This window comes from Molothrus aeneus, chromosome 5 (assembly GCF_037042795.1).
Source record: "Molothrus aeneus isolate 106 chromosome 5, BPBGC_Maene_1.0, whole genome shotgun sequence".
Classification (NCBI taxonomy): domain Eukaryota; kingdom Metazoa; phylum Chordata; class Aves; order Passeriformes; family Icteridae; genus Molothrus; species Molothrus aeneus.
In genome coordinates this window covers 29,736,716-30,025,073 of record NC_089650.1, presented here as the reverse complement: position 1 = coordinate 30,025,073, position 288,358 = coordinate 29,736,716, and the positions used below count along the sequence as shown (strand labels likewise).

The window sequence follows — 288,358 nt, the reverse complement described above, 5'->3', positions numbered from 1 at the left end:
AACCATTCCTGTGACAAATCCAGTGTCTGAGCATGCTGTTTTGTATTTATTTGGCATGGGTGAGTCTTTTTGCATTGTTCTCCTGCACCAACAGTGTGAAATACTTAAGGAGTAGCAGTTTCTGCTCAGATCTGAACAAAGACAGCTTTATGATATCCTATCAGGCATTTGGAAGCCAGTATTTATTAGTGGTGAGAGCAAAAAGTGTTATTTGTTTAATGCATTTCCTGCTTTCTTAACTGCATGGTTCACCTCCAACACTTCCCACTGTTTGAGTGGGATAGTACTTGTTAAATTGAAGAGATCCTTTGTAGCCACTTGACTCCAAGCATTTCAACGAAAGCTGCCAAATGTGATTTCTTAGGGCTGTACCTTAATGCAAAAAACACTGGCAGGAGGAAGGAAGGGTTGGAGTTCACAAGCTTCCATGTACCAGGAAAGTTAGCTTTACCTTCTGAAGATTACAGATGAAGTGTTGCATATTAGCAAGTTGTGGAGAAAGACATCTGTGGCAATATTTTATAACTACTTTTACCAAGGATGCATAAGGATACAAGATTTGACCAGTTGCAAAGATTTCTATTATTTTTTTTGGGAAACAGAGATAAGTGGTTCAGTTCCCCAGATCATAGCCTTCCTCCAGTTATGTGGTTACTGAAAGGAGATTTTTTTGAACCTTATGAAAGAGATTCATTATATGTAGTTCTTTGATATTGGCAGTAGTTCTGTGCATGCTCTTCTTCAAGAATTTATTCATTTTCTTGAAATGTTTTTAGGTTTTCCTTTATTAGTATGACAGATAATCACCAGCCAAATAATCAGCATTCCTACCTGTATTCCTACCAGTCCAGGATATCTTGTATAGCCTAAGAAAAAGTGAATTGATGGTGACAGTTCTCTGTGTCACCTGTATAATCATAACTTTTTCTACTCAGTGAAAAATATAAGGAATTTTCATGATCTCTGTACCATCTTTATGGCATGTAGCAAGGACATCAATACATGTTCTCTTACAAAACAAGTATCAACAATCTAGACTAGTCCTCATACACTTTTCCCCAGGAAGTTAAATTAGGGAAGTTTTTTTTATTAATAAAATGTTCTTTTTATTGTAGCATGAGAAAAAAAAAAAAAAGGAGGAAAATCAACCAATTTTCACAATGTATTTTTTACTGTATAAACCAAATTTTGAATGTCAGTATCAAGCCTTCAAGGCATGAACTCTTAAAGCCACCACCCCACATTAACTGAGGAACGTTATAGTTATCTTAAAAGTAAAATGCCTACATTTGCCAAGAAAATAAGCTTAAGTTTTGTCTGCTAGGTTTCCCTTCTTTCAGATTTCACTCTTGGGTCTATGTAGACATAAACATGTGTCATATGCTTCTGTATTTTTAAAGTCCTACCTGGACTTTAAAAGTCTTACTGGAAAAGAAAACTGAATTCCAAGTGTTGAACTATAGGTTACTTTTGGTTGACTGGAATTGGTTCATGTACGGTTTTGGGTTCCATAAGCCCCTCTGTTAACCTTTGATTTACTCCAGTTCAAAGCGTTGTCCACACTGTAGATTCCTGAAAATGGAAGTGCTTGACAGAGGCTTATTGTACAAACTCAGTATGGATTGTTTTCTCCTCAAGAAAACTCAGGTTATGTTGTACCGCAGTAATTGCAGAAGGATGACAATGTCACCTTGCCAGGCTTCTGGTAATTTTTCAGTCTTCTAAGCTTGCAGACCTCAGAAATCATTTACCCCAGAATATAAATTTTAGTATTTGCATGTGGATTTAGCTCACAACTGAATGTTTCCTGTTCAAAATTCTTTTTCCTCCAAACACAGGCAGAATACCTGTGAAGGTTCAGAGAAAGTCTTCAGATTTCTCTTCTGAGAATAAGGAAAAGAGATGCTACAGGGCCATGTAACAAGGGATGGAAAAAAACGATTTTTATACTGATGTGTGCTGTAAATCACTGACTGTCACAGATAATCAGTTTTTCTCTGCTACCACCCCAGGCCTTCAGTGTCTCTATAGGCACAGGGTTCCACATCTCCCATCCCATCTTTTGTAAGGTTATCTTCCAGCCCTGTTCACTGTAACTCACAGCCTTTCAATGCACACAGTGATAAGCACAAAGCTGGCAGGAAGATGAGCATTAATATGGGATGAATGCTCACTTCAGTCTTTCCAGTTCAGCATTGTGTCTGTATCCTGCTTGCCACTTCACATTCACTCATCTGCATCCTCCCTGATCTCTCACTGAGTCCATTGCTTATGCATCCAAGGGCACTCAGGCTTCACTGCATTAGGATGTTTTTATGTAAAAATGATGACATGGAAGATGTTCTGTTGGCACAGAGCCAGCTCAGCTCTGGCAAAGCTTGATATCCAGTCTAATTGATAGGTGACCTCCACTCACTAGAATTAAAAGAGCTACATGATCCCTAGTGACCCCTTCCAGAGCCATGTCTTTACATCTTTATCCCAGTGTATCATCTTCCACATGTTTTACTTTCCTTATCAAAGATAGAAATAGCAATTTACACAATGTCAGGTTTCAAATCTTCCCAGTCCTCCAGTCAACCACTGAAGCCTTTTGTGAATTATGAAATAAGGTTAGTACTGGCATTGACAGCAGCATAAAGAATATGTTCATAGGTGCTTCTTCCTAGATTTAATCCTAAGAATATTGAAATCCTTTTCCATGCCTATTTTGCAAATAAGAATGAAGACTAATATAATAAACTGTGTTCTGCAGAACAAAGTAGAAATAGATGCGCTCTTTCTACATGTCAGCTTGCTCACTTTTAGGACAATTACATTCACCTTTTCACAACTGGGCTTCTGATGTAAAGTTGGTTAACCTGCAGCATTCTCCCTGTCTACTTTAGAAACTTCATAGAATAAAACTACAATATAAGTTACAGGCATATCTTACAGGAATAAAAAAAAAATCAGTAGTATTTAAAGAGCACTTTAATACTTGAGTTTTAAAATCAATTTAAATATATACTGACATCCATGAAATGTATATTTAAATTTGCATTCATACCCAAAGCTATTGTGATGACGTGATTCTGGACTCTGAAATATGTAGGCAGGGGAAAAAAATTACAGATTAATGGCAAACTTATAAACTTTATTTTTTTTTTCATTTTTTAATATTAGATATCAAGGATATTTGATTGTGTATACACCTATATCATTGTGTAGCAAGAAAAATACACTGCTACGCATCTTCAGCTTTGACTGAGGCTCCTTTTTGTGAGTTGCTAAACTAGCAGGGAAGTTACAGATTTCACAAACCCTTCAAAAGCTGCAGGGAATGTATTGTGCTCTGCCGGGGCTCACTTTCTCTGTGTGCTGCCAGCTTACAACTCGGGCACTGAGGTCATGCTCTGACTGCACACTGGAGTCAGGTTTAGAGTCTACAGTGCAAGATCAAAAACCACACAGTGTAAAGGCTGCATTAACACCCTGTTGAGTGCTCTTAGTTTTACAGAGCAGTATTTGTATGACTACACCTGATCTCCATCAATATATTACTAGTGATCTGGAAATGCATCAATCCAGTGTTAATGACTGGGAGATTACAACCCAAAGCAGGCATTTGTCAAGCACTTTGATACTTGCGCTTCCTAATGGATGCAGGATGCCAGAAAGGAAACTAAAAAACACAAACACCAGGATAGACAGAAAAGGCACACTCTGAAACTCACAGAAGTGGAGGAATGCTCTGCTTCATGTTACATGAAATGGTAGAGAGGTGTTCTTAATCACAGAATGAAAAGAGAAAATACAAGACTTTCGGACTTACAGAGGGTTGAAACACCTCAAATTATGGAGGCTAAGTTTCTGTATAGCAAATCACATTGGAAATCTGAAACAGAAGATACTAATTAATAGGGGATCCAGCTTCAAATCTTTAAAAATTTATTTGGATTTTTACCTTGGAGAAGTGAAGGCAATTTTGACCTAGAAGATGCAAAAGAAGATTAACTGCTGCAATAAGGAAGAAATAAAGTGTGTGGAGATGAAAATCAGCATACATGGAACAGTTCCGTGCATTGCAATAAACAACACAATTCCTGGCCTTCAGAAGAGAATGCAGACACTGTAAGTAATTACACCACATTGTAACAGTTTACTGGTGCCAGGAGAGAATGAAGAAACAGGAATTTTTAGACGTCATTGCATCAGAAGATGAATTAACCGCCAGTCCAAAACAAATGAAGCATTTATCTGTTTTAAGTTGGACATAGGTGCACGAGCCTGTGCAGCAAGAAACCACAATATTATCACTGAAAAAAAGGCCAGAGTTAGTAGAAGGTAACAGTTGGAGTCAGGGTTAAATAGGTGTGATCTTTCACCTATTAAGAAAGGAAAAAAGTATGTGGGTAAAAATTATTTGGAAGCTTCACAATTTCTGAACCCCCCAAAAAAGTATTCATTTTTTAAAATTATCTTCTTGAGAAGAATCATTGTTGAAAGAAACAAAATACTGAGGAAGAGTTTAAGGATGCTTTCCAGTAGATAACATATTTCTCAAAGGAGTACCTGGCAGAACTGGCAGTTCCCACTTCCCGCAAAGTTCTGCTTACTGTTAGGGATCCACACAGGATCTCTTAGCTGGCAGAAATAAGCCTGTGAGCAAGACCAGAAGCTTTGTGTGGTGCCAGACATTACCAAAGATTTAGATCTAAAACTTCACAGTTTAATTTGAGCATAAGGAACAGAAGCAAGGGATGAACATGCTTAAGCACATGGGCAGCCAGCCCCTTGCAAGGGAATGTCAGTCTCCTGTAATTCCCAGAAGCATCTGTAGACCAGAGGAGAAGCCTATGCCCACTCAGCCACAGCTAGAGGGTGCCCTTTTGCCCCACCACCCAAGAGCCTGAGCTTAAAAACGGGGTGTTTGAGGCAGCTCTGCAAGACGCGCATCTGAGAATTGAGTTAGAAATACATAAAGACCCAGGCCTAAGGTGTCAGGACCCTGAGAGCAGAACCTTCTGGATTGCCATGGATACTGAAGAGAAGATGATTTATATGTATGAGAGCAGAAACTTACAACAGCTGTTGTCACAGGACATTACCAGGATATCTCAAACTACGTCCATTTATTGGCCATTCCAGTGAAAAGGGAGAGCTCAGGCCTGGGGAGAAGAAGATCTGCAGAGCTTGTAGCTGTATGTCTACTTACAGTTCTTAAAAAAAGATGGTCTCATCCCTCCTTTCCTATTTGGAACAGGAACATTTGGAATGTTCCATGGCACCACGGTCCTCAGGATCCTGGTCCCCTTCCCAGCGCTGCCCCACCCTGCCCATGGCCTGTGACACCATGTGAGCCCCCGAGCCCCCATCGTGTGCCCCAGCAGCATCACTGCCCAGCTGCTCACACACTCCTGCCAGCAGCCCATGGCTCAGCCCAGCCCCATCCCCAGGGAGGGCCCAGAGCCCTGGGACAGGCTGTCCTTGGCTGGGACAGTGGGATGGGTCTGGTGCCCTGCTGCACCCAGGCGCCTGCCCCCACTGCACCCCAGCACACCAAACAGCATCCAAAACCAGGATAAATGACACAGCCCAGCACCTCTCCAGGGCTGCTTAGCAGGAGTTTATCTTGTACCTGTGTTCCTCTAATTTCTGCCTATGAATAGAGACATGATCCCTAGTCTACTTGTGCTCTGCTGGCATCTCGCAGATAGGTGGGACAATATTTTGAAATTTTTTCTGCATTAACGTGATTTTCAGTTTATTTTCAACTGGGTAAAAATAGTGGTAAGGAATTAAAACTTCAAGAAGCACTTTTATAACCAGAGCCATAATCTGTAGGCATTGGTTCATGGCTTGCTGCTCAGCTCAAAATGGTGCAGGAGTGAAAAGAGCTCTCTGCCAGGCTTCTTTAGTGCAAAACCAGAAAAGGAGTTGCTGAATAAAGGATCTCACTGAGAAACTGAAATGCATTTTAGCTGGTATCTGAGTGGCTGGAGTTGAAGTTCCTTTTCCCCAGAGGCAATCCTGTTGGTATCACATCTGAATTTTAGGGACTGAAATTTTAGGCACCCAGGAGATCTGGGTACTACTAATTAGTACCATTAAGGGATGGCAGAATCATGCATCTATATGCATAGTAAACCATCTGCATCTCACCAGTGTGAAAAACTCCACAGACAGGATTTACTTTCCTTAGTCTTTCTTCTTATTTATACCTACTCCCTTATTCATTGTAGAATTCCCAAAAAAAAAGGTCTACAGTTTTTCTTGCAGAAAATTAGCAAGGACTACTGCTGGCTTTTAAAATATGAGTAGCAGGTGTTATTGTGTTATAATCACATAATAACTTAGGCTGGAAGGGACCTCTGAGGGTCAGCCCCAAAGCAGGGCTAACTCCAAAGCCAGCCAAAAGCTAAGATGAAGAAGATGTAGCAGTCTCCGTTTGTCATGAGAGTGGCCAGAACACAGCAGGTGGTGGGGATGCGGTCTAGCCTTCCTCACATCCCTTGGGCTGCTGAGATCACAACTGCAGCAAAAAGAGAAGGAAAAAGGGAGACAATTAAACACCTGTTTCTCCTGGCCATGTTCTGGAGGGATTTCTTGCTTCACCTGCGTGTTATGTGGACAGCAGGAATTTCAGATGTGCTCTGAGAACATCTCCCAGACCTGTGCAACAGCCTTGGGCAGGGGCTCCCAATTCCATCCCTCCAGTCCTAAATTAGATGGAGCACCAGGTGCAGACAGCATGGCTTAGCCCTGCCAACAAGAAATACGTGTGCACATGCCAAGAATAGGAGCTACAGATATCAATGTAAAGTCTGTGATGAAAACAAGAGTGCCTACAGAGTTTAAGCAAATCCAAGCTCTGTTAGCAGCTGCGCAGAGATTCACAGGATTATATTTTTGTACATTGGCACTTACGCGTGACTTAAATTTCACCTGGAACCGTGTCCTTTTCTGGTGTCTGCATGCCCCATTATTTCTGGTTGTAAGAGAACAGCCCTGTGTTTATGCAGGTTTGTCTCTGCAGGTCATTAGTAACACTTGATCATTGCACTTTCCCTTCCAAATTCTATTTTCAAATTATAATTTACAGAATAAGTTCCTGACCTAATATATGTGGAATCACTTTTGTGAATGATGACAAAAAAAGACTGCTTTTTCTTATAAGTGTTAAATTGCTTGAAATTATGTTCTTCGTTTCTCTTAATTATTTTATCATTGAAAAAAAAAGACAGTTTTTATTGGAAAACCACTAGTTAAAGTCTTTCTGCAAAGGAATTGTGCACTGCTTTCTATACCTCTAGCACCTGATTTGTGTGCCCAGAGCACATGCTTCATTAGCCCCTTTCACAAGCTAAGCATCTGAAGCTCCAAATGTAATGCAAATCACTTTTTAATGGTCACATTGACTAGATAGGAAATGCTTTTGTTGAAGCTATGACTTGTAGTTAATTAAGTCAATTAGCATGTGATATAAGCACTTCTGAGAAGACAAAGCTCAAAAATAGCTCTCAAAAAAAGGTGGAAGACTTTCATGCAGATAGAAAGGCTACAGAAGAGAAAGGGAATGAAGCAAGAGGAAGCTTAAAAATAAATTCTTAATGTATTCACTACTTTATCTAGTTTACAGCAGTCTCAGCTGATCTTCTATGAGAAACATATTTGTGGGGCTGAGAATCTACTTACTATGTCCGTGTAAGGATATAAAAACAGACTTTTTACTCAGCAGAGATGATGGGCAATAACATTTCTGCTGAGATCTTGCTTATATCATGAAATTATCTGATTTACCAACTGCACTTTTGACTGCCTTCTAAAATAAGACTTTTCTGCTTAACACCAGAAGAGAGTCTCAGAGTCTGGCAGTGAGGGTAAGGACTGTCCTTTCTTCAGAGTAACAACGAAGAAGTCTCCTGAGCCTTTAAACTGGAAATGTATCCCATTCCTTCTAGCACTGTTTCTCAAAGAAATGGGTAACAGTGAGATATTTTATAATTTACCCACCCTAGAAATATGCAGTCTATATATGAAGACTTAGGAATAAGTTGCATTGGTCTCTCAGATAGTCTGCTAAATTGGGTCCATAAATGATCTGAAACATGCAATGACCAAGAGGTGTAAGTTATGATACATTCTTTTCAGTGTGCATGATACCTGGCTTTCATTTGCTGGGAATTTTCAATGCTTTTGAGAAACCTGCTTTTGCTCAGTGTAAAATAACAAATCTTTTGCAGTCTTTCCTAAAACAGTTTCAACCTTGTTATTGTTTTGCCAGTTGCTTCTTCTTTTATATCCTGGAATGAAACATGATTCTCAAAGAAAAATCTGATTCTGTCAGATAAAGTAGAAGTTCATTAGGATGCTAAACTACTTAATTGCTATCAGTAGTTAATTTTTATGCCCTTCTAACTATATTAATAAGAGAAAAAGTGTCAAATCAGTTGGCAGGATTTTGAACAAAGGAAATGAGCTTTTATGCCTACATTGCATTCTTATGCTTACATTGAAAATTTGCTAACTTCTGTTGCAAAATTTCAAACTACAAAATTGATGGCTATCCAGTGTTCCCTCCACCATGTAATTTTGTTGCATCCTTCCTCTTTTTTTCCCCTCTTTTTCTTCTTTCCACCCTGAATACTGTTTATCTTAATTAATTATAAGCTTGTAATTGGCTTTACGAGACTGGACCTGACAGTCTCCAACTGATGTAGAATTTCATACAAATACAAATGATTAATTGTATGAGAGATATCTTTTGCAAGAGGGAAGCTTGGACAATTCTAGTTGTTCAGTCTTCATCTAAAATTGAAATAGACTCTGCTCTAGTTCTGTCATATATATAAAGGTGCCTTGCAAAGGCACTCCCTTATCAACTATGTTCCATAGTTGCTCCACAGCTTCCTTTCTGTTTTTTCTTATGAAGATGTTAGAATGGCCATCATCATTTGATCCATAATTTGATAGTGCTCAGTAGCAATGGCTAAAAGAGTTTCTGTTCCTCACCCTTTGGGTTTAGGAATGGGGTATTTTGGTTTCTCTAAAAGTAAATAAAAAGGGTGGTTTTGTAGGAACATGTCCTAACCAAAGAGTTATAGTGAAGATGCAAGTCCTCTTGAAAACTCCTACACAGAGTTAATTTTCTTTCTTTTTTCTCTTGAAAACTCCTACAGAGTTAATTTTCTTTCCTCACAGAATTATCCTTGATCCTATCATTCAGTTCTGCAAAAGAGCAAAATACTTCTGACTTACATTGACTTGAATAAAATGGAGGAGACTCAGTGCACTACAGAATTGTGACCATTATTTGGTAAATCACTGTTGGTCTCTCAAATCTTGCCTATAGACACAGTTAAATTGTATTTAAATGTGTTAAACTCAGTAGCTGACAAGATTCTGTTCATCAGTGTAATTTATTGACATTCTAAGGTATTTTCTATTACCACGCCATCTACTAGATAAAATCTTTTCATTTTTAGAAAGTCTACAAAATACTGAACTGAATCTCTGTTCTTCACTGAAGGATCACACAGAGCAAATTAGTTTGGATATTTTACTCATGGTGCAATACTGCTTGCAAATCAGGATGCTCAAAAATACTGTACTTGTAGTTGTTACGTTACCTTTTGACAACACTACAGTACAATAAAAGATGTTTGAGCATTCTAATGCACTACAGGAAATGACATTAGGAAAAATAATTACTTAATTTTAATATCAGTTTCAATTAGAAACAGACTTATACAATTAAGGAGAAAGACGGTCTGGAAGAAAATATTTCAACCTGCTGAGTAGGAAATTAAAATCAGCACAATGTAAAAATCACCAGCAAAATAGTTCATCATATTCAAAGCTAGTAACTTTTTGTAACACTCTTGCACATCCACACTTGAATTTTTGTGCCAGCTGTTCTCATAGTGCTGCAGCTGCACATCCAGCTGAGACGTGCCCTAGGATTTGTGTTGGGCAGCAGTAGGGAGTAGATGTGGACCATCTCTATGAAGTCACTGCTGCTGGTTTTCTCCCTGCACCTCTGCAAGAGGCTGAGCAAGAAGGGGCTCATGGAGGTGACAAAGGTCATCAGCCAGCCAGAAGGGGTTCAGAAATTACGTGAGTCATGACATGTATTTACTCTTGGAACTGGGTGCTCTGACAGTTCAGCACACCCAGCACCTGCTGGTTTTGCAAAAATTGGATGACTCTTTTGCACAGCAGACCTTACGTAAACAACTGTGTGCTGTTAAATGTTGTTGGCTCCCCTTCCATATTGACTGGCTTTAGAGACTAAAGGTTGAATTAAACAAATGTTTTATTCCACTGTGGCTTACACCACTATGATATCTTTACTTCCAGATGTCCGTGTTTTCTAAAGCTTCCTATTTGACGTTAATCTTTCTCTTACATGCTTTCCAGAAGAGAAGGTTTGAGTCAATCTGAAATGCGGACATTATAGGATAACTGAATCCATTTGACTGTTCATACCATGTAGTTTTAGCAAAGAATCTGTATTTTGTATGTAGCAACACTTAAGGACTGGGAAAGGATATATAATATTCCACTCAAGCCTACCTATCTTCTCTATACAGTGGCTGAGATGGACTGTTTTCATGCTGATTGAGAAGTCTGAATGTGACAATTACTCAGATTAAGATTTAGGAATATGACAGAGGAAATTTTTAATGGCATTTTTCAGCACACTGGCAACAGCGCTCATCCCAGAAGATAAATGCTTCAGATCCAATTAAAGATTAGTGCTTAATAAAGAATTCTCTTTCCAAAGGAACGGGATAGACTATTAGATGTGCTGACTGCAGAATCACAGAGTGGACCACAATAACACAAAGCAGTTTGGTGTAAAAAAATCAAACAAAACAATCACAGGAAGACTGCTTTTCATTTGGACATGTATTTGCAGTTAAAGTTAAAAGTCCCTCATAGAAGCCTTTTGGTGTATCACAGACTATATTTCATTTTAAACTGTCAAGTGATAAAAATGGCATCACTATTCTGCAATCCTGTGCCTTCTGTCAAAAGTATTTTATAACTTTGCTCATTTCGGTTTCCATGAATCCTGAATTTGTGAGTCCTCTCTCACTTATGAGTCAGGAAGGATTGCCAGCTGTGACTGACATGTCATGACAACTACCAACTCCACATTAGTGATTGAACTGCTAAAAGTCAATAGACAAATTAGAGCTTCTTTCTAAGTGCACAATGACCTACATGTAAAGAATTCTGTACAGGGTAGGAACCTGAGACTCAGGAAGAGAAAAATTTGGAAGTGGTAAATTGGAGGAAAATAATTATCAAAATCGTTTATGCTCTTACATGCAAACAGTACAGAGAAACAAAGTGACCAGCAGGTAAGAAATTGTGTTGAAGCCACTGACCAAGATGCTGTTCTGCTGTTCAAGAATGGTAGCTAATTCATCAGCAGATGAGATGTTCAGATATGTACATGCACACCCAAGTTTGGTAATGATATTATCTAGCTAATAAATCTTTGTAAGAGGTTTAGCTGTGACTAGAAAGATAGAGTGATCAGGTCACAGATGGTTGTTTTCTTAGTCTTTATTAGTGTTCATCACTGAGCACACCTCACACCAGGAAGTGTGATATCACCCTTCCTAGCTATTGGTTTAGATTAGTTAACAATAATTTAAGGTTTCTACCTTGAGGAACTTTCCACTTAGGTAAATTCTTAATTTAACTGAAAATGCACATTAAAACCTGTGGGACCTGGCCCAAAATGGTAGACATTAATTTTAAATAGTCATTTAAGTTCACGATTTTGAGTTAATTTAAAAAGAACAAAAACAAAGCATGGGAATCTGAAATAACAGTCTTCACATGGTTGCAAGTGATTATTAAAGGTTGAGTAAATTAGTGTGAATTTCTCATGTGCTAAGCTGTGTTGCCTCATCTAACTTAAGTGGGACAGTAAATAAAAGCTATGGAGTAGGGGAATTTTAACTCAGAAGATGGAATTTTTATGTACTGACAAACCCAGATGCAGTCTACTTGTGTTTTGGTTTTTTTTCCAAAGATAGGCTGTAAAATGGTTTCACAAATTAAACTTATTTTTGTTTTCTGGGAAGGTAGAAAGGTTTGGCTGTGGGCTGAGAAACTCTCTGCTTCCATTTCTGCTCCGGCAGAGTCATATGATAGACATTAGAATATTTTGAAGGCCAGACTTTGGAGTGTGAAATCATCTCTGGAGAAGATCACAAGGCAAAGTTTCTCTTTTTGTATAAATATATATATCCCAAACAAAGGAGTGTAAATGCCTGCTAACATTCTATCGCTGGTATACAGATGTTACAAATCATGTTTATATTCATGACTATTCATTGCCTAAACAGTAGCAGGCATGAGAAAGTGTGAATGGGAAGCTTAATAGGAACAGTGTTGCTTATTATTATTATTATTATTTATTATTTTTAAAGTGATTTAATTTTAAAAGTGACTTAAAATTCTCTTTAAAAAAATCTTTGATAACTATGAACACTTGTATTATGGGGTACTTTATTATTGAATATTACTGGGATTTTTTCCTGATCTAAGTGCAGACTATCAAACTGAAGCAACTGCATTGTCGTAGAGCAGTGTTTTTGCACTAACTTCTACAATGTTTCATGGAAAGTCCTGAAGGATCTTGACTTATATCCTGAAAGAAAGAGGCAATAACAATCTGTCTTGGTTTAAGAGATTTAAAGAGGTGGACACTCTGAAACGAGTTTCCTCCCCTTAGTTCCAACCAATCCTCTCCCACCAATAAGGAACAGATACCAGCAGATAAAAGTGAAAAAAAAAAAAAAACACAACAAAACAGTTGACTAAGAAGCAAAACTGAAAATGACAGTAAATAATATCTAGATACAAAATTGCTAAACCTCAGGAACTCCCTGAGAACAAAGTGACACCCACATTGTTGGGGTACTGCCCCCTCCTGAGATAGCGGCTCCCTCTGCTGGCGGCACGCAGGGAGACAAAGGGAAAATGGCGGCTGGCCTACACAAAAAATGGCGGCTGGCCTACACACAAAATGGCAGCTGGCCTACACACAAAATGGCGGCTGGCCTACACACAAAATGGCGGCCCCCACGGACGCCTGCATGGCTTGAAAGGCAGAGGGAAAATGGCGCCAGCTCTCTACCCCAGGATGGCGGCTGTCACAAGCAATTACCTCCTTTCCCCATGTGTGCCCAGCCTGTGGGCAGAAAAGTGTGCAGCAGAAATGCTCCTTTTTCCACTGAAGCCTCATTACAGGTTCTTTAAAGGAAATGTTCCTGAACTCTTCCCTGCTGCGATCATTTTCTTTTTTCAGAAAACAAAACCAAGCCAAACAAACTCAGAGATCCATAAGCATACTTTGTGTGCAGCATGGAATAATCTTGGGGATGCAGTTGTGTCCTAGCTCTTTAGAGGTGTTCCATATTTGAAATCTCATTTGGCATCCTACAATAATCTTCAAGTGGCCTTGTTGTAATCTTTGAGGATTATTTTATACTGGATGAAACAGGGTGGAGTTAATGCACAGATGAAGGACTAACCTGCAATTAAGCTGTGGAATCACTCATGAACCTTGATCTCTTAGCCATGTGAGAGTTTCAAGATTTAGAAACAAACTTGGTTTTTCTCTCTTCTTTCCTGTCCCATGATTTTTGTTTTTATCACTTAAAAAGGGAATAGGAACATGTAGAAGAATAAAGCTGCAAAATGGGAATGTAAAGGCGACATCAATTCTTTAAAATATTTTGTCCTGAACAGAATGTTATTAAATTATTTTTATTTTGTGGGGCTCTAGTAATGCCAAATGACTTTGTTCAGGCCTTGCATGACATAAAATGTGCCTGGAAGAGATGCAGCATGTCAGATGTTTTAATCTTGAATCTGTTGAGGTATCCTATGCAAATATCACAGTCCCAGCTACTGACTCTCACTAAGCAATGGGTGCTGTCATACCTTCTGGAAAAGGATATAAATAACGTTATTAACTGGACAAGGAAAAAGAAAGGTAGCCTGGAAAAGTCTTCTGTTCCAGAAAGAGAGTGAAATGGTAGCACTGTTTATATTCACTAAGTTATTCCCATCTTCTAAATCATCTGTCATTTCAGATTTTGAAAAGAGTCTGAAAGTTGCAACAAAATATATCTGAGTGCAAGTCATGGATCTTGTCCTTGGTGTCATAATTTTGTACTGATACAATTTTCTTTCTGCAATAATATTGGGAAGTGAGAGTTGTATGGAGAATCTATGGGTTGCTGATAAGCTGTTGATAGCATTTTGCACAGAGAAAATACTTTGTAGCATGCTTCTATAGTTTATTGCATGCTAAATCTTGGAATTTATAATTTAGAAATTAATAAGGAAGGGTTTTTTTGTTTTTTTTTTTCACAAAATCAATTACAAAAAGTATATTTTATTCAATATGCACAATTTTCATCTGGGTAAACAACAGATGTGGCCAAACACCTGGAGTTACACTGGACAGCATTTCAGCTGAAATGTTCCAACATTATTATAAATCTGTGAAAGAGGCACACCCTCTTTGATAGACACTGTTTTTTCTAGACTCAAGTGGTTTATTGTGCAGCTGGTCATCTGAAACCTTCCCAAAGTAGTCCAAGCTAACATTGCAGAAAAAGTATTCTATGTTTTCTCCATGAAATACTTACATTTGTGGCAGTGCTGTGCTTTTGTTAAACCTTGTATGACTATAGCAGTGCACAGGAAGCAGCGGTCACCACACATCAAGCTCCACCTGCCTCCAAACTTCAGCTGGGAAGTGGGCTGGGCACCAATTCACATAACATTGGCTTGAATTGATCTGAAACTCTGAAGGAGTGCTAGTCAGCAAATGGCCCCATATGGTGGGAGGAATGCTGTAAATGCTGCAGGAATAATTGACTTCTGGGAAAAGAATACAAACATTAAAGTGTTTGTAATTAATAACCATTTCAAGATGCTTGCCATGAATTGGAAACCTTTTTGCAAACTATCCTGCTTAACTAATCATCCTATACTAGTCTCTGTAATTTGTCCAGTGCCTCTGAGAGAAATTGCAAAACGTCTGATCTGTGCCCTTTAAAAGACATTAATAATAAAGTGAAATCCAAATGTGTTCATTTTAGCTCTGAAGTAAAGCTCAAGCTCCATGCTGAGCACAATTACAAATAATGTATGAACTACCATGATGCTAACTACAGATGTCCAGCTGGTGAAAAAGAGGGTAAGCTATGTTTGCGAGCACATATGCTTACAAAGTTTAAAAAGTATGACTTACCTTAATGTATTTTACCTTCCCAACAGTGTACAGCTTTTTGCTGATACCACAGTGTACTCAGCTGCAATTGGGTATTTTTATGGATAGTCTGTAGAAGGAATGTTCTCAGACTAACGACCCCAATATCCATAGGACTTTAATATATCTTCAAAACATAGGGTAAACTGATTTTGTTTAAAAGGGGGAACTCAATAGTTTAAATGCAATAGCCATGAAAATGTTGCTAACCCAAAGTTGTCCAAGTAAATGTTAAGTTTTCTGAAAATATTGGAGTGAAGCATTTTGTATGTAGTCTCTTATAATTCTTTGATTGAAGAGGCTCCTCCATTTGTTTTTTAAATTAGCATAAGATGAAAGAAGAATGAGTTTTAAGCCAAAGTCAAGGTGTTGCTTCATCTCATAAAGATGACAAAATTGCAAATGCAGCTGAAATTTTATCCATAGGTTACGTTGTGTTCTGAGACTGGTGCAGAAGCACAGCAGTCAGGCTGAAGAAGAGGGAGAGACCAAGCATATGTCAATGAGGAGTCTTGAGGGAGCAGTTGCAGAGACACAGATTAAATTTGAGATGTGAAGCCACAGCTAATTAACGAAAGCTATTTTAAAAATGGTTTGTGAGAGAAGTGTTTTATCAAAGACAGTGGCTGTTTTGTATCTATTTTATGTCTGAGAACAGAGGAGTGCAAACCTTAAATAAGACTGATAACAGTTTTGTTCCACTTTCTCTGAACGTCTGTTTTCAGTGGTCTTTTTTTGGCCATTTCAGTAACCCCAAATTGTACCTCACTGGAACATTCCTTTAAATGAAGGTAAAGCTTTAAATGAAGGATTAGCACAGTCTGTTAACCATCAGTTTAGACTTGTAGAAATAGCTGGTGGTATGTCTCCTAAAATAAGAAGAAGGGGGACATGTGTGTCTGTTTTTCCACTGAAATACCCTGACTGGATACCCACTTTATGCACATGGCATCTCCACTCAGTGTTCTTTAGGTGGTTGGTTGTACTACACACTCATTTGTGTAGTACATCCTACACAGGATAGACAGGAGGAGACATAATTCCTAGATGGGAATTAAAGAAAGACTGGACTGGTTAAAGAAGAAGTGAATGGGATGGGGCTTAGGGATGTGGCAAACATCCATTCTAGCCACAAGTGCTTTAGGGTCCTGGTATTATTATTTCTTCTCTGCCTCTTTGGGGTTTTATTAGGGTCAGGTGGAGCCAGAGGAAACCCCATACAGCGCAGGTACAATACAGCAACTTTGCCAATAAGCCAGAAGTCTTGCCTGAGGCCAAAGCAAGCAGGAATAGACATAGACATCTGCTTAAAAATTTGAAAAAATTAATAGTTCAGTGTCTTTTCTGACTGAAAAAAACTGGGGCTCTTTTTTGACTGAAGAAAACTGGAGCCTGCATCTCTCTCCAAATAAGTCCTCACCAAGCTGTCTTCTAAAACTCTTTCGAGGATTGTAGCACTGAAGGGGATGATGTGGTCCAGCTGTTGTAAAAAATAATTAAAAAACATAATGATAATCAATCCAATGGGGTAAATGCAGTAGAATGCCACAGAAATTAAATTACTCAATTAGTAAATTAGTATTGTAAAATTAGTATTGTAAAATTAGTATTGTAAAATATTATAGAATTTCCAAAGGTATCTAAATTCAGTCTAAATAACGTAATGGAGAAATATGTCCATTCTGTTAAAGGTGTATACTAGTTCTACGCTGACTGTAGCAAGATTTCTCTGTAAAGACAGAAAAAGATTAATTCCCATTTAAAATGATCTTTCATCCTTATGACAGTTCTTGTAACTGCTTAAAGTTTCCTGTAGTTTCACCCTTTCTCCCCAAACTAGACACTATTAATGCATTTTGCATTCATTTACTATACATTCCCTCTGGTCCATATATACATTATAATATTTGCAGGCAGAACATTCTATTTAACTAGTAATCTAAAGTCTCACAGCTCGCCAAGAAAACTAAAGGGGTCTGAGTGGTGGAGATTAAAATGAAGAACAAATTCCAGCACTGTAAATTGTAAAACTTTACACCTTACAGCTGCCAGCTGTAATCCACAAGGAGACACTGTTCTTAAGCTCCCAGGAACTTAGACTGGGCCATTTTTTAGCAAATACTTTTGTTGTTCCTTCAGAAAGGGAAGAAAAGGGAAGACAGAAGTCCCAAACCCCAGAAGAGCCCTTACATGCAGAGTACATAGCATTCATGAGGAGCTATTTTGTCCTTGAGTGTGGAAGGATTGTGGTTACTTGATAAGATCTGTTAAGATTACACTTTTCTTGTTGTTGCAGTTGAAATATAACAGCTGAAATGTTACACAGGCTAAGTCATACTAAGCCTGAGAGGATTTTCACAATGTAACATTTACATAAGATAAGGACATGGTGGTTTCTAGTTCTTTTTAACTGAAATACCTTCATCTTACTATTACCACATGATTTCTATCTTAAACCAGCTTTTACCATAAGATTAAACGTATTTTTTTTAAATCTATAACAAGGCTTATTTTAATAATCCATTTTCTTAATAACTTTAATAAATTAGCGCCAGACAAAATTCATGATGCAGTAAAGATTCCTGAAGTTACAGCTAACTTGCAGAAGTAAAGCAATACATTCAGCACTGAGGGGTGCTGGGCAGCACATTGCTGTTCTGAGACCTTCAAAAAGGAAAACCACATCTTATTCTGAGTAAATGAGAGGCCTAACAATTGCCTTTTTTTTTCCTCTAACAAAAGAAGGAGCAATGGAAAACTATTTTGGGCAGGTCCAGGGAAGCCTGAATTGAAGAAGTGTGGCAAGGGAAGGGAAAGAAGGGGAAGACACAGGACAACTCTATGTATCTGTTTATCATGTTTTATCTGCCTGTGTCTTTGTGATGAGAGAGAGAAAAAGGGAAGAAAGAGGCATAAGAAATACCAAAGAATCAGTCAAAGGCCAGATCTCAAGATGAAATATTCACAAATGCAGAGCTCAGAGGGAATACTGGAAGACAAGAGAGAAAAACATCTTCTGAGCAAAACTGAGTGATAGTGTGTTCCTTGCTAGTGGCTATGGCTTATAAAGAAATCTCTGGATCCAGAATGAATTTTTTTTCCTGGTACAAATATCCTAGAGAAGTCTCTATCAGATCTAGATACCCAAGGCAAGCAAAATAACCTAGAGCAAACAAAATAACACAGTTCATTAGTTATTGGGGAAAAAATGTAATCTTGACAACAGTAAAGTGCATTAGACAAGAAAGGGGCTTAGTAATCTCTGGGTTCATTAGTTTTAAATAGTGGTTAATTTTTCAAGTACTTCTTCATTGTACCTTTACATTGCACATTTCTTGTCAACTGATCTTGATTTTGTCTGAGGTTTCTTCCATGTCCATTTCTATGGAACATACTTTTTGATTAGTACCATAAAATGAAATAGAAAACAAATACCTTGTGTTATGGAGGAGCTCCATGAAGTCCCTGGACTTAGTTTGCTTTAATTCAGATTCACGTAGGTAGCTTTAGTGCTAGTCAAGTCTGTGAGCAGAATTAGAGATACTTCCTTAAACCATGCTTGAAAGATTATCATCTCTTCCTCTGTCATTTTCAGCACAGCTGTCTCTTTATCACTTTTCTTCCAGCTAGAAAAGGGAGGCAAGATTCATAGGGAAATCTGCTGCTATTCTGTGGTTCTTTTGGTCTGAAGTAAGCCACAGGAAAATGGAAGTAGTAAACACAAGAGAAAATGGAGTCCTATGCTGTTGTTAAGCTGCATTTACTTGGTTTGACCCAGGAATAAGCACATGAAATCTAAGATCCAAAGGAAACTTGTCTATATAATTCTCAAGTTTTCTTTTTGGTCCTGAAATCCTATGAATCTAAGTCCCTTCATGGCACTTTGGAGACAGGTTATAAAAACGAAAAACCCTTTTCACTGGGCATGGAAGGAGCCTTTTCCCTCTTAGCAGTCCATATGGTGTGCCTATAAAAAAGGTGACTCCACCACCAGGAAGCCTGACTGTCCAAAGAGCCAGCATTTAGTAAAAACATTTTCCTTGTAGGCAGTGGATGAACCTGCAAAAAATGTTCTAATGCTGGAATACAATCCTTTCCAGAAGTCAGATTTTTACACAAATTTCCCATCAGTATCACTCTAAGAGAAGGCACACTGCATTTAGTGTGAGCCCTAAAAAGCATGAACCAAAGTGTCATTTGAATCTCATGTCAAAACCAGCTACTCAGTGAGGAATTATCTCCTGGCAGTAGTAAAGAGAAATGTAAGAGAGACACAGATTTCAAAAGACTTCAGGATAGTTATGCTTTTCACATTTTAATCTTTTCTGACACAACAGAGCTACCTTCCCTGCCATCACTTTTCATCATTGAGTTTCTGTGGCAGGAAAACTGCATACAGAAGAGCTCTTATTCTCTAGCGGAAATCATAGATAGAGGGGCTTAAGTTGGAATATCTTAGACTATGAGTATTTTTCTACTTAAATATTGAGAAAAGCTTCAGAGAATGCATCACTTTGAAATAATTTTGATAAGGAACTATATATGTTTTGTAGAAAGCACTTTTAACATTTTTGACAAATTTCTGAGGGTTTGGGAAAACATGCTATTTCTTCAAGTTTGCCAGGCTTACTAGTTAAGCAAGACCTGTTGAAAGTATTACTTTAATAAATGATCACTTCTACTCAGCTCAGTAAAGTCATTATTTCTCCATTTATCTTTTCTCTGACAAATGCAAAATCCTATCCAAGTTTAAAAGGTTTATTTATTTATAATTATTATTAATATTACTCTTGCTTGTTTTGACTATTATTTACAGTGGCTACATAGAGAACTTTTACACTATTAAGATTTATAGTGTGCAAAACTTATGTCAGTTGAGATACCTACAGTACTTTGAGTGATGAAGAGCTAGAAGAGGTGTGGTCAAGGAAAAGAGACTTATACACTGCTTTATTCACCCAAAACAATTTAAGGGATAATTTGCTCATGTAACAGGTTCTGTATATTTTTCAAATACATCCTTATTCAAAATATTTTCAATTTGTCAGTAACTATGCTTCTGTCTCCTTTGTTTGATCCCCACAAATTGATGTTATATAGCTGCATTTCAGAAATGACCCTGTTAATAATTTTTCATCTTTTCATAGAAGGATGTAAAAATTGCTATAAAAACATTCTGAAGAAGTTCAGAGTGACATGCTGAAAAGCCAGGTGACTGGAAAGAATAGTTTCACAGTTGGCCCACTTTTATTATCTTTTCCAGTATCTGAATATCTCTTATTTTATTCAAATTAAGCATGTTGTCATGATTGCTAATTGCTTTTAATTTTCCTTGCTAATGTTTAATTCTCACTGTTAATGTTTCCTCAATAGGTTTTCCAGGGTCAAGCATTTTCTATTTTTCTACAGCTTGTGTCAGTCACCAGATAAACTTGCAGGTTACCACAATATCCTGGACATGAAAATAGCCTTAGTGTATTACTTTTTTCCACTGCTGCTAACCTGGCATGGGTAGTTTAAGAGAGTATATCTTTGAAAAAAAAAGTTCTTTCTTTGACTTCTTTTCCTTTTCTCAACACCACAGTGATCTGTCAGGTTTATAACTGTACTGTGCATGGATACCTCTCCCTACTTGCTGTTTCATCATGTATCATTTCCAAATGCTCTGGAAGTGATCAGTAAAGCTGAACAATATCCCTTTTTTGAAGACTTATTGCATGTGAGTTCTAAAGCTGCATGTATTTTTTATGGATGCTTGAGTGCTTTATCATGCCTCCTTCTCTTTTTCCTCTTTCAGTTCACCTGTGGCCCAAGATATCTTATTCAATACATTTTTGTTGGGGCTCATTACACTGACATTGGTATTTTTATGGAAGTTTTCCTTTGATGTTGACTGTGAGATGAGTAGATTTCCTAAGGAAATGTACATCAAAGAATTTGTTCACTCTTTCATGGATGTTCTTTGGAGAGAAATGAGGGAGAGACATCTTGAAAATTAAGTTTAAATTACTCCTGAAAATGCATAAGCTGCAAACTGCTCATCTCGGTAAAAGTTCTAGCCAATGGAAAAGGCCAGCTGGGAGAGAAAGCCAGGTTCAGCCCATGTCAGTGGGAAGATGGAAGGGGTTAGTCAGGCCCTTCCAGAGCCAAGAGCTTTAAGAGATTTTCGCACCCACTGTCATCACTCTTCCCTCTCCCCACTCCCTCCAGCTATCCTTCAGCTTGTTTTTCTTGAGCTCTTTTCAACCACTGGCACTTTTTTTTTCTGGAGCAGCAGGAGCCAGCAAGCCTTAGCTGCATTTGCCCCTTCTGGCCATGCTTGCTCTGCCTTGGCCCACCATCATGCACCATCACCTCCCTGGAGCACTGACCCCTCCACTGCTCTCCTGTGCTCCCAGCTGCCTTTCTTCAGCCTCCCCTTCCTCCCATTCTGTTTGCCCTGCGCTGCATTTTCACCCAGCATTGTATTCTCATTGACACAAACTCTTCATTACATTTCCCCTGGCAAAATAAAGGACTCACTGAGCGAATAAAAATTATACCTGAATGCATGTCCATGAGCGACAGTGAGAGGATAAAAAGTAAAGAACAAGGAAAGCTACAACAAGGCCTGAGAGAAACAGTGGTACCCACTAAATCCTTTTCAGACTTCACTAAGCTATTGTGCAAGGGAAAAGGAGACACAAAAATAATTCAAAGTGGGAAACAATAGGAGAAGAACCTTAATATGAGAGGAAAAATTCAGCATTTCATTGTCACAGACGGGGTTATAATACTACATGGAGGACTGAATCAGGAATTTACGTTGAAGGAACATAAATTTAAAGGAGTATTATTAAGGGCCTATGAATATGGGAAAAGGGAACAGGATAAGGTCATTATTCACCTGGAAGAATAATGTCTTTAATATTTTGCTATTAGGCTCTGACCTAATATGTAGCACATTACAGAAAAAATTTATTCATCTTATAATAATTCTAGATAAAGAAATTCAATAGTATTTTTTGCAGGGATTGTAAATATTATAGGTGAAATATAACTTTAAAGGGAATGTAAAGAAATGATTTAGATCCAGTTTTTGCTTTATAGATAATTGTATTGATTACTCAATTGCAAGTGACATGCCTGATTATTTTGTTACATTAAACAGTAAGTGCTTCATAAATCTAGGGAGTGAATCATGGTAATGACACACTTCCAAAATCATAGACTGGGAGACGTGCTAAATACTTTTAAAAGTTGCTTTTTTGTGTATCTGCATTGAGTACTAAAAAACGGTTGTATCACACCTTGCAGCAAATAACTTCAGTGAGGAACTAGAAATACCTTTCTAGTAGGAACCAGAAATACCTTTCTAGTATACCTTTCACACATGGAAAGTAAAGCTCTTCCATTTTGAATCTGCTTAAATTAAAGTGGGGAGTTCCATATAAAAAGTTGGACAGTCTAACTGTTTGTGGAGAACATCTGTAATAGAGAGGTCCAAATCTTGTGCCATGTTGATAATTGTGTTCAGTTTGATTTGCAGAAAGTTGCCCTGGTAGTGGTAACTGCTCATCTTGGTTAAGTTATGCAACTGCTCCAGGCTGTTCAGCTCTCTTTTGGATCATACCTGAGTGGAGGCACTTAATCAGTCTCCTGACTTCCATGTGGACCTGGAGAGCCATTAGGAGATAAAGCTTTTGCTGAGGAAGGGCACCAAGCTGACACAGGCTGAGCTGTGGTTTTAAAACAAAGAGATTTTGTTGCTTCGGGGTACTGACATATGATAAAAGCACTATTTGTAGTGACAGTAGCATCAGAACAAAGAAAGAAATAATGGAAACCTCAGGTCATATGCTCATCTATCCTAACATCTGTAAAGGAATAACCTTCTCTGAAATCCAGGTGGTCCACAAAGACAGGCACATAAAATGCCTAAATCAAAATACAAGCTTCAGATAATGGCTGAAATAGGTCCCTAGAGGATCTCCCTTCCTCAAACCAACTCTGTACATGACAGCCTGTAAAAGGGAGGAAAGAAACACAGATAATTTTATAATACCAGTTGTGAGAGGTGAGCATCGCCAGTGGATGAGACTGCTTCAGACCTACTGTTGTTTTAGGAGAATCCAACAATAAATGATGTTAGCAATGGCACAGATGAATCTTATAAAACACATTTAACTATTAAAGGTCTTGACACAAAGGTGAAGTAATTCCAGCTGTCCTGCTGGACCACATAAAAGTGATATATGATGTCTAACTAAGATGTGCAAGTGACAGATGCAACCAGCATGATGGCAGATCAAGAATTCTTGTAAATCTCATCAGGAGAGGCCATTTATTAAGGGCTTCAGCATCTCCAGCTCTTTCACGTCAGCAGATCTGACTGAATTTCTCTGTTAATAGACCTTACAAAGTTTCTGTGATTATCTTAGTCCTTTTTCTAAATTTTTGGTTGTGGATGATGAGCTACAGGAATGATAGTTGAAATGTTCCTTGATACACAGACCTTATTTCCACCCCCATTTTGGTTTCTAAGTGGCTGTATTCAGACATTTCCTGAGGCAAGCCTTTTCCAGCTGAGGAGCATAGATATTTTGAACAACAACACAGCACAGATATTTTGAGCAACAGCAGGAAAGTATATGTGGAACTGCTTTTTATGTCACTTTTCACATGCAGTAGTGATCCTGAGAGCAAGAAGCTGAATTTAAATAAACTGCATGAATCGTCCTTTTCTGAACATGTGGAGAGTAGACTGAGGCATTAATTCACATCTTCTCCAGTGAAGTTATAGTATATATATATACAATCTGTGAAAGCTATGGGCTGCATTAGTTGCCCTGTGTGACTCTGCAGTGATTTTCTCATAGTCCCTAGAGAATGAGTTCCCTCTGAACTGGGTCTGACCTAGATATCCACTCCAGTGTCATTGCAGACATCTTAAGACATTACAAATTAATTATAATCCTGGCCAAATTAAGTAAAGCAACTGAGCTAGTATAAATTGCGCAGCTGGGGTGAAAAATTAGTTTCTCAAATGATATTCATGTTATTGTTATACCCATTATCTGATTATTACAGATGACACTATTTATATATAATGAAACAAATGTGCTTTTTCTCAGTGTTCATGCTTGTTCTGTGTTTTCAATTAAAATGCTTAGTTTTGGGAGTGATGAGGGCAGACCTGGGGTCAGCACAGGCTGGGGGATGAGCAGATAGAGAACAGCCCTGCCCAGAAGGACTTGGGAGTGCTGGTGGATGAGAGGTTGGACATGACCCAGCAGTGTGCACTGGCAACGCAGGAATCAAACATATCCCGGGTTGCATCCAAAATGGTGTGGGCAGCAGGGCCAGGGAGAGGATTCTGCCCCTCTTCTCTGCTCTGCTCTGCTCTGGTGAGATCCCACCTGCAGGGCTGCATCCAGCTTGGGGGTCCCAGCACAGGAGGGACATGGAGCTGTTGGAGTGGATCCAGAGGAGTCTACCAAGATGGTTAGAGGGATGCAGCACCTCACCTACGAGAGAAGGCTCACATAACTGGGATTGTTCAGGCTGGAGAAGAGAAGGCTTTGGGATAGCCTAATTGCAGCCTCCTAGTACCAGAAGGGAGCCTACAGGAAATATAGAGAGAGAATTTTTACATGAGCCTGTAGTGACAGGACAAGGGGAAATGGCTTCAAACTGAAAGACAGTAGCTTTAGATTAGATGTTAGGAAAAAATTCTTGAATGTGAGGGTGATGAGCCACTGGAACTTGTTGCCCAGAGAAGCTGTGGATATCCCATCCCTGGCAGTGCTCAAAGCCATGTGGAATGGAGCCCATGGTAGAAGGATTGGAATGAGATGATCTTTAAGATCGCTTCCAACCTGAGCTGTTCTATGATTCTACGATTCTGTGAGTGTGTGATTCTATGACTCTACCCTGAACAGTGCAGACTGTCTGATGTGAGTGGCACAACTTGATACTGCAGTGATTCTGGCATGCCAGCACCAGCCATGGCTGGATTATGCCAGCTGCAGACCACAAGATTTCACGAGGCACAGGCCTGACATAGTGACTCTATAAGACTGCAGAAAACAATTTCAAGAGTCCAGTGAAAATGACACAGCAAAGAATCAAAAAATGGGGCTTTGGAGGCAGAAAGGATAGACTCATTGGACTGCCTGAAAATCAGTTCTTTAGCTACACTGAAGTAGCTCCACTGACCACTGAAAAATAAAGGTTGTAAAACTAAGTCGCATCTCAAAGGAATACAAATTGGTATTCTTATTTATTTGGAGTTTTTGAAAAAGAGTGAGCATGCTTTTTTTATATATGTAAGGCCGTAACATGAAAAAAAAATAAAATCAACGGAGGTGCAAAACTGATCCACTACCTAGTTAGTGTTATTCTAACCTCCTCTAAGATTTGTGGGTCCTGACTAAGGACTTGTTTATAAGCTGGTGATACTTTGCTCTCATGCTACTTCAGTATCTATTGATCTATTTAAATTAAAGTTACCTTGCCTATCTCAACATTGTATTGCAGTCTCAACATGATGCCAGTGTAGATGTATACACCTCAGATCTCCAACATTCAGGTCAGTAATGGTTTGTCAAGAAATTGTTAGGAGAGAATTCACAGGGAAAGAACTGTCTTAAAAATTTCTTCTTTCATTTCTGTTTTTTCTTGCACAAAGGGCAGTCTTGCATTTTCAGTCTGCATAGCCTCAGGCAATTCACACAGTACAGAATAATACTATTCTATTGAGAAATGAATTACAATGAGAGGTATTGGAGAGCTCTGTAACCTCAGAGAACACCAGAAAGTCAGTGTTTCACAGAGGTGTTGCAAAACTCCCCTTCAGCCAGGTATTACAAAGTCACCGTAATACCTCTGTGAGGAAACCTACCAATTACTCACTGAATACCTATCCAGGATGTTCAGGAAGGACACAGACTCAGAATTATATCTACTGAAACCTTGAGAATGGATTAAAGCATGTCAAGATCCATTTCCTGCATGTTTTCTAGCCATATTAGTAGCTGTCCTGCTTATGCACTAGCTTAAAGTCTCTTTGCTCTTGGGACACTTTGCCCACCTTCCTTTTTCAGTGACTTTAACATCTTTAGCTAGGGCAAAGGAGAGGATAGGTGTCTCGCTGCACTGCTGTTAAGCAGTGGTTTCGTGAATCTACTGACTTGGCCCAATTAGGAACAGGATCATCAGGAAACCAAATGTGTGCCGAAAGCCTAACAAGAATTTGTAGACCTGTTAAGGAAACTACCCGGTCTGAGCATTCACAAGACTCTCTGGCAGTCTGGAACCAAAGCCCTCCACAGTTCCATTGAGCCCACAGGTGTCCCACACACCCCACTCACGGTCAGACCAGGTCTCCTGAGCAGTTTAACCCCAGGTTTTCCATAGCAAAGTCTGAGATGTATCATTCCATAAAGCAGTAACACAAAAACAGCCTGGGCTGGTGCCTCCAAGAAGAAACTCCCAGCAAAGGAACCCCTGGGCTTTTATACCTTCACAGTCTACCCAGGCAAAAGTCTTGCTCTTTTCCCTGAGTTCTCAGCTCCTGCTGTGTCTCCCAGTGTCCATCTACCTGGCTGGCACCACCTTCTTTGTGCCATTTGGTAACCAAAGGGCTGGCCTCTGGTCTTGGGCTTCCTCCCAGAGCTCAGCCTGCATGTTAATCTGCAGCTTGCAAATAGAGCTGCCTGCACCAGATGTGTTCCTCAAAAGACCATGCCTTCAGGTTGACAACTAAGGTGCTGCCACCAAAATTAGCTCAAAATCAGCTACGGCAAAATATCATTATGTGATCATCTGTGACTGCTGCAGACCCCGCGCAGCTTAGCGGGGAGCAGTTTCAGGCAGTTTCATTCTAGGAAGGTAGATAACTTTGTGTAGCTCTCTTCTAGATAACTTGTAGCATTTCACTGTTTCTGTACGGTGAAACAGTGCCAGTACATCTTACCCTTGATAGATCTCTCTTGGATGCTTTTTAATTTCTTATAACTAGTCTCTAGGGCACACCATAAATTTGCAGAGAATTATTCAATCTCTTTTTCATTTGTCTTTTCTTCTTTGTCCCTGCCTCCTAAAGCCCTATGATTAGAATTTTGAATGCACTCTTCATACACCTTAGTTTGCACATTACTGACTTTAGCTTGCATTTCTTACTTGCAACCTTCTGAAGTCACACCAATGACAACCAATTAATTATATAACGAAATATAATAAAATAATAACATTTTTGTTTAATTGACAGTTGTTTTGGTTAGCATCATATAAAGGCTTAATCTGGAGATAAACTATTCTGATTAATTCATTGTCCCTACCCCTGATCCCCACCTTTAGTTTTAGAGGGACTTCTACTGTAGAGTCTTCATGGAGAACTTGTTTGGACAAGTGTACAAATGGAGGTGTCTTGCAGTGATGAGGCCTTATTCTCATTTTTGCTCAGTCATATACTTTCCTCCCCTCTCTCTGTGGGCACCTGAGGTGGATTTATGTTCTAAACAATTATTTTTATGTATTGGATGAAAAATATCTACTTAGTAATCACCTGCAGATGAAACTGGAAAGTCCCTGTCCCCTTAGATTATTGTCTGTCATCACCTACAGCCATTCCCTCTGTCAGAACTGCTAGATTCATTCCCTTTCCCAGTTCTCTGAGAATGCCACTAGTAGAACCAGTGACACTCTTCTCTCAATAGTCAAATTTGTCAGTATAGGAATACTTGGTAAAGTTTTTGTTTTATTGTAATTTTTTAAAGTATATTTTTAGAACTATGATCAAATCACCATAGTGCTCCTTGTCTTCAAAGCTCATGTTTGTCTCTCACTGTCTATGTTAGTGCCAAGTCAGAGTGCCTGCAGTGGATAACAGAAAGGATGTGTTGAAGCAGCAGCTCACAAGCTTTTCTTGGTCCATAATGCAGCCCTTAGCAGTCCTGTGCTCTGTCCTCAACTCTAACACTACTTGGGCCTCCAGGTGTCCATCCTCAAGCCCCAGAACAGACACTCATACCCGACTGCCTGCTTATTTCCTTCACAGACTTATCCTAACTGGCATCTTCTGTGTCTCTTAGTGCACAGGAAGGTTGCTCACATGGGAGAATGGTGCACAGACTCTAGCACCTCCTGTGAGAAGCTTGAAGCCCAGCTGAGGACAAAGTCCTGACAAGGGGCTCTCTGAAACAGACATGGAGAGCCCTTATAGAATGTACAAATACCCTGAAATGTCAGTTCACATGGCTGCTCCATGCCAAAGACAGAAGGATCTTTTTTCTCCACCCTCTGTTACAGGGCCCAGAAGCCAAATACCCTCGCTGAACAGACTGTCTCTCACTCTCCAGATGTTCGCCCACTCCTGGGCAGTGACATAGGAAAATGTGTCATGTAGCAGGAAGTTTAGCACTTCCTGCACATTCCTGAAAGCTTTTAATGAGGTTGAGGCTCATTAAGACACACCCAGCTCTCACACCATGGGAGCTGAAGTAAGGGCATAAAACACCAGATTACTGTTAGAGCAAGTGAGAGGATACACCAAGCCTAGTCTGGAAAACTGGGAAAATCATTCTGGCGCTACAACATTTAAGAAGTCTTCTGAAGCCCTGCTTGGCTGGGCAATCTGAAGAGAGAGAAGTGTGATGGAGGCCATAAGTAGGCAGCAATATGTCAATGAGACAGCCTGGCTGCCTGTCTCCTTCTTAAGCACAAAGCCTGATATTTCTTTATTCTCTCTCTTCCATCAAACTACTGCCACCACCTTCAGCAGGTAACCAATAAAGTCTGAAAATCATTCACTGAGATCTGAGTCCATGCCCCTTCTTATCTGAACTGATCACTCTCCTTTTGTTGTTTAGTCAACATGTGCAGAGAGCAGCATGGAAATCAAAGGGTTCTTTCAGGTGCTGCTTCCTGGATGAAAATGTTCAGAATAGGGAAATCAGTTCACAGATCTTTTCCAGAGGATGGACTTCAAGTGAAGTGGTTAAGCAGACTAAATTCTATATTGACTAGGAGGTTCAAAGAGTCTACAAATGTAGATTTGTGTTGTTTATGATCTGTTCCACATGGGATTGCCTCTTAGGCCTGCCTTGGACCTATCTCCATGACTCAGACAGAGGACCATGAATAAGGACAGAAAATACTGAGTTCTGCAATAAGGGAGAGATCTGAGAACTTTCACAGTGGCACATGATCTCTCTTTGTGATGAAAGGGCCAGGTTGATGTACAGTACATTTCACTGAGAATGAACAGGTGTTCCCAGCACAAGACGTTAATGTTCAACTAAAACGGAAAATATTTGTACTTTACAACCACCTTTTTCTGTCCTTCCTACAGTGCCTGCAACACCTCCTCCATGTGCTGATGGAGTGAGTACACCTTAGCTGTCTGCTTGTCTCCCTAGATTGTTACCATCCTGCAGCTGAATATAGCACATTGCTGCAAGCCTGTCCAAACTGGGGGGGCCACACCACATTGATGGGGTGTGAAAGCCATTGCTTGAAAATCTCAAGCTGAAGCCCTAGATTTTATTAGGATTTAAAAGTTAAATTTTAGAGGGTGTGCATCCTTCATTCCTAAATTTTTCTTCCTGCTCTGAAGCAGGACGAAAAGCCACTTACTAAGTCTTGTTTTCTTTCCAAACAAATCCTAGAGCTTTAAGCACACTTTTTATTTGTCATATTACTTTAAATAGTAAGATGAAAGGGGCTGTCTTTATGTTCCCTGTATATCTTTCTGCAATTTGCCTAGCCCAAGCAGGAGTGCTAGTGTTTATATCCTCTATATTTCACATAGTACTCCCTCTGTGGCCAGAGGGTCTATGTATTATTGTTATTTTTGGTTCAGCTTTCAGGACTTGCATATTGCAAACAGCGCCTTTTTTTTTGTAAGGAGACAGTAAAAAACTTTGCATTTGTCAATGTCTGTGTCTATCAACTCAGTGCACTTTTGGAAAGCCATCTCCTCTGGTATTCACACTGTATCATCCTCCACCACAAGACAATTTAAAATAAGATATTCCCAGTCCTGCCAGCTTTCTCTAAACAAAGCCTGTGAATTTGAGAATGAGCTCAGTATATGCATAACATGTATTGGCATGGACACACCAATGGGAGGGGAGCAGTTAGGGTAATTTGGAATATCCTAGGATACTTTGGAGAGAACTGTGGACCTCTCACTGGTATTCCTTCAGGGACCTTCATTTTCATTCATTTCAATAATGCACTTTCACCCTCAGACCATCAGCCTTCACAGACCCCAAACAAAGCACTGAAACAGAATGCCTGGGCAGCAGGGTTTCCTATTTCTGCAGCTGCCACAGAGAAATGGGATGAGAAGGCAAGAGCAAAGGTTTATTCTCCATGAGGTGGTGGTTTGAGATGCATCTTCCTCTGGAACAGACAATGCATGTCCTCTAGCAAAGGTACAGTAGGGGTTCTGATGAAGGAGAGAGCTACTGTAGTTTTTATACACAAAGCTGGCCCTGAACCTGATAAGGAGAAATGTGGTATTCTTATATCTTTAGCATGGCTAAAATCTCTATTTATTGTTGATATGAGTCAGTAAATGTACTGAAATGTACATCAGAATACACACCTTGGAAAAAATGACTAATCAGACATAGTTTTAAAAAGTGCCTGAATGAATAACAGAGTAACATGAAATTCTTATTTGGAAGTGTCCATATAATTTAAATGCCATGTAAATATCAGTAATGGTTTGAATCTTGTACAATGTTTCAGAAACATTCACCTGCCTAATTCTCTTTAACATCAGAACCTATAAGACATACAAATATATTTGCAATAGTTTTCAAAGGTCTCAAATGCATATTAGCACTGAAAACTGGTTTGTGGTTTTGTTGTTGTGAACTTTTATTTACAGGCTGCTTGTCTTCACCAAAAGTTTGTCCACTGGTTGCTGGCTTTTTTTTTTTAAATGTTCAAGCACTTTGAATAGTTTTGTTTGTCCTCAGTGTAACTAATCTCACAAATGGATTATTAGGCTTGTAGAATTTGTTTACATTTATGAATATTTTCCCTCATGGCTGAAACAGTTGGAGAGAGAAGTTTCTACTGAAACGCTCCCTTTCTTTATAGAAAATGTACTTGTGTTTTGTTTGAAGGAGGCCATGTGCCCTGGCTAGGCTGCCATGAACTGGTGTATGGCTGCACATACAGTACACAGTGTACTTTTTTTGGTAATTTTCTTCATCTCTCCCAGTCTCTGCTTCTTTTAATCCCACAAATTTTAATAAACTGAAAGAGAAATCCTATGAAGGTTGGAGCTTTCAAACCGAAAATGCAGCACTTGAAAGGAAATAGTATGATCTCATCCATCCCTAATTTTTAGTGCCTTTTCTATGCCCAGTAGACAACTTTACTTTTATAAAACTTGACTCCTTGTCAGCCTTGAAAATACTATTTATTGACTTTGTCACTTCTATTTACTACAAGCTATTGCCTCTTGTATATGGCCATGCACAATGAGTTTCCAAACAAAATATGAAGTATTTTTTATGTTGATCAGGAGATCTAATTCCAAAGTCAAACTATTCTCCAACTGTGCATAAGTGAAGAAAAAGTTCTTCAATGTACTATGGTACAGTTTTGTACTCCTGTACATCTGACATAAAAATAATGTGCACTGGGCTTGATCCAACTGAGAGTGGCTTTGTGTTGATCCTGGACATTTCCAGAGCCCCCCAGGATCTCTAGTCAAAAAGTCTATTTTTGATTCTAATGGGAGAAAAGTGCTTCCTTCTATGGCTGCAGACTGCCAAATTATGCATCCCATGCTGGCTTTTCCTGACTGGCACTGCAATAATAGCTGCAGTAAAGATTTTCGTCTTTACCTCTAAAGCCAGTTTGGCATGAAAGATTGATAAGCTGATGACTCAAAACTAAATGTAGTATTTCATAAGAGAACATAGGCAGAAAGAGCTGCTGATTGTTTCCCCCTTTTGCACAGTAAATGAACTAACTAGCCAAATCCATTGTTAGGTATCTGTTAAAGGGCTTTTGTTTTCCCATAAATAACCCCTGCATGTTTTGAAAATGAAATCAGCCATCACAAGCAGGCTTTTGAGCATGCCATCAAGGCTGTATGCAGTCAGAAATGCTCAAGAAATCATTTGTCATGATTCAATCAATGGGCCAGAGCAAAAATCTAAAGAAAGGCTCAAGTAGAATAAATCAGCATCAGGTTCCATGCATACAGTCACTTCAGAGGATGATTAATCCAGCAACAATTACATACTTATAGTATCCTGCATATTAAAGAAAAAAATACTGAAATGGGAAGAGTATTTTATTTATCAAAATAAGATGATAATAATATCATAGCTGCAGCCAGAGATGTAGGTAATAACAGGAAATTGCTGGACTGCCTCTGTTGACACCTTCCAGTACTGTAGATCCAAAGCTGGAATAGATTGAAGTACTTAAGCATGTGTTTCATTCCCAGTGAGTTCAAAGAGACTTAATCTTGTCCTTAAAGTAAGCATCTGCTTAAATATTTAAACTGAATGAGGACCTTTTTATTGGAAACATCCACTGACTTCCATAACTGCAGAATTAGACTCCTAAATAGGACTTGCAGAACTGTGGAGATGGGCTTTAGTCATTCACCTATTTTGCTCTAGGCATGTGTCCTGTGTAGAGGCTACATGGTCCCTCAGGGGTATGTATTTATCCAGTCTTGGGACACCTAATGGATCTCTTCTCCGCAGTGATCATTGGCAGCCTGAAGTTGTGCTGGGGGGCTTTAGGTTGGATGTTAGAAAAATGTTCTTCATTTGTTGGGCACTGGAACAGGCTTTCCAGGGCAGTTGCCTCAGCACCAAGCCTGACAGAATTCAAAAACTGTTTGGACAATACTCTCAGGGACATGGTGTGACTTTTAGGGATGTCCTATGCAGGGCCAGGAGTTGGACTCGATGATCCTTGTGGGTGCCTTCCAAGTCAGCTTCTTTTGTGAATATCCTTACTAGAAATCTCAGCTGATTAGGATGGTAGAGCCTGACTCAGCAAAACACTTGAACATGACTGCACAAACTGGATAATAAGATGACATTGGTTGGTGTTGGTCTAGGAATGCTCAGAATAAATACCACAGTTCCACTTGCTCCCAGTCCATTTTCCCAGAGGCCAGATACAGCTGTGAGGACACAGTTGTTGGAACAGGGCCATAAGGCTCATGGGGTTGCAGAGCAAAGGGGGCTCTGGCGTTCTGCAAAGGTTCAGAGCAGAGGCCCTGCTGCAGGGGCAGGCAAGGTGGAAGCAATGGTGAAAGTGTCACGCTCAGCACACAAGGTTTGATGGGCCTTCATGTAAGCCCATTAAAGTCAATGAGAACGAAACACACACTGCTCTGCAGAGATGGGATTACTCATGCACCTAAAATTAAACATGTGGTTAAGTGCTCTGCTGAACCAGGGCCAGAGAGATGGAAAATGAGCACTGCCAGTACTGATTCTCCCCCATCGTCTTTTCCACACAGCTGCCTCCTGACGCCTGCTGACTCTTTGGTAAATATGGACTGTAGCTGTAGTACTGTATTAATTACTAAAAGAAACTGGGCCATATCCAAAGCCCTGGCCTTGCTGAGGTCTTGGACAAAACTTTCATTAACACCAAGTTAAGATCATAAAGATGGGATTCTGTAGCATAAGAACGGAGTTGTTCCTAACACAGTGGATAGAGATGAGATTTCCTATCACAGAACCAAATTAGTGGGAAAGTGCAACTACCAGATAAGTCTAGAGGAAAGGTAAATTTTCTGTTGGGAAATGTACATTAGAGAGCTTCTTCTGCAGTTTTCTTTTGTGTGAACTTAATCAGTTGTGTGAACTTAATCTTTTAGCATAAATAACTCTTACAGTACCAGAGAAAATTACATATGTCTGTGTACAGCAGATTTATTATTGAGACATTTGCTTATTTAGCAGGTGCATTAATTTGATCCAACATACAAAAGAATTGTGGTTGCATCAAATTGTTTCTTTAGTTTTAAAACAAAAAATGCAAGCTAGAATGGAATCGCTCTTTGAATCAGGGAAAATGTCATATGTGTGTGTTTGACATAAATGATTATTCATTTGACAAGCATCTGGAATTTATGTTACATAAATTTGGTAAGTCACCATATTCTTACATTTCCTCACCACTTTCTGAATGACATTCCAAGAGTTACATTCAATCTTCTTTTAGAATAGGCTATACTTCCTCTATCCATGTATGCATCCCATGAGAAAACATATCATATTGATATATCAAATTATCTCAATATCAAAATTGAGGCAGAACATATCATACAAGAATATAAGTGATGCTACAGATATCTACTACCTTAATAAACTATAATTTATTTTTGTATAAATTAGAAAGCTGTGGGTTTTTTTATAAACATTGTGATAAAGATTTGATGTACATTTTATTATCTTTGGAAATGTGGACATTTATGATTGAAAAAAGCACTGAAAAGTAGACAGGATGCAGAATTTTAGAAAATTTTTTCATCCCCTCTCACAGTGCAAAAAACTTAAAAATACTTTTAAAACTGCTTACCATGTGGTTTGTTCTGTTAAATTAAATCAATATCAGAGTAAAGACCGAGGAATTCCAAGAATTTTTGCACAGGTCATTTAACTTATCTGCTCCCCTGCTTGTTACTGTATTATCAGTGTTTTACTGATAACTGCCTTTGAACCAATAAAGTAAAATAGAATTGGAATTGTAAAAAGCTTTATGATATTAGATAAAAACTGATAAGTAAGAATAAATTATTATGTCAAATATGTACTAAATATAACATGTAGTAGACACTACATCATAGTTAATAATAACCAATAATAATAATGCAATGCACAACAATCCTTTAAAAACCTGGTGTCTTTCATTACTGCCAGTAGATCTGGGTGTACAAGAGAAGATACTCCAGCTACTTGCTTTTTAATGGAAAAAGTGTGTTGCCAGGCTGGACACTTCTCAGTAAGGTTTTGTTAGATACAGACTAACTCCAGGAAATGTAGAACTGGGCACCTACTTCTGCTATGCTCCAGAAGACCATAAAGCATCTACAACTGTGCTTCAATATTTAACTACTTCTTTCTTGGTTTTTGCCTTGATAATCATCTTGGAAAACGCAAGCCAAGACAGTTGGTCTGTGTTGCTTTTTGTCAATCCTTAAATATTAAATGCATAGATGTTAGGACTGTGGTGTTTTAGGTGTAAGGGGGCAAATACAAATGCCATATAAACAAAAAAAAAATTAATGTCCTTTCCCAAAATGAAAAGAACTCAGCCTCCACAATGTCGTATCTTGCAAGAGCCACTTTTCTTTAGTCATTGTTCCATATTTACACTTATCCAGTTGAAATCTGAAGGCTGAGAGAAGCAGATCCATGTTAAACTTCTTGCCTGTAGCAGGCAGCTGAAGAACACAGTAGCTAAAACTCAAAAAGGCTGCTGTCTGTCTGACTTTCCTGTTGAAGAGTAGACCTGGGAGCTTGTATTTGCTTTTTTTTGGCTGTTAAAAAAAATCACCTTAAGCTGAGCTCAAGTAAAATGCCTTTTTAAAAAAAACACGTTTTTTTCCCCCCAGCATTACTGCTTATAAGGGAATGAGAGTGTTTAGGGAATGCAATCCAAGAAAGATGGCAGAGGACTTTTTGTGGCTGTGGCTACATTACTATTAGAGTGGCTATAACTCTGACATGACCAGCTTGCTTTGAGACAGTGATATTTGGATGAATAAGCTAAAAGGCCTGGAAAGAGATAAAAGCGAACAATGCTGCACTGTGGTGAGCAGAAACAGATGCCCAGGCATATCCTGGGGGAAGTACTAACCTGTGACTGTTTAGTCCTGGCACTGGGGTATGTCAGTTTTCTCTGCTTTCATCACAGTCATCTTCTTCCCCACTTCCCCTAACCATTTTACCAGGTATATTTTTATCATTTTTCCATATATTTTTAATATGTGTATTTTTGATGACATTCTGAGTGTTGCAGAAAAATCTACTGTACAGGACCCAGGATTAAGAAGCCTGCATGATTTACCCATCCCACAAGCAAAGACTACAAGCTGGAATACCTCAGTCTATCAGTTTTTAGAGTGGCTTCAAGAAGATAAGGACCCTCTGTATAATACAGCTGAAGAAGCCAATTAGCCTGCAAGGCAGACAGGACATGTCAATTAAGAATGACCTACTTTCACTGGGCTGGTGGAGATTATGGGTATTTTCTGAACTGTGCTGGAGAGCAACCACAAATCACATGGCTCTGCTTGGGAAAAGTACCCATGAGAAGTGGGAATAATTTTGGCCTGAAAAATGAAGTTTTGTCAGTTTGGACAGCTATCTCACAGAGACAGGCTGTGCCTGTGGTACCCTCAGCTTACCAAGCAGGTGCTGAGCTGAGGGGTCACAAAGCTAGATTCAAGTAATAGAATTAAAGAGTGGCAGGTCATTTTATCTTCCTGGTAGATGGAGAGCAATACAAGAGCAGGATGTATGAGGTAAGAACCACAAACAAAGCCTGGAGGGATGATTTGTTATGGTTTAGGATCATATGAGAAGTCTTGAAAGAGTGTCAACAAAACCTGGGTGTGGTACAAGTGTGTCCTAGCAGAAGGTCTTAAAGCAGGCAACAAAACAATAGCAGGAGTTCATGTGGTCTAGACCAATGGCCAAATACAGGAAACCACAAAGTGTGCTTGCTGGCAGAGAGGAAGAAGTGCCTGAGAGCGGAAAATCACTGTTACAGCCAAGCAATATCCAGGAGGGACCCAGACACTTCCTCACAGAGCACCAGGAATTATGTGGGCGACCCTGGCTCCGTGTTCTCAAGGATGGATCAGGACAGATGCCAGCAGTGAAAGCAGCATCCCTGTGGGAGTGTATACGAGGGGGGAAAAGCAGAGCAGCAGGGGGCATAGTTGAAGCTAGACAGAAATACCCATTCCACAGATACCCATCACACAAAGTGGTCTGTAAGATCAATTGGGGTCTGAAAGCAGTTTGTCCTGCAAATGACCTTATGAAGGAGAGAGCAGCTGGCTAAGGGCCCTCTGTCAGTTAAGGAAAACAGAAATCTTTGGGATTATGTCAGAAAGTGATTGGTGTCTGTAGATGCTCACCCCTGGATCACCGTCACTCAGAAGAAAATCGAAGGGTCACACTGGCTGTGAGCTGCAGTGGTCCAGCTGCACAAGAGTGCAGGTGAGCCTGATGACCCAGCATCTGGGGAAAAAGTAACACTGAGGTGTCAACAGGACTGAACAAAAAGAATCACTAGGTGGACTAGCACAAGATAAACTTGCAGCACGTGTGAGTGTTGCATGCTTTTTTGGTAAAAACTAACATACTGCAAAAATAGAGTAAAATAACCTTGATTTACAAGACTTTGGTAACTGTGCTGTTCTCAGTACATGCAGTTAACCTAATGGTGTAACTTCTAGTTAACTTCTCTGATAGGACTGAGTGGCCAGAAAGCTACAGCGTGGGATCTGCCAGAACATCCCTACAGAAAAGCACTGCTTTTTTTGATTGCTGCTAGCAATTTAGTGTTGTCTGAAGCCATGCACAGCAGAAGCATTTGGTATTTTGCCAAAGCAAAAAGGAACGGGTGTTTTACCCAAACTGCTTGAAGGATTCAACTCCCTTTGTGTTTCATGCATACCTCTACAGTGTACCCCGAGCACCATGGAGGCAAAGCAAAGTCTGTGTGTGAGTCAGAAAGGAGACTGACACCAAGAAGTGATGGAAGCTGGCTGGAGTTGCCTGAAAAAACAGGGTGGAAGCAGGGACTAGTATCCAGTCCTTTGCCAGTCTGTCATCCAGCAGTGATAAGGAAGGAGTGACCACCAAGAGGCAGCATTTTCTTAATAGTTTTTCTAAGCTTTTCTGGCCTACTATCCCTATGATACCATTCAGATATCTGAAATAAATAAATAAATAAATAAATGGTTGTGAAAATGGTCTTGAGAGCCTGTAAATGACAGTCAACAGGAGAGTGCCTTTCTGGAGAAGATTTGTAAAATGCCCTGACTTATGTGGAAGGTACCATTGATCGATATTTTACACTTTAATGTCACGCAGTGCAAAAGTGTGATTAATGGAACAATTAAATTCCCTTGCTTCCAGCAGAGACCTGAACCTTCATTTTGGTGGGTTTTTTTTTTCAGTACCATAATGTTTAGCTAGTTTAAAGGTGTTCTTTAATTTCTTTTTGAGCTCCTATCCAAATTTTAAAGAGATACAGTGAAAAACTATGTCACATTGTCAGCAAAAACAATTAGATTATGATCCTTTAATCACTCATATTGAGCATGAAGTCCCTGATTCAGCAATGCATTTAAGTGTGCTTTGAATTTTAATTAGGTGTGACGATCATTGTTATTCAGAAAGGTGTTTAGGCGTATGCTTGTATGTTTTGCTGAACTGAAGCTTGAGAGCAATGAGAAGGCATCTGGCACTTACCTAAGAGCAATCCAGGGTGAGTCATAGTAGTGAAACTGAAGCTGTGGCCACAGAGAGTTACTGCATAAGGCAGTCTCCTAACCCTGTACTATAATAATCAAGAAAGAAAAAGATCTGCTTGTCTCAGTCTTCAGATTCCTGACGTGTCTTTTTTCTGGTTGAAACTGCATCATTTTACCAGGGTGCCTTCATTTCTTGTCAATCAAGGACGATGCATACGGGAATGTTTGTTTTTTTCATCACACTTTCCACTGGACAAATAATTCCCAGCACACAGGGGTGGCTGTTGAACAAACTCCTGCTGTAAAACCAGTTGAAAGGCTCCCATTGAGTCTGAGGAAAGGGGCTTCAGGCCCTGGGTGAGTCACTGCATGGGCAGCACTTCTTGTGTTGTCTCTGTAATACAGCAGCAGATCAAGGTCTCTCAGCCAGTGACTAACAAATGCTGAGATTGGAGAATCACTTCCCAATCCTGAAGTCTTCTGACAGCAGGCTGCTGCCTCTTTCTAGCTGCTTCTTTCTTTCTAGCTGGCTCAGCCATCAGTGAGATCAAGTCCTACCTTAGGACAGCAGACTGTCTCTAACAGCACCTGGCAGGGCTCTGGCAAGCACTGTACTTGAATGCAAGGCACCACTGCTCCACTTGCCTCATCATGATACTAAGGGGAGAATTCAACCCCCCTGTCAACTCAGAGTAATAAATGAGAGAACTCCCCCGCTGATTATCAGCTCTTTTACCTGCAATGTCCTGGACCATTTAAATCTTACTATGACTGATTAAAAAACATAATGGAAAATTGATTTTTTTCTGTGTTATAGGGGGGAAAATCAATGCAGATTAAGAACAAGAGAAACAGAGAAAGGGAAGAAATACAACTGCAAATTCCACTGGACTCAAACCCAAAACCAAGGGTATATATTCTAAACTGCAGGAACACACACTTTCTAAAGCCTCCTAAGTCTCTGCACTGGTAAAATAATCTCAAACAAACTTGAAAGCAGATTGAAAATAGATGGGGTGTCTCTAAGTGAAAAGAGACAGTTATCCTCTCCACCTGCTAACAAACACAGTTCTTTTTTTGTTATGAAATGTCTCTAACTTAAAATACTGCCTGAAAGTAAACTCCTTCATCAATTCATGATGAATTCTTCAAAGGCATTTTGGAAGACACTCTAAACCACTGGCTTTATTATAGCTTTATTTAGGATTTGAGGAGAGAGAATACTGCAATCAGAAAGGAAGAAAGACAGACAGAGGAAATGATTACCTTTCAACCCCTGTGATTTAGAAAGAATAACATGCTTCTTTCTTGATCTGTTATATTATATACTTACAGAGTAAAATTTGACAATGTGGCATTGAACTGTAACTGCCTGCTGAAGTGATATCATCCTCTAATGTATACCAGGAACTTCTGGACCTGGAAATTCTGTGCCCTTTCTAGAATGTATCCTCCCACTGCTTTTGGATTAATCACTGTATGCTCCCCTCTGTACTTTCCAGCAGAAGTGATTAATGGAAAGGGTGGGTAGCCATGCCCTCACTGCTGTGTAATCACTTCTCTTCATTTAGAATAAAGGTCAATTTTGACAGCAAAACTATTTTTTTAATTATTGTTTTCCTAAGTTCCTCAAACTCTTTTGGCAAACCTAGGTAAGTTTTCCTCCTTTCTGAAGTTGTGCAGCCACACATATTTATTCCTCATGTAAAGGAGAAAAAAGTTTTTGCTGCAGTGCTCTGGGCATTTAAGACCTGCTAAAAGTACAGCCCCAAATAGATACTTTTAACCCTGGTGGTGATGAGTGCATATCTGTCAGAGGATGTAGAGCTGAGCTTGCTGTTCAGTTTTGGAGGCCTTCCCAAACATTTCACCATTCCACCTGATAAGGAAAATAGGCTGGGAAAAATGCTACACATTAATTGTGGCAAAGATTGTCCTGTCTCCATTTTGACAACGGGATTAAGAAAACATGATTTCTAATGGCTACACTGAGAATTAGGGATGTTTGACATCTGTTTCTGTAATTCTGTTCTCCCTAAGTTCTCTAAAAAGCATCCAAAGGCACCAGATTCTGTGATAGGAACACCAGAAGAAATACCTTGAGGAATACAACTGGGAAAATGGGCACTGCATATAAGTACTGGCCTCCAGAATTGCCTGCAGCAGGACCCTGAGCTCAGCATTGCAACCCTGTTCTCTCTTTTTTCCATCACGTCCTCTGCTATGTGAGTGTTTTTGTCTATCCACTGCCAAACTTTAAACATCAGAAAACTTTTAAACTCAAACTAAACCATTTGGCTTAAAAAGCTGCAATAAAAGTGAACATTGGAGAATATGAATCAGATAAATGTGTCCCTGTGACAAGAGTTTGTTTTCTCTACTGAAAAATAATTTGTTATTCCATATGTTTTGCCACTGAAGGTTTGCTTTTAGAAATCATGTTATAGAGACTATCAGAAATTTTCTCTGAAGCTGAGTTCAAATATGTGCAAAAAGTGGATGTTTCTCTCTTTTGGTGTGTGTATAAATAACATTATAGCACTCTCCCCATAGACTGTATGGAAAAGATAGAAATACATTTACAGATAACCTATGTAAGCCACACCAGCTTTGGTGTCTTTGTACCAAAGCAATGATGATGTAAGTTAGCTAAGGATTTGCTCCTCCTTCACAAAATTGGCTCATGTCTCAGTTCCTTCTTGCTGGTAAAGCTCTTGGCTTACCAGCAGCAGTTTGGAGTCGTGTTTGGTACCAGCACCAGCCTTTTGCCTGGCTGGTGCTGCTTGGTCGCCCTGGGGCAACGCTTATCTGGCAGTATTCACCACTAACCTGTCAGAACCCTTTCAAGGTTGAATTCTTATTGAAGGAGGGTAGGAATTGCAAATAAAGAACATTTTTTCTTATTTGATTTCAGCCAGGACCAGGGGAAAAAAGTACTTTGTGAGTTGTTTGTGGGTTATTTGTACACACAGAGGATTGTGTCACAGGATACTTTCAGCCAAGTACCATCTGCTGCTGCTAATGGAAACTGTCTAAACCGGCCCAAATTAGGCAAGTCTCTGAGATCAAACTATAAGAAGAATGAAGAATTTGCAGTCAGTTTAATTTTCAAAATGGCATTCTAAAATGTGTGGGTTTCTTCCAAGTCCCTTGCTAAAATGTACAACAATGCTGCAATGTACAACAGTGCAGTGCTGAGGGTGAGTCCAGGGAAAGAGGGGTAACTCTGAGGTAATGGAAAAGACAGTTTCTTCAAAACAGTTGGAACATGCCCAGTGATTTGGATGGGTCTATACGTAGTGGGTGCTGGGAATAGTCTGGAGAGGCAGGAATCACCCGGGAAAATGTATTTCAGCAATGGACTTTAATAGCAACAAGACGACTGAGCAGACCTACCTTGCATGTTTGTGTGATTAATAGCTGTGGTGAAGGGTTAGTGAGTAACAGCCTGATGCCAAATGGATATCAATGGGATCAAACCATGCATTTGGCAGATATAGGAAGGAGCATTCATTGTTGTGCACAGAATAAAGGAGAGTGAGGCAGCAGCTCCCCGAACCCCCGGCAGAGCTCTGGCATATGAACAAGAATCCGGCTGTAACCCTGCACAATAAGGACCACGCATGTACACATGTGCACGCAATTACATGGCATGAATGTAACAAGAGAAAATTGAATATAAAATATCACAGAAAGCCAATAATTCTGGTTTATATCCTTCTTTCTCCTTGATGCATAAGAGAACCTGGTTATTTTTAAATCTGGGTTCTATTTACATAGCCAAATTTAATGCTCTTTCTTGTGCAAAATATGGTAGGAAGGAATTTAAAATGTCAACATTCTCTAGACCTGTTTATCTCTTTCCATGCCACACTGTATTAAGGAATAGACACTAGATGATTGAAACTGCAACAGTTCTGTTGAAGATGTGACAAGTTATACCAGCTGCAAACATGATCCAAAATCCCTGGCAATGTACCTGCCCTACAAAATAAGGATTTAATCACATGGTAGCCAGCATACGGGAAAATCCTTTTATTGATCATGGAGGCTGCATCTCTTACTCATTAGCAGATTGAGGAAATTAAATTAAAGATTTGACATAGGAAGTCATGAGATGTATTCAGCAGGACATTGTTGTTTTCCAAAAATTCTTAATGGAATTAGAAAGGAATAACATTCTTTTTACCAACTTTATCTAAAAATTATAACACAAACAATCTGATGGTAAATTTTCCTCAAGGTCGCTAGAGATTGATCAAAGTCCAAGTTTGCTATTACCAGTGTGGAAACACCATGGTATAGACAGGCCAGTTTGGTGATAGTAAATTTCATGGGAGATAGCACTAGGTACATTTTCCAAGATGTACTTTCCCAAGCAAACAAAGTAAGCCAACATTACTAGAATAAAAAAATAAGAAGATATCAAATAAATTAGAAAGCGGCTACTTTGCAAAAGACAGGGAGTTCTCTCATCTCTGCCAATGTACATGGGAGGGAAAAGTACTGGAATAGAGTCTCCAAAGAATTTTATTTCTGGTGTGCACCCTGGAGATTATAACCTTCATTTCATTGCATCCTATGGCACACATCATTGTAACTGGAACCCAGCATGTATATGCAATAGCCAGTAGTCAAGCCATCAACCCATTGTTCACAGAAAGTGTACAATTCTGTATTTATCTGTTTGAGTGACACAGCAGGGGAGAAATCTGGGTCACCTGCATTTCCTGAGTCACTGGATCACTTAAAAGCTGAAAATGCTCTGCAGGATTGATTAAACTTCTGCTACAAATCTTGTGTATAAAAAACCCTCACATGTTTCATATTTTGCATTTTACCATATTTGAAAATAAAAGAAGAAATTGCCTTATCTCCAAATTAACATAGAAATGTCCTTAAACCACTAAAAATGCAGTGTGTTTATTTCATTAAAAATTAAATTTAATGTCACTTTATTGCTAGCATGTGCTAATTATATTTTGAAGTATGGAGACAGAGGCCACCCGAGATTTCAATTCAGGATTTCATGTATACAGAGAAGCTTTCCTCAAATTGAGCAAGCAGATGAGAAGAAACATTAATTCCTGCTAATTTAGTTGCTGTTTCTGCTATATTGTTAATTAAGAACCTAGAACTACTTGAATTATCCTCTCTGGGCTTGTCTACATTGCAGTAAAAAATGTCATTTAGTTCCAATATTATTATGAAAAATCAAACTGACTCTGTTTAGAGGGGTTCAAAGGTTTACTCCCTATAATAATTTCCCCTTGTTTATTTAACTCTTGAGAGTTGTGCTTGTGCCGGTGTTAGATATGTTTTGGTAATGTTGACATATTCCCTCTGAAATAAGAGTAATCATGGTTTTCCTGGCTTTACTTCATGCTTATACAGCAGGAAGCCAGGATTGTACCGAGGTAAAGAAGTAAATTAGGTTATTCCATAGAAAATCTGAAGGGATTGAGGTGGAAATTACACTTGCATCTTTGGCTGCTTTTGCTCTGCTGTGGGATGAAGATCTGATCTTCCTGCCATAGAGATGTATCATTTTTTGTCCAATTTTCACAGCCAATATCCCAGGTTGTACATTTGAAGGACAAATAAAGTAGAAGCAGACAGATCTAGAGTAAAAACTGTCTTTCAACATCTGCATCACAAGGGAAGTGTCAATAGCCTGAAAAGTAGAGGACTTACAGACAGCACAATGATTTGCTTCTTTCTATGGGAAGGAAGATGACAAGGAACAGATTTTCAGCTGCTGATGAAACTTTTCCATCTACCGAGCAATACAGCTGCCAAGAAATTATGAGAGGCAGGATATGATACACAACTCATATTCCCTATCCTCCACCTGCACAAAATCTAGGCTGCACACCACAGACCTCTTGGTTATGTTGCAAGCATCCATCTGTCAAGTAGAACTTTTCTCAGAATTAGTGTCCTAGGCCAAATTAATCCCTGAGATAATTCCATTGTGTTTTGTCTAAGGAAATATCAATTACTGTGAATGGAAGGATGATCTCATGATGAAAGCAAATAAATGACTTGGAATCATGGCTGGGACCTTGGATAGATTCCTCTTCTGCTAAAGGGTTCTCATATGATTTGGATAAACTGACGCAAATGCCAGTTGCCTTGATTTCCACCTGTATAAAATGAGACTAATTCTAATTTACTTCCAGAGCCATCTTTTAAGAATCTGTATTTCTTTGAGCTGTTTTGATAAGAAGAACTACAGAAAAGCCCAACCTAAAAAAAACAAACGAAACCAAACCAAATCAAACCAAACCAAACAAATTCCAAACCCCAAAACTGGCATATTGCTATTTTTATAAAGCATGAGAAAAACAGTAAGAGCATCATGTTCTGGGAGATGACAAATAGACATAGCTGCATTTAGTAAGTTTATACTGTCACTTACTTTGAACAAGAAGGATTAAAACCTCTTTTTGATCTCTCTCTGAGCTATCTCAAAGGACATGGGAGATAAATATGCAAAGCAGATTAGGATTAGTCTAGAATGGAGTAATATTAAGAAAATAATCCTTGAAAATTCAAAAAAGACTAAAAAATTACCTTTTTCTCTGCCACTGTGATATGCTTACCTATGAGTCATACAAATGCTCCTGCATGTTTTGTGCATAGAAGAAACTTCCTGTGAAGTGCCTTTTTTTCTCTGTAGAGAGAGTCTGCATAATTAGATTAGGTCAAGTTAAAAATGCATTGCTTTTCTCTCTCCCTTTCTCTCCCTCTCTCTCTCTCCAGCTCTGCAGCAATACTCTAGCTCCACTGACTGATCTAAAGTAGGAACTGGTGCCTCCCAGAAATGTACATCCTTAAGAAATGTGTTCAGTTAAAATCTCTTCCAAGTACTGATGAAAGTCCTGTGTGTGCTTGTTTTTCCTGCATCTATTTAACTTTTACTGTCATATCTACAATATTTCATACAGATTTCCATGAAATTTTACAGTTTTGGAGTTGCAACTTATTTTTACTTTGGCTGTCATTGCTGATATTATTATTATTATTATCATAACACTAGGAAAAAAAACAAAAAAAAGCCCAAAACAAACAAACAACCAAAAAAAAAAAAACCAACTAAAAAGCAATTTCTTAGAGAAAGCAGAAATACTGGTGTCTTTGAAGATTAACATGATCTTGTTAGCATGAAAGGAAAACAACAGCTTGGATTCCTAGTCCACAGAATCCAACAACATTACCTCTATGGATTCGTGACTAATTGTGAAAGCAGCACTTGGCTAAAGCATTCTCCTCTACTCCTTTTTCTGCATTTTTGATCAAATAAAATATTTTTTTCCTTCCTTAGATAACACTAGTTTATTCTTGACTGCATGGGTGTTTCAAAATGGACCAAAGTTTACATTTCTGAGGTTCATGAAGCTACATCTTTGGGTGTCATTTGGATTGTTCAAGATTTGGCACAGTATGTTATGACATTTCTTTGATGGTATCTGAGCGTAAGAACTGGCAAAAAAAAATCCACTTATTATCCAATTATTCCTATAGTAACATTTAATATCCAGTTACCTCATTCTAATCAAAAACCCCAGCAGCTTTCAAGCCTTTTTCTTCTCAGATGCTTTAAGGAAGTTGGCACAAATATTTTTTACAAGCTCCAGCAAATGAACCCAGTGTATAGAAATTGAAGTGTCTAATCTAATCTGTTGAGGGATCTGTACCACATGCATTACCCTGACATTTAAGGTCTCAGCCTCAGTGGCCGGTTAACCAAATCTGTCACTGTGACAGACATGTATTTCTACATGCTGTGCCACAACTTAATCTTTCAGGCACCGTTTAGGTGAAATATCTTGTAGCATGGTGACTCAGAGTCCATAATGTCTTTAATGAAGAAATTTCCCAACTGGTATTAGAACAGATAACTTTGATTGTCATATTTGCAATAAAGCAAAACAAAGTGAATTTGCCTACTAGGGTCTACACAGTAGATCAGCTGTTAGACCAAGTAACTCTAGTTATCTTTACAATTACTGTTGTTATTATTATGTGTTATTACAACCCTACACCTCTTCCCTCTTCCCTGGCACCACAGCCTGTGACTTGCTGGATGTGAAGACTGTTTTCAAAATATTTGCTTAGTGACAGATCTGAACTTCTAAATTAGCTTTTCTGACACCTTGTGGTTCGTGTACATCACATTGTAAATCTGCTATGAGTCAGAATGTTGTCCGATATCTCTCAATGATAAATTAAAATATCATGTTGTTTATAACTACATGCATTTAATACTTTTAACTAACTCTAAGAAGGGAAGGAATTCTTTTATCATTATTTGATTTCTACTCTCTTGTTTTCTTTTGTGGCGTTGTTTAACAGCATCAATAATTTTTATGCTCAATTTGTCTCCAGGTTTCTGCGCTGGCTCTTTCCGGCTGTTGCCCCTGGTGTGGCCTGGCTTGTGGAGTCCCAGAGCTGACAAGAGGGGTGCTGCATGCACATTTTGCCATCTGTATCTTTCTACAAAGCAGGTTATCTCCACTGGAGACAGCTCTTGCCATTGGGAGGAAGCCTGCCCTTTCTTTCTGCAAGAAACAAGAAATGTGTCTGCAAGATACAGACTTTGTGGATTCTTGTAGTGTAGATAAATCTACTTGGACAGGCTGGTTCCAGCCACCCTGGAACACTTGGGCTGTCCTGGGGAACAAGCACTCTACATGGTTACACATTTCATCCCACCCTTTCTTGACACTTGCTTTTATTAGACAGTGCCTGCCTTTGTTAAACTTTTTTCCCTGGAGGATCTATTTTGTTTCTAAAGCTTTTCTGCCAGACCCCATCTACTCCAGTCTGTAGTCCTACCTCTTTGAAGAAAAAATACATATGCTTTTGATGGATAACAAGAGGCCTCTGCCATTATGACTCAGCAGCAATTATACTGCTTTTTATGCAGAATTTATTAGGATGTTCTACAGAAGGAGCTGTACAAACCAAGTGTATGAATTCAGCAATTCCACTGCAGCAAGGAGGACTAAGTTGTGATCACTGGGCTCTTGGCAGTAGGTCCAGAAGCATATTGAGAATTGGTGTCTGAAAGGAAGGATCACAGGTCTTCTGACAAAGAGTACCAACTCTTTAAAATCTAGGTTACTATATTCAGTGCTTCAGGCTGAAAAGTTTAATGCCAGATCAATGTGATCTGCTAATGGGTTCAATAAGGCCCCTCAAAGCTTTAATGTTCTGAAAAAAATGCACCCTCCCCCCATGTCTGCAATTACTGCCACTGATGGTGATAACACACTCCCTGAATCTAAGTAGAAGCAGCTGAGATGTTTGTGACACTTGGGGCAGACTTCCCAGGAGCACTTTGAGCATTGCTTGAAAAGAGGTCTTAATGCATTTCGTATATTTCGAGGTTGCAAAGAACAGCATTAAATAATCACATAGGGGAGAAGGAAAACTTGTTAAAAGTTCCCCAATTTATTAGACACAGCTTGATGAACAGACTCCCATTCTTCTGGGACAGCATGATGTGCCACTTGATGGAAATCATGAGGAAACAGTTACATAAAAGGGCTGGCTAGCAGCGAAAGGAGGCAATGTTTTAAAAACTTTCTATAAAAAAGAAATAATCAGCTTGATGGACCCAAATCCTTTCCATAACTTCATGCCTCTATATCCCATGAATTCTGGAAGATGGTTTCAGTGGATTATTTTCTATAGCTGGCTTACCTTTCCAGTCCATTTATGTGTTCTACTCAAAGTGTGCATCTCTGGCTATACCCACCCCTCCTCTCACGGGCTGCAGTTGTGGGGATGTCCTGAGGGAGCACAAGCTTGCAGCACTCCCTGCCTTGGGGTGTGTTTGTTTCCGACCCTCTCTGCCAAGTTTCAGTGATTTTGCTTAACTGTAAGCAAAATCCCCAATATAGGTAGAGCCCTTCTCTTTGCTACTACTCTGACCTATTCAGCACGGCTGAGTAAAAAGAAAAAAAGGGGGGGAAAGGGAATCTCAAGGAAAATAAAGACGGGAAAAGGAAGAAGAGAAAAGGGGAACAGAGAAAAAGGGAAAAGGGAAAAAAGTCAAAGAGAAAAGAGAATGGAGCAGGAAAATGGAACAAGGAGCATAGGGGAAGGGAAATAAGCCCAGGTTGTGCCCAGCTGGCACCGGGACACGGCCCGGCCCAGGGCCCAGCCCGAGCCCCGGGGCCGGAACGGGAACGGGCCCGGCTCCGCCGCCGCCGCCGCGCGGGGCGGGGCGGGGCGGTGCGCGGGGCGGGCGCGCGGGGCGGGCCCGCACGCAGGCGCGGTGGGAGCCCGGGGCGCCCCACGCGGGCGCTCCCAGAGCCTCGGCGGCGGTGGCCGGCTCGGCAGCGAGGGGGGCGCGGGCGGAGAACGGAGCTGCGGCAGCGCCGGGGCGCCGCGGGAGGAAGGCGGGAGCCGGAGCCGCGCCCCGCTCCGCTCAGTCCCGTTCCGCTCAGCCCACTGCGCTGTCGCCGCCGATCGCCCCGCTGCCATGGGGTAGGGGCGGCGGAGCGGGGGACGCCGTCAGGCTGTGGCCGCCGGCGGAGCGCGGAGCGGCGCCCCGCGGTGCCGGGGGGCGCGAGGGGCAGGCGCGGCGGGGCTGGAGCGGGAGGCCGGGCAGGGCAGGAGGCTGCCCCGGTGCGAGAGGCGGCGGCGGCGGCGGAGGCAGGCGGAGAGATGATCGCGGAGTTGTTGAGCAGTGCCCTGGGGCTCGCCCTATACTTAAACACCTTGAGCGCCGACTTCTGCTACGATGACAGGTAGGGCGGGAAGCGGCGGGGCTGGGCGGGCGGGGGTTCCTCACCTGTCGGGAGCAGAGCTTCGGCCGCCCCGCTCCTGGTGCCCGGGGCGGCGCCGGAGGGTCCCGGAGCTTTGACGGCTCGGACTCAGTCCTCTCCGGCCCCATGCAGCGGGCGGGGACCCGCCGATCCAAGTTGGCATGTCCTGGGCTGGTCCCTCATGCGCGGTGTCAGCGGGGTGCTCGGCTGCCTCCCGTCCCGTTCCCCCGCTCCGCCGGCACCGAGCGCCCGCGGGAAGTTGCCGTGCGCTGCCGGGCTGCGCTGGGCGGCCGCGGGGAGCGGAGCCCCGCCGGCCCGGAGCGCCGCTGGGCTGGCTCGGGCTGCCCACCTGCTCCTCTCCTGGCCGTACCTGCCCGCCGGAGCTGCGGAAAGGCGCTGTTCTTAGTCGGGGGAAATTTCGATTTGTGCCTTTTCCGGTGACTTAATCTGATCGCATTTAAAACAGATGCATAATTATAATGTATTGTTAGGGAGAACAGCACGCCTGGCTAAACTTATTAACCGTCCTGGGGTGATTCATGCTCCATTGGAATTAAACCATCCAAAAAGTGAGCCGAGATTGACTTTGACAGCGTTTCATCAGCCTCTCCCCTCTGAGGCCGGAGACCGTCTGCCCCGGGGCCGGGTGGGTGGGGGGCTCGGCCCGGCCCGGCCCGGCCCGGGGCGGCTCTCCCGGCCTCGTCCCATCCCGGCGGCGCGGCTGGAATCCCGCGGGAGCCGGCGGCTGGCCACGCGTGCGGGGCTGCCCGTGCGGGAGCGAGCGAGGAGTGCCCTGGGTGGCTGTGAGAGCGGAGGGTCTTACGGCATGGCTCAGGTTCACGGTGCCAGCGAACTCCCTGAGCAGCTGTCAGGCAGGGTTGGTGCCTTGGAGCCTTTGGTGTGAGAGGAGTAAACGGGAGGAAGCACGGCGAGGTGGGACGAGGGATGTGCCTGATCAGGATGATGAGTTGAACTTCCCGGTTCGCTGATGGGATGCGAAAGGGTCAGATGCGTCTTTGATTAGGTATTTGCCTTGGAAAATAACCTGCCTGTCCTGCAGTAATTAGTTACTAAACTTGGAATTTTCCTCCCTTAAGCGGTATTACAGTGCACCTGCCGCGTTTAAGATCTGTCACCGCTTCCAGAATACTCCCCCCTGTTTTCATGGCTTGCTACTATTAAACCTATTATACTGGAAGCAAATGCCAAGTGTTAGTCCTGGTATAGGTCTCTGGCTGGGAACAGAGTTGGCTGCAGAATGTGGCAATTCAGGCTTCAGCCCTCCAGGTCATTTACATGTACTTGAAGCCCTGTGAGCAATTAAGTGGTTTAGGTTTCTGTGAGTCTTCCAATTTTCTAAGTGATTTTTCTTAAACCTATTTGAAAGTTTTGACGCTTCATTCAAAAACAATAAAAGAGAAAAGTCTACCGTTTCCCTGAAATGTGAGGTCTGAGTTGGATCAATAGGAAGTAGTGAATATTTTGATACAGTGATGCTATTTTAAATCTCCTTGTTATAGTTAAGAACTGCAGGAGTTGTGGAATATTTACATAACCCTACATAGCATGTATTGCAATGTTTGGGCAAAACCTGGGTTGTTCAAGCACAAGCCTAAAAGCCTGTCCTGCTGGCCAGTTCAAATGGACTAGGCATGGAAAGCAGTATGAAGTACTTTCTGGTGCTGTTGATGTGGAGGTCAAGGTTACTCTTGATCTTGCCTGAGTGTTTTTTTTTAATACAGTTAGAAAAAAATTGTTGAGTGTCATCTCTGAAAGCGTGGAAAAGATAATCATACACAGATTTTGCTAGTACTAATCTCACATTGTTTAAAAGGTATTCTAAAAGATTGCTGTGTTAATGTGTTTACCTCCTAACTAAATAAAGTACTTCTCATCATTGTAGCTAAGATTTAGGCATTGAATAGAGTGCTGTAAAAGCCAGTTAATGGCATATCTGTATGTGGGGTCATCTAATTAGGATGTTTTTCAATTGCAGCACAGGAAGGGACAAGGCAGAAAGGGCTGTTTCGTGCTAGTAATTGTTGAACTAGAAAGGGTTATCTATTCAAAGAGGCAGGCTCAGACTCAGAGTATTCTTTTAAGTGTAATCACAGAATCTTGCTGCCCCGCAGGAGCTGGCTTGAAATGTAACAGTAGAAAAGGAGGTCGATGCTGGAGCTGCAGGACACATGCAGGAGATGGATCATGCTACTAACTTGAACTGAACCAAGATTGTGCATTTGAGCTAGGAACCAGCAATGTCTTGTTTCAGGAGGGCAGCATATTGCCATGGTTTTTATTCTACTTCCTTTGCTATTATATTGAAATTACATCAACTGTTCTCTTTTTAATATAGTGATCAAACTTACTACATAAAGGGTGTCTGTAATTGCTTTCTGTATTTTTTTATGTAGGTTGGGCAAGATTAAGTGGCATCATAAAACTTCTTATAGCAAAATCAATTTTCCAGTGGTAAGATGTAATATTTTAGCAGCAGCATGGCACCAAACTAAGGACTCTATGGACAGTGATATAACAAACTTGCTTGTAGTCTGGGCTTTGACTTTATACATGTTCTTACTTTTTGTCATTAATCTGCTTAACTCGTTTCTTTTGGGCTAAGCAGATATGTTGCATGTAGTCAGTGCAATCCCAATATTTTTGAGCAGTTGACTTATTGCTTACCTTGAATGAAAGTGTCACTTGTCAGTTTCTAGTCAGTTTCTAAACACAAACACCAGTGTTGTTGGATGTTTTTGGTTTTTTTTTTTTTGTTCTATAGATGTAGACCTAGAAAACATAAGCTTTTGCCACCCTTATCCCTGCCACCGTAATTCTTACAGACAGCTGTGATAATTTCTAGTTACGTGTGTGGATTATTACTTGGAGTTTCACCTCCCCAGCTCAAAACCTACTTGTTCAGCTAGAGCTAGAAGCAAATAGATATATTTCCCCCCTCTTTTTACTTATTTATTTTAAGCTGAATGTGGTATGCAGTAACCCAAAACAAGAGATGAATGAAGAAGGGGGGGGAATACTTAATGCTACTGTAGCTCACATTGTTTGTAAATAAAGGTTTATTTATTGTTAAGCAAAATCATCTTGAAACTGGTAACAGGGTAGAGAGGAATGAAATTTCCATTCCTGCAGATGTATTGAAGATATTGCTTCTTGCACCGTGTTAAATCCAGTTTCTTGCCAGATTAAAGGCTGGGGGGGGGGGCTAATCTCTGCACACACAGTTTGTGTTTCATGCCAGTGTCTACCAGTTTTACAGGAGGGAGACCCATTGCTGCAATTAGGCTTGCACATAGGCATGACCATTTTTGCCTGCCATTTAAGCCCCACCAGCCCACCTGGCAATTTGACCTGCGAGTGCCTTACATGGAAGCTGTCATCCTTCATGTGGCCTGTGCTGACTAAGACAGGTCACTGTCAGTGCATGGCTGGGGAGGGGAAGATTTAGTGCTCTGTGTATCCGAGGTCATGCATTGTTACAGTAAACATGGCAGAAGCAGCTCATCTGTTGAGGTGGTCCTTTCTTCTAAATCTCAGAAGAAAGGCATATTTTAGGGGGAGTATGGTAGGAAGCTTTAACCTTGAGTGATGTATTGTCTCAGTGACACATTGTCAAAATCAGTGTTCTGGAAAATGAGTACAGATTTGTCTCTGTCTGTGTAGGGCTCTTCCATGAAATTTGGTAGCACAGACCAACTTTCTCTAGCTTACACTGCATTTTATTTAGCAGGCCTGAATGGGGCAGCCTTGCTGATGGTAGAAAATATCCATCAGTCCTGTTGCAAAGTCGCTGGGCTATATTCCAGACTGTGTTGCAAAAATCCTGTTAAATGTTTTCACCCTGAAGTGTCAGACTTGCATCATTTTAAAACAGGCTGAGCCCATACACATTTGACAGTACCTCTGTTGGGTCTGCCACATGAGATTTAATCTAGCAAGTGACCCAAATACGTGCACTAGAAGAACAAGTGTAAGTTCACTGGGGAAAATTACTTGCCATCTGTCTCCTTGTTGTGTGTGTATATTTGATTATTAATTTACATTTGTGATTTTTATGGCCCTTTTTTGTCGTCTTCTCAATTTTTCAGCTCTGAGTGCGCCCCTCCAGTAGCTTTTAGTAGCTCTAGTTTACAGGTACCTGCAATCTTCTGAATTCCAGGAGGTGGATGATGGGGATACAGGGGCCTGTGTGCTTTCTCTGTAGTGTTTTCCCTTTGTCCCCTCTGTTCCATCTTCTGCTTGCTAATTTCAAACCACCATAAAGATAATTTTTATATGAAACAGGAGTTTTAACATATTCATAGAGGAGTAAAGATAACTTAGAGAAGATGCTTGAGTAACTTAGGCTGTGTAGTAAAGGTTTGTAGTTGAGTTTGTGTTGTAGCTGAGTATTAAGCAAGTGAACTGGCAACTGATTGTATAATGGGATGAACCCGACACAATAATATTGTATTAATACCAGTTCTTTTTTAAATGTTGAGCATAACCTAAATATGTATTTGGCTTTTGATTTAAAAAAGGTTTCTGCATGAAAAATTATGTTGAATGAAACACTTTGATCCAAATGTGCAATCTTAATTTCATCCAAAATATCAGTGGGTGGTTTGTTTTGGTTTTTGTTTTTTTTCCATTTAAGTTACTGTAGTATAGAGATGACAGAAAGCAAAAAAGAAATTATGTCCCCACTGGCTTTATTTTAAGATTCTTGTTGCATATGTAACACTAACATAAAGCATGTCACTTCTGGTAGCTGGTTCAGAGGATAAATTCATGCCTGTTAGCAGACGGAGAGTCTCCCTGAGTCGCTGACGGGATGCGCCTCATCTGCAGGAAGTTCTTCCAGCACACAATGGAGTTACAAATTCAAGTGTTCAACTTTCTCCAACATCTCCCATATGTATTCCAGCTGCACTTCTGAATCCTTTAAGTTTGCCAGAGCGAAAGTCGCTGAAAGGCTCAGAAGTATCTCATCTCAATTTGTTAACCATCTGATAGCTGCAAGAGTGATGAATTAGAGCTCCTTTGCTTCCCTCATCTGGAAGCATGCCCTTCCCTTGTTGTTTGCTGCTAGGTTCGTTTCTTTCTTTTATTCTTTTTTTTCTGTGAAGCTGACTGAATCAGACTTTGCTGTTTGTTTGTTTATGTAGTTTCTTTCTTCAGCTGAAATATTTGATGCTGAAACTGATGCAAGACTGCTGGCAACCTGTGGTGAGAGTTGCTCCAAAAAAAAAAGCTGGAGAAAGAGACTAAATCTGAAGGCAGAGATGCTTAGTGTTATTGTTACTTATGTAGAAGTCAATCTGTTCTTTGGGCCAGTGTTTTATGTTCGATTAAAAAAAAAAAAAAGATTTCTGTATATTTTATCGTTTCTACTCAGATTTTGGGATAACTGTCTGCTTTTTGGAAAAGAAACCTTTTAAAAGTGCCCATTTCCTTATCTGTTCTTTTAACCCTAATTTTTGTCTGAAATGATTGTTTGAAAGGTGGAAGCATTTTATTTGGAGACCTGAACCTTATGCTAAAAGTTTTAAAATAAATTTTGAAATTTCTCTTGATTGTGGAAGCCTATTGTTTGCCTTAGGCTTTGGCAACCTTTGACTCCTTCTGCTTTTCTCCTTGGGGTGACTGACGATATAAACTCTCCTTATGATCCTTTTGAGTGGGAGCTTGTTCTGTGGGCAGGTTGTTTAAGTCAGGATGGCAGTCGGATTTCATTTCACATCTGCTAGATCAGGTGCTTATCCTGTCTCGGGATGGTCATCCAGAGTTAAGATCTGTTATTTTTTGTACAGGCAGTCCCTCCCTAGTAAGAAGGTGTCAATTTTGCAATTTCTTTCCCAGTTTCACCCTCTGCAGAGCTCCGTACTAAACCATTTTTCCCCAAAGGCTAGCCTGTTGGTGAATGAAACTTGAAGAGTCAGAGGAAAGTGTTTCTTTGGACTGGCATCCTAATTATTACTTAGCGTGTCAACACTGCTGCTCCGTTTGTTACTTCAGGACAATTGCAATATTTTGTGAACCTGTGAATGGCTTATGACAGACATCTCCAAAGGCAGCGACATGACATCTCCAAAGGCAGCGACATGCACTTGGCTCTGTCTTCAGAGGATGCTTCAGGCTAGCACAGGGTTGCTGCTGTTTGTGTATGACAGCTGATTGTGAAACAAAGAAACAAGCTGGATCACTGGGGCAGCAGCCAAGGATCAAGTAATCTCTCAATCTCTGTTTTACTTCAAGGAAAAAGAAAATTGGTAAATCAAACTGTTTGAAGCCAATAAAATTTTGTGACCCAGCCTCTGTAACTCGGGAACGTTCCTCATGATGCTTCACTGACCATTCCTGGCCTCGTTAAGCTTCGAGAGGGAGAAAAAGTAAAAGTGGCTTCCTTGAATACTAATCCTTGTATTTCCTAGGACACTGTGAATTACTCTGTTAGCCTTCATTGTCCTAGTTGCTGAGGAAATTTTTCAAGAATAGTGGCAGGTTTCAGTTGGAGGTAAATAGTAGTCGTTTATTGTCTTCATGTCCCTTATTTCCTTTACCTCTTCATCTTTTAAATTGCTTTTTGTTTTAATGGAAATATTGTGCTTTCAGCATAAGATTTTTTGTCTATCTTATTCTGATTTTTTTTTGTCCAGTAGTTTATTCAATTGGCCCATATCAATGCTTAAAAAAACTGTTAAGAATCGATGTAATCTGTAAAAACACTTTGGGTATATATACTATCATTATATTAAATAGCAGAATTCTGTTGTATGCTAAAATTTGAGACCCTGTCTTTTATGGCATCTTTCTTCCAACAGACAGGTTTGCTATTAGTCTGCCACAAAGGCTCCTTAATATATTCACAGGGGTCACTGTTGACTGCCTCAGATCATTTCCTTCTGTCCAGGATTTAAGCACATTGGCCTCAGCAGCACTCCCAGTCCCAGCTGGCCCAGCAAGCCAGAGACTGACAGATGACTGAATGGGGATTTTCTATATGATTGTACAAACCATTGCTTCTAGATGACTGGACTGATCTGTGGAATCTTTTATTATTCACCAACTTCTCAGTAGACCCCAGAAGCCCTGCCCTGACCTCTGACCTGGGTTTCAAGGGAGGACACGTTTTTCTGAATTTAGCATCCTGTGTCCAGGATGGGTGTTTCTGAATTTAGTGTTACCCTAGGCTATTTTGCTAATGAGAGGATTGTATGATTTTTAGCTCCTACATGCTTCAGTTGGCTAGGCCAATTCTCATTCAGGGGAACAGCGCAGTAATTGGTAGCAGAACTATTGCTGTGAAGTCCCTGCCAGTGCCTGTATGCTATTTTCATGCAGCTTGGTAATTTGCATACTTAAATCCTAAAAAAGACTTGAACTCTTGAAACAGGGTCACTATTCAATGACCAAAATTGTCATGGAAACAAACCCACTCAACAGGAGCCAATGCCCTTCCTAGATTTCTGTGCAGTCTTCTCACCTCTATGGCTTTTTACATATAGCAGTTAATATTGGAAGCTGGGCCCAGGAGCCAGACTCCAGTGTGCCACTTCCACATCATTGCTGTAGAATCACCTGCACTCAGTGCTTAAGTGGGAAACCAGTCTCTGAACACTCTCAAATACCTAACTAAAAGATATACCACAAGTGTTTATCTGCAGCCTCAACTTAGAGATAGCATTTAATTTCTGTACATAGTGTTTCCAATTGCCTGGCTGCCTGCTCTAAGTGTAACTTGAGTTAACTGCTTGTCCAAGATTTTTCTCTCCCTCTGATACAAGGGAATGTATCTCAAAGTGGTATGGCTCTCTGTGAATCAGGTATTTTTATTTAGGAGGTGGTGCTTGGCTAAGTGTGTGGGCTTCCAGTGTCATGATGGATCAGGAGTGCCTTTGCAGCATCCAGCCTCCAATTTCTATGCAGGAATATTTCTCAGTTGATGCTTTTTAAAATAGCTTTTATGTTTTCTCAGCCACTTTTGAAGTTGGTGATGGCTATTTACTTTGATACTAAAAAAGCCAGCATGGAGTTCCAGTGTATGAGTAAAGTACTTAAAAATACTCTTCCACTGAAAATAGTTTCCTAAATTTGATGTTTGAAGCAGTTTTAAGGTGACATAAATACTTAGTGGGGGAAGAGGAAAAACCTCTGAGTCACTGGATGTTGTCCATTATAAAGATCTTTAAGAATTAAGGAAAATAAAAACCTGTCTGTAGATAAGGGTCAGCCAAGCCCTTTATTGTGGAATATCACAGTTAAAACCAAGCCCTGAAATCCAGGCATTTATTATGCTCAAAGAGCCCCTTGATATGTCTTCATCCAGATTCCAACAGGAGATGAAAGACTTCAGGAAGAAACCAGCTTGTGTGTAGAAAAGATTGCTGTGTGCTGAAGTTACCTCTAGAAGGCAGGCAGAGGAGGTCTGTCCCATTGTCATTTCAATCGTAAATATTCAGTGTGTGACTGGTTTTGGAGCCATGTATGTTGTAATTCCTGTGCCTGCATTTTACCCCAGGATGTTTCCCAGAGGTGTTTTGTAGCATGCTTAAGGTTCAACCTGCTCTAAGTGAGGTTGTGAGTGGTCGAGTTGGAGTTCTATACTATATTAATACCTATACATGTGACAGGGTTTTAGTAGACGCTTTGCATTGAAACATGCTATTAATTAAATAATAACCAACATCTTGGAGGCAAACTGGGAAGAACTGGCATTCTTAATCTGGGATCCAGGATAATTTGATTTTTTTAAATTTTTTTTTGTAAATGATTTATTTGTTTCAGTCTCTCACATGAAATCTTGAAGTGGGAATTTCAAAAGTCTGCCACTTCTGTTTCTCCAAGTCTTTTGTGTGAGTATATAGTTTGATACTGTTTTCAGAGTGAGTTTTCAGTGGTGGGCCTTTGAAAATACATGGGAGGTTCTTGCTGCCCAATTTGCAAAGGAGCACATTAAATAATACACTTAAAAGTCTTCCTTTTGGTTTAGTAGTTTCTCCTCTGCAGACTGATCCTGTTGGTATTTTTAGTCTTTGTGATATTGCAGCACTTTGGAAACATTGGAATCTTCTTGGTTTCATTTCACAGCCTGTCAACTTTCCTGGGTCAGAATCAGTTATGCTTGGCTGGCTCCTTTGTTTGAGGGGACTTGTACTGGGCTACTTTGAGAAGAGGATTAGATCCAGTTGGAAATTCAGATGAGATGCCTGCAGTCAATTCTGGCCATTAGAGTAACTTTCCTAAGTTTCCTGTTTCCAAATATCACTGTGGATTTCTCTTACTGAAGTAGGAGCCCATATTGTGTCGGGTGTGACTCTGTGGGTGGAACTTGCAGCTGTTGTTCTGTAGGTTATGAACCTTCTGTGCTATACTCATTTTTTCATGCTTCATATACTTTTTAAAAATAGATCTTTTTCTTTTCAAATAAAGAAAAATTGAAGGAACACTGTGACTTATTTTATCCTTTCATTTCCAATAGTAATGGGACACTGAAGGTGCTGTCATACCTTCTCTTGTATATGATAGTGTATTTATTTGATATTGCCTCTTAGTAGTAGCAACAATGTTGATAGTTTTAATATTTTAATAAGAAGATGAAGAAATTAGACTCACATATGAGGCAGGATCTTAACAAACCTTCTTTTGTGTGTTTTACATCAGCACTCTAGGTATCACTAAAATGATAAGAATATTTATATCCTGGATTAAGCCTCTCTGTATTGGCCCATCTGACCTTTTTGGTGCCAGTATTTAGTTGGTGAATCATCCTGGGCAACGCTCTGAAATAATTTCTGGTTTGGAAGTTGGGTTTGTGAGTCTCTAGCAAGGTTGCTCCCATTCTGCTATCCTTTCTTTGGCTTTCCAGGCCTCCTTCCAGCTCTCATGCCAAAAAGAAGCACGGTACACCTCCTGGGAAGATACTTCTCGGTATGGTATGCTTATATCTATGTATTTCCTAAGTGCAAAATCTTGAATTATAACAAGAATTTCTTTGTAATAAATTCCATGAATTTTCAGTGTATGTGTTTCATTTTCTTCAGACAGTTTCAATTGTACTTGAGGAAACTTTTAAAGGTCATTTTGTCTGTGGGGGTTGTTTTGTTTTGGTTTTTTTTTTTTTTTTAAAGTAAGAAAAGAGTGTTGCTCTGGCAAAATTAGCATTAGTCACAGAAGAAAGGTTTCCTTTTTTTAACCAATTATTTAGAATTAAACTTCTGATGTCTTACATTTTTACAATTAAAGGAGAAGAAAACTTAGGCTTTTAAAATCACTTTGATCTGAATTAAGGTTCCAGTGCCAAAAAAATAATTTAAATGCTGCATGGCTGTATAAATAAAGCCTGCTGAAAGAAAATGTACTAAGCATAATGAAAAAATTTAATCAAATGGCATTTTTGTGTCTAGCAGCTCTTATTTTTTAGCACAGTTCTTTGTAGCTTCTTTGTAACACCAGTGTACTTGAATAAATTTTCTATTTTTGTGAAAAGAGTAGTTATATGTTCTATTCCATTTCACAGTACATTACTCATCTCTTGCATGTAAATCACTTGGCTTCTTAAAAATGTTAGTATTTCTCTTTAATAAACATCACGCTTCTGGAGAGTTCTCAAAATATACTTTTATCCAGAAGATGAAGGACTTAACAATGGGGAAAGGCCACAAAGAAAATGGTTCCTCACATTGTTGCACTCATGGTAAAAAAGACAAAGCCAAGCTGGATCTCCTGGAGTTCTGTCTGTGCTTCTGTTTGCTGCCAGGCACATTCCTGCTCTGCCTGGCTGTTGAAAGCAGCTCCTGCTATGGAGATGGTTGTGGTGATGTGGCTTATGGAGTATGGCTGGCAGGTGAAGCCTTAGAGGAGTGCCTGCTGCACCCAAATGAGCCTGGGGCTGTGTGTCAGGATGGGCCCTGAGTGATGCTGCAAGTCACTAATCTGTCACTGCTTGGCTCCTTCCCTCCCCGTTCCTGCTCATTATCATGGCAAACCTGTGGCAGCTGAAGCCACATCTTTGACCGTCTGTTGTGCTGGATGGTTCAAGCTTTCATAAGGGGTCTGGCTATTTTGAAATGATGGCTTAGGCTTTAAGAAAAGAACTTGTTTTATATGATTTCCCTTTCACCAAGAACTATGAGGTGTCTAGATGCTGCTTAGCCAGAGCAGTTTTGGTTTCTCTGGAGTGTGCTTTGCTGTAGCACTGTACTTGCTTTGATTAAAAGACAAGAGAAGTTGTGGAGACTCTCCTCCTCCTCCAGGGGTAATTAAAACCCACCTGGACACAATCCTGTGCAACCTGCTCCAGGTGAACCTGCTTTATTTGAATGGAGTGTGGTGCGTCTTGGACTAGATGACCTCCAGAGATCCTTCCTAAAAGTTGCAATTCTGTGAAAGTCTCACTAAATCAGTTTTGTTTAATGTTGAATGGGTAGGTTTGTATGTGTTCTGAGTGGAACCTGGGATTACCCTGATGGAGTTGAGTAACTGGAGTTAATGATGAAAATACAAACTGTATCGGAATACTTCTTTTGTGTTTTGTCCATATATCGCTAAGATAAGTGTTAACCCTATTGTAATTCTGAGCTGTTGGCTTGATATGTACAGAAATAAACTAGTTTTGCAGGAAAAAAGGTTTGCTCATCTTTGCAGCTTTGGATCTTGGTGCTGCTTGACAACAGTGTTAGAGAAGAAGGCTTCTTAAAGCAGGAAATTTGGATAGTACAGATCTGCAGGTACCATGGTGATAAGTACCACACGTGTCTTGAAAGGCTTGGATGCAGTAGCTTGGAGCAAGGTACCACTCTGTTAGGCACAGTTGGTGGTATTTCAGTTTATCAGTTTGGTTCTGTGCTTGGCTTGTTCTGAACATCTTGCAGACTGAAATTTGTAGATTTTGTTGTTCTCCGTGTTGTAGCTTACTATAGGCAGGGGGTTTCAGTTTGTGTTGACGCTATGCTCTCTAATTGTTAATGATGTGAAAAAGCACAGGAGTTTATTTTACAGCAAAATGATTTAAACTTCAGTTTCTTACTACTGAATCCTAATGTTAGGGTACTCTTTTCTGAATAAGTAAAATGACTCTAAAGCATAAAAATAAAGAACTAAGACACAGGTAAATGTAAGTATGGGGAAGATTACAAGATTCCAGAATAAAGAGTTATTTTATTAATGCCTGTGCCTCAGGCTATCTGTAAGTATTTCTGTAAGGAAAAAGTCCAAGTGATGCAGGTGAGAATTTTCAGTGATGAGGGTGATTAAAATAATTTATCAAATTTTTTTCCTGCTTGTTTAGTGGAACTGAAACAATTCTGCTTCAAAATACAGATTGCACTGGATCTTGGTGTGGTCAAGGATTTAAGGACAGCTGTTCTTTGTGTGGCACAGTAGGAGTGATGGCTGAAGGTTTTTGCTTGAACAGGGGCACTGAGAGCACTTTATTTTGCATACTTCTTTCAAGATAAGAAATCATGAGGAAACATCTGCATGTAGAGTATGGAAATGTACAGTGTTGTGCTTTATATACTCTTGTATGCTGTATTAGTGGAGAGTGTTTGTTTTCCCTCCGTGTTTTTCTTGGACTGAAATCCTATATAAAGTCTGTGCAGTAGCAGAGACTGATCCTGTTAAGAAAGAGCAGATACTGTGATAATTCTAAGAATGAATCCGAAGTTGTACCAGGTAGTGCTTTGCCAAGACTAAGTGAGCACACTTGTAGAATAAGTGCTCAAGGAGGACTACTTGTTGTGGTGTATTTTGTGTTGTAAGATGCAAAAGAACCCTTTTCATAACAGGATGGTTGCATTTAATATGCATACTTAATTGTACATCTAGCTATATATATATATATATATATATATATACACACAAAAAAAAAAAAGACATAATTTTTCATCCCATCTGTACTGGCATGCTATCTTACATCAGCACCAGAAGCACAGGTCATGGATAAAGTAAAGGGATGGGCCCTGCAATCAGTGACTTTTCCAACAGAGTGATTAAATTATTATCCAGTTATGCCCTTGGGGGTTTCTGAGCTTAAAAATATAGTAAGTAGTATGAAAAAGCTTTTTCTGATTACTTACCATACTTCTAAGTATAGTAAGTAATCAGAAAAAGCAATATGTTTGTTTTATGTTTAAAGAGTTCTATTTCTTTAGTCATTGTTCTGAATTGCATCAGGAACTGCTAAATTTTTACTTTCTGTAGCGAAGGATCTCTTCTGACTTTGCAATATTTGGGTTTCCTTTTTTTCTGTTCAGAAAAAGAAAAAAGCTTGGGTCAGCTAACACTATGCATGTTTTAAAATAAAACTAGATGAGGAAGCAAATGCAGAGATTGTAGTTCAGGTGTTGCTTCAGAAACTTAATAAACTTTGATGTAATTGAATTCAATTTAGATTGGTTGAATATTTCTGCTGTTCTAATTAAAGAAAGAAGACTACACCTTATTAGCTGTTATTCATGTAGCTGCCAAAATTTATTCTTTTTTGAGGTACAAATGAACAACTGAACTCTTCTGCTAAGCAGAGTCAGTGTTTGTGCATAGAAACATTGTGCATTGGAAATTAATTATTTAATTTAAAGAAGTTAATTATGCTTTTCTGCAGGAAATAGTTAATTATGCATTATCTATTTCCTGCGGATTGGAGATGATAACTTGCTTAGTAATAGTCAAAAAGAAGGATAAATATAACTTAATAATCTGCTTTAGTGAAGATTTTGTCCTTAGTTAAAATCAAAAATAAAGCATATAATTCTGTAGGTAAGATATGCTAGTAAGAGATAAAATGGCAGAGCGTGCCTTGTCTTTGCTGTTGGGACTTCAGTTTTACAAACACTTGGACATGTGTTCAGCTTTTCAGATGTAAATAGTCCCATTAGATGAAATCTGGGTCTAAATGGAATCAATGGTAAAACCTGTGGCAATTTAAATAAGGCTAGAATTTCATGAATGAGTTCAGTGAGACTACTTGCATACATAAAGTTAAACACATGGCTGAGTGTTTGCAGGATAGAGGGCCTGCAAGGATATGAGAATAAGACCCTTGCGACACAGTTTGAAGTCTGACCTGTCTTGCTGCTGAACGATGAAGAGCCACAGTGAGGAAGTAGGGAACCATTTTGTGCATAAACAAATGCAGTATATAAAACATCATAAATAACTACATTTCATAAAATGCTTGGTTGGTCCTAAATAATGAAGCAGTGAAAATGTTTATGGGATGTGCTTGTAATATGTTTTTATTTTATATTTTTTGGCACAAATACATATAAGTATCATTATTATGCTTCATTATTCAGAAAAACTTAGTGACAGGAGACTTTTCTTTTGGAGTAAGGAAGGTAAAATAGAAATTACCCCCCCACCTTGTCCTTTCAGTGGTAGGAGTCATGCAGCATTTGATAATTGTGTCAACTGTTTTAATCATCATGTATATTAACTACTTAATTTTACATCACACTTGGTAAAGAAACGCTGTGGGTATTACCATAATTGTGATCGTTCTCACCATCTGAGGCTCTCCCCTCCAGATGTTTCACCAGTTTGCAAATGTGATTTGGAGCTGCATGTGCATCAAAACAACTGATCTGATACACTACCAGATCTGTCTCTTTGTGCAGAACATCTTTGCAGAGCCTAATTTTACATTTCTTGGTGAGAAATATTATTGAATGACTGCCCTCCTATTATCCTGTGAGATTTAGGTATGTGAAATTTTCCAGGTTTTTGAGGGAGTTCTAATTTACATTTCATAACACTCACAAAGCAATTAGCATGAAGTCTTATGGCAGCTTGACAGTCCTTTGTGCCTATGGAAACGGTTACACAATAGTGCACGTGTGGATAATATTATCAGGTCCCCTTTGTGCATGCTCACTTGTTTTACCTGGGGCACACTAAAAAGCTGCAGCCTAATTCTCACTTAAGCTCAACCTGCTCCCTTGTACAATGGACTTGCATAAAGAGAGAAATGTTGAGGTCTTAAGAAAATAATAGTTACCATTCATTGTTGTGAGTGACCTCATTTTGGCATGCTCAGGCTGTTTTTCTCTATGTGCATGGATTGAACGCAGTGATGGGAGGAACATGACCTTCTAGGTGAGGTCAGACCCAGGCTGCAAAATTTCCTTCTGTCTTTGCTCTCTCTTTCCTCACAGCTAGGTGTAGAACTGGAGATTAATAGTGTCCCTGTGTTTGGAGAATGGAGAAGGACTATCCCAGCTGCATTGCCCTGTGGATTGCACAATCCAGCTGTTGTTGGGGAATAGAGAGGAGAGACTTGGTGTAGCGGGCAAGAAGGCAAAGAAGTAAAGCAGCAAGGCAACAGAACGTATGGCACTGGTACCAAATTCTTTGGCTGTTGTGTGCACAGAAGATGACTGGGGCAAATGCTTCTGTACTTCTTACTCAGTCTTTGTTTTTTGCCTTTTTTTTTTTTAAGGTTTAAAGCATTTCTGTTTCAGTCTGATAAAATACTGATGCAATTTCATTCACTTCAGTTGCTTTATCCAACTGTGTAGGGAGCAATACCTTAGGGTGCTTTCAGAAGCTCTTGAGAAGAGATTTTCTGCCCCAAGGAGTTTTGGACTGAAAAGTATGAGAAGAGTAATGCATGGAAAAGGGCAGTGGTCCTGTGTCTTAGACACCAAGTAGTGTGCAAGAGTCATCTAAACATTATGGTGTCAAATAGGGCAGGTCTGGCAAAAGGAAAAGGTAAGACAGAAGACAAGAGAAAAGGTAAAACGAGATACAGACCTTGTTGGCTCTTAGGTGTGTGAGATGCAAAAGATCCAAGCCCAGCAGACAAGCTGTGAGAAGAATTGCTCTCAGAGTATGAGTGCTGCTGTCTTTGCTGAGAGACATTATCCCTAGGCTTTGGCAATCTCAGCTGTTCCTGTTGTCGGAAGCCAGGCTGGGTCAAACTGCTTAAACCTGTTTGCTTGATGGAAACAAGCTAAGATCGATCATGCCATCAGCATGGTCAGCAGGTCTGAAGGGATGACTGTTAGTAGGGTAAGTGAGGGTAAGCAATCAGTGCTGATAATCTGGTCAGAGGGTACCAGGGAAGCCAGAGAGGTCTCTGGGGATTCACTCCTGCCTTTCATGTGTTTTCATCTTGCTCTTCAAACCTGTTCTCTCTGTCTCTCTGGGTGGTTTTCTCCTCTCGTTTCCTACAGTAGAAAGTTATTAAGACATATACAGAAAACAGATGCTGGAACCAAAGTAGGAGAAATGAGCAATGACTTGCTTGATAGATTTAGGCCCATTCAAGAAGAAAGACACAATATGGCCTAAAAAAGGGATAAATTGTTTGGGAAAGGAAAATGGATAAAACAATGTGACTGAAGACAGAGACTTAGCTGATGCTGTGGAAAAGCTTGATTGCTAGAGAAGCTACACTTTTGTGACTGCCTTTTTTGGCTATTCCTCACACTAATTCCTAGTTTGGGACAGACGGTGATGATGCAGAGCACTGCTGCTTTGAGCTGGCCCTTGCCAAGGCTGCTGTATGGCTAATGAAGCGTGAGGCTTTAACCTCGTCTTGGCAATAGTGGTTTGGATGGAAGTCCAAGCTGAGCTATCATCAGAGACAAGGCTATTTTTAGGGCTATGTTTATGAAGAAATAGTTGATATAAAGCTGTGGAAAACTCTCGAAAAGTGGCCCTGTGCCTTGTGCTTTGTATACTTCATACTGAAGAAGTTTTCAAATCCCTCTCAACATGAGAACTGACTGTGAGTGTCAAATGTGGCACTGCACAGCATATGGCATTCATTTATTACCCTGTTATAAGATTAAATTGTATGAATTAAACAAGTTTTCCCTGTTTGCTTAGGTTATTGTTATAGTAGACACACATTTTTAATTCCAGGTAGATAGGCTTTTGTCTCTCTTTTTGGACTTGCTCTTCTTTCTTAGCATGTCTTAGCTTCAAGGACAAAAGAAAACTTAATTTTTACGTTAAAGAAGAAATTATTTGTAAAGACACATTGTACTCCCACGCTTCCAAGACTTGTGGTCTGAAACTTTAAATGTAGCCGCAACTAATGTATTCAGAGACCAGCTCAGTGTGGAGTTTTACTGAAATGTTTGGTGAATGGTCTCAAGAGCAATAAGTGAAGCTTTATGAGTTTTCTTGTAGTTCCCTGTATACTGCCTGATGTTTAATGTTGGCATGATTTTGCTAGAAATGCATTGCATAATTAGACCTATCAATTTACCATGAAAAATAGAACGGCGATAGTATTCCCCATCCCCATTAGCTTGTTTGTATATCTCCCTCTCTCATCTTAAACCAGGAAGAAAATACTGAGATTTTTGTGTTGTTGCCATATTTTTTTTTGATATGCCATTTTCTTAGGTAAGAGGAATGCTTTAGAAGTGTTAATGGCTATGGCCTGTGTTCACCTTTAGCTGATAACAGCATTTCTTCTAATGCATCTGTGCTCTGTGCATGGTGAGATTGGCCTTGTACTTAGTGGCAGAACTGGTCTGCATGTGAAATGGGACACAGGTGAGCCAGTAGCAATTGCAGAGAAGGTTTTCTTGTACCTTGGAAGTGCTGCTCTCACCAAAGCTCAAGGTAATGCTGTGAAAACAATTCAAGTGGTAGGTAGATAATGGCAAAATTCAGAAGGCAATAACAAGACCTATTATATGTAAAAGTAAAAAAAAAAAATATACTGAGCATTCAGGAATGCTAGTTCATTTTATAATGGTTTTATCACTTGTTATGGTTAACTGTCTTACATTCATGTAGCAATAATGTTCTATTTTAAAGGTGATTAAGTTGGAGTTTTGGAGACTCTATAAATATGAGGAACAACTGCAATCTCTGTCCAACCTAAGAAAGGAGGGAAAGCAGGAAATCATCCAGGGTGACATATGGACAGTGCGTACTCTTGAATTCCTCCAAGATCTAAATATACTCAGAGTCTGAGCTAAAAGAGCATTGTTTTTGTGCTTCCATGTTAATCTGAGCTATATTTCTGGCATGTGCTAGAGTTTTTGTTCTATCTTCAGGGCAGATGTAGCCAGAAAACTGAGAGAGAGACCAGCACCAGACTTAGTCCAAAAATGGCTTATCTGCAGTATGGGTGGTTCAAAAGCATAAACTCTATAATTTCTAATTTATTATCATAACATGATTTCTGAAGCAGTCTAATCCTTCTAGAGTTGCATCCTTGAGAGACTATAGAAATTAGAAATTTATAGACTAAATTTAGAATATAGAGTATAGAAATTGAGAGACTATAGAAACAATAGCTGAAGCTATCCCAGCCCTAAAACCTTGTTGTTCAGGCCCCTATTCTGGAACAAAAGCCCCCACCCAAAACCAACATACTTCATATCTACCCCTACCCATTTTTTATTTTACTTAGTAGGATTGCTTGTATAAGCCTAAACATTGTTGACTGTCCTATTTTTTCAAGGACATAAAAAAATCTCAGAGATTTTGCTCATGATTTATTTCTGATTACTTCATGCTATGGGTATTGATGAGATAATGAAAATCTGTATCTGGAGCATTGTTGTGAGGAAGGCAAATTGTGTGCAATGTTTCTCATCAACCATCATTAAAGGATTGACTATTACAATTAAAATTAATTGTGCTTAATAAAAGATTGCTGTACTTTTTTTTTTCTTTTGGTAATGTTTTTATATCACATGCTCATAACTTTCCCTTCATGTTTCAGAAAGCTTTTGGAAAATTCAGTTTTCCTCTTTCAGGGAGAAAAGGGATTCGGTATTTCTTGAAGGTAGTTATATTTCTTAAATCACTGAATCAAAATGCAGTGGTTCATGTTAATAAATATTTACTTTGGTTTTAAGCTTGGAATCTTTAGTAGTGCCACCAGCTAATCTGTGAATTAGCCTGAGGTGGTGATGTGAGCCTTCAGAGTGTTATATTTGAAGTTGCACTCATGCGTTGATTAACTGAATAAAATTTGCATCTTTAACAAAGACTAGCCTATAGCTTTCTCTAGGTAAATAATTCTGTGCATACTTTTCAGTAGTAGTTTGCAAATTTTTTCTGTTTTAATTTTTTTAACATTATTTTCTTCTTGTGTTGGTTTTTTGGGTTTTTTTTTCCATTTTTATCTGTAGGGATAGCTTGTTTTCAATATCAAACAAAACCCAAACACTATCAGAAAAAAAATTTTGGGAATAAAAGCAATTTCTTATCATCATAGACCACGAACTGTGAAAGTGATACAAGCTCAACTAATCTTCTACAAGTCAATATTAATTTTCTTCTGTCTCCTGGTTTTTGTGATGTTGTGTTTGTTTTTTAATATATCTTTTTTAAAGAGATATTAAAATCTTATGACAAACTCTTTGTTGTCATTTGCTTTGTCTGTGTTCACTTATTCTCTCCTACCTCACTCTTACATCATACCTTCTATGGGCCAAGGACAAACCTGCTTGGAGCTTGTACTTGTCTTGTCTTGCAGGAAAGCTTCTTCAGTGATGGGTTGGATTCTTTAAATGTCATTGCTCTCATCTCGAAACCTGATGCTTTTATTGATTCTTATAATTTGTGAAATCTGCTGCCCTCACTTTTGTAAGTATTTGGTCAGAATGAGTGTCAGGGTTGGTGTTGGTGAATACAGGTAATGATGTCCCTTCTATATTACATGAAATTACTGAGCACTATGAGATGATAAAATAGAAAAATAGTAGGAAACCAGTGTGTTTATGTAAAATGTGTTCTACTCATCAGTTTTGCTCATGAGCTGCAGTACACTCTCTAGGACACCTGTGCCAGCCAGGGAGATCTATGAGAGTCTTCCCATTGTTGAGGTCAGGAGCCCTTTTAGATCTGGAGCATCTGCAGTCCTGAGGATGTGCTGCTTTCCAAGGGTGTTTGCTGCAGAACTGGTGTGTTGGCCTTGCTGAAAGCCTTCAGCTTGTCCTGCTTTGCTGGGATAATCCTGCAGCAGCTGTCAGAGTTCCCCTTTGATTCCTCTGGCTTCAGCAAAGCTGCAGGGACACTGGAAACCTGGCCCTGACCCCGGCTGATCTGGTGGAGATGAGCAACATCATCCTCATTGAACCTGTGTACCATTGCCCTATTTCAGCTAAGGGAGGGGTCAAAATCAAATCCCAGATTTGATTTCCAAGGATGAGTGGCAGGCAGTCCTCCCCCCATCACCAGTCCCCCAGGGATGCCAGCTGCATGTGCCCTGTCCCCAGTACCCCTGTGGGTGGGGTGTGGAGCAGTGATGTGGTGTCAGCAGTTCCCTGTGATGGCATCCCTGCTTGGGACAGCTAGAGGGAAAAAGTGGGTGTTTGTAGATGAGGTTGTACTCAAATTTGATTGAGACCTGCTGTCTGTTGTGATCCAATGCAGAAAGTGTTCTCAGTGGATATCTGGTGAGGAGCTGGGTGCTAGGCAGCAAGAGATCAAAAGTGCAGAGCTGCTGAGTTGGTCCTGTTGTATTTGGTATTGTTTGTGAGGCTCAGTGGAATGCACATCCCTTATTTTAGATGATTCCTAACTGTCCCTGGAAACATGTCTCTTAAAAGTTTTGCTCCTATTATTTTCAGCTTTAGCATGCATTTGTGAACTAACTGTACTCAGGAAGGGTGCTCTGCCGTGGATTCAGTTCTTGTCCTACAAAGCATCCCCACTGAAATGTTTTGGAAATGGTTTAGGGTATAATCTGCAATGTGAGGAGGCTGGCAGTGAGAAGGGTCGGTGATTAAATCATTCCATAAATACTGAATAGACAGCTTGAAAACATACTGCTTGGATTAACTGCCTCCACTTTGTGTACATAATTTTCTGTTAAATAATTTGTTTTCCTACAGGTAAAAAGTTAATCTTCTAATTTTAAATTAATCTAGGTTTAACTTCTATTAGTGCAATCTACTTTCTCTTTTCATTTTGACATAATGTTTCACTCTGCTAGGCAAATTCAATAGTTTTGTTGGAACCTGGTACATGGACCTTTTCAAGTGTTGTAGGTATTGCAGACTGCCTTTTCTGCAGTTTCCATGTCACTTTGTTTAATAGCAACTTTTTCAATATCTAGAAATAATACAGGGGTGATACAAAGATTATGCCTTATTATTTCAACCTACAAACACTCTTCTTTGAGGAACTGGGATTAATAACCTTTGTACCTTTAGCCTCTCTGTGCAGTATAAATCCCTGTGTAACTGTTGAATGTTACATGTACAAGATTGAAATGTATTTTTGCAAAGTCTTGTGATGTCATGAGATTAAACATGTGTCTTCCTCCCTTTAGTTTTTTTTTCTAGGTTGTGGCTTTGATATTAGGTGGCCGGTGTCGGCTTTGCTTTGACCCTTCAGTGAGGTATCAGAAATTCCTGTCTGAAGATGTTTTCAGCTCCAAAGTCAGCTAGTCTTGAAGCATTTCTCTTTGTCCTGCTGCTGGCAGTATTGATCTGAAAAGCTGCGGGTAGAAGCACCAGCCTGAGGTACCCACTCACAGTGTGTCTGGGGACCTCAGGAGCCACACTTGCTTCTGGCTGCCCAGAGCTAAAACCCAGGCATGAGCATAGGAACCTGCTTAGCAGTGCCTGAACTGCTGGTGCATCTTGGAAAAATTAGTACCTGAGTGCTTTTTGCACAAAGTGTTATGAATACCATCCTGTCACCATTAAAAAACCCAGAGTGAAACAGAGCCCTTTGTGATTGATTGTTCCTGTGTGTGCCTCATGGCTTTCTAATTAAAAAAAAAAAACAACAAAAAACCTAATGTGTCTGTTCTGTTTTTTCTTTCAAAGCAAGAAATAAGCATTTATGTAGTGGAAAGGGGAGACTGTCTTTTATCCCTTTCCTTTTTCATCTGAAACAAGTGGCAGGAAAGAAAGGAATACAAATGCAATGTTTGAATTAATTTTACCCTGATTTTGAAGAGGGCTTTTCTCCCATATTGACTGTAGTTTGTGCTTTGAAAAGTGATGTTTTAACTCCTAGTGTGCCACACAGTCCTTCTGTGAATGCTGAGAGGGGTCTTAAATCAAATCCTCCTTTAGCCATTCTTTACTGAGTCTAGTGCAGCTTTACTTTGCTGTCCAGTGGATATCTCTGGGTCTTGCAGATTTACAATCTCTTTTCCAGGGCAATTTTCAGGAATTCCAGTTTGTGGCATTCTTGCTACCAGAAGAATTGCCCAAATATTGAAACTTCTGAATTCACATCTGTTCCTCCTATTTGAGGAGAAAATGTACAAGGGGGGAGAGTATTTTTAGCCTCTGTAAAGTGCAGTTTCTCGACAGCTTTACTTTGTGGTTCCAGTCTATTTCATAGATTTTGAGGGTTCTTTGTTTTTGTTTGTTTTGTTTGGGTCTTTTTTAGTTTTTTGGATTTGTTTTGTATTTTTGCTCTGATGTGTGTATTGAATTTGTCTAGGTTTTTCAATTGTGCTGCATTTCAACCTTCCTCGGATTTTTCTTCTTTACTGTGGAAGAACTAGCTGTTAATTCCCTGTGTTTTGATGACAGTTTTGAAAATGAACCTGGGAAAAATGATACAAAAGTGCTTTTGGTGAGGCAGCTTTACCTGTGTCTTTGCATTGACATAGCTGGACACTGCTGGCTGTAATGCAGGCAGACCTATTAGCAGGTGCTTTAAGGCAAATGTTTTTTTTTTTTTTTTCCTCTTTTACAGGTATTTTATTGTTTTGGTATTTACTCAGTTTTTCTTTGTACTGGTTTGAATTTTGGATTGCTGAGCAGTATTGCTGACAGTGCAAGGCCAGTACTGCTTAGTTATTGCAGTACTTCTGTTAATAGTTGATGATATATTTGCAAGAGCAGCCTTTTGCAGAACACTTCCATTTATTTATTTATTGAAGACAACAGGCTGAGCACACTGTCAGCTTTAAACCAGCATCAGTCCAATGCACAGATGGAGAACACCAATTTTTGTGCCTGTGCTTCAGGGTAGGATTTTCCCCAGCACAGATGTGTGTAAGCAGAAGTCATAGATACATTTGCTTAGTTTTTGCTTAGAATTTGATTGCATCAAATTCTGCTTCTGTTTAAGGACTTTTTCTTGACCTCTTTGGAGTTTCTTTCCTGAACATGTATGAAGAAGAACCGAGGAGGTTAACTCCTGTTTTCAGAGTAATGTACTTTTAATTGAGTGGCGTTGTAAGCTTTTAAATTGTGTATGACCTGTTTGGCCTTACAAATCCCTTCTAGAAGAGATAGTCAGCAGATGTATTGTAACTACAGTCTGTTGGAAAAGTTTGCAGTCTGGAGAGGAATGTGCACACTGTACTTTAAATCTCTTTCCATTAAAAGTTTCTTTTGTTGCCAAGGAAGTAAAGCAATGATCATGTTATGGGGCTGACAGTTTTGCTAATGTTTCATATTTTCAGAACAAGGCTGTTCAGTTCTTCAGGATGATGTAAAATTCAAGGACTCTTAGTAATCTTTTTGATGGGACTAAAATATATTTTGACACCTCCTCCCTCCCTAAAAAAAACCCTCCAAAACTCTTTTCTCAAGGTGACAGAAGAATGGACTCCCTTTTTAATGAATTTTGGTAATTATAGCAAGTAATTAGGTGCTCTCTGCCCCTCTGGTGGTGTAAAAAGCTCCACAGACTCTCTAAGCTGGGCTCCCTTTACCAAGGATTAAGTGTGTTGGAGTTCTCCCTGCTGTGTTTCCTGCTGCTGCTTTTTACAGCTCCTTTGGTGTTGTAAGTCATTGCTGGGGAAGAGCTGTTACCCATGTCCCATTCATAATTGCCTTGTTCCTACTTCATCTCTTCAAAGTGAGGTGTTATTTTCATCCCTTTCTTTTTTCCTTTGGTCCACGCACTTAGGAAATAAGATCCAGAGACTGTGGTTGCTCTCTCTGTTGCTGTTACCTTTGTGTGTTTAAGGGCATTGGACTTAAAAGTTTTACTACATGCACTGGGGATCTGTACTCATGGTAAAGTGATGTTAACTCAGGTACTGATGACTTTTCCTTCCTCTTCAAATTCAGGATGTCAGTGAAAGACTCAGGAGTGACAAATCTGCACTTGAGGCCATGATGCTGCATCCTCATCCTCTTCCCTTAGCTGTTTCTGAGAAAGAGACAGGAAGTGATATTCTTCCTTACCTTTGATGTTGGCAAACATGGTGATGCCTTTTTTATTGAATAAAGAGGAAACATAACTGGAAGTAATTTGAATTCTACTTTTTCCTGCTATGCATGTTCTTGTGTGTGTGGGGGTAAGTGGTTTGCAGTGCTGATACTGATAGGATAGCTCTTGCTGTGTAACCCTGAATTTCTGATTTGAAAACTTGAGCCTGATGTCATAGTAGCAGTATAAGCAAGATTTATTTTGCCTAAATTCATCTTTTTAAGATATTTAGGTCTATTTTAAAGTTGTTATGGGAGTAAGAATATTGTTTAGAGGGAACAAAAGTGTGCAGCTTGTGCAGGCTCAATGATTTTCATTACCAGAGAGACTTCTTCCCTGTCTCCATTCATAATGGTTTAGTATTTCAGTCAAATGTTTTCGAACATTTACTTCTCCTACATGCATGAGAGGATTCTCTCCTTTGAGTATGGTTGTTTACTACTAAACTTTAGAAATAATCATCTTGGTTAATAAGGAGTGGATACTGGTTTCTTGCTTTAGAGGACAAAGATATTAGAGATGACCAAATAGTGTTGCTAAAATATGCGGAATATATCACATTAACCTTTGTTTTAAAAATCTTTATTTGCCAGTAATACTGGATGAGAACACTATCACATAAAAAGAGGATAAGGTAGAGTGAGACTAGCATTATTGTTGATCTACTGTGCAAACAAATATCAGTCTTTTTTAAGCAGGATTACTAGAAAAATATCATCACAAAATCAGTGGCATAATCTTTTATTCTTGTTTCCTTCCCCTGTTCTTTATGTCTAAAAAAAATCTAAAAATCCAAGAAAATACTCTGCTATTATATCTGAGCTGCTGTAAGTTAATACATAGATAGTAAACAGAATTAGGCCGATACACAACAAAAAAGATATTCCTTATTTCAGCTTTCTGATGCAAGAAGAAGGCAGACTGATTTTTAAAAACAGCTACAATTACAACAAAGGAAAGAAATCAAAATACTCTGGAGAAACAAGGAGAGTTCACAGAGTTGTCTTTTCCTAGGCTTGCAGGAAGACAGAGACATGATGCAAGTGAAGTAGTTAAATTAGGTCGTGGCACAAGCTTTAGTTGGGATTGCTAGGAAATAATTTGCTGAGTGGAGGAGAGCTTCCTTCCTTAATTGTTTCCACCTGGTAGCAGGCTATTGTCAGACTAGGGACCTCTCTGCCCCTTGGAGCAGCACTCGGAATGAGAAGTACACTGTGCTCTGCGAGTAAGTAGTGTTTGGATAATAGCTAATTCTGCCTGGCTTCGTTTTACAAAGCTGTTTGGAAATGTGATAGAACAGCATTCTCCTTCAGGGATACATGCTTTCCCACTGTGTTCTCACTTGGGAGACTGTTTTTCTGTGGTTTTATTTTTGTGTTGGTGCTACTGTAAGCACCATGGTATGTGTTCAAAGTGCCGTATAAAAATGTGAAGTGTTACATTACCTGTTAAAGCACTGTGATTTCTTTGTTCTGAAAAAAATGTACCCAGAAGTTGTGTAGGAATGCAGTGCCTTACTAGAAGAAAAATTAAATAGAGAGTCCTTTATTATGCTCTAGATTTAGCTACTAGGAAGGAGAAAAAGCCTTGCCTAACACTAAAAAAAGTAGAAGGAGCAGGCATGCATGTGAAGTGATATCACCACCGATCTTGAAAAAAATCATAATTACTTCTAATGCAAGCCCTCACTCTATGGAAGTCAACTTAGCACATCTAATGCAGCTCAGAAATTCAGTCCAGTTTTAGTAGCTGAAGGCTAGAATGGGAAAGTCCCTCCTTTTGTAATCTATACCTCTTTAAAAGTGTGCTTGATTTCTGCCTTGAAAGTCTGGGATGTTAAAAGTGAAATGGAATAAGCTTTCATCAGAAATCAACTGAAATGTGGATTCCCAAGGTAAGTGTGTAGGATTTACTGCAGCCTGCCTGTGTACACCTGTTGTAATTTTAGTCTTATTTAATTATTCTCAAACGATGGTACTGTATCCTAATTAATAGTTTGCTATGTTTGTTGATGGACTTGGGAATCAAAAATTCAAAATGAAATTGCAGCCATTAAAAACATCTCAGCAATGAGACTCAGGACTCTCTGGATCCATTAGGAAGGGCAGTCCCATTGGCTGCTGCCAGCCCACTGCTGGTGTTGCACAGGTGGCTTTGCTGCGATGGAACACGCGCATTCCGCACGCGCCTGGCATCCCTGGCATGGAGCGGGAGGCAGGCGAACGCCTACGGACTGCTGGGGATGCTTCATCTGCCAGAGCTACCCTGGATTCCAGAAGCTGCTTGGTACTAGCTGTGGAATATTAAGCAGGGTTGAATCTGCCTCAGTATGATGGAATGAGATTGCATATTTCATTAAAGCCTAATTTGTTTTTCATGGGGAAGTACCAGAGGCTTCAGCAATTATCATACTTCTAAGATTGGGAGAAAGATGCTTGGATGAAATTTAGCAAACAAGGCTGTCAGTGCTCATTTAGTAACTCCTTTGTGAATCATTTTGAACCGAATTTGCATGATTGTAGCAGACCCAGAAAACCTTTTGCTGCAATTATTCAGTGATACCACTATATAATCAGCTGGAGGTATTGGGTGTTCTTCTTACAAAACTTTTTTCACCATTTCTGGCCTTTTCAGTCCCTTTCTCAGCCTTCCTGGGGGCATTCTGAGACGACCTGGCACTGACCCAGAGAAGGTACATACATCAAGGGTTGGATGGAGGAGGGATGTTGGCCTTTTGCCAGAAGGATAAGATTCTGGTTTTTCAGATTTGACCCTGCATTTCTTGAAATTTGCAAGGTTTAGGGACAAAAACCTTGTGAGTTGCTCACACCCCTCATACTGGAGCTTGAAAGTTGTTTATATATCTAGGGTTAACAGTCTAATCTAGGAATTGAATTGAACCCATGTAACTTGCATGCTAAATTTTGAAATGCTTGCCAGATGAGAAAAAAAAGAGGGGTAGGGAAATTAGAGAGTAAGAAGTGCCAAATAAGCTTTAAAGTTGTCTTGCTTTGCTCTTTATTTCAAGTAGTGGAGTAGGAAGCTGAGTCTTGAGTTACAATGAAAAAAGAGTTTGTGCCTCACAGTATCTTTTTGAAAGTCAAGTATTTGTAAATGAGTTCAAGACTGACAGGAAAAAAAATAATTAAATCTGAAACAGCAGCACAGATATTTTTGAAGGTGATGGGGTAGGGTGGAAAGTGCGTGTGGAGCTCTGTGAGACAATGTAATTTTTGTTCCCAGCCTATGGAAGTGCTTAGCAGCTGCTTATTGCCTGTAACAGTTTGTTCTTAATTGACAAGATTCCCATCTTGAGAGTTTTCAGTTGTATTCTTATATGTCCTCTGTCTTGGTGTTCTTTAAACAGTTTAATAAGCCTGGCATATCTCTTCCACCACAGCGGCAGCAATCGAATTGCATTAGAACAATCAGACATTGTGAAGTGAGTTGTTAGGAAGTCTCTTTGCCTGAGATACAGCTGTTTCTTGAGCATATGTTATCACAAGAGCTACAAGTCTCAGTAATGCTGCATGGGAAAGAAAGAAAGAATTGTCACTGAATTACTATTCAAAAGAGAAATAAAATCCAAGTTAACACCCATCTGAAATGCAGCATGGCTTGCACTTACTGCCTTTTGGGTGTGCTTTTTAAAAATTTATCCTGCAGCATAGATAGATGGCCTGAGGAAAAAACAATTAAAAAGGCACAGACCATTTTGAAGGATGATGTTACTGACCTGGCTGGTCTGTTCTGTGCAGATGCAGTTCCAGTATGCTGTTGCACATGTTTTCGTGCATATAGGAAACTGACTTCAGAAATTTAATGCTATTCTTAGTCTGCAGTTGCTTTTGTAATCACTTGGTTTGATGCTTGGTATCAAAGCTGGGATTAACTTTGTCGGTACCTGTAGTGTTAACTAACACTCTCCTAGTGGCAATTTTTTAACAATTCAGAGATAATTTAATAATTTTTAAAGATATCATCATTGCTATATAAAGTATGTGTTGGCTAAGCTAAAAAAAAGAGAATATAAATGCTTCGAATACATACATCTGAGCACTGTTTCATTTTATGCTGTCATAAAATATTGGTTTCCTGAATTTCAATAGCCTGGTCTGATCCCTCCATGAACTGAATCCTGCTGGTAGCACAGGGATCTTCTCAAGTGTTGCCATGCCATGTGCATGCATTTCTGCATTGTGATACTGTTGCTTCCACTAGCGTTTTTAAAACCATGCCTCCATGTCTAATATCATTGGTTAGTAATTTAACCAATCTCCTATATAAATGTGATCTTTTTGTTTTCACTTCATTTCTGTGCAATTGCATGGCCTACTTAATTTTATGGTTAATGGACAATCTCTCTTCAAAGGATTTGGGAATCCTTCTACCAGTTAGATATCATCTGTTTCGCCATTGTGCTTATATAATGGTGTATGATAATGTAAAACTGAGGCTCCTAAAGCAATTTGATTATTTGTTCAGATAAAAAGTCTTACCATAAGTCATTGTTGACAGTGAAATGGAAACAGGCTGGTTTTAGTGGCTAAGGTGAATGTACAATTACTCCAGCATTCTCTGAGTGTGCTATGAAATGGTTCCCTGTAAGAGAATTCTTACAGGGTACCCTATGGCCATATGTTCTTTGTGTTTTTTGGTTTTTTTTATGAAAACAGTTTCTTGGGAAGACAGTGGCCTTGTATCTCTTACTAGGCAAAAGCATAATTCTCTCCTGCAGAGCAAAGATATAATGAGGGAATGGGTTTTGTGGTGGGGCCTCTGCTTTTCCTCTGTGAAAAGACAGTGTGAGGATATACAGTGCAGAAGAACTGGAGATGGGCAAAACCACTTAAGTGCTCGTATTCTGTAGTGAAGGAAGCATATAGCATGAAGAGTGCACTTGAGCTTAATGGTGCTCATGTTGTTGCAGAATAAGACAAAAAATGACCTTTTTAGCCTTGTAAGCATCTTGCTCTTGAACCTTTAAATTTCACAGTTGGTGGGAAGGAAAGAAAGCTGCATGTGGCTGCTTCATTACATAGCAGAGAATGTAATTATGACTTGTATTCTTGATTTATTGTTGAGCACTGATAATGAGTGACAGCATGAAGAATGCTCTTAGAAATACAGTCTGTCTCAAACTTTGTGGCAGGGCTTCAGCTTGTCTTTAGCATCTGTGTTACGTGTGTTGGGTGGATGCCCAGGTTGTCAGAAATGTTGGTGACTGCTCTCTGCATCTTCATCAGAGCATCAGGAATCTGAACAAGTGATTAGGAGGCCAGCCTGGCTTTCTGGCTTCTCCTCCTGCCTTGCCTTTTTTTTTTTTAATTTTTGTTTGGTTTTTTCTTAATTTTTTTTTGTTGGGTTTTTTTTGTCTGACTGATGGCATCCTTAATTACAGCTGCATTCTGCTGTCAGAAGTGAGCTTGGCTAGCAGGGAAGCTATCAGCCCAATTCCTACTTGCTACCTCTTGGAGGTGAGGCGGGACAGAAGAAAATCAATTAAGAGATGAAGAAGCACATTTTTTAAAATAAGCTGGTTTGATGAAACTCCCAAAAGGATGATACTATTTGCAGGACATGATGAAGGTTTTGACATTTGCATAATCACATTAACATTTGTAAATCAAATGTATTTCTTGGGTCACAGTGAGAGAGGCTGGTTTTAAATATTCTATGAAATTTTGTTTAATATTTGATAGTGAAAGAATTTTTTTAGAGCGTGTAATTGAGTTGGATTCATGGATAAACAAGTTAAAAGTGATTTCCATCTGTGTTTCTTGTCTTTCTACATAAATCCCCAATTTTCTATGCTCTCTTGGGTACTCTTAGCACTTTAGCAGTAAAACCTTTATTTTACCTGACATTAGAACCTATTTCTCAGTGAAAGCAATTTCTACTATTAAAGCATCATTCCTTTGTCAGTAAGAATATTCCTTAGTTGAATATCCTGTCTTTAAATACTAATTTGTGCTTCCAGGTCACCTCTAGGTATGCTTTTAATCTTGTCAGTTTAGAAGAGTGCTTAAAAGGCCAAACACAGAGGGAACATTTTTGGAGGGACTATGTTCCCAGCTTAGTTACCCTGAAGATAATTTCTTCTGTATCACTTAGGACTTGGTGTCCTTCATACATGATGGCAGCATTTTCTTCCAGTTTTGTTTTGCAAGATTGTTAAATGATGTATTCATGATTTGTGAAATAGGCATATATCTGTTGCATATTATGTTTTTATAGAGTTCTGTTATTTTGACAGTGTTGTCACCACCAGTAATGTAAGATTGATTTGAAATTTAATCTCTACTATGCCAGTGAGTAGTGCATCCAATTTACACATGAACTAATCCGTTTGTGTTCTGAACTCAGGGAAAATACAACCTTTTCTAAAAGAAGGCCTGATATCCTAAAATGTTGATTATCTTTAAAATTTCTTTCAGAGTTGTATGAACACCACTTAATAATTACGAGATTTATTTAGAAACAAATGTGTTAACCTCCTTGATACTGGAAGCCTTGCATAGTTCTTGAGCAGAGATTTATATCACAGTCTTCATCAAGCTAGGCTTCCGTGGATTGTTCTGAGCTGCAAGCACAAGAATCAGCTCTGTAAATGGACAGTTTCACATTTGCTTCAAAGGTAGCTTGTGAATGTAATGGTAAGTTTTAGTTAAGGAAGGTACATCAAAGATTTATGTGTTTAATCGTGACATTGCTGAATTCTGATGTTTTGGGGATAAGTCCTTGCAGCATTTTGCTTTGATAGCCGAGTCAAATCCTTGGCGGTGTATCACATTGCCATTGTTCAGTGTGGAAGGACTGGAAACTGCTTTGCTAGGAATTGTTTGGTATGGTATTAGTGTCTCTGCCCTCCGCTGGACATTATGCTTACTAAGTACTATAATGTTCTTGGTAAGGAGAAATAACATGCTATCAGGAAATAACTAAAGAAAACTGTATAGCATACCATACACTAATTGTAGGGGGAAGCAAATTCTTGGCAAGAAATTTAGGAATGTTTCCATTTAAGACTGTAAAGGTCCAAATATTTATTTTTCTTTTCTTCCAAGAAGGAAGAGAAACACTGGCTTTTCAAAAATTGTTAAATGTTTTGTCCCATTTTGTAAAGTAATGATGTTGCTGTTGACTCTCAACTGGTGAATGTAAGCTCTCACCTCTCATGGATATGGTACTTAAGATACTGTGTACTCTACATGTTAGTCATAGTTAGAAGTTCCTATCAAGGAAGCCAGCAAATGAGGAGATAAGGCTGTATTTAAAATGTACAAAAACGATTGTAGACTCATTTATCTGACTGCTCTGGTACGCACTACATTAAAGTACATAATGAATAACTACATCATGGTTCATGTAGGGTTTAACATTCTTAGGTTAGGCTTTTATCAGAGGCATTAAAAGAATGAATAGCTATCGTATGTATAAATCATATGGATAAGCAGAATGTAAAGCTGAAGTGAAGTATGCTGCACTCCTTGGTGGCTAATCTGCAAAGGATAACAGCATCCTTTCCCTGTGTGGTTATATAGCTGCCCCTTTGGTTTGCATAGGTCCCATCATGAATCTTCAAACTTCAAATCATATTGGTTTATTTATAACATTTTATTTTTTGTCTGAATTTGAAGTTATTATATGAGAATAATGTAAAGTTTTCTCTGTTAATGATGAATGCATATGAGTAGTTAGGAAGAATGTAGTACAGTACTGTGTCTTTTGTTTTCTGTTCTCTGCTCTCTGCCCTTTTAAATTTTTTTTTTTTTTTTGCCTTCTGATTTTGTACTGGATAAGAAAGGATCTTACCAACTTGTTTGGTGTATACTTGGAACAAAGGAAACTTCTCTGGTAGAGTTTGGGAATAAAAGAAAGCACATTATCAGTATTGATGGATGGTTAACTGGTTTTCCACAACACATTGAGAACAGTGAAGTAGCTATGTTGTTATGTATTTTCATCTCCTTTGCTTTGCACTAGGGAAGTACCACCTTTAGTTTTGACTCGTGGCCTTTCACCTGCACATAACGTTTTGGTCATGAAGTTTAATCGAGATCTAGATCTTGGTCTTGATTTCTGTGTTATTGTACTGCTGTTCTAAATCACTCCTAAAATTTATTGAAAGAATGAAGTTGCTGCAAGAAGAGAGTATGCTATTTGTTAATGGTATTCCTCACCATTGCTAGGTGGCCTCTACCACTGTGTGTGAGTGCAAAAATATAGCTTGTACTTGTCTGCACAGTCTGCAAGAGATTCTCCAAATAGGCTCTCAGAAGCAGGTGTCTTCTGTTGCCTGTTACATTGAATGTAACAGGCAGCAGTCTTCAGGAGAGGCACCAAAACCTCAGGCTGCTTGGGAGGGGACTGGGCTGTTTGGTTCTGAGGTTTTCTTCACTTTGGAATTTACTTAGTTTCTTTTTACCTCTGACTGGTGTGAAAAAGTCCAAGCTAGGATTAGCTCTAAAGTGGGCTGTGAAGTCATTCTGTTTTTCCAGACTTTAGGAAGAGAAGGTTATGTTGACTTTACTCTCCTTAAACTCTGTTCTCATCCATAGTCAGTGTATTCTTTGGGTTTCTGGCAAGGAGCACACCTTATGGAAGAGAGTTTATTTAGCTGGTAACCTTTTTCAGGAAACCCTGAAAAAGAGAGCTTTTGGCTATGTATAAATATATATCCCTGTACATTGTGCTACCTGGGGTAATGTCTGAAAATTACTAGGGGGGCAAAATTTTTCTAGTCATTGAATCTGGTTTTGATGATAATAAAAGGAGAATTAAATTGAAGCAGAAAGAATGTAGACCTTTAAACCTTCACTTGATATTAAAAATTAATCAAAAGGAGTGGTATTCTTCCTCTGCTTTCCTTATGCCTCAGATGTTAAGATCTAAGCATTAGAGGCTGTGGGTTGTATAAAGACACAACTGTTGGCTTCATTTGATTCTGTTTCAGTGAAACAAACAAAATGAGAACTGATCAAGTGTAATATTCCCTCTGAACTATTGCAAACTTAGTTAAGAGACATCTCTGACTGTGCTGATATTTTGATAATATGGAGGTGCTTACAAGCTGATTAGCATTTGCTGCATTTTTCTTCTCTCCTACTGGGAATAAAAGTCTGGGGCTAATAAAATGTTTTCTGACCTGGAATAGGAGAGTATAATATTTTATTTCTGGATAAACATATAACTATGAGTGCTGACATTTGCTGATTTTGTTTGAGAAGTATAGTAAACAACACAACTTGTGAGAAAATATGCGTAGTAAATTTTACTCATCTCCTCTCTTTTTTTTTTTTTATGAGAATGTCTTACTCCATGAAGGAGTAAATGAAAACTAGCTATGTATGTAGCTACCATGTAGCTAATAAAATAAAATGCTTGGTTTGGTTTAAAGAGCTTTCTGTTCAAAATTTCTACTTAAAACATTGAATTAAAAATAGCATAATTGTTATTGTATTTGTCTATACATCTGGGAATTCTGCTTTGCATCTTCTTAGCACAGTAAATAAAGAAGGAACTAGAACATACCTGACTAAAAGTTTGCTAAAAATGTGTCTAAAAAATTTATAAAGACTTTATCTTTTCCCCCCTTTATGATTTCCCAAATACTTTTTAATTCAGTGGTGCTTTCAGTTTTTTTTTGGGCTGAGTTAAGTGATTTCCTTTAAAGCTAGCAATGATAAAGGTCTGCCTACAACCATGGTTGAATTAGGAAGTGCTGAGAGTCAGGAGACTAGAGAGGAGAAATGCACAGCTGAAAGCATTTGAATTAGTAGATTTTTAGCTTTGCATAATTATGAAACAGAAAAAAAGTCATGACGTGCTTCCCTCCTGGTTATGCAGCTCAGATTCCTTAACAACAAAGGTTATCCTAGTGTAGACAAGGTCTGCTCCTAAAGAAGCAGCTTTCTCAGCTGCAGGTGGGGATGGATGGATCAACAGACAGATGGAGATGCAGATGCAACTCAAGCTAGGAAGATGTTTGCCAGTCACTCTGTTTTCCCTCCCCTCCCTGGTATCTGTCTCTTTGAAGTGCTGGCTCCCGATTTTGTCCAGAGTCCCATTTGGCTTCCATTCAAATCTGATCAAAAAAAGATGAGGGAGACATTTCCATTTTTGCTATACCAGACATTCTCTTATATGGGTATTTGTTTTTGGTGGCTGGCACACCCTATTTGTCAGGAAACTGTCTTTGAAATGCTATTTGCACTCAGCACTTGACATCTTTAGTGCAGTATAACCTGAGACTTCTGTAGCAGCCCTCAAACTTCTTCAGGGAAGGTGGGAGCAAATTCCATGTCTTGAGAACCAAGAGGTCCTTCCCAGTCCTAAAGAAGGAATTAGTGTCATAGTCACTGTTTAAAACCAACACAATGAATAGCTAGCACAGCCTTATGACAGTCCTAGAAGAAGGAGGTTGGTGATCACTGAAAGGTGAGTCTGGTTTTGTTCTGATATGTAAGAGATGGCAGCTTGTGGCCAGCTCTGGTGATGTTGACTTTCTGCGGGTTAAGGAAAGCAGAATGAGAAGAGCTCTGGAAGAGGAGCCCTTTATTCCCAGAGTTGTCTGGCATTTAAGGTTATGGAGAGCACATCTACACCGGAGATGACAGCTGAGCAGGAACTGTGACATTTTTGTTGTTATATTGTTTTTATAGCTGGAGGAGGAAGAGAGGAGGGATGCTTGTAAAAGGTGCTTTCCTCCTAGGGAGGATGTTTTTCCTGTTTGAACCTGTGACTACAGCAGGAAGGAAATAGAGGCCATAGAAGAGGAGACTTGTTTCCCCAGTAGAAATTGCTAATATGCAACTATCAGCTGGGCAATCTCCTAAAATGCTGTGCTTCCACCCTAATGGCTCCTTGTTCCCAGTGATCAGTAGTTGGGCTGTCAGCTTCTGTTTTAAATCATTGTAACTAGCTCTGTTCCTCCTTCTGGGGTCGGTGCAAGATGCAGCCGTGGCAGTGTCCTGTGGTATTTATTTGAACAGTTGGGTTTTTGACAAGGGAAGGCAAGGTTTACTGAGAAGTTCAGAGGGATTATGTGAAATGTCATCTGCAGCCTGTGCCTGGAAGGTGGAGGGAGGGATTATAGAATTTGCTGTGGGTGATGTGAACCTGCACATCTGCCTGGTTTTGCTATGGTGAAGATCAAAGGCTATTTCTGTATACATTTTGGGGGCTTTGAAGTGGTGGCCTTGCTTGAGTAAGTAAGCATTGCCCATGTAAAGGTTATGAAGGTAATTCATGTGACACAGGACTACATAAATGAAATACACATTTTTTTCTATGGTCACATTGTGGCTGGTCTACTGGTGCTCTACTCATCTAGAAGCCTTTAGTATTGGCCTGGCAGCCTATTCAGCTAAAAACCAACCTTTCCCTCCTTTTTCATGTTCTCACACAGTTCACCACTTTCAGCTTGCTATTGTAACAACAACAACAACAACAAAAAGGTTAATTCATGTACTTAATAATGTGTCTTTGAAAACAAGTTTCTAAGCATTTTTTTGGTCAACATTTATGGCTCTGAACTTCTAATGTGATGTTTATTAGAAAATATTTTAATAGCCTTCCAGTTGTTCATTACAGACATGTTTGGTTTGTCCTTTTTGAGGGCAGCTTTTAGCAGATGAGTGTTTTTTGAAAATCATCCCCCTATTTTGTGACTGAAATTACTTATGTCCATCTTTCAGCTATGTGTGAAATCAATGGCATTGAGGTCGAAGTCACTCTCTGGAAATGTAGTATTTCTTGTAAAGTCCTCTGAAGTGATAAAGTGGTCTAAAACATTTTGTTGGGGATTGTTTTCCTCATCAGTACAGAAAGTAGAAGCAGCATTCTTATTCTTTTTTTTTTTCAGCGTTCACAGTAGAGTATCAAAGAATTTGATGTGTGCTTAAAAGCAAACATGCAGAAGAACAAAAAATATGAAACAAGGCTTTGATGTTTTTCTTTTTCCCCTGGACTCTAACAGGCAGAAATAGGGCTCTGAGCATTATCTTGGAGGGCTTTACACCTGATAGGAAACCAGAGTGCATTTTGGAGGACAGAATTACTTTGTTGTCTTTGGAATGGTTACTAAGCCGGGTAACAGCATGACTGTTTACAGGGAATAATGCCTCCAGGCTTTAGGCAAAGGAGTGTGAAGGATGTGAGAATAACTGGCCCTGGGAGACACCAGAGAAAGCCGGAGCCTGTCGGATAGGCTTCAGCATCCCCAGGCATCTGATCCACTGTGAAATTGAGCAAAAATAATGGTACTTTGTAACTCAGGTAGCAAGAATTTAGGATCCAGTGCTGCTGCTTATTTCTTTCCTGAAGTGGACTGTTGACATTTATGTCGTTTCCTTTGTGTGCAGATGTGACTCTCTGGGTCTGTGGGGAAGTCTGGTACTAAGATATGTATGTATGCTGTTCATTGTGTCTTTGGCTCTGACATCTTGCATGTTTCTTATTTAACCCTTCAAACTTTTGAAATGGATTTTTTTTACTGTGAATCATTTTCAGAAGTTGAGCTATATGATTGCATTAGCCTTATTAATGTTTGTTGTAATGTGCCATGATTTTAGTAATGGGATTTGCAGCTCTGGAAAGATTTTAGTCCTGCAGTACTACTTGGAAATAAAAGTGCCGAAAATGGTTAGCAAAAGTATTTATATGCTCAGTAAGCATCAGGCTGGAGTCAAGATTGCTATTCTTTAGTGAGCATCCTGCTTCTCCCAGTCTGCCCTTCCAGCTCTCTTCCCGCCTTTTTTATCTCTCCTCTGACTGCATGTTTAGTATGTTTGGACAATAGGTCCAAAAGGAAAGAGTCTGTTCCCTGCTGACCCCTGGAAAGCCTTCGAAGCTGGAAGTTACAATATTTTGCTGAAAAGTAAGAGATCATATTTGAGGTTAAAAGAAAAAAAAGGGAGGCGGCTGAGTTTGAGTCTGGCTAGGATCTGGGAAGAGAGTGCTGGTAGCTGTGCAGTGCAGTGTCCTTCCTCATGTTTCTCAGCATCCTTATGCCCCTCATCTCTCTAGTCTGTTAAAATCACTTATGCTAGGCAGCCACTGGAAGGATGCTGACTCTCTGAAGGGAGTACTTCTTGCATAAACCAAAGGAGTGAAACACAGTATTTTATTTAGCCCCCAATTAACATTTTTTAAAAGTGAAGGAGGAATAGTTTATACTGACCTAGGGGAAATAACCTATTCTTAATTTTCAGTATGGCTCTGTGGTTGAAGTTGATATATGATAGGGCCTCTGTCCCATCCTTTTGAAGTCCCTTGCACAGAATGAAAAGAGGAAAGAGCTTAGGTAAATATTTTATAATGAAATTACCAACAAAGACCTCTTACTGAGAAAACGTTTCTCTCTGTTTACGGGTGTGCCTGAGGTGATTACCACCCTGTTTTTAATATAATCTTGTGTGTTTGCATGTGTGGGGTCTCCTGTTTCTTCTGTGCTAGATCTCAATAAGACATGTCTCATTGATTTATGTATGCAGGGAATCCTGCACAGGTAACACAATAGCTCCAGTAGGCCTGACACTTAAAATACATTGTTACAGACAGGTGACACTTATATGAGAATTATGTTAATAATTAAAGTCTTTCTTGAAACACTGATTTGAAATTGGTTTGAACCCACACTCAATTAAGTCAACTATGCTGAGAAACAATGTTTAGTTACATGACTTTGAAGTAGCAGCTCTACACACACTCTACAAAAATATCTATGCTATTATTTCCTTAGAAGTAAACCAAAAATCTCCTCCTAACCTACATAGAGAGTAAGAGGCAGATGCTTCTGTAGCAGAGCAAGTCAAATAAAGGAGAGTATAAGGCTGGTTAGGCTTTCACCATGCTGTTAGTTCAGAGCCACATGAAAATGGGAGTGTGGGAGTGGCTGCAAATTTGTATTTTTGAGATGGATGAAGTCACCTTTCTGCATTTGAGTGTGTAGGGATGCTGAGTACATTTAAACAATGGGTTGCTAGTTAGTTGGTGATGGAGGGTCTGATTGTGACCTTGAGCTCTACTTGTGTGTTTTGAGGTGTGGCAGGGTTGAATTAGCACTTTTGTTAGTGAGGGAAACTTCTGGCTCAGTATTTGCTTTTTAATGCCAAAATCTAACCCACGGGGGAAAAAACTTCTGTTCTCTAAATCGCCAGATGCTATTTTCTGGAAGAAGGTAATATACAGATGAAAGACAGTTGTTCTTGGAGTATCTGCTGCAAAAGGTTGTATGTCAGAAAAATGTTATGTATACCTAGTGTAAAGAAAAAAAGAGGAGGCAAGTGTGCTGTTACCTGCATGCTCTGCTAGAAAATATCAAACTGAAGCACTGTCAAAGCCCAAAAGGACTTTGAGTAAAATCATTAAAAAAATATATTTTCACATAAATTCACAATGTAAGGCACAAAAGAAATGTTACGACATCCTTTGATCTCAATTATACTAGATTCTTTTATCTTTCAATCATTTATTCCTTTTGTAAAAGTGTTGAATTACTGGACAAAACTGTAGTCTAGGGCTATACAACAATTCTGCTTAAGTGCTTTGCTATTTTTTCAGTATTTGTTTTTAATGAAGACTTGCAGTCTGTGCATCTGTGGCTCCTAGACAGCTGAAGACAGATATATTTGCTTCTGTGCCTAATGCATAATTTCTGCAGTTGTGATCATTTCCATTCACTTCACTTTTTGTCTTTGTATAGTGTGAAAAAGAGGTGAGTTGGTTTCTTGAACATTTGTCTGTTAAAATCTATAGTCTCTGGGTTTTGGACAAGTTCTGCATCTTCACTAAAGAACATTGGAGTTTGGAGGAGGTGTCTTAAAAGAGCTTGAAGTGAGTCTAAGAGGTGGGTTGTGCTTATAAGAGCTCTTCCTGCCATTCTCTCATCCAGAGGTAGGTGAAATTTTGGTCTAGAGAAAAGGACCATCTTGTGCCATCAGAAAAGTTGAAAAGACAAATTGTCTTTCCTCCACTTCTCTTGAAGTGCTCCTCAGTGTTCACTTCATCAGCTTTCTGAGGGGAAAGGGAGCAGGAGAGTCAGACTGCCTTACAAGTACAGCAAGTTTATATTTAGTTGACATTTGAGTTGCTGCATCTGTAGCACAAGTAAATAAATAACAATAATAAATGAAGCCAAACAATGCAATTAGAGGGCAAAATTTTACAATCTGACTCTCTACAGGAGAATTAGTACATCAGATATCAAACCAGTCACACACATCATCAGGTTATTAAAAAGCCTGAAATTTGTGGTTTGTTTATGGCCAAAACATAAATCCATAAAATCTGTTTTCCATAGAAAAGTGTAAGGCTGTAAAAGCAACCCTTCTACGTAATGTGTGTAGTGTTGTTGCTTCTGCATATTTTGATTTTTTAAATTTATTTTTAGTTCAAACCGTTTCTAGATTTCTGTGATGATGCACAATGCAATAATCCTGTTGAATCCCAAAAAGGAAAAATGTAGTATTTTATTCACTTACTACTTTTTTTTTTTCCTGTTAATGTACAGCAGCAGAGTGGGAAGCTTAGTGGCCAACATCAGTAGCTTAGTGGCCAATATCAGTGCTCCTCTGAGGGTTGCTTCCAGGTGGGCTCCATCAAGTCATTTACATGATTGTCCTGCATGGGCCCTTGTTAGCTTTTGCTGCTGGAGGCAGAGCAGTGCCTGTGTGATGGGGGCATCCTCTCCCACCCTGGAGACTCTGGGAAGCTTCAGGATGTGCCCTGGCTAGGGCAGGGCATGTGGGTGAGGCTGGTCAGGAGACCTCTGGTCAGCATCCTCACTGGGGTGATTCTTGGGAGTAAGAGGGGACTTTGAAGATCTGGGAAAGTGGATGTATATTGAACTACACCAACTATTGGAGCAAATCAAAGCCTTGTGTTATCAGTTGAACCATTTGCTATCTTATTTTATTTTTCTTTTTTTTTTTAACTGTTTTTTAAGATCAGTATGCCTTTCTTTAAAAAATAAAGAGAATCTCTTAGTGATGAGATCCAGCATTGCTGCATAAGTGGGCACTGCAGCACCCTCACTGCACTGAGGGGCTTTTTGCTTGTTTTTTTGAGCAAACTACATTTCTCTGGTTGCTGACTAGCTTTCACTTTTAATTGTACATGAATAAAAGCTAAAGAACTACTCTTGAAAACATATGTATGAAATAGTGAGCCTCCTATAATGTTTTACAGTATAATAAACTGTGTAAATGTTTTTATTACAATGTATGTTTTTAGTTCTTTACAATGCAGGTTGTCAAAGATGCTCAGCTGATATTGCCTCTCATCTTTCTAGTCTGAAACAAGTCTGTTAAAATCACTTACAATATTAGGTGAGAATCAGAATATCTGTTTTAGCAGGGCTTTCAGCCAGAAGCAGCCTCTGAGCAGAATCAGTGCTTGATACTTCATGTTTCATGAAAAAAATGTTGAATGAGAGAATACAGATCTTTCAAAATGTGGAAATAGCATTTATGACTGTCATGTAGTCCAACATCTTATCCTCCCAAATGTCCAAAATCATTTACATCTAAGGGATACAAATATTGTTTTTGTACAGTGAACAGAACCAAAAAATGGCTAGAAACATTTGTTTCAGAAAGACATGGTAAATCCTTTTTGTCTGATTTACTGAATAGATTTTGCTGCAGCAGAACACTTCAATATTGCAAAGCTAATATTCTAAGCATTATGAGCAAAATCTAACTTCTAGTGTGAATAATCATGTTTGTTGTGATGTGTTGAGATTCCAGAAAATCCCTGATGCAGTGCACGGTCTCTATGAAATCCCAAGTTAGTCCACTGGTACGTACACATGTGATTTCCACATAAGTAAACTGACTGCTTTATTATCTTGCCAGATTGTTGTGTTCTGTAAAGCTGGCAGAATTGCTATCTGACACCTGCTAAAAAGCATTTTTAAAGGATTTTTCCACTTCTCCTTTTTATCTTATTTTTTCCTGGGCTGGTACCATAAATGATAATTTTAGGTCCTTGTTGATGGTGATAAATTTGTAATTTTCATACTGAATCCCATCATCCTGAGCTCAACTGTTTGCAAAACGCTGCTCTGCAACACCTAAGTACTAGTCTTGTGATCTCATGCAATACTATCCTGTTTCATTTAATTTCATCAGGATTGATTTTTGAGTAAGCAGATGGCTTAGTCTTCTCTAAGAGTCTATAAGAAAATGCCTTGCCATAAATACTTTGTGTTTCATGATTCTTAAGTTAGCTGTGATTTAAGAGTTTGTAAGAGCGTATTCAGCTTTTTTTTTGTGCAGTTCATCAGTAGGGTTTCATTGCTGATCTTCAGGCTCATAAATGGAGACCACAATTCTGTTGCCAGATGCCTTTCAGAGCAAAGCCTGTTTGGCCGACAGGACGCTGGTTCCGTGCGTGCCGTTGCTTAGGCTGCTCAGGCAGGCTCTTCAAAAGGTTAATCCTCTGTCTGTTTGGAGGATCTGCATGTATCTAGTGCAGCTAATAGGAACTGAAGAAACATAGCACAAAAAAGACATTTTCTTTTGTTTTTCCTACACAATAGATAAATCCAAATAGAATTATTCTAACATGCTATTTTAATTGTCCAAATAATTATTTTTTTAAAAATCAAGAAATATTAAGTTTAAAGGCTATTTAATTCTTTTTGACCTCTAACTATCATGACATATTAGATAGTTATGTATATAATTATTTAGTATGAAAATTAGCTTTTTATTACTTATTTTTTCCCCAGTGTACATGTTCAGTGTTAATTTTTCTTTTGTTATAAAACAGTGAATGACACTTTGAATTACATTTTTTTCCTAGGGTATTTTTTTAGCTTTTATCAGGCTACTTTAAATTAAATATTGTTGCAGTATTTTGGATATTATTGTTTTGCTTTCTTGAGACAGTTAAGGCCAACCAGGTAGTGTTCCATATGAGGAAAAGTGCAGCCAGAAGGTAAAGGTAAGCAGTGGCTCCCCTTTAGCCAATGCCTGGGAGCTTGCACCTAGGGAATTGCATCCAGTATGGGCCTTCCCAGTGCAAGAGAAAAGTTTATGAAGAAGAGCAAGTCCAACAGAGGAATGTTGAGGTGGTTTGGGGGTCAAGGTGTAAGTGTAGGAGGGGAGGCTGAGGAAATTGGATTGGTTCAAGTTGGAGATGAGAGGACTAAGGGGGATCTGACTGCTGACTTCAGCTCTCTAAAGGAGAGCATTTAGAGGAGATAAATATAGGACTCATTTAATGGAAATGGCAGACAGCAGTCACATGTTGTTGAAGGAAAACTGATTAGTTAAAAGGCAAATAAGTGTCCACAGTGTATGTAGCTAAGCACTGGAAGAGGTGTCTCAGGTTTCTTTGCTCTTGGAGCCCTTAAGCAGTGAAGACTGATCAAGGTAATGGCAAACTGATCAAACTGATCTTTGCAAACTAAGCAAACTGATCTTTCTCCAAATTAGCCCTGTCTGGTGTAACAGCTTTGACAAGATGGCCTCCAAAGGTCTCTCCCAACCTAGAGTATATGCTGATTCAGTGAATATTCCTGTGAATGGTGGATTCTTTTTAAGTTCTTGTTGCCTTATATACACTGAATAACTAAGAGAAATTATAGCAGCCCTCCCTTTAATGTCTACTTACCAAGGGAGGTATTTGTCTTTAAGGGACTAGACCTAATTAATTTTGCTTACCATTGTCGCTCCAGATTTGTTTGTGGAACTAAGAGAGATCACACTTTCATTTTACTGATGGATTGGAAAATAAGCTTTCCTGTTTTTGCAACTCCCTGGAGGTTAATCAGTTTTGAATAAACTGGTAACTGAATGGAGCTATTTGTATGAGCCAAGATAAAAAGAAAAAATGTAGAGCCTTGCTGTATTCATAAAACATGCTATAGCTGTCAAAGCTGGTTTCTCTCTTTAAGGAACTACACGTGCTTAGACAAACATGTTATGTGGGGTTTTTTAATAGAAGCTCACTGTAAAGTTTTCACTCTTGTGTTGTCATGCAGTCAGATTGTTCTTGAAAGTCTTAGTACATTTTTGCATACATAAAAATTCATCTGTTTTGGTCATCTCTCTTTGCCAAGCAGACCAGGTGCATTATGTATGTGCAATAGAAGTGTAAAGAATATGTGTAGGAAAAGGACCTTTTAGGGGAAAGGGTTCTTAAAAAGACAGGAATTTTGTTTTGAGAACTTCTAGCAGCTAGTATAGTGTAGCCTTTAAACTTGGGCTGTTTGACTGGATTTCATTGTTACATTTTCCCTCTGTGCTGCTCGTTGCTTTTGAATTGACTATTTGCTGAGACAGGGGAAAAGTTTTAAATTGGTGCTATGAGCAAACTCGCCTGAGCAAAGTTGTGCCTCAGCAACACAGTAATTTTGTTTTTCAGTTGACTCTGAACTAAATGTAGGGAAAGAAACTTCATTGGACAGCACTGTTCATCAGTACATTCCCGTCAAAAGGGCTCAAATTAACTGTCTGTGATTTGGATTGTTTTAATGTGTCCCAGATCTTACCTTTTCAAAGCAACTATCTGGCTGGACTGTAGAATGTTAAGGACTTTCTTGAGTCTATGTGGAGTAGAGCAAGGGATAGGATTGGGGGAAAAATGCTCATGAATTATTATAGTATCTTTTCCATTCCCCATTTTTTTTCTATTTTGTGTCTTAGCTGGCAATCCTGTTGGTCTCTCTGACTGACCTAAACCAGAGGTTATGTTCTTTTAACCTAAACCAGGGGTTGTGTTCCTTCATTTCCATCTTACAAGTTCTTCCTCCTTCTCCTGGGCCTCAATCACTGTCATTGTGTGACTATATGTGTAGTTTAAACTATACATTATAGCTCAAATATCCTTTCCCCATTACAAGCAGTTTCTGTGGGTGGTTAAATTAGGAGATTGTGTGGTGGAGAAATAGTTCCATAGAAATGAGTATTCCTTGGTTTCTGTTTCTTCCTTATTCAGTTTGCACAATGGTGTGTTTCAGGGATAGACACCTCCAGGGGGTGTGGAGGTGCTGGTGAAAACAGCACTGCTTCTGCTGCTCATGGACTATGAGATGTCTTTAAAAGCACTGGTGTGTACCTAGAAATGTAATAATGATAGAATCCCGCTTTCTGTCTTAACATGGGCTGAGAATACTGGGAAATTAATCTAATTTTTTTATAGTCAGGCTATTGCCATATATACACTCTTCAGCTACCCTGCTTGATTCAGAGAGAAAAAAGCCCAAACAAAACCTCAAGCAAACAAACGAAGCAACCCCACCAAACCCTCTAGAAACTGCAGACAGAAAGCCTGACACCAAACTTCTTCGTAATGGCATTGTGAGTGTCCTGAGGGCTCAGTCTGGGGAGGAGAGTGTATAGCAAGAGGGGTTTGGCTATATATTGGTGTGAGGTCACACCTGCCAGCCATGCATGTCTGTTTCTGCAGCACATTTTGCCCTCTGGTCATGTTCAATGATTTGTTCAATGCTCTTGGTGGTAGATGCTCTTTACTATTAAAAGGTAAAGCTTAACTGGGGATGAAACATGTTAAGGGGAAAACAGACCAGTGATCTCACCCAGCATTGCTTTAGCAAAATGGTACACAGTGTTCTTTTGTCTCAGACAAACTGTCCTTTCCATTTCCTCTTAATGTAATTAGGAATGGAGTTCTGTTCTATCTGCTTCTGAAATATATTCATGGTATCATTTTTTTTTTTCTTGTGCAGAAAAATAAAACTGAAATAAAACTGCATTTCCAGGGCCAGAGCAGACCACAAACTTAGAAACAATGCAGTTGGGTTATAAAGAATATAACTGATATAGTGTGTTACAAATAGTATTGTTCTATCTGATAGCTTCATGGCAAAATAGGAATCATCACAGCCACAATTACATATTTCAGATGCTCCAATTTGTTTTTTGCAAGTGAAACCAAGCAGATGCTATCCTGTAGCAAAAAAGGCATTAGACTGAAACAGGGTGTGTATTATTGTCCTTTGCAGGTGTCTCTAGGTTGTGAATAATGTTAGATTCATTGGTCTTCCTTCTGGCTTTAGGGCTCAGCAGTGGTGGCAGGCACAGCTTTGGTGCTGTGAGATTTGTCTCTAGCTCTGCTGTAAACTTCCTGCAGTGGTGAGGGGGGTGGGGATGATGTAGCTGAAGGTCAACTGAGAAAGATGCAATCTACTGGAATTGTTAGCTTATTTGAAAAGCATTTTTATCCCATAATGACTAAAATGATGGCACCAGATGCAGAGTAGTGGTTTTGAGATGATTTGTATTGATCATCTTTGCTGGTGTCCTATTTTCCTACCTAATAAGTACTGCTGAGCTTTTTTGTCCTAAGCTGATGATAAGATAGAAGGATTGTCAATACCTTTCATTATCATTATTTTGAATTTGCATATTAACACACACATCATAATTATGCTGTTCTTTATGACTGTACAAGGGGAGAGGAAATTAAAAAAAAAATCTTCATTTTTCATTTTGGTGTTTAAGTCTGGACAATAGGATGGATGCAGTAACATATAATCACTAGGAAGGGCTATAGATAGCAGTCTTAGAAACTTAGCATTTTCTTCCTTTGTTTTAACATGTGACCTTTTCATCTCTTTGATCCCTTAAGCTGCGTGTACTGCGTAACCTTGGATTAGTAGAAACAAGATATGCTGTGCATCATCTAATGACATATTTCTTCTGGCTACATCAAAAGAAGGTTACATAATATCTGTTGTAGAAAATCTGCATCGTCTACAAGAGTGAAGGTTTGTAGCCAAGGATATTGTGACTTCCTTTTGCAAAGAAGGATGAAACTGAAACAGCCTGCCATGCTGGTTTATCTTAAAATGCTTAGGGAAGCCTTGAACATACGTGAAATCATGTTAATTGTGTAAGAGTAGAGCTCATGTGTTCTCCTTTCCTACATGCTGATACTGGAAATACTGTTAGAAGTTACTGAGGATTGGTACAACTTGTATCCCATTCTACATTTTTGAGAAGCTGCTTTTAATTCACTTGCTTTTGATGGAGTGGTGTTCAAAATTCTTCTTGGGTGAAGGTGGTGAAGTATTTTTTCTTCCATCTGAAACTGAAATGGTGGTAATATATTACTTTTCAATATGTGCTGCTGTTTTGTAGCCCTGAAGGTAAGTAGATTTCGTTGTATCTTGTAACAGAAATGGATGGCAAATCTGGCTTTGTTCCAGCACCATCTGTAAAATGGGAGTAATGTTTTTGTGGTTTGGAGATGGTGCAAAACTGGCAAAAAAGTTAAAAGATGACATTAATTTTTAACGATGCATAGTGCTTCTCTCCTCCTTGTTAATAAAATTGATATTCATTTCTATCAGGAAGAAGAATAAACAGCGTGAGAAGGAATCTTTAAATAAAAGTACTTCTCTCTTGAAAGGTTAAAAACAATGCTGTAGTCTTGCAGAACAGAAACATGTAGGCATTGTGCAGAAACATTTGAGATGCAATTAATTATTTTAAATACTATGTACAGGGGGAGACAAGCCAGTCTCATTTTATGTAGAAGTTCCAAGGTGCTTCAGGTTGGAGTTGTTTGAAGTACTGTGTATAGAAATAGTAAAGGTAGAGGCTGGCTTTGATACCAGGCTGCATCTTCTGTCCTCTATTTGCAGCTCTTTCCTCCTACTCCTGGCACAGTGAGAAGTGACACCTGCATTGAATGATAGCCCAAGAATTGGTGCAGTGTGCTGAAGTGCCCTGCAGTGAAATGCTTCTTCTTTTGACAGTTTGCATCCGTCACACGTTGGCCAATATTATTGAGTGCAACAAATCTATGGTGATCTTCACATTTAATTGATGGCTTTTAAGAAATCTGTGCAAAAGCATGTATTTCAGCTATACCATGTTGTGAGTGATACTTACAGAGCTGCTCAGTTGTCTCATTCACAGGGTGGGCTTGATGAACTACAGAGGAAATACCAACGTAATAAAGTACTTACTATCGACCAACAGAATTAAGGATTTGTATTTCCCTTTATTATAACTGAAAGCAACAGCTACATTCTTTTTCATATAAGAGAATGTGTAATGATTATAGTGAGATGATGTTACGAATGTTAAACTTCTGTGCACAAAGTTATTTGACAGCTCATCTGGTCTGAATCAGCATTTTCTTTCCTTAAATCTCAGAGTGTGCCAAAGGGATTCTGCTCCCCTCTGCCTACCTACCATTACTAAATCTCTTATCAGAGTCTTTGCATCTATTTGGAAGAAAAATAGTGTGAGAAGGAATTTTCCTATAGGTGGACCCTTAGACTAGAAAGAGACGAGAATAGCTTTTATATGAAAGAAGTATCCTTCAGGATATAGAGGAGGGGAAAACTGACACAGGGAAATTCCATTGTTCAACCTAGAATTTTTGTAACTAATGTTTTCAGAGGTACACAGGATAACAGTTCAGGAATCCAGTTTGAAAGTGCTTTTGCAAAGCACTTCTCGTGGGAGAAGTGAGGATGGACTTCTATTTTTGTTCTGGCATTTTAGCAAGTACAAATCTTTAGCTTTGGCATTTCTTATCTTGAAAATCTATTCTTAGTTTAAACCCAAATAGCAAAACTCACATACATGCACTGAAGTATTGGCTGTATTTGACACTGAATGAAAGCACCTACAGTAACAATGGATTTTAAATAAATAAAATATTTAGGATTTTTTTTTTACTTGGCATCAGAGCTCCAGTTACCTCAGAGCAATACCTTTTCATCACTATTCATTGTGGAGGAAAATGCTTCTGATTCATTGCTGAAGTGGAAGCTCTCAGTAGCCAAATGCAATCCAGATATCTAGAGTGTGAGATCAGAATTTTTAATGAATTTTTTTGTTTACTTCAGGCAACTGAACTGTAAAGATGTGAGAATTGTTTAAAATTTATCCTTTCATAGAACTAATCTCAAACCGTGTTATGAAGTTCCTTTCCAGGGAGTCCAGTGTACTCATTTGAAGTAGAAGCTAATCACATTGCTTGCAAATATAAATGATGTTCTTGATCTCCAAGCTAGATCACTGGGAAGAAGTCATGAAAATACAGTTAAGACTGTCTACATTTAAAGCATGTTTCCACTGGTACTAATTGAAATGGTGCAAATGATTGAAGTGGTTAGTTGCTAGTTGTTTAGAGCCAGTTCTTCATCTCTTTTGGCCAATCAAGGAGCCTACAGCTGCTCAATGTGTCTAAGTTTAGTACAGAATGGAACGAAAATTATTCCATTAAAATGCATGTAGCAAGAAAGGAATTCAAGACAGCTAATAGTAATCAATCTCTAAAAAAATTTCTGTAAACAGAAAAGAAAAAGCACACACTTAAAAATTGGTTTCTTGTGAGGAATGGGATTTGTGAGACCATCCAATCTCATGAAAAATGTCTTTGGTGTCTCCTAGTTCATCAGCTTTATACCTCTGCAGCATTTCACATGATACAAACAGAACAAAACTTTTGGTATGCAGTCATTTTACAGAAAAAATAGAGTGAATAAGCTTTTTAATGTACTCCTTTTTTCAGTTCATTTTCTAGCACTGAAAGCCTTTCCTCTTTCAAATGAGCATGGAATCACAATTTGATCATATCCTTTCCAAGATTCTACTGTTTAAACAGATGGGGAAAAAAAAGAAACAGCAAATACAGCTCATTGCAGCAGATGACTCCAGCCGGTGTGTTTAGAGGAAGTTTAGCTGCCAGAGAGCTTTTCTGTTCCTTAGTGATTCATTTTAGAGCAACCCTGCCTGAAGCACTCATGGTGCTTGCTGGGTTTCCTTCCTGGGACTTAGTGGTTTCAAGTTTCTTTTCTGTGTACCCTTATAACCCTGACATAGATTCTGTGACTGCAGGGACCATAAAAGATTGGTATTGTGCTGCTGCTCTGGAGGGCATGGAGATGTTTGATGTGGATGAGACTGAATCAATCAAGCAGTTTTAGAGAGTGGTCAGAATATTACAAATATCTACTTTCATAAAACTGAAGAAGTGGGATGTAAGCTGTAGATATTTGTAGTATTCAGAGATTATATTTAAGTATGTGGTCACTTCAAGGCTAGGCAGAAATTCCTGGTTACCTTCATGTGTGATCTTTTTATCTTACTAGAGCTGACCCTTCACTGATCTTCACCTGGTGTGGTTGATGTTTGTCATTGTGGAGAAGGCCTGCTCAGAGCTAGCTTAGGAGCTTTGCTTTAAAGTGTGATGTAGATGTTTTTGCCTTTGGAGCTGTGGCCCTCTGGAGGGTAGCCCTTAAAGAATGACAGTGTAAAGCCTGGGGGTCATGATTCTTTGCTTTTAAACACAATACTATTATCAGTGTACAGAAATGTTCTGTAATGACTGAAATGAAAACAAGCATAGGGAACATTTCATGCTCCTAACAAACTGCATCTTAGGAAAACTCTTAATTCTCTGTAATTTACTTTATTTGGGAGATGTTCAAAGTAATACAAATACAATCAAAAGACTGTTCTAAAGTCATAGTGATGGAATAGGTTAACGCTTACTGTGTGTTTTGCTGACAGCTGGGTAAGATGTTGTTCAAATGTCAAGCACAATTTTCAATATCAGCAGTGTTACTGAAGGCTTTTTGAGAATTTTGCTGTCCTAAAAAGTCTAGCGCATAATTTCTCAGTCTTTGGACACCAGGAACACTGGAAGACTATAATGAAAATAGTGTGAGATTTCTAAGTTGCACTCTAATAAATGAAGTGCTAAAATAACTTCTTGTTTTAATTTGATAATTAAGAAAATGTGCTCAAATTCATCCTATGATTTAGTTTTTCCGCCTCCATGACATTAAGTAAATAGCTGCTGTCAGATTTTCTTTTTGCCGTATAACTTGGTTAGATGGATCAATGTGCATCTTCTGGCTACAGCAACTTCCACACTTAAGTTAAGGATTTTTTGGTTTTGACAGTGACTTTTGGCCCAAAGCTGGTTCATGCTGTGAGGGTCTAATGTGGCATGAATATGATTCAATACAAACTGGACAATGAGTTCTCCAAAAGATGAAAAAGCAGAGCTGAGTAAAACCTAGAGAGTCCAGAGTCAGCTGAGTCTTAAAAGCTGAGCTGTTCACTTAGCAGTTGAACTGAAATGACCTCCACAATTTGTGGCTGGGTTTTTTGTTGGAAAAATTTGGCTAGAATCATGTCTGCTACGTACCAGCGTGTGGTACATGGCTGGTCTGGAGGGATTCATCTGCCTCGTATGCCAGTATGTAACCACAAACCATATGTTCTTAGCTATTGAGTACATCTCTTATGTCTTTTAGGAGTTGGGAAGGAGCCATTAGCCTCAAAAAATTGAGTCTGAGGTGGGGGAAATATCTCTGCAATGGTCTGTTTCATCAGAGGCTTTTGCTTAGTAAGCATATATACCATGTTAAATAAGGATGTGGAGAAATATGTACCTATAAATCTCAGTGGCACTCTGCCAATCTGACTTGAGGAAGAGTTTTATCATGACTCAGCTATGGAGATTTGATAAGATATTAAGAACTGGAGCAGAGAACGTCAGTTTAATGTAACTAGAAACAATAAAACATCCTCTCTATAGCTGTGATAGATTGCTCATGCTTTGGAAGAAGGTGAAACCACCCCCCTCCTCATTAGTCTAAATTAATTAATCTTCCTGGCTTGTTAATAAGAGGAATAGTGAAACATTGAATGTTGTCACCTCCCTTTAATGTCTTGGGTAAAAATTCTGGTTTGTCCCTCATATTGCAGTGCATACCTGAAAATCCTCCTCTGTTCCCATTACTAAACCCACTAATAAGTTCAGGACAGATAAGTTGAACCTTTCTTTCCTGTATGACTTAGGAGAAGCATGAAGGGCTCTGTATAGAAGAGATGCCTTTTAGAGGAAATGCTCTGAATTTCTTCTACTATGTTCCATAGTCTTCATGGTGATCAGTGGAGAAGCTTGGCCTGCATAGAAGAAGTAAAAATAATTGTGACTATGCCCATTTAAATATTTTTGAATGTGATATCTAGCTCAGAGGTAATGTTTGGATATACAATATTGTTCTGTTCTTAAATTGGTACCAATTTCTTTATTATGGTAATTTACGTCTGTACATGGTACGTGCTGCATTGTGCACAAGAATCTGAAAAAAGGTGCTTGGATAACTGCTAGAGTATCTACATATTTTGAGATTTAAAAAAAGAATTTGCAGACAGAATTGTACCTCAAGGTCAGCTGTCAGACAGAGAAAATGGTGAAATTGAAGCATTGACAGGTGACAAGGGAAGTGAAAAGTTTGTCTTCATAGCACCATAGTCTGCCTTGTAGTAGATGAAATAGCTGTTCCTGAATTATATGAGTGTTGCACCCTATTATTCCTAGCCCAGACTTTTCCGGGCATATTATAATTTTGCAGATCTCAGCATGGACAGAACGAAGAGTTATTAGAGGCCTTTTTTTGTTGTTTTTTAACATTAGAGTGGAGAGGCTTACTGGCATACGTAATTTGATAAAATGAAATGGACAAAACCAGTTGGAATAGTTAGAATTCTTGTAGACCATCAGGCTTTTCCTGTTACTGTATAAACCCAGAATATTTATCTTCTTTCTCTTTTTTTTTTTTCTCTTTATTAAATACTCACAGTATACACTATTAGTTATCCAGATCCAAGGCTGAATAATCTTTATGTTTGTGTGGGAATACCTATTCCTGCTTTCTACTTCCAGCTTCTGTGTGAAATGTAATGCCATTGTGATTATCAGGCTGTGTCAGTATGGTCAAGGTCTTGTTACATCAAGGTTTGTAAATGACTCTGAGTGGAATGGCTGCAGAAGGCAAATATTAGAGGTATTTATTGCTGCCATCCAATATTTGAAGCAAGCCAACACTACTGGTTCATGATATTCTGTAGATGAGCAATAAAATAAGCATTTGACCAAAAGCTGACAGTGGAAAGCAGTAGCCTGTGAGAATGCTAGTCAGTGGGCTGGAAGTTTTAAAAACAAACTAATGTGGAAAGAGTTCTTAAAAGTAAAAGGAAAGGTTGAGACAGTAACTTGAAACATTTTATTATTAAAACAATAAAATACTTGGACTCCCCAAATTTCATTTAATGGATGCTTAATTTAAACATTTCAAGAACTAAAATCACATGTGAGACTATTGTAGCTAGTATGTGTAACCAGGTACCCATAGCTGTTGTCTCACAAGCACTAAATTTGTAGCTCGTCTGGAAGCAGTCACTGTTTTTAAATTTGATTTCTAGCATTTGGGAGGCAATGAATGCAGCTTTACTAATCAGCTGCACTTGTTGGTAAAATATCATTTGCTGTTTAGTTAGATAAGAGGTGTATTTTATTTAGACATTTTGCAGTTAAAAATATCTAAATAAAATTCTTATAAGAGGATAAATATGGAAAACATCAGTCTGTCAAAGCAGCAAGGCTGTCATTGCTACCTTGCCAATCTGTTCCTCTTTTACAGATGCTGCCCTCTATTTGGCTTTGTTTTCTGAAATTTGGGAATATACCTCTTTTTATTTATCTCAGAACACTAAAGGATATTGTTATAAAGTATTTAAAAGAATTGCCATTCTCATTCCCATTAAATGTCAGTTATGTTTTTCAGCAAGATGATGGTGATTTGGTTACATATTGAGGTAATTTAGTACCCGAATAACTAACTTATGTAGTAAAAACTGCACAAGAATTGCTTCCTAGTTCAGTTTGACTTTTCATTTTTATATACTCAAGTAAGCAGATTAACAGTTAATCTTAAAGTTTAAAAAATGAAATGCTTGATCTCTGGTTTATAGAGGCCACAGAATTTGTTTAATCATCTTCTAAAATGTAGGTAAACGTGATGTGTCTCCTGATGGACTGAAAACTACTTTTCTTCCAGATGAAGCTAGTAGGCTTTGCTGTGACATTTTAAAGCAACTTCTTGCAGTGATATAGGTGCACTAATTTTGGTTTTTTAATGCAGAAAATAGAAGCAAATAATTTATTATTACAGTATTTAACGTCTTAGAAATTTCTGGTTTGCTATCATGCAGTATATTCTAATGTTTACAAGTAAGCAGAGGTTTGAGCTTGCTACAGTTCCTCTCCATTTTGCATGATTTGCACAAACATCTTTGTTAAGTAATTACTTGAAAATTTTGTGTGTAGTAATTCTTCCTGAAAATATTGGATGGAGTATTGGATTGATTCACTTTGACACAAGAGTTGAATTAAATGTGTTGAGGTTTTTTAAGTATAAGCAAGTTTTTTGACTACAACATCTTACTAACAGTTTGTATGATTTGATGTAGCTTTTGGAGACTGCAAGAGCATTTGCCTGTAGGGTTTCAAATGAAATGAGCTTTCTACAGCTGTTGGCTTCCAAATGCCAAGAGTACACAAATTAAACTGTTCCTTGTTGTTTTAAAGAAAGATCTTAAAGCATGCTTGTAACCCTCTACAAAACCCCTTTCCCATGATATTAGCCATATCTGAGAATAAAAGCAAGATATGTCAAATGAAAAACAAGAAAATATGATCTTCTGTATATATTTCAATATATATTTAAGCTTGAAAATCGATGTTGAATGTACAAGTCTTGTTCCCATCAGTTGTCTGCATTAAATCATGTAGCAGCTTTAGCTTTATATTTAGGATGTGGAAAAAATAGTTCTGTCAAAACAATATGAACATTTATTATGCAAATAGCCAAGATGCATGTTTTGAACTTTTGAGTCTTAAACTTGTCAGCTTCTGGTGTGCATTGTGTGAACAGGCTCTCCAAGAGGATGTTAGGATCCTGGAGTAAGAGGCTAGGAAATAATTCATTCTTCCTGTAGACTCCACTGGAGCAGGCATTCTCTGAGTTCTTACACGTGTGGTTCAAGTACAATCTTTCCAAACCTTAAAAAGCTTTTATTCTCTTTTTTTCCCCCTCCAAACTGTGTGTGTGCAAATTAGGACAGAATCATTAAAATGCGTGGGCACATGCATGAGTGCCGATGCATTCACTGTTCCCTTGTGTGCTTTTGAGAAAAGCTATTGACAATTAAAACCGATGGTGTATTTGGACCAATTTTAACTTTATTGCTATGTCCAGATATACGTCTGCCTTACCTCCTCACTTATTAATGCTAAATATATGTATTCAGAAGGAGACTTAAGCTGTCTAATTTCCAATTCCTGCTTCTTTCTCTCTCCGTGGATTATTTCAATGCTCTTCATTTAGCAAATGAGGAAAACAGCATTATTTAATGCAGCTCACCCACATTAATGAAGTTGGCAACTAAAGAATTTACATGTTATAATGATGTGCTTGTGTACAGCAGATTTTAAAAGAATACATATGAACATAATAGAAAAAAGGTATGATGGGGACAGATAATATTTGTAGTGAGTGTGCAGTCTGTTAAGACTGTGGAAGGTTTTCCCTCTGAGAATGGTACAGTTTCTTCAAGTATTTTAACTTTTCTGTTTAGTAATCTCAGAGAAGAAAGTTTTCATTTCTTTGTTGTTTGTTTTTTCTGAAATACTAACCAATTTTGTACTTTATTTCAACAGAAAGTCTCATGTAAGTCCAAAACACAGGTTAAATGCCTATTTACTTAATGAGTAAGATTAAATATCAGACAAAATGGCTTAAACTTAAACTTGCTTCAGGGAAAACAGTCTTGCTGGGTTCAGAGCTGATGTTCAAGTATTGTAAACAGTGGGAGCAAGTGAATTCCAGGGAAAGATTGTACCAGTGGAGGTCACTTACTCCAGGTTTAGGCTTGTTGCAGTAATGACCTGGAATGCTTCTCAGCTGCTATTGGTTTTAAATCTGAACAATTATGTCAGTACAATAGGATGCAATGAAGAGCAGTATCATATTGTTTTGGAGGATCTCATCAGATCTTGGGCTCAAGCCCCAAAGATTTAAGTCATTATGTGCAGTTTGCAGGGAGCACTGAACAGACTTTGTGAGAGGTGGGTGTTGCCAATCTGAGCCTTGCTGCCTGAAAGACTCTCATATACTCACATTGTTACCTCCTCATGGCTTAAACAAAGCAGAGAGAGGGAGTTTCAGTGTCCTGTCAGTATTTCTAGACTGAGAGGTATCCTTTTTTCTTTGTTTTGTTGGTTAAAAAAGGAAAACAGAAAGGTGCCATTAGGAATTGTGACCTGGATGTATTCACCAGGTTACTTCACTGATCTGTGAATTCCTCAGATCAACCTTGTTAGAGATCACAAGGTTAAAAGAAATGTCAGAATTTGAAAAGGAGATAAGGGTAAGAGTTATGGCAATGATTCTGATGGTAGAGGAAATCAAAGTTTTGAAGCCTTATGTTGATGATGTAGAATTCACTGCAAGTTGTCACAGCTTCTCTCATTTAGAGAAATAAATCCAATTTATGCTGATATTTAAATTTCAAAGCATATTGCATGTTACAGTGATGTCTTTTGATCTATATACAGAGTATCTGAGAGTTTGAATGCAAGTGACACTCCTTGCTATAAGTAAATTAATAAGGAGGAATCAACATAAAAGTAATTAGCATCTTCATGTCCTCAGTCTAAATTCAGAGGAACTGGCTTGCAGAAACAATAAGAATCAAAACTTCTTCTTGTGTGCCAAAGAGCTGCAAATCAAAAGATATAATGCAGAACATACTGTTATAAATAGGTTTTTTTCCTCTTTGAGGATCATGTAATTAAATACAAGCAGCTGCAAATACATTAATGTTGTTAGGGAAATAGAAAAAAATTTTTACCTGCCTACTTGCAAAAAAGTGAAAAAAAATCCTTACCCCTTCTCCCCCTGCAAAAATACCCCAAAAAGACCTAAACCTCATTTTATCTTACCTTACCTTACCTTACCTTACCTTACCTTCATGCAATCTGTTTTTCATGATGTCTTGGGAATCCTGGATATAATCTGTAGTCCAGCCATACAAACATTTCTCATCTCACAGCTTTATTATAGACCTAGTCTGCTTGCATGCATAAGAAACTTGCCAATTAATTTTTCTTCTTAGGGTTGCAGTCTTTCTTTCAGACTTCCTTTCAGATCACCGTAGGTGATCACATTCACCTAGTCTGAATTGAATTTAGGACAAAAAATTGGAACTATTTACTTCCTCCCTAGAGACCTCTCATTCAGTGAGGTTGATTTTGCTTAATCAAAATCAGGCCTTATGAATTTAAGGAAGTGCTGTGATTTCAAAACTGGATTCTTTGTTGGCCAGAAGAAAAATATGAATGAAACACTGGACTCTATTCCGTCTGTCTCTTGGCAAAATCCAAGTTCAGTGAAAGGGGGGCAGGGTTTGAGCAGTCACAAGGTCAAATTTGTTAAATAAATTTATTAAATTCTATTTATGGACGTTCTTTTTTAAACCACTTCAAGAAAGGAATGTGTTGAGAAAGCTGTACTAACCACAAGCAAAATCACTTGTCAATTAAAGAAGTTGAGGGTAGGATTTGCTTGCAGGTAAGGTGGAGGTAGAGCAGAGTTGTGTTGTCTCTGAGGGAAATCCCTCACCATTCAATGAGTTGTCCATCACAACTCAGTCCTGGACTCTGGAAAAACAAATTGTATATCTTCTCCTCTTACGTAGCACAGTGGAACTAATATGGTAATTGTACTGTGGAAAGGAAAGACATTACTGAACCTCTGGAAATACCTCCTGCAGTATGATGATCTGAGATCCCAGGCAGTAATCTTGTCAGATTGGCATGAATGTATAATCATGCCTAATGAAGGGCAATTTAGGGCTGAGATAGACATTGCATTGCCTAATAGTTGCTTTCTGTAGTTATCAGTATATAAATTATTTTGTTAATATATACAAAATAATTCAAACATAGAAAACAACTTTACAATATCATGTTAATTGAACAGTTAATAAAATTACCCTCTAAAAGTCTAGCTGTAGCTTGAGTTCTAGGAAGCAGTGAAATGTTTAAACATCTCAAACCATGTAAAATTGTATTTCTGGTAAAATATGCAAAAATCCTTTTTTCCTTTGAAGTGAGTTTGCTGGTTCTTTTCCCCGTGTGCGATGGATCTGATGTGTATATTTATTGTACTGATATCTATAGAAACAAATAGTAAATTCAGGAATGCCTTGTTCCCTTTAGCTGTGAAGGAACTGTGTAATATTTAAGAAACTATTGGAGGGACTTCAGTGTGTTGCAAGATGTGTTTATGTGTTTGCAGTGTGTTGTGCTCTGGAATCTTGTGTGTAAGGTTTGTGTGCATGTACCAGCAGCAGAGCTGTCTGATTTACTAGGGGTACTAGAAGAGTAAGGATAATTCATAATACAAACTAGAAAACATTCAGGGTAATGTTATGATCATCATGATCATCCATGTCTCACATTTCTTGCATCATTGATACAGTTTTTCTGTACCTTCTCTTTCCAAAATAGCAGATAACCTTGATGTCCAACAGACTGCCAGTGGCTTAACATTTGTTGTCCATGTGATCTGAACTGGTAGGTCTGTTATGCTGCTGGCTTTTGCAGAAATGTTCGGTGCTTTTGTGGTGTGAAACGTGTTGTTTTATAGTCTGAGCAGTCGTCAGCAGATTCACTTCAACTTTAACCAGAGCCTGATTCCAACCAATAACCCCAGAGGATGAGTCCTGGCACCTTTGTGCCAGTGCTGTTACTGTGATAGACATCAAGAACAGATCCAGGCAGCTCTGCAGCTTCAAAGTTAATAGTGTTGCTTTCTTGTTCAGCACTGCTGTTGCTGTAGACACATTCTTGTTCTTTGTGCTTGCTGAACAGAAGAAAGGTGAGAACTAACTACTTAGTTAAAATTAGAGGAAACATTTTCAAGAAAAGCACTCAAAATGTGATTCACTTCCAGCTTGTTTGCCTCTCATAAGTTAGAGTGCTCTTCATTGACTGAATGTTGTGTGATATTTTTCCTGTGTAAACCTCTAGGGAAAATTTAAGTTAACTAAGAGAAAAATGTTAATACAAATTAAATACTTTTCTTTCTTACCTTGGTTGACATGCCATCTTACTATCCCCCAGTTGCAGATAACAATAGAGAGGTATTGTTTCCAAAGTCTAATTGTTATTTTCTTTAGCATAGGAGTGCTTTTCAAGCTGTTCTCAAGAGCCGAGCCTTTGTGTTTGCTCCAGAGTAGCTTATATAGCGATGACTTTAACTTTTAATCAAATGATAGCTTGTTCTTGCTTTTTCTTCCAGCACTGGCACTTCAGCACTTGCAGTTTTGACTGTGTTTTGGCTGGACTTCACATGCATATTAGTTCTGTGTGGTCAATAGTCTCTTAGCTGTGTTAAGTTACCTACCATATTACCAGCTTTCACAGTATCACAGGACATGTTCCTTGCTGTCTTTTGCCTGCTTGCTTACTTTCCCTAGCTCAGGTGATAAACAATGTAATAATTTGCTTGGAAAATATGATCCAAACTCCAGAGTTTATCAAGAAATCCATATTCCAGGAATAAAGCAGACACTTATTACGTGTCTGTCCTGTGACGGACAGACAAACTCCTGAAGACGTTTATCATTCTGTTTTGATAGTTACCACATCATAGTTGTTTGGTGATGTCGTGAGCAACCAATGTTCTGGTATTTTTTTCTGTCATAAAGGTATTTTGGAGAGTGTGAGCTAAGGATCATTGATGCTAGCATGCTACAAAACTGTGTAGGGACTATTTTAATGTTGGAATGCTTTCTGCTTTTTCTACCTCATTGGATCCATAGAAATGGTGGTTCTAAGCATAAAAGCAGCATATAGCTACATTTTGCATTGCCATTGGTATTGTGTGCCTTGCTTATGAGAACAAGGAGAAGAACAATATTTACTTAAGTTTACTGAAGCTATACCGTCATGCAGAGAAGGAAAAAAGTTGGAAATGACCAGTTCTGTCTGTGCAGTAAGATAGAGTTTGAGTGAAATAGGAGAGTGTTCTTCCTAGCACTACCCACATAATGGTTGTGCGTGTGAGCCTACTAAGAGAGGCTGGGAAGGAAAGAGCTTGTCAGGAGTAGAAGAGCCTATTGGAATGTCCCTGTAGTTTTGAGTATTACAGCTCTGGATCACTGTTTCCAATTTTGAGGCATGGATCTCCATGAAAGCTAAAAATCTCACTTCTCCTTGTAATATACTCACTAAAATGTCCCCTGCTAGTGTCAACATTTTCCACTGATCTGCCATTGCAATAGCCAGCACCAACCCTGTTCTACTTGTTTAAGGAAATGCTGGAGTTTGAGCATGGATGAGTGTCATTCACCGTGTCTTTTACTTTTGGAAGCTGTTGTTAATCAGGCCAGAGCAGATGGCATTAGGATAACAACCTGGAAGAATCATGATGGTGAAGATTGTTTCTGTTTATTTTGTTAAACTAAGAGCCCAAACTGACACACCTGGAGAGACACAAGAAGTAGAGCAGGAAGGAAAGGAAATCTTTTATCTGGTCATGAGGATGATGAGCATCAGTCTCCCTGGTATACCATGGCATCTGAGATTTAAAGTCAAATTCTTGTTTTTTTGATGATTCCTCCTCAAAACAAAACAAAATTTCTTATTCTCTAGAGTCTAAACAAGAGTTTTACCTTATGTATTTATTTTCTCTTTAAAACCAACTGATGTTGTTGAGCAATTGAAGTGCTTAAAGACAGTATTTATGTTGGAACTGCTCAGTAGCTTAAAGTAGAAAGCCTTGTGGGATCAGGAATGAAAAGGAAGGGAATAATGTGTATCTCCCCCAGCTTTCAGTCAAAATGGTGAGATGCAGAATTTTCTGTCAAATGCCAATCTCTTTTTAGGGGAATAAATATGAAATGCTGACATGTGATGGAGTGCCTGCTTGTTCCCCTAATGATACTCTGAGAAACAGTTTTTTAATATCCGTAATCATATGTGACTCTAATCTTGTCTCTGAAGTACAGGGGCTTTATTATTATTGTTTTATAATAATAGCTTGTCTTCTCTTTGAAATGTAAATCAATTTTTTTTTTTACTTTTGGTTATGTGTGGTTTAGGTTCTTGTAGGTTTGCCAGCTAGAGCTGTTTGTGTAGTTTAAAAAGTGTGAGAAAAGGGAAGTCCTTTCTGCTCTCTCCAGTTGGACTTCTCTGTGGTTCCTGGAGTGGTGCAGAAGAGAAAGGAAAGAAAAATTCTTGTTATTGTAGTTTTTAACATTGAACAGCTGCTCTTTAAATTATTATTATTTATTTATTCTTACATGTATACTCTGGCATCACTCACAAGTGAGGTAGAGTTTATGGGATTAATCCTTTTTGCTCTGGGGACGTTTGTCTGCATCAGAGAAATAGCACACACTGTTAGAGCATTGGCAACCTGTCTTCTGCAGAGACTTGGGGCTGGAACCGATGGGTAGTTGTAGATAGGGACTGAGCCATACTGGCAAAGCTTTCTCATGCTTGCACAGCACCTGCACACCTTTACTGTGTCTTGATGTGTCCCAGGCCCTTAGTCATAACAACAGTATAGGAACCAAATTAACAGTCTGCTTCACATGAGGGAGGAAAGAATCGGGTCATTCTTTCAGGGTGCTGCAAAACTCCACTAGTGGCTTCCAGAGTTAAATTTCTAAGCAGCCAACGTGCAATTTGAGTGCCCTAATGAAGACACTGTAAGGAGAATTAAAAAGCACAGTCCAATGAATATTCTCACTAAGTTTATGAATGGCATCCATTTCCCCCTTACCTTAATAAGCGAACATGCTAATAAAATGGTTTTGTAGAGGACAGAAGAGATTCTTATTACAGTATGTGGTGGCCTCTCTGAAAGACAGAATACCCTTGAAGTCTTTTGAATGGTATTTTGCAAGCAGAGCTATGTTTCAGAAGAAATTACACTGATAGTCAGCAAACTGGCAGATGAGGAGTGAAGTAGTGCTACAATCAGTATTCTGGTATTCAGCCTGCTTGTGCAAAGCAGGCTTCTGTCCAGATTCGTGAAGACTTTTGGAAGAAAAGTCTCAAGCTTGTGGAGGGTTTTTTATGTCATTGCAAAATACTAAGCCTGTTTTTCCTTTTTAGAGAATCTTGCTAAAGGCTGTCTTCACTCTGGTTTGCAGCTTCATTCATTCCCATTCTGTTTTTGCTCTTTTAAAGGTTTGGTTTCGCTGCAGTATAACTTTCAGCATCTGTAAGGATTCTCTATGGATTGGTGAACAATAGGGGGGAAGTGAAACCTTTGCCAGCACCATATGAGCTGAAGCCTACACTTTAAAATGTCCTGGGCCTCAATGCATCCAACTAATGTCAAGGTCCTGATTGATCAGTGCTGGGAATAGCATCAAATTCCAGCTAGTTGTGATGTGCCAGGTAATATTGAACTGTCTCTTTTGGAAAGGGGGAAGAAAAAGGAGATGAATAAATACATATTCTGCAATTCCTTAAGTCAGGATTCCTGTAGCTCTACAGGTGTGGAATAATTTTGTCCTCTTATTCCTTAGTACTCAGAGCTTTTCTGTACTGAAGTCAGTGAGGAATGGCCTTATGGGATCAAGCTGTTGTTAGAGAAGTTGGGGTATGTTGCTACCTGTGATTTTTCTGTATGAAACCCAAAATATTCAATTCTGGATTAGCAAAATTCTGAACTCTTGTCCAAGCTGTGCTTTTGCCAGCTGTAGAATAATATTGCAAATAAGATTTTGTACGTGACTTAAAAAGCAGAAAGATTGCATTTTGTTTTGTGTGATTAGATGAGGAATTCTTTAGTTAAAGGCCTGTCCTAAATGAATCCCTCTCAACTAATTGAATTACATTAAGGGTTTGAGCATGTTGTTTCAAAAGTTTTTCTTCAATAAATGCTTTTTAAGGAAAAGAATATTGAATTTTGGGGTTATTACATACGTTAAATGGGAGTCCTGTATAGTAAAAACTTCAGCTCAGCACAAAATAATCCATTTGCTTTAATTCCTCCAAAAGCATAAAACTAATATGTCTGGAGCTGCAGATCAGAATGTGAATGTAGTGTAATGTTTTTTAGTTGAAGTGTGAGTGAATTCACCAGCAAAATTAGAGCAAGTTTTTAGATTTCCTAATTACACTTAACAATATATGATCACTTCTTGCGTCAAGTAGTAGAAAATAGGAAAAGCAATTATAAAGAAAATGAAGAAAATTTGTTTTCCTTTTTGTTGATAGGCCTATTTCACAGAATCACAGAATAGGTAGGGTTGGAAGGGACCTCTGGAGATCATTTAGTTTAACCCCCCTGCCAAGGCAGGGTCACCTTGAGCAGGTTAAACAGGAACTCATCCAGGTGGGTTGATTTGTATCCAGAGAGGGAGACTCCACAACCTGCCTGGGCAGTCTGTTCAGTGCTCTGCCACCCTCAGGGTAAAGAAGGTCTTCCTCAGTTTGAGATGAGACTTCCTATGTTTTAGTTAATAGCCATTGCTCCTTGTCCTGTTGCTGCACACCACTGGAAAGAGCCCATCACCTCCTTCTTGGCAGCTGCCTTTGAAATAATTAAATGCACTGATGAGATCCTGTCTCAGTGTTCTCCAGGCTATACACACCCAGCTCCCTCAGTATCTCCTGACAGGAGAGATGCTACAGACCCCTCATCATCTTTGTGGCCTCTGCTGGACCCTTTCTAGCAGCTCCTTGAACTGCTAGAGACCAGAATTTTGGAGACCAGAATTATTGATCACAATTTTCCAGATATTCCAATATTCCAGATTAGGGCTGAGCAGAGGGGGAAGATCACTTCCCTTGACCTGCTGGCCACACTCTTCTGATGCACCCCAGGGTACCAGGGGCTTCCAGGACAGGTACCAAGATAGGTACCATGGTACCAGGACAGGTAACAAGGGCACTGTGGGCTCATGGTCAGCTTGTCATCCACCAGGACTCCCAGGTCCTTTTCTACAGAGCTGTTCTCTAGTAGGTCAGCCCCAACCTCCAATTCCTTCAATTTAAAGCCCCTCTCCCCACTGTCCTTTCTAGGCAGGTGGATCCCATCCCTCCTTACTGGGCTACAATCATTAAAGTACAATTTCTGAAGTTAATTTTAAAATCTGTGGTCTTCCTTTTCACCCATAATCCAAACTGCTGTTTTTAAAGGTGCTGATGAATTGCTTAAACCAGAGAGGGTATTCTGCTGTTACAACATTTGTTCTTTAACTTCCTTGATTGAAATATTTAACACAACTTGCTACTTGCTTATCTTAGATAATGCTATGGTTAATTACCACCTCCATTCTCTGTCTTTTCTTCCACCTCAACTTTGCTTAACTCGTTGGTTTAAAGATTCATGAAAATAAGTCTTCTGAAGCTTCAAAATAATTAGTCTTTTCACTTTAATAATAGTCCTTGAAAAGGGAGGTTAGATGGGCTTTCCCTGAGGTTTAAATTCTCCTCTATTTAAAGCAGCATAGTGTGACACTGCACATAAGCAAGGAAAAAAATTTTTTTTTGCCCCATTACATTCAAAACTGCTCTTTAAGGAAAAGCTATTAAAAACGATTTGCATTAAAAAAAATAACTTTGTTTTTCAAGACAAAAAGGTACTCCAAAATCTGAACTGTTAGTGACTTTTTAAAAAATTCCTATCTATGACTGAAATGAGAACTGAATGCATGTTTATCACGTTATACATATGGCATGTATTAGCCATATCTAGTACTACAAACGTAATTTGGGTTTTTTTTCTCCATGGAAGAAAATTTCCTGAAAGTCAGGCACCATGTTAGTTATCACTCTTAAGACTTAGCAGGAGGTGTTTCTTAAATGCGCAGCTTGAACCAATAGGAATATAGATCTGCATTTAAATGTTACCGCTTCTAGAGCATTCACTGTAGTGAAAATGTGTAATGTAGAAAATATGCCAGGTAGTAAACAGTTAATAGACAGGTGTTATTTTAGAAGTGGTCCCATTGCATTGTTCTATTTAGGAAGGTTATTCCCTTTCCAATTCATCTATCTGTAAACAACACTCAAATGTGAAAGCAGTGATTTATTTTAACATGCTGAGCTGCTGTTCCTGACCTATATTATTCTGGAACATCTGTTGCCCTAAATTTTTAGGTTTTGAAGTAGTCTGAGGCCTGCAATATTTAGTCAGGTCATGTATTGACTTTCTCTGAATTATGTCTTCAATGTTAATTTTATTTGAGTGATGATGTCAGATTTGACTCTTAAAAACAAGCCTTTCTTTCATCTTCCCAAGGCCTCATTTCCCACCTCCCTCTGTGAATTTTGAGTTTTAGAACGATCTTAGTGTTTTGGTCAATTCCTCTTGGTTGTTGAGCTCTGGCTCCATTCATGTATGTCCTTCTACTGTCTTTGGAACAGTGACCACCTGTTCACTCTAACTCTCATTATATTTTTAGTGATCTCCTCATTTAGTCGCTTAATTATTTTTAAAAACATAGTGATAATTACTGAAGTGTCCTAAATGTGGAAGTATTTTTAAAAACACATTCGTTTATTTCCTTTCAACCTAAAATAATGTTTTCCTATTTGTTTATAGATACATGGCTTACAGGATTGTATACCTTCTTAAATAAAAGAATTTCATGATGTCTTGCTATTTATTCATTACATTTCATCAGAGTTCCTTAACTGATTAGGAGAAGACTGGACTCCTTGGTGGAAGTGCTTTGCTGGTTTTTTTTTGATTTTGGGTTTTTTTTACCCCCTCCAGTTAACACATGGATGATAATTTTTATTCTACACTTTATAATAATCACTACAAAACCAAATACAACAGGATTTATAACATCTTTGGTATGTAATTTCATTTCCCATTCAGGGCTTTTTTGATGCCCTGCATTCCTGAGCCTTTCACTGCTCTTGCTCTCCTACTGCCTTAGCTCCCTTCTCCTTGCCTGTGTGTAAACCTGGTTTTTGCCCTCCACATCTCCCCAGCATACACTCATTTCCCATTGCCATTTCCTGCCTTTGCTGTGCTTTATATTGAGGTTGGGCCCTTTGGGCTTAGAGAAATTTGACTTGATGCCAGGGAAGCAATGAGAAGTGATGGTCTTGCTGGCTGATGACAGCTTGTTCCTGAGCAAAGCAGCTGCAGGTAAATTTAGTTCTCTGATGAGAGCAACACTTTTTTCCTCTCCCCTTTTAAATTTTTTTTCCACAGGAAATTTTGAAAAAGGACAAGCATTTAATCAAAGTTTAAGGAAGATGTGATGTTTATGAAATGTCCTAATTGTGACAGTTTAGCAAAACCAGACAATGGTGTGTTTACCTCAGTTTTCCAGGAAATTTGAAAAGGAAAAAGAAGTCCACTAGCAATAGAGCTTCAGTGTATATGTTATCATCTTAGCTAGGATTCCGGACTCCCTTCAAAGACATCAGAAAAAATAGGTAATCTGGGCATGACTTGTTTAAAGCTGTTGTTCAAAATAGTTGGGTGAGTGCTAATTTCTCTGAGGTAGACATCTAAAGTTTGAAGTATGTTATCACACTGGAGAATCTCTTCAGGGATGAGGAGTGTTTACTTAGGAGCAACAATCAGCAGTAATTTTGCTTTTGAGAAACAACCTTCTGAACTTAAATTGCTACCTTTAAAAAATTCATTAAAGCATGAGTCCCTCTAATTAAATAAACCAGTGTTGTTGTATAGGTATGATTGATTCCTTACAGAAATGTTTCTTTGTGTTTTCTATCCTCTGTATGATGGGAAGTGTGAAATTTTTTAGGGAATACTTTCTTAATGATCAGCTAATTGGGCCCTTAAATATAACATAAACATTTTTGGCTGGAAGTGATACGGACTTGTCCTCTATTTATATTTTTTTCAGGAAATTGTAACTGCGAATTAGTGATCAGGTCACACTAACAACAGAGCCATTTAATTTTGTTTTCCTCTTTAGGAAGGGTAAGGCAGTGAGAGGGAGGACGAGACTTTAGAGGTTTCAGCATAGCTTATTGTCTACACAGACGAGAAGCTTTGCTGCCCTGTAGCTTCTGTATTGTCCTGTAGAGTTTTGGTGGCTTGACCTGCTCTTCAGTCTGTTTGACCCTTGTCTTTCTGCTCAAGCTTGTGCCTGTCTGATGCTAATTAGAGAGCTGTTTTCAGCTGTGTTCTCCTGAAAGCAGGATGTTGTCTAAAGACCACATTGGTGGTCCCAAACAGAGTGATGCAATGCATTTTCCCAGTTGCCCTCCCTGCCTGCACTGTGAGCAGTTACCATAGGAGGTGCATTATGTAGTTATTAAGAAATGAGGTTAAGTATCAAGTGCTCAAACACTGTAGCATTGGCTTGCTCTCTGACTAGCTGGGTAACACATTGGGCAAGGGGCATGCTGGTGTCCTGCCTGTCTGGGCTCACATTCTGGTTTAATTTTTTTAAATGTAGCTGTTGATTCAGAACACAGAGAGTGCCATATAAAAGACTATTATGTTGAAGATTCAAATAGTGCAAGATGTTTTGTGTGCTGGGCTGCCTTTGCATTCCTTGTAAAAGTAGCACAGAGGAACTAATAGGCATTTGGTGTCAGGGCTTCAGAAAATAACTTGACTGTTGTGAAGCAGCTGCCTGAATAAAACCAAAAACAATGTATAAATTACCCTTGAATGATCTGTTTGTATTATTCCTTTATTGTGCAGGACTTGGTTAAAACTATGAATCTTGCCTATAGAATTTTTGGTTTTTTGAATAATTAGTATAATGGTGTTATATTGTACCAATCAACTCGAATATCCTGTAAATATATCATAAAATATTTTGATAGAATACAGAGTTGCCTAAGTCCATTTCAGTAAGGATAGTATCAGCTTCACAGGTATATCCTTGGATAGCTAGGATGGCTTGGAAAGCATATAAACAAAAATTTCTCTTTATAATTTTCTGTCTTTTTCTTTGCATCATGATTTCACATTTTGAGAAAAGTTGATGATGGTGTTCAGAAACTGCTGATGCTTTGGACTTTTTTCTCTTTTGAGTAGTGTTATGTATGATATGATAAGTTTGCTTATGCGTCCATTATAAATTGAGAACCATTTTTAAAATCCAAGATATTTTGAATTAACAAAGGCACAAAAATTAATTTCTGTTTGATTTCTTTATGTGTTTATCAAATTATATAATATTTTGAGTATATAATATCCATACTCAAAACAAGCTGAAACAGTTTCATATGCATATTTACAGGTGGATAAAGCTTGCTTAGTCAAGGAAATAGTCAGTCTGCAAAGACTTGAAAAATGTGACAAGTTTTGGTTTCAGAAATTTTGTTAGCGAGACCTAATTGCTTTCTTGAGTGAAGTTTGTGAGCAAAAAAGACTGTGCAGAGTCCCTTTTTAATTGGAAGCTGTGGGCCTTATTAGTTAGAAGTGATTAGATAATGCTAAAAGACTCAGTCAACTAAGATGGAAGACTTATTTTCCTGCTGACTATTTTTAAAAATTGCAAATACAAACATAGAGTGCAGTATGCTAAGGGTGATGATTATTCATAGTGTTGTAGAATAACTGGAGTTGGAAGAGACCCACAAGGATCATTGAAGTCAAACTTGTGGCCCTACAGGAGAATCTCAAGAATCAGACTGTGTGCCCAACAACATTGTTCACACACTTGAAATCTGTCAGGCTTGGTTCTGGGCCACTTCCCTGGGCAGCCTGTTCCAGTGCATGACTACATTCTAGGTGAACAACCTTTTCCTAATATGCAACCTCAGCATCTTCTGACACAGCTTCAGGCCATTCCCTTGGGTCCTGTCACTGGTCACCAGTGAGAAGAGATCAGTGTCTGCCCCTGTGCTTCCCCTTTTGAGGAATCTGTAGACCATGATGAGTCTTTCCCCAGTTTCCTCTTCTTCAGGCTGAGCAGACCAAGTGAACTCAGCTGCTCCTCATCAGGCTTCCTCTCCAGACCCAGGCCCATCCCTATCTTGATAGCCCTTCTCTGGCTGCTAATAGCTTTGTATCTTTTGTTTGTTGTGACACCCAAAACTGGCCCAGCACTCAAGGTGAGGCTGCCCCAGCGCAGAGCAGAGTGGGACCCACTCCCTTGCCCAGCTGGTGAAGCTGTCCCTGATATCCCCCAGGGCAGGGTTGGCCCTTCTGGCTGTCAGGGCACTGCTGACTCGTGTTCAACTTGCTATCAACTGTAAACCCCAGGTCCCTTTCCACAGCTCTTCTTTGCAGCACCTCATTCTCCAGTCTGTCCATACATCCAGGGTTGCACCATCTCAGGTGCAGAATCCTGCACTTGCCCTTGTTGAACTCCATATGGTTGGTCATTAACCATTATAATTTGTCATGGTCTTTTCTGCAGGGCCTCTCTGTCTTCGTGGGAATCAACAGCTCTTCCCAATTTAGTGTCTTCTGCAAACCTGGTATCCCTTCCAGTCCTGTGTCCAAGTCCTTTAAGAAAATGTTGAAGAGCACAGGGCCAAGGATGGAGCCCTGTGGAGCCCCACTAGTGACAGGACACCACTTTGATGTCACCCCATTCACTGTAACCCCTTGTGCCTGACCCATGAGCCAGTGGCTCACTCATCATATGATGTGTTTATCCAGCTGTGGGCTGGACGTTTTGTTCAGCAGGATCCTAATAGGGGCGGTATCAAAAGCTTTACTGAAATCTAAAGAGATTCCATTGACTTGCTTTCCTCCTGCAACTGAATAAGTCACCTTGTTGTACAAGGATGTAATTTTGACAAGTAGGACTTGGCCCTCATGAAACTGTGCTGGCTGTGACAGATGACTGTGTTGTCCTTCAGGTTTTTTTTCGATACCTTCCGGGACAATCTTCTCCATAATTTTACCTGAACTATTACTCTGTTTTGTGTGTGAACACCGTTATTGTGTTCAATGTTTGTTGGTGTGCTTGAATATTTAGAGAAGTTCTATAATAGTGGATGGCTATGAGTCATCTTGGTTGTTCATCAGACTAAAAAATTACTCCACAGGAGAAAATTTACAGGAGTAAAAGCTTCTTGACACAAGTATCTGTGGCTTGTAATGTAGGAATGCAGATTTCATGTATGTGCGTTTTATTTCTTGTATCTTTGCTGCGAGTGATTACTGCTGAACTTTCTGTGATTCTATCATAGCCCTAAATTGCTCTTTAACAGGAAACCCTGTCCAGTCATTTTTAAAAAAGAGTGCTTTGGCTGATGTATTTGGCATGCACCTTGTCTATTACTCTAGTTATAAGATACTTTATTAAGTGAACAAGAGGAAGAATTGTAATAAAGAAAAATGTCATGACACTTAAGACCTCTTCAGGTGTTATTAATCACAGGGCTGCTTTTCTCTTACTAAAGCAGCATCAAGATCATCACTCTCTGGATTGCAGATGCCTTCCTGAGTGTTACTTCGCTTCCAAACAGCTTCATTTTTATTTTATTAAAGAAAAAAGCGTTTACAGTCTTCTCTGCTTAGAATCTGTGACTCTTTGAAATATTGCCTGAACATTTTGATAAAACATAAGATACTTTTTAATGTTGATTTCAAAACTGGTATGCTGACACCATTTGATGTAAGGGCTACTTTAAAAGATTGCTTAAAACTTATGTGGGAAATGTACTGGAATATTTCTCCTCTAAAAGTGAGTAAAGTTATATAAAGACTAGTGTAAAAATCTATTTTTATAGCTAAATATAGACTGCCTAGAGGTTGTTTAAAAAAATCCTGGAACTTGAGTATTGATACCCTTGGTAATTCTACTTTATTTTGCTACAGTTATGGACGTTGTTCTTATTTATCTCTGTTGCTACTTGTACCAAACTGTTGGAGTCAATATCTTCAAAGAGTTAATTCCACCTACTTCACTTTCTTGCTTCTGCAGTGAAATCTGTTCTTTTTAATTTTCATCTAAATTAGAGAGCTTTCTTCCCCCACTAGTTTTGTGTAAGAGCATTGTTTCATTATTCCTGTTGCATCCTGAATGTTTTATTTATTTATATATTTTTCCAGTGGAGTGGAGTTAAAAAAGGTCAGTAAATAATTGGGCATTTTCTAGCCCCTTTTTCTCACAGTAAATCAGGTCTTAATGCTCAATTACTCTGCAGCTATTCAGACTATTACAGAGTAGGTATAAGTCACTATGCTCTAATTTGGCAGCATTTTAGACTTTGTCTGTTGGCTTTTCTACCAACACTACTGCTATTGGTAAACATGACTGTATGATGCAAGGCAAAGAAGAGTGAAATTTGAGGTGTAACAGAACCTTTCTTTAATACCAAATTTCTAAATCTGAATCTTTTGCTGAAGTGCAGGTGCCTTCAAGTTGTCAGTTGTGATGCCTTCTGTATGACTATGTTTAAAATTATTAGTAAACCTTTTAAGTTAAGGAGAGTAAGTTCTATAATGCTAATTAGCAGCAGCATTTGACTTTTACATTATAGGACTTAAAACACAGAAAGGCTATTGTATGAGGCACATTATTGTTTTTTAGTGCTATCTCGTACAAATTTTAGCCTCCAAGTTGTCATTTCTTTAATAATTTTCCCAGCATTCTTCGATCATAAGCTTTTTTCTCCCTAATAAGAATGTATGAGTGGTCATACTGGATCAAATTGCTTATCCATCTTGTTATTATGCTCGCAGGAGTGAACAGCAGGTGAGTAAAGATGTGAATGAGAGCAGAGGGAAACACAGTGATACTTGCTTGGAACCTTAATACCAAGAATCTGCATTTTGGATCTGCACTGAATACCTATATTATTAGTGAGTGCTAGAAAGAATAAAGCAAAAACCTCTCTTTGTAGTTCACTTCCTGCATACCACCAAATGTTTACATGTAGCTGTTCCATTACATTTTTGTGGTATTTTTTTCCAATTTGAAAGTTCTCAGTCTTTTGAGCTGCTCCTTATATGAGATACGTTTATCATTTTTTCTATCTGTAAGATTTCTTGATTCCTTTCTAAGAGAAAAAACAAAGAGAGAATGGGCACTCAAAATAAATAAATATTTTGGTGCATGCACAAGTATATAGCATGACATTTTATTTTTTTTAAATATCCCTATATTCTACTTGAAGTTTGTAATTACTCAGCATTTAAACTCAAACTTATGAATATCTAATTACTCCTGAGATTATTTTTTATTTTTTCATGGGCAATAGCTAGCTCCAAGTCCATTACTTTCTAAATAGGTATACTCCAGATATGTTCTGCTTGACTAAATGTACATCTATAGAATATGCTAGGATTTACTAATTTAATAATTTTCATGTAATGAATTGCCTACAAAATATTGTGAGGGCTTTCTGCAATGCTTCAGAGCTGGCAATAATCCTTACTATTGGATTTAACCCAGGAAACTTTTTTATTTTTGCTGTTTCTTCTTTTTGCTTCTATACCTGTTTTTCAATAATTTAATAAAATGAGAACAGCAGAGGTGCTTTTTGGATCTTTCTAAAGACATTCCAAACAGTGGTAAAAATATTTTGACCTTGTCATAAAGTTTATGTCTTTTTTTTCTAGCTGTCTTGTTTTAAAAGCATTTGCTTTTAATTACATCCTTACATGTCAGCGTTTTGCTCATGAAATTTTTTATCAAAAGCGGTGTGTGGTTCTGGAAATTCCCTGACTTTGGAAGAAATCACCAAAATTGAATTTGTTAGGATGATATCAAACCTTTAGTTTACTTATTAGTATTATAATACATACATTTTTAATTTTAATCCTTCTTCTATTGCATTTAGGTATATTTGAGAGTATTATATCTGGTTCTCCTGTTGTTGAAGTTTATCAGAATTTTAATCAACATAAATGGTTACTACCACTTTATGCAAATTAAAATAAGACTCACAATTGTACTTGCACTAGCCATGGTAGTGAACAGATTTTTGAGACATAAACTGTAAACCTAGAAGTGTATATGTAGCTTGTCTTTCATGAAGGTACACAGGCTTTATTTAAATATGTAGGAAGATTTACCTCCAGCTTGGTTTTGCTAGGCTGCTTTGGAACTTTGTGCAGTGCTGTTTCATCTTGACTAACCTACATAATTTCCTGCCATCAGCATTTTTTCCGTCTCCTCTAGGTCGTTAATAAATACATGGAACAGTGTAAGTCTCAGTACAGCTCCCCAGGGCACACTGCTGTTAACTTCTTTCTGTGCTGAGAGTCTGCCATTTATTAATTCTCCTTTGCTTCCTACCTGTTGGCTGGCTTTCAGGCTATGACAGGACTTTACTACTCACTCTGCGGTTACCAAGGTTGTGTTTTATTTTGTTTGTTTTTTAAACAGCCTCTGATGTAGGACATGTAACCTACATTCAGGGCTGCTTCCTTGCCCACTGTTTTCTTAACTCTACTTAAGAGTTCTAACTGTGGAGGGAGGCCATATTTCATTTATAAGGGCTGTACTTCTTTTCATCCCTGTAATGCTCATCAAAATGCTTTATCTCTCCACGTAGATTCAACCTCACAGTCCTCAATATCCAGATATTTTTCACTTTTAAGTGTGCTACAGTTTACCCTTCAATGAAAGAGGGTTTTAGCAGAAAACCATAGTTCAGGTGTGTGGTAATGAATGATGCAGCTAGGTATTTTCCAGTGAAATTGTAGTACTGATGTCCTCTTATTCTGATGCCTACTAGCAAAGAAAGTGAAATTACATCTACATAATTCAGGCCTTTTTTCAGTTATCTTATTTTGTAAAGCATATACATTTTGTTATTGAAAATTGCACCCTGAAAGTAACTTACAGGATTTTAAACTTCCTGAATAAAGAAGCCTCCTTCTTCCTATACACCATATTTAATCTAGCACATTGGAAACTGTAAAATAGTTTATTTTATTAATTTGATGTTATGGTGGTGTTCCTTTCATGTAGTATTTCTCTTCTATGATATCATCCATTTGGCTTTGAATTTATTGTCTGAGTTTTTCACTCCTTTCAACTGTTAACATAGTTGCTATTTTTTATTTTGGGTTCATTGCCCCATTTCTCACTTTCTCCTGGTTCTCTCAAATGTGAGAGCTAAGTAAGCTGTTTGCTTGTTTAAGCTGAGTTGCAGTTTATGGAAAAAAAAACTTTTCTGTTTAGCAGCAAGGATAGACCTAGTAAGTTTTATAGATGGTGTGTGGGAAAGCAAAGCTGGATTTATCATTCTCTAAAACATTTTAAGGCAGAACCATGGTTTTTCAGAACCATCAAAATTCTATCTTCGGTCTCTTCTAATGTGATGTAAACTTCCACATCGGTGGTTCATGAACAAGAGCTTTGCTATCACAGGATTTGTGTGCATGGGTGGACTAAAAGTTGCCATATGCAAACCCCTTACTAGTTTAGTATTTAGAGATTTTGATTATTTTGGGGTAGACCATTGGTATTTTAAAACATGGTGGATGTGTTGCATACTTGAATTTCTCATCTGATGTTACTGAGATGATAAAATTTTCGACTTAAGAGAAAACATCATGTGGATGAATGGAAGATGGTAACAAGATCAGGTGCTGCTGTACTTCATTGTGTCCTTGTGTTTCATTATTTAAATACATTGTGGCACTAATTACATGTGTATATGTGGGGAGATGAAGGTGGGGATCAATTAAAGCTTGGGTGTTTTTTTTTTTCTTGGAAAATACTTTAAAAGTGGAAGAATAATGATTTTATACTAAATGTTATGATAGATTCCTCCCTGAAGAGTATGGGGAAAAATAGTTTTGAGGGGTGGAGGGGGATTAGTTCTATTTATAACCTGGTAATAAATTTTAATGTCAGAAGGCTGCTGGGAAGACTTTGTCCTTTAGCTTTGTTTGCTTCATTCTTTGTAGAGTCTGTTCCTTTGGGAAATACTTAGGTAATACCATTTATTTAGAGTGTTTGAGGTAACAAAGTAATTCATAGCAGATTGTTTTGATTGATAATGTGTGCTGCTGCTTTTTGTCTTGATATGCTGTTTGCAGTGAGATGGTCAGAGATACATAGCTGTTCTTTTACATGGGAATTAATGTCTTAAATATGTTAAAGCTTGAAGTTGTTCCTTGTCACCCTCCTTTGCCTCCTCCCAGCTGAGGTACCACAATCCAGCTGAAAGCACCCAGCCTTCTCAATAACTGTGAGCAAAATAAAGAGGTCAGTTGTCACTTGTACTTGCTCTGGAGCTGTGAGGGGTTCCAGTTAAGAACAGACTTTGTGGTGTAGCATCTAATGTGATCACACCCAAAGAAAGACCTTGTGTTGAAGAGATTCATTCAAATAGAGATAGATTAGTGCAAACCAAATGCCTTACTTTTTTCTGGAATGTAATGCTCTTCAGCACTCAGAGGTGACAGACTGCCGTCTTCATCCTGTGAGAGCAGTCAAGAATGGGGGTCGCCTCGGGGGCGAGCTGATGCTTGAGGGGTGGTTGTTCAGGTAGCTAGTGTGCATGGAAGATGAAGATGTTAAGTGTTGATGCTTTCAAATGCTCCTTCAGAAGACCCAAGGTGTAAAGCAAGAGAGGGGTTGTGCAAGTTGTTTCTTCCCCATTGTGGTTGGAGCCCAGAAGCAGAGTTGAGAAACTGTGTAGGCATGCAGACGCTGAGCATGAGAATGATCAGTCTGGGCTGCCAGGTTATTCCTGGATATGCACATCCTCACGGCTTGAGATGTGGAAGTGATTTTAATTCTTGGTTTTTTGTCAGCAGAATTACAAACAAACCAGCTTCTCTCACCTTCTTCCTTTATTTAAGGCTTGATTGATGGTTGCTGGTTTTTTTTCCCCCCTCACCTTTTATAGTTTGGTGGTAGCAGGGAAAGGTGGGCATGCAGGTCTTTGTGATTGTCTGGACAGTCCTTGTTGAAGGAAGATAATTAGGTGTATGTGGCTCCAAGAAAATGGTGACATATGTGAATTGGAGAGGTGTGTGCTGGGGGTGGCACAGTGCTTCTTTCATTTGTTCAGCTGTTAAAAGCTTCCAGGATGGGCATATTTTCTGTATAGTGCTTGTTTGCTGTTCACTTGCTGTTGCTGTAAAATTTGCTTCTTTTTGTTTCTGCTGAAAGTTCTCAAATACTATATGCTCATTCACACCTAAATCATCCTGTCTTTCTGGCCAAAAAGTAATTCTGTATTTTCATAATAAAAAAAAAAAGCATAACAGTCATCTGGGTCATTTGTTAGAGGATGACATCTTAGAGGTCAGGGCGGGCAAAGAGCTGGCTGCTATATTGATTTGGAATGCCACAGAGTATTTCTTGAAGGCTGGAAGTCATTACTTTTGCAGACCTGTTATGTCTTATGTGCTCAGCATAAGCTTACTCTTTTGGCCCTTACTGCATGCTCTCCTGCTGTGGTCCAAGTGTTTCAGACCCTGGCTGCACAGCCTTGCTTCTGCCCCATATCACACATAGCTGATTCACAGATCTGTGACCTTTCACTCATCTGCTGGTGTATAGTCCAGAAATGTGGGAGGGACAGAGGGGTTCTGTTACGCTTTGGAAAATGTGCTAAAAGAAATAGACTTTCAGTACCAGCTTCATCAAGTAGGCATTCCCTTTCAAAGGGTCTAATTTGCCTTTGGCACAACAGCCTCACAACTCTGCATGGGCTGTGTTGGGAGCCCATGCAGAAGTGTGTGTTTTTTGTGTGAATAGATGCCTTTATCCCTGGATGCTGCTTCCATGGAATGATGTTAGAGTTTTACATGAGACTTCTAAGAACTGGGGACATTTGCTTTTGTGTAAAGTCATTTGGGTAAAAGTCCTTTTGAGCTAATCGGGAAGACATTGAACAAAGATGTCTTTGCTGCTTGTTCAGAAATTACTGAGCTGCCACTTCTTCCATGGTCTGAATAGAGAGGTAGGGAATAAACTTCATAGAAAGTTTAAGAAAACAAAGCAGGAATTTTCAGGAGTGTAACAGGCATAGTTCAAGCTGATTATTCCAAAAGATTATGTGAAATTAAGGGTGCTAGTACTGATAGCTTTTGCTTACAATTGTAGATTGTTAAGTTATGCTGTTATCTGTGTAAGCAGAGAGCAATACTCTGTATTGCTTTCTATACTTTTAATTTTGTTAACTGGATAGCCTTTGCCTTCTCTCACCTGCTGCTTTTTCCAGACAGTCTTTGAACGTCATGAGAAATGCATGCCTCTTGTTTTTGTGCTTGAAAAGATTTTCATGTGCCATCTCACTTGGGATGCCATAAAACTGCTACTGGTTTGGTAATGGAGACTTCAAGTTATTTCATGTGCATGGTGAAACATGAACAATTCACATAGTAGTTAGGGAAAGGATCAAATAAGATTTTTTGTCCTAAAAACAAAAGTCATGTTTTGGTATTATAAGTAATGTACAATCCATTATTTACAAATAAAGTGTGACTCTATGAAATATATGTGAATAAAGAACTCTGTACATACAGGACAGACCCTGGGTATATATGCTCAGTAGCAACCACTTCCAAACTTCTATCAAGTGTACCAGATTTTAAAGAAATTCATGGCTAACATGACTGATATTTTGTTATTGTATTGGTCATAGTCATAAGCACAGAGCAGCAACTCTTGCACTATATATAGTATTTTTAAAGCCTATACATTTCTTTATTTGCTACTAGAACACAAGAAGTCTTTGAAAGGAGTATTTGATATGAAACGTGATTGTTTACAAATCCAGCTGATTTATTCATGCTGAACTTCCATTTTTCGTAATGTTAGGCTATTCAGAGAAATCCAGATCTTTCTGAAACTAATTCATTGACAAAATCCCACTGTCATCAGTGAAGTAAGATCCAGATATGCACTTCCATGTAATCTTAAGTCTTTTACGTGTCTTTTCAATTTGTCTGCCCTGAAATGTTCAGCAGAAGTATTAGTGCTTGATATTTTTCTTCCAGGGCTATTATGTTTGCTTACACAATCATTTTATTCCTCTTCATCCACAACAGAATAAAGAAAATTCCCAAATGGAATCCTCTACAGGGATGAGTACCTTCAGTGCAGAGTTTGAGTGGAAGCCCAAACACTGAGAAGCTATTTTTCTTTTCAGCAGGAGAAAAACGTGTAGTGTCTTAGCAGTATTACTTGTACTCTTCCTGTTATTGATGTAATCCCTCTGCATTCCATCAAACTAATGTCTTCCAACAAAAATTCATGAAGGAAAAAGGAAGGACTATTTGTAATTTGTCAAGCAAGTTAGTGCTTGTTCTGTCTTCACTCAGTGGATTTGAAACTGAGTTCTCCATCCTGCATCATTGTAGCATTTGAGCTCCTCCACAGTCTTTTTAGCGCTCTTCATTGGAGCACAGTAAATATATTTTAAATTGCTCTTCTAGAGAGAAGTGATTATGGGTCAAGAAGTTTTTTAAAGTTACATCTTAAAGAATTTCTCTGTGTATTTCAATGACTTCATTGGGCATTAAAATTCTGGCAATACGAGTTATGTTCACTACCAAGCCTAGAACTGCATCCCCTTTGCTTGATGTGAGTGTGGCAAATGGTAATGATGGGTACCTGGCCTATAAGGAGTGTTTCATTAGACCACAGATGTAATATGTTTGTCAAAGTCAGCTACAAAAGCTCCTCCGGGCTGGGAGGTTTATGTTAGTCTTTGGGACATGGAGACATAATTTCCTCCTCTTCTAGATGGCTCACTGTGACCTGAACTGCAGCAATCAGCTAATGTTAAGGGACAACATTATTACCCATCTCCCTAACAAAATGTGCAGCACATATCATTTAAGGAGTGAACTGGCAACAAACTAAATAGTTTTACTGTTCGTGACAGAATCTTAATTAATGGAATCTGACTCCAAGTGAGCAATTCTGCCCCTAGGCAGAATCCTAATTAGATGTTTAAAGAATCATAGTTTTTTTTTTCCCCGTATGTTGTTATTGTAATTATTATATTTTTGGACTTAGGTTTTCATTCTTTCATTCGAGAATCCTGAAGATCTGAAAACTTAGAGAAAGGAAGCATTACTATACTGTTGTGGGATTAAGTGTTGCTTACATTTTTTTCTGTTTGTAACTCAGGGGTTTTATTTATCCCCTGTGGTTACTTGCTGGTTTATTCTAGGCCTGTTGTTGATATTTTTAAAAGGAAGCTGAGAGTGAAGTAAAAATTGAATGAGGGATAGATAAACTGCTTCAATAAATGTGTCTGAAGATTTTTGACTTGGCTCTTTGGGGCAGGTCTTGCAAAAAGCCTGGGACAAGTGCACTATACCATTGCTACTATCAGGATAGTAGCATTATTCAATCAACTTCAATTTAAAAAAAAAGTGCATGAAAAGGCAGGGACTCCATAGAGATTTTAAAATACATTTTTATTTTAAAGTCAACATTGTGATGTGAATTTATTTTTTGCATAGTAACAGAAAAAGTCTATGAGAGAACAACTAGCTTTTGGGGTTTTTATATATTCAGTTTTTCAAATATTTTATTTTCATGTGGAATGACAGTGAAAAGTAGTGTAATGTAGTATTGGGGAGATATTTTAGCTATAGTATTCCAGGAGTGGTCTAATTGCCATTAGACTATGATAATCACACTTTGTTCTTCAGTTGCTTAGATTAGCAATCTATTAAACTTTTTCTAAAGGGAAATCTTACTCTGAAAATGCAACAGGTTGTGCTCAGTGCTGATATTTGCCATTTTTGGCCCTGTATTCTGGCTTTAGTTAATAGTGTTCTTTCTGACAGACTATGATTTGTACATAAATGTGAGAAGACCCTGGAGACTCAGAGGTGCCAATAAAATGGGTGCTGTCAGACGTGGTGGACAAATTTAGGCTGTAGAAATCAGGTGCGTAAATAGCACGGCGGTAGTAGGAAGTGGTGTGTGTGGCTTGTCTGAGTGGTGATGGCAGGAGCCAGCATGTGTTTAGATGTCTTTTCAGGTATGGGCCCCTAAACAAATGTCTAACTGACTACTATTGCCTTCTATGAATATAAAACTCGCTGGTGATGAAAGTTGCTACTAAAGTCTTAAGAACAGAAGTGATGTTCTGAAATGAAGTCATGACTCTTTAATGTTAGTGTTGAAGCCAAGCGTCTGGAACTACAGATTTAAGTGAAATGTGAATGCCAGGAACCCATTTCTTGTTCATGTTCATCAAACTTTGGCACTGCTGTAGAAGTACCAGACATTTGAACTCTGAAATGTATTTATTCTGCAGAATATAGAAGGCCCTATTTGTATTATCTGGAAGCAAAGAGAATTGAGTTGAATTCCTACTGATTTTGTGCGTGCATATTCAAAGTATGATATTTTTATTTTTGATGTGGATTTGAAAATGTGAATTCTTTAGTGTAGCTTCAGATCAGCTTGTTAAATGAAGCTCTTTATTATACAGCTATGAAAAGTTTAAATTTAGGTATGTTTCTGCACAGACTTCCAGTACATTTACTGATCTCTTTGCTGGAGACATGATGGAAAAGATCAGTAATACCTCTATATGCCTATGGAGAACAATATTAATGTTTTCAGTCCTTTTTGTTTCCACAAGTATTAATAGAAATCTTTCATTTCTTGTTTCAGTTGCAGGTGCTCACCTCGGGTTCTGTGTGCAGTTTTGGGCACCACAGTATAAGAAGGAAATAAAGTTAGTAGAGGGCATGATGATAAATCTGTTGATGTAATTGGGGAAAATGAGAGGGTGTGTATTCACAACAACTCACAGTCAGATGTAAATGTTTTCTGACCTGCTTTTAGGAGCAAGATTTTGAGAATTTGCTATGAAGACATTTTTAGCCAGACTATTAAGAAGTGGCATAATCCAAAAAGGCAGATTGTTTGAAATTTTGATCACTTGCTTAATAGAGTGTTTAAGTTCGTAAGACTGATCGCTACATTTTAAATTAACACTTGGTCAGAGAGGGAAGAACTTCTAGCACTCAGTCCAACTATCAACAAAGAAAAAAAAATTCCTGTAAATTGATTAATTTTAATATTGTGGCATTTAAAAGGAAGTGATTTAGGGGAAAAAAAAAGTCCCAAACATTTATTGGATGGAGTTTTTGTTTCTGATAAGGACCATCATATATTTGGACAATTTAATGACTTGGTATTGAAATTTCATTTCCTTAGCATGGGGGAGTAATTGTATTATTTATTGTGTTACATTTTTTCCCCCCCATGTGGTTTAGTCATCCTACATTCTTAAATGGAAATGGGAGAATATAGATGACAAGGGGGAAAAAAATAGCTGGAGGGGAGGGAAATGTCTTCTAATCTTATGTACAACTGAAGAAATGTTAAAAGATTTGGCTAGAGCAGAGTAAGTCAGAAGTCTTACAGCAAAAAAATACTTGATGCTCAGAAACCACAGTTCTTGAAATTATAGTGTGTAAAGCCAGTTTGCTATTATAGTATTGAATGTTTTTGTGCATGAGGGCACAAATACTTACACACAATACTTACAAGAAGAAAATTTACTGATTGTTTGATTCCTGCTGCTGCTGTAATTTTCTTCCTTTAGATTATCTTTGTTTGGCTAGATGAGTCTTACAAAAGGAAAATTAGTCAATAATGCATCAGTCATGTAGAAATAATTCTTTATAGGAATATTTGCCTTGGAACACCTGAGTTTTATTTATACTAACTGCTTTACCCCAGGAGCTAAAGAGCTTATAGATACCTAATAATTTGGACTTGTCTCCTGAACACTATTTTCTAGTGGCTGTTAAGTTATTGTGCCTTTTCCTAGAAGTCATGAAATTACAGAATCCTTTAGGTTGATGAAGATCTCTGACATAATGGAGTCCAAGACCACCACTAAATCATATCCCATGCCACTATATGGCACTATCCCTAAGTGCTATCTGCATGGAAATTTGATCTAGAAAACTGGTGAATATTTTAGTTGTTTGGATTAAAAAAGAAATAATCCCCAGCAAGTTACTTTTCTGTAAAACAAGATCAGATTTACTCTTAGAAAGAAGTTGGAAGCTTAGGCAGTGTTAATGGCAAAACAAGGAGATGTAATTTTGCATCATAATGTCCCTTTGGCAGTGAATTTTGAAGTTCAAAAAGTGGTTTCTGTCATCTGACTATAACCACACTTTCAAAAGGGCCAAGTGGCTGCTAAAAAATAAACCACATCAGCTTTATTGAGGGTGTTGAAAACTGGTGCTCTCTGTCTTTATGATTCTACCTATTATGTCATTTTTACTACTACTGGTCCTTCAGAACAGGTACTGCCATGAGAGGCTGAGCTGGTTCATACATCACCTAGAGAATTGCTAATGAAGTTTCACCTGCCAAATTCTGCCTGCAAATTAGAAGCATAGAACAGTTCCACCTTGTTTATGTGGCTATTTAATATTCTGCTTTGCCTTCAAATTTCTAATGAATCTGTTTGTTCCTCCAAAGTTTTACTCTTGTTTTTATGTTCAACTCGTACTGATTGTCCTGTACATTAATTTTCAGTGTTACTGTTTTGAGCACTGTAGATGTACTTCTATGCATGTCTTGATGTGGTCTGTGGTGTTTAACACTGCATTATATAAATGTCACTGCAATTGTAATTAGTCCACCAAACTTTGAGTCCTAGATCAAAGGCCATATAGGCTTCAAAGGGGATCAGTTTGATTTGCTGGTTGATTTTGTAGAGCTAACAGCAGGCGATAAGTAACTTTTTTTTGTGAGCACATTGATCTGGATTGGAAGGCTATAAACGTAGAACCAGTCAGTCATTTTCACAGTGGCTTTTTCAAGAGCAAGTACTCTTTCATTTCTGATTAAATGACATAGAATTAAAGAATTGTGACAGATGAGGGAATGTGTCTATGTGCAGTTCTTCTGTTTTATGAATGGGAGCTATGATTGCAGCCATCAGTGTGGATTAGAACTTCCATTTTGTAGCAGAAAACATGCCATGCCTGAAGACTTGAAAAAGGGGCATGAAGGGAATTGTCATCGATGAGTAGCTGTGAGTTTGTAGGACGTGGATTGCTTAAGGCAGTCATTTGGGTTTTGCCTAATTTCTGTCCCTACTGTTCTCCAGCATGGGAAAACCTGAAGAATGAAAAGAACAGAGAGCAGAGTTAGACTGCTTTTAACACTGGTGTGTTAGGACTGAAAGCCAGTGACTTCAAGAGAGAAATAGGAGCAGACAGAACCTAGCTTCTCTGAAATCTAGTTCTAGCTGAAAGCCTTGCAGTTGCTTCCCATATTGTCTTTCCTCCTCTCAGATTAATCATGAGTTTGATAAAGAGAGTGGGTGAGGTTTGAGTGATTATTTCTGTTGTCAGGGATGCTATTTCACTGCTCAAGAAAGAGGGTAGAATGAAGCAGTGGCAAGATTTTGCCCTACCCCAGCCTCATGAGAACACTCTCAAGACTCATTGCATGTGTGCTGTTCTCTAAAAATAAGATGCTCCACTGGAAAGATTGTAACACAAATCTTCTCCCACTTTCCCTCCCTTTCCTGAGCTGATTAAATGAGAAATAAAGTGGTGCTCGTTGGCTCTCCATTCAGAAGACCTACAAGCACCTGGGTTTAGGAAATCAGTTGCAGTGCAATAAGGATTTCACTTTTTTATGAGGAGCTTCTTCATTAATCATAATAAACTCTACAGTTTTGCAATATGAAGGTTTGCATCTGCCTCACTGGAAATCTGTATCTGTAAAAAAGGTTCAAATGTTATTGCTGGTTAGTGTGTTGTTTCTGAGTTGTTGCACCTTCTCTACTGGAGTATTTCTGGCAGCATTCAAAAAACAGTTATCCACTTAAGCAAGGTTTTTTTTTTTATATTAGTGCTAAGATAGTGAAATGGCCTTGAAATATATACCCAAAAATACTTTTATAATATTATATTTAGAGAGAGATCTTTGTGTATTTGTAAGGGTTTCAGAAGTGATGAGGAGACATGACAATATTTGAATACTTTATTTATTTGAATAATTTTATTTATTTTTCTTATAAAATCACTCTACTGAAGCCAAGGAGTAATTTGCGTATATCAACACCACAGACAAATTTGCTTTGTCTTCTTTCCAGTCACAGATACTTGAGGGTATATATTTAGACATTGACCTGAATGGCAGAGATGAAAAGGGCTCTGCACTTACAAGTTGATTTGTATAGGAGTTTTTACATCACAACAATGAAGTTTTATTTCCTAGAATTGAAAAAGCCTCCAACAATCCATGCTGATAATTTTCTAGTAGCAAAAACCCCAGAAACCTACAACTAAAAAGCCTAATTATAATTAATTGAAAAGGTTTTCTGTAAAAGCTAGTGGCAGTGATTTGCATAAATTCTTATTAAGGTGAATAATATATTTTCTTCAAGATCCGTTAAACAAGTTTAATCAGTTGAGCTTGAAAAACATCACCATGAAACTTCCGTTTAAAAGCAATTACACAGCATCTATTTAAGTTCTGAAAAATTACAAAAACATATCTAAGAGAGATCAGCATCCTTCACAGAGTAAGAGGCCATGTAATAAATGCTGAGAGGAAAGGTGGATTGTTGTTCCTGGCTTTAAATTAATTCCACAAAGGCAAAACATACCTGGTGGGAAGGAAGCCCAGTGGGGTGTCATATCAGAGTGAGGTATCTGCAAACTACTTTTTGTGCTATTTTGATGAAGAGAACATAATGCACTGCAGGTGTGCTACAAGAATCAGTACTTCACAACTCTGAAGACCCTACTGCAGGTTTGGATTTTTTTTCTTCCCTTTTGAACAGTTAAGCTGAGCTGGCTTTTAAAACATTTAGTTATCTATTCAACCTAAATGTTTATGTATATTTCTGTCCTGTTTTTGTTTTCAGCATTAAGTCAGATGCAGTCTTTCAGATCAAAAATGCTAACTGGTTAGGTGCATTGTCTTTAGCTTGTGTTTAATTAACAACTTTCTTTTCTGAGTTAATCCATTTGATGTTAGAACTGTGTGGAATTCAGTTTGGAACAACCATTATCTTTTTGTTGGAGTCTTTTGGATGCCAGGAAAGGTGGAGTTTCAGGAACTCAGAGTGTCTGCTGTTCTTGGCAATACTTCCCTCTCTTTATTTAAGGCCATAAAGAAAGGAGCACTTCAAAAAAGTTGCTCTAATAATTGTAGTAATAATAATAATTTGGTTTTATTAATTTATATTTATTATTACTGAAAGTTGCACTGAATCCCTTCCTTGCATTTAGTGAGAAATCGTGCAGAAGTCAAATTGAAACTTCAGATGCAGGCACTGAACTATCTGACACTGTAATTGAGGAACTGCTGTTTATGTCACACTTGTATAATTTATTGCACACTGTTCAAAGTAGTAGTTGAGCTGGCTGGAACTGATACTGCTGAAATTGGTACCTGCCAACCTTTATTATGGTGCCTGTTCAAAGAAAAACATCCTCACAATTTTGTCCTATTTTAGTACATTTTTTGTGCTGCTTTCTTTTGTTAGATGACTTTTCTTTACAGTCTGAAATATAGACATGGGGCATGTATTTTAGAATGGATAAGGATGACTGCTGTTAGGAAGTACTAAAAACTTCATTCTCTTTATTTGGGTCAATGTGACACTTGTTGTCTTTGAGAGGTACTTTTTATGGTAGACAGCGGTATCACCATCAAGAAAACAGAGCAGTAAGTATAGCTTTTGTTATGTGTATAGATAACAAGTGTGAGGCATCTTTCTTCCTGCTCATCATTTGACGTAGCTTTTTTTCCTTGTGAGTTTCTCTTATTTGAGAGACCTCAGCTGTAAAGGGTTAAATAAGAAATTCTGATATTGTCTTGTACTATGAGAACTCCCTTAATTAAAAATTGCCAAAATGTTTGAACGAAAAAGTAATTTATGATTGCCTTGGGGGCTCTGGAGCCCAGAATGAGAAAATGATTGCATGTTTCTTCAGTTAGCAGGGTGCCCCTAAGACTACTGTTATTTGTGAATCTTCAAATATTAATTTGTTTTTGATTTTCCCACATCATTGTGGGGTCCTGATAATATGAGTTAGCTCTTGCAGCTTCTTTTCGTGACTCAGGAGAAGAAAGGGAAAAAAAGAGTTTATTTTATTTATTAAAATACCCCAAAACCCAAACAACAAAAAAACAAACCCAAAAGACCCTAAAAAAACCCAGTATGGTGACCTGAATTACTTCCTTTTTTTGTGATAATTATCACCATTATTTCTTGTTTTATTGTATTTGTGTATTTCTTTTGGCTGTGTAAGGGCATTTAGGTTCTTTATTCTACTATTGTAATTAAACCATTCCCAAAACGTTGCCTGACTAATCTGTAGAGGAATATACACATTAAAATATCTCCAGATAAACTCTGTTTTGATGTTTCTCCCTGTTGCATCAATTTTCAATTATTTTGCATCATGTTAAAAGAGCTAGTGTCCCAGGGATAACTGGTATATGCTAAGATCCAGTTGATTCAGCTCCTTTAAATGTTATGGGAGGTCTATAAGTGATGGGTGGCCCAAAACCCAAAGTCACCATTCTATTCAAATAAACATACAAAGAAAGTTATGTGCAAGACCTTTAACTCTTACAGGAGCTTGGCTTTGTGCCATGCTTCTGACTTAATGGAATGACTGATTTCAGGGTTGCCTGGGGCCATAACCACAAATAAGCATATGTATCTCTGAGGTCATTGAAACCAATTTTATTATTTTCAGACTTACTCGAAATAAGTCACCTGGCTTGATTTATACATAAAATTGCAGAATATCAGCCTACAGAAGGGCTGTTTAATTAAAAACTTTCACCTGTTTTGTTGGCCTGTAATATTAAATTAACAGCTGCTTGTGTCTCTAGAAAGACTGTTTTATCTTTCTTAGAAGTTGATGTTAAGCATTCACTGTAAGGTTGGGATTTAAGTTGAATGTCTTAATTGAAATAAGGCTCATATTCAGCACTGCTGCAGTTCCCAGTTAGATTGCTGCAAGGGTGGGACTTGCATCTTCCAGTGAGTTTGAAAACATGATGGTGAGCTTTTGGGTTTCCTATGGACTCCCAGTGCCTCTTATAAGCCAGAAGCTACCTCTGTTCCACAAGAATTTCTACATGCTTTTCTCCTAAAAGACTAAGATGAAGAAGGAACTATAAGGGGCAATGAAGTTGATTTGAATAAGGTGTTTATGGCTGATTATGTTCATCATCCAGGTAATTTTTTCTAAAATAGTTGGATAGCAATATCTTACTGTCTCAGTATTTCTTCAGATTTCCTTAAAAGAACATGGCAGCCTACACGGAAACCTTCCTAGACCTTTGCTGCCACTTTGTCTTAGTGGATGGTACAAATGGGTTGCATAGCTGTAATTATTTATTGGCTATGTCATAATTAATTTCTCAGTTTCTTTCTGTGTACCACAGCATGTGAGGAACTTGGGAAATTTATGATGCATACACAGCACTGTATTATTCCAAACAACTAATTTTCTGTGGTAAGAAATAAATCATGAAATCATTCCTGATTATTTTGCAGCAGATCAATGCAGAGGCCCAGAAAGAGAAGCATGTCTGGTAGAGCAGAAACTGCTTATTCCTTATACTATTCTAGGTTGATTTTATTATACAGAAATACTACATCCTGGTGTTTTATATGGCCTAGCAAACTATAATTTTCTTCATTAAACTTTCAGTGACTTACAGTGCTAGGGAAGAGAGTATATACGGCTCCTGAACTCTGAAGAGGTAATCTTCCCCTAGCTTTGTAGGAAATAGTATTTGCTTAGTTTATGTAAAGATTCAAATGGACCATTGCTCTTTCTAAAATGGTACATAAAGCATGTGTTTCATATATCATATAATACCATACAGCATTATATATCATATCTTATGTCTTCATGCCCTAGCAGAAAAGAATCTCACTTCAAGCTCAGACATGTGAATTTGAAGCTACTTCTCTCCAAGGTGAAATTCTGCATTTCTTGTCTTCTCACATATGGATAGAAGATACTTGAAGAGAATATTTGTTGAATACATGTTGTTATATTTGTTGCCTTGTCAACAAATGCAAGACGTTTTAGGTTTTTTTTCTTTTTGAAATCTGAAAGTGCCTACTGACCTTTCCAAGGCAGCCTGTTCTTTGATTCATTTGGGTCAGCTTCATTGCACTGAGTTGCATGTTTTTCTCTTAATCTACCTGTGGTTTCCCCCCCATGTTTGGAATTTCTTTTTATTGTAATCTCAAGCACTCTTCCTGCTTTGGCAAGAGGAGCAAAATTATTACTGTTCTTTGGCAGTGCTGGGAGTTTGAAAGATAACGTACAATTTCTCTTTGATAAAATGCTGCATGAATTTTAGTCTCATGGACCATTTTTTTTAAAATGAAGATTACTGAAAGAAACAAACCACTTTTTTTAAAGCTTTCATAAACCTTTGTGTGTGATCAGCTTTCCTCTGTGGGTCTCTCTAGGCAGAACTTAGAGCTGTCATTGTCTACAGGCCAGTGTTATGAAAAACCATAATGTTTTGTGGCACTTGGGTTTCTCTCATCTGCCAGGAAAAAATGCAGTCCTCTGTTGTGCTGCTGTCAGGGGTGGTTGTACTTTAATGTTAGAGTGGGCAGTTAAGCCTAGCAGTTAAATATTGTTTTGATCTTCCAGAAGATCTTCAGACTTTCATTTATAGATTGGCTGGTGACATAAAGCTGCTTGGAGGGAAAAAAAAAACCCTAAAGCACAGAAAACACTAGTGGAAAGGAGTGCAAGTGCTTGGCTAGCATAGAAATAGAGAGACTTGAAAATCTGGGATGTTTCAGTTAAAAGCTTCCTGCTTTTGTAGTTCAGCTTGACTTAGCTCTAGTTTTATTGTCAAGGAAGGTTGATCAGTTTTGTGATTCAGGTAATGGCTTCAGTTTACCTGAACTGCTGTCTGAGATCCTTCTTGCTAACTGCCTGCCTCCTGATTGCTGTTCTAAAACATAGAAATAATGGAGTTTGGTTGTTTTGTTTTTTGTGCTTGTAAGTTTAAAAAGTGTAGAGAAAGGCTATAAAAGCTTATGCCAATTGCAATTGATTGTAAAACCTACTGGTTTCAGTGACATAAAGTGCAGGTTATTCCAATACCAATATGAACTAATATAGTAGAAATCCTGTGTGTTCTGATAACATATTTCAATTCATTTGTCATTTTCTGCTTTTTTACCTCAGTCTTTGACTGCATCCAGTAAAATCCTTGAGAGTATGCTTGATACAAACTTGCATATAATGGTAACTGTAAAGCACATTTTTATTTCAAAATAACTGTGATTAGTTATCTTGATGTCACTCCCAAACTGTTGCTTGCTATCTGGGTGCTCTAACCAAGCAATTCAGAGAAAATATAATTGATTTTAAACATTGCTATGATTTCAATTTCTAGTGTTTCACAGTTGCTATGGCATGCCACAAAACTTGTTTTACTGTTGTGAATCCCTGCATCTCTATAAACTATTGAGGCACAAAGGTGAAACAAATCAGTAAAAGTAATTTCAGCCTTTTTCAGTAGGATTCACGCTTTCCAAATGAGTGGGTGCCATCTGCTCTGTTAAAGTACATTTTTGAAGGGCATCCCACAGTGCCCTCTGTAAAGATGCTGAAGAGTAGAAAAAATGTAGTTCATTCATAGAATCATTAAGGTTTAAAAAGATCTCCAAGATCATCAAGTTCAACCTTTGGTGAAATATCACCATGCCTACTAAACCTTTCCACAGAGTGCCACCACGTCTACTTATTTATTTAGTACTTCCAAGGATGGTGACTTCAACACTTTCCTGGGGAGCCTGTTTCAGGACTATGCTGAACAGTCTCTCTATTCACTAGAAGTCATTACACATCTTCCCATGAACAAATATTGGTTTTAATTATCTGGGTTGTTTTACTTTTTTGTGGGAATTTGGTTTTCATAGAAATTGGTTTCGAATAAGTCTCTAGCAAGTTCCTTTTTTCCCTGCTAAAAATATAAAATTATAAAAATGCTTACAGGAATTTGTCTTATGTGTCTGTGGCAAAGGCTGAAGGTAAAGTCTGACTCCATCACAAATGCTTTCTTAGCCAGATTTTAGGCCCTCTATATATTATGTAGGAATTTTGATTAATAGGCATCTGGGAAGGAAAGGTACTGCATTTTTTTTTAAAATTTGGAATCCTCTAAGAAGGTACTTGAAATATTTTGGTTGATTCACTGGTGAGTAAACTATCATCACAGAGAAATGTAAGCCTCAGCTATATGTTAACATTTCTTGCTGCTTTTTCCATCAAGTTAAACTTGCTTTGCTTTTTGTGTTTCCTCAAGACTATTTCACTGAAATGGCAGTACATCTCATGGTTCATGATAGTGTAGCTAGGCTTTGTAGCTGACACAGAATAAATTTTGGTAATCCTCAGGGAGGATTCCCTGGCCCTCATTATTATTTTATATCTGCCTTGGAAATGGCACTATGACTACAATCATTATTACTTGCATATCAGGCAAGTTGATAAACTAGACTAGGAAGATAGTAGTGACTTGAAAGACAAGTGGTGTCTGGTTTCTTAGATCAGACTGATTTCAGGAAAAAAAGATTCTAAGCAGAGGTTGCTGTCTAAAAATGGTACCTTTTATAGTGTGCTAATATATTTGTGGGCAATATTTTATGTACATAATTGGGTAGCTTGTGAGGGCTGTTATACTAAAAATGGACAATACTGCAAGAAAAAATATGCAAGAGTTCTAGTTTCTTGCTGTACAAAATAGCCTTTTAAAGCTTCAGCATCAATATTTGCAAGATACCAAAACAGAATAACCTAAATGGAAAATGCTTATTCTGTACAGTATTATTAAAATAAACCCCAAACCCAAACAACCCACCCCACAAATTTGCTAACATGATACCCTTTGGGTAGGAAAGGTGATACAGGGTGTACAATTGATGTATGTCAGAACTTTAGTTTGATGCATTTATGTATCCTATAGTGGGGCTGGAGGGAGGGAAGAGGAGACTTCTTGGTGATGTGATCATTTTGAACCAGCACGTGTCTGATAGTTTTCATGTGGCACAGTCCAGACTTGCAATTCTATGGATAATTTAAGTCAAGGTGGCTCTGACTGTTCTCTGAATCACTTGGTTCTTACAGTGAATAACATGAACATGGTAAGGGATAGCTGGGTTTTTTTGTGATTGGGTTTTTTCCCCCTCTCCACCAATATGGATATTTCTTCAATATGAGTTCTAAAGACAGCGTGAAGGTTAAATTGACCTCTGTGGATATGCATGCACCAAATTGTTTTCACTGATCAGATTTTGAATAATATTTTTCAGTTAAACCAGTAAAACTAAGTTTAGATCAGGCCTTGTTAATGAAGGGTTGTTTTACTGCTAAAATAAAAGACTTGAAGAAGGAAACTTACGCACCAAAACCCTGTTGCATTTCTTTATCCTTCATCCCCTTCAAAAAATAAGAAAAGGAGAGTGTCTCTGTGTTGTCTTGTGGTTCAGTGGTTTTTCCTCAACTTATTATTTCTTTATTTGTATGGCAACGTGTTCCTGGTTATTCTCTTCAATGCTTACCTAAAAATAAAAGTCAAAATTAGAACCTAAAAATTTTTTCAGGCTTTAAATTTAGAGTGCATAAGAGTCATGGGCTTAGGCACAATTCTGTACAATCTCCTCAAACTTCCTGAAAATGCACTAACAAAAATAGATTAAATGTGGAAAAAAATAGTTTTTCTGAAGTTAAATTGCTTAACTTAATTTTCTCCACAGTGTGCCTCATACTGAAAAAAAAACAGAAAAGTGAATAGTCATTGGACTGTTCTATGACTGATAAACTCTTTTTTATACTGCTACAGTATGTGTGTCTCTATTTTCAGATAATGGCATAAATTTGTGTGTGTCTTGGAAGGGCTATACGTATATTCAGAAGGTGACCTGTCAAAAAAGTACTTTGATATCCATACTCTTAATTTGGATAGGAAAATCAACATTTTTACTCTAATTGCTAAAATCTCAAGCCTTTGAATATCTATCCTTTTACTGTCATGAGTGGCAAAAATTATTTATGTTTAATTTTTTCAGTGGGAAGTGGGGAAGAGAAATAATGTGGTGCCATATTGTACTGCAGAACAGTAAATCCAATAAGGCCTGCTGGGCCCACTTTTATAATCTAAAATAGATTTGAAAAGGCAGTAGGGGTTCCAGCTATGAATTCTAACCATGCTTCAGAAGCTGACATTACATACATATATAAAATAAATAAATTGTGAATTATTGCCAGGCAGTTGTTTGGCACAGAAGAATGTTTTAAAGAACAACTTCAGATGTATATTTGAAAGAATATTTATGAGGTAAAAGCAAAGTGTCTTGAAGTTTCAGAAGAACACAATTAGAAATTTTGTGTTGCAGGGTGTAGTTGGGAGTGAAGCTAGCTTACAAAATAGCTGTGAGAATAGCAGGAAGCATTTCCAATGTAGGAATGAAAGTATCTTTTCCCAGACCTATGGTACATGCTGTGGTGAAGAAACTCAGGGAGCAGAGGCAAAGACAGGAGCTGTTCTTCTCCTTATGTTTTTATCAGCTTCCTCTGAAGAGGACACTGATGGTGTCCAATTGTTCAGCATATGAAGGTATTAATTACTTCTTTCATTTTCCTCCATTGTGTTTTTTTTTTTAATCTGTGCATGAATAATCAAATAATACAATACCAGGCAGTTGGAATTAATTAGAGTTTCAAATTTCACATAGTCCATCTTTTAGTTTTTGTTATGTCAGGCTAAATCTTAAACTGAGGGGAGTGAGGTGCATTTAGGATTAATATTAAGGCCATATTCTTTCCCCATGGGAGGATATACATAGAAATGGAAAGTCTTATACAATGGAGAAGAGATCAAAACCTTTACAGTTAGCTTTTAAAATATTTATAGGCCAAAAATTTTAAGGCCATCTCGACCTTCTTGTAACCAAAATGTTTTGAACTTCTAGTTACATAAAGATTTCAAAGCCCTCTTAGTCAATGAGAGAATCAATAGATGCAGCATGCTTCAGTGTAGTTAAAGCAATTCCTAATAGCATTCAGTATTATATGTAAACATTGCCACCACTTCCTACTTTTGAATAAGATCCTACATCTTTAGTTGCAAAATTATGAATTCTCAAAATTCAGAAGTGTTCAGCTGATGGACTGCTGGATCATAGCCAGTCACTGGCAGACAAAGTCAAACCACAGCAGATAAAGTCATTGGTGGAAATAAACAAGGGACAAGTTATCGCTTATTTTAAAAGATCAATTTCTTTAAAAGACATAGTGCAGTACAGAAAAATCTTTAAAAGTTTGTGTGTCTTTATACTGTAGTATAAGACTATAACCTTTGTGTTCTTACTGGTTTTCCTTGTGATTTTACCTTTTTGTTTTCTTTAGTATTTTTGTGTCTTTGTTTTTGGCAGTGATTGCAATCATCTAAGGGTATAGTTACAGTTGTCTCACTCATCCATCTTTCACTCTGTTTATATCTAATAAAGGAAAGTCTCATCCAATAAAGTTTTACAAGTAAAACAGTATTTACAGACCTGTTACTTGTAGCTCCTGTTTGTTCTGGTACTAAACTGAAGTTGGCTGTAGAATTACTTTCACAGTCCAAAATACAGAATTAATGTAATTATATGTTAACATATTTTCCAGGGATCCTGTACTAACTCTGTATAGAGTTAATAGCTTTCACTAGTAATTACATAAGATGGGAAAATTATTTTAAAACTATATGTTGTCTTCAGTGTTTGAACTCTGAGTTGAGCTCTTTCTATACAATTAGAAAATTATTATTGGCAGAAATAAACTAGATACAAAGTTCTAGTAGGCTAATTTCCCTTTTATGATGTTATGTTTTCCTTTAATTCCTTGACCCTAGGTGTTTCCATCAATCTGTATGTACAGACCCATTCTCCAAGCCAGCTAGCACCTCAGGATCCTATATGTCACTTAGCTAGTTGCCAAGTATTTCCTTTCTGAAAACACCTGAATTATTAGATTTTCCTTACAGATTCACCTAAGAACAATTTTTCTTAAGACAAACCAAAAGCTGCAACTCAGAGGATGCACAGGTTTTGGTCTCCTGCAGGTGTTCCTAGGTGATATACACTATAGAGGTTTGTGGTTTGGGCTTTTATTTTTGGGTGTTCTTTATTTAGTGGGTAGGGTTCTTTTGTTGTCATTTGTGGTGGGCCTTTTTTTTTTTTTTGGTGAGGTGGCATGGGTAAAACTTTCCTACCTGCTGGATTTGAAGGTAAATTCCACTTTAACAACTGAGAAAGATGAACTTTAATATACAACATGTCAGACATAATTGTCACCAGAATTCTACCAGAATGGCAAATAGTTCCCTAGAGGCTATAATTAAACATTTAGATGAATGTGTTTTCATGTACTAAAGGTTATTACTTTCTTAAGACATCTCTGCATATTAAGTAGTATTTTCTGACTTTAACTTTATCCTGTCAATACAGACAATGCATATGTGTGTGTATATATATATATATATATATATATATATATATATATATATATATATATATATATATATAATAGTTTGCAGGCAAGTATGACAAGCTCTACTTCCCTGCTTTTGGACCACCTGCCTAACAACCTGTAAGCAGTCTGCAGGATGTACTTGGCTGCTGTATGTTTTGGGGTTGTGAAGCTGTTTGTACTCAAGCAAGTAGGCTCTTAGCTATGTTTTCAATCTTGTTGTCTATATAAGTAACATATAGTCTTGAAAGTATCCTCAGGGTGTTTCATTAATATCCACTGTAAAAATACCCTAGGGTATTTTCCCATTGCTATTCAAGAAAAAAACACTAAATTAATACTGTTTAAAAATGACTGAGGAAAAACAATGATGAACCTCCATGTTCAGTGTTGCCAGTCCATCACTGACTATCTATTTTATGTGAGAGATGTCTGGTCAATGGCTTCCTGCATGCACAGTTGGGAATTTTCGTTTTCCTTTAAAATATGTTGTCTACTTCAAATGCTGATGGTAATTTTCAGCATATGGGGACCATTAGCAATATTGAAGCTGAATATAAGGCTTAACTCGTTAAATCACTTTAGAATGTCACATCTGTTTTTTTACCCTAGTGTTAACACCTGGATCAGTTTAACACCAGCACAGAAGTTTAGGACATATATAATTTTGAAAACATCTGGAACTTTTTTGTGTGCGTATGCATGTATATGTGCACATGTGAATGTATCTCTGGCATTTTTAGGTTTGATGAATAAAAGCTCAGTGAGTCGTGCTCAAGGTGTGTACTGACCTGTGGCAATTATGTGATTTATGGCAGGAGGCAGAAGCATTATTTCAAGGATTAGAAATGATGATTTTGTCTTTACAATTTTTTTCTTCAGCTTTCTGTTTCTGAAGAACTGATAACTGAATCTAATTCTTACCTTCCCCCTGCCCCCAGCATGTCCATTTGTTGTATACTGAATAAGATAGCCCATTCTCCAGGGATGTGTGAAATGGGCAGGCATTTCAAATTGAAGAAAGCAAGTTCCCTGCCTGAGTGTGCAGCCGTGTTCAGAGGCTACTTGGAAGTAAAATGTCACTTGTGTTGGAATTTTGAGAAAAGACTTTCTCAGGTGACCTGCTGCCTTTTAGTGAGAGCAGAGTTTGCAGCTCTGGCAAAGAATGATGAGTTGCTTCTCTTATGCCCATTAGCGAAATTGGACTAATTTGTGGGACATAACCTCAAGGTAAACTGTAAGTGAAGCTGGAAGCAAGGCTAATACAGCGTTTTGTAATTTCCTTTATCCCAGAGTCTCTTCCAGAGCCAGCAATTAATTTAATTTTCTATCTGCAGAGAGTGAGGGTGGCTGCTAGCGCAGGAGGCTTTACTGGAGACAAGCTGGCACTGCTACCAGAGTGTGAGGAGGTGTTGGTTTCAGAATTTCTGCTGGAACTGGAGACTAAACAGGGTAAATGGCTTGGTGATTCAGTAACTAGAGAAAAAACAGAGCCTTGCCACAGCTAGGAGCCAGGGCAGCCCAAGCCCTGGGCATTGGGCACTTCCTTAGGGACAAGGACAGGCTGGGATACAGGTTCAGCTCAGCAAGACCCAAGTCAGGGCCTGGGGAGCTGAAGACTGGCCCTGCTGAGGTGTCCCTGGGGCAGGGGCTGATGGCCTTGGGAGACTCACATGGGGTCCTGGGCAGTATCAGGGAAAGCTTTGGAGACCTGACATGAGGTCCTGGGAATGTGGGCAGGGTGTGGGAACCTCGGGAAGGGGATCAGGCTGTCAAGGCTCATTACCGCCCTTGGAACCATATGGAAATCATACAGAAACAAATTCTAACTTTATTTAAAATTTTGATCAATAGAAAATACAGAATTTGATGTGACTAAACACTGAGTAAGGTGGAACTGTCAGCTTCTGCATTCTTCATGCAGATGGGCAGGTAAAGGAATCTGTAGCATTTACATGTGCAAGAAACTAGGAGTATTCTAGAACTGCATGCTGAAATCTGTACCCAAATACAGTTTGATCAATACTGTATCTTCAGGGCTTCCTTTTGATTTTTTTTGTTGTGTGCAGGACTTTTTTCGTTGTATATTTCTTTGTTTTAATTTTTAATATGGACAGGTCTAAATGGCAAAGGATCAAGGATGCATGAAATTTGTTGCTAAAGCTGTGAATAAGATTTGACTGAATTAATGCCTTTGGAATGTACACTAGGTTTCTTTATGATACAAACAGTTTACTTTTGGTGGGGATGAGTTTGATATGAGTGTCTGCTGCATGAAAACTATCACCTTAGAGAAAAGGCAAAATAAATACTAAAAGCTACCATTTCCTGGGAACAACCTGGGAACTGTCTGGGCTCTTTGTAGAAGAATGCTTTGCCTCGGGGGAGGGTGGTTGTGCTGGCAATGTTGTTGCCACTTACTTTTTTATTGTTTCCTCAAGAAAAAATACTTTTGCAGTTCAGGGTTTCAACTCTAAATCCTGACATCTGATAGCCATTCTTAGCCTTTGGGAGCCTGTCATCTAATATATTTTTCTCAAGGAAAGGACTCTGTCTTGCCTGACACCTGCTTTATTTTTCCCAAATTCCTAGGTTTCTGATAGTGGTTCTGAGAGTTATACTACAAATGGAAATCACAAACAGAGGAATTAGGTTTCAAGAAAGGACAACACAGAAGGACAAGATAAATAATGTGGAAACAACAATCTTGTTTTCCTCCAGTGTTCTTTTGTGACTCGCCTAAAATGAGAAAAATGTGTGTGGGGTTGGGAAAACAAATACAGGCAACCCGATACACTGCATAAGCAGAATTCAAAATGAAAATTTTAAAATATTCTAAAAAGCATCATCATATCTTTAAAGGATTTAAGCTGACCTCTCTATGACCTCTATGGGCTCAGAGATAAAAGGACATGCTGAGAGGAAGCATGTCTGAAAGCACTGCAGCAGGATGCTCTGGACAATGGAAATGCTGAGCTGTGTGGTATTTGGAGTATTTGCATGGAGGTTCTGTGGTGCAGGATATCAATTTTGAGCATTTTTCATCCCAGAACAAGACAACATTCCTGAAATGAATACCACAAAAAAAAAGGGGGGGGGGGAATTTGCTCACAGGTTCTAAGGAAATGGAGAATGTGACGGGAGTATTGGAATATGAATTAGTCATGCATTTTAAATGTGGGCTTGAGTTTCACACTTTTTTTCCCTTCCTCGTCTGAATTGAAAAATTATTAACTATATGAGGGTATTTATTGGTAAGGCAGATAGGGATTTTGAAGAGAGAATGAGATAAAAATCATCTCTCTTGTTTGGTTTTTTGAATAGGAGAGTCTTGAGTTGGCTGGATTCTTAATTACCCTAATAAAATAAATGTTAAATGAGTTAAGCTCTGTAGTAACAACAATGCATCTTTAAATAATTGCTTAAATATAAGTAACTAATTAAATTCTAGTCATCTCTTTGCACTAAGCAGGTCTCACACCTTCTCCCACTGCATAAATTTAAATGCAAATCTTTGGATTTGTACGAACACTATGGGAGACAGATTTTTACAGTAACGAATTAGACTTGGAGACTGCTAATGGCTGGCATGAGTTCTTGCCAGTGTGGTTGTAAGCATAGATGCTGAAAGCTGCAGCATTTTTTTTTTAAATCAAGCTGACAGACTTGAGTTCATAAGCTAATACAATATAAAAATGTTTTTTTCCATCAATAGTAAATACAAGAAATTTGAAAAGTGTATTTTCATATGTGAAATATTCTGCTGTCTGTCTTCAGCAGGGTGTTGCAGAAAATGTTGTAAGTCAAAATATGCACAAAACAATTATACAAGGCCCTGTCCAGAAGCAGAAAATTGCTCACTCCTAACAACTTCTATGTTTATTGTTTACCTATGTTAGCAAAATCCATTCCAAAATCTAAATTAAAATTTTGGTATAAAAGGACAGTTGGGGTTTTATTTCTGATATACTGGAAGATCCATTGTTTCAACAATAACGTTTACAAGATTTTCATATTTATTTTACATTTTAATTATAACTCATCAAATCTTAACTGATTACTCCTGGGTTAGACTCAGAAGAATGTCACTGAAGGGTGTTTTAATTTAACAGGAAGAGTGTAATGTCTGTTTCTAATGTTTTAAAAGCTGATTTATATGGAAATTTTGCTCTTGAAGGAAGTCAATAGATATGTAATTTTTAACACCTCCTGTTAAAATTCAAAACTTGAATTGAAGCAGCACCAAGCAATGTCATTTTTTTCATGTAGCAGTGTGATTGCATTTTCACAGCCTTTTCATTTGTAGCCATTTTCTGGTGTTAAAATGAAGTTTTTATTTGTCTTTTGTAGTCGAGCTATCAAGACAAACCAGGACCTTTTACCCGAGACGCCGTGGATCCATATCTTCTACAATGACTTTTGGGGGACACTGCTTACTCACAGTGGGAGCCACAAGTCCTACAGACCTCTCTGCACACTTTCCTTCCGCATTAACCATGCTGTTGGGGGAATGGACCCATGGGGCTACCACCTTGTAAATGTCCTCTTACATGCTGCAGTCACTGGCCTTTTCACAAACTTCTCCAGGATTCTCTTTGGCGATGGATACTGGACCTTGATAGCGGGCCTGCTGTTTGCATCTCATCCCATCCACACGGAAGCCGTAGCAGGGATTGTAGGGAGGGCAGATATTGGAGCCTGCCTCTTCTTTCTGCTTTCCCTCATGTGTTACGTGAAGCACTGCTCTACCAGAGGCTCCTCACCAAGTACTTGGGGCTGGATCGTGGGAGCAGGGCTGTGTGCAGGATGCAGCATGCTGTGGAAGGAGCAAGGAGTGACTGTTCTGGCCATTTCAGCCGTGTACGATATCTTTGTGTTTCATCGACTGAAAATGCATCAGATCATTTCTGCTTTATACAAGGTGAGTCTCCTTTGCAGTAAGCTATTTGTGAGGCACCATTCACCGCTTAACAGGTGCTAAATGTCCTTTTGAGTACACAGTAATTCTTAGTAGTTTAGTTGACTCCCAGAAATAAGCTCAGATGTTTAATGCTGAAAGAACATTTCAAGAGCTTTAGTGTGGTCTTTTTGCATTTTGTTTAAACAATGTGTTATTAGCCATTGCTATTACTCGATGCTGGGGATGGGTTTTTTCAATTACTTTCCTTACTTTCAATTACTTTCCTTACAGCTCCCTCATTCTGTTTGCTGTCAAGCACTGGATATCTGAGTCAAGCACTGGGTATCTGACTGCCTTTTGCAAAGAATTCATTCATGCTCTTATCCTCTTGTATCTTGCAAACTCAGCTTAGTTTGGTCAGGCGTGCAAGCTCGGCAGCTGATATCATCAGCTTTGCTCCCTGAGGCAAAGATAAAACTCTTATTGTTCTAGTTTAACAGAGATGCATAGGACTTGGTGCATGCCTTTGACACATATTTTTTTCTTCACCTAGTATTATTGCCTTAATAAAATAAGTATTTCCAATTTTTTAACTTCTTCCCCAGAACAAACAAGTAAAATAAGCAAACAAAAAAAGTCGCCAAATCCCCTAGCTTCCCACTCAAAAAACTGTGTATTTTAGTGGTACCCAGAAACCCCAGTTAAAATCAAGAGTCCTTTACAGCATTTGCTGTGCAAATGAGTAAGCTGAGTATACATAATTTTCTTTTCAGTGAAATTACTGTCTTTCAGAAAAATACTATCTTGACAAAAGGACAACAGCGTTTCATTTGGACATGTGTTGTCAAATTTTTCAGTGAGATGTAGATTACAAAAATGTATTTTGTTTCATTGCTTTGCTTATCTCAAACACCTTGATTTGAAAATTTTGTTTTCTTTTCCAGATAAATTGAAAAAAAATTGTAGTTTTTGATAAAGCAGTGATAATTTCTGTTGGTACAGACTACATAGCTGTAATATAAAAGGAAAGTAGTTAAAACACCTGGTCACTTGTAGTTTCCTTTTAAACTGCTCTAAGGTATTAGCTTAGTTATTATGCTATTTTCTGAAAAAATGGAAAAGAATAATTTTGTATATATACACACACAAATTTGGGATTTTTTACTCATGTATAATGACATATGTAAGACCTCTGAATGTCATTAGCCAAATACTGTATGGTACATTGTGCATCTAACACTGAGCAGAAACCAAGAGGAAACTGATTAAGTTGTTCCATTTATTTTTTCCTTAATGTACATCTGCAGCAGCAGGCTTTATACTGAAAAGCACAAAGATGAGACTTTTTCAAGTGCTTCAAGGAGTTTAGTTCATAACTGAAGTGTTACTCTGTCCTATGGAATTAAATAGTCATAAAAACATTCATATGACAGAAAATTCTGAACATCTATAAAGTTTTTCTTGTTAAACACTCATTGCTCACATCCAAAATCTTTGCAGATGTTTCTGATGGACTTTTAATTGAGAAAAGCTTGTTCTCACCTTTTTCCTCCTTTTCCACGCCAAGGCCAGAGAGTAAAATTGGTCCAGAAGAGACCAGAATGATGCAGGTGAAGCTTCCACATCCTAACTCTGAATGATGAAGGTGAAATCCAAGCTTCCACATTCTAACTTTTTGAACACAAGGTCTCTCTTCCTAGGTGTGGAACCCTAAATTTGGATGCCTGGCTTGTGGGTTTTTTTTGCACCCAGTATCAGAGTTGCCTTGGACAGAAAGCTGTTGTCTTTAAGAATTTATTTTGTCATCTATAATGCTAGAAATAGTAATTCTGAATTTTGTAGATTATAGACCTTTGTGTAGATTTGATTTTTGCTGGAGACAGTTTTATGGGGAGAGACTACATTGAATGAAAATATGAATATTCAGTTATTACTAGGCTGCATGTTTCTTGCACACATGATCAGGCTGTATGCTGCTCAGCCTGAAAAAATTAGAAAGAATTGTGTCCATGTGCCTGTTCTTGAATTTGTTCTTCATGTTTCCCTAGTGTAATATTGGGAGAGGGCAACTTCAGGAGAAAGGGAAAAAAAAAAGACATCAAAAAAGTCATTCAAGGAAAAAGTTGTAGTCTTTTGCAGTGTGATGGAGGGCAAAAGTGTAGAATGGAGCCAAGGAAGAAAAAATTTAAAAGTTGGTTAGCTCAAGCCTGTACAACCTAAGTAAGCAGTAACTGAATGCTTTGTAATGGAACAGTAGAAAGGTTCCTATCCATTTCAGTCTGCCTAACCTTTAGCTCAGCCCTGTCCAGCTGAGCTGATATGGCTGTTTCCTAGGCCGTGCTGCAAACTGAACTAAGAGGAAATGCAGGAATGCAGGTAAAAAAAAATAACCTTTAAGCACCACACCCCTCACCCCAAATATCCCAGATACTTCTTTTAGGAGTTACTTTAAAGCTGGATCAGTTCAGTTATATTCAGTCCTTGTCATTGCCCTACAAATAGCTGTACTGACTAGCAGTGAGAGGAAAGATGCAGCATGGGCACAGAAACAAGGGATGGAGAGAGACAGATTTGGAGGAGTGGCTAGTTAAGGACCTGGGATTGTGTGATGCCAGACTATGGCTTTCAACTTTGAAAATTATGACATTTTCTAGAATATACCACTGGGGAAACTGAGACACAATTATTTATGTTTAAGGAATAGTGAAACTACTGACCATCTTCACAATGCTCAGTAAAGTATGAACTGGTACAAGCAACTTGAAGAATGCTCCAGCAGATGGTAGGATATGGTGTATTGTGTGACCAGCCTATTTTTTTTCATTGTGTTCTTATCTTTGGGCCAAATATCCTATGGTAAAAAATGATGGCTACTACACAAGTCACTTATCATGTGCATCCTGATTTATCACATTGAGAACATGAAAACATCCCAGTGTAATTTGAGTAGACTGGCAGGGCTTCTAAACAAGGTAGCTGCAAAGCTGGACCAGCTGAGCAGATTAATGCTAACCCTTAATTAGAAGCTATTCTTGAGGCATCTTAAAAATTTATATTGTAGACACTTACTAAACGATCCAACTCTTTTCTCTGTCATCTGTGTATTGGTTATTTCAGTAGAACTTGGCTGCTGATTTTTTTCTGCTGCCAGGTCCTGTATTCCTGTCTGCCTGTGATGCTCTCACTCTGGCTGGAAAAGTTGTCAGTCTGGACTCCATTTCATTTGGTTAGCTCTGTTTTATTCTGATTGACTGACAAGAAGGTATTCACTGTCTTTGAGTCAGAAGATTTTGATGGAATTGTATTTATTGCAATCATAAATGAGTTGTCTGAAATGAGAGTAATTGAGAGTTGTTCTACTGGGGTGAAGCATTCATTGTGGAAGTAAGTTAAATTTTGTTTCATTTTTCAGGATTCTAGACCTTGAGTAATTTCCAGTGTAAGTTGCACAGCAGGTATGCAGATTGATTGAGTTGTCAGGTGTGATAGGTATCAGAGATTGTACCTGTCAGCAGCTGGAGTTGTGCAAGTTAAACCACAGGACTGGGAGGGGGAGCTTAAATATGGGAGAGAACTGTGATCAAGTTTGTTACTACAGAAAATGTGCAAACACAGAGGCTTAATTGTTTTGTACTTATAATATTCAGCTTGAGTGCAGAAGCATTAATCAACAGTCTTCTGTCCAATTAATAGTACAAAGCTAATACAAACCCTGTTGTGCTGTTCTTTTTTCGTCTTGTGGGTTTTTTAGATTTTCTTTTGTTTGCTTGGTTGTTTTGTTGGCTTTTTTAAAGCATGAGTGGATCCAAATAACATCAGCAGTTAAAAAGATAGGCAAATGCATTAAAAGCTCATTTTTAATATAATGGTAATGATAAAGTATTTATTGCTCTGTGGCTGATGTATACAAACTGCAGTACAGAAATAACTAAACCAGATGTAACTTCTACTAATGTTGCACTGCTAAAATACAGTAACATTTTACCAGATCAACATATTGTTAGTACAGGGAGTTTGTTATACCAAAATAAGGAAATGTATCTTTTCCCATCACATATTTGATTAAAATCTCCCTCCAGGAGGTCTGTCTCACATGTGGAATTAGTTATTGTTGTCTATAGCTTAACATGAACCACAAATTGGATTGAAGGATGCATTATCTAGCCTCCTGTGCTATTATAACAGTATTGGTTTTGTAAAAGGCAATTTTATTGGAGGCCTATATTTTATTTAAGGTAATGATGTAAACCTGGGGCCTCCATGGATGACGTGGTCAACCACCAAACCATGTTTTATAAAACTCTGCTTTTTTTTATGGCCTTGGAATGGTCTTAGTTGTGGATGATATGCTGCTGGGCATTAGATAAAGCTACTGATTTTTGAGAGCACTCTAAACTTCAAGTAGGCCACTTTCTGCATTCTTTAGTCTTTGAAGTTGCTACTTTTAGAACTATTGTGCTTTGAAAAGCAATGTCAAAACAAAATACTGCTCTTGATTTGAATTTGCAGTTTTATTCTTCTCTTCTGAGGAGCTCTGAAGCCTTTGTAATGTAGTAGTCAGTGTTGCTTATTGCTCATCTCTTCTCCATTTGCAAGTTATGCTGTTTTGCAGTAATGTTTCATTGTTATTTAAAATCCGACTCAATGGTTTATTTTCTGCTCATTTTCCACCATCTAAGGAATTTATTATGCTGAACTTACCCAGAGGTCTTGATATTTTGGCACAAGTGATTGGAAACCTATTATTTTGTAAGTTATTTCTCTTTTGGGTGAGCATGGTCCAGTCTTGTCTCCATGTCTTTGAAGTATAGTATTTACAGTTTTTAGACTGTTAGGGCAGTAGCTACTCCCTTGCAGGACAGACTTCATCCTTGGACTCAGATATAGTAAATATGCTTTTCATAGAGACTGCTTTTATTCCAGTTAAAAATAATAAATAACTTACAGCTTCAAAACATGTCTTGACCTTTCACAGGGTTCATTTTGCCTAACAAGAGTCACATATTCAAGTGCACTGAGCTGTTACAGATTGCATTTGTGGGCTGGGTAACCCTTAGCATTTCAAGAACTCTGGAAGAGATTGGGGGCTCCATTGCCAGCTGGGGCCCTGTTTATCCCTAGCATCTCTCATTCTGCAGTAGTCAGCTGGGGGTTAATTTTCCTGTCAGCTTTAGGGCTGTACAAAATGCTGAAAACAGTGAGACGAATGTGCCTGTGCATACATTGCTCATATTTGGGGATGAGCCAGCCTGATGCTTTTCTCTTCCCTCTGCTGGATGGCAACAGCATGAGGCCTGTGTGGTCTTGAACATCACTCCCCCCACCAGATATTTCCTAGAAAAAATAAGCTTTTTCCAGTTTACTTCTCCCTTGATAATTTCAAGTAGCTAATACTGCTGTTTCCTGTAGTTCCCACAGCTCCTTGCTGCTTTTCTATTTGATCCTGAAATAAGAAAAGCAAGATTGGCCTCCACTATCTTCTCAGAGATATTGATCTCCTGCAGATCCCTGTGATGTCAGTGGAGTGGTACTGAATTGGACATCAATATGTATAAATAGCTGTTGTTTCCTGAAAATATTTTCATGGGGTGATTTAAACCACTGAAACAGATCACATATGACAGAAATACAGCATCTTAAGGCAAATTTATCAGAGTTGTATCTTGTGAAAAATGAAAAATCACAAGATGTCTTGCTGAAGTCGCTGACACTGGCATAATACAGATTATATTTTAATATTAAAATATAATTCACTGGAATCCCCATTACTTTTATCTATCCACCTGAAGTCTACAGTTATAGTTAGGAGCCTCTATTTGAGAATGCCTCTCTAGAAGCATGAAAAAGGCAAAGTCTTCTTTAATAAATAAGTAAATAAAAAAAGAGAGATGGCTTTTCATATTTACAGGAACTGTGGAGAACCTTCAATTTACCAGAGAGGTTAGTTTGTCAGAGAAAGTTTGTTACTATCTTCAGTCCTGCATGAGATTATACTGCATGGTAGCATACAAAGTATGCTGTGGTGCTCCATTCTTCCCTGTTGTGGTTTAACCTCAGCCCCACACAGCCGCTTGCTCACTCCCTCCCCTTAGGCTGAGGAAAGGGAAAACTCAGAGATTGAGATAAGGGTAGTTTGACAGGTAAAGCCAAAGCTGTGTGTGCAAACAAAGCAAGGAATTCATTGACTGGTTCCCATGGACAGGAAGGTGGTCAGCCACATCCAGGAGGGCAGGGCTCTATCATGCACTGCCCTTGGGAAGACAGACACCATCACTCTGAATATCTGCCCCTTCCTGCTTCTTCCCATAGCTTTAAATGTTGAGCATGATGCCTTATGTCTGAAACATCCCAGTGATCAGCTGTCCTGGCTATGCCCCCTCACAGCTCCTCGCTGGTGGGGCAGTGTGAGGGGTAGAAAGAGGCTTGATGCTGTGTGAGCACTGCTCAGCAATAGCTAAAACATCCCTGTGACATCAACACTGTTTCCAGCACAAATCCAAAATAAGCCCCATTCTAACTACTATGAAGAAAATTAACTCTATCCCAGACAAAACCAGCACATTCTCCCTGGCTTAAAAGGGATCTCATTTAGAGGGACAAGGTAAGAAGGTTTCCACAGGCTTTGCAAAGTTTTTGTTAGCACTTATTTTTCATTCTGAGGTTACATGCCAATTACTGACATCAACAGCATGACTTTTTCATGGTGGTTTTTGATTACAGGGTATTGAGGGGCTCACTGCTTTCGACTCTACAAAAGCTTTGCAAATAATACAAATCAGAAAATGTTACTCTTCTAACTTTTAATGTTTTCATGATATTTAAGGAATCAATTGAAAGCACCAAGCTTATCATATTGTCTAACAACTGAGTTTCAGAATATTAGGCATTATTATAGATGTAGGTTTTTCTTCATCTTAGTGACTAGTTAGCTCCTTAATTAAAGAAACTCAGTAAAGCTGTTTTCCCAGAAGCTGGAAACATTCCTGTTTAAGACAGCAGTATTAAAGAACAGTTAAATTTCATGCTTTTTGGTATGGTTAGTCAGTGCTTAATACTGAAATGTATATTATGCTGTGATAAGGGGACTTGGGTTTCTGCAAACTTTGGGGGATAAAAAATATATGTAGCTTTGGCCAGTCTTCAGTTTTCCATTTGTTCACTAGCTAGAAAGCTGTGTTCCTTTCCCCTCTGGCTCTGCTTCTCCCATGGGTCAGTTGACCAGGTACTGGCCACAGAATGGGAAAAACACCTTCCAGTGCTAAAGCTCAGTGGTGTTTTAATGAGTTAAACATTTCCTGGTGTAATTCCTTTTGTGCAGATTTGCCTCAGGAATTCTGCCTTTCTGCTTAAACCTGGTTTAGTGCCATGGTTAAAACACTCATGGTTGTGTTCCTCAGGTATGGACCGTGTTTGTTAAATGCTGCACAGAAAGTTTATACCTGTGCCTGTGTGTTCAATCATAAGTACTGTAGATTGGCCTCTTAATGTCATGTTTAGACACCTAAGTGTCCTGGTTTGATGAAGTGTGGAATGCTTGTAGCTCCTGGCAAGCTTTACCTAATGAACCCATTGCACTTGGCCAATCACAGGTAAATAGCAAGCTAAACCTCTTACTCCCAGAAGTCAGGGCATACAGTCATAGTGTCAAAAGAGGAAAAACCTGGAAGTATATCCTCAATCAGAATCAGATAGATTAGGGAGTACGTGCAGCTTCTGGATGCTCTGAGTTCTGACTTCCAGTTTGTTACAGCACCCTGGGGAAGGTTAAGGCTGCTGAGTGTGTGAAGGTCAGGCTTCTGACTCTTTGAGCATCTTAACTGTGGTCATCTAAGTTTCAGCACTGTAGTCCTCTGACAGCATTGCCCAACTTTATTCTATAGAGCTGCATTTTTAGTTATGTTCCTAGAGTCCTGCCCAAGAGAAAGCCATTCCTGGTACATCAACACGAGCTCTGCTTCCGAACCTGAGAGAACTTCTTTTGAAGGGACAGAACCATACACAAAACCTGAGTCACAAGGGAGAATTTTTCTGATGTTAGGTTTAATTTTGAACTTTCTGGCTTATGCTCAGTTTTATTTAAATTGTAATGATTTAATGATTACCTACATGCTTTTTCTTAGTGAGTGGCTCTAAACATTAACTTATGTAGACAGTTACAATATTAAAAAGGGGGGAAGTACAAGTGTATGAGATTTACAGTGGAAGCAGCCAGTGATAGAAGATAGCAAACACTTTTTGGCATATTTACGGGAGGAACTAAACAATATTTTGTACCTCTTGCATGTATTTTTTTTCCACCTGCAGTATAGATTAAGTGTGGGGAGGGAAGGAACCCATGCTTGCAATTTTTGTAGCTGTCTTTATGGGTCAGTTACTGCAAGGTAAATTTCCAGCCTCACTAACCTTGAATGTCACTTACAAAAGGGAAGAATCTCTTGATACTATGTGTAGTCCTCATTGGGAGAAAGGGAAAACAAAATATGTTTTATTCTTGAGTTTCTAGGAAACTAATTGCAAATGTGCATGTGGAAATTATGTTAAAAATTATCCAGAAGGTTTTGGGTGAAGGGAGAGAGAATTTTTGTACTTGGCATTTAAATGCCAGGTAGAACATATGTACCTTTTTATGATCAGAACTGTAAGACTTTCAAACACATACACAGATTTTTTTTAAGGCTGTAGATTTGATTAGGTTGTACAAAAGTCAGAGCTTCTGTGACATTTAATCACCAAAATCTTGTTTTTCTCATTGACAATAAAATATGGAAATAAATTCCCATAGCAACAAAGTCTTTAAAGTGAGTGTAGTGACATACTGAATTAATAAAGGCAATGAGGAAGCAAGGGAAAAGAGCGGGTAGAATTGTACTGAGTCTCTAAATTCTTCCTCTCCCAGAAAACTGGACTTTGGGGTTTATGGATAAATTTTTTTGCATATTTTAGTCTGCATGTTTTAAAAGTATCCTGGGCAGCTTGTATTGCTGTGGAGTACAATGGAGATTGCAGCAATAGCAATGTTCATTTAGTAGGGATTTTGGGATTATGCTTTATTCCTAAAATATATGTTTATTATATGTCTATCTCTATACTTGGAAACTGTTATCTTTAAAACGTTATTAAAAGTAGCAAAACATCACCACAAAATAGCTCTCACAAGTTTTAAAGCAGAAGAAATGCCTATTTTATAACTTTAATTCTTGTTTCTTTGGACTATTTAATGTATAGCATTTTTGGCTGTTTGTAATTTGAAATCTGTGGAAAGTCAGCATAAGCGATCTTGTGGAGTGATTTTTTTCTTTGTTTAAGCAACTACATTTTTACCTCTTCTGATCTGAGCTGTTAGCCAAGAACATGACAGTTCATGGGTAATTCTGGTTGAGAATATGGATTGAAAGATACCAGGTTCCATGAATATGCAATCCTGTTCAGTTTTAAAGAAAATCCTAAGGATGATTTCTTCCAGAACAAAAATTACCCAACTATGTATCTTTCTTCCAGTTCAAAACACCTTTCAGCTAGAAGGTACCTGCATAATATGTGTTTTTACCTTGCTTTCTTTGCATGTCCTCTGATCTCTTACTGATTCACACACATACAATACCATACCAAACCAACCATCCCCACTAAGCTAGAAAAGAAAAAAAATCTCCCCAAACAACAAAATTTAAAAATTCCCTCAAAACAAACAAAAAACCCCCAACCACACCCCCTCCATATATCTTTGTTCTGGTAGTGACATTTTTGCTTGGAAGAGTACAATTAATTTTTTTAGTCAGCTTCTGTAAAAGCTTGCTAACTTTAGGGACCTTGGTACAGACTGCAAAAATGGATTTAAAGGCAAGGTTAGTGAGTAGGGCCCTTGGCTGCATCATACTAGACTGATACTAGTGCACAAAATTTGAGGCTGGCCAGATGGTACATATCTGCTAGTTTTAGAATTTGACTTAAGTTTTTATGAACCCTCTCTTTGTCAGGACACCTTGTAGTCAAAATAAGTTAGCACTATTGTCATCTCAGGCCTTTCAAAATAAGAAGTGTTAATAATCTAGAGGTAAACTTTGGAAAGTTTTAATTTGCTTTGTGTTTTGCAAATATGTAGAATAAATCTTATCAGGAGTTCATCTCTAATAATGAAGTTTGAAAAAAGGAAAGAAAAATTCCTTACTTGCTCAAAACTGTGCTTCTTACTCGATGTTAGGATACTTTCAGATAAAACTATGTCCTGGCTGCAGTTGTGGCAGATTACTTGATATCTATAATTCCTACTTCTTACTTGAAGTTACACTTTAGGTACTATATGTAACCCAAATTTTTTTGGAAAAGCAAAACAAAACAAGAAAAGAAGACCAAGCACAATTAATATCTATTTCTATTTTAATTATTGGTTTGATAGGTCTGTGTTGATGTATTTTGAAGATGTGGTTTCTCAATACAACTTGGATGGATTTAAAAAAGGTGGGCTTTTTTAAATTTTCAGACCAGAAAATTGTTTGCACTCCAGCATAGACCACAATACATCTGGTACTATCTTAGCTGTAGATCCTATTAAATAACCATTTCTGCCTTGGCACTGCCCTGCTCATGGTATGGCACGTTGTCAGCAGTCTGTGGTCACACTGAAATGAAAAGGGTTGATGTGTCTTTGTGCTCTCAGGTTGGTCTCCAAGGCTCTGAAATACCCAGATGGCTCCTCTGTGCTCTGATAATTGCCCCTGGCATCATTAGGTGAAATTCTGAAGATACGGGTGTCATTGTAGCTTCTGCACTGTTAATCTGCCTGACTCGTATTTGTGACTGCAGATCTGCATCCGGTAAGGAGGTGGTATGTCTGTGTAGGAGCTACCTGGCATAGATACCTCCTTCAGTTATAGCCTGGTTTTCTAATGGAAATGAATTCAGTCTGAGATTAAAACATTACTCTGAAGCAGCAGAGATTTATTAGTAGATTTATTAATAAAGACAGTGCTCTTTGACTTAGTCCTTATTGCTCAGTGTTTTTAGCTTCAGGTCTATACCAATCTTAATTAAAATGTTTGGTTTTCTCTCTGTGATATTTAGAATGAAAGAATTAAGTCCAAGTCTTTGGACTGTTTGCTGAAGTTATAAGGAAAAAAGGGAGAAAGTAAAGGTGGAAAAAAAGTGCATTGATTGGGAAGTTGAGTGTATGAAAATTTGGGAACCTGTACAGGTCAAATATCTGTATTAATCAGCAGAATTGCTCTTATCAACCAGATGATATAGCTCCTTTCCTTTGTCCTTATTGTATGCAGTGTTTTGGGATTATGCTTTATTCCTAAAATATATGTTTATTATACATCTATCTCTATACTTGGAGATGGTATTTTTCTTGTAAATTTTGGCAGAGTAATGAAAAGTGAAATTTTAGAAAATCTTTTTTGATATGTGATCTTCCATTCCATGGCATTGGTGGTTAGCAACCAACGTACTGCCTCCATGGGGTAATAAATTCATGTTTTAATACAGTTACGTGTTTTGCTTGTAGTGCAGCAGACAGCTTCAAACCCTCAGTGAGAGCTTTATAAGTCCGTCTGTCAGGTGCACTCCTTTGCTGTTTCATCCTCTGGGCATGATTACAGTATTTTGATTAAATGTTATATTACTGCAATACACAAATTATTTAAAATGCTAGTATTTTTTCTAGAAAAAAAGTATATAAAAGAACCCGAAATGTACGTGTCTGAAAATGCAGGCTTAACCTTTTTGTGAGTCCCAAAGCCATACTGCTTCACATCAACAGACATCTTCCAAGCCTGTCAACAACATGAAGAGATACAGCAAAATGGCTCCAAAATTTTCTGACTAGAAATACTTGAAGTCTTTTTTAAGGAAGCTAATTTTTCAGTGCATTAAAGGAAATAAGTAATTTTTTCCTCATTTTCCCCCCCTGTTGATACTGTCAGTAGTTGTGAAAATTTAAGTCTGTCATGTTTTCTATATGTAGTTTTTTGGTAAGCTGATATATTCTGCCAGTAGCTGGCTGCTACAGCCAATTGTTAATTCCAGAAAGGCAAACTCCTTGTGAAAGCCTCCTTAGGTGTAAGAGCCCTGACAGCCAGGAGGGCCAACCCTGTCCTGGGGGCATCAGGCACAGCATCACAGCTGGGCAAGGGAGGGGATTGTCCCACTCTGCTCTGCACTGGGGCAGCCTCACCTCGAGTGCTGGGGACAGTTTTGGATGCCATGGTATAAGAAAGATTTTTAACTCTTAGAGAGCATCCAAAGGATGGCAACAGAGATCATGAAGAGCCTTGAGTGAAGCCATATGAGGAGCAGCAGAGGTCACTTAGTCTGCTCAGCCTGGAGGAGACTGAGGAGAGACCTCACTGCAGTCTTGAACTTCCTCATGAGAGGAAGAGGAGGGCCAGCCACTGATCTCATCTCTGTGGTGCCCAGTGACAGGACCTGAGGGAATGGCCTGATGTCAGGGGTGGTTTAGGTTGGATATCAGGAGAAGGTTCTTCAGCCAGAGGGTGGTTGGGCACTGGAGCAGGCTCCCTGGGGAAGTGGTGACAGCACCAAGCCTGACAGAGTTTAGGAAGCATTTGGACAACAGGCACACAGTGTGACTCTTGAGGATGTTTCTGTGCCGGGCTAAGAGGTGATATTGATGCTTGTGGGTCCCTTCCCATGTGTGGGTCCCCGCAGCATATTCTGTGGTTCTGTATGTTGTCCTTTTACTAGTACAGAGGATCTGAGAAGGGTAGGGGTTTTTTTGCTTTTGACATACTATATTCAACCCCTGTGCCTCCTTGTGCCTTGCCCATCTGCTGCAATTTTTATGATGCCAAATGTTTCTTTAACAGGTGCTCTGTTGAGCTCAAATACACATTTGGAACTGGAAGGGGGACCTAAGTTTAATGATGTGCAATTTCAAAGTGGCTTTAAGAAATCAGAGTAATTTGCTTCTGAGAAATTGCAATCTAAAACTAATGATCACAGATGTTCACTCAGGTATAAGAAATAATTACCATACCTAAAGTCAGGATACAGCTTTGCCATTCCTATCTTCCACTTAATGCTTCAAAGTATTGCTAACTTATGCTATTAGCTGTTACTTCAGAAGGCTGCCCTTGGGATTGCATTAAAGAGGGTTTATAGTCCTGTGTTTTATGAGGATATATGCAACCATTTAGGAACTACTAGCAAAAATTGATTAGAAATATGGATATGAAAAATTGTTTGAAGAAAGTGCTAGTTAATGCAGGGGATTTCTTTGAAAAAAGGACAACTGTGTAAAGAAGGTTTGGGTGGTGGTGTTCAAAAATAAAAGCCAGGTGTTAGAAGAGGAATGATTTGAAGATGCTGGTTGTAAAAGCGTGTCCTGCCATATCTTCCTGAAGATAAGGGTCAGTGAATTCAACCTGAATATATATCTGTTTGCTGTGGTAGGAGAGAAACTGTCATTGAAATAGATTTGTGGACTGTGTCATTCTGCCATAATGCAAGAGTGAAGTTATTTTTGGTATATAACATTTTAATATTTAAAAGCCAAACCTTTTTTCAAAATTTTCTCCACATGAGATAATTATGGGTAAAAAAGGTTAGAAACCAGACAAAACCAGCATAAAATTGTGGGCTAGATTTTTTTTTTTTTTAATAAGAGAAATCAGAAAAAAAAATTCAGTTTTAGCATAATGATGACAGTTCACCGTTAATTTATAAAGAATTGAATAACATAAACATAATTCTTGAAGGGACTTTCTTTCATGTTCTCTAGCAAGGAATGAACCTCTTACACCAGGTTGTCAGAATGTTCCTTCAAATTAAGATGGAAGCCTTTTATAAGGTGTGAACAGAGCCCGATCGGAAAGGTTCATTACCAGGAGGGAAAAAAATAGATAAATAGTGGAAGTGGAATGTGTTCCTAATTCATAGTCTGATATCTTAAGGTCTTGTCTTAACCTTAATGCTTCGTTAGAAGAAACATGTCCTGTGAAAATGTAAATCTTAAGGAAAGAGAAGTGTAAATACACATTATCTGTAGAAGCTTATTAGAAGAAATGTCAGTTCAGAGTCTGTCATAAACACACAACAGATCAGGCCAAGATGTGATCAAGACTTTTATTTAACTAGTTTCTGCAAAACAGCCCTTTGCTTTAGAAGAACAATGCAGGCCAAACCTAAACATTATTAAATTATATGTTCCAAGACTGTAAATTTCCCATAGAAGGCTTTATTTTAGGAAAGATAAAACACAATTGCTCTCATGTTAGCTCTGTACTGTCCCAAGGACCCAACTCTTTATTCATTAGAGTGGTCAATAATAACCTAAAGCAAAAAAGTTCAAAGTCTTATCTAAATATATCATCTTTAAAATTCCAGCAAGGAAATTTTTTTTTCCAAGTAGGAAAAAAAGCCCTGAACCTGAAAGACCTGCTAATGGCCCACATATCTCTCAACTATGTGAAGAGTTTCTTTGTCAGTAAGACTGAACAGTGGGTATGTTGCTCTCTAGGTCTAGTGGAGTGTCTTATTAGAAAGAAGAGTTTAAAAGTATGTATTTGACCAATCTTTATACTGTGAACTATTATTTAGAGAAATGTTAGCAACTCATTAGAATGCTTAGACAATTGAATGACAGCAGATTTTTTTGAGTTCAGGGGATAAGCTGAAGAACTTAAAATGTATTTTAATATTTTATTGTTTATCTCTGGATATAACAAACTTCTCAGAAAGTTGTGCTGTCTTGTACTACTGTCAAGTAAATTATCATAAAAACATGTGTGAAGCACCAGGAGATTCTCACTTCCTCCACCTGTCAATCCTAAAAGGGAAAATATCGTCCCTCAAAATTAGTAAATGTTATGATATATTTTTACAGAAAGCTGAAGTCCCCTGCCTTCTGTTTTATGAACTACATTTTGTATGATACCACTTCAAAACCAAACTTGTCAGTCTGAAGGTAACATCATTAATGAAAGTCGTTCAGTCACTATATTTGTAATGCAGTCTTGAGACCCCAGGGCACTTCTCAAATAGCAAGCAAGAATAAAGCTTGTTGAGATCTACATCACTGAGATAGTTTAAGAAAAACTCAGTGGGAAAAGATAAGCTGACAGTTCTAGTGTCTAATCTGTAAGTGCACACATGACTGCTGGTAGCACATTTCAGGCATGAACCAGGAAAGTACCATCCTGTCAGCCCAGCACTGTAAGGGGTACCAGGATGTCTGTCACGGTCATTGGGGGCTCCAGGAATCAAGGGAATGGACTGGTTCAGCAGCAGAACTCCTTGTGTGAAGGGGCCAGGGGACAACACATTTAGGAGCTTTCTTCTAACACATTTAGGATGTCAAGTACTGGAAGCAGGTAATTTGCTGTGAGTCAGAGAAACAGAAATATATTAAACCCCATGTCTGGTAATTACAGTTGATTAGCATAATTGTGTTTCCTTCTGAGTATCTTCCATTTTTAATTCTTCTAGTTTGTATGTAGAAGGAATTTCAAAACTCTTCCTGATGAAACTTTGAACTTGGAAGTTTTAGACATCTCAGTGTTAACTTCTCCCTACCTATTAACAAAATAATATTTTTAATATTTTCTTCCCAGTGTCCTCCTAAAGTGGCCTCGACAAATGGATGTTAGCTCCAAACTTACTTCTAGAATTTATAGCCTAGCTATAAATGTTGTTTAGGCCAAAATTTTATCACAGATCATAAAGTGACAGAAAATAGGTTTGAAATTCCTGAACTATAAATAAAATTTGCGAATTTTCTATCTCACAGAAGATCTTCAGCAAGTTAACAATCTCTGGATGATGTTGTCTCAGAAACTAGTTTTAGTGTAAACTTATTTTAAAAGTCATAAAGATTGCATTAATATGCTTGGAATTTCTGTCCATTTCTACTTACTTACTTAAGTGTCCATCAGTCAAGGAGAAGCCAATTTGACAGGGGAACAATGTTCTCAAAGGTGAAGCACTTAAAAGCTTCATTAAAATTGTAATAGGAATAGAGAAGAGACAAGCTACCCTGAGAGAAAAATAATTCAGGAGCACCTATTTAGATACTAGAAATCCAAGTAGCAGCAACACATTCTGAGTTCTGTATCAGGCAGAAAGCCTCTTGCCGTGGTATGTGCATTCAGGGCAAAGCAGGCTTCATTAATGCTAATGTTTGCAAACTAATTGTGTGTAGGTGGCTTACAAGTTTGTTTGTTCTGCACTCCTCCTGAAATACCTAAGCTTTATGCAGATACATAGTCCTACTCCCCAAGGGCAGAAGTAGAGAGGTATTCTGTTGAAACATCTAAGTTGAGAACAAATTTTTCTTTCAGTCCTCATCACTGATAATCAAAGCCTTCCTCATTCAAAATATTCAGAAACAAAGAACTGAATAGGATTTGTCAGAAGGTATGTTTTCAGTCTGTTTTTTGTTGCTGGTTTTTTTTTTTTTTAAGGCAATGCTCAAAACTGACTAGTCCTCTCTATATGGACCTGTACTCACTATGACCCAAGTCACATTATATTCTCTTATAATTTTCCTTTCTCTTGCTTTTGCATGGGAATTCCAAACCAGTAGTCAGTGTACAGTTTTGGGGAAAGTTTGAATCCTATGCGTGTATATGAAAGTCCATTTTATACATTACAAAGAGATACACTTATCAGTTAGCTGAAAGATTCTCCAGTTTGTGACCAAAGTTTTAAATACTTACAGGAGCAATTAAAAATGTTCTTTAGGTTTTCTAGTATTTATGAATCACTATATAAAGGAATGATACTTAATCTTTAGTTTGACACAGAGTCACTTAATCTTTCGGTTTTGCCAATTTGCTTAAAAATGTTAGCAAGATGAGAATTAACAATTCTTTTTCCCCCTCTTTTTTCCTTTCTTTGTAATGTTTAAGACAGAATATTCTCTGTGTCTACTTGATCAAAGTTCTCAATCCTTTATAGGTTTTCTAAAGCTACTTCAGAGCTTTCAAATAAAATGTGTTTCTTCTTGCTTTGAAAATAAAATAATTGGCAGTAGTTGTAGGAAATACTTCTTGAAAATGGCTAGCAGGTTTTTAAATGCTTTATTATTTTAGAATAATGTATTTCATTTTGCTTTGTTTTCTTAATAGTTACAGAAGCTTTTGTCAAATCTAAAAATGTGATGAGGAAAGGGCAAAATAGTGTGACTACTGTTCTTGTAGCTGGTTATAACAGAAATTTACCAGAAAAATGAATGTTTCTCTCACAGGGTAGAGCTGCAGATTTTCCCCTGAGGAATCTGACAATATTTGCCTTTCCCCCCTCTCTGCTGTAGTATCTCTGTTAAAAGACTTCCCATGTGCCAACATGCATTAAACTGCTTTGGCAACATGAGAATTTTTAAGACAGTCAGGTTCTGTCAACTTCTACCATTGACCCATTATTACCCTGGACAAGTTCATTATTCTTTGTAGATTCTTTTTCTGCTGAACAGGAATGATAATAGTAGACTGTTTCCATGAGTTCCACAAGTAGCTATCCTCTATAAAAGCTTAATTTCTATAGGCTGGTTTGCTATAAGTTTATTTATATGTTTTTGGAAGTAAATGGCATTAATGGTCTAGATTCCTTTTTCTTGAAGGATGTACTCTATTGGGTTTTAGGTTTCAACTTTTGTAAAGTTTATAAGAGACCAGCAATTTTAGAAGTCATCTCTTTTGTCTATGAGATTTCTTTACTGAGAAATTTTCCAAATAGGACTTAATCAGAAAAAAAGATATATGGAATATTCAGTCTTAAAATTTTGAAGATTAATTTGTGTCAAGAAAAGGCCTGGTACTGGAAGAATTTCAGAATGTGATAATTTTGTCTAGTAGTAAAATTGAAACTTTTCAATTTGTAATTTTACACCCTAAATTAAACTCCATTATAAGAGTTGTTTAGTAATTTTTTCTCATCTGCCTCTCTTTCAGATTGTCAGATTGCATTAAGCCTTCATTCCTTCAAGGGGAATGCCAGTTAAAGTGGTAGCTCTTCCCCTTCTTTTATGTAGGTTAACTGTATCAGACTCAGTTTTGTCAAACTGTATAATTTACAATAACCATGAAGAAAGTAGTGTAAAAACTGGAAATACATTAGTCTTTAGAGAAATGTGATTTGCATATATATATATATATATATATATATAAAATATTTTTGGAGGAAATATCTGTGCTATTCAGTGGTAAGTTTCTTCATTCATGTTTTATCTGCTGCACTGGCCACTGTAGCATTACGAGAACCTGTTCTATCTCCATACTTCTGTCAACAGGTCTTGCAGTTACTCATCAACAGTTCACTCTTTGCTGGAGCTGTGTTAGCTGGGCACAGTGGAGGTTTTCTCTTGAAGTGGTGGTTGTTTCCCACCTGCACATGTCCTTGCTGCTCTGCAGACCTGGGGCCTCAGTTGGCCATGTTTGCCTGTTATGCCAGATGTGCAATCCATTAAGAATTTGCACTGCCTCATTTCACACATACTTAACAAACAAAAGATTTCTGTGAAATAGCATGGCTGTTGGCCACCTGGGACAAGGCAAAAATCCAAAGAGGTGCCCAAAGCAAAAGGTCAGATTCCACAAATTTGCCCTGTGCCTCCCCTGCTGCTTCCCTCCTTCTGCTCTCTGTATGAGTGTTGCACCTGATAAAGCACCACCCAACATTTCCCAGCAGGGTCATGAATCCTGAAAGCCTATCAGGAAATGATTGACAACTTGATGGAAGTGCCTCGGCTCAACCACGATGGCCAAACCAGGCAGAATTCCCATTAGACATATTTATCTAGGAATTAGTATAATTACTTTAATCTGCTGGACAAGTTGTCTAATCTCATAGGTCAACAGAGAAGAAGGTGTCTTTAAGAATGTCAGTGTTGGCAATGGAACTAACACATACTCACGGTTTTCAGGCATTGTGGTAAAATTGTGTGGGGTCAGACAATAACTTTCTAAATAATTTCTGAAATTTGTTAATCTTCTTTAGGTTTTTATGCAAGACTGTGTTTAATGTGCACAAAGTGCTTTTTATATGATGTAGAAAAAAACATGTCTACCTTTGCTTTAAGTTGTTCATGAAAGTATTTCTTTGATAGTAGGGTCTTATAATAAAATTTTGGAAGATAGCAATATTTTGTACAACCTCTTTCTAGTTGTCCCATGGCTGTACAAAGCAGGATCCAAAGTGGACGAGGTAAAAAGAACTAAGCTAATTCCTAAAAAAAGCTATACATTCCCAGGTATATATGTTACATTTTCCAGGCTCACATTCCTATTTTAGCTTTGTTTCCAGGGTAAAGTATTGTATGAATTGTCTATCATAGTATCTATGAATAGTGCTCTGCGGCCAAGTACCATCTGCACAACTCCCTCTAGGTAAAAAGGTGGGCTCAGCACTGTCCCAGATGGCTTGGCTTGTGAGATCAACTGGCTGGTCAGTCTCTCAGCAGAGAGATGCTGCTTTGCAAAGTACAACTCTTGTGGACATTCAGTAACTTTCAGTGTTTTCATATCAAGCATAGGTTAACTGTACGGAATGTTCTCACCTCATGTTCTTCACCATGTGTTTTTATTTTCTAGATGCAGTGGAGGATGTGAGTTAACTTTGAGATCAGTTATGCTGGGTGAATGATTGGGACTACATATCCAATAATACTTTTTTTTCAGTCTCTTTACAATTCAGATGTACAGACCAGTGAAGGCTTAGGGGAAACTTTTTACTTCGGATAACACAAAGACGATTAGTCAACCAGAAATATCTCCAAGTAGCTTCCTTCATTCTTCATTTGTTTATCCACCCCAAAAGCTAAGCTTGGATTTCTCAAAGCTGTTTTAACCCTCTTCAGACCCTGCTGGAAACTTTCAGGCTTATCCCTAAGCAGGTAATGTTAATGAAACAATGAAGGTTGTTAATTCACAAAAGGAGATCTGTTTGTGTAAGCTGATGGTTTTTTCAGTTGGAAATTATCATGGTCAGCTAAAGAACAGTTGCTTTATTCAACCAGATAAATTTACAATTGCAATAGTAAAAAAACCAAACAAAACCACCAAAAACCCCCAAATCAATGAAAAAAAATGTAGTCTGTTTAGGTGTTGGTGAGATTGTATGCCTAGCAGAATGGGAGAGCTCATAAGTAGTTATTCTAGTAGCTTATCCAGCCAAATTCCTGCCAATTCACTGTATCTGTGCTCTCTCTGCCTTCAGTATCGAAATTGTTCTTCAGTCTAAAGCAGTATGGTCTACCAAAAATGTCACTGTGCTGAACACCTCATCTTTAGTCCACTTACCAGCCCATTTTTTTCAGGGGGAGTTGTTTCACTATCACACACATGCATTGCAAAGCTCCTTCTGCCTTGTCATGCTTACTGCTGCCCTGTCTTGCTCTTCCCGTACTTCTTACCAATCTTCAGAGAGAAGAGCTGTCCCAGCTGGGTGCTAAAGAAGGAGTTTGAGTTGGGACAGCTGGTGGGAAGGGTGAGGAGAGAAAGAGGGGTCTGAATTGCACTGACTATCAAGGTATTGAGCGGCATGAGCGGAAGAGCTGGTTCTGTCGTGGGAGGGTGAGGAGGGAAAGAGCAGTTTGCTGGAGCAAGCTTTTAGATCCCGCTTTGCTCAGCTGAAGGAAACACAACAGGTCCCAGGAGCAAGTTCCTGTACTTCATCCTAATCCCACCCATCTTTGGTTCAGTGACATTTCTTATTTTTCCTGAACATTATCCTTTCTGAAAGGTTTTGCAATGCCCTTTGAGAAACTCGTTAAACTACTGGTAAAAAGATTTACTAGGTATGTGAAGAGAAATTAATTAAATATTATCAAAAAAAGAACATAGGATTAAAAGAGTTACTTTATTGCAGAATTATCCAGTACATGCATTTAATCTTGGTAGGATGATCCCTAACCATGTACTTGATGCTTTTGCAACTTTGCAACTTCTTGGTGGGTTTTTTGTTTGTTTTTCACTTCACTTCACTAACAGAGTTTTGGAACTGCTGATGGTTTTTTTTCTGAGCTTATTCATTTTGTGTGCTCTCACAGTCTGCAATCCAAAATGCAGTTACTGTGCAGAGGAAAACAAGCATATTTTGGTTATAGATTTATTATTTTCTGAGATTTTCAGTGTTTTAACAGATAACTTAGCAGATATATCCTGGCTAGTCTGGTAGTTCTAAAGACATTTGAAAAATACACCTACAAGCCAGAAGGATTTTAAACCGGGTCTTTATGATTTAACTATGATTTTTAGAGTATACAAAATCACATTGCTGAGTCAAAGGAAACAATTTTTCCTCCCAACTGTTTTGGGATGGAAGGAGAATTGTCAGCCTGTCAAATTACTTTAATCTGAGCAATTTTGATTAAAATTTGGAAAGAGCTTGAGCAATTTTAGTTGGTGTAAACACAGCCACAATGACATGTTCAGGACTGCAAATGTCTTTTCTTATGTGGAAACCTTTACTATGGCAGAGGCAAAATGAATTTTCAGAGGATTTAAAGCATACCATTCTTCAAAATACATTCCTCACTTGGTTTTAAGAATATCTTTTCTCCAGAAATCAATACTCTATGCATTTATTAAAACAAACTGAAATAGTCTTCCTTTTTTTTTCTTTTTTTTTTTTTTCCTCAACTCTTCCATTAATGTCTGGCATAAAACAGTTGAACAGAGGGGTTGCATAGTGACACCTAATATGTTTATACTTGAAAGAGCAGTATTTAAAGTACTCAGTCATGTGGATCTGTCCAGATCAAGAACTCAGTCACAGCATAAAGGGTTTTAGGGGTTACATTTTTAACATTCCTCACATAAATACATCAAAGCTCAAGTATTTCAAAAACAACCCAAATTCTTTATGCTTCAACACACTGATGGATCTGAAGAAAAACCAATATGCCAGTTCTCAATTTTTTTTCTTTTTTTGACTGAAGAATGGATATTTGTAGGAAAACAAAGAACTTGCACCACTGCACAAGGATAACGTAAGCATTAGCTAGATGGCACTGAAACATGCTTGGGCAGAGGTGTCAAACTGGCTTGTCTGGAACACAGTCTTTGTTAAATGAAATTTCAAGAATAAAGTGTCTCTTAGCTGCTGATTTTCCTTTTCTAACCATACTTATATATCAATAAGTCTTCATCTGAATGTGTTTTTCATTAAAGCATGCTCTCAATTTCACAAGCCTTTTCTTATTCACTATGTATGTTGTCACAGAAAGACAACATAACATAAACAATGCTGAAATTTTTGCTAGCCATATTGCATTTTTTGTTTTTTTTTAATTTCTTTTCACAATTTGGAAGGCTGTATTTTAACATACAAAGGAAAACCTTTTCTGTATCACTTTTCTAGGCTATAGCCGTGGGAGGGACAGCATGCTTAGCATTAATAACATTTTAAAATATAAATTCTACATGAATTGCAATTGTAGGATAAAAGAAAATTTATCTTCCAAGAAGTTAGCAACTGTTCTAGCAATAGTAGCTGCATCATCAGAAAAGGTTAGATACTACCCTTCTGTGAATCCATTGCTCTCTGGCTTTGTAAGTAATTGGGAAATATTCAAGAGACAGACTGGCCTAAAATGCAGCTTTCAGGTAGCTTCGGGGTAAAAATGAACAAATTAGGGCATTCAAAAAACAAAGCTCAAGCACTTTCTACTCTTCTGTGCTCCTTTCTAGTAAAGAACTTTATTCCTGCAAAATCTTTAGACATCCTACATTATTCTGTACACATTCACAGTGACTTAAAGAAATCTTAATGCACATTTCTGCTGTCTCACCACCCTCCCCCTCATAAAGCTGTCCCTGTTGTCACTCTTGTGTTTGTAGAACTAATCTGCTGATGTCCTGAACCACTTGTAAACAAACAGACATTTGATTGAAGATTTTTATGGTTACATTTCTTTCAGGTTTTTTTTGGGGTTTTTTTTGGTTGTTTTTTGGTTGTTTGTTTGTTTGGGTTTTTGTTTGTTTGGTTGGTTTTTTTGTAAAGTTGGACTCTTAAATAGTCAAAGTTGGTTATTGAGTTCTTGTCCTTTAAGAAACTGATTAAAAAGCAATAATTGAATCTGGTGGGGAAGTGGCAGGTCATGAACAAGCATACTCAGCATCTGCACACTGACACTGCTGTCCTGGGCTGGTGGAAACCCTTCCAGGGCTGTATCCTAGCTTAGATCCCAGGCACTGCAGTCCAGCTTTCTGGACATGTTTTTAATCTCTGCTCTCTGTGGAGCTCAATTTCCTCCTACGTTGATTTTGTTTGTGACCTTAGAGAAATTGAAGGGTTTTGCTGTTAGCTTCAAAATGCTGTATGCTGGTTGATCTTTTGTATTTGAAAAATCAAATCTCTCATAAAGACAAGTTGGCCTTTTATTTAATAAGGTTTCTTTCTGTCAGGGTCAGTGTCATTTTTAGAACAAAGGGGAACCTCCCTGTAGAAAGAATAGTTTATTGACAGTACAAAAGAAAGCACCTCTTTGCATCTTGAGAAAGAACTGCATGCAGTTCCAAATTGTGTGTCAGTTTTCTTAGCATTTTCTGTTTTAGATCTTAGGCCAGTAATGCCATCTCAGAGCTCTGAGCAATGTCCTGTCTGGATATTTCCATTAAAGAGAATGCACCAAGAATCTTTAAAACTTTTTTAGTGTTTGTATTTTTTTTAATATAAATATTAAAATAAAGTAGAAACTCATGAAAGATACAGCAGATTTGCTGGGTGGTGTAGATTCAAATAATTGTCTTTGAAAGCAGGTTTAATCCTTGTCTACTGTCATCCTTGAAAGGGAAAAGCCTCTTATTTTTCCCTTGTTGGATTTTTGTGGTCTCCTGTAGGTCTCTAGAAAAGTCTTCAGTTGTCTCTGAGTTGTGGTTCCTTCTTTTCTCAAGCCTTGTATTTCCATCCTTGTGGCTCATTGCTTCCCCCAGCTTTCCCTGTTGAGCCCTGCACTGCAGCAGCATTTCCCAGTTTGGTGCTCTCTGAGAGCAAGCTCCCTCTTCCTTCCCAACATCCTGTTGAACCAGTGCATAATTGCCTGGTGAGACAAGCAGCCAGTAAGACAAGGAGCCCAGAGCTCTTTTGACAAGCCACAGCCCTTTAACAAAACATACATGTACGATAGACTGTGAGTGGTGAGCTACGCACTCGTAACATCTGTCCCAGTGAGAATCTCAGCTTTCACAGGAAAAACCCCAAACCAAACTGATATATGTAGTCATCATGGTTTTGGCCAGTGCTTAAGAATGTAAACCTCTTTAATCTGGGATTTCAGAAAGCAAGTAACAAAAATTAAAATGAAGTGGGTTTTCTAGCCTTCCACTTATTTCTGTGATAAGATTCAAAGTCTGACTGTGGGTTTGACTGGAGTGAGGTCAGGCCCAGCTGTTCATGCTCTAGTCCAAGGGAGGCCTGTTGCAGGCAGTAGGAGGTGTTCTTCATAATTTAACTCTTGATTTAAACTCCTCGTTGTTTATACTTATAGTATGTGGAAAGTATGTAAACCTTGGCCAGGATGCAAAGGAGGAAGTAGGGACACAGTTGATTCTATACTATCGCATTACCCAAGTCGAAAAATTGTGTCTTAAGGTCTTGTTCATCTGTTGCTTGCAGCTAAACTGGATCCCTGAGTACCATCCTTACCTCCTTTTAGGTATACAATAACCAGTTTATGAGCAGAGTGTTTGTAAAGCCTGTCCAACCATGCATCTTTCCTTCTTTGTCGTCAGGATGTTTTATTTTTCTTGTGCTCTAGCACACCAGGGCTGCTGTACTGCATGGTGAGCTCTGAGCGATGAGAATATGCTTAAATAGATACTGAAATACTTATTCAGTGAGATGGCATAGCTCAGGTCTCCTCCAAAACAAAGGACTCAAATCATGTGCACTTGTGGCAGTCTTTGGAAGAGAATGTCTGTATAGTCTGGAATCTGTCACAGATAATGCATAGAGACTGAAACGTGGATATTCTGGTTTTCTTCTTAAAAAGGAGGGTTTTCCATAATTCTGAAAAATTACTGAGCAAAAGGAAGGAAAACACATTGTCTTCTTACTTCTTCTGTTGGTGAAATTAAGACAAGTAAGGTTTCTGAGGAACTTGGAGACTAGCCTTGACAAAGTGGTGGTTTCTGTGGAGCCTCTTTACTTTAGAGGCATTTCACTTTCAAATGTTTGAAATGTTGATACTTTTAAGCTGGTAGGTGATTAAAAATGAATTTTCATCATTGTGATATTTATATATTTTTCATAGTTTTCATCATTTTAGTATTAAAACCATTAATCTCAGAAATCACCTCATACAAACAACCCAACAATACATAGTTTGTTTCAAAGAACTACAGATTCTGCTACAAGGTTATCTTTAGAGTTTAGTTTCTCTTTAGATGTATGAATTGTGGAAGATGTAGTTTTTAATAACTGGAAAAACTTCAAGGTCCCTTCATAGAGACTCCTGAAAAAATTAGCAATTGTCATTTCTGTCCTGGAATGTATTTTGGCTAATGATTTTTATGTACTCTTGTAGGCAAGAAGGAATTTTAATGAAAATTGTAGGTAAAAATTTAAAATATTAGTCTTTTCAGTCAGATTTTTCATCACGAAAATGAATATTGCTAGCCAGGTAAATCCATAATGTGTGATTATCCCTAGTCTTTTAAGGTTATTCTCATTTTTTTTTCTCTAAGCAATGTTAAGAAATGGATTTTGTTCATTGATTGGCAAAGTTGGCAAAGGTTCCTTCCAACCCAAACTATTCTGTGAGTTTGTGAATATTTACGTGCACTTCCTAGGATGCCGTGTTCAATCCTGTTAGATTTTACAGCACACTGAGTATAAAATGGTGGGCAGCACCATTCTGAAAAGCATTGTTGCATTTCAGGGTAATGTTTGGCAGAAGCAGACAGAGAAAGGAGTGAGGAGCAAAGAAAGATGAAAATAAAGTCATTGGCAGCTGCTATATAGGCTGGATAAATATTCAACAGAAGCATGCTGGATGACAATTTCCAGATCACACAGTAAAAGAGTTCACTGCTGTCTGTAGTGCTTAATTATTTGTATGATAGATACTTATTTAGGGGCAGAACCTTCTTAAATTCCATAGAAAGCATAATTACAAATTCCTATTACTGTTAGGAATACAGTATCTGAATTTAGAGGCAGTATGGGAGTATCAGAGCAAAAGGAGACAGAAGGTGGTTAAGCAATCTGCTTAGTATCAGTCAGCATATCTGTGTCAGAGCTGGCGACAGAAGCGTCATCTTGATCTGTTTTCAGGTGCATTTTGTCATGGTACTTTCAGCAAAACTTTGAAGAATTTTCACTTTCTGGAGTGATTTGAGTGTCGCTACCATCTATGAGGTAGAGATGAAGAAGGTTTCATAGGAAGACTTAAGGTGCTTTTGACAGGAGAATGATGAGCTGACGAAGGATCTGTGGGTTGGGCGGATGAAGTGCCGACAAACACAGCAGTGAAGTTCATCCTGCTGTCTGAGGATTATCATGAAGCTGAAGATGTGCATACTTCCAAGGGACAAGGACATATGTCACAGCTTTCTGAAAGATTCAGAAATTTGGACCTTTAATGTCATGACATCTAGGTAACCTGTGTAGTGACCCTGAAAACAAGCTGCTGGTGTAGAATGAATATTTAAGACTGTCAGGTGGGAGGGAATTTTGTGGCCATGTAATCCTTCTTTGCACATGATAGCTCAAGGACTTTTTGTTTTAACATGGACTGTGTATCTTCTGTTCAGTGGGACTTGTCTATTTTTCAAGACTTAGAAAAATGAAGTATTACTTTTTAAGGTGTAACAGTTATAACCGTTCTCAAATATTTCTGTTATAAGTCTCAGTTTGCTGAAGAAGCAGGGATGGGTGTGGTTTTTTTTACCATGCATGGAAGATTGCAGTTGTCCTAGTGATATTCTTGGAAGTCACATTTTGATAGGCAGCCTCTTTGGTAGCAGTCATGGATTAACAAAGTTAAACACTTTCTTCAGCTTCCCTCTTTTATATGCTGCTCCCTCCACTGGGCTGACACAATGTCACTCGCACAAGGAGCAGGTCACTCTGGAAACTAGGAAAAAAGAAACAAGAAAGTTCCCAAGGCATAATTACTGTTTAAATTCTTCAATTGTCAAGAAGCCACAATCTAAATTTACTCATTAGAAAAATGCAGCCTGAGTCAGTTATGCCTACATTTTGATCTTAAGAATTCTGGCATACTGTACTCCACTGTCTTCTTCCCACCGTCTTGCTGGCATCCTTCCTTAGCAAACTCAATAGTTTAATCTGAAAGCCAAGGTGGATGTTTTCTAGCATGCAAAGCTGTTATGTCCCCATCACATGCATAAAAGTTATGGCATATAGTTTACTGAAAATGTATTTATTTTTAAGTCATTATTAGAGGGTGGATGTAGCTTTGATCTGGAGGTGGATTAAGGGGAGGCTTCAGGTTTGTGTGTAACTGAATTTGAGTCATCAGCACCCTTAGTGCTCTCCTGCAGGGGAGAGTGCTGCACAGAGCAGGGAACTGCGGGTAACTCAGGCCTCTCCTGAGCTTGCTGAGGTAGGGTACCTCTCTGGTCTTTCATTGTGTCTTTGCCAAACAATGTCTTGCTTCAGGCCGCAATTTTTTCTTGTTTGCTCTGTGGAGTGGCTGACCTTAGGCAACTTGGCTTAGTTAATTAAATTTTACTAAATCTTTTTATAATGAATTGTGTCTGTCTGCTAATCCCTACAGATCCATGTTTTACATTTGAAAGAACTTATTAAAAAATGAGCCAAAAACTCAAAATAGGAACAACTTTGAGGATTTTTCTTTTGGTGGTTTTACTGTAGCAGCAATGTTCAGTGATGTGAGTGTCTGCATAATGTAACACATCCTATTCCAAATCTTGCCTTTTTTGAATTCTTGAAGAAACCCACACTCATTAAATAGCTTTCTGTTATGATAACTTGCAGAGAGGACTGCTGTACTTGAGCCTTCCTACTGAGTGACTTCTCATTATAAATCATCTCTTTATGGCTCAAAAATACTGCACTTCCAAACTCCACTCATTAGTGAGAATGGAATGAATTTAAGAATAGCTGGCTTTTTGCACCAGAGCCATGCTAAGGAAAGACTGCTGCATTTATGTCCTTGATGCTCAAAACATGTTTGTAATGCACTGGACCTGAACAAACCAGGAATTACCAAGGCTAGCTCTGTGTGTTGTTTGTGTGTGTAAATGTGGATGAGTACATGCAGGCAACGTGATTTCTGTTTGCACTTCTTTCTCTTCTTCTATTTTGTCTATAAAAAATGAGAAATATGTTTAAAACAAAAAATGAGAAATATGTTTAAAACAAATAATTATTTTTTCTTAAATACATTCAGTACCATTCTCAAAATGGTACTGAATGTATTTAAGAAAAAATAATTTTCTTCCTTTCTTCTGAAAGAGTATGTAAGTTTTCATTTCCTTCAGAGAAGCTGGATTGTTTTACAGGTAGACTTATTTGATCACAGATCATTACCTCACAGGAATTATTAAAGATCTTTTTTTTTTTAAGCTAAACAAGATAACTGTGCAGGCTTTCAAGTAAGTTTAGTGTAATTGGTTAAGGGTTTCAGCACACCTCTTACAGTACCAGTAAGTGACCTATTTTTAGTACTTCACCCCCTAACAGTTGAGAAGTATCTTTGTATTGGTTCACAGGAGGTTTCTACTAACTGCCTCATTTCTTCACATTAGCTTAATGGAGAGTAATGACATTCCACATCATGAAGTAAGTTTTGTCATCCATATTCTGCTTCAGCATCTTTAATCTCTCTTTATCTGAATTATTGAAGATTTGGTTTTGTAATATGGAGGTCAGTAAATGCTTTACCTTTTACTCTGTCTCTGATTCAGGCTCTAGTAATGCACTTTGTATTTTTAAAAGGCTATGCTTAAATATCCTTTTAAATACACCATAAAAGGATCCCTAGAATAAGGGGAGAAAGAAATTAACACCAATGTTTTTTATATTGTTTTCTTCATATTTCATGTATAGGGAACCAAAGTAGAGGGCATCCTATTCAAGGTGTTCTGGTGCTTTTATCAAAAATACTTTTGAGAAAATTTTCCATTGAAGTGTTTGTAGTATTAATTATTGCCTAAATGTTATATTTGAGCATTTTTACTCCTGTGATATCTTTGCAACACTCTTCGCTATCATTGAGCAGTAATTACTTATGTAGTTAGCCAAGACTGTTTGCTGCAAAAAGTTTAATTTGTTTTCTCTATTCATTTTCATATAGGTTTTCATTGCCATTTCTGTTTAGTGTGTTCCATAGGGAATGAATACAAAAAGCTTCCCCAGTAATTAACATAGAAAACAGGAATCTCTCTCTTCTTTAAATTAGTCTTTGATCATAACCAATTCTATTAAAAAGCTTGCAATCTAATGAAAAAGGCGAACAAATTAAGTTCTTATTAAAATGGTAGTTTTCTCCATCTTGCTCCTCAAGATTGCAGTACTTACTGGTCAGGTCTTACAAAGGTTGTTCATTGAAGTTCTTTTTTGAGGTGCTGTTTTTTTGCTTCTTTGGTTTTGGGTTTTTTTGGTGGTTGGGGTTGTTTTTTTGTTTTTTTATTCCAGTGTATTACTCTTCAAACTTTCAAGCACATATATCCAGAATTTAACTGCTAGTGCTTCAAAACTACTTGGTTAGCTACATGGGAGGCAAGAGTAGGTTAGGTGAGAAAGGAGGCATGTAGGTGTGCTTCAGACCTCTTGTTTTGACTAGGAGCTTGGGAGAAGTTGTTACCAGTACACCTGGGAACAAAGCTTTTCATCAATGGTGGTGTCCTACTATTTGTCACCATTCTTTGTGAATTACCTTTCATGTGCTGTTGGTGGTACTTTGAATCTCGAAGGTGTGTCGTTCTCACTTTTGTTAAGGCTTTCCAAGACTGTTAGTCATTGCTGTGTTGCCTTTAGCTTCTCCAGTTCTTCGTGCTACCCAGTTTTTAAACTGTGATCCTAGCAGAGCATAGAAAAATGAGTAGTTAAACAGATTGCATCCAGACTGCAGGAGATGTCCTTCAGGCTGCTAATTATAATAAGCACTGCATCTGAAATAAATGTCCAGTAAGTGGCTGATACTGTGAAGTTTATTCCTATTCCTAAAGGGTACTGTGTTCCAACATAATATTTAACTACTTTGGAGTGTCTTTTGGCCATCCTATGGTGCCTTTTCATAAATAAATGTATTTTGTGATTGTAGAAGGAAGGTGAGTTTTTTTAAAACAACATTTTATTTACAACCTAACCTCAGTTTGTCCCACAGATAGGTTCTGAGTCACTTAACAATCTTTTCCTTATCTTGTTAAACTGCTAGATCTGAAAATAAAATAACTGCACAACAATCAACTTGAAATATTTTTTAAGGAAATAAGAGTCTACTTGATCTTAAATGAATCTTCCTTAATAGTTTGCCTTCTGAGGTAATAAGCAGGCTCTGTGTTTTGCATGGAACTTTCAATACTACTTGTGTTTCTCTTTGAAATGTTGTAGGTTTTAAAGCTTTACTAGAAGAATTACAATTAAATGTTAAAAAATTGAAAAGTTTTTCTTTATTAGGAGTATAGTTTCAAGACTACATTGCTGCTGGCTCTTTTGACATATTTTAAAAGTACAAGTAAAACAAAACACCTTGATTTTTTTTTCAGTAGGCAAACAGAAAAATGGAAAAACCCGCACATAAGATGCTGGTTGTTATCCATGATCCGCTCTAAAATCCTTTTATCCACTGTAGCAACTGACTGCTGTAAACTTGATGGGCTTCCAGCTGATAGCTGCTACACCTAGAGAGGTTGTTCCGTCAAACCTAAACTTGTTATTTATCCCATGTGCAGAAGTTGGTTATTGATGACGTTCTTCTAGTTGGTGGTAAAGTTGCTTAGTCGTTGCTAGAGGCTTAATCTGGAATTTAATGACATTTTGGTCATAAAATCCATTGGTCACTATTTGTCTATTTACATTCTAACAGTGTGTGTTTTCCTCTCACTGCAAATTAAACCACTTCATAGGCTTTAATTTTCCTTTATTGCCCTCTTATTAATTTAGAAAACATGAAATTACAATTTTTTGTGTTAGGTTGGTAGGATTGCAGTCTGTGCTCTTTGGAGCCAGCCAGCTCTTTGTTTCTTTTTCCATAAGCAGGGCAGAACATGGTATAGAAAAGGAGAAGAAACAGTTAAGAAGAAAAACTGCATATCTATCTATTCCAAAAGCAGAGCTTTAGTAAATTGTATTGTCAGGTCAGATTTACTTAATGTGACAAAGGAGATATAAATTATATCATGAGCCTTAGCTGTTGCTACTCATTTTCATGTGTATTTGTTACTCAAGAGGATGGGCCAGCTTTGTTTTCCCAGGTACAGCTTTTGTTTGTGTTCCCTGTGAGACTGGGGCAAGGCTTCCTTTCTCCGTGGGGCTCTGCAGGTCTCTTGATCCATTTGCTCAGGTGTAGAGCTGAACTGTGCCCCCCACCTCAGCTGTTCCACTCATCTATAAGACTGACCTGCTTCCTTGTAGTCTGTGTGGCAGTGGCAGAAGGAAACTGATTCCATTTTACACAGCTGGAATCTTCCTTTGGTTCCCTTTGAACTTAAACAAATTACTTTATTAGTAATTTATTAGTATTGAGAAGAGTGGACGGATTACTTCACATATCTTGGAGGACGTGCTTTCATTTGTAGCCTCAGTACAAGTACAGTGTTTACCTTTCTAGCAGTGGTTTAATAGAGTTGTTTGTGATCTGTGATGATCTCTTATGCTTCTCTGAAGATGAGCCAATTACTTGCTCCACTTCTCTTACTTGTGTACCTTTAAGCAAACAGTGTTGCCCCTGCCGTTTATACAAGTTTTTTTTTTTAACATTTCTCTGTTATTTCAAAATAATTTTGAACGTACTTGTGTGTTCAGTGAGCACTCAGTGTTTTGTCTAGTCTGGAAAGTGCAGCACTCTTCCCTCGCTGTAAAACCTCTGAGTGAGACAGTACTTGTTAGAAGAAATGCAGGTATGATGACCAGCTGCCTACCTGTGCAGTGGTAACAGTGATGCTGGACAGCTCAGGCGTCCCTGAGCAATCTGGCAGTCCAGGAATGTCTTTTGGTCCCAATGTCTTTCTAATCTCCTGTGTAAAGTTCTTGCTGCTGCAGATAGATGGAATAACTCTGGGTAGATATCCATAGCATCACCATTTTTACACAGCATTTAGTTAGGTGGACTTACAGGAAGCCTTTCCTCGCACTGATCATGAAAACAGATTTATCAAACTGCTGTATATTCATACTGTAATTGGCCAAATATAAACTTTCTAACAAGGGTTTGAATATTACAAAGTAGGCATTCTTTATTGCAGTGCTGGGAATTTGGAGGATCCTTCCACTAATCAACATTTCCTGATAGCTGGGTAAACAGAATTCTTATCATACACACTAATCATTAGCTATCCCCACTTACTTGATATATATGTAGTACATTATTTATGTAGTCACAGCCCTTATCAGAAGTCCTTTTATGGTTCTTTGGGGTCTTCTTTAGTGGTCTTCAGTGCCCGGTGTCCTATTCAGGTGGCTTTTCCTTGAGCCCCACTTTTAAGTGTGATATCATTGTTTTGCTTTGTCAGCTTTGCAGAGCTGAGCTGGTGTCCTGCTTAGGTTTTGCATGACTTCTGTTGGCCTAAGTTATCTTTTATCTGCTTCTCTAAGGCTTTGTTGTTATGTTCTCCTGTCTGTGTCAAGTCCTTCTGCTCTTGTACTATCTCCAGTCATTCCTGAAGATTCTGATCTTAATGCAGTCTATCTTTTCCCCTGTAGTCCTTATAGCTATTTTTCAATGGAGAGGTTAGAGTCTTTGTGAGTTTGGATTTTTTATTTTATTTTTGTTTTGGTACTTCAAAATCCATATTAAAGAATGAAGGATTTTAGAGTGAGACTTTGGCAATTTTAAATGCTAGTATTTATAACTCTAATTAATGTAAGGCAAGTCAGTAGCAATAATGACTGTTTAACTTGTGCTAGAGGCTAATTACAATAAAACTATGTACAGATAATCTTTAGCTGTTTTGTGAATGCACTTCCTTGTTGGAGAAAAATTGTGTGGGGTCTTAACACTAGAATTAAATGTCATTAAATATGCACAGTTGATCCCAATATTGTAAAAGCTGTTGACAGAGTTCCAACTCTGAGGTAAAACATACCTTCAGGTCAGTTGTTGCATCACCACTGAATATGAGTAAACCTCATTTAGTGGGTCATGCAAGCAGGAATTAACAGGGCAGGTGGTCAGGCAGCGTTAAAGGCCACTTCCATCTCAGTACTGCGGCCCAGCAGGAGTTGTAGCAAATAGCTTCATTCCTGGTGGCGAGATGTTTTTGAATTGTAGTTTGGCTCCAACTTGGCAGATCTGTTATCCAGGAACCTCTACCCAGGGTGGGAAGAAGATGCTGTAAGTCTAGTGATCTGGCAGCATTTTAGTACTTTTGGAAGTCCCAGTTTTCAAGCCAACATATATTTAAGGAACTCTAATTTGGAAAAGAAACTCCTGTGAGTAATCCCTGATGACAAATCTTCTTTCATCACTGTATCTCCTGAGTTCTAAGAATAACATTTTCTGTGTGATGATTCTGATTTCTGGACTGTCTCAATCATGTGCCATATTTAATGCTGTTTGTGAAATGGACAATGTGAGGTTAAAAGAACAGTGTCTTTTGAAAATGCTTTGGATACCACTTAGGTGATGACTGAGTTTTGGCAGTGGCTGCCCAATTAAGAAATCTGCTGCAGTGCCTTATTTAAGGGCAATATAATGAAGTGAGGAATGAGGATTTAATGCAAGGGAAATGTGCAATGTGGGTGGGTCATGCAGATGGATTTTGGTAGGGGGATGAAAAAGGTTTCTACAGTCAGAAAGACTAAAATTGCAGTGGTGATACTTGCCTGTTAGCAGGCAGGAGATATGTTAAATCTGATCTAAATCAGTGCTCTTTTTTTTCTCAGATGAAAATGGCTACTTATGAAAGGTTAGAGGATTTATGGGGGTGTCAAAACGTATGGCAGATGGGCTGGATTAGGACTCATGAGTATAGTAATCCAAATCCTTTCTGCCAAGCATTACAGAGGATCTCTTCAGCTCCTGGACTGCACTGAATGTACACAATCAGATCAGAGTAGCACAGGCTGTCAGGAGGCTCAGAAGAGTTACTAGTGAAAGTGCTTGTCTGAGCAGAGTTCATTTTGAAAGCACTTCCTTTGCAGGCAAAAGTCTACTGGGGTATTATTTAATTTTAATAAATTGCTGGAATGATTTTCTTCCAAAGCCTTAAAGAAAGTAAAGCAAAAATATGTGCTAAACCTTTATCTTTGACTATATTAGCGCTGAGGGATAAAAGCTATGCAAAAATCATGAATGTTGAGAGAGGAAAAAAGGAGAATGAATTTGTCTTTCCCTTCTGGCCAGTGCTGTCTGTGAGATTGGAAAACTGAAAACTAAAAAAAAAAAACAGAGAAAGGAAAAAGGCATCATACTTTTAATTGTTGTGACAGATGTTTAAGTGTTAGGGACAGATTTTTCTTGCCTCTAGACTAAGCCTCCTCTGAAATCTGAAAATTCACAATGGTGTGTAGTGTTATACAGGTTATTGCTAACTGTCCTTAACTTGTAGGTAATTTTAAATGGTTGTAAAGCTACTGACTATTGAAAAGATCCATGTGTGAAATCTGGGGAAGAATGCAAACCATTTTTGTCTGAGGCAGCAACAGGAAATTTGCACTTCACTCCTGATGTCAGTTAACTGAGTTTAAGAATCTACCAGAGCTCAGTCTCCACTTGACTAGTGGCTTACAGCATGATGAATAATGATGATTATGTTGGGGTGCTAAACCTACTCAGATATCTCTGAGCTCAATGAGTGAGTGCTTAGACATTTCATTTGAAAATCATGTAAAATGAGTAAAAAATAGTAAAAAAAAGTTTTGTTACAGCATGACACACAATCCTGTATGTGGATAATCTGTGTTCTTTGTAAAACCTACAAGTGTGAGGATTCAGATATTACAGGCCTTAAATGTAAAGCTTAAAAGAGAGGCTGCAAATAGTTACTCCAGCGGTGAAGATTGATTAGCTCTAAGCTACAGATTGTTAACAATTTTTGGGTTAGAAGCAAGAGACAAATTTCTAGTTGTTAGTATTTGGTTAACATATGAGAAAGACCTGAAAATTTTTAGTAGGTTTCACTATTATCCATGAGGAATAGCATATTTGCACTCACGTGGTTTTGTCAGAAAACTTTGTAAGGTGAACTTTCTTGGCATTTAATTGAAAAGTTCAATGGTTAGGACTTCAGAAAAGTGAGATTTCCTTCCAGTTGTTAAGTAAGTATTAACAAAATAACAAAGCAGCCTAATCAGTCTATGGAAGCTCACTTTTCATCTGTTAATCAAGTTTCACTTCCTTAATATTTGGGATATCTTAATCTTTCAAGTGGTACATAGCCTTCCAGAATAGACTATTTCTAACTCAAAGAAACAAAAAATACTATCTTTTACTTTCCAGCTTCTTTCTGTTTTAGCAGCCTCTCCATAAGAGATTCATAAGAAGGATGTATGAGAGAGCAAATAAGTCATGCTTATTATTTGAGAGTTGTTTTATGTGTATGTTTGAAGGAAATGAGCTTGAAAATTATTGAGCCAGAAGGGTAGACAGAAAAAATGTCATGTAGAAAACTATGATGAGAATGAAAGGACAAGTTAAACCTGGGACATGAGATTTTACTGTGAGGACATACATGCAAATCCATGAAATCTGAATAATCTTTTTATTCCAAATGTAAACTTAGTTGGGAGTTTCAGTGATAACAGTGATAACAGCTTTATATTACACCGTTTTATAACATTATAAGCATTTAAATAGTTTTGGCAGGCATGGATGAAACCGTATGTGAAGTGAGTTGTAAGGTATTACCCAGCTTACAAATAAAAGTAAGTTGTTCTAATAGGTTTTCCAGGGAAAGTAGTTATCATGATGTGTAGATCAGGATTTTGGCTGATATATTACCAAAACATTGTGGATTGTCCAGAATGTAAAAAAGCTAGTAAATCAAACTGGTATTAATATGGCAAATTAAATCTGGACCCAGGCTTTACTTTGTGTATAAAAAGTGCCAGCATTTTTTACATGTTCACAATCCAAGTGCATGAATGTTCCCATTATAAATTTGTTAGTTCCCTACTAATGCCTCCATTAAATTCCATAATGTAGCATAACTAAATTAATGAATCTAACTGATGTTTAATGTTTTAAAGTTCACAAGGAGGAACTCTGTAGAAACGCGAAAATGTATAAATTTCTTCCTGATACATTAAAGATAAACTATAAATTATCATTAATAGAATGTGTCTTCTTAGGAAAATAACAGTAAACTGTAGAAAACTTAGTAATTGACCTAAAATGGAGCAACGCAATCATCTGTAATTTATGTTATCAAGGGTTGATCCCACCCACAAAGAAGAAAAATTAATTGTTTTGTAGAAATAAGATAAAGCATTCTACTGTTAGGTTCTGCTTCTGAATAACTAAGTAAACATTGAATAATCATCCCACAAATGTGTAGTGTGAGATGGAAAAAACAAACCTAATTAAATGAAAAATTATTGACAAATAATTCTTTGTAATAATGGGGAAAAGATAATCAAAGCACTTAATCTGTATCTGTAACTATTTGGCAAATAGTTTTTTTTTTTCTTTCCTTACAAAAGGCATCTGAGAAATTGAAATATAAGAACCCCATATATTTTAGCTTTTACATAGAGAGAGAGTAATGTAAACCAGCTTTCATTTAGGGTGCCCATGTAATCGAGAGCAGAGCTTACCCAAGAAGCAGCTTCTGCTGGAAAATGTTCTGCTACTCCATAAATAAGTGCAGATCCTTCAAGTTGCTAGCATGATGACATTGGTAGGTGGAGTGAGCTATGTGCTTCCATAATTTTACTTAGAGACATATAAAGATGTGAAAATTTTTGGACTGTTTATTATGGTGTGCTTGAGGAAAAAACCCCGATGTGTTGTTTGGCTCTGAGATCACAGAATTGTTAGGGTTGGAAAGGACCTCTGGAGACTGTCCAGTTCAAATCCCCCTGCCAAGGCAGGGTCACCTAGAGCAGGCTGTCCAGGAACAAATCCAGGTGGGTTTTGAATGTCTCCAGAGAACAAGAATCTACAACATCCCTGGGCAGCCTGTTCCGGTGCTCTGCTACTCTCCATGTAAAGAAGCCCTTCCTCATATGGAGGTGAAACTTTTTGTGTTTTATAGAAAATGAAGTGAGACTTTGGAGTAGGTAGAGCTGAAAGCTCCAAGTTAATAGGTAGGAGCTAGCAGACCTAAATATGGAATCTGTGTCTGTTTTTGTCTCTTGCTTTCTTGGAAATTTTAATTGGTTTTCTAGTGAAATGCCTCAAGGAGAGACTTCGATTGAAGAAAATGGATCTGGAACATCCTTCAGACTTTAAATCTAGCTAAGGCAAACTTGTGTTTCGGTCACAGCCAGAAGATTATATAGGATCTAATGTAAGATTCCATAAACTCCCCTAAAATAAGAGTTTCAAAAGCATTATACAACTAAATCTTAAGCAAGGACTGACAGCCCTAAAATATCTGAAGGCTTGACTGTGATGCATTCTTGATAGAGCTTAAATGAAAGAGTAATTTCCTTTAGTCTGTAGGTCAACAGTGTACCCTAACATGGCACGATCCAAATGTCAGACATGGAGATCTATTGTGTTTGTTTCCATTACTGAAAAAGAGTTCTATCAGATATTTTCTTGATTCTTTGTTGTGTATAATTTACACAAATAAACACCTAGTGTTGATTTATGCTTTTTCTTTTTCTTTCAGAGAAAAAATTTGACCCTGTTCTTCAGCATTGGCTTATTGACCTCCTGGGGAACTGCACTGCTGGGTGTTCGCTTGTACTGGATGGGCAACAGGCCCCCAAGTTTTTCTAATTCTGACAATCCAGCAGCTGACTCGGACAGTTTTCTCACACGTACCCTGACCTTCTTTTACTTGCCAACCAAGAACCTCTGGCTGTTGCTGTGCCCAGATACCCTCAGCTTTGACTGGTCTATGGATGCTGTGCCTCTTCTAAAAGCAGTCAGCGACTGGAGGAATCTACACACTGTGGCCTTCTATGCAGGACTCCTCCTCCTTGCCTACTTTAGCTTGAAGGGCTCCAGCAATGAGAGAGAATTCAATGGGAAAACTGTAATGAATGGCAAGCAAAATGCTAATGGGCATAGCTGTCACCCAGAGATGGAGTACAAGACACTGGAGGTGAAGTCAAGCTTTGCATCAAAAGAAGAGAATGGCCTAAAAAAGCATGAAATTCAGAAACTGCAGCTTCCTTCAACCGAGAACATTGTCATTCTGTCTCTCTCTTTGTTAATAGTGCCCTTCGTTCCTGCCACAAACCTGTTTTTCTATGTTGGCTTTGTAATAGCAGAGCGTGTGCTGTATGTTCCTAGTATGGGCTTCTGCCTGCTGGTTACAGTAGGTGTCAGGGCCCTTTATGTCAAAGCCCAAAAGCGCTTTCTGAAGAACTTGGTTTTTTGTTCCACTGCTGCATTAATTGTTTTCTATGGACTCAAGACTGTTGTCAGGAATGGGGACTGGCAGAATGAGGAGATGCTGTATAGGTCAGGGATAAAAGTAAACCCTGCTAAAGGTAATTTTTGCTCTTTATGGTGAATGTTTTACTTATTCCTGTCTATCTTTGCCTTTGAATTGTCTGATTTTACTAGCAACATCTAAAGAGAATACTTTAAGAAATGTAATTTCGAGTTGCAGTGGTATGTCCATCAGTAAAAAATGGGGAAAAGCAGGAATGTGTTTTGATTAGATGTTACAGGTTTGGCATTGACATGGAGAAAAGGAGATCTTAAGGTAAGGGGATACTTTCTTTTTCAGTAGTATTAGTTCTGTGTTTTGAAATTAAAGATGCATTATTAGTATTATAAAGCCCACCCTGGTGTTTTTCCATTTGGAATCTGGTATATAGCACGCTAATGAACATTTTTTGTGAGTTAACCAAATGTTCTGTTTTCTCTGATTAGAAAATATAAGAAGTAGTAAAGGACAGCATCAGGGAAGTGCTGTTCCTTTATTTCATCTGATGCAAATAATGTCAATACTACATAATAAAAATGAGGAAATGAGGTCAGGTATAATTCAGCCTAGGAAATTACTGTAGTTCCCCTTGCCTACGAGTACTGTAAAGAGTTATTGTCAAATACTTATGCCTTCCTGCTCATGTGTAAATATCAGCTATTTGTAACATTGCCCATCCACGTCTCAAAGGTTATATCAATGCTGTGATGAGATGTGACTACAGCTAGTGTAAACATATCCAAACAGGCAGTAAACCCGCCAGTTTAGGTATCAGTAACAATGTTTAGCTGTAGCTGTGTGGTTTCAAGCATGTATGGCAGATCCAGCTTGGATCCTGAACTCCATGCTGCCTGGCTGTACTACTCCTGGCACAAATGCAAGTTTTTATGAGTGGCCAAAATATCACCTGTGAGTGCAATGTAGACATTGACTAAGCCTTCCTTATTCACAGTTCATCAGAAGTGAGAAGGGATTAGTTGATTGCTTTGCCTGTCTGTGAAAGAAAAATTTGACAGCGCTTGAGTACTTGAGTTTTTTCAGTGCTCTGCTCAGAAACTCCTTATGTAGTGTGAAGTCATCTGCTGATAGAGTTGTGCATTTTGATTAGACAGCTGTATCATGCCATTGTCTAAAAGCTGTGATAGTAAGAGGCAAATGCAGGTGGTTACTGTGAGCTCATAGAGAGTGAAAAAGTAGATTTGGCAGATAAAATATGCAGCAAAGCAGCATTTTAGTAGTTTGTCAGTCTGATTTTGTAACTCTTCTTCATATACTTTCTCACCCTAGGAAAATTACTGAACTTGTTGCTGCAGTAAGTGAGTTTTTTAAATTGTGAACAAGCACATCCCATTTGTTTTACTTTTTTTCAAAACTAGCACAGGAGAGCAGGAAATGAAGTAACTGAACAGCGAGCCAGCACACCAGAGTGACTATATGAAGCTCTGAGAGGTACAAGTTTAGCGACAGTATAAAACTCATATTAAAACACAGGAATTCCTTGGAAAGAAAAGTGTGTATGCACTTGGTTAGTTAATGCATGTTCAATTTTTGTCCTTGGTGGAGATGCCCAGACATTATTAGTTGTCTGCTTGCAATGAGGCAGATTTTGTGATCAAAAAAAACCAAACAACATGCTTCTTTTTGCCCAATAGTAGGGTTGGCTGCAGCATTGTCTGGAAATTTGACTACTGGGTATTATGCTCCCAGGAGACAAGATGAGCTGTTTTCATCTACACATCTCAGTATGCACAGACTCGTGTGTACATGATCGTCTGGTTTCTTGCCATATAAGCTGACATTAAGTGTCTTGTAAGATGTGTAAAAGCAAAGACAGTATGTCAAGCAGTGATATAGACATGACTGAGCTGACTTAAATAAATCTGCTCAAAATATCCTGTTAAACTTCTGCTGAATATTTACTAGCCCACATACATTGCAACAAGGCTGGGTATACGACACCCCTAGCTAATGTGACCTGTCACCCAACTCTATTCATTATTGTAAATATTTCTAAAATTATCCTTGGCTTTGACTATGCTAATTTTATTTTCTATTTCTCATATAGTCAGGCAAGCATGACTGGACTAGACTGGCTGCCAATCCTGCCAAAGCATTAGGAGATCAACAATTCAAACTACTCTTCAGTAATTAAATGAGGTTGACATAGGAAAAACAATTTATTTTTGTTTGCCTCTTTTTTCTAGTTTTATGAATTCTAGTGATAAATAGGCTATTCAGAGAGTGGGACAATGGGCTGCTCAGTCAAACAGTAGAGTGGAGAAGTGTTTTCCTTATTTTTAGGCTACTAAGAAGCTGTCACTCCTCATTTCTCTGCTTTCCTCAGCTTGTAGAAAGTTTCTCCTCAACAGTATTTTCTTACTTCTGAAAATTGTGGAGTAGCAGGATAATTTTCCCTGATAGTTCTGCTTTTTCTCTCATCTCCTGCAAAGAGCTTCTTCTGAACAAGAGCTGCTTCTGTCGTAATCTAAAAAGCAATGAGGCATCCCTCAAAAAACTCACGGTGTGGAAACTGATAAAGAAATAGGAATCTGTGAAGACCAGCTTTACTAAAGAAAAAGATGAGTGTTTTGTTCCAGATCCATCTGTATTCTGGTCTAGCAGGCTAAATGGCACTGATGGCTGACTGCTGTGCAACACTGAGCTGATGTGCTGTAGTCATAAGGGCATTTGTTGAGGCAGGCTTTTAGCATGGGTGCATTTGTGTACTAATGTGGCTGAACTGCTTTGGAAATGGAGTTGTCTCATGTGGTGGTGGTTTATTACCGGGTTCTCTGTGTTGTGATATGTGTAAGATTATAATCTTATCTGCTACTGTGGGACTTTGAGGCAAACATATTCAGCAGCTTCTCCATCTTCAATCCTCAGGGAAGAAATGGGTGATAATCACCTCACTGGTACTTTCTTCTGGTCCCTTCAGGGGTACCTTGCAGGCAGTGCAGGCAGAGTCGTGTTCTGCTGCAGGTGAGAAAGCCTCTACTCCTGCAGGCAGCCACAGCCTTTCTGCAGTTTACATTTCTCCAGGCTGTTTTTGTCAATCACTGACAATGTGGGAAAAATACTCAAAAGCATGAGCATGGATTATCTCTTAAAAAAACCTGAAAATGCACCGTGGGAGAGTTAAGTGAGAAGAAGATGGTGAAGCTGCCTTCAAATTACCCTGTGTGTGCCAGCTTTCCTGGCTGCTTCACTGTGTGGCAGGCAGCTGCCATCCCTTGGCTGAAGGAGTCCTTGTGAGGACTTGGGATGCCTTAGCTGCATCTTTACTGGTCTTATTCTGCTGTTCTGGTTACGACTAGTATTTCAAATAACTTTAAAGTGATCCAAGAAGTACCTTGTTACAGTTTGTCAGCACTTGAGGGAGAAATATGCAAGACTGACTAATTTAGTTTATGGATTCTGAAGTGGGTGTATGCATGTTTTGACCGTAGGGAGGGAAAGACACAAGTGTTTCTATGTTCTGCCTTCAACTTAATGAGCAGCCCAAGTGATATAAAGCAATTCTCATTATCTGAATGTTCTTTTTTAGCAAAGGAAGCCTCCCAAAGTGTAAAAACAAACAAAAAAGTTAAAAGTGGGTGGTATCTGTCATGTCTTTTTCAGTTAGACTGAGGGTCATTCTGTGGTGATGATTACCTTGTGTTTCATATAAAATTGTAATGACACACAAAATAATTGTGCTTATTATGCCTCATTAACTCTAGTTTTCCCTGTACCAAAAATAGGCTTCAAAAAGCATAATCTTCCTCTGGGCCTTGCAGCCCACATCTGAACATGGAAGATCATTATATATTTCTATACCTGGGACAGACATTGATTAAAGAAGTGGAAAATAGAGAGGCTTAAACTGCTAGACTGCCACAGAGGTATTAGTTGCTTAGTCATATTTACTGATGAAATTTTAATCACCTGGTGCCATTACATTTGCAAGTAGGCTTTGAGGATCCTTCCAGGAAGTAGTTGACCTGCTATACAGAGCAGATGCCTAACTAAAAATTCACCTCAGTTCAGTGAGGAAAAACAGTTACTATATTTTGTACTAAGCTAGGTAGAGAAACTGTTATTTCCCACAAACAAAAAAGATGCAATAAAACATTATTTTCCATTATTATTATTATTATTTTTGAATCACTACTGGTGACTGGAAACCAAAGGAATTGAAATATTTTAAGATACAGCATTCTTCAGATATGCTTATTATTAAGAGCTTACGTTATGCGGACAGTATCTCCTCTAATACCTTTAGAGCTTCAATAGCTATTGCTGTGACACACAGCTTGTTGTTCACTACACATTTTTGTACTTCCTAAGTATGGCAGTGTGTGTCCTAATAAATATCACATTAGGCATTTAAAAATAGTTTGAACATTTGGAATTTGCCTTTCAGTGTTTTGGTGTGTATATTCAAATTTTTTATATGTAGCTTGTCAGTAAAACTACAACCAGTTTTTAGCCCAACAGCCCAAAATATTGCTCTGTACAGTAGTTATTTCTTTTTCCTTAGGCTCATTTAATGTCAATAATAAAATACAGTGTGATTAATATAACATTGCACTGAATAGAAAATGTGGGTTTGGGGGAAAACAGCTTGAGAGAGAAAGTAATTTCAGTGCACAGATTGTCATATAAAACATCAGACTTTAAACATATAAAACCTGCTGATACGTACACTTAAAAGTTTTGTGTATTATCATTGTTAGGAAATACCAGTGATATGAGCATACCATCTGGAGTTAGGTATTCATGAATTAGTTTTAGTTTTGCTAATTAAATCTTCTTTAGTCTTTGAAAAAACCACTTTAATCTCAATTTTTCTCTCTGGAATGGAGCTCATATTACCTATTACCATAAGACTAGAATTTTTTTTTTCATGGTTCATGGTTGTTTTAAAACTTCTCTGTATTTATGGCAGTATAATATCCATCCTAAGCCAATATATATCAGAATATATAGTCATTATGGTGATTCTTGATATTCTTTTTAGTTAATGTTTTTAGAAATTGTCAGAGAAACATAGTAACAAGTAATCATCCATTTTCCCAATATCTTTGCCAGAACTTTCTGATACTTAAGTCTTTTTAGACTAAATGTTGCATGAATATTCTCCTTTACTTCTATAATAATTTTCAGCTTTAGCTACTTTTTAAAGAAGAAATTACTTTAAGGTATATCATCTTTCAATGGTGTAAAATGTTTCCAGCCACCAGTAAGAACCTTTGTAACAGCTACTGTATGGCAGATACAATGATTTTATTTAGGTAACAAAATCATAGGTTAGAATTGCACATTAAAAGTATCATTTATGATATATAAAGTTATATGGCTATATAAGTCTGCTATACAGGAATTATGCAGGATATACCATGATAAATCGGGGTCTCTGTTCATAACAAAAGCATCAGAATTTGAAGGATAAATGTCCTACGGGATTTTTCAAAGTTCTTAAAATAAAATGGATTACATTTTTATCTGCAACTCTTAAAAGCTTGTTTTGGTTTAGGAATACTACTCCCCAAATCAGTGTCCCCACCCATGGTCTCCCAAATTCTTTCTCTATCTTGCAGGTGATGGGAGGATAACTTTAGGGTCTGGCTATGCCTGCCAGGGTAGCTGGGACTACAGGCACCACCTTTCCTGGCTCCTGTAAAAAAAATTAACTCTGTTCTGGTTGGAACTAGGACACAGCTTTAAATGAATTAGCTCAAATGAACTACATAGAATTGTTTGAAAGTTAAATAAAAAGCCTACTCCCTGGAAACAGTTTGGGGCTCTCTAAATGGATGGTAGTGCTGCTCTGGATGATTAAATAGTGTAGAAGGAATGGGCATTTGTAAGTTGTTTGGGAAACAGCCATAGTTATTTAGGGCATTTGAGCATGCCACAGGCAGCCCTCCCTCAGCAAAACAGTCTGGTTATGCCAAATATGGTGGAGAGCTGAAGGAAAGTGGTTTATAGTTCAATTCAAACTCTGAATTTACTTTACAGTGACAGTGTTCTCTCTTCCAGTTCTTTCGAAGTGCTGTAATTTCCTCTGAAACCCAAGTCAGTGTGGGATGCGCTTCTTCTTCAGCAGGATACGAGAAAGCCTGATATTCTTCCTTTATATTTGTGTAGAGGTCTGGAAACAAGGATTTATTGTTTTCCACTTGGAGCGTAGTGCAACAGTGTCTCTAATCTGTGAATCTTAAAGTGCAGGGGGATAGGAAAGAAACTATTATTAACTAATAGCTAGGCTTTTTTAAAGAAACAAACATGAGACATTGAGCCATGGGCCAATCAAATTTTTACTTCTTCCCCTGTCTTCCCCGAGATGCTCTGCAAAATCATTCAACAAGCTCATCTGGGCTAAAAACTACAGTGTAGGGGGAAAAAAACCAAACAGGCCCAGTCAAGGAGGAATCAGCTTTGGCAAGATGAATTTCTGTAGCATATCAAGCAAAATGGCATAAGTTTTTGTTTGTTTTGTTTTGTTTTGTTTTTGCCAGAAAACGATAGATTTTATTTTCCAGTTTGATTAAAAGAGAGAGCTTTGGTCCATATTTGTGTGTTCTGCAGAATTAGCCTGAGGTTTTTTCAGAGAAAGAGCTACTTCTAATTAGAGGAAAATGAGATTATCTGGATTGGTTCTCAAGCAGAGCATGTTTATTTAAGTGCATTAGATAATAATCCAATTTTTTTATTATTTTATCTTCTTTTCAAAATTTGACAACTTGGAAAAAATCCTCCCTATTTAAAATTTTTGCATTGAGTTACATGTCATCATTTTCCTACCTGTCATGGACTTAATATCAGTACATATTCAGGTCCACTTACATTAATTTACTATGGACAGTACAGCAGTCTACATATATGCCTTTCTATACCACTTGTGGTAGGGTAAAGTCCTAGTGTAGATAGATAAATACAATTATTTTAAGATTTCAAATACCTCTCCTTTGGGTAACGGGAGGTTTTATTACTTAAGCCTGAACTATCATCATTGCCAATCCTCATGCATCCAAAAAGTAAATGATGGCTGATGCCATTACAATGTGCACAAGAGGCTTGCATATAGTTTTGTTTTAAATTGCAGAGCAGATCATGAAATAGAATGACTGAATTCTCAATGCTACTTTCTTCTCTTTCCTTAGATGCTCTAGCACACTGAACTTTTCTTTGAGGTCTTAAAATACAGAAGGTATTTTGAATATGGACCAATAAAGATGCTAGTTAATAGTTGTAGCGTCTTTAATTAGTTTCACTGATAAATGCAAGGAGGTAATTTTATGACCTACCTTCCTTCCTGCCACCTATATTTCCATACCAGTGGGGATATGTATTGGCTGGCAAAGCTTCACAGGCTCTTGTCTTGCCTTTCTAAGTGATTTAAAGCAAAGCAAACAAAACCAGACATCTTGAAGTGTTACAAAAAGCCTGCTGCTACCTGGATATGAAGTAATTTGCATTTTCCAAGTCTGACATGTGTCATTTGAGCACATGTGAAGATATTCTTGGTTTGACAAACCCAAATGCTGATTTTCTTTTCACCATGGCTCCTCTGGGATGTTCCCAGGACACTGTGCTCACTGTTCCCCTTTTCTGGAAAGAAACCAACAATGATCCATCTACTCATAGCTTGGAGGACCAGGGCTGACATTTCAGTGCATCCTGCCAGTGCTGCAAGAGGCTGGGATGCAGTTGGTCACTTGGGACATAAGTGATAATTTTGAATGTATCATAGATAATTTTTTATAAAGCCTACTTTTAAGAAGGTTACGTAATTTGACAAATTTAGTACATGGTCCCCTCTTTGCCTGAGTCACTCTGAGGCTTTGAAGAGTTCCTCAGGGTTCATCCTGAGATGACTGGGATACACAGACATGTCCTCTTGTTCCATTTGTATTTTTCTACTCCTTTCATTTTCTTGCATGATTTATATCCAATGCCTCAATTAAATACAGTTCCTCATATAATGAGAGTTTCAGATCAGCACCGTTCACAGCTCTGTTCCTGACCATTGTGAAGTTAATTGGAATGGGACCTTTGTGGCAGTAATGTCTTATGGTGTTCACACACTTGCAATGCACACGTAGCTAACAAAGCTGTGCAAATGTGTGATTGGGCTCTGCTGTGAACAGAACAGTGATTAGATCAGATGTTAAAGGTACTGTGGTCATCCTTTTCTCATTGTTTTCCCTAGCCTGGATCATTTTAGTTGTCTGATTGATACCATACTCTTCACAAAAATCATTTTAGCATGAGAGAGGCTGTGACAAACTTGATTTGCTGTAGGGTGGTAGGTAATGGTGAAGCCAAAGAACAGCAGCAGCTGCTCGGTCTCATCTCTCAGGTTCATTGAGCTGTCAGAATCACTCTGCTGTCCTTTGAGGAGGAAGAGTTAATTTCTGTAACACAGAGGATGAAGGGGGAGTATCAGCAGTAGAACAGGCCATGACTTTACATTCATTTGCATCAGGGTTTCAGAACTGAGAAACAAGACCGAAGCTCTGCCTGCCAAATATGGGTTGGTTAGTACCCATGCTGACATGTTGCTGGATAGCTTTCAAAGCAGTGCATAGTTTTCAATTTTGTTTTTCTTTCACCTGCTGTCATTACAAAAGCCCTGCAATTGATCAACAGATGAACTGTTGAACAAATGCTATAAATAACAACCCTAATAAATAGAAAAATATGTAAAAGTTAAGAAGTGATAGATATCTAACACAGTCTCTCTCAACATTGCCACATACCCATCAATATAAAAAAAATCAATGTGCAAAGTAGATTAAATGCATAAATTATGGTTATGTAGAAACCATTAGCCCTTTAGGAAACAAGAAATTGGGCAATTTGGTGGTTAAGTTAGCAAAAGGAAGTAACTTGATCAAAATGTTCTATTAACAAGTGAAGTTTTTAGAAGAATATTATTGCAAATTATGTGCATGAATTTATTACATATTTTGAAAAAAATCATTATTTCTTTGGAATAACAGGAAAAATATAAATACCTTATACAAACTGTAGTACAGTAGTTAAGCAAAAACTGCCCCACTTTGAAAGTAGCAATGTGTATCATTTAGATGAATTTTTCCATTCTCAAAACACATAATAAACATGATCTAGTTGATCTTGCTGTCTTTGTGAGTGGTAGTGGCTCTCTATTGTAAAAAAACCGTTTTAGATGTTGAACTCTTCATTATGTTTTTATGAGTCTGCAGTTGAACTTTCAGAGGTTTTCTTGGGGAAGCCTGTCACTTCTCTGTTGGTGAAACTGTTTCCCTCTTGAAGAAAAAAGTGAAGGCTTTTCTTTTGGGACTAGCATCGCTTCATCCTTAAACACTATTGAAGAAAAAAATTGAGATTCTAATTGTCATTCACTTCTTTTTCATAAGCAAGTCAGAAGAAATGTGGAAGGATTTTAAACAGAGGGAATGCAAGCTTGAACTGTTGTTTCTAATTTCACAAGCTAAAGAATGATAAATAATACACAAATATCTGTAAAGCTGCATAGAGGTTTTCTTGGCTTGATGTGCATTTTTCTGTGAGCTAAAGGTTCTAGTTTAGAACTGCTGACAAGCTGATTACAAATTACTGAGCTGTTCCCTAAATCAGGTTTTGTTCAAGTAGTTTGTTTTACTCAAATAATAATCTAGTTCACGCTCCTTAATGCATTCAACAATTTGTAGAATAACTTGTGTGAGTAAGTTTGATGGGATACGGTGAGAACAGTATTACCAAACCTCAGCAATTTCATGTGAATAGTGAATGTTACATATTAATTTTTTAAGTCTTACATTTTTTCCATTCGTTTTCAAGTATGTTTTCATAATATACAAGGAAAGGCAGAATTTTCCTTTTCTCTCCTATGTTATTTTAAAATGTTTACCAGGATGTATTTGAGTGATTTATTAGGCAATTGTAGTTGGATTTTTTCCTCTTCATGTTTCAGAAGTGTTTGAACAACATATATATTAATAAAATGGCAGTTTACAAATAGATTTCAGTATTACCTAATTTTTCATGGATTATATAGGGGTGCCAGGTGGGAATCAGAATTTAATACTTTGGGTTATCTTTGTTAATGATTTGCGATGTTAATTTTTTTTAAATTTAAAGCAAACTTCTGAGTCAAGAAATTACCATGCATGCTTTTAACCCAACTGACTGCTCTTCTAGGACACTTTGTTCCTTTATTATCTTAATTTCACTGAATAACAGCATGATCTTTGGTTCAGTAGAAAGGGAATGTTTTATTTAAATGAAGAAGTTTGTAGACATTAACTTCTGTTTCTCACTTGTTTTTAAGTTCAGTTGAAAGCTGAAAGTTTACTAGTTTTCTTTAGAAAATGTGCTTCTTAAATCCAGGCAGATTAGATTAGACAACGTTGTCCTTGTTTTGCTGTTGGTCTTGCACTCTTACAGCCTGAAAGTGCTTGGAGAAGGTTTAATATACCAGCCGGGTATTTTTCAGTCTTGTTAAATCTTAATTGTCAGTTTCACTGAGATAGTTGAGAAGTTAAGCATGTTAAATGTGAAACTAATATTTTTTTTATATTCATTTTCATTTTGAAAGCAATAGAATGCCTGAGAACTTGACCTACTCTCACTGCAAGGTGGCGTAAATGCAATCTTTAAAGTTTAATAGAGGTCTAGTTTGATATGGCCAAAATTATAACACTAAAACAACTATTTATTTTCCTACTTAGTGCTGCATAATTTCTTCTGTTTTTTTTTTAAATCCCAGACAACAAACAGAAGAACAAAATCCCTTTAAAAAGTTTCATTTTCCTGCAAAGACATGTAAATAACATAGGAGTTCTCAAGCATTAGGAGATTCTTAAGTTTATACTTGACTAACCTTAAAGGTAATTAAATAGATTTAATTTTTAATATGCCCATTAATATTAAAAATTAAGCAATTAAGTAAACATTGAATAGACTGCGTTGTAGGCGAGATGTCAAAGTTACATTTGTTCCCATGCTATGATGGAATATTATTTCTTAAAGACCTGGGTCCGTTTTGGTCTCATTGTTTGTGGACAGGGAATTAAGCTGCAGGCAAAGAGGAACTATTGCAAAGCTCTTTCATTCACAGCTTCCTTTTTCTCTTATGCTGAATAGGGTCTTCAATATGGGGAAATTTGAATTTTGAATTAAAGATTAAAATGTGGCATATACATGTACACCTTAATATTTTCTGAATGTTAAATGTTGCCTTTTGCAGCTTAGCTAATGTAGATATTATGTGAAAGATATTTATAAAGAATAATTGGAATAAACATCCGTTCTAAATTCCAGGATTACTGACCTAGTTTCTTTTTCTTTTAAGAATATTTATTTTTCTTTTCTTACTATGTACAAATGGAAAATAGTTGAGTGCTAGAATTTAGTTGGAATCATAGGGCGGGCTTTTAACAGGAATGTAGATTCATTTAGATATAACTGTGCTTCTGTTTCTGAATGTGCCTAGAGTTGAAACAGTGCTATTACAGTTTTGAATACAAAGTTTTAAGATATGGAAGCTAATAATTGAAGTCCTTTTTTCCCTCTGAAGGTTAGTTGCATTACTTAAGACAAAGCAGGAGTGAAGTTCCTTGAGTAGCTCATGTAGCCTCTTCTCCATGTATGTACTCCATCCTCTTTTACTCTTGCTTATATGCCAAAACCCAAGAGGACATAGTTGCTGCAGATATTAACTGTTCATAATTTCTATGGTGTATGAATATCATCTCTACACATGTTCAATGCAGCTTCATCACCAGCTAGAGACAGATCATTCTTCTAACTAGTTCTGTATTTAAATAGTATTGAATTTGTTCTATCAAATTTATCTAGTTTGGATAAATGAAAAGACCTTGGTTTTCATGTTTCCATTAATGATAAATTGTCAGATTATCTTGTTTTATGTTTGCTATTTTCTATTATTGCCACTTCTTCTAGTGCATCACATAAGGTTAATTATTCACAGTTTTACAAGTTTAGATAAAAGTCTAAATGGAATAAATTTAAAATTAAAGAGTATAGGTTAATATTGATTTATATTAAAAACCTGATACAGATTATTTTGAAAAATGTACATTAAAATATTGTCTTAAAAATTATGTTGTCTTAAAAATATTGTCTTAAAAATTAACTCAGATAACTGTTAGAACCCATTTCATTCATGGTGAAATGAATTGTAGAGGAGAAACTATTACACTGAACAGTGTTAACAGTGTCTTTCTAGTCTAACAGGTGAAGAGATGAACTGAATCATCCTTTTGTGCATACTTTTATTTTCTGAGCTTCAGAATGGTTGGGAGTAAATAACTACGTGGCAGGAGATGGTTATCAATAGATCAAATGGTCATTTGATGTAATGCTCTGTTATGGGAGATTAGAATGAAAACAAAACTCCCTATAGATTGTATGGAACATGCAGTTATGGGAAACTGGATGCTCCTTTACTGCAGAAGCAAAATAAGGGTATATCTTCACAAATTAATTTTAAAAATAATATGTAAGTCTTTGTTTTTCTTCCAAGGGTTAATGCATATAGACTGGCTAGTCACTTTCATTGGAACTTCCAGACTGTTTTCTCTGTGTAAAAAGGGAAGAGTAGCTGTAAAAAAATGGGGAAATTTCAGAATTCTGCACATTTGCTAGTCAAGTGTAAAAGTTGAGTGAACCTGAGAATAGTTTTAGCAGCTATATTTCAAAATGATGAAATATTTTGTAACTTTTGTTGATTTATTGATAAATAAATATTGATAAATTATTTCTCATTAAATCCTAGGCTAAAAAGAATTGACTCACAGAAGTGATAGCTTATTTTCTTATGGAAATATTGCACATATTTTCTTTCTTTGATTTACAGAATATGATGTGCTCAGTTGAATGACATGGTTTTTATGAATTCTAAATAGATTTATTAATTTTTTTTCCCAGCAAAGACTAGTTTATTCTGCTCAGAGGAAATTTTGTGTTTGCTGCTGTTTCCATCCCTGTGGTGGGGTGATTCTGCAGCAAACCACAGCAGCTTGGAAATGATGCAATTTCTAAGGGAAAAAATGCCTATGTCAATTATCAACCTACATAGCAGTGTTACATTAAAACTACCTTGAAATTTTGCATTAATCAGAAGTGATGCATATTCTTGAAAAAAGAAAAGGGCTCAACTGAAGTATCAGAGTTAGTTGCTACTTAAGCTGATGTTTAAGTGCATCTGGAGGGGAGAATATTCTGATATATTGTGTTTGGTGGAAAGGACACACATCATCTTTCCATTGGTTTCTTTCATTTAAAAAAGGGTGAAAGTATAAAAAGGGTGAAAGTATAACTTTTTTTATGAAACAGCTTTGCATTTATAAGCATAATGTGGGTTTTTTTTCATGTTCACACACACTGTAATTGTAGTGCCAGTTAAATTAGCTTCCTAAATTCTGAGTAGCAAAGGTTGTGTTTTCATAAAATGTTAGTTCCAATTCCTTTTTTAAGTAGCTTTTGTGCCACTCAACAAAACTGCAAAGGGAACACATGTGGAGCTTTAAATATTTTTTTTACCTAAAGTCCTTCATAGATGGGCTATAAAAGCATGTTGTGTAACATAATAAATTGTATGGAAAGGGACCAAATGTTTTTCTGGTAGAAAAAAAATGGATTTTAGTGATCTGTGTAGTATATGTTTATATCCATATGGCATAGTTTTAATCTTAGTTACTTACCTAACTGTTCTTTCAATTCCTGTGTCATATGTCAAATTTTAATACTTACATGGGGACCATGTCTACTCTGGAAAACTTTTTTGCCGTTTAGAGTCAACAGGCTTAACAAAAAAAAGTTAAAACTAGAAAGATGCCTCAGTTCCACATTTGACCCTGAAGATTTTTATTTATAGGTGGTATGAAATAAAATGGTCCTTTCCCTTGGTTACAGTAATTTCTAGAGACATATTTTTGTAAAAAAACTTCCTTTTCCCAACTGAAAGCTTTATGCATTCGGAGTGCATGTAAATCACCTCTATGAAATGTGAGTCTCACAGTAAGATGCAGAGAACCAGAGGGCTGGGGGAAAAAATAACCAACCTCACCTCCTGTTCCATAAAAATAGTTCCTTTGTGGGGTTTGTCTCCCTAAGAAACTTCCTGATACTTGCATACTCTGTCATGTGTAATTGGATTGTAGCTCTTTATGAATACTGTTTTCTCCTCTTGACAGCATGGGGTAACCTTGGAAATGTTCTCAAGAGCCAGAGCAAGATTTCTGAAGCTGAAAGCGCCTATAGAAATGCCTTGTACTACCGCAGCAACATGGCTGATATGCTTTATAATTTGTAAGTATGTGTGGCTTTCCTGGGGTTGAATTGTCTTTGAAACCTGTTGTGAAGAGACCTACTGATTTACTTGCTGGAAATGGAGATGATGTTTTTTGTTGCTTTCTAATAGTCATTTCATTAATTGTGCTCCTTAAACTGTGGGGTGGACGGGATTTTTTCTTGGTCAACATTATGGTGTATTCATGTAATGGGTATGGGCAAGGTAAACTTACAAATCTGTTTGCTCTAAAAGAAGAAAAAAACCCCTACACTTAACAAGTACCAATACACGAGTTGTGAGCTGTAGCTCTCCATCTGTTTGAGACTCAATTAAATAGTGAGGTGTTATTTAGACTTCTTTTTTAAGTCTGAATAACACTTGGTGAGCAGAGTGGGTGTAAGCATTTCTAAGCATAGACAAATACCTTTCTGTTAGCTCCAGAGGTCTGAAATGTTAAAACAGCAAATTACTTTTCTCCTGTGACTGACTTCAGAGCAGCATAGGTTACATAAAGTTTAATTACTTGAACCCTGTTGTAGGTGAGTAAGAGGATAAATAACATGAGCATCAAAATAATTATTCATTAGGGGAAAAGAGTTCCCATCTCATTAATGTACCAAATCATGAAGATGGAAGCGAGCATCATGCCAAGCTTTGCACTGAGGTGGGATGGTGCCGTGTGTCCCATGGGGAAGGACTGATTCCCAACTGTCCCAGCTGGGCACCCTGCTCAGCTCTGCTTGTCCTGCTGCCCTTCCTCCCACTCCTGCCATGACCCAGCCAGCACAAGCCCTCGGAGCAGAGCTCTGCTGCATGACAGGCTGGTCACCTCCACCAGCCATATGCTCTTGTTTCGTGATGGGTGTGGAGGACAGAATCCTGTGACTGCCTTTCCATAGGTAGCTGTTGGAAGATAATATCCTGCGTGCAGCAGAAAAGTGTGTCTGTAGGATACACAAAATGTGCAAAAGCTGCATTCAAATAGTAAGCCTCTTCAGATAAACCAGTCAATTAAAAAATAATGTTCTGCCTGTAAGTATAGTTTAAAATGAGTGCTTATAATATGAGAAAATGAAGTTTATCATAATAGTATTCTTTACTAATTTTTTCCTTGTTTAAAAAGGAAGAAGTTGACCATTTCATTAATTTGCCTTGCAGATAAGCAAATGAATTGATGAAACTCAAATAGTTTAATGATAGAATTTATTTTCCAGAATGAAATCTGTATTTCATAATATGTGTGTTTTTACTAATCATTTAGTTACACAAATACATGTACGTGCAGAATTTCCCTCTCTGTTAGGCAATGAGGAGTATGAAAAACATAATTTTAAGAGGAAACTTCTGCACACAGTTAAAAAATAACTTCTGAAGACAGTGGAAGATTGTAGGAAAGAAAGTGACAAGATTGATACATGTCTATTTCCTATATGCTATTTGTTTTGAAGGTGAATATTATAACTATTAAATTTTTTGTGTGCCTGTACAGTACTTTTGTCTCTTACTGTGTTGTAGAGAGAAGCTGAAGTTAATACCAGGGTAAGAAGAGGAAAGGGGGCTGGATGATAAAGACAGGGACATAAAAGACATCAGACTTCAGTCTTTTCACTGTTCTCAGAATAAGCTGCTAGTCCTCCAGTTTTCCATTGATCCACAAAATATATGTCTCTAAACCTTCATCTCTGTTTTTGAACAGAAGAGTTTTTGAAATTCTACTGAATTTTTGTGGAAGGATTTTAACTAAAATGCTGGTTGGAATATATAGGGCATAAGAAATGAAGTTTGATTCTTAGCCTTTCTACTACTACATTGAATACAATAGAATCCCTTATTTTTAAAACAAGCTTTACAAAACCTTCAATTATTTAACAGTAGTTTAAAAAGCTTGCATCATGTTTTTCTTTTTGTAGGCTTTGACAGTGTTGGATGCTTCAATATCCACCATGAAAAATAGATGGTAAATGAAGTGTCCTTTGATAGTACACAAATGAATCAATTCTTTTAAGCTCAAACTCTCAAGAGCTCCTTTGCAAGTTAGACCCATCCTTGACATGTAGTTCTGTGGGAGCCTTTTACAAAAATCCTCTCGAATGGAAAATGTGTCTTATATGCGCTTACAAGAGGCCAGTCAGTTTTGCTGTTTCTGGTTTTCAGTATGTGCCTTTGAAACTAAAATAATCACTCCATAGAACTTCAGGAAAAAAGTATCTTTATAGTTATTTAGAAGCACTGTATGTGTTTCACATGGTCATTATTGTTTCTAAGCCCCTATGCCTTGGTATTTGATGCAAATTAATTGGCATGTGCAGCTCAGTGTTCACTCATAGCAGTAACAAATCCAAGTGCTCTCTGCTGAAGAACAAATTATTAAGGTTTAACTCACAATTTTAATGGATAACAATCAAAGAGAGAAGCTACATAAGCAGAAGCTCTTGATCTCTTTCCTTCTTTTTCAATAAATTGAAATGTGAGGTTAGTTTAGAAGTTGACCACTAATACATTAACATCCAAAGAATTTAACAGACTAGATGAATGGCTGAATTCAGTGCTGTATTTTTGGTTTTTGACTTGTACCTTATGGCTCTGAGTTACAGCTGCTTTTGCCATTTAAAAAAATTTAAAATGCATTAATACATAACTACATAATTTACATTTGAAGGTTTACCTGATTATGAACATCTTATATTTGTGTTCTCAGTGCTATGTAGCTCTGGTGATTTCAACTAAATTTCATAGGGTAGTAAATCAGCATAAAATGACCTTTCTTTGTTTTTTTTTTAACTGAGAAAACCATATATTTTAATACTGTGAAGTACCAAGGACAGAGCTGTAGAGAAATTATAGTTTATTCTTTCAAACAAGGCAATGTTCAGTAGATTAAAAACAAACTATTTTAGTTTGCTTTGGCTTTTCAGTCTTTGTTACCTTATGATTGTTAGCTAAATCTTGTGGGGTTTTTTGTATTGTTTCAAATTGCTTACAGTTAGTATCTAACGTAAAATTGTTTATCAGTTAAAAGACAATTTTGTATTTATTATTTAACTTGTTTTTAGGCCTGGCTCTGTTTTGAGTATTCTTTTGTCATCCATATTAGTAATCTATGTTACCTTGAGTTTCTCATGTGATTATAAGGATGTTCTCAATCTGACATAGATATTGAACATTCCTTTAAAATTATACTGATCACTTGAAATGTTGTAATTCTGGAGTATGCAGTGCCCTATAAAAGATCAATTTCTAGCAATCAGCTATCCCCTTGCTTCTCTCCTGAAGTATCTCATTTTGCCTGTACTGATATAGGACTGTGTGTATAAGTTCATTATTCAAATAATTTATTTTCTTTTAATTAGGAATAATAATTTCCATAAACTTTACATTGGAAAAATTAGGGTATTGTATCAATAAATGTTAAATTTTTTAATGTCTCATTTAGAAATTGCAGCCGCTATTGCAAACTACCTATCCCAGAAATTCTAGGATTGCAGTGTTTTACAGGAAAAGTTTAACTCTGTATCCTTAGGAAAAAATCAATATAAGCAAAATTCCTCCTTGTCTGTTGTTGTTAGTCTCTATATGTTGGAAAATGTGTTCCCTGCCTTTTAAGGGTTACTGGCATAGAAAACTCCTTATCAGAGACAAAAAACTCTAAAAGCAGGCTGACATACAAACCTGTGCTGAACTGTGGTTGAACCTTTCCAAGACAAAGTTCCTGCAGCAACCACCTAGTAGGAAACAGGTCAAGGTTATGGTTCCTCTTCCTTGATAGACCAGAAGTTTTTATCATTCAGGATGTTGAGTTAAAAAGCAAAGAGGATGTGTCATCTGGTGTCTAAGTACTTGATTATTGTTTTTCTCAGCTATGAATGCAAACTGGTTGCAAACCTGTTTGGAATTAATTCTGCTTTGCTGGCTAGTTCTTCCTCTGTCAAAGACAGCAGCGAAAATTTGCATCTTGCTGTAACCAAAGATGCCTTGAAATAATCTTGCTGTGTTATCAGACTGGCTCTTGACATAGCACCCAAAGGTCACTTAGGTGACTGGTGGTTTCCTGCTGTGCAATGTAGGGCCTATATGATGTACAGATAGTTTTCAAAGTTCTATTGAGAGGTGAAAGGCATTCAGTGACCTAGCTATTCAATTACATGTCTCAATATTTCAAATTGTGGGCACTTACAGTCCTTACATAAACTTCCACCATTTTATAAAATTAGGAAAATAATGGTTTGTGTCTGCCATTCAGTTTCAAAAGAGACCCCTCTTGGAGGAAGTTCTGTTCAGCTCTCTGCCTATATTGACTGCTGGGGCGCATGAAAGGGAATGGGCATCTGGTTTGAGGACTGCAGCCGCAGCACAGCATGGCCCATTGTCCAGGGGAGTGAGAAACACAGGAGCTATTCCTCTTCCTCATAGGCCTTCCCTCTGTCAAGGTAATAGGGGTTGTGCAAGTTGATGTTGTCCTGAAAGGGTAGTATTCCCAACCAAACTGTACCAGTAACAGAAAAAAAATGGGACAATATTTGCTGACTAATTTGCATTGCATTTGGGAAGGTCTGCCCCAGATCTGGGAGAACATAACAGTTTTACTGTGCTGTCTGAAAGATTAGAGGTTGTTTTGAGGGTGAATGTTTAGTTTTGTTTTTGGGGGCTTTTTTAGTAGGGGAGTGATAGATTACTTAGTGAGTTCTGCAAAGGAAATGGTTATTCTCTGTATGTTTGGGTTCTTATTGATTAAAAAAATATGTTTTGTGGTAGCACACATACCTACCTTTCTACCCACTAGTCTTGCAAATGACAGTGAAAGAGTTGCCTTAGGCAAAGTAAATCCACTCTTGCTGTGTGACGGGAGACACATCTGTGTAGGGAATAACGGAGGATTTTCTTTCATTCCTTTCTTTGTTTGCCAGTGCAGCATTTAGGTAGATATAGTCTTTTGTAGATAATCCCACCTGAAATCAATGGGATGAATGTAGCTTGAGGCACGGAAGGACTGCAGTCATGGCAAAGTAATAGCTAACAGGCCCTGTATTAGTTGTTATAAACCAGTAAACAAAATTGATTAAACTGTTTCAGTGTTGTACCTGGGTTGAAAATGTTATAAATATTTCACTTACATGTGTTTACTTTGACAGTTTCAGTTTCTCTGTATCGTACTTGGCCAATTTATGCTGGTTTTAGTCACTGAGTAGTTTGCTTTATAAGCAGACCAGCTGACTAGAGTAGGACTACCAACAGGAAGAAATTCTTATGAAATTTGTAAAAGAACATAGGCCATCTACTGCTTATTTATATTCTGTGACTGCCTTCTGGTCTCTGAAAACATTTTTGGGCCATTAATATTTAGTGACTTTTGGTCAAAGCCAAAGCAGAGTAGGAAGACAGGAAGATTTTTCATTGTTGGTGAAGCAAGATAGGTAAAAGTTGGCAGCTAAAGAATTGAGGAAGGTTGCAAACAATTCATTTGGGGGGAAGTGTTTTCCTGCATCAACTAAATGAGCAATTCTGTCTACAGAAATAATGTGCATCATTTCCAGATAGTCAGAATGTGGTCTTCATTTTTTTCTTTTATTTTTCCTCCTATTTAAAAAACAGGATTCTGAGCCACTTCCTAAGTCACTTGGAGAAGTTTGCTACACCTGCAAGCAGTCAGCACATATCCTTCATTTCATAAATGATTAACACTCCATGTAAAAGTATCTGGAAGTAATGCAAGCAAAAAAAAAATCCTGTTGTAAAGTTCCAGAATCTTGCTATTTATTATAGTTTGAACTTGTCTCCTAATTAATCCTAAATTAATTCATGAACAGTTTAAAACTGTCCACTGCGTGTCCTACTTTTTAAGTAGCTTTTTCTTTTCCAAATACTTTTATCTTTATGTATTTCACAGAATCAAAGAGTGTGTAATATTGGAAGGGACCACAGTGGGTCATCTGGTCCAACCTCCCTGTTCAAGCAGGGTCGTCCCAGCGCACATGGCACAGTACTGTGTCCATACAATTTCTAAATATCTCCAGTGAGGGAGACTCCACAACGTCTGTGAACAATCTGCTCCGGTGTGTGGTCACCTGCGCAGTGAAGATCATCTTCCTCATGTTCACTTATTCTTTCCCAGTACTTGTCTTACTGAACTATAGAAGCCACATTTTTCCAGTTCTGTCAGTAAACTGTCTTTGCACAGAACTTGCATATTTCATTTAACATCTTCATTTGTCTGCCTTACAACTGGGAAGGTGAGCTGAAGAGAATAAGAAGTTTTGGAAGTATCAACTTGAAGAAGCTGTTCCTGCATTTTTTTTTTGTTTTGTTTTGTTTTTTTTTTTTTGTTTTGTTTTGTTTTTTGTTTTTTGTTTTTTGTTTTTTTTTTTTTGTGGGGGCATTTTGGTGGTTAGGCTTTTTTATTCAGTTAATTTGGCATTTTTAGTAACTGTAGAAAGTTAAAGAGGTCAGAAAGGCTTTAAGGTCTTCATCCAAGTTTATCACTGGAACTTACTCTTTTGAATCAAGCATGCTTACTTCAAGGATGTCCTTTCTTTTGTTCATCCTTGAATAAGGAAAAAGGAAGGCTTTCTGTCTTTGTAACCACAAAAGTTAGGTACATACTCAACATGTCTCAGTTGCTCTGCTACACCTCTGGCTTATGTCCAATGCTTCTCACTGTATTGATGTCTTTGTTGTCTTTCTGCTCCTTCTCCCCTTTGCCAAAAATCTCTGAGGAGGAGTTATCATTTGACATTCAAGCAAAGAAGCTAAAGGCATTTCAGGAACAGATCTGCTCCTGGCTGTAGTGGATGCTTGCTTATACAGCCAAGTGCCCTGGCCATGGGGAGGGTGAGATACTGGAATCTGCAGTGCCTGCAGGGTGTGAACTGCAGCTCAGGGATGTTCTTCCACTGCATCTAGAGAAGTCAGCTTTTTCCTGACTTAGTTTAACCTCAAACTAGAACTGGACACTCATAAATCTAATAATGTTTGTACTGCCAGAAGCTACATGAAAACTAGTGATCAGTCAGGACCAATTTCACAAGTCAGTTTCATGCCTTGGTAAGATTATATTCTTCTCTTTCTTCTCCCAACCTCATAACAAATACGAATAAAACACTAATTATTAGGTGGAATTCAGCACTCAGTTCTTCATCTGAGCTGCTTTGGTTATATATATGAGAGAGAGAAGGAGAGAGAGAGAGAGAGACACATGCTGACAGACTGACAGTTAATGGAACACCTTTTAAAAGAAAAACATCTTTTGGAAGAGAAATTTAAAAAAAAAACCCGCCTCAAAGTTTCAAGTCATAAATCAAAAGTGTCAATATTAGAGCATGTAGTGAATGCAAAATATTAATTTGTAATAATTGCAAATAAAAGTTCTTTTAATCACAAAACCACAAGTGTTGTACACTTACCAAAGTAATTTGTTTTGGTGAAGTTGACCAATTGCTGTATTACTTCTCTCACTATGTTACATTATTTATCCAGAATTAAAATAAGATTGGAATTTCTTAGATAAATTGTTTCAAAAGTGTATGTGAGAATGTTTTTGCTTTTTAAAAAATTAAGAAGCAGCTTAAATGTCAGACAATGCATCTCATTTTTTTCTGTTAATTCTTCTGCTATCAGTAGCAAACAGGATGAAAATACCATAATCAATCTTCCTTGAAGTAAGTGTATAAAAATGTTTACAATAAACAAAATTCAGCTTCTAGAAAATTCAGAAAATGTTTTTTCTGTCCTGATGATTATACTTCTTGCCATTTGCAAGATACTTGACAGTAGTTACAAACATTGGTATCATTCCAAAAAATATCCTGAATATATTCCTTCATTTCTTACTTTACTGCAAGTACCTACTACATGTAACTTCTGTTAATATTAAAAATTACTTGCTACCTAATCTGAAGTTAATTGGGAAACAGTTTCAAAGTGAGCTCTTGTGATACTGATAGGACAGTATAGAAGAAAAAGAGGATATATTTCTCAATTCTGTTAAATCCTAACCCAGTGACAAGAAGGAAACAACATAGATGGTGGCTACTTAAGCTCCCTTCTCTTTTCATCCCTTGAAGTTCACTGGTTTAATTAAAAAAGTTTTCCTGAGATGTTAAAGGGAAATAAAATCTCTGATTTGAGACTGGGGATAAAATAATTCCAAGCTCTTTGCAGTTCAAAGAGCTATCAGCAGATAAAAGCATAGAGGAAGAAAAGAAAATTGCTGTAGCTTAGGGAAACTACAAATAAATATGCTTCCACTTCCACCACTTCCACCTTAGAGGAAGAGCTGTGTTAAGCTGTGTTTTCCTGGATATTTTGAGTTATATGACAAGGGATGTTTACCCCTGGATACTGATGTCTGAGTCTCCATTCCGAAATGACTGATTTTGAAATAATTCTGGTTTTAATATATTTGTATATGCTCTTTTTCAGTCTTCTGAAACTTTGGAAAACTTTATTGCTTTGGGGCTTCATTTAAGCATACAGTGTTCATTCATGTCATTGATGTCCAGACAACTTCTCAGAAATTTGTGGGTAGCTGGTATAAATCATAATTCACAAGGATGTTTATCTTAAAAAGATAAATTAAAGCCTATCTATTATGAAACTGGAAATATTCAGTATAATTTTTAATACTTCTTCAGTTAGTAAATTTGTTCAGAGTATAAAGAAGACAGGAAAAAACAGAACTATTGCAGGTGCTGAGCTGTATAGTGAATAATCTAGTGAAATTGCTCAACAAGGGGAGTCCTTAATGTAGCAATGAAGGGCTGGGTGCTTAACTGTATCATGCATTTGGAAAAGAACTGCTTATTTCAGGTCAAGACAAGATGCCTGACTAATCATTAATGACTTACAAATACCTCCACCATATTCTATCCACTTTAAAAAGTCTTGCAGGCTAACATTTTCTCAACTGAGTAAATGAATCTCCTGGCTTCCAAGAAAGCCAAAATTATTCTGTTTAACATCTGCTTTGTTAAAGCCATATGGATGCACTTGGTGTCTAGGAATTCATCTTTATACATGGAATAACTCTCACACGGAACTGTTAGTGAGTGCTTGTATCTCTGAAAGACCAGTAAGCATATTTTACTTTGTTACCCAAGTTTTGTTTTCAGTATTTGTTTTCAAGTTACTCTTTGTAGTAACCTCACATCTCACTCACTCTTTTCTTTTTCTTTTTTTTTTCCTTTTTTCCCCCTTATACAGAGGATTACTACTTCAGGAAAACAGCAGGTTTTCAGAGGCATTGCATTACTATAAACTGGCAATTGGTAGCAGACCCACACTAGCTTGTAAGTATTTTGACTCTACAAGCTTGTATAATATTGACTATAGCTTTCATAGAAAATTTTCCTCCTCTTTAATAACGCTTTCTTTTTTTTTTCAGAAGCTTTTAAGTCAGAAAGCCAAAGGTGAAATTGTGCCCTTGATAACAAGTGTTTATTAGTAAACAACTATATTTAATGTGGTACAAGTAAGAAGCAGATGATATATTAACACTCTATATTAACACTCTATATTAACACTCAGCAGCACTACTAGAACTTAAAATGCTTCTGATCTGGGGTGTTGAGTCAGAGATACTACTGCTCAAGTTTTCAGGCTCCTGTTTTCTGTTTCTTACAGCCAGTCCCTGATATTTATATGAGTGAATAACATAAATATTTTTTCTTTCTTGCCTGGGAAAAATGGTGAATAATGTTCAGGTGTTGCCAGTAACAGATTCCAAAATTAAGTGGTGCTATTTGAGATGGCTGAGAATTTTGTACCTTTGGTATTAATTGTCTCTGTATGTATATGTTTTTTATGTATATGTGTATTTTTTGTAACACTTCAAACCGTGGTGCTATATGCTTTATACAGTCCTAAAAAGAGGAACTAAATGGAACACTCAGCCTACCAGTGATTCCTTCCCTCCTTATTTTATAGTCACCTTCTTCTTTCCTTGTCTCTGAGCTTCTACCTTTTATATATTCACAAATGTTACATGTTCACACTCACACCAATGAGTGATCTGTGTTATTCAAAAACCAAATTAGATAACCACGGGATCTCTACCAGATACTACTAAGAATTAAAACAGTAGATAAAGCATAATAGAACTCCATTTAAATATAGCATTTTTCCCTCTTCACAGCTGCTTATTTAAATACTGGTATCATCCTGATGAACCAAGGGAAGACAGAGGAAGCCAGGAGGACTTTTGTGAGGTGTTCAGAGATCCCTGATGAAAATCTGAAAGATCCTCATGCTCACAAAAGCTCTGTTACCAGCTGTCTTTATAACTTAGGAAAACTTTTTCATGAACAAGGACACTATGAGGTAAGACTCCAGATTTGTATATAATACATTTGATAAAATGTAAAACTTTGATATACAAATAATACATACTGCTTCTACTGAGACTTTCAAAATATATCACATACATGAATTGGTTGAATTTCACCAGATCAAGATTAGCATTGTCTGCAGAGAATATTTGTTCTCTACAGCCACTGGTGTAATGCTATTAATTAGCAGTGTGATGTTCTCACATCAGAGTCAACATTAGCAGTGCTCACATCTGATATGTGTTAGTTCATTGGTTTTGGCTTTGTACCCGTAGCTGGTATGCAAGGATAAAGCCTGATTAAACCTGATTAAAGGCCAGTCAACCTAAAGTGTAGAGGCATTATAATTCAAAACATAGTAAGTCCATCTTTAGCTGGAAAAGTGCAATTATGCTTGCATTTAGGTCTCTAAAAAAAGACTGAGTTGAAATAATTTAACAGTGATTAAAAACATCCCACTGTGTGTTATTTTCAGATAACTTGACCTCAGTAATGCTTTTTGCTAAAGTGGGTTGGATATTTTTAATGTAACAATAAACTGCACCCAAGCCATCCCATCTCATTTAGACATGCAACTGTGACTGTTGTGATTCCTCTCCATTTTCCCTGATGAACTTAACTGAAACTGGACATTCACTTGAGGTTTGACCTTTAGCAGTACTTGAAAGAAATTAATTCTCTCTTGGCATTGTCAGGCATACTTCAGAACAGGAGTTGTGAGTGGTTTTGATCCATGTGAAGTGTTCTTGACCATGACAGTTATGTCAGCTGTTTAAGATCAGGCATGCAGAAGCTGGACAGATTCCCTGTCATCTGTCTGCTGCATCCAGCTCTGTCAGATGGAGTTACTAATTGGTTAAAATACAGACAGCTAATGCATCTATACAGAGAAGAGACCAGCAGCATGTTGTCTGCACAGCTGATAGAGTGTAGAGTTGAAGTTCAATACCTGCAAGATACAAGAGCTTTCAGGAATATAAAACTTCAGATTTCTTCCTGGCTGCTTTCTTGCAGCCTTTGTAAGCTGTGAGTGTTTGATGCAGAGCTAACAGACTGACCAGCCAGCATCCAAAGTGGGGAATGAATGGTAATTCAAGGAACAGCATATTTGAAAAGTGATTCCAGTTTTGGGTTTCTTGACTTCATAGTGCATCTCATCTGTTCTGTGGAGCAGGCTTCAGTTGCAAGGGTTATGCTTTGTTATTATTTGGCAGTAGACAATGATTTCTTTATTTTTAGGTCACTTAGCGTAGTTAATCATCAGAATATCCTATGTCTGCAGATCAATAATACCCCATATGCTTCCCCAGCCTATTGAATTTTATGTTTATAAACTCATCAGTCATTAAGAGGTATAAAAAAAAGTCCTTCTTAGTTTTGCCTGTAAAAAAGTTGCAATATTGGAACTAGCTTGATCTCTTGTCTATAAGCTTCACTGAATTTGGTAAAATTCAGGTAAAAAAAGAGGAGAAATTTTGTACTTTCTGTGGCATTTTTGATGCTGATGTGTTTTCCCTGCATCTTTCATTTGGAGAAGGAAGGTAGTTTGGTTTTACTTTATATATGAAAGGATGCTTTTTAAGTTGGTGTTTTCCCACTGTGTGTTTCTTTTCAGGAGGCCCTTACAGTTTACAAAGAAGCAATACAGAAAATGCCGAGGCAGTTTGCACCACAGAGCCTATATAACATGATGGGTAAGTTAGTGCATTGTTAGTGCTTCAGAATGATATTTGAGGAGTTAGGGTGAAACAAAAGACCTTATCCAGGCAAATGGTGCTCAAATTAATGAGCTAATAAAACCCAAAAATAATTACCTTCAGTACAAGCCAAACTAGGTTCAGAGCTTAAATGCCAGCAACTGCAGTGCTGGATAAGGTACAATAAATGATGAGACTGTTAGACACTGGATGCCCTTAGGAGTGTCAGTGTAGCAGTTCTACATTTAGAATGCCTGGCTTTGTGTTTTTCTTGGTCTCCAGAATCTCTCATACACTACTTTGGAGGCCCCATGTGCCCACGTGTGTATGGGTCTTAGATATTGAAATGCTTTGTAAACCAACAAGGTGTTCAAACAGACCCACAGAAATAGTTGTAGTTTTTTTTTAGGTCGTGCCAAAAACTTATTTCCAGCTGATATACTATAGTTTAGATGCCTACATCAATGAGAGAATTCTTCTTATTTTTCTTCCAGGATGAGCTATCTGTCCTTCAAAATTTTAGAAGTCCTTTGAGTACTGCAAAAAACTGTCAATTTATCTGTGAGGTGTTTCTTGTTTATCTGTGAGGTGTTTATTGTTTAACCTCAGTTTCTCATATTCTTCATCACATTTTTATGTGGGATACATTAAACAGATAAAAGAAAAAAGATAATATGAATTATTACTTATAGTACTCAGATCTAAAAACAAGAGGGCTGGTTCTTATTGTTCCAAAGATGCTTGTAAGTGGAATTCTCTCTCAAAGCTCATGTGTTTCTGCTAAGCACTCTCTGTGTTTGGCCCAGTACTCTCTTGTTTGGGGTCGAAAACAATGTAAGAATCTTTACTTTGAAGTAGGTGAAAGTAGAGCAATTAAAACTATCTCTGGAAACAATTAGGATCAACAGGAAACATACGGGATTTGATGTGGTTCCCCCCATCAATGCTTCGTATGCAAGGGAATGTGTTGGTTGATACCAATTGCTTTTAGACAGTTCTTGACTACTTATTCAGAAAAGGCACCTTTGATTAGTACCTCACAATTACTAGGGCACAAAAAAAAAAAAAAAAATTATAGTTGTAACTGATGCTGTATGTTTGAAAAATGTAAATGCTAGATTAAGCAGTTCTCTTGCCACAGTGACAAAGTATCTAATGTCAGTCTAAACACTTTCTTAGCAGTTCATACAGTTCAATGGAGAGTTACTTCTCCCTGAACACTAAGCTTTACCAGATTGGTGCCAATGGCTAAAATCCATAAATTACACAAATTGATTATTACATATACTTTTGTTCATTGCCAGTCTTAGTGAAATTATTGTTTTATCAGTTTTATTTATCAGCATTTGCTGATCAATTTGGTGGTGGTATCCGCAGTCACCTCTGTGTGAATTAAACCTCTACTTACTATTGGTGTCCTATACTGACTGCTGAAATACTGCAGTACTTCAGCAAATTCTCTGAAGTTTGACTGCCCTCTTTAGTGTAGATATGTTTTTCATAATTCTGATAAAAGTGTTCCTCAGAATACAAAATTGGAACACATAAATCAGTGCTGTTTCTAGCATGTAATGCTTGTCCTATTGCAAAGCAGGCTTGTGCTACCCTTTTTCTTTTCCAATGAATAGAAGCTACCCTTAAAACCACTATGACCTATAAGTTTCTCCAGATTTTTCCTTTTTTTGGTTGTTTTTTTCGGTTCAGGAGGCTTTTCTCAATTTCCTTTGTAAGCATGGTCTGTGATGTCCATGTTCACTCTGTTCCTAGGGTTTGCATTTTTTAACTCACAAAACCACAAAGACTAGCTCGGTCCTTTGCCCAGGCTGGCTCCTGCTATACTTCCTCCCTTCTCTCCCTAGCCCATACTCTGGCTTCTGCTTCCTTTAAGCTGCTGCCAGCACTTCATGGATGTCCTGGTGGCGTAACAAGACACGGTCAGCTGAGTGTACCTTAGCTCCTTGTGGAGCTCTGAGAATTTCAACTTAGCATTAACATAGCTCATATTTGTATTTTGGTTGCTGTTGTGATGGCAGCTTTTGCAGGGAAGACAGAACTTGCTTCACAGTGGTTGCTGAAGTGTTGCTTGTAGGTTATGCTGCAAAGGCAATTCAGGAGGCTACACAAAGTTGGGCAGTGACTTGAATAGAATGCAATGCAGCTATATGAGCAGGACTCAGACTGACTTGTTCAAAGCTGTCCTGGATGTGTCTACGAAAGCCTACATGGATGCATTTAACCTCTCCTACCTGAGATGACAAGACAGAGCTAGGTAGCTATGCTTCTTTATGGTGTGGAAAGACAACTGTACCTCTGGGGAGTAATGAAGCCCTTCTGATTTAGACATCTATTTAAGATTATACACATAATCCCTGCAATCATACTTCTCCTTTAAAAAGAGCTGAGATGACTGACTTAGACTTAGTAGCTTGATTTGGGTGAGATAAATCCTAGATACCTTTTCAGTCATCTCTTTGCTTTGTGTGTGACAGGAGAACAAGGCAACTGCATCCATTATCAGGAGTGCATCCGCTTTGCAGCTCATATGGTGTCACTGAGTATCAGAGGGCTGTCTGGAGTGTTTATTTCTGTTTCCATGTTCAAGACAAAATTATAAACACATTCCCTATAACACTTTCTTTGATAAACAGCATTACATAAACTTGTCTGCCCACTTCTTGCCTTTAAAAGGGAGACTAGAGGAACTGAAATAGCCCAGTCCTGTCTTGTGCACTTGCAACTGCATAAACCTGACGAGCTGTCCCCACTCCTTGTATGCTCATTGCTGGGGAGTAAGAGGGAGAAACTGGGGAGCACTCCCCATCTGCTTGGGAAGTAGCAGAAGGAAGTTTTCTTCCCCATCTCCTTAAATGTGGAAAAAGTCTTCACAGCTTATCATGAAATCCAAGAATAGTCACAATTTGAGGATTTTCTGCTATGATTGTTACTGTCATGACTGTATTCTGAGTCTCTGGAAATCTCTTTGCTTGGTTGAATGGCACATATATTGCTACATATTGGCATGTCATATAAGGAAACAGTTATTCCTCTAATTTTTAATAAGTACTCATTCATGTAATTGAACATTTTTGGGAAAGTTTTTTTTCTCCTGTATGATGTACATGACCTACTTGAAAGAGAATAAACAGGAGATGAACTGTTTAAACTGAATCAGGTTTGAACTCCAGCACTCTGACTGCAGTAGCATTAACACTCCAGCAGTGCTAAGCCTTTGCACCACCTGCTTTCCCTGTTTGTGTTACACTTTTTTTCCTGTACTTGCTTCTATTGGCCCTTTGCTCTGACAGGCCCAGTGACTCATTCCTCTGGTGTGTCAGTCTTCTTGAAAGACTCTCATCCTTTAAAACACTCTGTAACTTGCCTCCTAATGGGAAAAAGAAGTATTGGGGCTCAAGAAGCAGGCATCCATTTGACTTTGCTTTTTTTTCATGGTGCAAAAGACAGGACTGTAATACCAGGTTCAGATGTTCTAAGTTTGTGCATATGAAAAAGTTGCAGGGAAGATTTTGGTCTCCTGTTGCTGTGATTTATTTTGCCAGGTGTGCAACAACTCAGCTAAGGAAACCATATGTTTCTCTGGCTTTGTACCAAGAAACAAAACCTTTTCATTTTTTTTCTTTAGGAGAACCCAAAACAACTAAAAATTGAAACTTTAAAACTAGAATCAAAATAATTATTCAACTAGCTGTATAAGGTTGGCTTGGTATTTATTTTCTGTATACCATATTGCTTTGATGTAAATTAAAAAGTACATGCTCAGGTTACACAGATTAATTTGCTTGGCATGGCAACTTGCGCTACAAAGGCCAGAGTCCAGCTCAGCTGTATTAAATAGGTAATATATTTTGTTTAAAGTTTCAATTAAAGCCTGAGGTCAAAGTCCCTGTGGGATCTTGAACACTTTAATGCCAATATTAGGATTGCTTAAGGATCAGCCTCTGCTCTAGATGTCTTTTGCGTTTCTTGAAATCTGATATTGTGCAGTTGATTGTATTACATTGCTTTTAAAACCACACTAGCCCACCTGCTACAGTAATTCATACTCCTGACAGTTAAGTGGTGTGAAGTGGACCATGGAGGCTTTATTTTAATACCAAACAGTAACAAGAAAGATGGTGGGGTGGCATTGTTCAGGTTTAGATTGGGAAGATACTGCCATAAAGACAAATATCTTGGTGATACTTCATCTGCCCTTGCTAACTAACATCTCAATGTCTATTTTCAAATGCACTTCAGGTAAAGCCTTACAAATTTTTTTGAGAAAATGAGAAATGCAAGTCACAAAAAAGCTAACAATGCAGGAGTGAGTACAGTTCATGATGCACAGAGTTTCAATTTCTCCTTGCGAATCTGCTGGATTGCACATGGACAGAAAACAAATCATACACAAATGTACAGTTGAGAAAAGGGGAGCCAGATTTTACATCTGGTGCAGAGTTTTGTATCATAAGTACAAAGGCTTAGCATGCAGAGAGGCTTTCGGTGTTGATGATTATAACATAGCTATCACTTTACTTGATTATGCTTTTGGGTGGATGTGGCTGCTTCTACAAACCTGTTAATATTGTTAAGGCTCCTGTCCCATTTGCCCCTTGCTCCCATTAGATGCTTTCTTATTGAATTATTTTGAAATAGCATTTAGAACTTCAGGAAACACTTTGGTATAGTTTTACTGTGTAACACTTAATTTATAAGATCCAAAGATGATTAAGCTGTGAAATACATACCCCACATCATAACTTATGCAGAGTATGGTACCTGCACTTATCTAAGCATTAGTAATCAGCATGCTTCCTATGCATCTCATGAAGTTTTACTAGTAATTTCTTACTAAGTGTACATTACAAGTCTTTTTCTTTTAAAACTAGCTTGGATGGAAAAAGGATTTTTTTCTTCCATATGTACATTTTATTACATATTCCATGGAAAGAAGAATGGTGTCCTCTCCAATGGTGATGGGAATAAAATGCTGGGCTTCCTCCTCTCCCCCTTCCCACTCTCATTCTGATACTTTAGCCCTTCCCCCTCTGAGACTTTGCAGACTGTGGTAGTTTATATCTGGTGTCCAAAGCTAAGTAGCTAAGTGCTGCATCCAGCTGGCAGCCAGGCCCTGGTGATGTTCCACAGGGCTCAGTATTAGGGCCAGTCCTGTTTAATATCTTTACTGATGATCTGGATGAGGGGATTGAGTGCACCCTCAGTAGATGACACGAAGTTGTGTTGGGGGTATTGATCTGCTGCAGAGCAGTAAGGCTTTGCAGAGGGACCTGAACAGGCTGGATTGGTAATAGCTCAAGGCCAATTGTATGAGATTCAGTAAGATGAATTGCTGGGTCCTGTATTTGGGTCACAACTACCACAGGCAGGGGGGAACAATGGCTGGAAAGCAGCCCCGAGAAAAGGGACCTGGGAGTGTTGGTCAGCAACAGCTGCAAATGAGCCAATGTGTGCCCAGGCATATTGGCTTGTATCAGAAATAGTGTGGCCAGCCAGATCAGGGAGGTTATTGACTCTCTGTTCTCTGCACTGGTGAGGCCACACCTTGAATCCTCTGTCCCGTTCTGGGCCCATCGCTAAAAGGAAGGCATTGAGGTGCTGGAGAATGTCCAGAGAAGGGCAGTGGAGCTGATGAACGGTCTGGAGCACAAGTCCTACAAGAAATGGCTGAGGGAGCTGGGCATATTTAGCCTGGAGAAGAGTCAGGAGAGACTTTATTGTTGTCTTCAGCTACCTGTTGTAGCCAGCTGGAGGTGCGTCTCTTCTGCCAGGCAACCCGCAGTACAAGAGGAAACAAGAATGAGCTGTACCAGGGGAGGCTGGACATCAGGAAGAATTTATTCACTGAAAAGGTTGTCAAGAATTGGAACAGGCTACCCGGGGAAGTGGTGGAGTCACCATCCTTGGAAGTGTTCAGGAAGTGACTGGATGTGATACTTGGTGCAATGATCTAGTTGATGTAATGTTCAGTCAAAGATTGGACTTTGATGATTGGTCTCTTTCTCAACCTAAATGATTCTGTGATTCTATGACTCTGAGTATGAATCTTAAATCTGATTGCAGTGTCTCCTAGTTTTTTGACTTTGCTTTGAGGGAATCAAGCTGGGTATGAAGCAGTGGATTGCTGGAGATGGTAATTAATTCAGTGTTTGAGAGCATGTTTGTTTGGTTTTTTTCCCCAGGTTCCCAGATTTTCTTAGTTTTAGCTCTTTGGACTATTGATATATATTTTAATGTGAAATGCTTGAGTTTTCTCAGGTAGGAATCTGAAAAAGGTGATTCTAAGAATAAAGTGTTTTTTTATTTTAAACGGGCAGGGTTTAATCTGAAAATAAGTGTAATCATAACATTTGCAGACCAAAAATATAGTCGAATATGGAAAATGCACTACAGGGATCCCAGTTAGGCATGATTCTGATGGAAAGTGCTTCTATTAATAAAGTTTTAAAGAAACCTAGAAATGGCATGAAAATGAAATTACCTATCTTGTGTGAGCTCCGTGCCTCTACTTTTGTCGTATACTTCTTTCACTGGAAGCCTTTGTACAGCAGGAAACAGCTGTGCAATGTCCATGCTGTTCCCTGGTGCAACTGATGTTATTTTGATGTCCTTAATTTAGATCTGTTTTCTACTATAGGTATTTTCCTTCAAAAGTAGCTTAGTGGTCTAATTAAATCAGATAAGGCTTTGCTTCAGCTACTTAAGGCCTATAAGAATTTGTTCAGACAAAGTAAATGTGGATTGACTCCCATCCATCATAAAACCCTGATAAAATACAATACATTCCTTGAAATCTTAAAGGAGATTATTCTGTAAAAGGAAAAAAATTGAGCCACAATATGCTTGGTCTATGCCAAACTTGATGCTCACTATGTTCACATGGTTCAGCTGTTTCAGGGAAGATGTGCATGTGCTGCATATTTATAACCAAAATTGTTAATCTGTTGCAGTAGATCTTATACATCAGTATAGTATAACATCAAACTGTGCTTCCAGATTTATTATGTTATTTTATGCACTGGTACCAAAGGGAAGAAAGAGGGGAGTCATATATCTAGAGAGGTGTATTTTTATGGTAAGCACATCTGCAGCCTTAATTTGCACAAGAAAGCTGCATGGCTGCATTGTCAAAGGCACAGATTCTTTGTGGTAATGTGACAGAGAGAGACACAGACTTCCCCATCATTGTCCAATTTTTTATACCCCCAATTAAAAGAAATTATGGAAAAATTAAATTTAACTCCCGATGGAATGTATATGTTTGAGATTTTTATTTTCAAAGGGCATCTCTATCTTCCTTTGTGTTTTGATATGTGGTGTCTTGTCCACGTCAAATTTTGTTTTCTATATTACAGTTTTACTACCCTGAAATTGGAGGGGCAGATAATTAGAATATATAAGGATGATGCAAGGCAGATTTACCCTACATTGTCTCCTTTATGGAGATAATTTTTCAGTTGTCTTTTCAGCAATTTCTTTTGGGACCACTCGAGGGACATACTTTTTTAATCTGACAGTATGGGTACCTTACATCTGTGGAAGTACAGTGCTTTTACATCCACAGTTCTATTGAACTTTCTGATTAGTAAATCTGGCATGCTCTCTACCAGGATATGGCCTTGGTATACTAATTGCATCTGAAACAGAAAAATCATTAAATCAATAGATGAGATGTTAAGCTAGAACCATGTAACATACATTCATATAAATGCTACCTAATTTTGCTTTTTAACAATATGTGGTATGTGTCGGAAAATCTTGTGTCCTTTTTTAAAATTTATTTTTTTTACAAACACATTCCATTTAATTATCAAGTAAAATATAAGCCTTTAGGGAAAATGGCTGCTAGCAAGCTAATCTTTTATTAGCATTATTATTTAATATAAATATTTAATTTTTATTATGGTGGTTACGGAGTTTTAGTTATTTTTAATTATATGTTAATTATTGTTAAGGCTATGTTAATCAAATATATTTAAATATAATTAATATCCTGGTATGATTTTAGTGGTGAGTTTTTGGCTAGTTTATTATTTTTGTGGGATTTTGTTTAATTTTATTTTGAAGTATTATTTTTAAATTCCAAATATTCTGAGGAAATATGGGAAAATCCTATTGGTGAATGGTAGTTTTGCAAGTAGTCTATCTTTGTGGGAAATAAAATCCACTTGAGTATAGGGATTTAATTTTGGTGGTGAAAATCTAGCTAAAAGGTATCCCATTTCTGATTTATTTGAAAGTATTAATAGAAATGTCCATGAACTTAGTATGCACTTCTTTAAATGGTGTTTCAGTTGCATATTAATGTTTTTCTTGCGCTACATTTGTAAATGAGAATTATAGTTAAATAATCTATGAGCTTTCTAGTAGAATAAGACAAGAAATGGGTTCATAAAACTCAGAAAATATTAACTGAACTAACCCCTGTGCAGCTGGAAACAATTTTGAAATACTGATTGGTCTCATTTTACTCCAGTCATTGATTGAATTTATTACCACCACTCATTGTGCAGGCAATGCTGCATGTCTGTGTGTTTGATTAGGGACATTTATAGCTTAAGGTTTTCACTGCCATGAATTTCTTTCTCTGTCATTGTTACCTCTGTTGGACTTTACAGATCTGACAAGATTTATTAATAAAGTGTCCATGTGTGATCTTTCAGAATTTTAGCATGAGATTTGAAAGATTTTGCAAAAGAAGTAATTGTTAAAGTAAACATAGTAATCTACTTGCACGTTTGTTTGCATATTTTCTGCCAATGGACACTCTTGTTATCTTTCTAACGCCTAAATCATTTGTGTTGCAAGTTTTTAACAATGTATGATTGTAAATATTGGCAAATATTATTTTTCTTATTTTAATCTCAGGCAAATGCATCCTGAATTACAGCAATCAATCCATACATGTTTTCTCTGACATTTTGATGGAAATTTATCTCAAGTTGGCATAGGTATTATTAAATTGCATCAGCCTAATGCATAAATTCACTTCAGTGAATTAATGGTTCTGTGACCTGTTGCTTGATTCTATTTTGTTAGAGAATAGAATGATCTATAAGATCATTCCAGACCATAGAATTCTATTCTATGGTAGACCATAGCATTCTATTCTATTCTATTCTATTCTATTCTATTCTATTCTATTCTATTCTATTCTATTCTATTCTATTCTATTCTATTCTATTCTAGTGGTAGGAGCCGTTATCAATTTTCAACTTTTTCTTTTCTTCATTTACAAGATGGCATTTATAACAGACCCCCTAACAGTGCTTCCTTCTGTAGCAATCTATGTTCTAATTACTTATAATATAGGAATTCTTGATACCGGTTCCTCAGAAAAAAATGTTCAGCTATAGAGAATTACCTGCAAAGAGTCACAGAAGCACACAATCAACTGAGTTGGAAGTCACCCGCAAGGATCATTAAGTCTAAGTCCTGGCCCTGCACAGCACTATCCCCAAAAGTCACAATATGTGCCTGAGAGTATTGTTCAGACTCTTCTGGAACTCTGTCAGGGTTGGTGCTGTGACCACTTTCCTGGGGAGCCTGCTCCAGTGCCCAGCCATCCCCTGGGTGAAGAACCTTTTCCTGATATCCAACCTAAACCACCCCTGACACAGCTTCAGGCCACTCCCTCAGATCCCATCACTGGGTACCACAGAGAAGAGATCAGTGCCTGCCCCTCCTTTTGCCCTCCAAATGAAGTCATAACTGCCATGAGGTCTCCCCTCAGTCTCCTCCTGGCTGAACAGTCCAGATGACCTCAGCAGCTCCTCATACGGCCTCCCCTCAAGGCCCTTCACCATCCTGATTGTCCTCTGTTGGGCACTCTCTAATAGGTTAAGATCTTTCTTATATCATGGCACCCAAAACTGCCCCCAGCACTCAAGGTGAGACCACTCCAGTGCAGAGCAGAGCAGGACAATCCCCTCCCTTTCCCAGCTGGCCACGCTGTGCCTGATGTCCCCAGGACAGGGTTGGCCCTCCTGGCTGCCAGGGCACTGCTGACTCATGTTCAATGTGTCATCAGCCAGGACCCTTTATGCAGCACTGCATTTCCAGCCTTTCACTCCCCGATCTGTCCGCACGTCCAGGGCTGCCTCATCCCAGGTGAAGAATCTGGTGCTTGTCTTTTGTCAGCTTCATATGGTTGGTGATCTCTCATCTCTCTGGTTGAGGTCTCTCTGCAGAACTTCCCTGCCTTCAGGGACATCAACAGCTCCTCCCAGTTTTCATCTGTGAAGTTCAGGGAAATACAGTTTCTTTCTTTACAGTTTGGTATTTAGATTGACATATTGTAGCTTTGTTTCTAGTTTCCCCCCCCCCGCCCCCCCCGCCCCTGCTCAGAAATGTCCTCAAAGTTTTAAGAGTTTAGTTTGTGAAGTCGTTGAGCTCTTAAAACCTATTAAAAATTGAATTTCCATTTACTCCAAGGTTTTAAATCTCTTCTTATATCAGAATCCATCATGAAAGATAGATAAGAACCTTGGATCCATTTGATATTTGGCAGTGCGTTCAGCCTTTACTACCCACAGATAATAGTTCCATCACTTATGGCTGCTTACATTACTCTTAAAACATCTTGTTGTTAATTACTTGAAACTCTGCCAAGCTGTAACAGGTTGGGGTAGAATTTTCCACTTAAAGAAAAGGACAATATGGATTCCTCATTTCCTGTATGCTAATGAAGCAGGGGCCTCTGGGAGAAATAGTATGCAATCAAGTAATTAAACATTTTACATTAAAGCATGCAGCTTGGCAGAGGAGTTGAGGGGAGTATAAAGCTTGACTTCTGGCTTCTTCCGTCCTTTCTACACTTAATGACCTTGTTTTGTGCAGATAAAGTATATTGTTGTGTCACTTACTTGTGACTGCTGACAGAGTGAAAAGATCACATGATGTTACTGTCACTGAATGTGATGTTCATGTTCTTTTGGGATTTCGTACCTGTTTGGACTTTTTTTTTAATTTAGCCTGGGATTTTTTGCAGGGAATTGTTCTGTCTTTTTGGCCCTAAACAGCAGCAGAATTACCTAAGTGCTTCTGGATATCGGATATCCAGACCAGTGCATGAGTACGAAATGCTATGTAGAACTTTGATTTAGAACAAGTAGACTTTTTTCCCAGACAGGGATGCAAGCCTCTAAATACAGCAGGCTTGTTTGAAAAAAGTCTGTTTGTTCTTAACAATCATGTTGGTCTCTTAACCTTGGCTTAGTATGCCTTCTGTCTCTACATCATGCTTATTTTATCTGTGATCTGAACTTTGATCATTTTGCATGCACCATGCCCTAACTCCTGAAATTCAAAACGTGATACCACGTTTTGCCTGGTATCCTTCTCCTCTGGTGACAAAGACATAAAAAAAAAATCTGACTTGGCCTTATCCAATTTTCTTTTATGAAGAAAATCTTCCATAGCCTCTGTAAATATTCAAGATAAAGAGATAAAAGTAGCTCCCATGCTATGAGTTATTTCTCCTCTTTGAGAATCTTTTTGTCCAAGTTTTGATAGTGTGGTAGTTGCCTTCAATCTTGATTAAAGAACTTTGATTCTTCTGTCTCCCTGGTACCTTCACAGTTATTAATTTCCATGTAATGCAGAACTGGAGGCTGTAACTCACCTGGAGACAGCCTTAGCTGATCTTTACTTGGGTCAGGTGTAGTCTCTTGATCCTCCAGGAGTAGCATTTGATAACCTGTGTCTTCATAAGTTTTCGAAGATACTTAGTCATTTATTAGAAATGGACCAGCTGCTGGGATGATGAAATCCTGAATCTTCAAGTGGCATTTTCAGGGTGTCATTGACCCAGGAAAGGGCACGTTTATATCCAGAGTCCTCGTGAAAGAGCTCTGTAAGTGCAGAGTTAATCTGAAAGCTGTTATTATTCACCACTACATACTTGTTTCATATTGATTGTCTCCAACCTTTGAGAAATTTGTTTTCTTCTTGAAGAAAGAGACTTTCTTGCTGTGTATGCAAAACTCTTTCCCAGAGACTTCATAATTACAATTATCTAACACTAATATATATATAAAAAACATATAACATTCCATTCATATATTGTTCTTCAACATTACTTGACGCAGCTTCTCATTGTAAAGGATTTCACCTTGAAAAATGTCCAGTTTCAGTCATTTTGTATGTGACTTCATAAGATTAGCAATTTTAAACTAATAGATGCTATGTTTTAATTTAAAGAAGTTGTGGTAGATGACCAAATATAGCGGCATTCAGAGATTAGTTTTTTTAATGTCTTGCCCCTCCAATCAATATCCTTTCAGAACTGTTTTCTTATACTACCCTAGTTTTTGGTTCTTGTTATTATGATTAAATGCAAACATTTATCATGTTCTCCCTGCTATTCCATGCTTTTCAATGTAGAGCAATGGAAAAGAAGTAGCTTTTCTAAAGTAGATGAGGTAAGAGTTCTGTTACTTTGAGACTTTTGACTAAAGCTTTGCAGGTGGTGCTCTCTCTGGCAATTCTTTTCCAACAATAGTTTTCATCTCAGCTATGCTATTTCAGCCCTAATAGGGCCTTAACTTAATCTCCTCGCTCAAGTTTCTCCAAGGTTTTTTGTGTGCGGTTGCAAGTGTTCAAATCACTTCGCCTTTTTCTAGATCTCTGCACATATAAAACATAGAAAATTATGTGATAAACAAATCATGGAAATCTTGAGAAATTTTTGGCATTCTCACTAGCATTTGCTTGACCCTGCAGGAGAAGCCTATATGAGAATGAGCCGGCTGCCTGAAGCAGAGCACTGGTATGTGGAGTCACTGCGATCCAAGAGCGACCACATCCCAGCCCACCTCACTTATGGAAAACTGCTGGCTCTGACGGTGAGTTTATCAGCACCTCCTTTCAATAGGTTAGGTAAAGGAATGGGAAGGCTTTGTCCTGAAAATTGCTTATTGCCTGATTGTGACACTGTTTCAGTCATTCCTTTTAATTAAGGACTTGGACGGCATTGGGTTTTTGTTTTTTTTTTTTTTGTGAGACATTGCCTCTATTCTTGAGATAGTATCAACTCTGTGCTGGAAAAAAAACATTCTAATGGCACAGGAACTTTGTAATGCACAGTAAGGAGTTCTCTCGATAAAGCCTTTGTAAGTTCTTTGGATGACAAGTAATGGAATTAATTCTGTGAGATATTCAGTGTTTGACTCAGGGCTGTTGGAGCAGCCTATGGCTGAGTGTCACCTATACTTTGTAAATAACATCTTGTGCTTTGAATTTGCACTTCTTTAGGAGTATCTCTTTGAGCATGTGAAAGGAAGTACTCAACTATTAAGAGCTAGTTCTAAAAAATCAGAGGAGTTGGACTTCTTTATTTTTGTAAAATTTACTTAACTTTTGGCTGCAGGTGTGCTTGTGGCTCCAGCTAAACTAACTCCCTTTGATAGTTATAGCAAAGTGCCAGTCCCTCCTTGATGTTCACACATTTTGAAGATGAAATGGATTTCTATTTTATTAATTCAAATAATTCTGGTTTTAAACTGTCTTTCATTTGTTTTTCGTTTCTCATTCCCATTTTTCTTTCATTTTTATCTGTTCTACATTTGGTTTCCTTGTTTACCTTAGTGAGTTCATATTTGCTTCCTGTAATCTACTGATACACCTCTGCATAGTTCTTGAGTCCTTGTGCCTCAGTCTGAATATTCCTCCATTGAAAGTTCCTCAACTATTCACCTGGTGATAAACTTTTTCTATGGTCTTGATTGTGCTGTCCAGTCTTCAAGCAAAAAATGTCTTATTGTGGAACACATGATTAAATTCAGGAGATCCATTACTGTTTTAAAAGTATCTGAATTTAGAAAAGGGGAAGGAATTACAACATAAGATTTCTGTATAAGTAACAGGTGACAACATGGTTTGAAAGATTTAAAAATTGGTCTGTGTTACTATGTAATATTAAATGCAGAGTTTTATTAAAAGCTGTGTGGAAGGGACGGTTTCAACATGAAGTGGAAGTCGGGGTGGTAGTGTTATATCCCCACTGCCTGTCAGTTCCATGTCCTGGAAAGGCTTTTTTGGAACAATTCCAGTTAAAATTGCTGGGATATTGACAAATATATGCACCCATTGTTTGTCTTCTTCTAGAATATAACTACAAATAGGTTGTACAGTAAGATTTCCATATTTATCTTGCTTTTCCAGCAGATATCTTTGTATATTGGACCTAAGAATAATAGCAGAAAGTCAGTGTTATTGGCTTCTTCTTAGGAGATCTTTGACACAAAAGTGCTAATTTATTGGAATTGCTGTGGGGAGGTGTTGTGGTTTAGGAATAGTATTTCCCAATTTAGTGTTCCCACTGTAACACTCCAAACCACACGCTGCTCTCTCACTACTCCCTCTCCCTCCTGCAGCGGGCTGGAGAGGAGACTTGGAGGCACAAAAGGTAAAGATCATGAGCTGAAACAAGGACAATTTACTGCAAACAGTAATAAAATAATAAAACAAATAGTAAGAGCAGCCATATTAATAACAAAGTATATGAGAGAGGCAAATGATTTGCATGGGAATGCTCACAACTCAGCAACCCCCGGCAATACCCGACCATGCCACCATGCTCCTCGATCCAGAAGTGACCCCTTTCCCCCTTTCCTGGATGGGGAGGTGGTATAGAATAACCTCTGGGTCCTTTCCATGCCTCCTCCTGGCTACTGCAAAAATTAACCCTGTCCTGGCTAGGAGAGGAAGTAAAGAGTTTTCTTAATAAAATCCAAATTTCTTTTTGTTTGTTTGGTTTTTTTGTTATGCACACACACCCTCCTACCCCAGTAGTTCTGTGGTTAATTCTTTTGACTGCTGAGTGTGTGAAATATGAGGTCTGTTAGGGAAAGTCTTGCAGTGATTCTGGGAAACAAGGTCTCACAGTTTTCTTCAAAATAACGAAATCCCCAAATCCCAGAAGTTTACAAACATTGTGAGCCACTACTTTATTTTTTATTAATTCTGTCCCCTCATTGTGAAAGTGCAGGTATAGGATTAAAATTTGGTGTTATTATCCCAACTTTTAGAAGGAAGCAATGAAAAATCTGCATGAGTCCTAATAGTAGAATTGAACTGTTTGCATTTTTCTGGGGATACAAAGGGAAGATATGTGTGGTGTGGATTGTGAGCATCTGAGCTGTGTTTGTGGAAGAACATGTCTCAGCAAGAAGAACTGTGTACCGCTTTGAACCTTGAATACTGCATTATGATAGGAAATAAAATACCTTTCCTTTCTCAACACACACATGCTTTCCTGTACTTGATCTTTGCCATAGTTGTAGTGCATTCTCCTCACATTTGTTTGTTATTATCTCTTGACACTTGTGTCTTCATTACTGTTGCTTCTCATATTCATGACAATATGTACAGATAAGGTTGATGTCCCTTCCACTGACAGCAGTATAAGCTGAAAAGATGGTGCTGATGTCCTGTTGACTTTCAGGATTTCATAAACATATCCCAAGGAATGTTATGATAACAAAGTATTTACAGATAGCACAATATTTTTCTGACGGTTACTTCATTAATGAAAAATAAACTTCCCTTATCTTTGATTTACTGAAAATTGGCATTAATTCCAATTAGTTCTTTGAACTACAGGTCTGAAAAAATATTCAGCACAAAAATGGATGAAGAGATTTGGCAGTAAAATATGTGGTTTTTCTCTGAATTTTGGTCACTTAATCAGTTTTGCAGATTACTGTCTGCTCAGTAATTCAAAAAATGAATTTTGTCTAGTTTCTGGCATACTGAACTGTCCTAGTATTAGTTCCCATCGCAAATACATAATTGCTGTAACTGACATGCTTCCTGGCATTCTTCATAAACTTCCTTTGGATTCAGATTAGAGCTACTCCCTTTGGCATAGTTATTTCAGCCCAATCCCAACTTGAGCTATGACTGTAATTTATTCTTCTGTTATATTTTGCTACCTGGGTTAATGATAATTTTCTCACAGCCTGTAAATTTAGGAAAGAGAAAAGCCTACTTCAGTTAGCTTTTGGATGTTAGAGATGTGTTAGAAGCTTCTTTGCTGTCTTCTGTTGGAATCAAACTTTTGAACTTTTACAAACATGTTTCTAAATATAGGTACTGGGACAAAACTGTTAAGAACACTTCTCTGTGTCTCTTTTCTAGGAGAGAAATGTGAGATTGCTGATGTAGTGAAAGGTGGATGTAGGTGCTAATATAGATAGGAAATTTCTCTGTGAGTGAAATTGGGGTGTAAGGGAAGAGAGGAGGTAATTTCCAGACAAGTTCCTAAATTCCAGCCAAAGGCAATTCTACTATAAAACCCCCTAGCAGTAAAGTCAGACCTGTAAAGTTCACAAATTCAGCTACGTTTTATTTCCTTACTTTGATTCCAATGAAGTGGCTTAATTTTAACCTCAGCTTTTCTGCGTTCCCAAGTCTGTTGCCAGTATTAATGCTTACTGAAAGCAGCATCACATAGAATCAGAGAATCATTTCGGCTGGAAAAGATACAAGTAATGCCCAAATGGACTTGGACATGCTGCTGTACATGCAGGAAAAACAGACCAGCTTAAGATCTCCAGACGAATAGTTAATGAATTTACAGTCTTGTTACCTAATATCATAAGTTACAAGAATTTCCTAGCTCCTATATTAGTTCATGTTATATGTTTATATCTAAGAATTACAGCTCACTAAGCTACAACTTTCTCGAAAATATGCTAGGACAGCATAATATAGTGGCTGAAAATCATGATTAGTAGCTCAGTTACTAGAATAATTGAAAAATAGCCAGTTGTCTGGGGCTTAGGTTTGTCCTTCTTTTATATTTTTGAAACGACATGTAGGTGTTTAGAACTGCAGTGCTTTAGCATTATGTGCTTTTCATGCCTGTAACTTGTTAAGCTGCTTAAATAGTGAGGAATTTATTTTTCAATGTGACATGTTAGTTAACATAGCCAATCTTCTGGTAGCTTCGTACCACAGCATCTGAGCCTCATCCCTTGCTTAGGTATTTTATTTCTAGATTACAACGAAAAGCATAATTTTTTGAAAGACTTTAAAATTGCAAGGCTCTCAGCTTTAAGATGAAAATGAGACTGTCAAAAATGACAGTGCCAGGTGATGCCTTGAGCATGTATTGTAATTTGTTTTCCATTATATCAGCGACCTTCTAGAAGAGAAGGCATTGCCTGTCTTACTAAAAAAATAATTTGTGAGTAAGGCTTTTATTTTTTTTTTCTTCTTCTCACTGTAGTAGTCCTAAAGAGAAGACTAAAAAACCCTCCTCCCTCATAATGCCTGGCCTCTGCCATCAGTCAGTAGTTGATTGTTAAAGTAGCATGCTAGTCTGAGAAGCTTTATTTCAATTACAAATAAATGTTGTCAAGTTTTGTTTTGTCTGTTTTGAATGAAGTTGAGCCCACAAATGACCCTGCATAGTTTGCAGTAGTGACTCTAATTGCTAAAATACTTAGGGTCAGCCTCATCTTGTAACATTTAGTGTGTCACATCTAGGAATTACAGGCTTTGCCATACTTCTCTGGAAGAAATTGCACAGTGTTGTTTTGCATTTTACATGGCTCCACACAGTACTATTAATCTCCTATTTTTTACTGGATTGGAAAATCACCCAAAATGCTGTAAGAAAAATTTACTTTGCCTTGTAAAATTTTGCTGCTGGAGCTCCAAGTATTAAATTCAGCAATAATCATCCTAGAAGATTCCCTGTATTATAAAATATTTTATTTTAACATATTTTCTTCAAATGTGGTTTGGGAAAAGACAGTGATAGACATGACAGAGATAGGCAGTGTTTTGGATTAATATAAAAGTAACAGGATTGTGACATTCAAGTATCAATGTTGAAGTTTAGTACTTTTCTTAAGTTTTGAGATAATTACTCCTTAGTGAGTGACCGAATTTTTCCTGCAGTTGATTGTTGCTTATGCTTCTGACAAACAGAAGTCCAGTGAGATATCCTGCCATTTTTGGTTAGTTGTGAAATTACTCAGAGTGTTGCTATCAAATACCCTACTGTAGTCACTAATTGGTGTAGTGCTTGACTGTCATCTCAAAATAAATATAAATAAATTAAAACATGGAACTAAATGGAAGACAGGAAAAACAGAAAAGCATGGGATATAGGGGAAAAGGAGAATGGTATAGATGAATAGATCTATTACAACATTCTGTAAATGTTGTAAATTCAACATTTATGATTCCTGTAATTACTCGCTGCTGGTGTTTCAGCACAGAAAGGAAATTTGCATTTCTGTTGGAAAAATCTGTCATATTGTCATCTTTAATGTCACTGGTTCATTGCTACTTTTTTTCTGTCTCTCTAGATTTACACAATGGGAAGAATGCAGGAATGAGGGAGAACAGTCATGATGTCAAAAGAATCATGACTGTCTTTAAGACATAGCAATTGAAATGCTCTGTTAAATCTAGTCATGATCTTCCAGAACAGTTTCTTCTTTTAGTAATCAACTCCTTTAAAGCAAACAAAAATATTTTCAGTAATACTTGGGGGCCAATAAATGCCTACACATAGAGAAATCTTTAATTAGTGAAAAGGCATTTTCTGAATAGGTCAATTTAATTAGATCATGAAAGCTCTTAGGTATTTCATTTTGGGAAACCATATCCCTTGGCTGTTAGTACTGCTTCTAGGAAGTTTTTTTTTAAATGAAAATTGGATCCTTCAGTTAAAGTTACAGCATGACAATATAAAAATGACATTGAATCCATGAGAATGCCTTGCCTGAGAAATCAAGTTAAGCCAAGCAATAGCCATTACTGTTTTTCTGTCTTGTATTCAGCTTGACTTTGGAGCCTGGCATAGACACTATGAGCTTTCTTGACTCTTGAAATCTCTTGAGGGTTAAAATTGATATGTGCACAGTTTGTATTTAGTTCTGAGTTTGCAAAATGTGAGTTGTTTTAATTTTTGTTTCCAGCTTACAAGCAGTTCACTTGTAACAGCTAGAAGGAAGGGATTTTCCTCTTCAGCAGGGAAAATCAGGTTTGCTGACTTCGGAAGCGTAAGCCCTTTTTAAAAAGGTTTGGTTATCTGGTGTATCTGGAGCTTTAACACGTCCAGTCTGAATGACAGGATTTCCGAACTACAGAAATTTCAATAGCTGACATCTATTGAGCTTGTATTTCTTCAGAGGCTGGCTGCATGCCAGAAGTATTGCATCCATAGATATACTTTCCAGTCCCCTTAGGACATGTGTTAGGCTGCATGCCAACTGTAATAGAATTAATTGTAAAACAGAATATTTTCATTTAAATATACTGTATCTGTCTAGTTCATAAATGACTCTGGAACGGGTATTTAGGCACATAACCTCTCACTAACCTCCTTCAGGGATCTCATCTTTGGTATCGTGTTTCTAACTTCCTGTGGACAGGAAAGAGGGAGCCCTAAACTTCTCACTTTACTCAACATAAATCTAAAGCTTGTTACAGAGAACATCACTGACACAGAATGAACTGCTTTCATGAAAGAATCACAGCCTGCTTTGGGTTTGGAAGCAACCTTAAACATCATCTAGTTCTAACCCACCAAAAGAGAGATCTTTTTTGTTTTATTACATGGTTGAATAAAGCTGCTGTAGTTACTCTGTGTGTAGTAATTTTGTCAGTAATTGTGAAAAAATAGGCCAAATTTAAATTAGAAGAAATTCATAGGACTCAGTGAAAACAGCATGTGAAAATACTGAATTTATATTCTACTGACTGGCCAGTGAAATATGAATAGATCTTAATACATTTCTTTATCAGAAAATATAAAATGTGGTTTAAGACTGAACAGAAAAGAAAGGGACTAACCTGGAAATTTACTTCACATTTCATTACATATTTTTAATACAAAATGGTCAAAGCTTAATGACTGAAGTGAGTATTTCAATAGGGGTCTAGACAGTAAATAAATCACAAGGTATAGAATGAAATCTGTTCTTTAGAAGTTTACTTAAGACTTTACACAATATTTCTTGGTTCCAACAGTGATGTAATGAAGTAAATTCCTTCTAGACTTCAAGTTACCCCAAAAGAAACACTAAAAATAGATACACTATTTAAAAATACCACCAAACAAAAAAAAAAACCACCACAACAGAGCAACCAAATAAAAAATCCTCCAAGGGAAAAAAAAATTATGCTTACATTTCTTTTTGATATTGGTTTGAATACTTTAATAGAACAGGAATGATTTTGGTGATAGGAGACACATAAACCAAGAAAATGGATGTCACATAGCTTTAATATATTATTGATTAATTTGCTACATAATACTTGAAAAACATACCACCCTAATAGTGTGTCTCAGTCACGTCCCAAGCCAGTGAAGTTTTGAGCTGTGCTGTAATTTCTAGATCTATGTGTCAGTTCATATGCAGTTGTGTCACATTCCAAAATGCTTAAGGTCCAGTAGATTCCCGCAAAGTCAATGGGCACTGCTTCAATCTCAACCCTCTGGTTATCATGCCTTTAATTATCACTACAGATGTACACTCAAGAACACAGTTTATGTTACTATTCTCTCAATTAACCTTGGCTCATAGAAGAATCACACTGACTTCAGTAGCATCTCAGTGAAGCTAGTAGATGGATTTTTACTCAAAAAAATTCTGCATGTATTTGAAGGAGGACTAATGTTATATATTAAGGTGAAAATGAGCCACTTAAGGTGCAAATAGAAGATGAAACTACAGGAGGTTGGATGTTCTTGATTCTACCTAGGCTTATTTCGAAAAGCAACTAGGTTATGTACTGGGTTATGCAAGCAGTATGCAATGGACTGGATTGTGCATGTGAGGGCCCTGGTCCAGTGAAATGTTTGGGGAGGAGAGTGTTAGTCGTGACCAAGTTATGTGTCACTGGACAACATTATTTTAAATTTATTATAAAATTTAATAAATGGTGAATTACTTTGAATTGGTAGATAAAGATTTATAGTGTAATTTCCTTCAGAGCAGTTCAGTTCATGCTCCCATACACTGAGATGGCTTCTCTGCCGTATTTGATTGTTATTATTTTATTTTAATAAAGTTGAGATGCAAAGACAGGATTTGTCTCCTTACTCACAGGAAGGATAGAAACTGAGATAAATTTTAGACCTTTGATGTTAATAATCCAAGTCCTGTATATTTCAGTTGGTCTAGCATTTTACATATGAATTATGATACAAGATATTTGTATTGTAATTCAGAGTGAAGAGGGAAGAGTTAGAAATAACAGCAAAATGAAGGAAAAAAGAAGAATCCCTTTAGCTACTAAATGCTAAATATTAATGTTGTTTTTGAACTACTAATATTTAGACCTGGGGTGGCGAGCTTGCCTATGTCAATGACGTCATTGTAAGGTGCAACTCTATAGTTCCTGTTTCATTAGTCCAGCTAAGTAAAAACTTTTGAAGAATTTATTACGCATTTCCTCAGTATCACGCCATTTAAGTTGTGTTTTGCCTCACAATTTTTGTGAGGCAAAAGGAACTGGTTATGACATAGGATGTGCAGGTCTGCAATAACTTAAAGAAACATGGAAAGGAAGTCACTGGTTCAGTTCAAACTTTTTTCAAACTTTTTTACTATCACTGAATAGTCTGTGACTTTAAAACATTCTAGAGAGGAAGAAAAAAAGCATGTAACATAATACTTATTTTTCTCTATCAATGTGCACATTTTAATCAAACTTCCATTAATAAATCTTTTCATAATTCAATCTGTTTTATTAAAAATATGAATGCTTGCCAAAAAAATCCAAACAAAACAGATGTGGAGAGTGACAGTCAACTGCATTTGTAGCATAAATTAAGTTCTTTATGCAATCACTTTATTTCCAGTTAAAGTTGGTAAAACTATATTGAAGAATGAAGTCTGTGTCCTACTGGTGAAACCCTCCTAAGTTTTGAAGAATGATGAATATTTATGTCATATAAAGTTGGTTCAAATTGCAGAGACCACCTAATTTGTTGCACCACCTTACTGGTTGCCACTGTGTCATCATAGTTTCCACAGGAGGGTTATTCAGAGCTGCTCAGCTGTATTAGTCTTTCCCAGTTTTACTACCATTGCAGGGTCCCTGGGCCTCCAGCAGCCTGAAGTACAACAGCTGCCTCAACATGAATTTGGCACAGTTAACGAGAAAAGTGAGGAAAAAAAAATTGGGGTGGATATCGAAATGCTAGTTTTGTCCTCAGCTTTTTAATATTTTAAGAATAAATACAGTCTTCCACTAATGAATGAACTGCCCTTAGCTGGCTTATTTTCAGTTGTTTTGGTGGTCATAACAGTAATTTAAATTTCATTTGTATGTCTGTAAAAGCTGTATGTCTGACCATATTAGCAAGCACAGATACATTGTTTTGGTCTCTAGGGAAGAAGCAACCAACAAAATAAAAAATCTCTTGCAGTCAACTGCAAAGAACTGGTCTTAAAAATCAAGCTCCTGAAATAATATTTAAACAATTAACAGTTTGTCTTCCAAAACTGCAAGCACCCAGCCATTCTGATTTAGAGTCTGTGTGATCTGTGGAGAGTGAGGTATTTCTGAAGTTGGTATTTCTGACAACTTATGTGTTAGGTTATAAGAGCCCTGTATTACTTACCTGCACTTTTAATATTTTTTTTTCATTTTTAATTTGTTGGTATTGCTGGAAGATGGTAAGCAGGGGCAATTCATCTATATTTGGGTGTGAGACAGGGGAGAGGGGGACTGATGTTTTCTTTATTAATGGAAAACTCCAGGAAGCTTGTCCTCATTATATGCTTTAGGTCCAGATCCAGTAAGGCAAATATCAGCCAATGCTCCAAATCAATTATTAAAGTGTCTTCATCATGTTCAAGTTCTTTTCTTCAGCAAGGAGATTGGCATTGATTGTTTTATGATTCTGTCTTGTTAGTCTCTGCACTGTTAGTCTCTGAAAAGCCATAAATATGCCAGTACCTCTGTGCAGAGGATCTCCATTAGGGCTTGGGCTGGGACCACCCACTCATTTCTCCAGAGCAGACCAGTAGCTCTCATAGAGCACCTTTTCATTAGCTCCTGACCTGGACTGAATGTAAACTGGTGACCAAGAGGAGAAAGGTATTTTCTATCCCATTATTGATCCTCAGGGCTGTCAAGTATTTTCATTAAAATTTATTAATAACTTCTTTATCCTTCAAATAAGTCTGCTGTCATGCTGTTGTAAACTTACAGTTTTTTGCCTTGTAAAATTGCCAAAGCATGTAATTATGCATATATGACTGCAAACCCTGCTGCTAGAAATTGGGAGGTTACCAGTGGCTCTCAATTCCTGCCTTTGTATGGGTCAATACATGTAACAGTGAGCATGCACACCAAAAGCCTTCCTGTCCCAAATCAGTTGTTTTCAACTGTTTAAACAATTATTTGGATTTTCTTTAAAAGTTATCATTTTATTCACTTACGCCATCTGTTTTATTTAACACTGAGAACATACAGTGGGAAAGGAACAGTGACAGGATCACTCTCAAGTAAAATATACAGTGTCTGCATTCTGTTGGGTAGTTAAGATGTATATTGGATAATTGAAACAAGTTGATAAATACTAAGTTTTAATTGTGAAATAGCCTGATTCTGTAAAGTGGTTGTATTTTACATATTTTGTCACAAAAAGTAATGTGTGTTAAATCTATGCTGAGGTATTGACATTTTAGCAGTAGACTGCATTAAAGAGGACATTTTAGCTGGTGTGATGCTAGGTTCCTCACAATGCCAGTCTGCAAGACAACACTTTTATTCATTTTTTAAAATAATTTTTGTCAAATGTGGATAAATGAAAGTGATGGTCAACATGAACAAATAGAGCTTTTGTTGTTTTTAATGAGATAACTTTATGTCTTGGTTGATATAATTAAAGCTTTTTCTCCCCTTTATCTGTGAAATGACCATTTGAGCCTGTAAATAGCACAGTTCTTTTGATGTTATGTATGCTGGCACCTGTCATCACTGTGTATTGTAGGTCTCCTGACTAGCCTGAACTTGAGTGCAGTATGCCATTTGGAAAGTGCCAAAAAGAGTAGAGCAGTCATGTATTTTTGGTGATTATAGTAAATAAAAATTAATAATGTTTGACAAATGTTTGTGGCCTTCTAATTCTGTAGGTAGAAGCTACAATTTTGTGACTGTATTCAATGAACTGTGCTTTGATATTCTAGAAATAGACACAAAGTGCAACTGGCTAAAACTAATTAATGTTGGTCTGTTAAAAAAGGCAATTATGCAAAATCTGTAGATGTTCATTCTGTCAGTATTAATGATACATATGCTTAGTGCCTCTCATTTTGAAGACTCAAAGCTAGACTTAGATAAGCCATTGTAACTTTTGCCAGACCACAATTGCCAGCCTTAGACTTAAATGTGAAAAATTGAGTGTTCGATTATCACCTCACCCTGCCAGTTGCTTTAATTGATGATTTTTTTCATCATTTTTTGTTCTTAACTATAGTTACATGCTATTTTAAAAAACTGTATTTTATATATATATATATATATATATAAATGTCTCTTCTGCACTTGTAAAAGAGGAAAAATCAGTCTGAGTTTTGTGTCATATGTTTTTTTGCTTTGGGATTTTTCTTTATGGGTTTGTTGTTTTGTTGTTTGTGGTTTGGGTATTTTTATAAAGCAGGATGGGCCACTGCAATATAAGATAGTGTACTCTAACATGTAATTGCACCATTTGGTTGATAGGAACCTTGTGCCATGTGTATTTGGCTTTAAGGAATATGGGTTTACCAAAGAAAGGTCACTAAATAATAAGGCTGAATTCTTACCCCGATGAACATTCATTCCGTGAAACTAGAATCCTGTAAATGGTAAGCCTGCTCGTATCTCTGCCAGGATGCTCTCTTGAAATGTGACCTCTGTGTTAGTCTTGGTGGAACCTGGTCTTCATATGGTTTTTGGTGTGCTGTACAACTTCCTTCACTCTATTTTATTGTCTCTAAGACCCCTGAGGGAAATACTGAGAATCTAAAGCAGCTGTAATCATGAACAGACCTCATTATTATTCCTTATTATTCCTATGTTAACTTGTGGGATAGTGCAGGATGTGTGCCATGTCTGTTTCCAGACCACAAAACTTGAGAAGGCCTATATGGTTGTATCTGTGAAATCACACTCAAGGCAACTGGAGAGGCGCAGACCACAATGCCTTTCTTGCACAGGGGTTAAGCTTAACTGTTCTTTATTCTGCAGGCTGCCTATTTTATAGCACAAACCACAGCAGCTAATTTCGTGGGGATAGGGATAAACAGGTCACAGGTGTTTTACTGAATATGTGATAGTGATTTGTGTTTGAGTATCAGACTAGACTAATCCAATATCACTGTTTTTTCAAGAATAATGGCCAGTAATGGATCTGCTCTGGCTCTTCTATACCATATAGTGATTTGGTGATTCCAGTGATAAGGAAATCTCTGTCTCAGAAAATGTCTATTCTTTTTACCAGTTTATTCTTTTTATCAGTTCTGTTAGGCTTAGTTTGGTTGGTTTTGGGGTTTTTTTTTCCCTGACCAATTGTTGTACCTTTTACCATTGTCTTTAAAAATTTCCATTTCTAACAACTAAAACAGCTGTTTTATGGTTTTCAGAATTGATTTCTGATAAAATCTGACTTCCCACATTAAAATCAGAAATACATTTTTTTTAACTTTCAACATTAAACCCTGAAATACTTTCTATTTATTTACTTTCATTTGTGGTAACTTTACCTTTGGCTGTGTATATAGTGTTACTTAGGATACAAGGCAAAGAAATGGAGCTGCAGGGGACATTCAGAATGCATATTGGGCAAAGGTTTTTCACTGCAATGGTCACTGGGAAGTGGTTACAGCACCCAGCCTGTCAGAGCTCAAGAAGTATCTGGAAAACACTTGCTCACGTGGTTTTAGGTAGTCCTGTGAGGAGCAGGGAGTGGGAATGAATGATATTTATGGGTCATTTCCAACATAAGAACTTCTAGGATTCTTTAATTTCATAGAACCATAACATGCCTTCCCTCCCCCACCCCTCACTGACTTTTTTTTTAAGAGCATGACTGAAGCTCTGTCCTAGTTTCTCCCTGATTTTAGCTTGGGTAAGTGTAATGCTTGTCCAGAAAAGTAGCATGGAACTGCTATGCACTCCAAAGCCCTTTACAATACTTTTTGCAATCTGTTTCTACCAGTTCCTTACTTCTTGGACATTGATGAGGTAGCTGACCACAAAACTTACTGTAACACTTAAACATTTATATTTATTTAGGTTAAAGCCTAGTGATAGTAGTGGCTGTTTTTCTGCAGTGCCTGGAATGTGGAAATTTTTGCTGGACAGGATTGTGCAGGGTGACATGCTGTTAAAATAATTTCACCCCTAATTTTTTTTTTTTTTTAGGGACGCAAGAGTGAGGCGGAGAAGTACTTCATGAAGGCTATTCAGCTGGATCCTACCAAAGGAAACTGCTACATGCATTATGGTATGTTTCAGATAGATAGGATTTCAACATGTATTCCAGGCTTGCTGTTAATCTCTCCAAGTGATTAAAGATTTGAGAAGTTCTACTGGCAAAATATCTTCTTTAAAAGGAAAGAAACTAATCTACCATATATTACTTCATTACCATTTTTCCTTCACTGTAGAGGGGGAGGTGAAGATTTTCATATTTTGCGTAACTTTCCTGCTATGAGAGGAATTTCTGTATTGCTGCCTCTCTGGGAAAGAACAAAGGTGACTATTGCCATATGTCAAAGTTTCATGCTCTGGAGTGTTATTGTTAACAGTTCTGGCCTGACTTCACTGATTGTTGGTGGGTGGACAACCAGAAATTTTACTTTAGTGTGTGTGAGTTCCGTACATTGAAATGTCTTACAGGCCTTACATCTACCTCCTTCCCACCACCTTCTTTGCTTGAAATGGCTAAGTATTACAAAAGGTTCTGACAAGTTGGCTGTATCTTTCCTTTTACACCATGCACGTTGCATAAAGCACACAGTTAATTTGAGGTATCTTTGTAACTTTGGGTTGGTTTTGCTAGATGTGCAAAAAACACTTCCAGATGTGTTTAGTCTCAGGGAACCAAAATTATTTATCTTTATGGACTAATTCTTAATATATTTTAAAGTTGATAATGGATAAATCTTAAAATGCAAGCTATGTTCTGCCAATTGGAGCACAGAAAGCATTTTGTAAGTTTCATCTTAGTTTAGGAAGAAGGTAGGGAACTACAAAGCACACTATATATGTATAGTGTGTTATTTTCATTTCTCTGTGTATTATTTTCATTTCTCTTCTGTTCTTACTGGTAAAATAAATAAAAATGAGTGGGTAAGAGGGAAAATAAATCTCACATAATAACCATGTTTTTACTCTGTGATATCTTTGTCTGAATTGCTCATATGTTGTATCATTGGTCCTATGCAGTATGAAATTCTGTATGTTAGATTCCTAGAATCAACCTTTGGACATAAAACATGTCATTGTATTTAAATTAATGTAGCTCAGTGCTGCATTATTTTGCATTATGAAACATTGCAGTTCAAAGACTTGTCTTCTCTTTATGCCTGTACAAGTAAAGACAATAGGGATATTTTTGCATGTAAACCCCATTATTTCAATTGGATGTGAGTGTTATGTATATCTCAAGACAATGAGTAAAAGTTACAACTGCTGGTTTCTTGAAATCCTACTCAAACCCCTTCCAGCTTTTGTTACTAAGAAAGCTGTCCTCAATTATTAAGAAATCTTTTATACAAATTCAGTGGTTGGTCTCAACAGTTCATCTCAGCAAACGATGTTAGGATTTAGTGTATTTTATTATTGGTCTAGAACTTTTTTCTTTTTCACTCATTACTCATCAACTTGTTTGTCCTTTCCTGCAATATTCCCTCTGTTCCATGTTCAAGTATCCTATAAACTGAAAGGATGGTTATTGAAATCATCATTCATGTCTGATATATTGACTTCTTCATTACCAGATTACAATATTAACATGGTGTGTTATTTCCTAATTAAGATTATTCCCTAAAAACATGGGAAAACTTTTCCTTTATTGTGTACCAGGTTCAAAAAGTGGATTTTGTCATTGTGCAGAGGTGATAATTAACATAAGCGAGGTTCTACTCAGCAGATTAGGACAGAAGGGTGAAATGCAGTCAGTGTTTGGAATAACAGCATAGTGAAATGGTTGCTGAAGGGCAACAGAAGACAAGACACAAGAAGGGACACAAGAAGATTCTCTTTAACAGCCACTAGGTCTTGGAGCATTATACCCAGAGAGCTCTTCTGAATGTGTGTGAAATCTTTTCACAATATAACTTATGATCACCTCACTGGTTCAGTGATGTTATTCTACATTTATATCAAAGTAGCTATGAGGAAGGTATGGTCTACTTCTGCTTGGCTCTTGTGTCTGTGTAGTACAGCTGGTCTCAAATCCTTGTCGCTTTGGGCACAGAACTTTATAAAATGTAAACTAAATTATCCTTGCTTTTTCTTTCTTTTCTTCCTTGCTTTATTTCTCTTCTCTTTTCCACCTATTTCTGTAATAATGAGGGCTATGTACTGTGTGTTACCAGGGGCATTCCAAATAATCCATTGGAACCTCTAGTGAACACTTCAAGCTTTACCTCTCCATCTCATTAATTTGTTCCAGCAACTTGTCACAGGTACATTCTACATCCTGGGGAAATACATCCATATTTTGCATGTAAATCTTAGAGGTTACTTTTTTTCCTCAGCATGAAGATGTTGAGATGAGAGAATAAAGTAGTTGGCATCAGTCCTAAAAAAACACATACTTCAAAAAGCAGCCAAATGAAAAGAGTGGTCAGCTGGGACATGACAGGGTGTTGATGGAGTAGCAGGAATGAATGGACTGAAGATTTTCTTCCAAGTGTACATGGATTGCATGGGCTTATAATTTTTGCTTCAAGGTTGTGCAGATGTTCTTTTTGACTTCTAACCTTCTGGACTTTTCTTGGAGCTATGAGAAAAACTGTCAATATGCTGTATCTTTTAAGAGGCTTACCTTTGTATTATAATGTGCTTTAATTCAAGCCATAAGCCAAAGCTATTTTTAGGTATGACTTGGTGCAGGAGGCAGCTTAGTTAATCACATGAAAATTTGGAGGGAGTGGAACAGTTTCATGGTTTCTCCTTGAAAGATACCACCACAGCATGTTTCTCTGCTCAAGCTGGCATTACAGTTAGTTTTCTATAGGTACTTGGCTGACTTTGGATTTAAGGGGATTTAAGTTTTAAGCAGTGTTTCCCAGACTCATTATGCTTGAAGATGTCTGAAGGGAAAAATAGTGGAAAAGCTGAAGATATATAAATCCCTGTAGACTCCTGTCATGATGCCACTTCATTGGACATAAGGGGAAGCGGCTTTTTTTCTAGTGACCAGAGAGGATGGCAGTTCCCTCTCAGATGGAAATGCAGGCTGCTGCTCACCTGACCACCTTTCTTTTGCCCTTCTTGCTTTCTACCTCTCCTGTGTCAGTTATCTGAACATCTGAACTTGGTGCAAAACCATTACATCTTACAAATACATGAGGGTTGATGATGATTTGCTACAAGCCGCTCAGGTGCACAGTATGCTACACCTCACAGATGGAAGAGAGAAAATTCCCTTGACTCAGGAAGAAGAAAAAGTGAGAGGGTGAAGAAGAGCCAAAACTTTTTTTTTTCACAATATACACGTTTTTGAACTAGAAAACTAGAGGAATTTTTTTGGATACTGAGTTTGTATGCTTCTGTAAAGTCTGAGGCTTTTAATTGGATATTTTTAATACGCATTTTCGAAAGATTGCCTAGAATGAACATTTGTGACTAAAAGAGGTCAAACTTAATATTTTTTTTTTTTTTAATTTCCATTTCTTTTCCTGGGAAAGTTTTCTTCAAACTGACATACCCACATCTACTCAAGATGTTGGCAGTCATGCATCCCCCTCTACTTTGAACATTTAACTCAAGTCGGTCATTTTGAATCCTGCAAGATCTTGGTAATGTTGGTCATCAACAGATTTATGACATAATTGAAGTGATCTCCACGGACTATTGATTCTTCCTGAGCTACTTGCCTTGATGAAATGAAAGGGATGAATCTAAGTGTCTGTTTGAGAAACCACAAAGAGGTACCTATGAACTAAACAAGTTAAAAGGAACTGTCTACTAAATATTTTAAGAACATAATGGCATCTAAAGAATCAGTACATCAAATTTGTCAACAAATGTGCCCAACATAGGGATGTTCACTCAGGTCAGACAAGTGCCCTTAAAGCTCAGAGACTATGTAATTTTGGATATAGTTTTTGGATGCATGACAAAGGAGATAAAGGTCTCTATTTCTGTCTGCACTGAACCTATCTCAGGAGAAGCTGAAGAAAGATTATGTATAAAATCTGTCAGTGCACAGAGATACAGAGATGAGGTGCATTTCAAACAGTGACATATTTATGTGCTCGTCTCTTCTAAAAAAAAGAAACCAACAAAAATTCTTCAGTAAGTAGGATGCAGTGTAATTGAGACGTTTGAAATTGTTGAAGCTTTCTGTACAAGCTTTTCCTTAAATGAAGAACACCATAAATCTACAGTGATATTTGTTGTATAAAGAGTTTATCTCCAGGAGTATTTTATTTATAATTTGCTGTTTAAAAACAAAAATAAAATAATAAAAAATAAAATAATAATAATCATAAAAACCCCACCAAGCAAAAAACAACAAAACAAACAAAAAACCCCCACAAAAAATACCTTCCAAAAAACCCCCAAACCAAACAAACCCCCCAAAAACCACTAAAGTGGAGTTCATTTTACTTGTCTGCTAAAAAATAGGTTTTGCCTATATGCCTCTTAACTTGCATATAGTGGCCTTTCTCCAAAATGATGAAAATGGAGTAGAGAATAAAGCAAAGAGACAAAGAAGGAGTAAGATTTCAAGATAAATGTTTGTTGAGGTCCCTTCTCCCTTATATTTGTAATGGCTTCGTTGGAATAGAAAAGTCTAGAACCCAACAGGACGTTCAAATTAACTCTGTTTTATTAATAGCTGTTGACACCTCCTTTTAAAATAGTTTCCTTTGAATAATACATTATTTCTAATAAGCCTAAATTGTTTCAAGATTCCTTTTTCATTATAAAAATGGATTATTCTTATTATAATAATTATGCATTCAATTAATTTGGCAGTTCACATTGATCATTTGCCTTTTTAAGTGCATTCCCAATTAGAGGTGTATAACAAAAAGAGACTTTCAGATTACATAAAACTGAAGTGTATTAGATATGTCCTCATTGAACTAAGAACAGATTAATGTGTTCCCAAATACACTTTTGTTTTTACTTTGTCTTTCACTTTTGACTTTGTGATAATTTAGGAGCTATTTTTATACATTTTCTTACATTATCTGTTTCTTTTTAAGCATTTTTAACTTCTTAACTGCCTTTTTTATTGTTTTTCAATTTCATCATCATCTTTCTAATCACTGTTTCTGCAAAGGGCTCTTAGCCCTTTTTGATGCCTAAATTTTCACCTAAATTTATGAGCACTTTGTATCTGTCTTACTTCCAAAGATGGCTGCATTACCACTCCTATGTCACAGCCTGAAAATGGGTTGGAATTGCTATGGTTTAAGGATCAAAGTATATTTCATTGAAATATGATGGCAGTGAGTTTTCAAGCACCATTTTTTTCAGTCTTTAAGTTTTAGGCTTACTTGTATTAGTGAGTGGGAGAATTTTTATGTCTTTACAGGTGTTACTTTATTTTTTTTCTTAGATGTTTCTGCTTAGATTGAGGTTCAGTAAGGTGAAGCCACCTTACGTGGTTCAGTCACCACGACCCCTCGCAGCACTGCAGGCTGGGGGCAGAGTGGCTGGAAAGCTGGGCAGAGGAAAAGGACTGGGGGTGCTGGTTGTCAGCAGCTGAACATGAGCCAGCTGTGCTGAGGTGGCCGAAAAGGCCAATGGCATCCTGGCCTGGATCAGCAATAGTGTGGCCAGCAGGAGCAGGGCAGGGATTGTGTCCCTGTACTTGGCACTGGTGAGACCACACCTTGAGTCCTGTGTCTGGTTCTGGGCCCTTCACTGCAAGAAGGACCTTGAGGTGCTGGAGAATGCCCAGAGAAGGGCAACAAGGCTGAGGAAGGGTCTGGAGCACAAGTCCTGTGAGGAGTGGCTGAGAAAACTCAGGTTGTTCAGTCTGGAGAAGAGGAGGCTCAGGGGAGCCCTTATCACTCTCTCTACCCATCTGAAAGGAGGCTGTATCCAGATGGGAGTTGGTCTCATCCCCCAGGCAACCAGTGACAGGATTAAAGGAAGAGGCCTCAAGCTGAGCCAGAGGAGGTTCAGGTTGGACATCAGGAAGAATTTCTTCACTGAAAGGATAGTTAGACATTGGAACAGGCTGCCCAGGGAGTTGGTAGAGTCACCATCACTGGTGATGTTCAAGAAAGGACTGGTCATGGCACTTAGTACTATGTTTAATGAGCATGGTGGTGGTCAGTCAAAGGTTGGACTTGATGATTATTAAGGTCTTTTTCAACCTAAATTATTCTTTGTGCTGTATTTATAATATTTCCATGTAGTCACATTGTTCTCAGTCCTTGAGCTTTGTGCTTTTTGTCTTCATTGAGTGAAGAACAGCCCAGGAAAAATTTATATATTTTCCCCACATATTTAAGGAAAAGCTTCTATGAAGAAAGCAGTGAACTAATGAAAAATAGAGTATCAATGTTGTATTTATAAGAAAGAGGAACATCAACCATGACCTGCTCATGAGATCTTACTAATTTCTTTAGGAGAGTTTTATGTGGATGGTAGAAATGTCACACTAGTCCACACGTAGGTCAGTGTTCACTTTTGTCAATGAAATTAATAAAACTTCACAAGCCATAAATCCAGGTGAATGGATTATCCTGTTTCTGACTGACAGGTTAGCTAAATGCAGTATATACCAAATGATAAATAAAAGTGCATGGATCTGCTGCATTGGGAACCCCAGATGCTACTATGATGATTTTGTATTGAGAAATTAAATCCCTTAATGAGGCAGGGTCAAAGTGAACCAGATATAGTATGTCCATCACCACGTCACTTCCCAATATGCACTTGTGAACCTTTCTGCCAATGACAAAGGCTTTGCCATTTTAAATCTTTGGGAAATCCCATCATTGGTATAGAGTGACTTTGTAGGGAAACTATAAACTAGTTTATGATACTCAAATAATACATGTTCGTAGAACATATGTGCTTTTTGGAGAAAGGGGGTCTCTGTCTTTATCATACCATGTGCCATCAAACCAGGGTCCAGACTTTGAACTATGGCTTATATCTGCTCCTGCAATGTCAATGAACGTAATTCCAAGAAGACAGGATTCCTAGACCTGTAGCAGGAAGATGTAACCATCTTGCAGAAAGACTTCATTAATCTGCTGACCTTTCTGCTCCCAGAACTCTCTCTACAAACTTTAAGAAAATCTGTAGCTACTACTAACTGACAGTATTTCTTGCTTCCAAACTGAGGACAAAAACTGAGCTGTTCAGGACAATCAACCAAATTTAAGTCGTTTCTTCACTCTAGGCTACTGTTACCACACAACATTAAAAGAAGATTATTACAGACCACTATAATAACTATTTTTTCCAAACACCCTTTAGAACCAATCACTCAAGTGGAATGCAGCGGAGTATTTCCAAACAAGTTAGGTCACTGACCTGAAATGCTATGGAATTTCCATGCTTCTGGCTCTTCCCTTGGGTTTAGCCTTAAATCTAATCATTCTGACATCTCTAATACATGGTTTATTCTGCTTCCTCAGCACAATATACTAGACTGCTCAAAAGATGTGATATAGATAGTGAAGATCAGAGACCGGGTTAGAAATGTGTCTGTATGTTTCTTCCATATTGCCAAAATGTAGCATTTCTGTAGGGACTGAAAAATGAACACAAAAATGCTGGAGGCTTTGTGGCTGGAGGTTTTGTGGCACAAACAATGCTGTGGGCTTCTTTGCTAATAGTCATGTGTTTTGACCTATAAGTATTGTCTCATGGGGATTTTTGTAGAGATAGCATGAAACTGCTACAAAAGTGCAACTGGATAGTTCTTTTTCAGCCAAATTTTACATTTCCAAACCTTATACATCATCAGATGTCTGGGAAATGATACAGAGTTCAGGATCTTCCTCAGTATTTGTAAATCATGAGATCCTCTGTAGTATATATTTTCATCATTAATCTTTGGTTTAGTGAGAGCTTCCAGTGATCCAGATGTGGTCACAGGTTCAGTTATCAAGTCCCAAAGGTTTGCTAGTTAATTTTTTCCCTCTTGTCTGTGATCATGCTCTGAATGACATCCAGTGGTATATTTAGCACAATTGCAACAGATAGGTTTTTCAGACAAAGAAAGGACTAATAAAATAAGTATTTTCCAAGCCAGTGCATATAATGACATTGCAGCACCCGCTGATTTTCTTAGTGTTTCATTATATTTTATTTGCATGGAAGAATTTTCTCTATGGGAACTAATTCAAGGGAGAAAGTCTCCAGAAGTCCTTCAGCAAGAAATCAAGAGTACACCTTTCAATTAAGATGGAATGGGATACAAGGAGCAGCAAAAATTGAAGTGCTGCTACCATTTACGTGATTGTGATATAAGTTGCCTTTGTTTCTCCTATCACATCTTCCACGTTCAGCAAGAAATTGTCTAAACCGGCCTGGAAAAGCAGGATATTTAATCAAATGTACCCTTGCTTTGGGGGCTGCTCTTTCACAGCCAGTGAATCTGTTTTGGAACTCCTAAAGGAAGCAGTTACATTAGGTCACATCTGTTGACTTTGTGTGGGAGGATGGATTGTAGGAGAATAAGAGATAGTGCTAAAGGCAATCTCACCCCTGAAGAGTTGCAGCTGTACTAATTACCAAGGATTAGGAACAGGCCTGCCCTTAATAGGCCATAGGTATATCCAATGAGGCTGAGTGTTTTATATAAAAGGGTGGGCTAGCTAGTTGAGAGAGAGTTGGAGTGAGCTGGCAGTGCTGTGGCAAGGTGGGAGAAGTCAGCTGGCCATGAGGAGCTACCCATGAGAATTCACAAAGGAGGTACGAAAGTTTTACAGTAAGACAACAGTGACAACTTTGCATCTTGAGACATTGATTTGTCACCTCAAATACTTTGGAAATCAACTTGGAGACAAGATCTGTCCTCATTTCTTCCACTGAATGCAATTTAAATTTCCCATTTTGAAATCTCTGGTTGCATCAGCTCTTTAGCTCTGCATTGCTGCCGCAGAGCCGAAGTTGATAGAAACTTCAGTGGTGGTTCTGCCACTGAGAATATAATTCTGCTCTCAAGACATCATCTGCATCAGACAAGATACAATGCATTGAGTCAGTCAGAATCCACTCCCTCTTCTGATTTCTGTTGAAATTTGAAATGCTTTGGAAGCACCAGCAGATACTCAGCTTCCAATCCTCAATGTTGAATGTGTTGAAAGAGCTTCTAGTGAGGTTTATTACAAACAGATTTTACAGTTGAATCTTGGTAGAGCCACTTTTCATGTTGTAGAAGTAAAAAACTCTTTTGAAGAGGATAAGAAGCAGAAGGCTTGGTGAGAAATGTATATTAAAAGAAGCGAATTCTAGGTTAGGATAGCATTGGAAGTTTTTTCGTTATTATTCAAAAGGTAGTTTACTCAGTTTTGCTTGCATTACTAAATCTATCATCCCACAAGCCTGTATGGCAACCTGAGTCAATGCAGAAACAGCAGCATTCTGAGAACATTCAAGGTAGTGCTTTTCAAAAGCAACACCAGCACGATGAGCTATTTTAAAAATTTACTGTGTTCTGGAACAGAGTGCCTTTGTATGTTTGCCAGTAAGTACAAGAGGGAACATTTCAACTAAAAGATTGGTGCAAATTGCACTTTTATCTAGTAAATTAAGCAAATTTATCTAGTAAAATCAAGAATCACGGTGCCTGTGAGGAATAGTTAAGCCCATTCTAGGGGAGCACACTTATGCCTTTGTGCTCTGAACATAAAAGATTTTTACACAGAGACAGATCCCAACCAATTAATACCTTTCTTGTTACAATAAAGCAGCAGAACTACCAGTTCAGATGTATAGCTTTTAAATTGTTGATGGTGCATATCTTAACAAATTCTTTACAAATGTTCAGGATTCTTTAAGGGACACAATTATTCAGGATAGAGAACTATAGGGGCTTTCATTTATGTGGATGAATACATTTTAAAAATTCATAAAATATGAAAATAAACTATTCTTTTCAATTTCTGGGAACTGGAAATATTCTGTTCTTGTTTGAATTACATACATACTTATATCTCACTTTTCAGTAGATTGCATATATTGCCCCAAAAGTTTTTGGTCAAATAAAGACTCAGAACCACTGTTGATGGGTTGCAATGAAAAGTAAATTTGGTCAAGGTTGCAGGTACAGATTTCAGCAGCTTTAATGCTATTTCTGATTCTTAGATAGTTTAGGGAAAAATTACAAAGAGGGTTGTGAAATACTGAATCAGTTCTCTGCTATCAAAGGTCTTTAACAACTCTTGACTACACATTTATTCTCACAACTGTGCAGTCTAGCAAGAAATGTGGAAAAATTTATTTTAAAAAGCAGCATTCCAGGCAAAGAACAGTGTTTCTGAAACTCACTTTTTTTCCTGGACTGTGGATTTCCCACTTCCAGTTTAGGAGAAGAGTAATGAAAAATATTCTTTCCTCTAGATAGGGAAGTGTGGTATTTGGAGCTGTTTTCTCAAAAGCTGTTGTGATTCCAAATAACAGTCAGGCTACCATAATTTATGTTGTTGGCAAGAGCTGGAATCATGACACCTGCAATAAGTAAGCTCTCTATGTGGTGTTGGGCAGTATCTCATAAATCATGAGGTTTGCCAGCTGCTTGTCAGAGAAGAAAATCCTATATATAAATTTAGACCCACACAAGTGGTTCCTGGATGCAGGGGCTTGCAGATCATACCCTCTGATCCACCTTCAACACCTTGCCAATATTACACCCTGCTAGTGCTCTTCTCTTGGGAAAACCTCTTTATGGCTTTGACAGGAAAGCTTCAGAAGTCTGTTTTATAATGAAGAAAGCACAGCAGTAAAGCACAGCCAATCCAGCTCATTCTTGTATGAATTTAGTATGTAAGATTAAAAGGAATGGCAGCTAATATTTTCAAAACATTATTTTTCTATTTAGGTGTTTTAAATTAAATTGAGATGTGTGAATAAAATTAGTCCAGCTTTCAGGAGAACTTGGCAAATCAATTTTCAGCTGAAAGTTTCCACCTTGTACTGGTTCTGGATGTGATAGTGTTAACTTCATAGCAGCCTGGATGATGCCTTGTGACTAAAGCAGCCTTGATAACACACATCAATGTTTTGGCTGCTGCTGAATAGTATTTGAGCAGTGTCAAGGCTTTCTCTTTTTGGGAGGGAACATAGCTTGGACAGCTGACCTGAGCTGGCCAAAGGGATAGAAGTTATATGGACTGTTACATCATATTCAGCAATAAAAACTGGGGTAGAGAAACAAGAAGGGTTTTGGCTTCTGAGGTGGCTTTGTTTGGAAACTGGCTGAGCATTACTCTTCCTGTGAGAAATGGTGAGAAATGTCCTTCGCTTTGCTGTTTGCTGCGTTAGTATGGTTTTTTTTTCTTCCCCATGTTAAACTGCCTTTATCTTGATGCAGAGATTTTCTTGGTTTTGCTCTTTTGTTTTCTCCCCTCACCCTGTGTGAGTGCTTGGATACTGGCAGGGGGCAACCCACCATGCATCTGTAATAATCTCAGGTATTGACTTTTTCACTAGACTGAAAAAGCTGCAGCATCTTTTATTTGTAGCCCATGCAATTAAGGAAATCTTTGATCAGCAACCCTCCTCTGGATGCTCTCTAATAGGTTCATAACCTTCATATGTTATGGTGCCCAAAACTGCACACAGTATTCAAGGTGAGATCAAACCACTGCAGAGTAGAGTGGGAAAATCACCTCCCTCAACTGGCTCACAATGCCACGGTACCATGACTCATGTTTAACTTGCCATCCAACAGGACCCCTAGGTCCCTTTCCATGTTGCTGTTTTCCAGAATCTCATTCCACAGTCTGTTTGTATACCCAGGATTGCCCCATCCCAGGTGCAGAATCTAGCACTTGCCCTCACAGGAGTTGACAGTTCCTCTGAGTTTCAAATAATTTGCAAACTTACTTAGTATGCTTTTAAGACCTGCATCCATGTCATTTATGAAGAGAACTGGCCCTAAACTGGAGTTTTGTAAGGGTTTGCATATAGAGGATAAAACAGTCGGTTTCATATATGCATCATCTGCTACTTACCCACTCAGCATGAGTTATTGCCACCTCCAGTACAGGGCAGATTTGTACGGTAATGTGCAGTCCTAGAACTTGCTGTTTTGAAGAAGTGAAAGTTTTACTTATATCTTTGTTTCCCTCCCTGGCTGAATGTATCAGTAGCATATCCACGTACCAGTGTTTCACTCTGCTAATCTAGGGCTTTCATTAGCAAAAGTATCTTACTGTTAACATTTTATGGCTGGTGTGCTTTAACATGAACTTAAAGATTAGGGATACTGTTTTGCTTCATTCATTGGAAGAGAATTGGAATACTAGTTGGTCAAGTTTATTTCAAAGATTGCTCTTTAAAGAAAATAGGAGTTCAGCCTAAATAGATATGAACTATTTTATTTGGTAGATTTACTTGGAGAATTTTCAGATTCAAATATGGGTTTGTCCTGCTTCATATAAGGCATACTCTGATGTGGTAACCAAAAGAAAATTATTTTTTTTTTTAAAAGTAAGCTATTAGCTTTTGTCAGATTTTTCTCCCCTTTAGAAGAGACTTCCATTAACAGTTCAGCCATTGATCTATAATTCTGAAGACAAATTAATTTCTTGTGGTTGAAATTGTTCTCAAGTTATGTTTTCTTCTTCTATTTTCTTCTCTCTTTTTATTTATTTATTTACTTATTTTCATGTGTGCAAAGGCTTTTTTTGTGTATCATCTGTTTCTGAGCACAATAAGCACAAAGCATTCTACTGCATCTAAGTGTGGTACACATTAGAGTGTGGATGTAACTAAAGCAAGCAAACCTTATACTGTGAATGCAGGAAGGTACCATAATGTTTTTACAAGTTTTGCAGATCTGAATAATTAAGATATAGGAGACTGAGTAAATAATCTGCCAACTCTCCCAAGCTGAAATGTATCCACAGAGAAAACAAAAAGCTAAGAAAGCTGTCTTTCATCACTTTTTGTATTGAAATGATTCCTTCTGCGAATGTCTTTGTTGTACCAAAGCATGACTGGGTTCACAATGCTTGTACAGACCTTGCTAGCTGTGGTTAACGGAAGTTTTCACATAAGCACACAGCAAATATGTGAGCAGCAGGGAATGAATGAGGAAAGGGGGAAGAAAAAAGAGAAAATCCCTTACCATGGCAGGATATAATTTGCTCAGGGTTTTATTGTTTTATTGGTTTATTTATTTATCATATTTATTTTTTTTTATTGTTCCTGCTGAGGTTTGTGGTTAGTGGTGGCATGGCAGAGTTTTGGTTGAGAGACTTTACTTGACAAAGTAAGACGAAAAGAGAAGGATGGGATGCTGAAATGTATAATCACTAGGCTTTAGGAGAGTTTTTCCAAATATAAAGTTATGTATGCACAGAGACTAGATGGTTGAATTCCTTAAAATATTTTTGCAAAAATTGACACATCTTACAGATTAGGTCTGAAAAAGCATTAAAACGAGCGAAAATAAGGCTGAGCATCTTCCAAATTCTTTTTTTCACTTTCTACAAAGGAAAACTCATTTTTATAGAGTTCTACTGTATGTTACATGTTTTGTTTTGAAACTACTACTACTGTACTTCAGTTAAAGCTTGTTGGCTAATGCTAAATTATTCATTCTTTTCAGTTTATACTTGGTTTAATGATAATGATAATTTCATTAGTAAAATGTGAGTCATTTGATTTTAGAAGTAAGTATCATATACGAAACTTTCAAAAAGCTACCTGTTGGGATTCTTTTAGTGTTAGTGAAATACATTATAAAATACCAGTCCATTAAGGTATACATATATATGTAATGGTTTTAAAGCAAATACAATGTAGAATTCTAAGCTGAAAAAATTATCATGTATGTATACAGAATTTATCATTTTGTGTGATTTTGGGATATGCTTCTAAAACAAATTTTGGGATATTCTTCAGGAATGTGTTTAATTTGTGGATACTATTTTATTTCAATTTGTTTTGAGGAAGGAAAGATCATGGTAATTGTATAGGCAGAAAGCAGGCTTCTTGGCATTTGGGAGTATTGTTTCTTGATGTCTGAGTTTTACTCTATCATTCTCCATTTTCTTGAATATATATTCCAAAAATATTGTTATTGCTTTTCAAATTTATTGCAATTTTTCTACATTGACTGTATTTTGAAGATATTGAAATACAGAACAGATCAGGAAATAACTAAACATTGAATCCGAAACATTGGTTTGTTGCTTGGTTTATTAGTTTGGGGTTTCGGTTTGTTTGTTTGGGTTTTTTTGTGCATTCTTTTCCTGACTATACTGTCTGAGGTGTATTACATCAGTTATTTCCTGTGGGCTGATGTTCACACATTCCATTGCAGGTCAGTTCCTCCTAGAAGAATCCCGCCTGATAGAAGCAGCTGAAATGGCAAAAAAAGCAGCTGAACTTGATAATACGGAATTTGATGTTGTTTTCAATGCAGCCCATATGCTCAGGTTAGTGCTTGTACATCTGCCTCACTTGATTTTCCTCTTCTTTTGGAGGAAAAAAGTCTTTATAGCCTTTGCTTATGCAGGATTCTTTTTAAAGCTCAGCAACTCTTTTGAATAATTCAATAATATTGCTAATAAGATACAAAGAAGTGGAATTAAACTGTTGCAGCATTTAGCACTTTGCATTTCTTAAATTCTGTTTATTATATCATGATTTCCTACCTTCAAAACTTCTGTTTTCACAAGCAGGAAATGTATTTTGCTTGCATATGAGAACAAGCGTTTCTTTGGTGAAGAACCTTCTGTAACATTTCCTTTCACCTGACTTTTAAAATTTTAGTGTGCATATCAACTGAAAAGAGGAAGAGGAGACCATATTTCTCATCTGGATGTAAATAGAGAATATTGAAAATTTCTGATAATATCAGAACATTATGATAATTTGAAATCTAAATATTCCCAGGCTGATAATTACTTTGAGATGCATAGGAGCACTTAGTGATATTCTCAGAATCTGTGATTTAAAATGTAAACTTATATTTAATTATCTCTGTCTGAATAGAACGAATCTTTGGACTTCTATTTTACCTTTTAAAGCTGTCAGGCCTGGTTATTCCATAACATTAAGCTTCTGTCTATGAATTTAATATTATTTTGTTAACTCACATTACTGTCATAGGTATCCTCCATGCTTATTTCTAGGATAACTATCTAATTATTGTCTATTGTCCACTTAACAGCTATAAGGATGCTTGATTTCATTTAGATAGTGTCTAAGCATAGAAAATGCATGAAAAAGGAAATTACAAAAATATACTTCATTAGCACAAAGCAGTTGTTGAGATAATTTCTCTGCTGAAGATATCTTACTAGGCTTCTTTATATTTTAGCGTTTTAAATAAGAAATGAAAGAAAGAAAGAAGAGGATGTAGAATCTATAGAAGAGAGGGTAGAATCAAAAGTTATTTTTTTAAAATAACTTACTGCTTGTAGATTAGAAAGGAAACCAAGACAAATGGCTCATTGGTAAACAACAGTTTGACATGGCAGAGGTGTATGAGCTATTTTAAGGATCCTTCCCTTCCCCAGGATTGTTTTGTGAATGATACCGCTCAAGACAGAATTCAGTAATTTGAAACATTTAGATTAAAGTTACAACTTCACAGACAGAAGAACAGTAAGTTAGGCATGACAGCTGAATTTAGAAAGTTATAGAGGGGTCAGATTCTTCATTTTACTGTGTGTGTTTTAGAAGACGGTTTTGTGGCATGATTGTGTGTATTATAAAATGTGGTGGTGTAAATCAATACTATTTTTGAAATAGCTTTAATAAATCTGCTTTCTCTGTGAGCACTGAGTGTAGCATTTGAGGTCTTTGAAGCACATTTATTGACATCTGGATATGAGTATTTTTTCACTTTCAAAGTAATAGCTATGCTGCTGTGCTGTACATCAGCCACAGTTACCCTACTTGATCTGGTTGGGAGTGTACTGTTTTTGGGAGGCCTTGACAAGCAATGATCTCAGTGATTCTAAGCTGCATTCTCAATTTTTACTGTAAGTGCGAAGCCAAAACCTTCAAAACCAAAGAAAATGCACTAAACTGAAACACTTAAAAAAAAATAGGCCTGTTTTAGTTTAGCTGGAATCCCTTGTGCTGCTTTGGGATACCCAGTTGATCTAATTTTTCACTTAATTCTCAGCTCTCTTTGTGGAAGATCATAATGTCCTCCTAATACTCTCTGAGAGTCTAAAGCGGTCTGTAGGATTTAGAAAGAGTCAGGGTGGCAAAGCTGAATTCAGTGCTGACAAATATTTGCTCAAAACCCCATGTGTTAGCATCTGACTGATTTTTCCTAAAGGTTGTGATTTTGTTATCCGTCCTTGTTCACTGCTCTACTTAGCAATTAATTCAAATATATTGCTTCTGTGATACATGTTGGACAAGGGCAATGCATATTCATTCATTGTAACAGAGGAGCTACAAATCCACCTGGAGTCTGGCTCTTCAGAAGCAGATGATTTTCAGGATCTTTAGAACAATGGAGGGCTGAGGTGATTCCAAGAGGAGAACAGATACCAAGACACAAAGGAGGACAGAAAGAAGGGAGTACTCCAACTGGCACAGAGTGACACTGCTAGAAATGGAATGCTAAAGACAGTCATAAATGAAAGGCTGACATAATTTCAAGTAGGTGACCAACTGCTCTTTAGGTACCCTAGAGAGCTATAAAAACTGACTGGTAAGTGAGTAAGGATTTTGAATGAACTGCACAGCTGTGAGATAGAAAATACGTTATAGAAGTTCACAGAGCATGAAAATGAAATGACTCTTGTGAGAGACACGGGATAAATTTTAAAGACGTGTTGTGGAATAAGAGACAGAAATTGATATTAATGGGGATGATGCAAGGTTTCCAAAATGGCTGTAAGATAATAACAGAGGCTTAGATTTTTATATAGATTCTGATATTTTCTTTTTCAGACCAAATATTTTGCACAGTGATATATTTTTGAGTTAGGAAGGAATCATCTTTCCCTCCTCTCCTACTGCTGTTTCCACCATTAGCCTAAGGAGTGTCACAAGACTGAGAAATATGAAGACATTTCTTGGTTTACAGCTGTTTTGGATAGAAAATAAATATTATAGAAATACTAGTCTCTCAAAATACAATTAATTTTTCTAGTCTAGTGCTTAAGTATTTTCCTTTTTTTTTAAATCTCCCTACTTGCTGGGAAAAAAAATTAAAATGCAACCTAAATAAAAATGAACAACTTCTGAAAATTTAGAACTGGAGTGCTGCAAGTTAAATTTCTTTTTCTTAAATTTGCAACAGCATTGTTAACTGGATCCAAATGCAGTAGCTGTATTTATAGATAGCCTGTTCTGAGTTTAACAGTCACAAGAAGAATGTCTGCTCTTTCAATCAGATATTCCAATGTTGCTGATTTCCTCTCTTTGTGACTGAATCTGAAGTAAAAAAAAATAATGACTTCGTTCTGTTTGCATTATTGAGAGACCTCCCCTTTCCTAATTACATTATAGTTATTAATTTTTTTTCCTAAATGACTTCTGTAGCAACCCATTAATGCAATGCAAGATGATTCAAGTCATCTGTGAGAGGGCTGAGATGTGCGATGAATGCAATTAATTTCATTGCAACAGTCTGGTAACTTTTAACTTGTGTAATACTTGTCTGTAAAATTCATTTTCTCAACAAATTTGTTTTCCAGACATCTTACTTCAAGGGTCATGCAGCCATTTGGGTGGTTCCTAAAGCGGTATCTGGTCATGTGTTTTATGTTTGCAGTATTTGCAGTGCTCCTGCTTAGAGGAGTTAGCAGTCTCCCAGCCGAGCAGTGAGGCGTGCGCGTGACGCTGCTCGGTGGCTGAGCCCTGTGTTAGCAAGGGCCACGGTTCACTTTGCTCTCCTGGCCCAGGGGAGCTGCCAGGAGCAAGGCAGCTCATGGGCAGCAAGGCACCATGTGGGAGAGGGAATGAACATTTCTAGAATGAAGGGTGGCAGTGTGGTGGCACCGCCATAGTAATTAGAAACAGGAAAGGAATTTCACCTTGCCTCCACATGAAAACAGATTTAGGAAAAAGACCTCTTTGCTTAAAAACACATTTTGTCAGAAAAATTCATTTTTCCAGGCTTTTGTGAGAGGGTTTTGTTCTGGGAAAATCTCATGTGACATGAAGTTACAGGATGTTTATTGGCTGTTGGAAAAAGAAGTCTAAATTAGAGCAGCGCTACATTACATGGTCTTTATTTTTCAGTGATTTTCTGCAAGAGTGTTTTTGGCTGTCCCCAATGCACTGACCAAACATGGAGTGTAATTGCTGATACAGTACCATAGGCACAACTTAACCCTGTGTTATTGTCAGGTTATATTGAACCTATATTTGCTATCTAAAGCAGCTTAAATATATATGTAGGGCAAAGCATATAGTCTATATAGATTTTTTAAACAAAAAAGAACAACTATGGATAAATGGTTCCTTGCAACAGAGCAGCTGATTATAAAACCTGATAATCTTGTTGTTACACAAAAAGGTCCATTAAGAAAGCCATTCAGCATTTTAAAATAGGAATTGCTGAAGAAAATTTCTCCGTAGATGTGCTGATATCTATGATTTTACTGTAAAAATCAACAGTCTGAAGCCTTGTACCAAGCAGCAGGCATGTTAAAACTAACCCTTTCTCACTCACATGTATCTGAATAACTCAGCCTTGGTGGTGTTTGTCTCTTACAACAGTATTTTTTCCAGTGAAAATCAAAATGAATGTAAACTGATTATAGCTGGGTGTCAGGAAAATCTAATAGTGATGTGTCATCAAGCACATTTTTAGGTGTCACTGTTAGTCAGCTGGAGCTACGTATGGGGAATTGTTTGGTCTGGAAGCTCAGGTTAAGAGATATGAGAGAATAAAAAGTGGAAACATTTTTTCCCTTAAAACAAGACTGGATGCTAGTTGTTAGTGGGGAAAATCAGATAAGTTTTCAAGGGCAGTTCTCATGAAAAGATTTAGGATAGAGGTTAAAATATAGCTCATAACTATGAAAAAGACTCTCTTCTGAACCTCTCTTTGCTCCCTTTTCTTCCTCTCTGATTTTTTATCAACATTTTATCTAATATTTTACTCTAATGTGAGTTATGTTACTTTTCATAGTGTCCTTCCATTATTTGACATTGATCCAGAGCTCTTTACTGCTCAATGGCATAGGGTTACTGCAATTTCCTACCTCTGTGCCTTTAATTTTTCTCAAGGGAAAGCTGTTTCAGGGCTTAACATAATTAATTTCTAGCTTAAATTTGCAGTGGAAATAGGAACTAGAATTCTGCAGCATCTTAGCTAACGGAACTGTTGCTGAATGCCTCAAAAATGGAACTAGCATTTTTCTGACCAGGTTACTGTGTTGTGCATTCATTTCTATAAACTGTTTTTAACAGAGAACTATATATTCAAACTGATTTCCACTTGGCAATTAATGACCCTTGTTCCAAGATGTACATGTGGCAGGAGAGCAAGCCGTGTATTTCCACTGGCCTTAAGGGGGACAGGATTTGAATGTGTTCCACACTCCCATGCCAGCAACTCTTTTTGGAGGTGAAATGTAGCATTTGTATTTGCCTCCTGGGAAAGGCACCTTGTTTATTGTATGTTATTTCATCACTTCAGAAGTGATTTGTGTCCTGACAGTTTCGTACAAACAGGGAAAAAAAAAAAAGCTCTGTAACATGTTTCATTTTGCAGTGCTTTGCTGTAAATCCTGAAATTCCTAAGTATGAGATTTTTTTTTTTTGCAATCGTTTCAAGTGCTACTGATGCCCAGCAGGAGTGATTCAGAAGCAGGTTGAATGAATATTTTTAGACATTCAATCATCTCTAACCACTGCAACCGCTGAGTCAATGATACATGTGCAAAGTAATTTAAAACAGTTAACAGGTATAAACCACGTTCTTTTTAGCAAATTGTTAGTCATGAAGTGGTTTCACCTTGCACAGGAATTACGTGAGAAACTTGAAAGGGATTATCCTCCCTTTCTCCTCCCAAGACCAATAGCTGTAAAAATATGTTGTTTGGGATTAATTGCCTATCCATATATTATGTGGGTAATGTTTAAAATCTATGTGGATAGAAATAAAATTAGAACACAATCTGATACCAAATCATGTAAAGGCTCATGTAATGAACAAGATAAAATAAGTGCTCAGTTGATTGATACTTTTTGAACTAGTAACATTGCAAAAGCAGGAAAAGAAGGAAAAAACCCTCAAACTGCCCACCCTACAGTCTTATCCTTGTTTTCTAATGTTTCCATTTTGTGTCACAGAAATGCAGCTGTAATCACATAACAAACACAAATCTGCTGAAGATCTCCTGTCCTAAGTCTCCTGTGAAAGTACTTAACACTATGATTCATGTGAAAATAGCAAATAACGGTAGCAGAAGATAAGTAGCCCACCTGAGAGTCCTGCTTGGTTGTTCTTACAGATTTGCCATTTTTCCTTTGAAATATATGTGATCAACTGATATTCATTGGATTAGTGGCCAAAATGGAAAGTCAAGGGGAAATTAAGAAGGTGGAGACAAAAGGAGAAGAGAGGAATTTGAGAGAAGTGATAAAAAGGACCTGTTGAGACAAAAACATGTTTGGATTTGTTTAGTAACATACTGCATTTTTATTTGAAGACATTAAACTGAAAACTCAGGAGAAGAAAAGAAGCTAAACTATAAGGAGCATGTAGATGGTGACAGTAGTAGTAAGGAGAAGAAAAAGTGTTGAGCTAATACTGTTTCAGGTACCCAGAAACTCATTCTCTTGGAATATGAGATTTACATTTATATGCCTGCTCAGAATTATGTGAATAAATGTTAAAATCAGAACTCTTTTTTGAATTGATTCCCTCAATCATGGAAAGCTAGTTTTTAGAAAACTTCAAATTCCCTGACTTTTTTTCCTTTATTTACTGGAATTATAGTGGTTTTGGGAGGGTGCAAAGTGAGAAATTACATTGTGTTATAATATACAGTTTCAGAATTTAAGTATGTCTGATAACAAAAAGTGAGCCACATTTTCTTCTGGTGAAGACTGGTATGTCTCTGTTTTTGCCTGAGAGAAGTGTTCAGCTTTCTGTATTTCTTTCCATTATGTACAAATATTATTGCAGAACTAAAAAGAAAATGAAGTAAGCAAAGAGGATTTGTACTAATGGACATTCTGAACTCTAAGAAAACTTCTAGATTTACATATTTTGTGCATTTGTTAGGGTAATATCCTTAAACAGCAGGGAGTAGTTGCAGTGTTTAGTTTTTTAGCTATGCTTCTTTAGGTACGGTTTCATTTTAACACGAGAAGAATGAGGTGTAACTGTGTTGTTCTTTTCCATCCTGATAGACAAGCCAGTCTTAATGAAGAGGCTGAGAAGTATTATGAAATGGCAGCAGGATTAAGACCTAATGTAAGTACCTTCTTAATGATAACCAGTACATAAGTTGATGAACATGCTATGGTGCTGAACCCTTTGTGTTGAGGAGAACTTCTTGCTGGAGCATTTGCTCTCTCAGCCTGTGTTATATATGTTCTTTTAGTAGTTAATTGTTGGGTATTCAGATGAAGATGTTCATCTGTCAAACCAATCACTGCACTTTCAAGTTGCCTCAGTGAAGTGGTCTAGCCATAAGTCTTGGCCAACAGGCCAACATACTTGGAAAAGACTTCTAGATTTAGATTTATTTAACTATGTTTAAATGTGTTAAGTTTGGAATGCTTTTCCAATTCCATCTCTTCACTAGTAAAAGAGAATGAAAGGCTATCCTGTGAGCCATAGTTTAAGGAATTTTTAATAATATGTTTATGCATTTCCTTCTGTCATGAACTTCTGGCAAACGTAAAGATGTTTATTTCTGATGTAGTTGTATATTGGCAAAGAAATACTTATTGTTTGAGCAGATATATATAGGAGTAAGTGACATGCCTTTTAAGAAGGGAAGCTCATTTCCAATTTTCATTGCGTCAGGAATTAAAGAAATAAAATACTTTTTACTTACCCTTTTTTTTACTAAATATTACATTTATTTTCAATTACCTTTTCATTTTGAGGAAAAAATCATGAATATGAATGGGGCAGAATTTATTTTAGATACATAACACTTTGGCTATGCAATAAATCAAATCTAGGAAAATTTCTGTCACAGAAGTCCAAAGTGCCAAATTCGAGGATACAAGTCAGCAAATGCAGTTAAAAAAAAAGGAACAACCCAAGTTTGAAAAAAACCCCAAAAAACTAAAAAGGGTTTTCAGAGATAAGAATCAAAAGCAACAACAAAATATAATAAAAAAACCCATAATAACTTATTCATATGAAATACTGTCTCTTAAGAACTCTCAAAAAACTACTTACTTCATTACTTGATACTTTGCGAAATAACAGTAAAGACTTTGTGATTCATAATGCTTGCATAATTAAAGACTCTTTTGCCTTTTTTCTGAGAGGATAGCTTAATATTGAAAGTATTCCCTCAGCTGACTGCAGATTGGCACAATTTTTCTTTTCTGTGCTTCATTGTATGCTCAAAATGCTTCTCAGAAACTAAGAAATAAGTTTATTGTGTATAACCCTATATAAATATGGTTATATATTTGAAGTTTCTCAGAGAGCTTTGGAGTGACTGACAGCAAGCTCATAGCAATAGTGCTCTAAAGGTTAGGTATTTCTGATTATTGATGACAAACTTTACATGTTATGACCAAAAAATCCTTTTTGAAGAATCAAATTATCAAAACACTTTATTGTAGAAAATTTCTTCTAACTTTGATTAGTGTAAGTAAAAATCTAATAGGTACTGGTGTTCAGCTTTCTTCAAAAGATGATTATGCTTTAAGGTTCTAGGTGATAGTTTAATTTTCTAGCTAAGCATGGTGTGCATATGGTTTACAACTTTTTAAGAATATTTTAGTGTGTGTGGAGTGGGAAACTTGTATCCATTTTCACAGCCATTATCAACTTTCTGATGACTTTACAGGGATATGTCTCAAAAATGTGAACAAAACCACAAGTAGTCATATATATTTTGCTTGTTGTTATTAACTCTCAGATTTGCCATACTAGTTTCAGACTGGGAGAAAAAGAAGCCACTCGAGGAGGCTTACTTGGTAGTAAGCAGTCTAATGTATACATGGTAAGACAGAAGCTCCCAATCTTTCCAAAGGAAAATGGAATGAAAATAATTGAAGGACTGTGTACTTCGTGGCTGCATCTGTGCAGATAAATTAAATGTGCCTGGAACGATTCTCTAGTGCTGATTGAACCAGCTGCTTTGAGTGCATCCAGGTATTGTCCTAGAGACTGCAGTGGTCGAGGCCAGAGCTGTGTAGAAACCATATTCACAGTATGAAAATGCCCACAATTGATTTTGGTATTTTGTATGTGGCTTGTGTATCCTCTCCCTGTCTTATGAATATGAAGAATCAGCAAAATTATCTGAGTCAAGAGGTAACGAAATATCCTTAAAAAGAATCGGTGCTTGAAGGAGCTTTGTTTTTTTGTTTTGTTTTGGTTTTTTTTATCCATCACTAATGGTCTAGAAACATTTCTTGACAGAAAATTCAAACTACTAGATGTATTCATGTGATGTAATATGCAGATTCCTACCATTCCATGTATGTAAACACATACCTATATGTATACTTGTGTGCATCTGTTTAGCTGCTAGTAGGTCTGTCCCCAAAGAGCCTCTCAGTGAGAATACTGTGACACCATTGAAGTCTCATTCTGTGCAGTGGATCAGCCTTGTTACTAGTACAATTAAGTGCTCAAAGGGTCTGCTTAAGAAGATGCTTTCTTCTGTTGCTTTAAACAGTATGTTTGGTATGAGTGAATTATGGAACAGCATCCCAAGTAAACTGGGACTCTGCTTTTTTTCTGTATGACCTTTTTTTCCTTTGGCTCCCCAGCCACTTGGCCAGATCCCAAGTTGAAGATCCATTTCTTTGTTATCAACTTCTTTCTTTCACTGTGCCAAGACAATTAAATTATCACTTATTCTTTAGAATAACTTTAGACCAATGCCTAGCTCCTGAGAGATTTTCATCTGAAACAAAACTCAAATTTCCACTCTCTTGCATCTGTTCCTTTGCAAATATAACATATTGTATAATATCTCTAATATTGCTATAGGATACAGTCCTTAAGAGCAATAAGAGATTTTAGTAATACTGTAAACAAGTCTTTTACTAATTTTAGTGAATTTTTTATGCTTGTTTAGCTATCATAACACAGTTTTGTTCTCAGCATTTTATCTTCCTTTTGCATCTCATTCTTTGGTTTCTCAACCATTCTTGTTGCTTTTGAAATGAAGCAATACTGTGTGCACAACAATTCCTCATCTGCTCCCTAATGTATAAGCCCTTTGGATCCAGAAACTGCTCTGCTGAGCTTTCCTACACCCGTGTCCAGTTTAAATGGCCATCTGATTTACTACTTTCAGAGATACTTAATTGGCTATTTTAGTGCTTTTTCCAGACAGCAGTCTCCACTCTTGCATTTGTCTCCTAGACAAGCCCTTTTATTTCAGGGTCTCAAAATGGGAGAGCAGCAGTGAGCACCCATATGCCTGCATGTCTGAGTCACATTCTCATTCAACTAATCCATTTTTAGAAAAGTTGTGACTAAGGCAGCTAAAAACATTGCCAGAAACACAGTATTCAGTTACAGAAAATGTAACTTCTCTGAAACTTACAGGCTATTGTTTTTAAGAAACCAAGCATAAAAAGGTTTTATTTTTGCAATATTGGCCATGATTCATTCATCACTGAACTAATTCTGAGAGGTCTGAGAGTACAGTTTGTTTTTTTCATTACAAGCCTTAATTGCAATGAATGAAGTATTTGCAAGAAAAATATACTCAGTAAAGGAACAACTGAATACAGCAAAGGTGTGTTAAAATGTATATCCACATCTTGAATGCCATCCTTGCTTTTGGATGCACATTATGTTTGCAGATGGTAAAAGAATTAAAACACTTTGATACAATAGCTGCACCAGCTGAAAAGGAATTTGGATGCAAATAAAAACAAATCTGGCTGTATTAGTGTTTGAGATATAGTGTTTTCTTAATAATGTTCACAATTGGCCTTATTTACAGTAGGTGGGTATTTATCCTCCATGAAAGTAATTTCCAGACAAATTTCAGAAGAGCAATATTTTCTGGTGAACACACTGCTGCTTTGAAGATGGGAATGATTTGTCTTTACTAAAGAAGCAAGCATTTTCAAAGTTAAGTCTGTTTTAGCTTTCAGAGAGTCAACTTCCCCTGGACAGCCAAGAGGTAGAGAGGAATCCAGGAAGCAGTTCAGAAAACAAACCTACTTTTATTTGCAATCAATTATTTCTTACAGGACTGTGTTGTCTTCCTTCAACTATGTAGGTAACCTACAGAGATTAGCCTCCCTAGCCCCTTGATCTTTATGAATGCTTTCCAAAAAATATGTTACTGCATTGTGTGTTGTACCATAATCAAAACAAAATAATTTTAGAGCTTTCTCAGTGAGAAGCACATGTTTGTTCGAGCAGTGTTGCCTTGAGTGTACATTAATCACATTAGTCTAATTTTAGTAAATTCAGTTGCATGAAGAAATGAAACTGTAAGTTCCTTGGACATTTATACAGTAATTATTCTGAGTGTGAGAATTGCTGAAGAAAAGCTGTATTCAGAGATGATTTCTGGGTGCCCTACATATTGTAATCTTCACAAACCAGGAAATTGTTTTAACAAGTCATTAGGCACTCTAAAATGTGAGCTTTAAGCTTGCTTTGTTGTGGAAAAATCAGGCAACCAGAAACTGTCTTTAAATTGCCATTCTTTACAAGCATGTGAGATACCAAATTAAGCTTCAGCCTTTGTTCAACTTCTAAGATATCATTTGTGTAATAGAGCTGCATTTATAATTTTTTAAGTCTGAGCCTGAAGCAGCCTGTCATTAAAAAGCTGCTCTAGAACCCCCACATATGGCCAATGGCTTTTGAGAAGAAAGGGCACTTTGAAGTGTGACCTCAAGAGTATTAAGTGAAAGAGAGCTCACCAGAGCCTTAAGACTTTGAGCCACCACCTTGAGCTGATTGGCTTAGGAGCATTCCTCAAGGAGGTGTCATGACCTGTAAGTCACTACCATCCCAACCACATATTAGTGCTGCTTGCAGTCTGGAGCTCATGACAGCTTTAAGCCCCATGTCATCAGCACATTGTCAGATACAGCTGTTTCCACTCTACCACTTCAAAAGGGCTTGATTAAATGTCTTACTGTAACAACATACATAAAGACACACACGGAGAGTGAGGGGGAAAGGAGAAATGTACCTATAAGCAAAATAAATACAATTTCCACTAGATGGTTTAATCATGATGTGGGGGACTAAACCATTTTTTGACTTGAAGGGCTTATGTAATCAGTTAACACAATATCATATTAAAAAGCAGTTTCTACAAGTGCTTCTTTAATTTTTTTTTCCCAATGCTGGAGTACAGATTTCATGCCAAAGGCTTCAGGCTTGCAATAAGCTCTACCTCAAGCTGTCTAACTGGTGAAAGAAGAATGCTAGTGATTTCCACATAATTGACTGTAATTTCACAGGCACCTTAGAGATAACATGCTTTCACTGCCTTCTTAAGGAAAGTGCTCATAATTCATGGGGTTTATTCATGGCAGGACTTCTAAGAGAAAATACTTCCACTAGTACATACATCTTTAAAAAAAATAAAGTAAATATAGCATTTTTGTCTTGAAACATCTGTAATCAAGATCTACTTTATTATATATTTTTTTCCTTCAATGTTGCTGTGCCAAATTTTCCTATTTGATTTTCTCATGAACATTCAGTAATTGCCTCTCGTAGCTTTACCGGATTTGGAGTAATTGTGAGGGGAAAAAGCTTAATTGCATTTTGCCAGCCTTGTTAAGGACATGCCCTGTTGTTGCCAGGGAGAATTTTCATAAACTTTTTTAAGAGCTTCTGCTATGTTAAATCTACTGATGATGCCAGTAATGGATGGTTTAGCAGTGATTCTTGCATTGTCTGCTGCTGATCCTCAGCTGACAGAAAAACTGGCTACACTGGATCCAATGTCACAGCCACACTGCTCCAGGGATACAGCAGATCCCTCACCAGCAATGTATCTGCTGCTCCTGCAGCTGTTTTGAGCAGGTCTACCTAGTCCCTGTTATTCAAATGTAACTGTGGTGCCTTGCCATCCATACTCCTGGTTTCTGGACCATAGTACAGATAATTCCCCAGAGAAACAGTATATATATGGTTTTAACACCATGTATTATTGTCAGTAAAACATGACAATTTACAGCTGCAAATCCTTGTTTTAAAATGTTGTTCTCCCTGTTTACTTCTTCATTCAAAATAATGAACACATGGTAATATTTTAGCTTTATCTACTGGTGTTACAGCATGACCACAGAGCTGTATTTTTAAGTACAGCTGATCCATCTGCTTAATTGTCTGCCTGTACTGAAAGTGGAGCAGAAGGAGCTTCTGTTGACTGCTCATGTGCCCTCTGAGATGCTCCCAGCTTCTCCTGCCCTTTGTCAGGGCTGCACATCTTCCTACTACCAGCACCAGTTGCTGCTAAGCCTGGCATTGTTTAAGGCTTCCTCTCAAGTGTGCCAAACTTTCTGATTCAATAATATGAATGGCTGTGGATTCCTTCCAGCCCAGCAGTGCTCTTGGCTTCCTGAAAATGCCTCCTTTCTTTGCTCCTGTTGAAGGTGTGAGGAAAAAGAAAACTTCCCAGGATCCAGTTCTTCCTGTCTTCCTGCTAAAGACTGAACCAATTGTTACAGGGCGTGTAGGAATTTCAGGCACTAAAACAGGTACTATGGTTTCCTAATAAGAAGAAAAGGCATAAGTGATGAGAACTGTATTTCCAGATAACATGTTTTTAATTTTTTTTTAGTTTGAATTCAGACAGATACAGGGGTGGGGTGCTTAGGCATGGATTAGCTCCACTGGGAGAGGAGATAGTGGAACATCCTTATTGAAAAGAGGACATCAGTCTCTGATCTCAAAAGGTTAAGAGAACCCATTCTTGGTTACTGTAAATTGCTTAGACTGTCTCTGTTGAAACACCATGAAAAAATGACTCTGAGATTTGATATCAGAATATCTGTGACATTTTTCAGTGTGTGTAGTACAAGGGTGACCTAGCTTAAAGGTTGTGCAGAACAGAAAAATTCAAGAAAATTAACTGAATGCAAGATTCCATTCATTTCAGGTATGAAGACTCTTCAGTATTTGCACAGAAATGGCAATATTTCCCCAAGTAAAGAGTTTATCCATGCACAAAGTCTCTCTGCTCCTCCTGAGCTTTGTAAAATCTTATTAGTCCCCAACTCAATTTTCTTTTGGTTTTGTTTAGCTTCACCCCTTTCAGGTCCTTCTTGTCTGAGGCTAAGTCCAGGGCAGACACATTATATACATCCAGCTATTTGGGAAAAACAATGTTTATTCTTTTGAAAAAACTATTTCTTTCTGTATTTGCAATTATATTTGTTAGCCCTCCAAAATATTTTTATTACACATTTGGAGTGGTTGTTGTGCACAGTTGTCAGCTTCAAGACAGGCTTCTGTGTTGCTCTGAATCTTAAAGTATTCCTGCTTCAGCAGAGATTAGTGTCTCCCACCTTAAAAAAAATACAACAGAAGAAAGAAAAAGCCTCATGTAGTGTTTTCCATCCCTGTGACCTCCATCAAGGGACAAAGAAAAGAATACAGGCTACTGGAATGGGGATATTTACCTGTACCTGAAATACAATATCAGAATGAGTTATATAATTTGAAAACTGATTTACTCAGCTGTGGAAAACACTGAATTTCCTTTGGGAAATACATGAGAATATTTATTGCCTTACTGCAGAAAATCGTACGTGTGTTTTCTCCTGCATTGTAGCAGCTCTGTAAAAGCAAAGATTGAATGTGCTTTTGGGCAATTATAGAATACTTAAATCTAGTTCTCAATATTGTGATCCATCTTTGTGTAAGATGCAGAGGAACAAGCTGGAAATCCTGTCATTTCAGCTCTCATTTTCACTTTTGTGAGAGCTAGGTTATGGGGAGTTGATTTGTACTCTCCTGATTATACAAGCAGTTAAACACAAATGTCTAAGATCAATTGGTTTGCTCAGTGTAATTTGTGAGCTTTGAAATTGAATTAAAATGCATTTAAGTTGCTGTTTATTTCCCGTCTAGAATAATATGTTGTACATTGATATTCTAATCAATACAGAGCTATTTTGTCTGTGCAAGTTCTAAATGACTGAAATGAAAATGCATTCATTCAAGTTTCTTTTGCTTATGCAGATATTGCATTGCAATGCCACCACTTGTTTAGTGACTCTCCTGCATAAGTGAGATAAATTAAACTCTGTATGTTCTGATTTCATGTGGAAGCATGCAAGCACCCATGAGCTGTCCTAAGCTTAAAGTTTTCCAAGCAGTAAGCTGCATACCTAGAAACACTTGGCAAAGTAAGCCAGAAGTTCATTGTTATGGTAATTCAGAGTGTTTTTAATTTCATATTTAGCTATAAAAATGTTTGCAAAATTCCCATAAATCTTAGTCATTCTACAGTCTAATTATTGACATATTTTCCAAGTCTTTCGACTTCATGAACAGTGAAATGTATAGACATGCTTTTACTAAAGGGGAAACAAATGTTGGAAATAGGCTTCTATATACTAACTCCCCCTTTCTAATTCATTTAACCTTTAGAACTCCATTCAATAATCAATTACTCTTACCAAGAACGGTTGAAACACTTATTTTGTGCTAAGCATGTAGTCTGGGAGAAGGAAACACTCTGATAATTCATATGATATTTACTTAGCACACGGGTCATACCAGGTTTTCAGTACATCTCATGGCAATCCCTTGTGTGCTTGCTAATAAAGTCTTTTCTTCACACAAAAAGAAAAGTAAAAAAAAAAAGTACCCCAGGTCTGTTTGGTTAATGCAACCATTTTCCATTGTAGGCTCTGTTGCCCACAGGTTCAAAATGGTATGTGACTAAATCTCCAAAAAAGAAAAAGACCATGTTTTCACAAAAATCATACATGTTTCTTGTTGGTTTAGTATGTTTCTCAAGAAGTTAAGCAGGGAAGTATTAATTTATAGACTTTGGTTTCTCTCTGGGCACCTACCCATGTTCGTCCAGTACCATTAGATGATGTAATCCTTGGATAGTTCATAAATTCTCCAAAGTGAAGGCATTCTTATACCAAATAATACTTGAGTTATTTCATTGTCAAGACTTTGATTCAGAAATTTTGTAGGACTATACCTCAGTTAACTTGAAATGGAAACCTTGCATTATTTTTGATATGTATTTTCATTATGCCAGTCTTTATCTCATGTAGTCTTTATCTCATGTATAGATATGTTCAGTCCACCATCAAAAATGCTTAAAGAAAAAAAAAGATGTAAAGTCAGCTAGGCCTGTCCTTTGGAGTGCAGATTTGTTTCATCTATCATTTTTGTGTTTTTCTTCCACATCTTAGTAGGCAGATATTCTTTTTTTCCTGTGCTTACTCTTCAAGAATGAAAAGAACTGCACAATGTTTGTGTTTGTACTCAGCTGTGATGTTAATTTACTAAATAATTTGAAAATTACGTTTTTGAAACTAATTAATAAGAAACTAAATAGTCTAGATTTGTACTATTGAGTTAAATAAAACAAATCATTATGCTTTGAGATGATGAGAGGTAATAGTTTGTGAAGATGCTGAAATTGTGGAATTGAAGATGGTGTGTCATGGGTAGATTTATGCACTTGATTGTGATTTACAGTCTGATAGTAATATGGCAGGGGATACTGTGCTGCCTGCATCAGCTCCTGGAGAGAGGAAGATTGCCTTTGCCTGGAAAATTTGCCCTTGGTGTCAATCAGAAATAAAGTGCCATGAAATAGAGAACTCACACCAGCAGATTAGCATTTCAGAAATTAAACCATCTGTTTGAACTCAATTAAAAGGGAATCCAGCAAGGCTTTTCCTGATAGAATGTTCTAGTGCTGATTCTAGAAACAATGCAAGGGATTTATCACGCAATTAGAGCTCATAAGAATGTGAGTTTAATGCCCATTAAATAAACCAGCAACTATACATTCTCGATAGGATGTTTTGCAATAAATAACTACTTAATTTTCTTCCTAATCTGTATTTCTGACGTATTTCTCAATCTAGGAATGATTTTTAGTTGTGTATTGACATATCCTACTAGATTTTTTTCCCCTACAAGTTCTGGAGAAAGTTTCTTTCTCACAAGATGGTTTTGCTGCAAGAGATCTTCTCCCCCACCCTCCCACACCTTTGGGTTGAATGTAATTTCATGTATAGAGGAGAAATGCCCTCTAGTGAGGCTGGTTTTGGTCTGAGATCTGCCTGAGAAGAGCTGTACTTTTGCAGACTGCTAGGAAGGGGATGGGTGGCAGGTGTCTGTATGAAGTAATTTGCTTTGAATTTGGTTTTAAAAGTAACTTCACTATCAGTTTGAACATGTTTTTGCCTCGGAAAGCTAGTCCAGAGATCAGATGCCTGAAAATGAGAAGGTGCAATGGGGAGGAGATGGAGAGTTGCTTGTTTCCCCCAAGGAACAGTCCCTTTTTGAAGCTGTCTGAACCCCATTGTTTATTGGCTACCTCTTCATTTTGCATTCACATGATTCTGTTTACCACAGTTAGTCTTACTGGAGAGCAAATGTGCAATCCATTGTACCTACCCTATTGAAATATCTCCCATACAATGAACAGCTTTATTACTAGGCTGAGGAAGTTTTACTAATTCTTCAGGTGTTCCAGTAAGGATTGTCTTCCTTAACAATAAATAACTTTAATCTGGCATTATGGTTTGTAACAGTGCCAGTTGCCTCAACATCTGGCTGCCTCAAGCTCATTGCAAACAATTACAGCATGAAAGAAAATATAAACTTCTTCCAATAAAGCAACAACAATAAATAAAATCTACAATAAAACCCCTAGATTAAATTCCATAGGAAGATTTGCTGTATGTCTCTTAGATTCTGTGGAGGTGAATGATTAATATATTTATGGTGGAGTTATTTCGTGGAGTTTTATTGCAACTCAGTAGTTCTACTTCATTTTTTCACATTCTGACTGCATTTAAATGCACTTAAAATTATCAGACATGTTCTGTCCTTTTTGAAAAATCCATGATCCCTCCTTAATTCTGCTTGGAAAATTCTATTCAGATAGCTACATTGCAAGAGTTTTTTTGCTGACTAGTTCACAAGTTGAATGTTTTACCCATAATAGAGGAAGAAAGTGCTCTCTGAGCAGAGATTATGGAAATTGCACAGGAGACAAACTTTTTGGTTTGGGTGGAAAAATGAGCTTTCACTGGTAGAACCCTAAGTTAATTTCTGTGGGATCCTGTGGTATTCATATAGAATGAGTGATAGGTGTTGTAAAATTGAGGCAAAATAATCTGAGTCATCAAGTACAAAATTGCTTAGCAATTCTACTGGCTCTGGATTACACTTTGCCCCAGCCATAGAGGGCTTTATCTGGTCCAGTTTGGAGCAAGCATCTGGTTTCATTGCATAATTTCTAACACTGAATTTCAGAGGCAGGAATTGAACTTTGATTTCTTGGTGCTAGTCTTGCAACTATTAATTGTCCTCTTGTACCTTTAGAAATCAATGCTTTTACAAAAAGAAAATATTATTCAAATTGTTGCTTCATGTGTCCATTTCTTAAAACTTTAGTCTGACAAATACAGAAAAACTCTGTTTGATAAACAGCATTTGTCAGCATATGCTGCATCACATGCAGTCTTTCAGAGTAGAATGTGCAATTTACGACTGAACATGTCCTGCTATTATTGCTATTAATTAGTGTAAACACATGTGTCATCATTCAGATGTGGTAAATAAGACTACCCTAGCTGCAAGTAATTTTGTTTTTTTAGAAGTCACAACCTTGTAAAAGCCTAGCGAGCCATTAGTGGTCTTACTATTAATGATCAAAAGACCAAATTTTAGAAACTGAAGCCCTGAAATCTTTAAACTGTAAGAATAAAAATTAAATCCGTGCACTTACTGTGGAAGTTAATAATTTTAATATGTACTATGCATTTAATTGCTGAATACTGTACAGGGGACACCTGCAGTTACTGGCTGCCAAAAAGTAAGGCATGAATTTTTATGAATTACACAGAACACTGTAGTTCAGCATTTTGCAAAGGACCTCTAGTAGGTGCCTCTCCTCTCACCTGCTCTCATAATTCTGTGTGTAAAAATCAAACTGAAGACAAGTTTGGGCATAAGCTTATTGCATTAGGTAAAAAGCTTGGAAGTGATAGGAGCCAGATGAAAAAGGACAAAGGGAAGACATGCACTGCCTCAAAAAGTCCTAGCGTTTTCTTTTCTGTAATACTCTAAGACCACCCTTTGTCTGTGGACTGTCTTAATAATGATTGTGCATGATGGAAGCCTTAGAAAAAATTAACAAGATTATTGTTCTTTGTGCTCAGAGCAGGTATGTCAAGTTGCATAGTGGTTTATACAATGTGCCTAAAAGTAATGTCTTTTGACTGTAAGTACATAAATACTTTGGGAAAACATACAGTTATACCAATATTAATCTAGTTCTCAAGCATTTAATTGAGTTGTCAGCCAAAGGTGCAACGGCTTGCTGGAAATTTAATGTTCAACTGAACATTTGAGTTGAAATATTGGAAATCTCATTACATTGAGATTCCCCTAACTAGAACCTAGTTAAATTTTCAAGGCTAGAAATTAACATTACTTCTTTCTGAAACTGCAGTTGTTGACTATTCTACTCGAAACTAGAACTCTAATGTAATATGTCTGTCACAAGCATCTTGGAAAAGCTTACAACCTTCTCTGTGTACCAATGTATTTGATGAGTATCTGGGCAAAAATAAGTGGATAATGCATTCATTTTCAGCAGTCATTTTTATTTTCTAATGACACTTTATTTGATTGGAAAAATGAACATCTTTTAATGTTAATAGTGTGAGTATAATTGTGATTAAAAATTCTGATGATCTGTGTATTCAACTTTTCTCTGAAGATTAGCCAGTTTTGATTGTGTTAGTGTGGACAGCTATTCTAATCAGCCTTGCATGTGAGCTGCTGTGGTGAAGTACATTATATTTTTTTAACTCTTTACATTTCTTTTAAATTAAAAGTGAGCTTTGTCTTTAGGCAACAACACAAAGCCCTTTGCTTTTCTGTTTTCCGAGGTTTAGAAAGAAAATGCAGGTAAAAATACATTTACTCACAAATTGATTTTCATTTTAATAAACTTACTTTGTTTTAATAAGACAGAATTCTGTTAGTGAAAGATTTTGAGCAATTTCTATTTGTCATTATGATAGTACAGATGACATTTCTGTTCATCAGGTTTTTCATTTGCCTGAAGTACAAACTTTCTACTTAGTATGCAGCATATTTGTGCTGGATAAGGTAAATAAGTTGTTAAGTGTTTTATAACATAATCATAACTATATATTAAAATCATCCAATTGAAGATAGTTGGATTTCTATAAAGAGAATTTAAGTGATTTGGGTTTTTTGTTTTAAATGGAATCCTGAAGTGTGAGGAAACGGAATAAGATTATTCTATCCTATACTGATGACAACATTTAAGCTGGAAAGCAAAGAAGTTTAATTAGAAACACTTTGAGATCTGGAAAATGTTACCTTTTTTTTTTTTTTTTTAATACAACCATAATATGAAATGCTCATAACGTATGTTCCTCTTTAGCTTTTATTGTGGTAATACAAGTATGTTATCTAAAAATGTCCATCACAGTTTCCGTATAAACTGAGTGATTACTAGGAGGCTTCTTGAGCATAAACCAAAGCCGTTGATGCGTGACCATTGGGAAAAAATGTCTAGATACACAGAAATTACAAGTGTAAGTACATTTTTGTGGGATGTTTTCAGCTGTTGTTAGGATCCACAGCCCCTAACAGTTGTAACACATGCTTTTGTTAACTTGCTGATCTGTAAACTGGCCTGCCCTGAACTTACATAAAGGCCAATGGTAGCTAGTTTTTCAGCATCAAGATGTAGCATGTATCCATATATGGTTGTTTGGTTTTGGACAACTATATTTATAATATGCTGAGCAGTCTTGGAGGTTTGAGATGAACAAGATGTTGAGGGGAAAAAAATCTCCACTGACTGGAGAACATTGATAGTAAAATGTCCCCTATTGATGTGGTAATTTGAGAAACAAAGTAGAATGCTTGATGCTTCCTTCCTATGCCAAGTCTAGAACTCTTCCCTGACTCACAGCTGTGGGTCAATGATACTGATGTCTCCATCCAGAAGCAAACTGAGTAATTTCATGGTATACTTGTGGATGAAGGCTCCCACATCTGTCACCAATAAATAGGAAAAAAATGGTGAGAAACCCTTCCTTCTCTTTTTAATTTCTGCCTTTAAATGTAGGTATCATGTAGTTTGCAATTTGAGATAGGAAAGTCTCCAGTGTTTCAAAATACACAAGGTTAGATGCATACAATTTCCATATATATCCTCCTTTCACCAGGTGGGTTAAAGTGTCATCTGCTTAGGTCCCAGATGAAAGTATCCAAGTCTAAAAGAAAGAAAAAAAAACCTAAAAAAAAAAAATGCACGACCTAATGTTTTGTAGTATCATCAGCTGTTAAGGTGACCAGGTATTAAATCATTCTGGTTTTCTAGCTTATTAGCATAATATATTATCCTCACCGAGACTATATATAAATAGTGTTCAACAGAAACTATTTAATTCCTATTTACTTTTTTACATGTATTTATTTATTTATTCTTTCTTTGGAGGTCCTTTTTTTTCTGCAGGGTGTGCATCTTCCCTGGAAATCAATAATTTGTTAATTTGCTGAACAATGAATGAGGTCTTTGTTTAATGACATGTTAGTAAATAATAGGTAAGGTTATTCTCTATTTGGTGTTAAGAACCTACTACTCTTAAAAATGATGACTGAATACAAGGATCAGATCCACTCCCCTCCAGATCCTTGGTCTATTTTTCTTTAAATTTATATAGCTATTTATGTTGCTCATTCTTAAGGTAATTAAATAGGGACACAGATTCCCTATTTGCAGCACAGATGTTTAGGTCCATTTCTGACTAATACAACAGTGGAAACTGTGCTCTGTGTTCAAATTAATACTGGCAGGGTGAATGTTTTCCTCTCCTTTTCCCCTCTTAACTGTTGAAACTGAAAGCTGTTGTTGAGACAAAAGCCTACTTACTAAAATTGTTCATAAGCAGATTTGAAACTTAAGTGATGTATTTAACTTTTGTAGAGGAAAAGTTGCAGAGCATTTTTCCATTTTAAGAGCTTGCAAAGATGCTGATTTTTTTATTTGTTTTCCAGCAGAACTGAATGTTTTGCTGTCTGGTTTGATGACACCAGAAATCCCTTTTAATTTTGAATTTTAGCTTTTTTATTCTGTCTGATCCATACTACTTTGCAATACATCCTGTCATCCTGATCCAGAATGTTTTTTGCACCAAATTATCAGTACCTAGACAATTGACTTTTGTTGTCTTAGCCAGCTTATGGGAGATCAGTGTCTTAGTTGTGGTTCATGTACTGTTTGTGACAAAATACCAGACACAGCACAATGCAAAATGCAGTTCTTTAGAAGCCTTGTAGTGTAGAGAACCAGGTAGAAACATGAGTCTCTCTCCATGACTGCTGCTTGGTTTATCTGAGAACATCAGATCACTCTGATAAAAATGTCTGCTTCCATGAGCCACTGAAGATTTTGTGTGTTTTCAGTGGAGAGTAAGATGCAGTTGGCAGCAGTTGTCTCTCAGCATGTTCCTCTCCTGCTTTTCCTTCCACCAGTAGTAAAAGTTCAAGAGAAAATTCTTGCTATCACTGCAGAAGGATAAAAAAGGGCATGGCAGCAGATTACTTAGTGGCCACTGATCAGATGCGGCAGTCCAGCACAATTTTCTCTCATGCCTAGTGAGCCATTCTAGACCTAATATTCTGCTGTTTGACTACTCAGTCATTGTGCCACCTATGTGTCTTCAGTTATCAAAGAGAAATATCTGATTCTTCACCCCTTTTAAACTCGAAGTGCTGACATGAAATATTCATTTGTGATTCATGTTTTGTGTCCTTCTTTAACTCAAAAGAAATCCTTAAAAGAAAAAGAGTCCTTAATTGCACTTTTAAAAAACAATACACAGCCTCTGTGTTTCTGGTAGGTTGGCCACACTTATTACAGTATTCATTCAACAGTCCTGGGGTTGTTTTGGAGCATCTACAGTATCAGACACAGCAGTAATTCCTTCAGAGCAAGATGGATTTTGGCAACATCTTTTCAGTGACTCTTTAAAATGGGTAATTGAGAAGCATCTTGCACTTGTGATTCTACTGGGGTAAAAATTGCCATAATTTCCTTAGAAGTACCCCAGCACCAACAAAATGCTCTTTCCTCTCAGAATCTACTGCCCTGATCTCTGTGGTGTTGAGCAGAGAAGGTCATCTGTAAGCAGAGCTTTGAGGAAAACAATTTCTAATTTCCTTGCTTGTGTTGGGACTGTTCTTTTTTCATACTCCTCTGCCATGCAAAAGGTATATTTGTGCTACATTGTTTGTGTATTTGTTTCTCTCTCCGTAACTTGACCATGTAGGAGTAAAATTGTCTTTTTGTGTTTGGGACTGTACTTCTGCTATGGCATTTGCTGTATGTGTAGCCAAAGATGATAAACAAGAAGGCAGTTCATCTTCTATGTCATTAAAATTGATTCTGTTTGGGGGTCCAATACTGTATATGGTTACATATATATGAAATACTGAAATACTACTCAGAATTATTTTGAATTATTTGAAGATTTTATAGTTCTCTAATTTTAGAGAGGACTTTTTGATAAGATTTTTGCATGGTCCAGTGCTCTCCTTTTATTTTGGTACTTAAGGGAAAATCTGAAAAAATTGTCATCAATGTAAACCAAAACCACCTCAGGCAACTAAATGCTTGCCTTGTGTTATTTCATTATTCGTTAACTAATCTGTTATTCCTTTTCCCTCCTCCCCATGAGCACCTTCCCCCACCGCCCCCAAAAAACCACTAAGGAAACAAGCACACCACGGTAAAATGCTAATAATGGGAATAATTCCAAATAGACCATAAAAGGCAGCATTTATAACCTCAATAGAAATGCCAGTCAGCTATTTTTGATGTAAAGCATCTGTCTACAGAAGGAAATGAAGGCAGGCCTGTTTCTCCTTTCAAGTCTCTGAAGTAGTAGGTGGTGTCATTTGTTATACAGTGCTACAAGTCCCGTGTTATTGCAGTGGTAGCTGCTGCCTTTGTTAACGTACTGAAAAGTTTTATCAGCTGTCTTTAATAAAAGACAATCTATGTGAAGCAAAACTACAGCAAATGTCTCTTGCTCTCTTATCCTCTGACCATCCTTTTTAAATGCCAGAGAGCAATGCCACTGATGAACAATCTTGCAAATGTGCAAAATTCTTGGGACTGTTACAATAAACCGTAAATGTTGGGGCAACTGTTATCCTAGAAAGTTAGGGAGCAGTCTTTCCAAAATCCTGTGCACTTCCTTATTTGAAGCGTAAAGGAGTTAGAATGTTTCAGTTCATACCTGGAATGATTTATCAGTTCACATTTTCTGTGGATACCTTTGTCTAGAGCATGAATGGCCTAGAATTAGTTAGGCCTGCAGGAAATCAAAAATTATGTGTAGAAGAAGGAAAATTTCAGTTAAAAGGCATGCAGTTTGTTGATTTTATTTGGTTTTGTTGCTTGCTCCTGTGAAATTATGTATCAAATTAAAGACATGACGGTAGGAGAGTTTCTTTGCTAGGCATATAGTCTTACATATATGATGTTCTTGATTAGTCCCATACACACACACCATATTTTCAAGAGGGTATGGAGGAAATGGGGAGGAATTCTGGAAGCCATATGAGACAACTGAGTTATTTCCTGCACAGTAAGTTTTGTGAATGCTGTAGAATTAGCCCTGAGGACATTTAAACATGTGTCTTATTTCTATGAGTTTTTCTAGGTTTAAGATAGTTTTAGTCCTTATCTGTTTTAAGCTTTGACTCGGTGCAAGCACACGCATAGTTATAATTCAAGTGAGATGACAGCTGTGTGTCAATAACTTCAGGAAAGCTTTTTCATTCATGAACTCTCATTAAACAAAGAAATAGGATGACTAGAGGGAATGGACATTCCTATTCATGATTTGAGAAAATTCTCTCAAACAAGCTGAAGTCTAATAATGAATTAGATGTGGGGGGTATTTAGACCATCATGAATGTACATGGGAGTTGATTTCCAAGCATTCTTCACTTTAATAACATCAGTTAGCACCCTGAACATCTGCAATTAAGGAGTATATTATTTCATTACAAAGCAGTATGCAAGACTGGCATTTCAAAAATGGAGCTATGGAAATATGGCTGCCAATATGAGTTACTTGTAGCATAGATTACCTTTCAGGAGCCTACTTTCCCTTCTTTTGAAGAGTATTGAACTGATAAAACTATATAAAACCCAGCTGGCATTTTTTGTTTGTTTGATTCACAGTGGAATGACTTAGAGAAGGTGGAAAAAATCTGTCAGGGTAAGGCAAGAAAAAGTAAATGTAAAAATTACATCTTCAGATTCTGCTTCATTAGCATTGTGATGTTTACAATAAGGAGAGCTGAACTAATTTTGTTTTGCTTAATTTTGAAACTCTGTAAGCCATTTGTTCTGAAAATTTGAGGCATCGCAGTTCTTTATGAGACTGTGATGTGTGTATTAGTAGGTTAAAAGAAGCAAGAAGAAAGCTGAAAAAATATGAATATATAGTATGAGACTACACAGCATTGGAATTATCTGAACAACATTTCCACCACAAAATTTAGGTTTCTGACATAAGAATTATAGGGATTTCGTTGGAGCTTGATTAAAAAGGATAAGAGTAATGAGTTTTACTTTGTAGTGGAGAGGCTTGGAACAAAGCTAAGTCTTCCTCATCGTAATGATTTCATATTGCCACATCAGTCTGGGAGACCAACTGTAGTACATATTTTATTGACCTTCTACCTAATGCATTTTCATATAATCATCAAATGGTTTGGGTTGGAAGGGACCTTGCAGATCATTAATTCCAACCTTCCTGCCAAGAGCAGGGACACCTAGACCAGGCTGCTACAACCCCATCAAACCTGGCCTTGAACACTTCCACAGCTTCTCCGGGCAACCCGTTTCAGTGTCTAACCATTTTCCTGAAGTTATTGTCACTGGAGAGCTCCTAAAGCACACCCTCACAGTAGTCTGAACTTGATATGCCATTCACATTTTGAATATTATTTTGAGCAGAACACTGATGAGTGGTGGCTTGAAACACTTATCCTCTGAGGCAAAACTATGTGACTTTGAAAGTGAGTTTTCCTAAAGCTCATTGAAACTTAGGCTGACCTGAGGGTGAGAACTATAGTGAACTTTGTGTGGTATTTTTTCCCCATTTTTCTTTAAAATGCAAAGCACTGGTTTGACAAATGCCTTTACTGTGCTCTCACTAGGATATGAATACCTTGGTGCTTGCCAAAAGGTAGGTTAAACTCTTCAGCTTCATAAATGTGCTTTTCTGCCCTTGTAATATTTGTTCATTCCAGTGATCAGGCATGCTATTATCATGAAGAACCTATTATTTCATAATGGAATAACCTTGAGATGAAAAAAAATAAAAACAAGCTAAGCATTTTGTCTTAGCTATACATGAAAAAAAATTCCAGCAACATAAGCTTTTAAATTGATTTGTTACAAAATTTTAACAGTTTTATTATTAAAATAGCATTTTTCCACCCCTGTTAATTTTATTCAATAATTTCTTAAGAAATAATTGCCACAACCTGAATCTAAATGGATATCCTAGAACCCCTGGACATCCTTAGAATCTGAGAGCAGGCTGCATTTCTTACTAGTTACAATTAAGACAAAGAGAAGAAAGGGATAAGTTCCAATTATTATTGTGTTAATTATTCCCAATGATTATGAACTCTTTATTAGCAAGGGGTTTGATTAAAATTAAATTCTTGTCGCTAATTCACTCTTGGATTACTTTAATTTTCTCTTGGAACCTGTGTTATGCCAACATTACCACATTTAAAGCTTTTTAAGTTCTGTGTTTTCTCATTAAAGAGAGAAGTCTTATGTCTGTAGGCACTAGAGCTTGACCTGTTTAAAGCACAAACTACACAGCAGCTGTTCAGAAACTTTTTCTTGTTATCTGTATTTGCTTAAATTACTAAATTGCTTCCATGAAAAATCAGCAAACATAAGGGAGTAATTTAAGTGGAAGAAGATTGTCTAAAAAGAAAAATTGAAAATATTTGTAATATTCCTCCTTCTTTTTTTTTATTTCTTACCAGTATCCAGCTGCCCTAATGAATCTTGGAGCCATTCTCCATCTGAATGGCAAACTGAAAGAAGCTGAAGAAAACTACCTCCTTGCTCTTCAACTTAAACCTGATGATGTCATCACCCAGTCCAATCTTCGCAAATTGTGGAATATCATGGAGAAACAAGGTTTGAAAACATCCAAAACATGATGATGAAAACTCTGAACTACTTTACCTTAAAGTGATTAAACCTAAGAACTTGAACTTCCACAGAGGTGTCAGGTCAGAGAACTTGCTGGACTTGACTGCAAGGATCTGAGGTCCTAATTGCTGCTAGGAGAAGCTATTCCACTAGAGAAACAGAAAAAGGGAGGCTTTGAGGGATTCATGAAGAACTTGTTACGCAGCAAATATATTTGGAACAATGGCATGTGAGAGAAGTTGTTTCAGTATATTTGATAAATAATTGCAAATCCCATATTGCTTACTTTTGGGTGGGTACTTGAAATGTATACTGTCACAGAAATATGAAGGGAAAATCACACAGTATACACTAAGCCATATGGGACTTAAAGTGGTAATAGTAGGTCAAAGTATTTTGCTGATACTGTAACTCATTAAAAAGTGTACTAAATCCAGTGTGTTTGCAGTTTGTCTTAATGCTGCTGTATCTCACTTTTGAACCACTTGCTAGCCAATTTCACAGAGTATATGGCCCATTTTTTTCCAACCTGTCACATGATTAGATGACAGCATTGCAAGTTGTTTACTGAGAATATGCCTGTTACTTCAGCTTGTTAACTAATAGTGCAGTTTTCTTGAGATACACAGTCAAATTTCTGTGAGGTAGACAGAATGACCAAGGAGCTGTCTGTGTTCTACACCAGATGTAGTATGTAGGCTGGTAAGAAAAAGACCAGAGGTGTGATTTAGCAATACAAGCAGGAGGGATGTTGGCCCTGATACTTTGCTATCAGATAAATCCAACTTTAAATTGGACTCTGCATACTATGTTTTTGCAATTACTAATTAAAATGGGATTGGAAAATACTAGAAGGTAGCTAAAATGAGACTTCATGAGCAACTTGGAGAAAAAGTAATGTTGTGCATTGATGAGGCTAGCAAATAACTGAAGGGACTCGATTCGATCTTGCTTAAAATAGTGTAGATTGAGAGGAATCAGTAATGGTGGTTGCCAGTTACTTTTCGTATTGTTGGTGTTTTAAACAAACCCATTCAGATTCTAACCAAATATTAGCATTCTGTTTGTATTCTGACACAGGCTAGCAGCAGAGCTGTCAAATATCTAAATATGCTTTTGGTGAGGTTCAGTTTATTTCTGTTTCAGAATGATTTAGCCTCATTACTGTTTTAGTCTTCAGATCTTAAATGTAAAAATAATTTATTTTAAATCGAAGTATATGAAGCTTTAGTAATTCTTTTTTCCAGGCCATTTGTTAACTGCTTTCTTTCTTTGGAATAAGTATTATTGTTTGTAAGAAAATTTACTATTTCATTTAATGGCCCTTTGGTATCTGCTTCAGTATTCCTTTCATAATGATAGATAAAATGTTAAAGTGGTAGAGCACCTTGAACTGAAGCTTCTTCAGGATCTTCTGTTAAAAACTCTTTATTACTGAAAAGGGGTTTGGGGTTTTTAGTTTATGTATTCCTTTTTAACTGTTGAGCACCGTTCCAACAAAAATGTAGAGAAGAACACCTTGCTGTATTTATTTATTTATTACTTGACTGCAGCAATGTTACCTGCCATTAACACAACAGTCTCTAATGTTGCTATTTCCTTTATTTGGTTTTACTTGCATTTGCTTTGTGATTATTGTATGTACCGAATGGGAAAGGGAACACTTGAGTTATATTCTACCTTCTTGGTCGTTCTACCCTTACACTTGGATTTTAAATCTATATTGAATAGATTGGGGAATAGCTGTTTCAAAGTCAGTATAGTAGAAAAACTGTAGTTATGTGTATTTCCTTTTCTTTCCTCTTGCTCACTAAAATACCATAAGTTGCTAAGTTTACAACTGGCCCACCAGAAAGGCCAGAGGGGCAAGATTGTTTGGTTTTGTGGAGTGTGTCATGTTTTTCTCAAATAATGTTCTTGCTGGAAAAGCAAAACTGAAGGATCAAAAGTTGAATTTCTACTTGATCGTTGAAACCAGTGTTAGAATACAATGGTAGCTTGAACTTATTCTCCTGCTTTACTAACTTTCTGGGAAAAGATATAGAAATAGATAGTAACTGTAACTGAGCTTGGTATAGAACTGTGGTATCCTGCAGCTTTATTTGCTCAACAGCCATCAAACTTAGATGGTTTCTTGGTCTTAATCATTCACCAGGTTATTTGTCTCCTTCAACTTGTACTTATCCTTGTTTGTTAATTTTTATTCATTGCACAAAAAGGGGGAAGAGGGAAGCACTCCTGTGATACGGTGTCATGCTTGCATTGATAACTGGTTTTGGTTTTTTCTTTAAAAAAAAAAAACAACAAAAGAAAAGGAAAAGAAAAAAGGACTACCATAAATTTACCAAGAATGTCCCTGAATACATTTTTTTAATAGAGGTCTGGGCTTGATAACTTTCTTCTTTTGGGATAAATTTAAAACATGTTTAAAATATATCTCTCTGCTCAGGGATTTGTGGTGGATTATTGCAGACAGTGCTAAAAAAGAAAAAGAAAAAAAGAGCACAAGACAAGTTTACTAAATTAAAATTTTATTTTTTGAAAAACTGTTATTTGTATAAATTATCAGATTTGTAGGCTTTCCTTTTTGTAGAAATAATTGTTTATGTGCCAGATAAAAGAATTTCAATTTTGTTTTCAATAATAAAGCATTGATAACTAATAGCCTGTGTATTCCTTTGTGTTACTGTAACAGCACTTTGAGTTTTTTAATTGTTCTAATTTAATGAGTAATCTTGATTATTTTATGTATGGGAGAACTGGATAGTGTAAGTAAAATACAACATGTCACATTTGGCTTTCTTCTAAACTCTATTGGAATTAGACTTCAGTGGATATTTTCAAAAAGGTTCCCTGAAAGCATTTTTTAATATTTATACTCACTAAATCTTGCCAAAGGGATATGATAACTACCATATTTGATTATTGAATCTAAACTCTGTAGGAATAAAAGCTGATTAATATATTTACAAAATACTTTTATATTACCATACAAACACAATGTCAGTAAAAACGTTGTTAAAATGTAATTGGTTACAAAAGCTGAAGAGAAGATTCTGCCTACATACAAGTTCTTTTGCATGTATGAGGTCACTTTTCCTCATGCTGCGAAGTCATATGGTGAGTTTCAAATCTTCTGCCTTCCTGTGCAGAGATCTAATGAATTGACATGGTTCTTTTGCCTTTTGGCTGTCTTTTAATCTTCTATGGACAGAGCCTTCTTAGCTCATTGCAGCACTAATATTCTTATATCTGCCTAGTTCTGTTGCATTCGGGTCCTGAGCATTAATAGGTTTGCTCTATGATTGAAAAACGTGCATGGGCATGAGCAGAGCAGTCTTTTAGTCACTGACTTGCAAATTCTCCTGTCATGACTTTTTTTTATTGAAGGTCACGCCTCACCTTCAGACTTTCCTTGCCTGGGGAGGTGTTTATAAACAGCAGATGATGAAGGCAGAGTATGCAACGAATCATCTGAACTGTGTCACTGTTTCTTGTGGAAGCAGAGTCTAAGCATGGGCTTGAGCTCCTGCTCTGGCACCTTAGCCAGGAACCCTTCTGTGTGAGACCCTGTTCTGTCTGCCTTGTGCTGTGCTTCCAATGTTTCTGTTCTTCCAAGAATCACACTTTCAGGCAACAGATACTTGCTATGTCTCCATTTCTGTTGAAGGCACATGACAGCTCTCTGGTGATTTTTTAGTCCTGCTTTCACAGACTCATCTGAATTTGCACTCGGTAGCTGGTACGGATGGCTGTATCACTTCTGGGATTTCAGCTAGGATGAAGGTAAGGCACTGAATTATTCTGTGTAAGCATACCAGCTCATTTGGATCTGGCTTGGCACTCTGTTGTAGGCATTCCCATAGCAGTTCTGCCTGACAGAGGTGAATGCTGGTAGCATGGGAGAGACACTGCTTCAGTTCACATATGATAATAGACATCAGCAGCTGAATTACGATCAGATAGGCTCCCTTAGGTAGGCTGATCCTGCAACTTGAAAAGTCCCTGCCTTGTTTCACACAGATACTGAAGATTTAATCTCCCTGAGATTCAGCAGGTGTTAGATGTGGTTAGAGGAATAGAATCATCAATAGAAACAGCTGATATTGTGAGGGGATATTATGAGGGAGGCTGGGAGCAGAGCCTCCCAACATTTTGGGGGAAATTAGTAAACCTTTAGAGGGATGAGCTTTATTCTAAGAGCAAAGAATGAACTCTGAGATCAAATTATTCTAGGATAAACTATGGAAAAGTGTATGCATCAGTAAATTTTTTTTTAAATGCCACAAAACAAAGCCCTAAAGCTATACAGACTGGTAAGAAGTTGTAAGTTCTTCTGCTAAAATAATAAATTCAAACCAAACATTGCCAACAGGAAAGGCTGGCCTTGGAACATAGTATTTTAAAGTTCAGGACATAAAAATATACTCCCCATTGTGCAGGTTTTGGCCGAGATAGAGTTAATTTTCTTCACGGTAGCTAGAATAGTGTTGTTTCAGATTTGAGCTAGAAAATGTCACAGGGATGTCACAGGGATGTTTTAGCTATTGCTGAGCAGTGCTCACACAGCATCAAGGCCTTTTGTGCCACTCAAGCTTCCCCACCAGCCAGGGGGCTTGGGGTGCACAAGGAGCTGGGAGGGGACACAGCCAGGACAGCTGACCATGGGGATATTCCAGACCATATGGTTTCCTGCTCAGCAGTAAAACTGGGGTGGAGTTTGGCAGGGGGCAGCTGTTGCTTGGGAACCATCTGGGTGTTGGTTGTCTGGTGGTGAGCAATTGTTTTTCACTTGTATGACGTGTGTTTCTTGGGCTTTATTTTTCTCATGTTTTTGTAATATTCCATTATTATTATTCTTACTGTTCATTTTCTTTCAGGTATTACATTTATTTAAATTTTAATTATTAAATCTTTCCTAAATCAGCCTATGATCTTTCTTACTTTTATTGTTCCAATTCTCTCCTCCATCCCACCAGGAAAGAGTGAGTGAGCTCTGAAGTGCTTAGTTGCCAGCAGGGGTTAAACCACGATACCTGAGAAAGACTGAATGTCTGACTCAAGTTATGCCACTTGATTGGAAGACATTTAAAGTTGTACTTTTATTCACATTTCAAGTCAATGTTTCTCGCTTCTCTTAAAGAAATTCTTTATCTTATTTATCCCATTGTGCACTCTCTGTAGTGCCACCACAGTTCTAGAGCTGGATAGCTTTGACAGTTATGTATGAGGAAGCATTTCAGAAGGGCAGAAACACCACAGTGCACCTTCTAGAAAGGTTTAAGATGAAATAGATTAAATCATTCACTCTTGCTGTACACTCAAATTATTTTTTTATATAGTTTCAGTAACAAAGCCTAGTTTTACTTACTAAAGTTATTGAGCTTAAAAGTGTTTATGTGTAAGGCTGGAGATTAAATTCTTTATACATACAAATCTCTATCTGTTTATGTGCATTTAACCACAGATTTATGTTTTAAAAACACCTGAGATTTCCTTTTGAAACAACAAGTGCAGAAGCCATGTTGTGAGAAGATGTGGGGTTTTCTTCATTTGATAGAGCTGTGTGTGAGCCTGTCTTTCCTTGCATCACTGGTCCTTTAGCTGATGACATTCTATTTCTATATGAATATTTTTGGGTTTTCTCTCTTGCAGAGTTTCAATAGTTTAAGTTACAGATTCTGTTTAGAGCTAGATAGAGATGGAGCTTTGATGGCTAAACTTGAGTTCAGTTTTAATTTCAGTAATTATTTAACCCAGGTGAACAGATTTTTCAATCCAATAATACAGTGGTTTGCTGCAACAGGCAATCCTGGAAAACAGTGATTGTTTGAGAGTCTTTGTTGGTTCTTCTCTAGGTTTTTTTCCTCCTGTCAGCAAAACATTTTTTATCCTCTTCTGAAGAAATATTTTATTTTGTCTCTAATTTTCTTGAAAACAGATGTTCCTGCATGCCCAGTATTTTTCTTTATTACAATGAGAAATTAGCTTTTCACAGAATGGATTTCTTTATTATTTGGTCATGTTTGTTGCAACCACAACTATAAGTTTCTCTACAGTACATAAGTGTATAATTCAGTGTGTTGTTCCTTATATTAAATCAATTCCCTCTTCTGGTTTATACTGATACTCAAAGCAAATCATTGCCAAAGTTTCAATGTGCTAATTTCTGCACACCCACAGTTTCTGGAATACAGCATTGCTTTTCCTATCATGATAGAGAATATTTTGATATGACAACATGAAGATGTAAGATGGTAGAGTAGGACTCTTCTTTTTTTCAATCATCATTATCTCAGTTTTTTGTCCTTTTCCTTAATGAAATCATTTAACAATAATTTTTTTAAAAAACTAAACATACTATTAATAGCAATAGAGCTCAATGAATGGCACTTATGCCTTCAAATTCATGGATAGAATGTAGTAGCTCTGTCATTAAAATCTATTATTTTAATTACTATTCTTCCCTCCAAAATGCCATTTCTCTATGAAGTTTTAGTGGCAATTAATCTTTTAGCTATATAATTGTAAATTTCTGTTTCCTGATTTTTTCTAAAATGGAATATGTCTCCTGATAGTTCTCATTAATTGAAAGAGTCTTTAGATATTCTTGCATAGAAAATTTTCCCCCATCTCCTCTGTTAGTTTTATGAATTATTTAGAGACCAGAAAAGGAACAACTTTCCCTGAAGCAAAAGGCAGAGAAGACCTTTGCTTGAGCTTCTACACCAGTTTTATGCCTTTTAGCCAAAGCCCAAAAGAAATAAAATTTGTTTTGATTCGGTTTGGTTTGGTTTGGTTACTTACAATTGGCTTCAGCATTCTAAGAATAATTTGATATCCAGTTGATGGGTTTTGCACTTCATTGTGCTAAAGACACTCTTTGCATTCACATGAACAAGTGTGTGTCCCACTGGTGCCATCACAGCCTGATATTCTTCTGTCAGGTGTGCAGATATTTACCCAATTCATTCTGAATCAGTTATTTACTCTAATGTTTATTCTGACTGGTATGAAAACTTCCTCTCTGACATAGGAAGAAAATAAACAGCCATGTGAAATGAGATGGGTACTGTTTAGGACTTTTGTGGACTCTCAGTAGTGATACTTAAATGTAAATTAGAGGGGACCATAAAAAAAGTAGATTTTTGTTTAACTCAATGAAGACCATGATTTTGAAAAGATAAGGAATTCCCTGCAAATAGAATTACTAAGATTTGTGAACAGATTTGTTACTCAAATCTTTTTATACTGATCAGTGTAATAATATTTACTGGAGTTCTGTTGTGCTTTGCTGTTTGCTTGTTTTTTTTCATCATAATTTAAGCTTTAATCTCCAATTTGTAAGTTAAGGTATAAGATTTTCAAAATTATTGAAAAATTACTCATTAAGGTGTCATCAAATTGATCCTCTTTTCAATATTTCTCTTCTTCTGAGGGAAGCTTAGGAATAAGAATAAGGAAGGAGAAATCTTGTGGTTGTATTTAGTTATTTTTTTTAGCTTTGTTCCCATATAAATAAATAATTAGTTCTACAAAACCCTCAGAGTTCCACAGAAAACTGATGCATGCACCTGGGCCCAGGTAACCCCAAGTGAAGATAAAGATAAAGAAACATATCTCACTTCTCCCTAGAAGAGCCACAAAATTATGA

At 37.6% G+C, this 288,358-nt stretch overlaps 1 protein-coding gene across 1 annotated transcript; it reads left to right on the top strand.

Moving 5' to 3' along the window:
- Window positions 1-49,391: 49,391 nt before the first annotated feature.
- TMTC2 (transmembrane O-mannosyltransferase targeting cadherins 2) lies at window positions 49,392-283,368 on the top strand. Its single transcript, XM_066550550.1, has 12 exons — window positions 49,392-49,531; window positions 147,246-147,816; window positions 185,679-186,507; window positions 200,642-200,756; window positions 209,935-210,020; window positions 210,866-211,050; window positions 212,674-212,752; window positions 225,494-225,615; window positions 239,156-239,237; window positions 253,443-253,557; window positions 260,462-260,525; window positions 280,533-283,368. Exons 1-12 carry the CDS (start codon window positions 49,449-49,451, stop codon window positions 280,710-280,712), a joined length of 2,511 nt encoding a protein of 836 aa, XP_066406647.1. The 5' UTR covers window positions 49,392-49,448; the 3' UTR covers window positions 280,713-283,368.
- Window positions 283,369-288,358: the final 4,990 nt, after the last annotated feature.

What these genes read in the sequence shown, in the direction of transcription:
- TMTC2 (XM_066550550.1), top strand. Translation starts at nt 49,449, where the DNA reads ATGATCGCGGAGTTGTTGAGCAGTGCCCTGGGGCTCGCCCTATACTTA. An exon ending in GACTTCTGCTACGATGACAG is followed by an intron (nt 49,532 to 147,245) that starts GTAGGGCGGGAA and finishes TGTCTTTTGTAG; the next exon opens with TCGAGCTATCAAGACAAACC. An exon ending in TCATTTCTGCTTTATACAAG is followed by an intron (nt 147,817 to 185,678) that starts GTGAGTCTCCTT and finishes TTTTTCTTTCAG; the next exon opens with AGAAAAAATTTGACCCTGTT.